Source organism: Aricia agestis, chromosome 3 (genome assembly GCF_905147365.1).
Source record: "Aricia agestis chromosome 3, ilAriAges1.1, whole genome shotgun sequence".
In the NCBI taxonomy this organism is placed as follows: Eukaryota; Metazoa; Arthropoda; class Insecta; order Lepidoptera; family Lycaenidae; genus Aricia; species Aricia agestis.
The window spans coordinates 120,034-408,391 of NC_056408.1; the positions used below are offsets into that span (position 1 = coordinate 120,034).

The 288,358-nt window shown below is 40.0% G+C and overlaps 4 protein-coding genes and 1 long non-coding RNA gene across 6 annotated transcripts; 2 read left to right on the forward strand and 3 right to left on the reverse strand.

The window, feature by feature from the left end:
• The first annotated feature begins 16,759 nt into the window (after window positions 1-16,759).
• Window positions 16,760-25,638, forward strand: LOC121725438. 2 transcript variants are annotated; one of them, XM_042112417.1, is made up of 6 exons: window positions 16,760-16,966; window positions 18,642-18,797; window positions 20,014-20,166; window positions 20,247-20,326; window positions 20,952-21,208; window positions 25,540-25,638. In XM_042112417.1, the coding sequence occupies exons 1-5, from the start codon at window positions 16,835-16,837 to the stop codon at window positions 21,187-21,189; spliced, it is 759 nt and encodes a 252-aa protein (XP_041968351.1). In that variant the 5' UTR covers window positions 16,760-16,834; the 3' UTR covers window positions 21,190-21,208; window positions 25,540-25,638. The 2 variants fall into 2 exon arrangements, with proteins under 2 accessions (XP_041968351.1, XP_041968352.1); XM_042112418.1 differs by lacking the exons at window positions 20,952-21,208; window positions 25,540-25,638 and adding an exon at window positions 20,417-20,945.
• A 16,146-nt stretch (window positions 25,639-41,784) lies between these two features.
• Window positions 41,785-222,923, reverse strand: LOC121740212 (collagen alpha chain CG42342). The gene is made up of 24 exons (XM_042132848.1): window positions 222,417-222,923; window positions 66,494-66,564; window positions 65,489-65,524; window positions 65,198-65,233; window positions 64,249-64,284; window positions 63,959-64,030; window positions 62,464-62,532; window positions 62,287-62,340; window positions 61,545-61,724; window positions 57,617-57,722; window positions 56,051-56,145; window positions 50,240-50,374; window positions 50,119-50,145; window positions 49,771-49,818; window positions 46,764-46,868; window positions 46,626-46,670; window positions 46,246-46,308; window positions 43,696-43,722; window positions 43,276-43,329; window positions 43,167-43,193; window positions 43,058-43,093; window positions 42,775-42,909; window positions 42,184-42,384; window positions 41,785-41,858 (listed from the first exon to the last, which is right to left on the reverse strand). Exons 1-23 carry the CDS (start codon window positions 222,772-222,774, stop codon window positions 42,193-42,195), a joined length of 2,007 nt encoding a protein of 668 aa, XP_041988782.1. The 5' UTR covers window positions 222,775-222,923; the 3' UTR covers window positions 41,785-41,858; window positions 42,184-42,192.
• Window positions 51,046-55,580, reverse strand: LOC121740210. The gene is made up of 2 exons (XM_042132845.1): window positions 54,794-55,580; window positions 51,046-53,948 (listed from the first exon to the last, which is right to left on the reverse strand). The coding sequence occupies exons 1-2, from the start codon at window positions 54,851-54,853 to the stop codon at window positions 51,369-51,371; spliced, it is 2,640 nt and encodes an 879-aa protein (XP_041988779.1). The 5' UTR covers window positions 54,854-55,580; the 3' UTR covers window positions 51,046-51,368.
• Window positions 58,846-66,447, forward strand: LOC121740213. Its single transcript, XR_006037613.1, has 3 exons — window positions 58,846-58,855; window positions 66,199-66,204; window positions 66,394-66,447. It is a non-coding gene; the product is annotated as an uncharacterized LOC121740213 (long non-coding RNA).
• On the reverse strand, window positions 204,608-206,803 carry LOC121740211 (putative nuclease HARBI1). Its single transcript, XM_042132846.1, has 6 exons — window positions 206,219-206,803; window positions 205,809-205,999; window positions 205,576-205,711; window positions 205,298-205,439; window positions 204,927-205,214; window positions 204,608-204,838 (listed from the first exon to the last, which is right to left on the reverse strand). Exons 1-6 carry the CDS (start codon window positions 206,462-206,464, stop codon window positions 204,726-204,728), a joined length of 1,116 nt encoding a protein of 371 aa, XP_041988780.1. The 5' UTR covers window positions 206,465-206,803; the 3' UTR covers window positions 204,608-204,725.
• Window positions 222,924-288,358: the final 65,435 nt, after the last annotated feature.

Genomic DNA, 288,358 nt, shown 5'->3' on the forward strand with positions numbered 1-288,358 from the left:
CACTAGTGAACTTTTTTCAAAGACCCTCTTAAGGCCATCTTCAGTCCTAGACCCATCGAGTGAGGGCTCATTTTAATCAGGACGAAGAGATCTACAACTTGGCCCCAACAGATTCCCGAAATTCAGCTTACGGGAAAATTTTACGAGGGAAACCCCAAATTCCAAATCGACTCCTTGCGCACCCGTTACCCCCCCGCCGAACAGAAGATGTCATCCAAATCATCATCCAAGACATTCCACTCCGCACAGTCATCGAAAGCAACAGAAGCTACTGCGAGTGGAACCACCAACACAGGAACGAGAACCACAGGGAGATCGCTAAGAGAGAAGGTCCTCTCAAAAACCTTGAGCTCCAAACCATCACCAGACGTCACCAGGAACCCCCTCCCAGAAGAACAAGGGAGTCCATCAGATGTGCCCCAAGATTCCATCGAAAGGGTAGAGAGCTGGGAGCAGGCGGAATTACCACCCCGCCCAATTGTGTCGGACGACGAAGACAACTTGTCCGAGCTCTCAGGCTCATCGGTATACTCCGAGGCCTCGAAAAGAGGAGCATCGAGGAAAAGTATACTCTTCACCTCAAATAGGGGCACAGGAATAGAAATGGACATGGCGAACAAAGCGGCAAACGGGATGCTTCAAAAAGGGAAAGAAGCACTAGAAGCAGCGGGAAATATGAAGAGGGAAAGCAAACTAACAGCCTTGGATTCCCTACAATCGCTGTACGAGACCGTCCTCTCCCTGTCCGACTCCAAGTCGAGACACAAGCTGAATCTGGAGAAGGAAAGAAGTCGTCATGCGCGGGAGCTGGTGAGCATCGAGAGAGCTCACAATAAAGAAATCTCCATTCTAACCCAGGAGATAATTCAATTAAGAGAACAGGCAGCGGCCAATCTGAAAGAAATTCAGGACGTGCGGAAATGGCTGGAGTATGAAACTCAAGAGCCGCACCGACACGTCCGGGAAACAAATAAATTGGCCCCAATCATAAATACAAACATCACAAACCTCAGCAAGACAATCTCTGCTGAGTTACTGAATAAAAGGGAGACCAGCACTTCCCAACAAGAGGACCTTAAGCCGGAAATCTCCAAATTAAAACACCAAATGGAGAACCTCCAAAAACAGCTCACGAAAATGGAGGAAACCAATACCAAGCTCCTCAAGGACTATTTGAGGGAGCTAAAAGAAATACCCAGCTTAATCAACAAACCAGCAGATAGCGAGACACCACCGAACAAAGAACTCACCAACAAGATAGTCGAGATCACAACAAAACTGGATGAGGTCAAAAGCAACCTACAACTAGCGTCAGCAGCAAACCAGACAAACGGGTCAGAGGATATTAAGACCCACCTCGAACCCATCTGTGAACGGCTCAAGATAGTGTCATCGGAGATCAAGAGCCTTCGGAGCGAGAAATCGGATGCCCCACCGCAACCAGGGCTAAGTCTAGGAACGGAGCTGGCGCTAGTCGAAATGATCAAGAAGCAGGTTATGCACCCACCAACTTACGCCGCTGCTGTCAAGAAGCCTCCACCACCACCACAGAGGAGAGAGCAGCATAGCGTCATCATCGCATCTAAAAATAAGAACGACACCTGCGACAAGACCTTATCGCTGATCCGAACAGTGCTGGACCCTAGAAAGACTGGTGCAAGGGTGGACAGCCTAAAAAAGGTAAGAAATCAAAAGATCATTCTAAGTTGCGGAAACAAACAAGATCTTGACCTCATCACAGACAGATTAAAAAATTGTGATCAACTGAAACAGGAACGAGCGCGACAAAACAACCCGCTGCTAATAATTAAGAACGTGCTGTCGTACCACACAGACGCCGAACTAATAGAGCACCTAAAGGCTCAAAACAAGCAAGTGTTCGCCGGCGCCGTAAACGAAGAAAGTACATGTAGGATTAAATATAGGAAGAGGGCCAGAAACACCCAAGAGTGCCATGTTGTCCTGGAGGTGTCGCCTATCCTTCACAAAAAGTTCCTGGAAGCGGGAAAAGTCTACATTGATCTTCAACGACGACCAGTTGAAGATCAATCTCCCCTCATCCAGTGTGCCAAATGTCTTGGTTACGGGCACACAAAGAAGGTCTGCGAGGAGGAGAAGAGCCGCTGCAGTTATTGCGGCAAAGACTCCCACGACTGGGACAACTGCGAGGACAGGAAAGCGAAAAAGCCACCCACCTGCTTCAATTGTAAAGTTGCCTCCAAACCGACATCGCCGCTCGATACCGCGCACATAGCATTCAGCAGTGAGTGCACGGAGCGAACAAATGGGACAACATAGCCAGATCAAAGATATCCTACTTGTGCTAAGGGCGACAGCACAGATAACGCGACAGAATCTCCCACGAGTTCACCGAAGCACATCAAGATAATCCAAGCGAACCTGCAGAGATCGAAAACGGCTACTCTAGAGCTGTTAAGGGTGGCCACCGAACAAAAGATCTCCATAGCCCTACTTCAAGAACCCTACGTAGGAAGTGCAGGCACCCTCAAACAACACCCAGGGACACAAGTCATACAGTGTACCCTGAACAGAGGAGGGCCCAACAAAGCCGCTGTCGTGATATTCGGCGACACCATCGAGGTGTTGCACGATCCACAACTGGTCACGGAGACCGAGGCAGCGGTAACCATCAAAGTGGCGAGCCTAGAGCTTGGATTAATATCGGTGTACTTCGAGGGAGACAAAGATATAAACAACAATATAAATAAAGTCAGGAACACCATAGGAAAACTTTCCACTCACAATGTCATAGTGGCAGGTGACGTGAACGCGTGGAGTCATTGGTGGGGAAGCGCCACAGAAGACCAAAGGGGCCAGACCTACTCCACGTTCCTCGATGAGATGAACTTCCACATCCTCAACACCGGAGACACACCCACCTTCGAAACGGAGAGAAACGGCAGGATGTACACGAGCATAGTCGACGTGACAGCGTGCAGCCTGCCGATGCTAGCGAAGGTGGAGAACTGGAGAGTTACCCGGGACGCTACAACATCAGACCACAACGCAATCACCTTCCGGATCAGGGTCGAAGGAAAACTTCAACCACTCCCGCGACCAACAACCCGGAGGTACAACACCAAAAAAGCGAAGTGGTCAGCGTTCAGGGATAAATTCAACGAGTCTCTAGTGGACACTAACTTAAGCAAGGATGCCATAAAGGAGTCGATAAAGACAACTAATGACTTGGAAGAAGCCGTAAGTACCTATATAAATAACATCCAGGTAGCATGTGAAGACACAATTCCGAAGATAGGTACTTACAAAGGCAAACCAGTGCCGCCGTGGTGGGACAAGTCCTTAGAACACCTCAAAAAGGACGTCCTGAGGAAGAAAAGACGTATAAAAAATGCGGCACCATCGAGGAAAGATCACGTCATTGAAGAATACCGAGCCACAAGACAAGAATATAGAAAGAAAATGGAGGAGGCACAAACAAACAGCTGGAAGGAGTTCTGTGCGACTCAAGAGAAAGAAAGCATGTGGGACGGGATATACAGAATCATCGGGAGAACAGCAAGAAACCAGGAGAACGTGCTACTGAGAGATACACAGGGTCAAACGCTAAGTCCGCAGAGATCCGCGGACCTCCTGGCTCAAACATTCTACCCCGATGACTCCGAAGAGACCGACTCCCAATACCACCAACAAATGAGGGGAAATTACCCGGTCGAACAACTAGTAGGGGATGACCCACCATTCACTATGGCGGAACTGGAGTCAATCCTGTCGTCGCTGAATCCAGGGAAAGCTCCAGGCCCTGACGGCCTCACATCGGACATCTGCAGCGAGGCCATCATGTGTGCTCCGGAAGTGTTCTTAGAATTGGCGAACAAATGCCTGCAATTAGGACACTTCCCAAAACAATGGAAGAAAGCACACGTGGTCATTCTCAAAAAACCGGGTAAAGAAGATTACACCCACCCCAAGTCGTACAGACCCATTGGACTACTCCCCATCCTGGGAAAGATAGTCGAGAAACTAATGATCACCAGAGTCCAATGGCACATACTCCCTTCATTAAACAAGAACCAGTATGGCTTCATCCCGCAAAGAAACACAGAGGATGCGCTATTCGGCCTAGTGGACCACATCAAGGAGGAGATACAGAACAAGAAGATCGTCCTCATAGTGTCACTCGACATAGAAGGCGCATTCGACAATGCGTGGTGGCCAGCGCTGAAGCACCAGCTGATCAGAAAAGGATGCCCCTCCAATATATACAGGATGATCTGCTCATACCTCGAAGACCGCGGCATAGAGGTTAACTACGCCGGCAAGAAGAGCGCAAAAGGGACAAACAAAGGTTGCGTCCAAGGATCAACAGGCGGACCAACCTTCTGGAACATTTTACTGAACCCGCTGCTCGACCAACTATCCAGATGCCGAGTAAACTTCAAAGCCTTTGCCGACGACATTACACTGATCTTCTCCGAAGAGACCGCTGACGCTATAGAGGAAAAAGCAAACCGCGTGCTCCGGATCGTCGAAAGGTGGGGAGCACATAACAAGTTAAGGTTTGCAGCACATAAAACCAATGCAATGCTGCTCACCCGAAAGCTTAAATTCACCGCTCCCCAAATAAAGATGTCCGGAATCAACATCAAACTCGTGGACGAAATAAAACTTCTAGGCGTCACAATCAACCGCACTCTCACCTTCACCTCGCATGTGGCGGCAGTCTGCAAGAAAGCCGCAAACATCTATAAGCAGATCGCACACTCCGCCAAGGTGACGTGGGGGTTAAATGGAGAGATAATTAGAACTATATATATATCAGTGATTGAGCCGATCATCCTGTACGCCGCGAGTGTCTGGGCCCCGGCCGCAGACCTAAATAAGACCAAGACGCTGCTTGACTCCATCCAGAGAAGCTTTGCAATCAAGATCTGTAAAGCCTATAGGACAGCCTCCTTGACATCTACACTGGCACTGGCAGGATTGCTGCCGCTGGACATAAGAATACACGAAGCGGCAGCCCTTTACAAGACAAAGAAAGGAATATCGAGCGACTACGTCCCGCCCGGGAAAACGCTGCAAAAGATCTGCGACGTGCTCACGTTACCCCACCCTTCCGACTTCACCGTTACCACCTTCGAGAAGTTGGAAGACATGGAGCCCTCGACAATAGAAAAATATAACATCCAAGGCCCTCAGATCTACACAGACGGCAGCAAGATAGAGGGCAAAACGGGGGCAGCAATATCATGGTGGGAGAACGGGCGAGAAGTAACCTACATCAGACTGACGCTCGATCAAAACTGCACAGTGTTTCAGTCAGAGATGTTCGCCCTCTACAAGGCAGTAGAGTTGGTAAAGGAAACCGAACATAAAGAAGTCAACATTCTTAGCGACTCAAGATCTTCGCTAGAGCTAATTCGGAACCCTAAGCCAAAAACTCAACTAGTGGCGGACATCAAAACAAGTATCAAGGACATCGAAGACCAAGGCAGGAAGCTAAGACTCTTCTGGCTCCGCGCACACGTAGGGACGCCAGGAAACGAAAGGGCTGACGAACTAGCAAAACAGGCAGCCCTTGATCCAAAAGAAGTCCCAGATTACGACCAGATCCCCCTGTCCTACATCAAGAGGAAAATCAGAAGAGAATCGATCCTAAGATGGCAGGACAGATACACGAATGCGGACACGGGAAACACCACCAAAAAATTCCTGCCCAACATCGAGAAGTCGTACCGCTTTATAAGAGCAACAACTCTCACACCCACTCACATCCAAGCCATGACTGGTCATGGTGCTTTCGCCAAATATCTGCACCGGTTTAAGCTAATCAACAGCCCAGGATGTGAGTGCGATCAAGAAGTAGAAGAAACGGTATGGCACATAATCTTCGATTGTCCCCGCTTCCAGCACCAGAGACACGACGTCGAACACCAACTGAACGTCAACTTAGAGGAAGCGGATTTACCCAAATACCTGGAGGACAAGCACGCCAAAGACACGTTCCTGACTTACATAGAAAGAATATTTACCATAGCAAAACAAAGATTTAAAGAACATCAAGAAGCGGACAGCGCAACAACAAATGTAGAAAGAACAGAACCAGCTTCCCTCACCGTCCCAATTCAACCAATAGCCACTCCTCCATTCAGCATACCCAGGTGGCTGAGCGGGGGAGAAAGTGGGACACCCTCCATCAGAACGAGGAAAGTGGTTCTGTTTATGAACAATAATTACGAAAGACTGGGCATCTGTTTCTGCTCCACTTTTGGAAACAAGAGTGTTGCCATCTCACCAGGGCTGGCCCTTATTCTCAAAGGAAGTACAACAAGAGCGACAATGAAAAGGAAGAAATTCGAAGAACTGGGCGAAGAGGCAATAGAAGGACAAAATTGTCGAGTAGTACGCACCAAAAACAAGACAGTGCTGCTATTCGACCAGACACCTGAAAAATCCCAATTCGCCCGGGCATGTGCGCTCTTGTTAAAAATCGCCGAATTGGATGCCACACTCATCGGACCAAGAACCATCAGCATTGACGTGATGACAGCAGACGTATTCAGGGGAGAAGTGGCGGACTACCTCGGGTGCGTTAAAGCAGCGGAAAAACACGAAATCATTGTGTACGAGGGAAGAACACAAGACCTGAGCTTCCTCGTGCCCAACAAACCACCCGAGAAAACATCCGAAATAACGACCGCACAACTAAGATACGTTAGTCCTCAGATAGAAGAGTCACACGTCACTACCTTGGCAGTGGAGCAGACCCTAAACCCTACGTCAAGATACAATGTCATCAGTAAAATAAAAAGCAAGATTGCTCAATTAACAAACTGGAGACGATCACCAACAACCGAGTCTCTGAGTCCAGAGACAAGCAAACCATCACTCCCAGGGCTATCTACTGAGACGCCGAAGTCAAGCGCGGAAGTCTGGGCTGAAAAGGAAAGAGTATTAAGGAGACAAAGGGCAGCTGAAAAACAAAAAGAGGTCGTCATTGCGGCCAAACAACAGACCTCAGCCGCCAAAGTTGACCAGCATCTCCATCGTCTGGTCAAAAAGGAGAGCCGACACTTTAGGAGAGAGCCTCAAGAAGGTCTCGAGAAACAGCTGCTCCTACGACCGGACACATTCCGAAGCCCGGACACCCAAGCAAACGCGCTCAGCAGATTCACCAACACCCCAAAACCACCGCAGAAAACACTAATAACACAACAACCAACAAAGGCACAAATAGGTCTGGTCAAGAGTCCGACCCTAAGGAAAGTGGTACGACAAGAAGATCACATGATCAACGCGTTCCTTGAATACGTAGCCGTATTAGAGGCCAATAGGATCATCAGGATCAAGGAATGCGAAGATATCATGAAGTCGTACCAAAAAGGCAAAGATGGCCTCCTACAAATCCAACTAGAGGAGGCCCATGCAACGGTCTATAATAACAACACAGCGACCGTCCTTAGGGGACAGGACATGACTACCCATATGGCGGCGTATAGCGCCACCTCAGGAATAGTCCTCCTGGACGAAGACCGGACTAAAAGAAGAGGACAACCCGTCTATAACATTCCATCTCGCGACCCCATCGTCGTTACCACCAGGGGGACAGAAATATGGCTGGAAGACAGGATCCTACAAACCTCCCAGATCCTGTCTGAGGTAGAGCCCCCCGACGAATGGACGATCCCGGCAATAACTTGGATAAACGGGGTCCCGGGTTGCGGGAAAACGACGTGGATAGTCCAAAACTTCAACGCCGAAGAGGATGTAGTTGTAACGACAACAATCGAGGCAAAAAAAGACCTCGTGGAGAAAATCCGGGAAAAGGCAGGCCATGAAGCTTCGAGGAGGGTGCGCACAATTGCATCTCTCCTAGTAAATGGACCGAAGGGACTCGAAGACCTGGAACGCAAGAGGCTGCTTGTAGACGAAGCACTTATGAGTCACTTCGGATCCATAATACTGGCGGCGCAGATAATCAAAGCCGAGAGCCTGCTATTAATAGGGGACGTAAACCAGCTCCCCTACATTGACCGGGATAATCTCTTCGAGCTGTATTACTATCGCCCGTATCACCTCGCAGATGTAGCCAAAGATCTTCTCTGTACACATAGGTGCCCGCAAGACGTCGCTATGGCGCTGAAGCAAATACACAAGGGCATCTACTCCTCAAGCAACATCATCAAGTCCCTGGCAATAACACCCATGACCGGGACGGAGATCCCTAAAACGGACACCAACACCCTGTACCTGACTTACACCCAGCTAGAAAAGTCAACTCTGAGGAAGTCAGGTTACGGAATAGGAGAGGCCTCAAAAGTACTTACAATACACGAGGCCCAGGGATTGTGTTACAAGAGAGTCTACGTCATTAAACACCAAAAGAGGAAGTTGCAGCTACACGACAGTGCTTCACACGCGGTGGTTGCCCTGACGCGTCACACGGAACATCTAGTCTACTACACCGACGACACGGATGACGCGCTGGGCAAACTCATAAAGGGAGTGTTAGAAACATCTACCCAGACCATCATGGATTACAACGCCAAGATGGCTATCAAGAACCGGGACCATCCCACCATCCAAAAACTGGTCTCGGTCAAAGCTCCAATACCGGATTGACAATCAAGAAGATGACACCAGCCACCAACAGGTGGCAAACACAAAAAACCAAACAACAAGCCTCACCCAGTGAGTGGGACCGGCATGGACCAGCACTCTTTAACACCCCAGATACTCCACCCAGCTTTGGTGACCCCCTTACACCCGAGCCAATGCCACAACATCGAAAGGCAAAGGGTGGACGCAAATCGAGAGGAACTGGAAAATGCCGGACTTACACCCTGGGCTCCAAAAAGAAGATGACATCACCCCGGAAGATCAAGACTCCGATGACATCCCAGTCAAGAAGATGACTTCCGGGAAGAAGACAGCAGCCACCAACCAGGTGGCCAACACAAAATACCCTCAACAATATCAGAGGGTACGACACTTGGAGCCCCTTCAGGGTAAATTACTGAATGTTTGACGCGTATAACGTATGTTACTTGAAAGTTACAATGAAAAGAAACTAAACAATATATATTAAACTTAACAAGGGCACGGGCCACATAGGCCTGCGGAAATGGAAAAAAAAAAAAAAAAAAAAAAAAAAAAAAAAAAAAAACCTAACCTAACCTAACCTAACCTAACCTAACCTAACCGTCGTGTTCGTGACAGCCCGGAGTTGAGGAGACGGTTCCTCACCTGTTATTCGAGTGCCCGATTTTTGCTAGCAATAGATATGATATTGAGCAGAAATTGGGCACATCGATGACGGGTGAGAGCCTGCCTTCCATCCTGGGGGGAAAAAAGAGGGAAATATTCCTATCATTTTGCAAAGAAATTGTTAAATTTGTAAATAAGAAAAACTGTGATAAACTAGTGTGATGTTAGTTGTAGGCTTTACTGTGATATTAGGGTTAGTTGAATGTTGTGCCGTAGATTTATTATTTTAGCTCTGACATTTAAATATTATGATTGAATTTTATTTTATTGCTCATTTTTACATTTTACCTGAAATTATTAAATGGAAATTACTATTTTATTGTGCTGTCTTTACTTGTAATATTAAAAAACTGTATATTATTATATAACTATTTAAATTGACACGTACCAAGAGTACTAAATGTATTGCTGACAAATTACTATTGTAATATATAAAATAATGTACATAGACATAAGCACGAGAACAAAAATAATTGTATATGAAGACAAAACCAAAAATTGTAAAAATAGTTATAAGAACATTTAAAAAAAAAAAGATTTAAAAAATCAAAAAAGCTAAAAAATCAAAAGAGCTAACAATGAGCCCTGATACAGTTAGGGGGAATCGAAAAAAAACAAAAAAAAAAAAAAACAAAAAAAAAAAAACCTAACCTAACCTAACATAATATTTTAAAAAATCCAGAAATATATCGATGGAATGAACATTTTAGTTCTAATACGATTCAGCAGATGGCGTTTTATTTTTTACTTTATTGTAACATAGAACTAATCATACTTATTAGTTAGTATGTTTTTGTTTATAGTTTCTAATACGTTAGAATATTATGTTTAATAAACTGAAGTCCACGCGGACGAAGTCGCGGGCAACAGCTAGTCCAAAATAAATTTCTAAAATCATTAGATTATATAACTAATAATAAATTCTGTGATTACAAGGCATCCCAATTGAGACATAACATGCAACCATTACAAATGGGGCGCCAATTACGTCCGTGGCGCCAATATTTAGATGCTATATTTTTATTTAAAATAATACACAATTATATTGATTCATCTTCATTATTAGAACATATTTCTTTTAAAATCCCAAACTTTTTATCAAGATCAAAGAATACATTTCATATCCCTCTCTCACGAACCAACTACTCAAAAAACTCTTTTGTTCGTCGTGTTTGTGACCACTATAACAAAAATTTGAACACTGTTGACATATTTTGCAACAACTTATTATCATATAAATCAAAAGTGCGTGATTTGATTATACAATAATTTTAGACTCATGTTAGATATAGCTGTAAACATTTATATGTACCTACAATAATATTATATTGTAAGATGATTATAATGTGTTATTATTATAATAAGGTGTTATTATAATAATAACACATTATAATAATGAACACCTCCGTGGTCTAGTGGTTAGAGCGTCGCTCTCGACTCCGGAGCTCGTGGGTTCGAATCCCGCGTTGGAAATATGTTATTTCCAAGTTTGGTTAGGACAATGCAGGCTGATCACCTGATTGTCTGACAAGTAAGATGATCCATGCGTCGGATGGGCATGTAAAAAGTCGGTCCTGCGCCTGATCTCTCGCCAGTCGTGTCGGTCTTCCGTCCCACTGGGTTATGAGAGTAAAGGAATAGAGAGTGCTCTTGTGTACTGCGCACACACTTGGGCACTATAAAATTACTCCTGCGTACCTGGTCTGGTTTCAATAAAACCGGCCACCGTCACCGAAACCGGTGTGGTGAGTATTATTATTGTAATATTACCATATATTAAGTACTTACTTTTAACTTTTGTATGTAATACACAATGTGTTCTAATGACTCAACGCTACGAATTCACCATAATATGTGTTAATTATATAAAGTACCATTACTTAATATAAAACTAAACAGTTTTATATTAAGTAATGGTACTTTAGGCTCGATTGTAAACTTATATTTAAGCATTTTTGTATAATGGCTGTTGGTTACCTAAATAAAATAAATAAAATAAACTACCTATATTTTGTAAAAAAATAAAACATTGACTTGTCTCTGGGACTCAGCTGAACTGAGACTGGCCGTGTAAGCATTGTCTAATAGTATCTAAGATTCGATTAAAAAAACTATAATTACTTACTATTATATTATAACTATAGTTCAAGTGATGAGAATCCGTAAACACAAGTAAAAAGCTATGCATTTTTTATTGCCTTACATAGCACGAATAAGGTATTAATATATAAATTATCTTTTTAGCTACCAAAAATACCGATTGCAAAGCCCAAAAAACGTTGTTCAAAACTTACGTATTTAATGTTAAATCCACGTGTTTGAGGCATTCTTTGATCATTCTTATGGTTTATTATTTAGCGGAACCACTAAACTCAACAATATCTAGCATTAAATGTTCACTAAAAACCTTTATTAACACTTTTATTACCTGAAATATGCAGACCGACTCCTTTGTTATGTCCTAGTAAGTAGGACATAACATTACACGCTTTTGACGCTTATACACCGATATAAGGCTCTCTCCAGTCTATAATAGTACCTCAATTAATTTAAAGAGTAGTAAAAACCCTTTAAAAAGACTTGGCTTAAAGGTCTCGTTACCAGGCCATTAAATCTTAAAAAAAAAAAAAAAGTAGTAGTGTTCGTTTCGTTTTTCAATGCACATTGCGCATGCGCAAAGTTAAAAATAAGTGTCAGTGTGACTGTCATGTTCTAAAATAGCATTCAATTTCTGTCAGATTTTAGAACATGACACTCACTCTGACACTGACATTTAAAAAATGAAACGAACACGACTAGTATAACCTCTAGTATGTTGAAATGACATTAGCCACTTTGCTGTGTCTGTGGTACCGGGAGCCGGTATGGTCAACAGACAGCCCTAGACTTTTACTGTTACTGGATTTTTTCCGTATCTAGTACGAATCAAGTCAATTCAAGTTATAAATCTTATTGTAAATTGAATAATCTTTATTCACTTTCAACCATTTCTATATAAATACTCAATTATAGCTAATATAGAACTTTCAACATAAAGTACTGTGATATTAGATAAGTTTCGGTTATAATTTTAATTACAACAACATTTGGAAGTAATCAATATATTTTATTTACAACTTATCACATTAGGTTTAAAATACAACTCAAAATTCAAGTGCCACCATACATATTTTTTACACAAAACATGATCATAAATCACATGATCATAAAACAAAGAACTGCCACAGCAATATGGCGCAGTTTTGAATGACTCGTGTTTAAATTTTTTTCACTAAAGCTGCGCGAGTTTTGGCGTCACTAGTCGGCCTGTTTCTTCTTTATGCATTTGTAACGTGTTAGAAAGGATAGGGTGATATACAATTTAAACAATGACGTTATTTAGAGCGCGAAAAACATAACACTGTTACCCATACCGGGTCCCGGTATGTCAACGTAACGGGCTAATATGTGTTTATACCGGGAGCCGGTATTTCAACATACTAGAGGTTATTGAGGGATTTTCCTATTTTTTTAATTTGATTGTCAAACAGTTTCTATTTTAGTAACTAGATGGCGTATGGGTAGACAACTATCGGTAATACCAGGGAATACCATCAATAATTGCTACAAAACTGGGCAAAAGAATGTAAAACTTGATACATTTCAATTTGAAAAAGAAGCAATAATATTCCAATGAATAGATAATAAAGTAATTATAACGATGTTTTAGCTAAAATTCACGGAAGAAATAATCCTATTTACCGATATTCACACCAAATGTCACAGGAATTATACATTTTGGTTTTCACAACATCTTACCTGCACTTGTGCAAGATAACGGATATTTAATGGCTAATATTTTACCAATAATGAATATCAAAAACGCAAATAACACAATTTGGGAAAAAAATAATAAAAACCACACAAACAATAAAAAGTAAAAGAAGTTTGAAAGTGACATGCCGCCCAAAACGCTTTCAGTTGTCAAGTTTCAGTTTGACAAGTTTTTATTATGTCAGCGTGTTCCTAAGCTATCACCAGTGTACTGGCCTAATCGCTTAGGCCAATGATCGCTTAGGTTTAAGATATTTTAATTTATGTCACACTTGACAGTACACTGATATTTTTTGGAAACACAACCCATATGTAGTCAGTGATGCCAACCTGCAGATAATTTCAGATCGGTGAGGAACCAATAGAAAATTTAGAAGTGTCTATCCTTACGCCATCTAGTTAAGATTGTTAAAATTAAAATTAAAAAATATAAATAAAAATCCCTCATTCGTATGTATAGGCTTGTCACTCAAAAATCTGTCATTTTTCCTTGTGTGTGTGTTGTAGGGTGTGTAATATTTTATTTGTTAAAAAATGTATGATAAAAGCATAGTTTCAAAATAATATCAGCTCGATGCACTCCTTTACCATACAAACTATAACTGTGCAAAATTTCATTCATCTATGACGAAAAATGGGGAACCATTTTTCGTCAAAAGGGATACAAAGTTTTTGGCTCACGTATAATATATAGATTTAAACTATGGCAATAATTTAAAAATTTTCATTCAAAAAATTTAAAATTTATTTGAACGGCACTACTATTATAATAATTGTATTTTACAATGGCATGAATGAATATATTTTATACTTTGGCAATAATTTGAAAATTTTCAGTTTTTGTAGTTCGCTGTAATTTTTTAGAACAGTTTTTTTTAACGGCACTACTATATTATAATAATTGTGTTTTACAATGGCATGATAAAAAAAAAGATGCTGTACAGATTCAAATCATTTTTCAGCTTTATAAGTCAATTGTACCATAAAATTAAGTTAATTATTAATATACATTCAAATGGACACTTATTTTTTGACTGCATTATTTTTTAATTATACTTTTGAGTGCTAAATAATGTTTGGAACCGAAGCCGTACTGTTTCAGATGAACCCCCGGACCCCTGAAAAACGATTTTTTTCTATTGTCGCATTATTTTTGTACGACGTTATAATAATTGATTTGAAGCTGTATCCAAACAGTATGAAACGTATGCCGTATAGAATCAAATGACCAAATTTACCATGGAAATTGGCTGAAAATAAAATAAAAATACCCACTTGTTGGCGCATCATTTTTGTACGGCACTGCGGGCTTTCTTATTATTTTTTATGTGTCTATCGATGGTAAAAATGCCGTACAGGATAATATGACCAAAATGTACTCACCCTACATGCACTTTTGAATTCTCACCAGCACTCAGTTGGACAGCTTACAAGTGACGGCATAGTGCTAAATCTTATTATTTTATGCTCTAATATCGTCCTATATACGTCCCCAGGTGGTTCATATGACCCATCCATTTACGACGTGGGCTTGTAGGATAAAGTCCTAAGCAACATAGCGGGTCGTGACCTGTGATCCTCAGAGATCGGCAAAAATATAATACCAATTAATAAAACGTAAACCTTACAACTGCACTAACTTAGTCCTAAATTAGATTGTTAAAACCCAAGTGTGGACCCCGGACTGGTCAGTGTGATCGACGGATTCTCGCCCTTTCCAAGAATTCACATATTGCAGCGTTAGGAAGGACACGGTCCTGGCGATTCCACTGGCTGGCATCTGGTAGATTCGACACAGAGCGATATCTCTTTAACACCTAAGAAACTCCACCCAGCTTGAGTGACCCCTCTCCACCAAGCCAATGTCACAACACCTAAAGGCAAAGGGTGGAGCAGCATAAAATCTAAGGAAATCGAAAAATGTCGGATCTACTGGCCGCCACACTGGGACCACACCGTTAAAAACATTAATATTATTATTATGTAATTTATAAAACAATAAATATATTATAATTATTTATTATATGTATACATATATTAAAATATATTCTATTATGTATATATATACATAACTAGCTGTTACCCGCGACTTCGTCCGCGTGGACTTCAGTTTATAGCTCGCGATGTCAACAAAATTGGTGTCAAAAGCTTTAATAAGAAACCCTGGTACCCCTTAAATCAAAACAGCTGTGCAGTGTCAGTAGGGTTGCTGAGGATTCCTCTTCCGCTTCCTCATAATGAGGAAGTTCCGCAATATTTTGGGTTCCTCAACCGTTACCGCATCCTCATAAGTAAAAAAAAAAAATCCTCTTCCGCTATCGCTTCCTCAAAATTTAAGAGGAATTTATGAGGAATTTCACTGCGCATGCGCGTCGCGTATCCATCTTTTTTGTGTGCGTGTGTTGTGTATGTTACTGAACTTCTCCTTGATTGCTGGACCGATTTTGATGATTCTTTATTGTGTGTGTTTTGAGAATGGTTTAGATTCATAGTTTGGTCCACTGGAAAATGCCCTTTTAATTATTTTTTGTGTAATGTATGTACCTAGTTATGAACAGACAGGACAAAGACTTTTGGGTTGGGTCCGCTAGTATTTATAATTTCCTATCATCCTCTTCCTCATCCGCTTCCTCTTCCGCTTCCTCATCCGCATCCTCTTCCTCAAAAATTTACGCGTGAAAATTCCTCTTCCTCATAATCACTTCCTCAACAACCCTATTAGTGTGCATATAATATTTCAATTTTTTAAATTAATCTTTATATTTTATGCCAAATTTTTAAGCTTATTTAGCCCCCCAATTACACAACTTTACCCATAAACTATTTATCATTGATAGGCTTAAGGTTACGTCACTGCATAGATAAAGTACTGATTTAATAAGTAACGTAATAAATAAATAACGTAATAAATAAATAACGTATAAAAGTAATAACAATCGAGAATAATTGACTATAAGATAATACCACCTCTTATAGAACGACTTCTGGGCAAGCGTTAGCGCGATGTAGGAGACGCACGGCGCCATCTATTTTGAATTTTTGGAACTAACTTAATTTGAACAAATTTACGCATTTTCACCCCCTTACAACGCTTTTTTCCAGTAAAAAAAGTAGCCTATGTCCTTTCTCAGGCTTTAGACTATCTGTATACAAAATTTCATTACAATCGGTTCGGTAGTTTTGGCTTGAAAGCGAGACAGACAGACAGACAGACAGAGATACTTTCGCATTTATAATATTAGTATAGAAGTATAGATATAAAATAAAAATAAAATAAAATATCTTTTTATTCAAAATGGGTATCATGATACACTTTTTGAAAGTCGAACGAAGAAACTACGTTGCCTACCACCATATAGATACTTAAAAAAAAAAAACATTGCACAAGTGTAGGAAAGTGATGCAATATCCAGAAACGAGCTATTTTGTGTTACCTCCAAAACTCCATCAAAGTTTCAGTAAAGCGTCTACTTTACTGAATCGTCAATCGACCGACTTGACTCCTTGACTGTATTGACTTTTTACTTCGACTTTGACTAGACTTTTGACCTGACGATATAAAGAAACGATGCTGAAAGTTGTATGCAACAATACTGTTTTCTCGCCATTTATAATACTTGACAGTTGACACTGGCCATGGTTTTAAAGCCGAAGTGCCATAATAAAAAAAAAGAAGAAGAAGAAGAAGAGAAACAACAATTTTATCAAATTAAAAATATAATTTGCGGCATAATTATTTAGCGTACGTATGTCTTGTAATCCGATTGTTTGAATAATGAGCAACGACCCTTACGAGGTAACAATACGTTTCGCCCGCCAAGAGGATCTGAGGCATCGTATGGAGCTTGTGCGACAGGGATTCTCTGCTCACTTTTGGGACGCATTTTGGTTTTTCCTGTTACAAGAGGTAATACTTTGTGTTCTATATTGATATATAATAATCTAGTATCTAGATCTTGTATAGATTTATATTTGAATAAATAAGTAGGTATTAATTAGGATCGAAGACTGCCTACATATTTCAAGCACAGAACAAAAAGTAGAATAATATAGTTATAACGATGCTGTGGGGCTTAGATTATCCAAACACTCAACGTTACCTTGTGGTACTATGTATTTACTAAAAATGATCTTAACCTGGCGTGAGTGAGGTATGGTATGTCATACCTGGTGGTATACTAAACACTTAATATTTCTCAACATAGCGATTCCTGGAGCTTGGTTGGCTCAGTAGCTGGAGGGAGTAGTCCAAGGACTGATTTTAAGTGACAGTAACAATAATACACACCCATGTCATACCCACCTTATAGCTGGTGTAATATTTTTTCACCTCATTCACGTCGGGTTAATAAGATCCTATTTGTGGTCTAGACTTTAGTCATATTATGTAAAACTAGATGTTCCGCGCGGCTTCGCCCGCGTAAATTAGATATTTCACAGACAAATTAGTCCACAAAAATAGCCTAATCATGGGCTAAGTAGAGCATGTGAAGGATCACCTTCATGTGGTCTACTTCTTATCTGTGCCAAATAACAGAAAAATTGCTCTAGTAGTTCGTGAGAGAGAAAAAAACGGGGGAAATTATTTGAAAGGACTTATTTCTTTCAAATAATTTCCCCCGTTTTTTCCACATTTTCCTCTATTTCTTCGCTCCAATTAGTCTTAGCGTAATAAAATATAGACTATAGCCTTTCTCGATAAATAGGCTATCTAACACTGAAAGAATTTTTCAAATCAGACCAGTAGATAATGAGATTAGCGCGTTCAAATAAGCCCTTTCAAATAATTTCCACCCATTTATTCCACATTTTCCTCTTTTTCTTCGCTCCTATTAGTCTATGCGTGATAAAATATAGCCTATTGCCTTCCTCGATAAATGGGCTATCTAACACTGAAATAATTGTTTATATTGGACCAGTAGTTCCTGAGATTAGTGCGTTTAAACAAACTCTTCTGCTTTATAATAATTATTAGTATAGATAATATCAGCTATAAATTTAAAAATACCAAGTAAGTACATTGTTGTTTTTAGCATCTTTATTTTCCTTAAATATTTTTTTCATAACACAGTACAATTAATATATAATACATTTCGATTATCCGACCAAATTGTTTTTAACATACATTTTACATTTCCCAAAATTAGTTTCGTAATAATAAATGTTCTAATGTAGATACAAGTGAAAGATGGATATTCAGTATTCCCCAAGTGCTTAGGAGTTAGGACAAGTTATTTTAAGTATCTGTACCTATAGTTACCCAAATACATAATTTTTGCAATCTCACAACACCAAATCGGGGCCAACCACATGGACCTCTGTTTTCCTTTGACTGAACTGAACAAGACTCATTTGTATCATCCACCTTAATGGGTCAAAACTTAAACCCGTCCACCTACATGAATTATTAATAGTCTAAAGAAGCATGCTCCAAAGTCTAATAGCTTCTGATTAGTTTAATTTATAATTTTAATTTATAAACAACTCCATTTTGTAGGGTTTTTCTGTTGTGTATGCCCATTGCACACTCTGCTACTAGCTGCTGTAGATATTGTGTACAATTTCCTGTATTTTGTGGACAGCTAACATTGGAGTGCTGCGTGCTGGGTGCGGCGGTGCTGTTCATATTCTGTGGAGTGTCGGCAGCGGGTTGCCTGTTGCTGTTGCCTGTAGCTGCAGCTGTGGTCTCTATGTGCATCCTCGTTGCCCATGAGGCTATGGCTCAAAAACATGCAAAGGTATCATAATAATAAATAATTAATTGTACACTTTAAAAATTTTAACAATATACAAAAAGCCTAGCTGTGGATATCCTACTAATACTATAAAAGCGAAAGTATCTCTGTCTGTCCATCTATCTGTTCACTTTCAAACCCCTGAAGCAATTTTGCTGAAAATTCGTATAACTTTTGAGTCCCGGGACACACAATACTCTTTATTCCAGAAAAATGTATGGTTTATGCGCGATAAACGAATTCATCATATAATAAGTTACATAATAATAATCAACTATCATTTTAATCAGTATTAACTAATTAAAGTTATAAACTTAAAGTTCCAGTAACATATAATGAAATTTTGTATACAGATAGTCTAAAGCCTGAGAAAGGACATAGGCTACTTTTTTACTGAAAAAATGGGTTGTAAGGGGGTGAAAATGCGTAAATTTGTTCAATTTGAACAAATTTACGCATTTTCACCCAGTTTCACGCAGTTAGTTCCAAAAATGCATAATAGATGGCGCCGTGCGTCTTCTACATCGCGCTGACGCTTGCTCAAAAGTCTTTCTATAAGAGGTGGTATCATCTTCCATCTAAGTTTCGATTTTTTTCGATTGTTGATCTATTCTACGGTAGGTATTAAATAACTCAGTACTTTATCTGTGCAGTGACGTAACCCTAAACCTATCAATGATAAATAGTTTATGGGTAAAGTTGTGTAATTGGGGGGCTAAATAAGCTTTAAAATTTGGCATTAAATATAAAGTTTAATATAAAAAAATGAAATACTTATTGTGTGCACACTGGACAGCTGTATTGATTTAAGGGGTACCAGGGTTTTTTTATAAAAGCATTTGACAATGCTAGTATAATGTTGGTGATCATTTACTAATTTTGGGCATCATTTACCTACTATTTTTGGTTTTACAATGATTTATTTGGAGTCATTTTACATAAATAGGATAGCGAAATGTTAAATCTTAGGTTATCATTTTACATTAAAATGTAGTCTGTATTTTGGTGATCGTTTACTATTTTTGTCTGTGAAATGTTAGTACTATTTCTGGTGATCAGTTAATTATAAGCCTATATTTTATACCCGTGCGAAGCCGGGGCGGGTCGCTAGTAATCTGTAAACGAGTAACGATCAGCGATCGCATATATTTTATGTTACCGCTGCGGTCAGCGGAGCTCACGAACACGAACCCTAATACTCGATGTTATTTGTTTCCAGAGTGTGAGTAATGAGTTATTTGGTGTTGTAGCGGAAGTGCGGGGCGCGCCGGTGTCGGGCCCCGACCGCCGCCGAGCGCTGCACATCCGCTCCCATCTCGCGCCCCCCGCCCCCGCCCCCCTCGCCGAGCGTGACCGCCCCGAGTACGCGCAGGTGACTGATGCAAGGCTGCCGACGATCGTTCATCGAGCGGACTCCAGATCTATCTTTAAATTATTACATCTGACTTCCAGGTGGTGGGAACCGTGAGCGTTTCGGAGTCGTGGGGTCCGCGAGAGGACGGCTGGCTCCACGCGTTCGCCGTCCATCCCGAGTGAGCGTTTATCGTTTTGCTTTTTTTTGCTACGTCAGCTACTGAAGTTAGTAGCTAACGTAGCGATTAAAAATTCTAATGTGACCACAGCGGCCGCAGTCGCCCGACCGACATTGCATCTTCCTCGGAGCTCGTACTCGTCAATTCAACGGATCGGTCCCCGTGCGAGCTGGCTCCCGGCACCGAGTGACTCCGGGCTCTCGGAGCCGGCGAGCGGCGTGGGCAGCTTGGCGGACACCAGATAATATTATGTGATGGCCTGCTGTCGAACGCCCGTCGTGTACGAGATACGTGATCATCCACAATTTCGATTTCCTTGTAAATTAACCCCCCTGTAAACCCGTGGAAATTGGAATGGCTCATGTTAATTGACAATCGAGAGGCCAGCGAGACATCCACTCCGGCTCCAGGTTCCGGCGGGCTCGGCGATCGGAACCGAGGGGGCCTCTACTCCACTATCGTACACAGACAGCTGCACCGCGCTCCTACTTAGGGTCATTTATTTTCCATTTGTTTACTCGCCCCCCGGCTAGAGCTATCGACTAGCTATCTACAATCGAACGCTGCAGGTTTAGTTTTGTCCTCCTTCTCGACGGGCGATCGAACTAGCAGTGATCGGGTGCAGGTGGCGGCGGCGCGGCGTGGGTCGCGCGCTGGCGGAGGGCGCGCGGGTGGGCGGGGCGCGGCGGCGGCTGGGCGCGCTGGGCGCAGCGTGCAGCGCGCTGCAGGGCGGGGCGCGGGGGGCGCTGCACGCGGCGGGGTGGGAGTGCGCCGCTTCCTACTGCCGCCCGCTGCTGGGCGCGGCGCTGGCGCTGCCGCTGGTGCGCTTGACGCTCCCTCTGCCACCCGCACCGCCCGTCTAGACTCCACCCGACTACCGCAGTAAGTTCCACGTTCTAATACATAAATAAATAATCACTTTCGGGATAGTCCTCGTCATGGGCGTAGCCAGGATTCTATACAGGGTGCAATTAAACCTACCTGCCAAATTTTTTTTGGGGCCTAGGTATCATTAGGTGAATCCATTAAACCAAAAACAATAGGGTGTTAATTTTTTTATAATAACATATTTTATCCCAAAAAAAATCGCTTCACATTGGTCACGTCATAAGTTAATAATAATTACGATATTGCGACCGAGCTAGTACATCGCGCCGCACAGATATACAGTCGAGACCGGTTATGCGTAGGGGTAAAGCGGGGGTGACGCGCGGGGTGGGAGGCGGGAGGCCCGCCGCCCGCCGTTCGCCGGCGACCGTTTAGTACCACGCCACGCGCGTAGTTGTATAGCTAACACGTAATTATTTTGTTTGTCACGGCCCCCCCGGCCCCCGCGCTTTAACTAGTGTCTGTTACAATGTACCCTAACCACGATCGAGTGTTGTGAAATGTGGAGGCATAGGTGGAGGTGCTACATTTTGAGTGGCGAAAGTTTACGCGGAACCCAGAGACTGTACGAGCAAGAAAGCGTTCCTCGTCTTCGTAACAGCTGATTGATGATTCTCGGATGCAGCAGCTGTACCCTGAATCTGAATCGCGAGACAATCAAAGACTCGGATTATGGACAGTTCGCACTTCGCAACACCTGCACACGCCTAGCCAGCCTCGAAGACATGCCTCTGACGAGGTTAAAAGTGAGAAAGTTTTGCTTAACAAACTTTTAAAGTCTTAAAGACAATGTGCAAAACGCGCTAGACTCTGCTTAGAGCAAAACGGATTGCAGTTTGAACTTTGAACTCGTTTGAACTATGCTAAGTGTAGACAAGATGGAAGTAAATAAGATTTAGAGGTGGGTTGTTTTGATTTTTATTTTTTAATTAGTTGTACTGTGTACATAAGTTAATTGAATTTTTTAAATACGCCTAAATGCAAAGGATGTGGTTTAGATTTATTATAAATTTCTAAAGTGTTTATTTTTCGTAATTAAAAACTTGTAATTTTCGATTCTTTTGATGTGTATCAATTAATTTTATTCTAAATATACCTGTTTACGTCCTTTACATTTGACGGTCCTAAGTTCGTCAAAGTATGAAGAGAAAAATCGCAACTTATGATAATAACAAGAATAGAGTGACGGATGAGCCCTTAATCAAATTAAGCAATTGCCTAGGGCATCACGTCTGAGGGGGCACCAGAAGAGTAAAGGTTCAAAGACCGATTCTAGTTGAGATACGGAATACGGATAGGGGGGCCCACAGGCATGGATTGCTTAGGGCATTAAGTAGTCTTAATCCGTCACTGCAAGAATGTCAATGGAAGGGCGGGGCGGGGCCGAGCCGCGCATGTGTCCATATTTTGTGGTGTTTGGTAGGATAACTTTCGGAGGATATTTCTCAAAATTTTAGTACTGAGTTATTATAAAAGAATTTCGTAGTTAGCTCATTTCGTAGTTAGCTGTTATAGTCCGTGCAATCCACGAAGACGCGCCCCACTACTCCTCCTAATCGTTTGTAGTATAATATTATGTTATTATGTGTGCAAGCTTTCGCCAATGTTTGAGTGTTATCGGTACACACTATAATTACCTATGAGTGCACACGCACACTACAATAAATATACCAATTAAGAATAATTGGCCAAGTGCGAGTCGTACTCGCGCACGAAGGGGTCCGTACCATTATAGAGGAAAAAAATGCCAAAAATTGTACAACCCCCTTAATTATTTATTTTATTTAAATTTTATTATTAAATAATTAAAATATAAATACAATCGAGTATTTTGTGAATATTTCAGGAGCCTATCTATCGTCATCATTTATATCGAGTAAAAAATGGCAAAAAAATCACGTTTGTTGTATCATGTGAACCCCCCCCCCCCCCCCTTAAATATTTAATTTATTTTGTTTAAAGCGGCAACAGATATACATAATTTGTGAAAATTTCAACTCTAGCTATTACCTTTCTTGAGTTACAGCCTGGAGACAGACAGACGGACAGACAGACATCGAAGTCTTAGGCCGGTATAAATAGTACTCAAGATGCATCTCGGTCTCAAGACAACGGTTCATGCTCTGTGATTGGTTGGCTGTCAAAATTTGGATCAATCACAGAGCCCATCCGCTTCTTAAGACCGGGTCGCATCTTAAGTACTAACTCTTTATACCGGCCATAGTAATAGAGTCCCGTTTTTACCCTTTGGGTATCTTAACCCGGGAACCCTAAAAAGCGTCACGGTCAAAGGGAAAGATGCGCATCCAAAAATTGGTGGGGCGCGTCTTCGTAATCCACGAAGATCCAATCACGCACGGACTATAAAATGTATAAAAACCCCTAAAAAGTTCTTTTTATGGTTCCGTACCCAAAGGGTGAAAACGGGACCCTACTCATGAGACTTCGATGTCTGTCTGTCTCCAGGCTGTATCTCAAGAACCGCTATAGCTAGAGTTCTGAAATTTTCACAGATTGTGTATATCTGTTGCCGCTATAACAACAAATAATGTAACCAAAATAAAATTAATATTTAAGGGGGACTGCCATACAACAAACGTGATTTTTTCGGCCTTTTTTGCTCGATATCAATAATGGCAAGAGGTAGGCACTTGATATTTTCACAAAGGCCTTAATCATAATATGTCTACTTCAATATTTAAGAATAATATTAGAATAAAATAAAAAATTAAGGTGGGCTCCCATACAAAAACACAATTTTTAGTCTATGTTTGCTCTATAACAATACGGAACCCTTCGTGCGCGAGTCCGACTCGCACTTGGCCGATTTTTATTTTATTTACCGCATCCTTTACTAAAACACAGGGTGTAACAAAACTAAGTAATAATACGCTAGGGTGTGTACGTATCTGGTACAGTTGCGGTAGGTTCTATCGTACGGCGTACCCGCAACTCGGCCTTAAGCGATGAGTGGAACACCATGGGGTTTTAGTGGGTAGCTAGCAGGCAGTGGCGAAGGGTGAATATTTTCGGAAGGGAAGCCGGAGTAAAAAATCTACTTACCAAAACGCTCAGCACTGATGTTCAACAATGTTCGAGTTTTAAGTTTGATAATGATGCCTTTGAAAAATGCCTTCTGAGTTAAGTTGTATGCGTGACGGCACATACGGTCATTCAAAACTAAGTTTGGAAAACGAAGTTTCCTTCGACAGCAAATAATCTGTCAGACAACAGTCTCAGCTGTACGAGTCACAATTAACAAATCACAATACAAATTAATTTAAATTCGCGACACTGCACTCTTCTTAACGCTAAAACAAATAACATTCGACATTTAAACACAAAACAAACATGTTGTTTATAAACACTCATCCGCCATTTGACTCATAAAAAATTTACTTCATGAAGTTCATCTTTCTCGCTCGCACTTGTGCGTTGCTAATTAACCTTTCTCCGTAATAACTCGCCGAGTATCGGCTTATTTCCGAGTATATTGGCGCGTGGTAGAACGAGACAGAACATGACGATCCAGTTCACAGGAATGAAAAGAACAGATGCTTACTATTAATTATCGTTGTATGAAGAAATAACCCGCTAATTTATCGGCTTCTATCGGAGACGGCCTGCACGTTGCATTGCCTATATAAATTTGTAGGCGATTAATTATTAATTCAAAGTACAAATCACACTATTTCAAGTGAGAGAAAAATTTGTTGCATATAAAATTTTGTAGGCGTTTAGTAAATTCAAAGTTTTTTAAGTATGTAAAATATTTATTAGATAAAAATGTATTTGGCCCATAGATTCAATTTTCCAAAACGGAAGCCGACGGGAATCGGGTTATATGGACTCTTCGCCACTGGTAGCAGGAGTCCCACATATCCCGGCCGATATCCCCAATTTGCCGGGGATGCGTAAAGCATAAGGGTGTGTACAAGTTCCTTGTAGAGAGTTCACCGTGAAACTAGCAGCGCTGAAAGACCAATTTTTTTACTTGTGAATGGGCAAGCGCCCCAACTCCCAGTGCGGTGTCACGAGTTTCCCCATACAAAAGTGAAAAAAATTTTTTGTCTTTCAGCGCTGCTACTTTCACAGTGAACTCTCTACAAGGAACACATTACCTATAAGTACACACCCTATAAGCGTATTATAACTTTTGTTATGTTTTGTTATGCTCTGTATTATACAGGTACATTTCATGTAACTCTGTTATCTGTATAATAAAATGTACGGGAATATTTTCTTTATTTTCATTTGCCGGCTACTCAGTTTCGTGGCCCACAAAGCGCGAACCAACAATTAATTAAAAATCTGTTTTTTTTCAGGTTTATATAATCCGCATTCGAGAACCGACGATAAGGCTGGTAAATGGTAATAAATCTTATATGAAGCTTTAAATTAGCAATTAAACATATATTTTTGTACGTGCCCGGTGTTTTATTGTTCAGAGTGTGATTAGAACCTGGTCTGAAGGTTACCGATGTCCTTCAGACGATCTATGATGTATTATCCTCTAATGTAGGACCATCCTCCTCCGTGTGTTGTTTTCTATGTAAAATGTAAAAACATATCGAAATCTTAAAAAAAAGATCTAGGTTAAGTTATTTAAAAGTGGTAATGTTGTCTTTCTATAGTTAAGGAGATGAACTAAGTCCACGTAGGCGGTGGACCTACCTGGTCCACACGGACAACTGTTATAACAACAATCAATGCTGCCATATATTGGATAAGTCTTTTTCGATTAGAGCTACGATGAAACTATAGTTTCATCGTAGCTCTAATCGAAAAAGACTTATCCAACGAGACATCTTATTGCCATTGCTAGATTGTTTCATAATATTATTATATTTTGCCCATTGTCATTAGGGAAATAATAAATTGAAAATTTAAGTTTCATAATGAGATCTATTTTTTATACATAAGTACTAATATATTCTACAATAAAATACAAACTCGAAACTTTAAAAAAAATACTACACCTACATAACACAGTCATCTCGTTATAAAAGTACATACTTATAAAAATCATGATCTCAAATAAATAATCACTGAGTATCTTCTTATATCAAACAGATATTGTATAATAATAATAATAATAAAAGATTTTTGTGTAAATTAATTTCAAAACTAGATTAATGGCTGGCAAATGTAAACGAGTTATTACTTATTGTCAGACATATTATTAAGTAGCGCGCGGCGCGAGACCAATCATTCATCTAAGCTATAATGTTATCTCATTACAATATGAACACTGAACAGTGTTCACTGAACACATAAATAACATACATTTTTAAATAAACGAATAAATAAATTTATATCTAAGCAATAAATATCTACAAAATAACAAAATATATAATACCTACTCGATTTACGCCTATAAGCAGAAAATACGTATCTCGAACTGCACATAGGTAATATGGTTATATTATATTTTGTAAGCATTCGGCTACTGGTGATGTTCCGAAGAACGGTGGTGAGTCGCTTCCTTTTTTCGTTCACTATCCGAGAGCGCTTAGACAGATTCGCTTTTGGCCAACGAATCTTCCACGGCAGGAGATCGTCTACGACAACAAAAGGCTCCGGAGATGTCGACGGCGAAATACTTCCCCGGGGAGGGGGAGGGAGCGGCGGAACGCGGCGCCACCGCCAGCAGCAGGCGCGGCCAGAAGCGCGGCTCCTCCCATCTCAGGTAGGTGACGGCGGCGAGGTGCGCGCGCAGCTCCGGCGCGGCGGCGGCGGCGACGGCGGGCGCGCAGCCCGGCAGCAGCACCACCACCAGCGCCTCCCGCAGCGCCGCGCACGCCCTACCCTCCCCTATTATCCTATTCCCTCGTGAAAGGCCGGCAACGCACCTGCAGCTCTTCTAATGCTGCGAGTGTCCATGGGCGACGGAAGTTGCTTTCCATCAGGTGATTCCGTTTGCTCGTTCGCCCCCATATTTCATTTAAAAAAAAATGCAGTAGGAGTTCTATAAGATAAGATAGATTGATTATTATTATACCAAGTGATAATATTATTAAACATAATATTCTAACGTATTAAAAACTATAATCAAAAACATACTAACTAATAAGTATGATTAGTTCTATGTTACAATAAAGTAAAAAATTAAACGCCATCTGTTGAATCGTATTAGAACTAAAATGTTCATTGCATCGATATATTTCTGGATTTTTTATAATATTATACATAAAATATGTTTAAGATTTTTGAAATTTTATTTTAATACACATCCAAGACCCAGGAACATTGAAAACTTTTTGTTCCGCCTGCGGGACTCGAACCTAGGACCCCCGGGATGAGCGCTGGCCACGCGCAATGCGAATTCATTTTCATCGATATTTTCATGGAAATAAGATATTTTCCCACATGAAAATGTAGCCTATGTCCTTTCTCAGACTCTAGAATAACTGTATACAAAATTTCATTGCAATCGGTTCAGTAGTTTTGGCGTGAAAGCAAGACAGACAGACAGACAGATACTTTCGCATTTATAATATTAGTATGGATTATCACACCACACTACACATTTACACACCCCTACACACCTTCACTCACATACACATACATTCTCTTGCGCACACAGCAGTGTTACCTTCTGTAACACTTATGTGTTTTGGCTTTTAACTTTTTTGGACTAAATTTCACCTTAACATACCTAACCTCTTAATTCAAAATTCTCTTTGCCTTTTTGTAGTTATTATAATATTCTGCCAATCAACTTTTAACTTTTAAAAACTTAACTTTTATTTTTATTTTGTGGCATTTAACTTTTATTTAAAAATTATATTACTTAAACAGTCAGTCAGTCAGTAACTTGTTGTGTCCTGTTCTTTTGTTCTTTTTTTTGTGTAAAGTATTAAATTATAAAATACTTTATACTTACTTTGTTTTTTTAAATTTTGTTTTACAAAGTTAGTTTGTTTTTGACATCTACAAACACAATATATCTCACTCACCATTAGGGCTTATTACTATTTAAATTTAAATTAAATTCCTTTTTGTAACTTTTGGTTAAGGAATATCCGGAGGTCAATATTATAGTCACTTGCTTAAGCCTAACTAAAACTTAAATTTTCTTTAATAGCTTAGCATAATAAGCTTGCTATCTTTAAATATGGCGCTACACATAACTTGTTTTATTTATTTACTTTTTAAAATTTAATATTTAATAGAATTTAAATTCATTTTACTCTTCTCGCCTGGAAAAATAAAAATTCTCTTTCTAAATTTTTAAACAGGGCTCTCTTAATTTATAGTCCTGTTCTGTTTTAAATGGGGCTCTCTTTTTATAGTCCTGTTCTCTTTTAAACAGGGCTCTCTTTTATAGTCCTGTTCTCTTTTGAATGGGGCTCTCTTTTATAGTCCTGTTCTCTTTTAAATGGGGCTCTGTTATAGCCCTGTTGTAATTTGGAAGGCTGGTAGTTTCCACGTTGTAGGTTTTTGCTGTACATTATTATATAATAATGATGTATAGTTTGACTTGCGTTACTGTACCTCTATTACGGACGGCAATGCTTAATTTGTGATAGGTTGGCGTCTTTGGGTCCATCTATATTGTGACCAGATGCAAAATGATACGTGGGAGAGCCATGCTTCGGCACGAATGGGCCGGCTCGACCGGAGAAATACCACGTTCTCACAGAAAACCGGCGTGAAACAGCGCTTGCGCTGTGTTTCGCCGAGTGAGTGAGTTTACCGGAGGCCCGATTCCCTTCCCTATCCTCCCCTATTCCCTTCCCTTCCAATCCCTACCCTCCCCTATTACCCTATTCCCCCTAAAAGGCCGGCAACGCAGCTGCAGCTCTACTGATGCTGCGAGTGTCCATGGGCGACGGAAGTTGCTTTCCATCAGGTGACCCGTTTGCTGGTTTGCCCCCTTATTTCATAAAAAAAAAACGTGAAGTATGTATATTATGATGATGTATGTATGTGAAGTATGGTGTGAACGGAGTATGCAAGGGTAGTCAATTTTATCTGCGGCGCGTGTTAACTTAATGCTGGCATCTGTATCTTTCAACTTTTTGGCAAATATTTAATCTTTATTTTTCCAAGGCCTAATAAATTGCTTAGATGTTCTATTAAGTAGTAAGGATTTTTCGTCTTAGTACTCAAAATCCTTAGCTAGCGAGGGGGGATATGTAGCGTAGCTACTTAAAAATTATTAATATCTCCTTCTCCATTTCCTATTTGTCAGCTGTTCTTGTAATCAAGAAGCTAAATCAATACTCTGTGCGCCATCTCTTGATATAGTGCGGAACTAAAACGGCACTTACTGTTTGTTTTGTTTACTTTTAAGTACCTTTTTTTGAAATAACTTTATTCCAATTGATTTAATTCTATTTACCTATTTAAATTTACAAAGTAGCTTTATGTAGTTTTTTTTAAATTTTATTTGAAAAGTTTTAATGAAGTACCTTTTTTTTACTTAACGAGCCCTCCGGATATATTCCTTAGCCCTGTCAACGTGACAAGAAAAAAAAAAGTCCGACGGCAGTATAAAAAGCCGCGGATTTCCTCGCTCGTCCTTTTTTTACTCCATCAAAATGTAGGAGTCTTTGACCCCCGTTATCGGGGTGCTCTGTCCCGGACGACTCTACTCTGCTCTGCTCTGTCCCGGACTACTTTGCTCTGCTCCGTCCGGACCACGTGCTCTGTCCCGGACAACTCTGCTCAGCTCTATCCCGGCTGCTACTGCTGCTCCGTCTGGACCGCTGTGCTCCGTCCGGACCACATTACTTTGCTGTGCTCCCTCTGGACCTCACTACTTTGCCGTCCCGGTTGGACGACAGCTCCGTTTGGAGAAACCACCTTGCTCCGCCTGGAGTCGACCACGTGCTGCTCATGCCGTCTGATTGACGCACCTACCACACACTGAACTAGCTGCCACTGACGGGGTCCCGAACATCTGACTATCGACACTGCGCCTGTCTCAAGGTCAACGGAGACCTGAGGAGCTGGAGTCCCGCAAGTCGCTGTCTGACCCAGATAAGTGTAGTGTCCCTACCCGTGACTTCCAAAGACTACGAAATAGACTGAGGCTAGGCTTCCTACCCGCATACCCGCTCTCCGACTGTCTAGGTTTCTCTTCTCTTTGTTTAAATAAATTTGTTAAATTGTTAAATTCTCTTTTCTTTATCTCTTCTCTTTCCTTTTTATTGTCCCTGCTCCGGACCAGGTGACAATACAAATCTTTCTAGGATTATTCTTATTATTTATGTACAAATAAACTTACATATAACGAGCGCGATAAATAAAAGATATTAAATTACGAGTCTGATGACGTCACATCCAAATCGGAAGTACCGTAAAAGCGTTTTTGTCAGTACAGATCATATTTTCATAAAATCATATTCTCAAATCGACTTTATTTATCAATCATAAGCTTTTATCTGATGATAAGGGTGAAATACGGTTTCCTAGGCCAAGTTCTACTAGAAATATGGATTTGTTCAATGAAATTAAATATAGGTCAAGTAGCCGACACACCGTGACAACAATTATATGGACTATTAACAAAAAATTAAAACCGACTTCCAAGGTAAAAACAATAATAACATCCTTATAATATGTAGAGCCGCTATAACATGTGCGACGAGAACATTTTACATTTTTTTATGTCAAATGTGTGCCTTACGAGTAAAGGTTGAAATTGTTACTTATGTTCAACTTTGTGGTACTTGAAATATGTATTTTGAAACAACATTAAGTATATATTTTTTTATTAAAATCGCTATAAAATGTACCAAATAAATAAGATATAATTGTGGTGTTGTGTGTATATTGTATCCATATACAACCATGTGAGTTGTGACATTGGTGACCCTGACATAGTAGTGATGATGATGATGAATGTAATTTGCATAGTAGCATATGCTTTCAGTTCTTAAAACAACGCCTAAGCGCCCAAACTTGTATCTATAAAGAATCCGGAGATCTCTTAGTATCTTCGGAACCATAGTATACCTTGGTGCAAAATCTTGCGTTTTGGTAGCATATGCTTGGGATGCTTCTCATAAAACCAAAATCACCATATGTTTCCATATAAATTTTAAGGAGTTCCCTCGACTACTCATGGATCCCATCATCAGATCACCACTTTTGTGAAAATGGGACTAAATTGGAGTAAAACCTAATACTTATAACAAAACAAAAAATTTGAAAATAGTTTTCGAACATACAAAAAAAATATCCACAGCCGAATATATTATAACCTCCTCGTTTTTTGGAAGTTGGTAAAAAATATAACTTTAAGGCAGTAAATATGTATTATTTTATTACTTTTAAAGTTGTTCGGCGAAGGTTTTTTTTTAATTTCTTAATGTACTTATACAGATAGGTTAATACTTAGTTAGGAATATTCTAATTTAAGAGTAACATTGTCCTACAAATAGAACAATCCATGTTTTAGGACGACTCGACTCTCAAGTGTCGTCCTCTCGTCTTCGGTATTCATTAAGGAGGAGTAGGGAGTACGGAGAAAGGGAGCAGTCGCAAAATCAACACAAAAGATACAAAATAATTAGTTTTATTGGCAATCTCGGTTTAAGAATTTTTACACCCCTAAAAGTAGGACCTACACAATAAATTACAACAACATTTACAGTCCCTAGTATTATGTACAACGTACCTAGTAGGTATTATATATTTTATGCGTTACATAATATCAATAATATTGCCTACTAGCGTTATTATTAGTTATTATAATGTAACGCATTCACAATAATTAACGTTATCGGCTCGTGGAATACCTACATAAACTGAATGGAGACAAAGACAACCTTTTGAGTTTCGTAGTAGTGTGTGATGTCGGGCCGATGTGGCTCACCGCAGGTTGGTACTCGTACTAATAATAAATATTATATATTCAATAAGACGTGCGGTGGCCGGTGGCCGGTGGCCGGTGGCCGGTGGCCGGTGTGCCTCGTCAGCCCGACATAATATTATTATACGGAATGCGCCAAAACGAATGCCATAAAGCTATAGACTATAATATAATTGGCAAAGTACAGTCACCGCTGCTAGCTGCTCATATTATGGAGATAATTATTAAGGGACACGCACAATGTACCATCGAAGAAATTGATTCATAGGCAGTTGACGGACCCACGACTTTTGGTCGAGTAAGTCGTCATCTGTCGGCTTACGGCCGTTCCCAATATTTGATCTATCTCTGGTTTTGCCCTACTAGAGATAGGAATAGCTCACATTAGACATTAGAGACATATATTTTATCTCAATTGTGAGCTATTCCTATCTCTAGTAGGGCAAAACCAGAGATAGATCAAATATTGGGAACGGCCGTTAGACTAGCACGAGTCGGCGCATGAGTACCGAAAACTATTCCACCTCAATTTTTTTGTACGATCCTCTTCAAATTGCCCTCCTGATGATATAAATGCATGTTGCCAAATGCCATGGCGCAACCCGGTGCCATATTGTTTAAACAAACATTGTTTAAACAATTGCAAGGAATTGTTATTTTTCAACCGGACATTTTTTTATATTCTTTATTGAAATACCAATAAAAAAGGTCCTATGACTTTTCACGATAAAGTTAATATTTTTAAAGATATGAATTTTTAAAGGTTTGAAAAATCTCAAATTTGGGTACTTTCGACCCAAGAAAAATATATTAAAAAAATAATAATGTCTAAGTTATATATATTTTTAAATTCTCTATACAATATTCAATAATATTATTAATAGAGATTTAAAAAATTTTCATTGCTTATATCTTTTTTTTATCTTAGCAAAAGTAGACAAAAAATTGTGTTTTTTGTATGGGAGCCCCCCTTAAACATTTACTTTATTTTAATTTTATTATTCATTAATAAAGTACAAATATAATTAAGGATTTTGTGAAAATTTCAAGTTCCTAACTGTTACTATTATTTATATATAAATTAGCTTGTTAGTAATCACAAACAATTGTTCTAGGGCTCCCGTACTATTAAGCATAATATATTTGTGGACAAAATAATTTGCAACAAATTATGATTTTTTGTAAGACGTATAGTTTCCGAGGTATCGCGAAAATAGTGTTGTCACCCCTTTTTCCAAGATGGCAGCCGGGGGACAAGAGTGGCTACCCCACACGTCTTGTCCCCCACTAACTTGGTGGCAACGCACCTGTAGCACCCCTGGTGCTGCAGACGTCGCATAGGCATTATGGTAACCATTTTACATCAGGTAGAGTGTAGACCATACTCTTGTTAGTCAGCTCAGTAATATGTATAAAAACATCATGATCATCGGAAATGAGCTGACCCCTCAAGAGTGAGGGTGGAATAAAATCGGCCAAGTGCGAGTCAGACTCGCGCACGAAGGGTTCCGTACCATTACAGACCAAATTCAGGCCAAAAATTGTGTTTTTTGTATTAAAATAAAATAAAAATTCAAATTATCCCCTTAAATTTTTATTTTATTTTAATATTATTATTAACTAGATGTCCCGCGCGGCTTCGCCCGCGTAAATTAGGAATTTTACGGAAACCGTCCATTTTCCCATAAAAAATATTTCCCTTCACGTGGTCTACTTTATATCTCTGCCAAATATTGCCATAAAAATTTCTGCAGTAGTTCGTGAGATAAACTCTTTCCTTTTTAATATTTCCCCCGTTTTTCCCACATTTTCCTGAGGTTATTCAGTCGTATTAGTCATGGCGTAAATTATCACGCTAACATAGAGATATAGCCTATAGCCTTACTTAATAAATGAGCTATCTGGCACTAAAATAAGTTTTTAAATCGGACCTGTATTTCCTGAGATTAGCGCGTTCAAGCAAACATACTCTTCAGGCTTACAATATTAAGTATAGATTTTTTTAAATTATCGCTTGACAAACTCGAGTCTCGATCTAAAAGACTATGAAAAGTACCAATAACAGGGTCACAATAGGCTCATAATCATAGGACGATGCATAGTATAATATGCTAGTGATGATGATGATGAATGTAATTTGTTTATTTATTTATTTATTCTTTATGTACAATTTTTTAAAACTAGCTTAATAAACACTATACATTAATAGAGTACATAGGTGTGCTTATCTCTAGAAGAGATCTCTGCCAGCAGACCTACAACAAGTCATTGAGAAATGTAAAGACGTTACAGATAGTACACAAGAGAATAATCAAAACTTAATAAAACTAATCGTGCACTAAAAATAAGTTACATAAAATAATTAATATAATATAGTAATTTGCATAGTAGCATATGCTTTCCGTTCTTAAAACAACGCTGAAACTCCCAAACTTGTATCTATGAAGAACCAGGAGTTCTCTCAGCACCTTCCGAACCACGCTATGTGTTATTTTGATGTATAAGCTATATTATTGTAAAGTTTCATTAAAATTCGTTCAGTAGTTTTTGCGTGAAAAAGTAACAAATATCCATACATCCAAACAAACTTTCGTCTTTATAATATTAGTAGGAAGGATAGTAGGATTATTATTAAAGTACATACTTATATAATTAAGGACTTTGTTAAAATTTCATGTCCCTACCTATTGCCATTATTGATATCGAGCAAAAACAGCCAAAAAAATCACGTTTGTTGTATGACAGCCCCCCTTAAATACATATTTTATTTTGTTTTTAGTATATTGTTGTTATAGCGGCAAATCCGTGAAAAAGCGTGATTTACACAATGTGTGAAAATTTCAGAAGTCTAGCTATAGCGGTTCTTGAGATAAAGCCTGGAGACACACAGACAGACAGACGGACAGACAGACGGACTGTACTGACGGTAATATCTTGACGCCAAGAGCAATAATTATAGACGACTTACCAGCATCTGAAGCTTTACTAAGAACAATACATATTTTGTCACTTATAATACCACAAGAGCTTCAAAATTATCTGGCATTTCCCTCAAGGTTCCCTGCAAACAAATAAAGTCGTCAAGTTTTTCAGGAAAAATCACTCGCGCTTCGCGCTCGTGATTTTTTAACCTGAAAAACTTGACTCCTTCATTTGTTTGCAACGAACCTATCGGGAAATACCCGATAATTTTGAAGCTCGTGTGGTATTCGGGGGATTATTTTTCCGTCCCAAATGTCGGCCAATAGAATTAGAATTTGTTTTTTATATATAGCAACTACCAGAGAAAATTTTCAAAAAATTATCAGTATAATACCATGTAGGTTGTACCACGTGACGTCGAATGGTGCAATTCTATTGGTCGATATTTGGGTCGGAAAAATAATCGCTGCAAACCTACATAATATTTAAAATAAAGTTTTTTTTTAATTTTTACTTTTCCTGAGCGTGTAGTTCGGAAACGGATGAGAATTTAGAAAAACTGTATACTTACATCTAATTTATAGAGAATTTAATAAGCTTTAATTTCATCATCCCCCCCCCCCCTAATATGTTTTGTCCTTAACCACCCTGAATAAGTTCCTGCAGAAATTGCTTACTAAGCAATAACATATAATATATAATGCTTAGGTCCCCGCTCACGCTTTCTGCAACTACTTGACTGTTTGTTGTTGACTGAGCTACTGACTACTGTGCGAAATTTCATGCACCTACGTTTCCGCATTTTTCGTGAAAATTGGTCCAAACTTTTTTGCTCACGAATTAAAATATATACATAATATAAAATATTATAAATCTATAGGTACATTTAAACTCTGTCCGCTGACTTTTTACAATCGATAACTAGAAATATCACTTTCCTCCTTCCCTGGATTTTTATTTATTTTTATTTTTTATTTATAATTTATTGTGCACAGGAAATATAACAATATAACAGTTTACACAGAAAGACGACACAAAGGATCTGCTTATTTCTAAAAGAAATCTCTTCCAGCAGCCCTACGGAGAGAGATAGGATTAAAACAGCAGATAGGACGTGCACGAATATGATTACATTAAATTTACAATAATAATATATGCTCGTTAAAAGTAAAACTAATACATACTATAATACTAAAACGACAAAAGATAATATATATGAAAATGACAAAACAAATAAAAAATAAATATCAATATAATACAAAATGCTATATTTATAAGATATAATAATATAACTATAATAAATAAATACTATATGTACATATAATAATGGTACTTAAATGGATAGAGATTCAAGGTAGTGCTCTTTCAATCGACGTTTAAAGACAGCAATGGTGGGACTATCACGGATGGTGTGAGGAAGCGAGTTCCACAATCTGACCGCATGAACAGTAAAGGAATAGGAGTAGAAATTGGAACGATGGGAGGGGAGGGAGAGGTTTGACCGGACGTTGGACCTGCATGGGATATCGGGAGGGCGAGAGAAGTTGAAGCGGTCAAGGAGGTATGGAGGAGAGAGAGGATTATAAAGGATGTTGTAAAGCATGGAAAGGATATGGGAGTTGCGACGGAGACGAATAGGAAGCCACTTGAGTTTGGAGCGGTAGGCCGAGATGTGATCATACTTTCTCAGACCAAATATGAAACGGATACAGAGGTTCTGTAAGCGCTCCAACCTCGTTAACTGCTCTTCAGTGACGTCTAGGTAGCAGGAATCGGCGTAGTCGAGGATGGGAAATATGAGTGCTTGGACAAGGAAAATTTTGGTCTGTATGGGTAAAAAGTTTTGGAGGCATCTCAACGTGTGCAGTGAGTAGTGCACTTTCCTGCTCACTTCAGTGACCTGATGAATCCACGATAGGTTACAGTCTAGAATTATACCTAGGTTTTTGGCCGAATCTGTGTAATTAATTACGGTACCATTGTAAATGACACTAGGCACGTTACTAAGCCGTTGTGTCATATACCTGCTGCCAATAATTATTGCTTGTGATTTGCCAGGATTGACTAACAAGCCGAATGACTTAGCCCAATCTGCTATGCGTTCGAGATCTGAGTTAATGTCGCCAACCGTAGAGTCAATATCCAGAATGTGAGAATGACGATAAATCTGCAAGTCGTCCGCGTAGAGATGGAAGTAAGATGTTATTATTAGAGTGATATTATTTATAAATATTGAAAAAAGGAGAGGAGAGAGAACGCCACCTTGAGGCACTCCTGCATCAAGATCGGACCAGTCAGAGACAGCCTCACCAAAGCGGACTCGCTGTGATCGTCCCCGGAGATATGAATCTAGCCAGTTTATCACGGAAGAGGAGAGGTTAAGGGAGCGAAGGACTGAAAGAAGGATGTCGAAGTCAACAGAATTAAACGCATTGCTAAAGTCAAGTAACACTAGTATGGAGATACATTTATTTTCTAAAGCAAGGCGTAGGTCATCAGTAACTTTAAGCAGTGCTGTCACAGTACTGTGACCAGGACGGAAGCCGGATTGGAAAGGGGAAAGCAAATGGTTGGATGATAAAAAATGGGAAAGCTGTTTATGCACAATATGTTCAAGTACTTTGGAAAGGTAAGGTAATATGGAGATGGGTCTGTAATGGGATAAGGAAGAGGGATTAGGGGTTTTGGGCAAGGGAATGACGTCGGCACGTTTCCATGCCGAAGGAAAGCAGCTCGTTGCCAGGGAGTGATTAAATATATGAGTGAGAACTGGCAAGAGTTCGGGAAGGGAAAGGGATAACATACGGGAGCTGAGATCATCATTACCTACAGCAGTAGATTTAATAGCTGCCATATGTTTAATAACATCGTCCTCAGTAACAGGTGTAAATGAGAACGCAGTGCAAGGAGGGAGAGGAGAGGAAGAGAGATGGGATACGGTGCGCTCTTTAGTAACCCGATCTATGACTACAGGAGGCCGAGAGAAGTGAGAATTAAGAGAATTTAGGTCTAAGGTGTTGTCTAAATATGATGAAGTCTTTCCTACTCCGAGTGTAGAAAGAAATTTCCAAAGTTGGGAAGGGTTGGTTTGATCTATGGATGAATGTATGTGGCGTCTTTTGGCATCTCTACACAGACGACTGCAGAGATTCCGGAGATACTTGTACTTTGCTAAGTTTTCGTCAGACGGTCGTTTTCTATAAAGATACCAAGCTCGATTACGCTTGGCCATCATAGTTCTGATATCAGACGATAGCCAAGGTGCTGGTGCGTGTTTAATTTTGACTCTCTTGAGAGGGGCATGCTTATTAAAGATGTTAGTTAAAAGTTCAGTTAGCAGCCTTACCTTAAGATCAATGTCACTGGCAGAGTAGACAGTCGACCAGTCAGTATCAATTAAATCACGTTTAAGTGCCTCCAAATCTATGTTGTTAAAACTACGCAGGAAAAGAAATGTAGGTTTTCGGCGGGGAGGTTTAATTTTAAAAGAAAGAAAAACCAAATCGTGAAAGGAAAGGTTGGAAGGAAATTGGCCGTGGGACGCAATGAGGTCAGGAGAGGAGGTTATGAGAAGATCTAAAAGGGAAGCAGTGCAATTTGGGACGTGATGGGTTGCTGCAAGCGGGAGGATGCTCAGGTTGAGGGACGACAACAAGGAACGGAGCTTAAAGGAGCGCGAGTCGGGTTTCAAGAGGCAAGTATTAAAGTCACCCGTAATCACAGTGTGTTCATAGTTTGGACAATGTGTGGCAAGCTCAGACTCAAGGATGCTAAAGTAATCTATACGTATAGAAGGGCTGTAGACCACACAAAGCAAAATAGTTTTATGATGTAGAGTGACTTCAACACAAAGGTATTCAACGGAACCGGAGTATCTACTAGGCGAAGCGGAAATAATTTTATGATCGATGTCACTGCGCAAATAAATGGCAACACCACCACCACTCTTGCCCAAGCGATCGTTTCGAATTAACTTATACCCCGGTAAAGCAAAAGCAGCAGATGAAAGAGAGGGCTTTAGCCAAGATTCTGAGATGCAAATGGCAGAGACAGGAGAATCACTAAACATTTCCAGAATATCGGCATAGTGCCGCGGTATGCTTTGAGCATTAACGTGTACAATATTGAAGTTATTAGGGAAAGAGGAAAAGGAACTTAATAACTGTTCATGAGCAGAGAATGAAGATGGTGTGCCATCACCACTGTCAAGACTAAGAAAACTGTTAGACGAAGAAGAGCATGAAAAGAAATCCTCATTTAATTCGATTGAGTCCATAAAACTACCAAAATAAAATATTATATTGTATTACTAAAATAATAATAAAATATATTAATATATTATATATAAATAGTTAATATATAATAATAATATAAAATAATAAAATATGTTTATGCTGTTTGTAATAATTATTAAACCCATCCAAGCTCGCCGCAGCGATGAAGGAAGAAAAATACACACTTAGCATAAAGTACAACGAGAGAAAAAAAAAAACGAAATTACAATATCCATAGAAACCTTTGAACAAAACAGATTAACATGAAACTTAAAAAAAAATGTATAATATTATATTATACGTCATAGGCCCCGTTATATTTTAACATTAAAAAAAAAAAATTTAAAAAAAAATAAATGAGGAATATGACATTGACAGTTGACAGCTTGTCAAATGCCATTTTTAAAGCAAAGAAATTTTCAAACTACAAGCTTAAACTAAACAGAAGCTCTACAAATATATTATACTAGTAATCTGTGACAGAAGCAATGTAGGTACTACCTCAAAGCAGTTAACTTGATTGTGATAATACAAAAGGGACAAAACACACTTAAAGAATAGCAAACAAATTTTAAAACTACAAGCATAACTACACAAAAGCAATGTACTACCTTAAAGCAGTTAACTTGATTGTGATAATACAAAAGGGGACAAAACACACTAAGAATAGCAAGGAAACGCCAAGAACCGACGCTGCGTATGCGCACTACCTTATATTTTCTTAGTACGGCGGGTTGAAGATGCAGCTCTGCTAGTTGTCTTATTTTCACTACTAGGCTTTAATACCTCACCAAGACCGCTCCTACTAGGGAGGGAAGAGGCAGCCTTAGCATCTTTATCGGCGGGAAATGCGGCCATCAGCGTTCTAAGCTCCTGCATGCATTCAATCTTCCGCCGAGATTTATCTGGCAAGGCAATTGCAATCTTTCCCTCAGCGGACCAGCAATTGCGTATTCCGAAATGCTGTCTTGCAGTCATAAAGACTTGATGCCTAGACTTGGTCAGGAATTCGGAAACAACAATGCCGCTGCTCTTGAGTGCAGTCTTGGCATCCCAGACCAAACGACGCTGCTCCAGGTCCTTAAATTTAACCAAGATAGCACGGGCTTTCCCTTTTGGTGATCCAAGGCGATGGCATGACTGAAGATCATTACTTGTAAGGTCAGTTATATCCATGTTACTGTTGATTGTATTAGTAATGACACTTAATAACTTTTCATCTTTGGTTTCAGGGATGCCGTGGAATAGAAGTATGTTCTTGCGAAAATAAGTTTCGTGTCTATCAAGACCAAGAGTGAGAAGATCCAGCTGAGTTTTTAATTTTGAGAGAGTTTGCCAAATAAAATTCTTAAAATTGAGGAACTCACTGCTCAGGTTGGAGAGATCTGGAACAGAAGGCTGGGAAGCAGTATCTTGAAGGCGCTGCTCGTATGTATCCATCCTTGACTGGAATAACTTAGCCAAATCCTCCATGTTGGCAGCGAGTTGCGATGACATATCCATTTTCTTATTGATATTGTGGAAGGTGATGTAAGTGCTTAAGTAGTGCAGTGTTAATTATGTGGCGAGCAAAAGAGGGGTTCAAAGTTTATAAAATATTAAACATAGAGTGATTTAAGAACTGTAAGTATTTTTAATTTAATATTAAAATCCCGAGTCAACTTAAGATGTTATTGCCTCGCCTACCCGCAAAAAAAAACGAAACGAACATTTCAATACTAAAATTAGCCAAATCGGTTCAGCCATTTTCGAGTTTTAGCGAGAATAACAAAATATTTATAAAAATTTATATAAATTTAGAGAGAGACGGTTAGATATATGTAATACGCCCATAGATTTATAAATAGATTTTACAAAACACTAACATTTTAGAGTGTTTTCGAACATTACAAAATAATAACGCTGGGTAGACGATTTAAGTCGAAGGGAACGAAGTCGGGCTCGAGTCGGCCCGCCGCCGCCGCCGGGGCCGCACGCGCGCGTTCTACGCTATATGTACATGCGCGCGGGCGGTCGAGTGACCGGGGCCGGGGCCGGATCTTCCGTATGGCAGCATGGGCTCGAGCCCGGGGTCCCGGGAATGCCCGGGGCCCCCGTTGAGTCGAGTCTAAGTCAAAAATAGACGACATCGCCACAGTATAGCAATATGACTTGGGGCTAATATTGCTATACTGTGACATCGCTAAGGAATCCATAATTTGTTTGTATGAAACAGATCCGCCGGTTTGCGGCCCCGCGAATCGTGCGATCGATCGAATCCGTTCAATTTATTCAGTTTAAGTCTCCGTTTAAGCGTCGTTACTTCGAACTGACAGCCAAAATGTTCTAGCCCCGAGCGGTACCGGCCGATGGTCGATGTTCCTATCGAGGCCGTAGACTACCCGGCCGGACGACATTGCCACCCGAGCTAAACTATATAATATATACAAGTACACTTCGCCGGCTCTCGACGACTGGACGTTTAGCACTGGGCACGAACGGTCTCTCGAGGCGCGTGCGGCGCGCGACGCACCCGGCGGAGCGGGCGGCAGCGCGGCGTTCATGGAGGACGGGCGTCGGGGCGCAGGTCGTTGTCGACAGCGTCCAGCTCCAGGCGGTGCCGCAGCCACGCCAGCATCGCCTCCTGCAACGCGACGCCCTGTCGGTTAAACATTAGGCCTCCTCGAATCCAGCGTTTTTTACGAGCGATCCCCTTCCGAAGCGAAACACCACCACCGAAGCGGTAAAGGGGGGGCGGAGGGTCGGGCCAAACCGGAGTTAGTCTAGTTATGTTAGGCGGTTCCGTGCTGTTAAATAGGACTCGGCGTGTACGCTATTTCCGATCGTGTCGTGGGCTAGATACTTCGTTACCTGATATCGAAATCGCTCGCGGGGTCCACGGATGCGCCTCACCGGGAAATCCCGGGCGAACGAGGGCGACTACGGCTAGGGGCGAGGGCGGGGCGTACCGGGTGCGGTCAGTCGCGCGGCGCGGGCGGGTCGCGGTGGTTGTCGCTGTAGTCGTCGTAGTCGCGCGGCGGGTCGAGGTCGTCGCGCGCGTCGTACTCGCCCTCGTCCTCGCCATCCTCCTCCTCCCCCGCGCCGCCCGCCTCGCGCTCCTCCGAGCCCGCCGGCCGCTCCTCGCGTGCCGCCTCCTGCCACACCGACATCTACTCCCCGCTACTACCGCCCCCCGCCGCCTCCCGCCGCCCGCACATGGACCGCGGGAGGACGCGGGGAGCGCGAACGACGGGCCGATCGCCGTAGGGCGTAGTGTTATTATTATAAAGCGAATATGATACATTAGTAATGGATGCAGGGACAGCGATCGTTAGCCCGAATAAAATAAAAGCTAGTGCAATACAAACTTAAATCGCAGCACAACATTTTACGGGGTTAGTCAAATTAGACGTGTTAGTCAGTGGGGCCCTCTAGCAGCGAGCGAGCGGCCGGTCGGAGTCGGGGGGGAACCCGCGTGAGGAGGCCGCCGGGCCGCTCGCCCGCCGCCACGAGGGTCGGCGAGATAGCCGAGGAGGCTGCTACGAACGGACGGTGCAAACCTTGGTGGGTCGCCAGCCGCAGCCGGGCAGAGGCAGGCCGTCAGGCCCCAGCGGGCAGGGCGCGTCGAGGCCAGGCACGCCCTGCTCGCCGCGGTCGCCCTTGTCGCCCTTGCGCCCGCGCTTGCCGCTCGGCCCCTGCGCACACCACACGGTTATCGCACCCGCCGCGCTCGCTCGATCGAGGGGAGGGGGGTGCGGGTGTGTCGGCGATGTGTCGTGTCATGCTCGGGTCGCCCCGGTGAGTCGGTTACGAGCGCATGCGGAGAAGGATGAGGTCGCTTACCGGTTCGCCCTTGTAGCCCTTGTCGCCTTTCGGTCCCTACCGAGCAAAAACTTACGTCAGTATTTAGTACGACACGAGGGGTTCAAGTCGGGAAGCCGCGATCACTGACCTCCTGTCCCGGGATCCCGTCCGTGCCCTGGAACAGAACGCGAGGGGGGTTACGGCGGGGTCGAGGGGGCGGGGGGAGTGGGGTGGAGGAGGTGGGGGAGAGTACTCACAGGCAGGCCGGGGTCCCCGCGCTCGCCCTTGCCGCCCGGCTCGCCCTGCGCGCCCTGCACACATAACGCACACGTCGTTACGGCCTCGCTCGTCGCCCCGAAAGGCGCGAGAGAGGGGTAGCAAAATAATATAGCACAAGTGTAGCGAATATAAGTATCGTATTGGACGCAACGGGAGCTTCGCTCGTAGACGTTCGTGTTTCGGAGCGTTATACCTTGGATAGAACGTGGCCACGAGCTTAGCGGGAGGCTATCGGAATGAAGGATTCCGCGAGAAATAAAATTCGATATAATAAAGGTGGAGCGGATTCCGCTATTTGAAAAAAAATAATTAAATAATATTATTGTATATTACGTACTCTGTTATTACACAGTATAATACGATTCACATAAATAATATTCGACGAAAAGGAAACTCACCTTCATGCCGTCGAGTCCGGGCGGGCCCTGCAGCAAGGGACACATATCAGATTTATCGACTGACATTCGAGCTCTCGTCGGCGGCAGAGTGAGCGGAAACAGAAAGGAGAGTGCTAACTCGCCCGGTGATGATCGTGCACGCATGCAGCGGGCCGGTGGGCCGGCGGGCTGGCAGGCCGGACGCGCATGCCGGAGGCGACCCGGCCCCGCATGCAGTAGAGCGTAGAGCTGCGACCGGGAGGGGGGAGGGAGGCGAAAGGAAAGATGAGAGTGCACGGCATGCAATAGTTTATTTTCATTTTAAAATATTTTGTGAACAACAATATCATTTTATGCTCTCGCGAGTATGGTACAAATGACAACTTTCGATTAAAAAACTAAGCCTTAAAAGTACGTAGTTAAATACACGTAGTCGAGCAGCCGGAGGCGGGGCCGTCGCGCGCCGCGAGCCGCGCTCTGCGGGCGCGCGGCGGCGGACGTCTCCGGGATTCGACCGCTTAAACTAGTGTCGATACAATTTTGTACATTCGATATTAAGAGTAGGGACCCTCGAGGATACCGTCCCGCCTGTGACTCGAGACGGTACACGTCGAGAGGGCCGAGGAGGACGCCCGGGACGACGTCGGCGGCGGCGGTGCGGACGGAGCACTCGGGACAACGACTATGTACAGTGAGCCGGGGGGAGCGTCCCGCCCCGCCCCACCTCCACCCGGGAGCGGACGAGGGGGGTGCGGGAGGGGCGGGGCCGGCTCCCGACCGAAACCTTAACCTAGAGAATAACTCTCTTAATCTAGGAACGGGGGCGACGATAGCGAACGATGCGATACGACGATTAGACGATAAGTATACAATTTTAAGTCACGAAAAGCGAAAGACTTCTACATAATATTACAGAAGAACGATGATACATATTAACATATTTTCACGAAACGTTTTTACGGAGGCCCCCCTCGTGAGGCCGGAGAAGACGACTAGATACGGCGTTACAAATTATAATAATATCGCTCTCAGTCGGCACGCCGAGCGAGGAGGCGTCACGAGGGCGGCGCTCCACACGTACAAGTATTAATATACTTTAAAAATATACACTCTGTATCGATATTAATATATTTTACACTTGTACTTATATCTAGATTTATTCACGCGCGACCCACGCCGGGGACTCGCGAGTCGCGACGAGACGCTTTTCCGAACTTCTCCGGGAAGCTCGGAAAAGCGGTCTGAGCTCCCGACAGATACAGAGGTGGCACTGCGTGTCGCGATCCCGAGTCGAGTCGGAACCGGGTACTTTGTATCGAGGGCAGGAAACTCGGCTCGGAGCCGGCGGACCGAGCCCTGTCGACCTCGCTCGACGACCTTCGCCTCTGCCGGTCGCCGACTTTGACAAAGTTCAACCGGAACGAGAATATGGACTCCCGCTCGCTCGAGACGCCGCAGTCCCGAGACAGAGTATGGCAGGACAAAACACCGGACAGGAGTGCCGCAGCTCGGGGGAGCGCGAGCCCTAACAAACTTCACGATCGTTCGGATTCGGCAGCGACGCCGCGAGAACGGTGGACGCCGCGGCTAGGGCTTCACGCGAGAGCGAGATTTTTCTCGTATCGTCTCGCTTTTACGAGACGAGAACGAGACGAGACGTTTTGGAAAATATTATCGGCAATACCGAGACCACATCAACCCGAGAGTCTCGTTTTGGGTCTCGTTAATTTTTTTATGATGTTTTTATTCGAAAAATCAGAAAACAATAATATATTTTACAAAATATAAAATCTGGTAACTATCCAAACAGCATTTTATCATATATATATATATATATATATATATATATATATATATATATATATATATATATATATATATATATATATATATATATATATATATATATATATATATATATATATATATATAAATAGCTAGTTATAAAATATTCCTTATTCTCTTTAATATATGTATTATTAAGTACTTATATAAATAAATAATTATTTACAACTAAGCGAGACAAGGCGAGACAACAGGTAACGAGACGAGACCGAGACTTGAACGAGACTCAATTTTTTGAGGATTGACGAGACCGAGACGCGATTTTTGTTACTCTCGCTTACTCTCGTCTCCTGTGAAGCCCTGGCCGCGGCCCCGGCTAAACGACGTCGGCTTCGACCGAACGAATTCAAAAATACATAATATTATTTTCTTTACACTACGAATTTGTAACACTTACGCTTAAAATTTGGTAACATCTTAAGTACTTATCGACTTAGAATATTTACATATAGATTGTACAATTTACAGAGGCGGGTCTCGCGCGGGGCGCGGGCGGCGCGGGCGGCGGGTCACGGCGCGCGGGGCGCGGGGTCACTACGTGAAGGCGAAGTCCGGCGGCCAGCGGTTCTCCTGCGCCACAACACCGGGTTAGTAGGGGGTTAGCGGCGGGCGGGCTGCGTGTTAGTGCGGCCGGGTAGCCGGCGTGTTAGTGGATTAGAGGCGGCGGGTGTGTGTCGCGTGTCGGGTGACGTGTCGGGTAACGGGTCGGGGCGGAGAGCTACTCACCCGGGGGCCGGCGTCGCCCGGGTGACCCGGCGCGCCCGTCTCGCCCGGCAGCCCCACCGGACCCTGAGAAAAATTAAATATTTTACAAATACAAAGATTTATTGACCAAACATTGTTTAACGCGATAAAGGATCCCCACACTAGGCGATGCCTGTCCTGTGGAGACGAACATCGCCTAGTATGGGGATCCTGTATCGCATTATGTTATTATGTTTGAGGTTATATTATGTGTGTTTGAGGGGGGTGAACGGCCGGCGGCCCCAGTCGGTCGTCGACGTCGCCCGGCGCGCGGCTGAGCCCGACGTCGACCCGCTGAAGTCGCGCGGCGTACTGCCGAGAGAGTCCGCGGGGGGCGGGGGAGAGGAAGGGATGGCACTCACCGGCAGTCCCATCGGCCCAGGATCGCCCTTCTCGCCGCGCTCGCCCTGAAACGGAGAAAGTTGCCGAAGTTAGAGCTGGGTCAGCTCCAGTGAACATACGAAATATAATATTGTCATTTCCGGTCGAGGTCCACGTACCGCCTTGCCCCGGGCTCCGGGGTCACCCTTGTCGCCCTTGATGCCCGGCGGCCCCGCCACGCCGGGCGCCCCGGCCGGCCCCGGCGCGCCCGGCGGCCCCATCATCTGCAACACACGGGGACTCGCGTTAGGGCCCGCACAAATGGAATTCGACATTTCAACGCCAAGAGGAGAATATGCGCATCTAAGAGGAATTTCTCCTGGCGTCTCTATCTACACGATATCTCTTTTTCCCGTTTCCCTTCCTCCGATCGACACGATCTCTACGAGGTGTCACGAAACAGAGTAATAATACTTTATTGTGTGTATGACTATCAAGTTGACTGTGAAAGTAGTAGCGCTGAAACTTTTTAAAACTTTTGTAGGGGCAAAATCATAACGCTGCGGCGCTTGTGAATTTGCCCATACAAAAAAGTCATTACAAAAAAATCTTTATTTTCATTAAAAATAGCACAGTATCGGCGTGTCCGCGATAGAATCTCATCAAAATTGTTAGGGTACTTCCTGAAGTTTTAGAAAGCTGAAATTTGGTACGTAATGATATTTTTTTTTTTTTTATTTTATTGAGAAAGCACAATACACAGTACAATCATAACAATACAAAGCTGTTGTTTACATTATTATCTAAGCTGGATTGCAACGTAATACTATGTGCATGCAACTAATCTAAATTTATTAATAGGTTAGCTCCTCTAATATAACTATAACATGATATTGTGTTGTTATATTATTATAAAATTGTTGTTACACTTCACAGTTGTTAGAAATAAACAAGTTATGGAGGATGTCTTTCAGACTTTTTGAAAATGAACTAAAGTTTTTATTAAAAATGTCCAATGATATTAGTACAGAAACAACAAAAAATGATCAAACTCAACCTAACCTATCCCATCTCCTTGATATTATAGAGGGTGGATGTTAGTATGAGATACCACTGTTTCTTTTGCTAGATACAAAATTAAAAATAGTATAAAATAATTTTTGTGAGTTGTGAAAAATAAATAATCAGCCAAGTGCGAGTCAGACTCGCGCACGAAGGGTTGCGTACCATTATAGAGCAAAATTAGGAAAAATGTTGTGTTTTTTGTATGGGAACCCTTAATTTTTAATTTTATTTTAATATTATTATAAAATATTATGATACACATATAACTAAGGACTTTGAGAAAAAGTGAAGTACCTACCTGTTGCCATTATTGATATTTTTTTATGAAATAAGGGGGCAGACGAGCAAACGAGTCACCTGATGGAAAGCAACTACCGTCGCCCATGGACACTCGCAACATCAGAAGAACTGCAAGTTCGTTGCCGGCCTTTTAAGAGGGAATACGCTCTTCTTGAATGTTTGCAGGTCGTATCGATCCGAAATACTGCTGGTGACAGTTCGTTCCAGAGTTTTACAGTGCGCGGCAGAAAGTTACGCGAGAAACGCACGGTGGAAGATCATCAAGGCGATGAGGATGGTATATTTTTCGCATGAGACGATGGCAAAAAGTTGCAGGTGGTATGATTCCTCAGAGCACTCCCCGTGATACAACCGATAGAGGATGCAGAGTGAAGCTACATCTCGGCATAATTCCAAGGGGTCCAAGCTGCCCAGAGATGAGAACAATATTCCACATGAGGCCGAACCTGCGCTTTGTAGAATAGGGATGATGACAAGGTCAAAGATTAGCGAATTTTGTTAATAAAATAAATAAATAACGGTAAAAAATAAGTGTTCCCAAAATTTCAGCTTGATAGCATTTGTATTTTTTTTGTTATGCGCCTTCAAAGTTGGATATTCAAGTCGAAATTTTTTTTCAATTAAATTTCTTAACTATTCGATAACTTATGCAATTAAAAGCAACTTTTGTTATAAAACCACTTTCATAAACGCAATATTTAATATACCTGTCGAACAAAGTTGTCTCCCGATGCGTACAAACTACGAAAGACTGACGTCATACTTTCGTAGCACTTTGTATGGAGCGTTTCGGCCAGATCTTTTTTTTTGAAGAATTGTCAGAATTGTCATATCTTGGTGAATTTTTAATCTATCAGAGTCATTCTTTCAACGATATTTCTATTTTTTAAGTGTCTTTCAATTACCGATTAGAAAAAAAAATAGTCATCATGCCTATTGTAGGCGTTGGTACGGACTGAAGTACTGTCTCGCTCTCGAACAAAACGGCCAGGCCACCGATTTTGACTAATGCGTAGAGTTTTTAGAGTCTTCTCGTGCGGCTGACGTATTATATCAAGTATTTTGCTGCGGCTTAAGTGTAAAATTACGGTTTTTAGATGTAGGGCTGAGTATGTAAGGTTAGAAACTTGGCTCTACATGAGATCTCACTACTTTTTGACACCACGAACTATATTATGTTTTATTGTCTGTAGCGGAGCGACGCGACTTGTATTGTAATTGTAAATCACACAAAATAATATTCGGCCGGGACGTGTCGCTCCATCCGTCGTAATGTAGGTAAGCACAGGGCGGCTCCACCTTTTAATTTAATTCGAGTTATGTTTCTGATCACCATTAATTGCACCGAAATTTATATAAAAACGAGCTTTTGCCGGCGGCTTCGCTCGCGTTAAGTAGTATTATTATATACAAACTTTCATCCCCTATTTGAACCCCTTGCAGGTGGAATTTATCAAAATCCTTTCTTAGCGGATGCCTACGTCATGGGGCTGAAATTTGGCATCTATCTGCATGCCAAATTTCAGCCCGATCGGTCCAGTGGTTTTGGCTGTGCGTTGATAGATCACCATGTCAGTCAGTCACCTTTGAGTTTTATATATACAGCCGTTATCGTGTTATAGCGTTACTAACATATTTGAAAATCCATCTACATAGATGGATTTTCAAATATGTTAGTAACGCTATAACACGATAACGGCTGGACTGATTTGGCTAATTTTAGTCTTAAAATGATCGTGGAAGTCCAGGGAAGGTTTATAAGTGACACGAAGTTCACCGGGACAGCTAGTAAATACTAAAAAATAAAAGATTGATACTCACAATTTCGTGTCCGTAGAGCTCGTAGCCCGTGCCGTCGCCCTGCAAGTTCAACGGGGGGCATAAAGATTAGTAGTTCGACCGAAGGTACCCGCCGCTGACGGGGTTCGCCTACTATCGCTCGCGTCGGGGTTCTCGGCCCGCGCGCCGGACCGGAGCCTGCCCCCTTATCATGTAACTAAGATGAACATGACCTCCATCGCTTACGGTCACTCGACATCACAACTTTTTAAATTGTGTTGAAACGTCAAAATTGTGACCGTAAGCGATGGAGTTTACGTTCATAGAAGTAACACGAAAACGGGCCGGGGCGCGGTCGGACGTCGCGAGGAGGTCGGAGTCGATAGTTACCTGTCGCCGCCTCAGCTTGCGGTACTTCTGCAGTCGCCACCGGGAAATATAGGAAAAACGTCGTCATTAGTCGGTGAGCCGGGCGAACGCCGTTGGATGTTAGAGCGGTTAGATCACTCACCGAGTCTCCCTTGTCACCCTTCTCGCCCTTGAGGCCGGGGTAGCCGGGCGGGCCGGGCAGGCCGGGCGCGCCCAGCATGCCGGGCGAGCCCATGTCGCCGTAGTCGCCCTTCTCACCCTTGGGCCCGATGTCGCCCTGCAATGTTCCGGCGGTTCCACGTTAGCTTCGCTTCTTGTCGTGCTCCGATAATCGCGGTTTTGATTCGTGCGAATTGCGCTAGTATATCGTCCCCGTAGAAGGAAAACTAAATAACTCCGATTTTGCAGTTTTGAGATAATCGCGATTTAGTGTTTTTTTTTCAGTTTATGCTCATTTGTTAAAAAATGCGAGACAATTTTACTGTAGATAATTTTATATTTTGTGGACCTGATTACCTCTTACATTATGCTTAAACAAAGTGGACTTTATCTATAACTATAATAAAATAAAACATATAAAATCAAGTTATTTAATTTTGCCACAACTACTATTTCTAACGTTACTGCAGTTATCTATATATTTCGGCTACTTATTTAGTTTTCCCACAACCTAGATTCATCTGGTAGAGGAAAACAAGGCGAAATAAATGTAGTTATTGAATTTATCCAACCTGAAATACGCTTAAATGTAAAAGTTGATCATTTATTTATTACTTTGTTATTGTTAAATTATTGTTACAGCTGGTGCTATATAAAATAAAATGCTGTAATTTGACATAAAATTATTTATTAAATCAATAGGTAACAAATCAAAAGAAATTATTTAGAAAATGAACTACAAATCAAAGGTAAGTATAACAATAATTATAAACTTTAAAATAACTCAAAACTTACAAATAAAAATAATTCTGAATTGGTAATTAGGTAACTGAAACACAACTAATAGACTGTGCGCTATCTGACTGATCAGTCTATGATATAAAATTAAAAAAAAACAATATGACTCAGTCATTAGTCATCAGGTACATTGAGTACAACAATCAACAAACTCGTAAAATACATTTCTTAGAATTGTTAATCTTACATATTAAAATAAAACATTTGCAACTCAAAACAATTAAAATCACGGTACTTATTAGATGCTTAAAGGTAAAGAGAGAGAAAACTTTTGTTTTAAGAGACATAATTATAAATGGTGGGCCAAAATAAGTTTAATCATCGACTTCAGATAAATCACTGCAGCAGGTTGGAGTACCCTGGCCTTCGCTTAAACATGGTAAACCTTCGTACCAGCCGTGAAGCTCTTTAGGAATGATATTTTTCTTACAAAGCTGTAAAAGGTCTTTCTTCTTTTGTTTGGTTATAGGAAGATATTGTTGATATGCCCGGGGAAGATCTTCAGCGCTTATGGTTGGCATTTCAGAGTTTTGAGTTCTTCTAGTCGATCTTCCTGGTTTACAAATAGCATTTAATAAATTATAGGGTCCATCATAATTGTATCTGTATTTAATATAACCAGGTAAATCCTTTTCAAATCTGAGACATTTAATTTTTAACCAACACACCTTCTCCCCGTTTTCCGATATAGATTTGTTTTTAATTATTTTTGAACAAAGTGATTTTACATCAATCATGTCTTGATACGACAATTCAGTTACTTTATACGGAGTCACATTTTTATTTTGTCTTTTTGATCTTGCCCGCTGCATAATTCCTTTCCAATCTGTAATAGAATAAGTGTCTGTGTACTTTTTTTCTTTTTCTATAGCGCTATGCATCGAATCTACTTCCATATAGCTGTGACCACTTTCGAGATACTTTTGTTCTAACACTTTTATTGTCTCATGCGTGTGTACTAAGTACAATAAAAATGCTGCTATGTACTGGTTCCGGTTTTGCCCCGAGCATGTGTCTGAATAAATCGTGACGTGCGTAACAGCCTCGGGTAGATTCTTAATCCATAAATAAATAGCAGATGCTATTTCCACACTGCCTCTTTTTCCGTTTATTTCTGTCCAGATCATACAGTGAGCGTCATTCTGTGGGGGCTTAAACTGATAAATAGATAAATTATATAAATTTAATTTTCTGGAATAATACATTAAACTATCTGCAGTCGATGGAATCTGCAGTAGACTTTGCAAGTCCATGGTGACACACAAATATGAACCATCTTCTTCTGACCTCTTTTTATCCAGCTCTTTAGATCTATAAGACGCCTCTTTTCGCTCTATATGCTGAGTATATTCATTAAGTATATTTGTATTAGTTTTATCTTTATTATAATTGTTACACGTGCTACATTGGTCTTTCTTGGGATGATAAAATGCTAAATTGTATTGTGTGCCAAATACTCTCTTATAAATGTTAAATTTAACAGGTGTTTTATTGTTCTTTTTCATTTTCTCCACATACAAATCATACATTTTTGATATTGACAAGGTAGGCTCTAAATATTTCTTGGCAGATTTTTTTCTACAGTAATGGGAATCCATTACAGGAAAACTTTCAATATGATTTTTTACTTCTTCTATCTGTTCTTCAGGAGTTTTGTTTATAGGTGGTTGTTTGCCACGGTTATCCATTTTTGTGAATGCACCATTATTATCCACATGTTTTACTGCAGTTTCGATAGGACCAGTAGAAATACACAGAGTAGACATAAAAAAGTTCTTACACACTCGTTCAAACACATTCTTATTTTTATAAAAACCATATTCTCTGCTGGTACTTCTTTGTTTGTCGATCGGTACAGATTTTCTAGCAGTCTGCACCGGTTTGATGTTGATGCGCCTAAGCAAAAACTCTTTTTGTAGCTTATAATCTTGTATAGACCAGTAGGATTTGCAAATTTCTTCACGCTCGTTTTGTGTAAACTTTTCTGTGCATTTTTGACGGCAATTATTACTGCATTTAGGATTTTTAGGCATTTTAGCTGCACAAAGCTTTCCAGTTTTACTCTTATATGGCAAACATTTTCGTTTCTTCTCCAACTCTTTGTTTCTTTTCCAATTTGATTGATTTTTTTTCTTCCATCTGTATATTTCTTTTTTCTTATTTTCTGTTTCTATTTCTGTATCTGTTGTTTCTGCAATTGTGACATTGATTCTTCTGTCGGGGCTAACTGGTGAGACTTGGCCTAAAGGAGTTTTAATAATAGTGCGAGTTGTAATTTTACCTCTTTCATCTTCAGAATCACTCGAGGAAATATATATACCTTCAAATCTCTTAACTCTTTTTTTCTTCTTAGCTTCTGCAATATTGATATTCATTGAAGACCTACGTTTCTTTTCTATTTTATTTTCTTCTTCTGAGTCCGGAATCCACGACGATCCAGAATCAGAAAAAAGTTCTTCATCTGTTGAAGGTGGCATGGTTTCGACACCCGAAATGGGACTTGACCCTCTGACACTTTTATAGTTGAATAATATTATGTTGTCATCTTCACTTAAATTAATTTTACTGCTACACAAAGACATGGGACTAACATTTACGGGCATAGGTGCTGATTGGGGTGGTTTAATGTTATTAGTATTATTTTCGCTAGGCATTATTGATGCTGGGGCCGATTCACATGTAATAATTTTAAATTCGTCATTTTCAGGTAGACTAAGAACACCTGGAAGGATTTTATTATGATTTTTTTCTATTGTAATATTATCAACATTGAAATTTATGTCGTTCCAAACATGATTGTTAATATCGGATGGTGATTTCTGGCATGTTATAATATTATGTTTTTCTGGGCTGACTGTACTTTGGTCTTGTTGTTTTACTGGCTTATTTTCACCCTAAAACAATAAAAAATCTGTATTATAGGTATTCAATTACGAAAAAAGAAAAACAATAATAGTGTGACAAGAGTATGCAGATTACGTAGTGATAGCATGTAAATAAAGTTTAAAACTGAAAATGCTCGCTGCCGGCCACTGCCATCCGGTGTAGCTTGGCCCTATAAAAATAATAATATCCTTGGACGTTTCACACCACGTCAGTCTGGCCCCGTACTTAGTATCCGAAGAACTTGTATCACGGGTACCAGACAACGGGAAATATATTTAATATTTGTATACTATACAATATACATAATAATATATTTAATACTATACATACATATACTACTTATACATAATAATAGATTTTTATTATATTATAAACATAATAATATTATTTAATACACATCCATGACAGGAACACAGGAAACTTTTTGTTTCATCGGCGGGATTTGAACCCGCGACTTCCGGCGTTTATCGTCGACGCGCTCCCCACTGAGCCTCAGAGGTCGTCAAATCTATGTCTACTTAGTTTGAATAAAATTGTGTGTAAAGTGGATCAAAACCGAATCGAAATAGTTCAAAATACCTAGCAAAAACAATTCATGCAACAAGTTAAAAGGCCTTAAGCCTAAAGCTTAAAGATCAAAATTCAAATAACGCCTGAAGAGTTATTTACTTCTCCCACATCTTAAAATTATTCATAATAGTATGAAAGTTCATTTAACTAATAAAGCGCGAAAAAAATAAAGTAATAATTTCGGTAATAAGATGACATAAATCAGTCTTGGTTTAATAGAAGATGCACTTAAGAGTTTTTCTACTTACTATTTTATTGGTTCTAAATTATTGTAGCTACATACCTTAGGTAAATTATCTTCCTTTCGGCACATTTTCACCATAAATCTACCCCGCGAATCCATTATAGCATAAAATCTTACTTTCACTATGGTCACTAAGTAAACGCATTAGAAGGTCACGCATTACCGTATAAAGTGCTAGTGACGCGTGCGAGCATTGCAGTCGCATGCGCTCACCCCCGCGCTTCCCCCGCGCTCTTCCTCGTTCCGATTCATTGCATAAACACTACAATATTTCGCGCCAAATTCTCTTAAAAATTTAATAACTTTTGTCACGTACATTTTATCTTTATGGCAATTATAAATAACTTAATCTATTTAATTGTATTTGCCTATCATCTCGTAATTAATAATCATCTAGTTGTGGAAGAAATAGATAACATCAAGTATTTATAAAGTAATGATTTTTTTGCCAGAATTCTGAGTAGGACAATTAAATAAATACAGTTATTTAGTTTTCCTAGAACTTTGTTAGTTTTGTGATAGATATAGCAAATTGAGGCAAAATTCAACAACTTGTTTTATTTAATTTATCGAAAATTCAACTTATCATTGACCACAGTTATTGATTTATTTAATGAGTTGTTTATTTTTCCTTCAAAAAATTAGAGTTAGTTTGAAGATGTGTATTTTTCCATCTGAACGACAAAAATAGCTATATTTTTGGAACGAAATAAGATAGGAAGACCCCTGTTAGACTCAAACATGCGTCGTGTTTTGGGTGATTTAAAAATAGGGAAAAGTGAAAATCGCCAAAAATCGAGTTATTTAGTTTTCCTTCTACGGGGACGATATGGTATCGGAGGACGACAAATAGCAGCGTACTGACTACTGAGTATCGTCGACGAGGGCGGGCGTTTCGAGTTAATTATTCGCGAAATAAAATAAAATTAAATAAATGGCAATTCGTTTTACTTTCTAGGTGCAGTCTATTTTAGAACTGCGGTCTACGAGGACAGTGGATACGCACGGACGCCCCAAAGGAAGATCTTCCGACCGAACGAGGTAGCATACCAGGCCGAAATCCAGGACAAAGATTGATATATATGAGAATAGTATTTCATCTGTCGTTTATTACCGACACACTTAGAAAACTTCGAATCAGATTTTATGGCCACACTTTTCAAATATATTAAATAAATAAAGATTATATATTTTTATTAAAGTTTATAGTTCGGGACGGACCCACCCGCATCGACGATGTTCTTGTTAAAGCATCGATCCTACTGAATAACAGGGCGTGATGTGCGGAATTCTCACCGGTTTGCCGGGCGGGCCAGGCACGCCGGCGTCGCCGGGCCGGCCGTCCGTGCCGGGCGGGCCGCGCGGGCCCGCCGCGCCCGCCGCACCCGCCGCTCCTGTAATGTCACGAGTACACTCTTTATTATATTTACTTACAAAATACATCATATAAACGTTTAGCTAGATAGCGTCGCTAGACTGAGTCTCTGCGAGACAACGGATTCGTTATTATAAGGTTCCGGTGATGCTGTCCAGGAGTGACTCGGAACAGGGGTTACTTAGTAACTATTCAGTAATCTGTGGCACATAATATACACACACACACACACATACCACAGTGATGAAAAAAATTAACTTATCGGTCTTACATCTTTCTATCGCTCATCCACTCGACAAGAATTTATAATATATCTGCGCTCCTCGAGGAGCTCAGTACTCAGTAGGTACTCGAATAAGGCGCTAGCTAAACTCTTCACAGAAAACACAACGGAAGGGTTAAAAAGCATGGAGGTACGTTACCCACGAGCGGCGTCGAGCGAGCCCCGGCGTCGCCACCGCCGTCGCCGCCGCGCCGCCGGCGCTCGGTGCTCGTCCCTCGACCACCTAGATGCGGACACGGAGCCATGCGAGAGGCGAGAGTGTGCAGCATGCGGCGTGCGATAAGATTAGGACAGGCATGCATACGCTAGAGATAGGCGAAAGAGAGAGAGAGAGAGAGCGAGAGACGGAGGCCCGGTCGGCTCGGAGGATAGATTCGGAGCGAACGTTCCGTTCGGAGCGTGCGAAGGAGATGCGATGGAGCATGATACGAAGGTGGAGTATCAGTAAGAGGCGCTCCGACACCGCGCCGCACCGCCCGCGCCGCGCGCTCCTCACTCCCCCGCCTCTCCTCGCCCCGGCGGAGAAATCTCATTCGGTATCCACCGAAACGTTTCCTACTCGATAGCCGAGTAGGAGAGATTTCGCAGCCGGGTGACACGAGAGCGGGGCGAAGCTCGAGGCCGGGGGCGGCGGCGGGCGGTGCGGACGGGGGGCGCTCGTTACCCGCTTGCCGCGTTTGCCGCGCGCGCCGCGCTCGCCGGGCGGGCCGGCCGCGCCCGCCGCGCCGCGCTCTCCCCTCGCGCCCTCCGCGCCTTCAACACACACATCCGTCTCGCTCACACCAGCGTGCGAGCCTCCGCCCGGCCCGAATATTTGCGCACCGCCTAAGGGCCGCGTGCCGGCCGAGGCCCCAGATATTTTGACCGGGTGGGGTATTTTTAATATGCAGTGCGATAAAAAAGCTGTATATTAGTTGTTCGACGTCGGTACTCCCCGGCCCGGAGGCCTCACCGCCGCCGGCCGCACCGAAGCTATTAAAATCATTAAATTAGTAGATCCATTAGCAGCTTGCCGCATCTAGCTACTGGGATGCCCGATATTAGGCGGGTTATAAAAACACAGCTACTACTACAACAGTCAACACCGATGCGGCTGTTAATAAAAAAATGTAAGCCACACTGCACCGCGCTAAGCTACAGCTGCGGCGACCGACTGTCGGTGCCGGCCGTGGCAGGGGAGCGGGGAGAGGGTGGGAGCACTCACCGGGCGGGCCGGGGGGGCCAGGGGGGCCCTCGATGATGCCGGTGGGGAACGCGTCTCCCTTCAGCGTCGTCGTGAAGCCTCGTTCGCCCTTGTCGCCCTTGTCTCCCTGAAATTTATAATTATAAATAAATAAATAAAATTTATAATTATATATTTAATATTATAGCTCATTCGACCGACGAGCGGACCTCTCCAGTTTACTAATAGTATTTCCTTAATTTACATATTTACTACGGTTATACAGTTTCAGGCTTACAACGAACCTACCGCTGGATACGTATCGGGGTGTCAAATATTGCTTTCTTTCATGTATGGTGTTAAACTTTATCGACTTAATTATTTATAGTCCATTGAAATGTTACAATTTAAGGACCGAAGATTGCAATTTGCATGTATTAGTGGACGGTGGACGCAATTTTATTTTTGAGACATGGGGTTAGGGATTGTAATCCGGCGTCATTTTGAATCCGGACCGGATTTCACCGGATTACTGTCAATCCGGCCGGATCCGACCGGATCCGGCCGGATTGATGAAATTGAACTAAAAACCGAAAATCATCCTATTTTTGCTTTCTAATTAAAAAACAAGGCATTTACATGCTTCCCTTGTAGCTGATTAATGCAATATTTTCAAAGTGAGATAACCACTCTTAAAAACTGTAGAGCATGGAATAATATTTTAAATGTCCGTATGGTTGCTCAAGCACATTACGGCATTATCGCAACATAGTCGGCCTAGCCTAGAAGAATGAGCAGGTTAATTGCACTCTCCTCATTTTTTACGATATACAATATACATCCATTTGTTGCTCATCATTTAAAAGCGCCACTTAGCAAATAACTTCTAATAGAGCTGCTGCTGTTCCGTAGTACCGCTAGTTTTTGATAATTTCTGTATAGTCAATGAATATATACATTTATGACGTATTTTATACTACTAACAACATCATCTCAGTCACGTGCAAAGGAATTTAAACGAAAAGTTGGACCTTTATACTTCGTCGAATACATTTTTTTAGTTGATCGACTATTACTCAATAACTTTGAAGTCTTTTTAGCCGTGATCACTTTCCAGCACATTTCCACCTCACGTGATTTTTTCACATTTCTAGAAGCAACCGTTTAGCTGGTAGATGGGGGGGGGGGGGGGGCGGCACTGGACTCTAACGATTTTTTCCACTTTAATCCTTCCTGGGGTAGACGCGAAAAAAAATCATCCCCGCTTCATGTGTATGGGAGGTACCATAAAAAAATTTATTTTTAAGATTTTATATACCACTAGATGTTTCGCGCGGCTTCGCCCGCGTAATTTAGGAATGTCACGAAAACCATACATTTTTCCGCAAAAAAAACCTATGTTCTTTCACGTGGTCTATTCTTCATGTGTGCCAAATAACATAAAAATTGCTCCAGTGCAACGCGCTAATCTCAGGAACTACTGGTCCGATTTGAAAAATTCTATTACTGTTGGATAGCCCATTGATCGAGGCAGGCTATGGGCTATATTTTATTACGCTAAGACTAATAGTAGCGAAGAAATAGAGGAACATGTGGAACAAACGGGGGAAATTATATGAAAGGGCTTATCTCAGGAACTACTGGTCCGATTTCAAAAATTCTTTCAGTGTTAGATAGCCCATTGATTGAGGGAGGCTATGGGCTATATTTTATTACGCTAAGACTAATAGTAGCGAATAAATTGAGGAAAATGTGGAAAAACGGGGGAAATTATATGAAAGGGCTTATTTGAACGCGCTAATCTCAGGAACTACTGGTCCGATTTGAAAAATTCTTTCAGTGTTAGATAGCCCATTTATTGAGAAAGACTATAGGCTATATTTTATCTCGCGAAGACTAATAGAAGCTAAGAAATAGAGGAAAGTGTGGAAAAAACGTGGGAAATTATATGAAAGGGCTTATTTGAACGCGCTAATCTCAGGAACTACTGGTCCGATTGAAAAATTCTTTCAGAGTTAGATAGCCCATTTATCGAGGAAGGCTATATCGAAAAAAAAAACCGGCCAAGTGCAAGTCGGACTCGCGCACCGAGGGTTCCGTACAAACCTGCAAGGTTTACAAAGTTCGTTCATTACGACAATCGAGTCATAACTATGGTATTTTTATTGCAAAATGAAATTCATAACATTACAATGGGGAAAGATGGAGGAGCATAAATTTAAGACAAAGATCTCTTTATCGTTTAAGTAATAGCTCTACGCGTTCATGAGGAAAAAAGTAATAAGTTTATATTTATTAAAAAATATATATTTTGTAATGTAACTAAAAATTTAAGGTTTTCGGAATTTTTCCTTTATGTGTGCTATAAAACGTTGCTTCATGCCAAATTTCAAGATTCTAGGTCGACTGGAAGTACCCTTTAGGTTTTGATTCCCTTGCGAGTACTTGCGAGTTTCAAAATATGCAGCTTAAATTGCTGTTTCTTTTGATTGCGTTGACATAGAAGTTTGATTTTGTTACAGCTTAAAGGTATTATAGACCTGAGTATTTGGTATGAATTTCAATTTAATACCTCTACGCGTTTATGAGGAAATGGGTAGTAAGTTTAAAATTATTAAAAAAAAATATATTATGTGATGTAACTAAAAATTTATGGTTTTCGTAATTTTTCCTTTATCTATGCTATAAGACGTTGCTTCGTACCAAATTTCAAGATTCTGAGTTCACGGGAAGCACCCTGTAGGTTTTGATTCCCTTGCAAGTGTCGAAAATTTGCGGCATAAACGGCTGTATCTTTTGATTGCGTTGGCTTAGAAGTTTGATTTTTTCACAGCTTGAAGGGACAGTAGACCTGAGTAATTGATATAAATTTCAGCTTCATACCTCCACGCGTTCCTGAGAAAAAGGGTCTTGACAGACGGACGGACGGACAGACGGACAACAAAGTGATCCTATAAGGGTTCCGTTTTTTCCTTTTGAGGTACGGAACCCTAAAAACGAAGGTAAATTATTTGAAATTGCTTATTATCTTAAGAACTACTGGAGCAATTTGTATGTTATTTGGCAAACATGAAGAATAGACCACGTGAAGGGACAAAGGCTATTTTTTGCGGAAAAATGTACGGTTGCGTGAAATTCCGACATTACGCAAGCAAAGCCGCGCGGAACATCTATATATAATAAAATCGTAGGAAAGTCAATTCTGTACATTGAATATTTTTGTACAATAAATAATACTTGGGATGTGATCTACTATGCTAACGCGGACGAAGTCGCGGGCAACAGCTAGTAGTTTATAATATGAGAAAGAACATAGTCGCAAGACAAATTTCGTATAGAAGTCATTAATCATTATTTAGTAAGCGTTAATCCAGCGATTCTCTTCGAACAGATGATAATATGATTGTCCAGTCCAACTTCCAGTCCGGGAGGACGGGAGGTTAGGCATTATTACCGGAGTCCCGCGGTCAATCCGGGAGGGTTAAGAACCCTACCTACAAATAATAATAATACTCGAGCCAAAATTACTTACAAGTATTTTATAAAAACCGAATCTATTACTTGAGAATTGAGATTAAAATAAACTGTCGAATGTTCTGTACCCGGCTTATAGTGACAGTGACATGTTTCAGCGCCTCTCGGGTTCATTCGTGCTAGCATGTGCTAGTATTTTTTATTAATTTTGCCTGATCTTCACGCGGGCATCGTATTGTAAACAATGTATCTGTAACCGATTTAGTCACACCGTACCTTGAATAAAATAATAATTATTTTTGTATTGAATTGTGACGTTTGATAAATTATTTCCATGTTTCACAATCTCTAGCAGTATTCTTAATCATACTCAGTTAATAGGTGGTTAGAACAAAAATGCGTTATAATTCGATTTGAAAATATTCCGTCGTTTATCTAGTAGACTATATTTTTGGCTCGAGTCATTAGCGGGTAGGAACTAGGAAGCTGAACTCACCCTAAGTCCGGCGGGTCCGGGCGGCCCCTGCGGCCCCACGGGTCCGGGCGGTCCCTGAGGCCCCGGCGCGCCGGCGGGCCCCGGCGCTCCGGCCGGCCCCACGCGGCCCTCGGCGCCCGCGATGCCCTCCGCACCGGTCGGCCCCGGCGGGCCGGGCGGGCCGGGTTCGCCGGGCTCGCCCTGCGCGGTCGGCGACACGTTATAATATAATATTATGCTTAAATTAGAGTTAGAGTTAGAGTTATGCAAGGGGGAGTCTATAAATTGCGTGAGAAGTTTTGACGATTTAGATAGTAAAATATCGTGAAATTCGTCTCGACTTACCCTTACCTCGATCTCACTCGATATGTAGCAAAACATTTTAAAGCATTAAAAATATTATAGGAGCTTTCACGCAATCAATGGACGCCATAGGGCCTAGGGCCTAGGAGCTCACAAACGGCAAGAAAAGACGTGCTCGTGCTGACCGCCGTCGGAAACCAACGCGCGGCGGCGCGCGGCGTCTTCATAAAGGTGCGATACATCACACACATACTCCACACTCGTGTTCCGCGCCGGGATGTGTATTCTCATTAGAAATTTTTCATTTGCGTTGCCTCTTGTCCGCGGAACACGAGTGTCGAACCGGGGTTACAAAATTGTACAATTATTATTAAGTATAATGTTTTCGTGCTATACTGAATGATAATATGGTCGGGTTCAGAAAATCATAGAAGCAAATAAAACACAACGAAGCGCTCACCTTCAGCTGAATGATGGTCTGCGCCGAGATGTTGTGGCCGGCCGCCTGCAGGCCCTACACACACACCGCGTCAGTACATGCACACAGCACACACACACCTCCGGCCTACTCTACGACAACACAACACGTAACGGCAACACAACGGTAAAGCGGCGCGAGGGGAGCGCTAAGCGGTACCTTGACGGCTATGATCTCCGCCGTTGTGTAGGGGCTCATCTTATAGCTGTCCACGGATCTTTTCACGCCCTGCAAGACCCGCTCATGTAGATCATGTACATACTTACACAGACATCTTTGAATCCCATAAAAATCCACCCCGCGCAAGGAGACTCTATTTAATTGTACGCTCCTACGTATCGGGCAGGGGCAGACCGCAGAACACACGACCTTCTGGCGCGAGGTGGGTTTTGTACGAGTCAAAAGATATACATCTCTACTAAGTATATAATTAATAATACTACTATCCACACTTCCATACTTCCATACTAATATTATAAATGCGAAAGTGTGTCTGTCTGTCCGTCTGTCTGTCTGTCTGTCTGTCTGTTACCTCTTCACGATGAAACCGCTGAACCGATTTTGCTGAAATTTGGCATGGAGATATTTTGAGTCCCGAGAAAGGACATAGGATAGTTTTTATCTCGGAAAAATGTACAGTTCCCGTGCGATAAACGAATTTTGGCGGAACGGAGTTGCGGGCGTCAACTAGTAATATTATAAATGCGAAAGTGTGTCTGTTTGTCTGTCTGTTACTTCTTCACGCCCAAACTACTTAACAGATTATGCTGAAATTTGGTATGGAGATACTTTGAGTCGTTACGTTTGGTTTTTTCGGGATAAAAATTTTGGCGCAACGGAGTTGCGGGCGTCATCGAGTCTCATATCTTATATATATAAAATTCTCGTGTCACAATGTCAGTTACCCTACTCCTCCGAAACGGCTTTACTGATTTTTACCAAATTTTATGTGCATATTCAGTAGGGCTGAGAATCGGCTACTGGCTACTTTTTATATTGATAAGTGAATTTGTTAAATAAATAAAAGTAAATTATTACAATTCGAGACTAACGGTGACCATTGTTTGTGCAACAGGATAGCGATGGACGGTCACTTCAATAAAATAATATGGGCGAAATACTTTATATATTGGCAAAACAACGTTTGCCGGGACAGCTAGTAATATATATATAATTCTCGTGTCTCAATGTCAGTTACCCTACTCCTCCGAACTCCTTACCACCGTATAGAATTATGTCAAATTACACTATGAACAATTTAAACTTCATAGATATGACGGGACGTCGTCGCGTCGTCTGTCGGGCGCGCTAGTAGTATGAAGTGTCTATAAACGGTGGGCAGGGACTGCCAGGGACAACTGAGCGCGAAAATTGTACAACATCTGCTATCAAACAGAATTTCGTGTTACATACCAAATTTTATGTTCGATATACATTATATTATACATATATTTTAGTCTAATAGTACAATTTTCGCCTGTTGCAATACTGCTTCAAAATTTGAATTTGAATTTGCTGTAAATGCCTGTAATATGCTAAATCACCCAAAAGTTGTCCCGTAATCTCGTAATGACATAAATAGGTATTATTATCTTGTAATCTAAACGTCGATAGTCGCGGTAAGCGTCAGAACCCCGAAAAGCTGCCGACTGACCTTGACGGCGGAGAAGACGTCGAAGCCGGGGCTGCCGTGCTCGCCCTTCTGCCCCTTGTCGCCGGCTCGACCCTGGAACGTGAAAGTGGCACAACTGAGTTACTGCTCGACGGCGAGGGAACACACGCGACACTCCAGGGCTCGCCCGGTCGCGAGCGCAGGGATGACGTGCGATTCGGATAGCTCTAGCGATAGCGGTCTACGACTCTAGCCCGATTGAGTCGTATCGTATTCCTCATCGATTGTCATAATTATTCGTTTATTACTTTCTGATGGGATCGCTCACTCACCGGATCTCCCTTCGGTCCGTCGAGCCCGATCGGCCCCTGAAAACGAGAAACGATCACGTGAGTACGAAGGTGGACTTCGAGCGTCGTATTGTTATGTTAAATCATAAAACGTAGCGTTAGTAGAATTCATCAGTACAGAGGAAAATACAGCACGAGAGTAGAAGGATAAATCAAGAACTGGAAGAGGAGTCGCGGGGAGCGGGCTGCAGGCGTCAGGCTGCAGGCGGAGCGGCAGAACGCTCCGGCTCGTTATCATAGGGAGATCGTGTACTGTACGTGAATTATACAGCGTGCATAAACAAATAGTGATAATACTTGAGGGTGGGTATGAGATCCTGTGTATTATATTATTTACTGTGAAATAGCGACGCTGAAAGAGTAACTTTTTTTAAACTATTGTAAGATTTCCATGACGCTAGGGCGCTTGCCCATACAATTTCAGCGCTGCTACTTTCACAGTGCACTAAATAACACACGCACATAATATACACCCTAAAGTATTGTCACCTTATTTTGTTACACCCTGGATAGCAAACAAACAAAATCTTAGTATATAAGTTCATCACAAAAACTAAATTTTAAAAATGTCCACATCCAAGTACTCAATTTTTTGTAGTCAGTAAAATCAAAACTGATGTAAGCAGTAAGCTAAAAACATTAGGCTTTTAATTTACTAAACTACTGTACGATAATTTTGCTCGAGGCTACGTTTTCGCGTTTAGCAACCGCCCGAGCTAGGGCGGATGCCGACCGTGTACCGGGGCCGGGACGACATCAACATACACACACAACAATAACTACCGACAGGTGCACACAGCAGCTTTACATAGCATCAGCGCTACATGACGTGGTTAGTGGGCAGTTGGCACTAGAGGGCACTTCGGTTTCTACGGGGTCACTACAGGGTCACTACATGGCACTAAGGTACACTACGGGGGCCGGCGCTTACCATGAAACCGCGCTCGCCCTTCTCGCCTTTGCTCCCCTGAAACGTCACACAGCTGTAGCGACGGCGCGTCAGCACACCGAAGGCCAATTTTCGACACGGCGGTCGCGGCCGATCCCCAATGTCCCGATTACGCGGGAGAGAGGGGGCGAATCTACTCAGATTGCGAATTGAATATTTTCGATCGCGAGAATCAGCCTTCGGGTCAATAGATCGATTGCAATTCGAATGTTACATAACAGAAGTAGTGAAGAAGCTAGCGGAGGAGGCGACAGTAATGTAAAGTATAAGTACCGGAAATCCATTCTTTCCAGGCGCGCCCATCGACCCCTGCGGAATAAAAAAATAATGCTAACAAAATCGTGGTAAGCTCAGCGTAAGCGGCGGGCGCTGCGTACGAAAGCATTTCTGTGTAAGCAGCGCTAATTGTATTATTATATATTGTGTTAGGGCTTGTACACAAAACTGCGATGAGACGCAATGCAAATTCGCAACGCAAAATGTTACGATATGAATTGTTGCGATGCGATTTCATGCGGCATAGCCTCTCCCTTCCACGATTAAGGTGACCATTCTTTCGTCGACCGTCAATCGCACTGGTCTACTGGACGTATTTTAAAAACTAGGTTGCGACATGGATCGGAAAGACGTGTGCACTTTTGTTAGTGCTTAGTTATAGATACAAGCAAAAGAAAAGAAGTAGATTTTGAGTTCTTCCATTTATTTTTATTATGAACGCCGAAGGAACCTTTTTTAACGAAAATGTGCTCTGTAAACTGTCAATTTTTTTATTATTATTTTAGAATGAGCATATCTTCATTCGAAGAGCTTTTTAGTTTATTGTCACCACATCTTCAGAAACTATCGTACAAGGGGAGAGTTCCTATTATGCATCTGGAAATGATTGGCCTCACTATCCGGTAGGTAAAACAATAATTCTATACATTAGTTTTTATACAGAAAATAGATTGTCTCAGAGCCGACTAAAGTGTTGAGTCAACAAGTGTGACGTAACATCGCAGGAATGCGCGATACGACTCAATTCGCAAGTTCTAGCGACGCGACGTGCGAGCTCGAAGGTTCTAGCGACGCGACGTGCGAGCTCGAAGGTTCTAGCGACGCGACGTGCGAGCTCGAAGGTTCTAGCGACGCGACGTGCGAGCTCGAAGGTTCTAGCGACGCGACGTGCGAGCTCGAAGGTTCTTGCGATGCGACGTCGCATCGCAGTTTTGTGTACAAGCCCTTAAAATATACTGTACGGAGGACGTATATTGTATTATATATCAAAGGAGTACATACCGGCGGGCCGGGCTCCCCGGAGTCGCCCTTCTTGCCCTTTTTGCCGCGCTTGCCCGGCGGGCCCGGCGGACCTGCAAATTATACAAATACTCTTTTAGTTTAGGAAACTATGCTGGAGACAATAAAACGGTTGTTTTAAATAACAATTGAAAATGGCATTTCCTTTTAAAAATCAATCGGCCGGGAGCGATCCTGCACCCCGGCCCGGCAGTCGGGAGGTAATTATCGAGTACCACTCGAGACAGCAGCTATCTGTATGTATAAGATGTATCCGATCGGCGCGCGGGGTGCGGGGTGCGGACGCTCGAGTGCGGCGGAGTGCGGTGAAGTGCTGTGATGACATTACCATTCACCAATCACCAGGTGGGGCGGAACGCGATTATATCGGAATGATTTTCTCTGTAGACTGTTTGGTGAACCTTAAACTCAAAAAACAAATAAACAAAACATGCGGGAGTTGAGCGGCTCTCCCGGGGACGTGGAGAGCGGCGAGAGCGCCCTCGGTGTCGCGGCGTCGCGTGGAGGGCGCTCTCGGCGGCCGGCGGCGTCGCACACGTGTGACACGCGAGCGTGGCCGAGTGTCCTCACGCGGGGCCGAGTGACACGTCACAGGATGAAGTGAGAGGAACGTTTTAGGGCGAAGACATCCGCCCGGGGTCTCCTAAGCTTCATTAAAGAGCACGCTGGCGACCTCCTCGGCCGTGAGCGCGGGCCCGCAGCCGCAGGTGGAGCGCCCGAGCGTCCCCCGGGCTCCCGCAGTCGAGTAGTCTCGTTAAGGTGTCTTTTGAATGAATACGTTTGCAAATCAACTTCTATTATCCCTTGAATTTTTTAAGAAAGTCCGAAATACGCAATATTATTTATGTTAAACGTCTCCAGCTCGAGAAAGCTAACGAGTTATTCTTATTTAAAATGTATGCAAATTGTTCGGCATTGAACATGTCAACTAGATCGCGTTGACGCACGATCATCACATTCCTACTCTACATAACTTAACCTACTTTAAATAATATGCTGAACAGCATATTGTGTACATAATATTATGTGTGTTGTGTTTAGAAAACTTGTACATACTCGTATTTGTGTGTGTAAAGGTGAACAAGTACATTTTGTAAGAATTGATCATAATAAATCAGATATCAACTTGTTGTTGTATCTCATTCATCTCCCATTTCCCTCCCTTAAACACTCGTCCAGGGCTACTCTCTGGAAGTGTTCCTACCGACTCCCAAATCCATACCGACAACCTCTCACTGTGGCTAAGACAGCTTTAGCCTAACCACAGTCACCTGAGCCTGGGTGACTGACAGTGAGAAAATCGTTTCCATCCTTTTATTCCCTTCAACTATCCGCCTGCTACCTTAGATCTTATGGTAGCAGGTCTCCTGGACTCATTAAATATATTTATATATTATTACAAACCTACGGTTAGGGCTAGGGCTGTAGGGCATTAGGGACTAGGACCCTAACACCTACCAAGGTGTTAGGGGTCCTAGTGCTACGGTACAGCTCTCCCCCATAATAACGTAAAACCTTATCCTGGGTTTCACACAAATAATGCTCTAAGGAAACTCGTAAGTCGTCCTCAAAATATATTTTTATAAATTGCGGTATGCGCGTGGAGGGTACAAATTATGTACGCGAATGTCTTTTAACGTTTATGAAACAGAGTTTTTTAGTAAAGAATGTAGCACACTACTTCGTGTGCTTCATCCCCATTCCTCCGGTTAGTCTCGGTGGTATGTTGTAGAGAGTGTCAGCGGCTGGCTGACGGGAGCTGCAGGAAGCTGCGGGGAGCTGTGGGGAGCTGCGGGGAGCTGCGGGGAGCTGGCGGGGGCTGCCGGGAGCTGCGGGGGGCTGCTGCAAGCGATGTCGAGCAGCGCCGCGTAATAATGCCTGATGACGTCACACGTTACCTGAAACAATACAAACACCCCGATGAGACGACTTCACAAACACACCCTTATAGTACTGTTGATTGGCAGTGTATAATTATACTAACGGTAAAAGGTAAGGAAAAATGAAACTATTTTACATGAACATAATATAAATATAATGTTATATAATAAATTTAAATGAAAGTATAATTTTCGTGCCGACCCCTGCTTGTTTATTTACACATCTAAATAATATTGAACTATAATTTAGTCCAACGGGAAGTACTAGCGTATACTATACTGGTAGGCGGTAGCGCGAGGACGGCGACACGCGGCGAGACGCGGCGTGACAACCGTCTATAAAGTGCGGGGTGACGCGGGGTGACGCGGGGTGACGCGGCGCCGATGCTATCGGCAGCTGACCGACGCGCGACGACCGTCACACGCGGGGAATACCCGAGTCCCGAATAACATTACGCAGAGGAATGTGCGCCCATTATTATTTTACTTCTGAATGAATCGCAATTTACTATTAAAATAATATGTGTTAGTAGAAGCGTAGTTTCCCCCGCGTAAAAGCAGTATATCGCGTATGTATATTGTATACGCTGTAATTATACATATTTTTCTTGCGATAAACAGTACCAAATGATCTTCGCCGTGCCGTGGTCTACTCTGTCTATGTTATTGAATTGAATAATAATAGTAATAATAATAGTTTAAAAAAAACCAAAAACAAAAAATCAAAATAATATTATTGCATTGTCATAGGCTCCCAATACGTGTGCAAAGTTTCGAATTAATTAAGAACACTGCAGATAGGTAAAAAAATATTAAATAGTCCACCGTAGACCTACGATGGACTATTTCAAATTTTTAACACGCTTTTCGTACTTAGCAGGCCGGTCGTAGCACTCGTAGCAGGCGCTTCGTAGCGCCCACGTCGTAGCACCGCTACGCCGCTACGACGGTGCTCTACGAATTTTTATTACAAAACTAGATTTGGCCAGAATCTCTGTAGCGGCCGCAACCGGAGGCTACTTTAAATATGTAGACAGATAATGATCAATTGTTAAGCGTATATTATCATGATCTTCATTATTATTTATGAAAGTTAGGCATAGGCAATCATAAAATGGCTCCGAGTGTGGCCGTCATAATATTATTAGGAAGCATTACGTATTTTTTTCATAAATGAAAGACGAAATCTGCTCCGCTTCGCATTGGGGTTCGATTTGATTCGTCAGTCGATAGTGTCCGGGCACCCCGCGCACGCCGGCCGCATACTAATGGCGGTGGTGAGTGGTGAGTGGTCACACCACATACACCGGGAGGCACGAGCGGTGCCAGTTAGAACTACAAGGGATCGCACCTCCGGCGCTATATTATGCTAAGATAATTTACTTAAAAGATGGCTCCGTGCGAGTTTCTTACGCCGGTTCTTCTCGGCGTGGTAGTTCCCGAACCGGTGGTAGGCAAGGTAGTTTCTCCGTTCTTTCTACGACTTTGAAATGAAATGAAATGAATGACGACTTTCAAAAAGTGTATCATGATACCCTTTTTGAATAAAAATATACTTTATTTTTATTTATTATTTTATGTAAAACAACTAACCAGACTCCAGTAGCGCCGATTTATAGCTACGACCCGAGAGACATACAGTCTCTGTTACAAGTTACAAACCAAACAGTCTTTGCAATTATTATGATCGCCGTTACTCACTGCGGCTTAACTTGCGACATGAGTGAGTTAGTGGCTCGCGTGCCGCTGCCCACTTAGCCACCCGGACATGTTATTTCAATGTTGACACTATTCATAGTAATGTAGAGCTTCGTCGTCCCTAGTCGCCGAGTAGTTTACTGCCTCTCTAATCCGTGACAAATCTGAGGTGTCATGGCGGTAGCAACTGCAGCGAACGCGCCGAGCATGAACAGCATAGCTAGCACAAGCACGTAGACAAACGAAAGAAACTAAATTTTGACAGTTTTACCGGAAAAACATTGGAGTAAAAGTTTCTTTCCTATCTCGATATCTTTCGCTTTTGAAAATCTATAAGTCAAGCATGACGATCCGCTTTTGACATTTAGTTTCTTGATTCTGTTTTTATTTTTATTATGGCACTTGGCTATAAAACCATGGCCAGTGTCGAGTAAATGGCGGCAAATTCAAAAAATCGATGTATAGCAACCCTGTCTATAGCCGGAATTGTAGTTTTGATCTACAAACTACGAATAATAAAGTTCCTTAGTTTTTATTATTCGTATTTCGTAGATCAAAACTATAATTCTGGCTATAGACAAGGTTGCTACACGTCGATTTTTTGAATTTGCCGCCATTTACTCGACACTGGCCATGGTTTTATAGCCGAGGTGCCATAATTAAAAAAAAGAACCAAGAAACTAAATGTCATAAAAAAAATAATTGCCGTTGCTTTAATGGTTGCTAAGGAAAGAGTTTCTTGTCTTTGTCCACTGAAACTCAAGTCGATGGGTGGTGCCATGCTCGGGAATAAGATATGTAGACATGGGAAAGAAACTGCCATTACTTTCTTCCGAAGAATCGACTGGGAAACCCCGTGCTAGCTACGCAGATTATAATAATAAATGATCGCGAACTCAAGAGCGACTAGTGAAAAGGAAATTTCAATGCGGCGAAGACTCGGGCCGCCGCAGTCGCGCCCGCGCTGGGAGTCCGCAACTTTCCGATGATTTTATTTGTCACCTCCGGGAATATCTCGAAGTTATTTTTGCATTTCGACGACAGCTAGGAAATTTCAGTGAAAGACTGCGGGCGCCGCGCGACTGTGCACCTTGTGTCCGGGGGATAGAGGCGAGGCGCGCGGTGGTCGCCGGCCGCGGGCGTTCGACTCGCGCGAGGCTCCGACTCAATTTACCGCGTTTGCTGTAAAGTTTACCGGCGCTCGGCGTTTCGCAGACGGTGGATTGCGACGGTCCCGACCGAATATTATTTGAATCACAGCGATAACTGTTCGAGACGACGGCACGCAGTTAAACAATGAATCTGCTTTATAGATGTAGAGTTCGGCTATTTTTTCAGTAAAATTCGCTCGCTCGCTTCGTAAAATGAAATCGCTTTTCTATCGCTATACGGTATATGCAAAACGAGGATTTTTGCCGTTTAAGGTGCAGGCGGAGTATTTTCGAAGCGACTGCTGCCGCAGTAAAGCGCGGTCGCCGCGGGGCGCGCGGTGGGGACGCGGGAAATGTCGGCCCCGGCGGTGCGGGGTATTACGTCCCAGCGGGGGGGAGCGGGGGGCCACGCGGGGGGTTAATGTCTCTCGCAATTTCATATCACACGCACCGATAACTACTTACGCACGCACGGGGGCCAAATCTCGACATATTGGGAGGAGATACTTCAAAACCTCGGTGCCAAAAATAAGCGGTAGATAAAATTCAACGTTGCAAATTAGGAAATCGGAAACACAGAGAATAGAGGACAACTAGTAAACGTTCGTGTAGTCAACAAGACGGTGACGACTGACAACAGCTGGGGGACGTGCCGCGTGACGGCGCGGCGTGACCCAGTACCCGCCGCGCCGGGCCGACGCCGCAGACGGCGTGGCGCCGTGCCGCCGCGCCGCCGACCGCCGCACACGTTCGGGTAATACTTTCGCAGTAATTAATGTCCTCCACTCCTCACGAAATGTTCATGTTTTCGACGATAAACTGTACAAAAAACTCTTAAGCTTTTCCATTTCATCCTGGTATTGTAACAATGAAATGGATCGAATTATTTCGAAATTCAACTAATTGACTGACATTATTCAGTATTTGGTAGAACTGTATAAAACTGTATAATTTTATACAGTTCTACTAAAAAATGTATACTTTCAGTCTTGTAATTTCCATGTTAAAAGGAAAATCGCTCTCCCTACTAAAATAGCAAATGTGAGCGAATTTACAACGAATGCCTAGGTGGAGTTCCAATGACGATCGTAATGGCTTTAAATTTTGCAGTTTGCGAGTACAAATTACCTCGGCATATTTGCAAGTAAATTGTCTGGGAGGATAAACCGGCGCGCGCGTTCGGCATACTAACTAGCCGCCGCGCTGCTGATTAACCCGCGACAACCGAGGGACCCGCGCTCCTCTCGGCCGGCACGAAGGCCCGGTCTCCCCTTAGCCCGTAGGAACGAGGCCCGGTCTCCCCTCAGCCCGCAGGAACCAGGCCCCGTCTCCCCACAGCCCGCAACAACCAGGCCCGGTTTAAGGGGAGTAACCCTCGAGAAGGCAGCCCGGTCTTCTCGCAGCCGGAATTTAAATTCCCGCTGAACATGTTCATTACTAGTCCGGAGCTGGATAGCCGGTCTAGTGCGGCGGTAACATTAGCAATCACAGAACCTGGCGGAGATGCAAACTAAATAAGTTTGGTTGTCAGCGGTTTTCAAATAAGAAACGACTAACAGGATAAGTGAGGTAAAACTGTAAAGTGGAGAATTTATTCCGCTCGGCGGAGTGCCCCGAGACTAGACCGATTCTGTTAAGTACCAGAGAGACGCGACGACACGCGGCGATCGTGATAACATTGGAGCGTCTAATATTGAAAATAATTAAAAACAGCTTAGCCGCACCGAGAGCGTGTAGTATATTATCATTATGTTGAATATTGAATGCCGGCAGCACTATTGGCGCGTCCATTTCCTCGACTGGATGTTCGCGTCGTGTGTTAATTGTCAACTGGGAAGTGCCCGATTAAGTTATTACGGAGCTCCGCCACAGATCCGGGGTGAACGAGTATCGATCCCGGATCTTTCCCAATTTGGGCGGTGGAGCCGAGACCGTCACCGCGCGATGTCGAATTAGACGCGTAAGTATAACACGACGCCGGGCTCCTCGCCCGTCAATAAACTTTTAATACATTCAGCAATCTCCGGTTTACGGCGGTCCCGATGCGAGTCGCAACGCCTCGACGTGCCGCGGGCTTCGGCGATTAGCGGGGGAGGGAGCCACCGGCTCACCTGAACGAGGAGTTTGCGGTTATTGCAGTTGTTCTTTGTGTTTAATGGCCGCCGCCGAAACCGCGGCTCGTAGAACTCGCCGTGGTTTTATTACTGAAGTACTACTGGGACGGTCGAGACTCCGCGCCAGTCGCCGGGACGAACCGAGGGCCGCGGGCCGCGGACGGTCGCAGGCGAGACGGGAGGTAGTAAAACTGCAGCTCGAGTGAAAGTAATTTCAAACGATTGTCGAAGTTTTTAAAAACACTGAACGATATAATATTTCTTAAAACGCTTCGAATATTTTACTCGCGAGTCCGCGACTCGTGAGTAAAATATTCGAAGCGTCAACTGGGTCAACCACGATGTTTACGACTATAATAATATTATGCTGTAGCATAATAACGTGCGATTTTGTGGTAGGTAGCCGAGACAACATTGCGAAATGGGCACGTTGTTGTCGTTGGCGGCAGAACAAACAGCAGCGGGCTGCAGGCAGCGAGGCGAGCGGTCTGCTGCAGGCGGCGAATGTTGTTGCGCGCCGGTGCGCTGTTTACCCGCGGTCCCCGACCTGAGTAAGCTCCTGTTATTTCATGCTAATGAGCCCTCGCCCGCGAACTTCGCCAAAACGGATTGTTTTCAGCGAAAACACCCGACGCTGTCGATTTCGGTGAAAGTCGGAGGTAACGAATATATTACGAAAATAACATTTCCAAAATAGGCCATATAATATTATGCCAAAGCTGCTGGTTCATAGGAGGTTCCTGGTATTAGGTATAGGAGCGATAGCAATTATCAAAGAGGAAAAATCATCACCACTGCGTACATTATATTTATTTTAGCATAAGAAATATTATATTCAATATAATATTCGCGCTGTTGGGCGCCGGGTGTCGGCTGTCGAGGACGTGTTTACATATTTATGAAGCCTCCACTACACACGACGAGGCGACGCGCCGCTAACGCGGAAACGTAAATATCGGCGTAATGTAAAAATGGTCCCCAACTCCCCCGTTAACGATTACATGCAATTTAGCAGGGGGGGGGGAAGGGGGTGAGATGTCATGTGTACTGCCGAGTGATGCGAGATATTGCGGCCGGCGCGGCGCTCACTCGACGACAGATGAACATTTATGATTTAATTTTTATGATGATTTGAGACTGATCTCTGTGAAAGTGTAAGCTCGACGAGTGTTATGTAACACAAGCCTCGTAACAATACTGAGGAAATTGGGTCCCGTCAATAAACTTTGAAATGGGCCCGTAATTTGTTTACTTTAGAAATTCGCTCGTTATATTTAGACGTAACCGTAACGTAAACGTTTCATAACTTAAACAAATTACCGAGTTCGGAGGTTTACCCTTCCGCGGGGCGAGGTAGGGAGGGGGGAGGGAAAGGCGCGTGCCGGTATTAGCATTCATTTGCATTTTCTTCGCAGTCGGGAACTAGGCCGCGGCGGGGGAGGAGGGGCACGCACTCACGCGCTCACACCACAGTCATGTTGTCAACTAAGTTGCTCCCTACACATAGCAGAGTTGGACCCGCAGGACAGACAGAAGAATAGAACACCATATCGTTACCTAGGTTACCGAAATGCTAATAAAATCGCTGGATTGTTAATTTTATTAAATTCATATTTTTTTATGTATGGCCCTGAAAAGTATGAATCAATTCCCATATTATCATGCTACTCGATTTCCGTGCCATGATGGTAGGAGGCAATCAGGAGCAGGTTCATGATGCAGCAGGCGGCGTTCGACGTGCCGCGATCGCCGTCATCATGTCTAGCCCGTCCAGGCCGACGCTCACGCCGCCTGATGACCATTTAATCCGACGTAACGTCCTGTCAGCGGGCAGCCTGGCACTCTCCCGCGCCCTCCCGTGCCTTCCCGCGGTGAAAAATGTTCCGAGCGAACGGAAAGAATGTCACGCTTCCAGCGATCTAACTTTAAGACCCCGATTGATCGGGAACATTCATTCTGAGAACTATTTTGCGAAAATGACTTTAAATTCAGCTCCGGAGCTTACACTTTACAGCACGACATCGGCGGCGTTTTGTGATTCTTCGTTTTTCACATACCGTCTTTATCACTACGACTTCAAAAGCAAGATTTTTCGGGAACCAAATCAGTTATAAATTATAATAAATCTTTGTTGCGTATGTGAACATTGCATACTATATTTCTGTCTCGCTACTAATTTCTATTTCGAATAGGTATTTAGTTGCCTTAGCTTTTTCTATTTCGTCCTCCTAAGAATCGTGCTTACTTAGTATGTAAACAGTCTCGAGGATGCTGGAGCACGCGAGGCGGGCGGCGGCACAAAGCGGCTCGGCACAACGGCCCCGCCCGCGCCGTCGTGTCTCTCATTACTTAGTGCTCCACTACACTACAGTCTACACTGCGCCCCGCGCACAATGAGCTCCTCAGCCGAGAATCTCGCGACACTCGTCTTAGAACGCCTCGAGAAATGCTTCGTTTAGAGGCAGGAAAAACACTTTTCGGGACGAACGTCGAGTACCCTGTTGTGTTATAAGTCGCAACACATATATTTCGTTCACGAAGGGGAGGGCGGTGGAAAGGCGGGAGTGTGCGGGACGAGGTCGCGGGCGATGAGTTCGGAGGAGTATGACAGTAAAAACGTCGGCGTTATTTACGAGCAATCCCGCGGTCGCCAATTACCGCGCGCTCCCGCCGGAGATTTACGGCGCAGACCGCCGGACGAACACTGAACAGCGAAGCACGGGCGCATCTACGTATTTAGCAGTTGGAGCCTCGGCCAGATATTCGATTAGGTATTGAAGCAAAACAGGTTTAACGAAATATGCTCGAGAGAGCGCGCTATACGATGGTCCTCGCGGTAGAGAAAATTTCGAGCACCAGGTTCACCGCACGACTGGGCTGAGATAATTACATCTTTTACAGTAACGTTTATATTAACTTGCTTCTTGTAGGTTGTTACGTACAAAATTACATGAAATTTAGCTTTAAGTACAACATAAGGGCGGAATATACGAACACAATTATTACGCGTGTGATCGCGTCCGGTATCGGACCACCTCACTCACGAGACCTAATTCGTTCGCACGGCGCTCGGAGCTAGTAATCCGAACAAAATTACAAGCGATTAAAGTTTCTTCGCGACTTTGTTCTAGGAAATACTTAGGCTAGTTTTCGGGATAAATAAAATCTTTGCATTCATGTTTTACTGTGAAAAAAATAATTTAATTTCACAAAGTACCAATCCATACTCATATTATAAATGCGAAAGTGTGTCTGCCTGTCTGTCTGTTACCTCTTCACGCCTAAACCGCTGAACCGATTTAGCTGAAATTTGGTATGTAAATACTTTGAGTCCCGGGAAAGGACATAGGATACCTTTTTCCCGGAAAAATCTACGGGCCCCGCGCGATAAACGAATTTTGACGCAACAGAGTTGCTGGCGCCATCTAGTTAGATAATAAATAAATAGTATTATGGATAAAAATTTGTAATAACAGCGGTAAGTATATTTACTAGATATTAATAGATATGTATTTTAGGAACTAGCTGCAGTTGCCCGCGACTTCGTCCGCGTTAGCATAGTAGATCACGTCCCAAGTATTATTTAGTGTACAAAAATATTCAATGTACAGAATTGACTTTCCTACGATTTTATTATATATATAGAAGTTCCACGCGGCTTCGCTTGCGTAATTTAGGAATTTCACGCGACCATACATTTTTCCGCAAAAAATAGCCTATGTCCCTTCATGTGGTCTATTCTTCATGTTTGCCAAATAACATAAAAATTGTTTCAGTAGTTCTTAAGATAATAACTTAATAAGCAATTTCATATAATTTCCCCCCGTTTTTTCCACATTTTACTCCATTTATCCGTTCTTATTAGTCTTAGCGTGATAAAATATAGCCTATAGCCTTCCTCGATAAATGGGCTATCTAACACTGAAAGAATTTTTCAAATCGGACCAGTAGTTCCTGAGATTAGCGCGTTCAAACAAACAAACAAACTAATTAACAAACTCTTCCACTTTATAATATCAGTATAGATTGAAGACGTAAGTGAATGGAGTGGATAACTAACATTTTATAACACCCACTTCATCCACTTACGTCTTCAATTACGTCTGTAGGCTAGAGCTACATACAGTAAAAGGACCGAATGACGAGCTCATTATGTCCTTTTACTGTATGTCGCTCTTATGTTGCGTTTACAGACACTACAAAGTAAGACGAGGCGAGGTCCTGAATAATGCAACAATATAAAGTTTGTCATTTATGGTAATATTTCCAAACGATCGGCATCAAAATGCAAGACAACTTAATTTTCCTTCCCCGTTCTCCGCATCAAAAATTCTCCTCAAAAGAATAAACAAGATTCGAACTCGTGATGACGATATTAATGCTTCCTCGCGCCGCTCCCGAGCGAGCGCCACCGGCCGGGGGAAACTCGCCTCTGCGTAGGGCGCAACAGGTGCGGGAGTCGCTCGCACCGCGCGGGGTATTCCCGGAGTCCCTGGCGCCGCGCCAGTCGTCTCGTAACTCACCTCCACAATTTCGTTTCACAATAATTCTTCTCCGCCGTATTCGTTACTATCGGATACTTAAACATCGGATCCGAATAAATATTCGCGATTCCCGGGGTCGGGTCGGGATTTACATACACTTTCAAAATGTTGCACTCCCCATAATATAATACGAGTGCACCTTTAATTTCCCGGACAAGTTTCAACACTGCTGAATTATAATATTATGTACAATATTATGCAAATGTCGTGCAACGCGTTCGTCGGGTCCGTTACAAACAATAGTGTGTCGGCAGTCGGCACCCGCCGTAATGAGCGCGGGGAGCATCGTGTGGGCCGCCGTAATAGACCTGCACAAACTTCAGACGTCATTTGCATAAACCTGTATAATGCGCCTCCTACGTTCATTAGGATCATCGGCATTCCGCATTAGTCGGCGAGCTAAATGCATAGAGATACGAGAGACGAAGGCCGCGACGCGCACGCCCTTACTCGAGGAGGTTCGAGGAGGTCGGGAGGTAATCATCACTTTAAAGCTCAAAGCGTCAGGAATATTTCGTTTTCATTTTTCTTCCAATTGAGTGTCTCCGGGAAAGGCGGAGGCGCGGCGCAATAATCCCGCGATATTAAACACTCCGCGGCTTTAAACACCCCCCAGTAAGCACACCTTTATGACTTTATCCCGGTCCTGTCGATATCGACCTCGGTTTGAAGTCCGCTTTGGCGGCGGATCGACGTCGAACAATATTATTAAATAGACTCGTTCTGGTCCCGGCGGGAGATCGCGTGAGCCGGAGAATGGACTCGTCCGGCAGCTGGACAGGCGGCCGCTGTATTGCTGTCGGCTGCTGCAGCACATCACCCCCCCCCGGGCACCGCTACACACGACACAGCGCCAGCAACTGACACGTGACAAGCTACTGGAGCTTGTTGTGGAATTAATCCTTTAATATTTCCTGCCGAGTGCCAATTAAAAGATCTACATAACGACCGCTTGATAAATCAAGGTAATCTGTGATCTAGTTAGGTCATGTTAATTTAATACATGCAATCGAATCCGACCAGTCCGTATTGATATCGTTCCTAGCGATAAATCCTCTCGCTCACTTAAAATAAGTGTGGAATAATCAAGTGGCGACAGTTCGGTGGCTCACCTCACTTTGTTGAACTCCGGCGCGGCTGAGCGTAGTCTCGCGGTCTCGGTGCGGCCGATATTACATTCCTAGCGAACAAACGATGTACTCATTACACGTGACGCGGGGTGGGGTGGGGTGGGGTGGGGTGTTACACGACACGATACAAAACCACAACACACCCCGATGTTAGCTCTAATCGACGCTATCTGATACGCACTCGATTCTCTCAATCACGGGAAACGGTTCAGTCGAATCACTAACACACACGATTGGATTAGACTCATGTTCCGGAGAGTTCGGCCTGTAGGCTGTAATATTACGATAAGCTTTAGTGCGTGTGCTGTTTATATATTGGGTGCTATCATTTCCAAATCGTAGCGATTGCGGTCCTATTATTATTTATCAGCGGGAAACCGATCAGGGAAAACACTCAACGTCGTTATGTCCTCGTGTGTGTGGCGATGGCGGGCGGCGGCGGTCGGCGAGCACCGCGCAGCCTGCGACACTAACTTTTTCAATTAGGTGACCGACTGGAGATCGTTCGCCGGCGGTTCTCCAAATTAAATTAGTTTCAAATTTCAATACAAACGGCGAGGAGTTATTTGCCCGATCTATTCGTTATCGCTTATGATATTATCGGTTGTTTTAGTGCAGCCGATATTGGGTGTGTCGCGAGAAATTCAATAAACGACAGTGATCGAATGTGCACAAAGCTCGTATTTATAGAGCTGCTAGAGCACAATATATTAGTCCAGTTTCGTTCGCGTGCTCTGCGGTACGACGTTATATCACGACTCACGAGTGAGGCGGTCGTAACGAACGCCAGCTCGGAACCCGAGTCAGCCTCTATAGGAGGCATCAATGGCTGAACATAAACACTGTCACCTCGAGGCCAGCTCTAGTTCCTGCTAGCTGTCAATTTGCTCAATATGGTAATATGTGCAGCCGCAATACAAATGATATATTATTATGTTAAACAGCAGCGTAAAATATGGCAGGTGCGACAGCAACTTGGTATTAGCCAGGCGACGCTGTTCTACGTGACGTATCCTTCCACGGGTTCTTTCATAGCGGAAGCCCATATATAAGCCGCGCGGCTCACTAGCGTTTTTTTTTTTCAACGTAGCAGCTTAAAGTTTCTTAAGCAGCCTAGATGTATTACACTACATTATAATTATCACCGTTTGATTGCATAACGAATAAGACATGACATAAATTTTTGAACTAGGTAAGTGATGTGTACGTTCCTGCTTATAACATCTTGTTATAAGCAGGAACGTAGACATCACTTACCTAGTTCAAAAATTATATGACCTGATATGATTTCGTAGTCCGTACCAATCATTATAACGCAGTGGCGCTGTGTAGAGCAGCACCCCTCGGGAGCTGTATGTATGTCCGAGCCGCGCGGCCCACGCTGCGCTGCGAGATTGTGATCGCGTATAATGCGTCAATTTGTATGCGCGATCGTCTTCCCTCTTAATTGATAAGCGTCATCCGCTTTGACGCCGGCCGACAGATCGGTCCGGTGTCCGGACGCCGGAAAACTCTCGTGAAAGCAATTAGCCCGGCGATTGAAACGCGCGTGATAACTCTTTATTTTGTGACGATAACGAGCGCATTGATATGCGTCCGGCTCGTGCACTAACTCTGCCGGTGTATTACACTAAGTAATGTAGTTTTTATGACACTTACGATCAGATTAAACAATTTATTTATGTAGAGTACGTCTTAATCCAGATTTTTTTTTTCCAAAAATGAATTAACAACTTGAAAGACTTTGATAGAGTAAGATTTAACAAACTAGGCTCGGCCCCGCTACAGTCTGTTAGATGTAAAAATATTATAGCACCCGACTTACCAAACCAGAACAAAGAATGTGGGAATTCTCGTCTGTTATGTCTATGGCCTTCAGAGCAGAAATCATCGGGCATCAGACAGCACGCGGCACGCCCTAATTGATAATGAACGCAATAAATCGTTAACCCAAGGCCGGAGATGGCAGCTCGATGATAGTACCGCGACCGCCGCGCCGCCGCGCCGGTGATGGAAACAATGCAGGCTGCATTGTTTCCATCAGGACTCCCAATGATTTATTTCAATCCTTTTCAAGTTTTAATGCTCCAGCACAGGTAAGATCAAACTATAAAGTCAATAATATATAGAGTATAACCTTATGAAGTTTTAACGCAACATTAAATATGATAAAAAAATTATACGTGGGAGAGCCATGCTTCGGCACGAGTGGGCCGGCTCGACTGGAGAAATACCACGTTCTCACAGAAAACCGGCGTGAAACAGCTCTTGCGCTGTGTTTCGCCGAGTGAGTGAGTTTACCGGAGGCCCAATTCCCCTACCCTATTCCCTTCCCTACCCTCCCCTATTTCCTTCCTTTCCCTACCCTCCCCTATTATCATATTCCCTTTTATAAGGTCGGCAATGCACCTGCAGCTCTTCTGATGCTGCGAGTGTCCATGGGCGATGGAAGTTGCTTTCCATCAGGTGACCCGTTTGCTCGTTTGCCCTCTTATTTCATAAAAAAAAATGATTTATCTTCTAGAATACTCGTACCATAATTGTATATTTAAATAAATAAGTTACCAGATTGAACGATCATGAAGTTTTCAACATGTTAATCGGTATCGGTTGGAGATTATCGCTACTAATATTTACAGGCCGGACGAAACAATGAACGAGTCGCGGATTTATTGGCAATAATAACCATTATTACGGGACATTAATATGTATGAGCGACGGAGTATCGCGATTCAATACGAACGTTCGTCGCGGGATTTATTGGGCTTCAATAGCGGCGGGGAGCGGAGCCCGGCGCGGGTGATGGACAGCCGACACGGCGGCCGCACGCCGGCGGCCACGCAAACGCGTCGGGACTGCGACAACAGACATTCTTCACTCGCCTTACGAGTGGCCAGGTTGGGCCGTGCTGAAGATTTATAGGGTTTTAATAGTGGGCTGCCCGTCGCGCCTGACGGACCCGACACGCCACACTCTCGCAGATCCGCGTCACTCGGGAATGCTCCGTCGGTTTCTGATCATCGACGCTAGGGTTGACACGAAAATGTTTTTGTAATTTTCTTCACTTTCTTGTGGAAAAATCTTTTATTTTTAGCGGTTACCATGTAACAGGCCAGGCTCCCCATATTTTAATAGAGTCATCAATCGCTACACGTGTACGTACCTACTCGTCCCGTGCGAAGTGCTAGTACGTGTAACGTGAGGCGTCAGCCCTGAGTCGTGGGAGCCGCCGCGGTGCTCGGCCCGCATGAGGTACTTGCCGGAGTACCTCACGTGTGGTCCCTCCCCCTCCCCCTCTCACGCACCCTCCCCCTCTCGTGAGCAAATTAAAATAAAGCGCGTGTAATTTGCCGCGAGCGCCGCTAATGGCGCGCGCGGAGGTGGTCCGCTCGCGTGAGACTCCCTGATATCATCATTTGCATCCAAATTGGTGCTTAATGGCGCGTCCAACAGTTATGTTACGTCTTCGTTTGCTCTCGAGATAAACGTCACTCAATTGTAGAGTGCAGAGATGCCATACGAACACTTTTAACTTTTAAGATATTTTTATGCGGAATACTGAAGCGACAAATGGAGTCGGGCTCGGCTATAATTGCTATCCCTGTTGAACGTTTGACAGGACAGCATTAAGACAAAGTTTTATAGTGTTTATTTAACCGATTAAATATTTTCTCTCTCCTACTAAATTAAATAACTTTTCGTTAGATTAAAATTAAAATGTTAAAAGTTATACAGGATATTGTAACAAAACAAAGTATTAATACTTTCTACTTTATACAAGTTTAGGGTGTGTAATGTGTAATAATAATATCAAATATGTATCCCTTAATATTACTACTTCGCTGTGAAAGTAGCAGTGCTGAAAGATCTATTTTGTAGTTTGTATGCCTATACTGGGGCACTTGCCTAAGTGCCCCAGCTTCCTGAGTCTCTACTCTCCTCTCTCCATACAAAATTTAAAAAATATGGTGCTGCTACTTCACAGTGAACTCTATACAGGGGACTTATGCACAGCCTAAAGAAATAACAATTATTTGTTTTTTTTCACCCTACATACCTACTTAGTCTTAATTTCAGCGAGTCGATGATGCTCATCGCCTCTTTAACTTGGAGTGTATATTGTATATTATACTGCATACCCGGGTAGAGCCGGGTGAGCCGGGTGAGCGGTTCGGCGCTGACCAAACAGCCGAGGGGTACATTAGGACGTCACCGGGCGGCGGGCAAACAATCACGTGTTTGCTCTGTCACCACTCACACCAGCCCCTGAACCGCCCCGCGCGCCCCGCCGACTGCCAGTCTCGGCGGCCATCTCAATGACGCTACGTGCACGATATTCGCAGCTCAGCTCTGTTTACACTCAAATTAATGCCCTGTGTGACATTAGTTCTCGGGAAACGTTACTACTACATAGTCTAAACACAATTAGACTGTCAGCTAAATTCTATTAGACGGTAAGAATATTGTCTTTATAAAATCTGGGGGAGGTATAATAAGTTGTCGCGCAATAATAATCTGAGCGACTACGAGCTTGAAACAATACTGTCGAGGCAATAATATTACTAAACGTCTTCAAAACAATAGTGTGAACAATAACGACGAAATATCAATAAATTAAGTTTGATCTGATAGAGGAAGCTGCCTACTCGTCGCCGCCGATAAACCACCCGGTAATGTTCTATAATAACTCCTAATAAGGTTTTTCGCATTGTCGGAGCGCCTATAAAATATAAGGAGCTTCAGCGAGCGTTGTAAATTACTACGCGAGTTGTATCGGCCGAGGACTCGACGCGACGCGACTTTACACTTTAATACTCGGGCATTGGGACCGTATTGCAGCTGGCGAGGAAATGATAGGTTTTGAGTAATAATATAATTATTAACAACAGAGCCATTTGTAGATATCCATTAGTCATTACTGAGGCGGTAAATCAGCGTCCCGGGGCGTGCTGGCCGGGCCCCGCGTGCCCCGGAGTGCCCCGCCTGGACATTATGTTGTACCGCAAAGGTCACCGCTCACCGCTGACCGCGACTTTCAATATACACTCTGTTCAGCGTTCGGATCTAATTTAATCCTAAAGGAAACAATTGTGAAACTTAATTTAATCAATTTGTCATTATACTTTTGTTGGTCTTAGCTAGGTAAAGTTAGTATAACTGTGTTTATATTAAAATTATAGTTATTCTGAACCGAACGTCGGAGAGAGTAGAGACCTATAGACCTGAGTTTCTTTAGAGATCTCTCTCATCTCACATACTGAATAAACATGACACTAGAAATAAAATATGATACTCTACAGTCTACACCCTCCACAGTAAACTTTAACCTCATATTATATTAGTATCATCAATGAAATCACCAGGTATGAGTATAAATTACCCGCGAACTCTACACCGGCACACCCGCTTTACGACCGGAGTTAATACTTTACTGCGAAACATCTTAAAAGTGTCACTCGATGTTACGGTCGATTTTATTCTACACTATAAATTTTCTACTAAACTATTTAATATAGCTCAGTTTAGCATAATGTAACGGAACTAGAAGCTTCACTGTTGTATTTTGATAAAATCGAATGACTGTAACTGGTCAAGTAAATCTTTTAAACCCCCGAAGAAAGCATCAGAAAACCCGATTCTGACAATTTCACTATACAGTTTTATTTAAAAGCTGACAAGATCGAGAGTTTCCAACTCATAACTCACCGTTTTCAGATCACTCGGTGCTTAAAAATCTCAGGGGTATTTAATTTTGTAATTTTTGCTATTGAAGCCATGTTCTAAGTAATACTAATGAAATATATAATCGTTAAATAGTTGAACGCAATAGTTAATTACATTGTCGTCTACGAATAATAAAAACATTGTCGTGTAGAGAAACGGTCGGTGCAGTCGGAGTCGGGGTCTGTCGGATCCGAGGTGTCGGGACTCGGGACTCGGGAGTTCTGCCGTCCGCGCCGCACTCCGCAGTCATCGAATATTACGAAGCTGCGATAACTTGACCACCTCTCCTACTCTCTATAGTCAATGTGGTATATATTTATATTAGACTACAGGCCCATGTCGAAAATGGATGGGTCATATGAACCACCTGGTGACCTATATATATATAATACTTATGCATGCCTAATAAAAAGTTACCGACATATTATTTGTGACAGTAACTTCTACTCAAAAATATGGCAAACTCGTACATTTAAAATGTACGAGTTTGCCCTATTTTTGAGCTAAAGTAATTAACCAGTAAATCTTTTCTCATACTAAGTAGAGCAACAAAATAAACGAATTTAGCGTTTCTGCAATCATTAAACGATGTGAATGTCTGAGCAGTAAACACTTCACAGTTTGTACTACGTCGCGTCGCGTTTATCCCACAACCGCTGAAGCTCTACCTATACTCGTCTGTATTTATGTCTGTATGTCTGTATGCAGCCTCCCCCGCGGTAATTCGGTTAACGAGACGCACTCCATACAGATCGGCGGCGCGCCGGGAGCGTCGCCCTCGCCAATTTGCACCGACTTCATTACGACGTTTACCCCCGCTATATCCTAATGCTTAAACGATCTATTCGGCTATCATTTCGTGGAAATCGCAATTATATTCGGTAGCATTTAGTGTTTTACACAGTCGGAGGATACTACTATACTGGGGAAAACAACGAGCGGTAGACATAAGTGGATGACGGCAATTTCGAGGTTTGACGCTCGCTTCGCTTAATTATGCCGTTTTAATGAATAAAGACGAGAAGTAGAAAGGGACATATGAAGTGGTGTGGAAACCGCACTAGCACTATCTTCGTGTTTCTGTGTGTTTGGCGGTAACAGGTACACCACATCTTGCTACTACTGAATACTATACTTAAATATGTATCCTTAGATTAATGATTGATCTCCGCGCGCTACGACGCGGAGATTCAATTTATGTAGATATGTATCTTATAATTATTTAAAAACTATAAGTACACTGAGTTTTTCGGCTGCATACTATCTAGAATAGAATTGAATATACTTTATTGCGTTCAAGATATTGTACAAACATATAATACATTCATCAAAGATACAAGAACGCAAAGGCGGCTTTATTGCTATTGAGCAATTTCTTCCAAGCGACCTTTGGTATCTATAGGAGTACAATAACAATTAACTTAGGGTATTCTGTGCTCTAATAAAAACTATAAGTATTGAAACTTAACAACTAACTTAAATTCTAATAATATTATATAATACATATATGCCTAATAATTACATAAACATTTACATTCTAATACACAAATAATAAGAATATTATAAACTAATAAATACTCTATATTAATCAAAATTTTAATATACTAAAAGTAATTATTGTAATCCTCTAAACATGCCTACATGTGAGTAAAAATAAAAATAAAAAGAAGGAGAAGGATAAGTAATTTGCGATGGCTGAATTACCATTACATTCAAATAACATAACTTACGGTACATATTATAATTGTTCGAAAGTGACTCTAAATAATGTTTTTTAATTAACGATTTAAAATTAGAAATGCTCTTAGCTTCCCTTATATTAGTTGGTAAAGAGTTCCATAAAAGTATCGACCTGACCGTTTACGGTCAGGTCGATACTTTTATGGAACAGTCCTTTAGGACTGTCCATAAAAATTTGTTTTGTGATTTGGGATTTCGAGAAGGAGGTTAGTCGAAGAGCGCAATTGTTTAGAATCCGATGTTCGGAAGTTAAATCGATCCTTAAGGTAAGACGGTGTCCTCGGATCGTGTAGCAAAGTGTACAAGGAGGATAGAACACGCATATTACGACGAAGACGTGTGGGCAACCAACAAAGCGAATTGCCATGTTTTGGAGACGCTCTAGCTTATTTAATTTTTCTTTAGTAAGGTCTACAAAGCATGTATCTGCGTAATCTAATACAGATAAAAATAAGGATTCGGCTAGCAAAATTTTGGTTTTAAGAGCCCATATGACCCTAACTTGACTACATACATTAACCTAGATCTCAAAATCTGTAAAGTCTAGAAAACTGATTTTTTGACACAAGTAACTTCAGTTCCTAAAGATTAAATGCTCAAGACGAAAACACGATTACTCAAAAAATGCTCGATATTTTCTTTTTTACAAAAAACCTTGTTTTAGACACATTTTTGCTTGGATCTTCGAAGTTTGCTGTCTTTTCTTTAATATTTTTTAATATCTAAAAAGGTATTGTTAAAACTTAAATTTGCTCAAAACACTTTTTCCATAATCATTATAGTTCGTCTTTTATTCAAGTAAAACTAACTCGGCGATGATTCCGCGCCGTCCTTTTTCACCTGGCATATGAAAGACGGGCGTGAGTGTGAAGAGAGAAGGACGATGTTTGATTTTTATTTTTTAGAGTCAGGTGAGCTCATAATGGGTAATACGTTCTTAATCCTTCCTAGTGAGTGCCATACTGCGAACACCTTACTACTGATCATTGAGATATTTTTTTTATTTTTTTTAAAGATATTAAGGGGGCAAACGAGCAAACGGGTCACCTGATGGAAAGCAACTTCCATCGCCCATGGACACTCGCAGCACCAGAAGAGCTGCAAGTGCGTTGCCGGCCTTTTAAAAGGGAATAGGGTAATAGGGGAGGGTAGGGGATTGGGCCTCCGGTAAACTCACTCACTCGGCGAAACACAGCGCAAGCGCTGTTTCACACCGGTTTTCTGTGAGAACGTGGTATTTCTCCGGTCGAGCCGGCCCATTCATGCCGAAGCATGACTCTCCCACGTATAAATGGTCAGATATGATCTGACCATGAAAGATGTTCATCCATGAGAACACCCAGGTTCCTTACCTTTTTACTAAAAGGAACTGGAGTACCACACACGAGCACCGGAGGGAGGTTCACCCAGTCAATCCTTGAGACTAATCCCTGGCTGCCAATGATAATGACCTGAGACTTGTTGGGATTGATAGTGAGGCCGTTACACTTACTCCACTCGCAGATTGTATTCAGGTCACTATTAGAGTCGATAACTTTACTTGGAAGATTCTCTAAGGAAGACTGAGTGTAAATCTGGAGATCATCTGCATACAAGTGAAAGAGAGAAAACTAAAGCATAACTATAATTGTGTTAATGAACAAAGCGAATAACACGCCACCCTGAGGAACACCAGCAAGGCTAGTTGACCAACAAGAGAATTTGTCATTTACTCGAACACGCTGTCGACGCCCCCCAAGGTAGCTTCGCAACCAACCGAGGACTGTAGGCGAAAAATTAAGAGCCTTAAGCCTAGCTAAAAGAATATCATGGTCAACGCAATCAAAGGCACAGCTGAAGTCTAGAAAGGCAAGTGAAGTGAGCTGTTTATTGTCCATAGCAGATCTTATATCATCTGTGACCTTGACTAGTGCAGTGGCAGTGCTATGGCCTGGTCTAAAACCGGATTGGAATATGCTAAGAAGACTGTTTTTATTTATAAAAGTCAATAGCTGCTGCTGGATTGACCTTTCCAGAACTTTTGACAAGAACGGAAGAATCGAAATCGGGCGAAAATCAGTTGGCAATACGGGTTTACTTTTTTTAGGCAAAGGAATAATTTGTGCCCTTTTCCAGATAGACCATTCTCAATGGAAAAGTTGAAAATATGCATTATCATAGGTGCGAGTTCATTTATAATTAACGTAACCATCTTTCTGCTTATGTTATTGTCACCAACTGCATTCAATGAAATAGCCATGATATTCTTTTTTATTTCTTCTACAGTAACTCGGTTGAAAAGGAAGGGAGGATAATCAGGTGTAGGCGCGGATGAGAGTAAATATATCAATTGTGATTTAGAACTAGGATCAAGAGGTGTATTGTGGGAGGTGAATTGGCTATTTAGGACATTAATATCTATGTTGTTCAGAGTTGAGGAGGAATCATTATTTCTACCAACGCCTAGGGTCTTAAGGAATTTCCAGATTTTAGCAGGGTCACTTTTGTCAAGGGAAGTGTGAATATGGCGTCTTTGTGCATCTCTAACAGTCTAGTTGCAACTATTTCTCAACCGGAAATACCTCTCACGGTGCTCGTCTGTGCCACTTTTTTTGTATTTAGATTTAGCTAAATGTTTTTGTGCTATTAATGTTTTGATTTCTTCGGTAAGCCAGGGTGCAGGAAGGTATTTTATTTTTAATGGCCTAATCGGAGCATGTTTGTCAAAAAGTTCAATAATTTTTTCATTGAAGAGCTCAACCTTTATATCAATATCATCAGTCTCGAACACATTGGACCAATAAATTTTTTGGCCATCCTCTGAAACTAAATCCTGATTCATTTTGTTAAAGTTACGCTGGAATTTAATGGTAGATGCTTAGGTGGGCGTATATTATACGACAAGTAAATAATGTCTGCTGAACATTGGCCTCCTTTGGTGACATAGTTCGGCGAAGACACCACCATTAAATCCAGCAGAGATGGCGAACAACCTGGTGCACAGTGGGTAGCTTGAAGTGGTATCATGTGTAGGTTTTGACTGTCAAGGATAACTTTAAATTTTCTGGATCTACTGTTATCCTTAATCATGCAAGTGTTGAAATCCCCCATAATTATTGTATGTAAGTAGGTTGGTGAAAGCGTTTCCAAGCTATTTTCTAAAAGCGAGAAATAGTTTATATGCAAAGAGGGACAGTAGAAGACTCCAATGGGCATTGTCCAAAAAAAAATCAAATGCACTTTTTATATTTTTTTTAGTTAAAATAGGGTATTTTAAGAATATAAATTAAATAATTTTGAAATTCATTGGCTAGTTTTTTCTCAATAAATTTTTAAAGTTTCGCTCTGACGTCATCATCGGCGGCCAATAATTGACCTCTGCAGTATGTTTTTTTCCTTTCAATCTTATTTATAATGGCTGGTTCGTCAAATGCAAGTTCTCATTATGTGAAAGCTGATACGAGAAGCTTACCAAAAGTTCGAAACGTCATGTTGGTCGAATTTATTGCTAATTTAACGCCATTGAAGGTCAAATAAAGGTTAAACATATTTGTTCAAAAATATAAGTAACTAATGGGTATTTTTTTCGTTTATATACAGAAAAATGATTACTGACCTTATTCCTCGAAATGTTTTTGTAATGAGCAAAATTAAAAAAAAATGGACAATCCCCATTAGAATCTACATACCGGGATTTGCAAAACGCGAGCTAGGTAGCGTTCAATGTGTATCAGCTGTATTACGGTCATTCAGTATTATTTTACTTTTGAATTTTTAATTTCTAGGAGAGTCAACCTTATTGCACTGAAGAAACGGCGATATCAAGGGTAAAACAACTGTAACTGGCGCGTTCAGCACACGCGATCGTACCTCTGTCACGTAGCTCGCCGCACTTCCCCGCGGATGTCGAGTATTTGAATAAACGAATTGTCTCCGAGACGAGAGCTTGTCGGCGTCAAAGGGCACACGCGTGTCACGTGACGCTGCAATTTGTCCCGCCGTCACGCCGCCCGCACACCGGCACGTCACGCTGGCCTCCTCTTCCGTATACGTTCGTTATTCCGAGTATCAACCCGAGGAGCGGTAGAAAGCGTAGAGCAGATCAAAGATAAGGAGCAACTGTCGCATTATTGATTCATGGTAAATCAAATGCAAGCAACCGGACGAAGTACTTGTAGATACCTAGTACCTATGTAAATTTTGAGTATACGTAATAGTTTAGAAGGAAGTCTCCAATCGATATCAGCTACTTAGTATTTAGCCCGGCGCGGCTGGCGCGGGTGGGTGCGGCGCGGCGCGCGGCGGTGCGTCGAGTCAAGCCGCTATATCCCGTAACCCTCTACCCGCGTGATTTAAATAATATCCTCTAATACTCCGCCAAACACTGGGGATTATAATGTAAATATATGCAAATTCTGCGGGGGCGCGGTGTCGCACGAGCTCGATACAGATTTGCCACAGTTTACGCGGCACCGAATTTTCTTAGCGCCGACTATAATTCAAAGTGAGCCCCGAGATTTGCAGGGGAGGAGAGGAAGCTCGAGATGGGATCGACTTGCGCAGCTTAATCACAAGAAAGTTACGAATATTTTACGAGATCCTGCCGACTACGTCCTCGAGTTGCGGAGGGCCCGCCGCCCGCCTCGACCTTCGTCGCGGACGAGCGTCGAGCGGCGATCGCTGATGGGTTCCACACGACCCGCGTGCAGACCGGTTACAAATTAAGATACTAAATACTTTACATACCTCTAGTCAGGACTACATCGCTTTGTCTGCGAAGCACGTAATCCCGGCTCTAGCTGGGATTACGAAAATATCAGGTTTCGCTTTCACAATAATAGCTTTATGTAGATCTAGTATGTAGTTGAATCTACAGAGAATTAATACAGAGAAATAATTTAGTTTCAAATAGAGTGATCAACTTCGAATCAGTAGCTTACCATATACCCCTTATTCTACTCGCTACTCCTCGATTGCTAATCTACAGTCTCTAAGCTGAATGTAAATGCGGAGCCCACGTCGTATCTCATGTCGTTGGATGAATATGGAACGCGCGACTTGTTCACGTCGCGTCACCGGTGCACGGGGTCGCGACTCGCGACACGCGCCCGGTGGTTTATAGCTGATCATCATCACCCCGACCCCCGGGGCCCGGGCAAATCTCTCCGATTACCATAAGCGCTACACGCAGCCCGGCTACCTGTCCCGCTGCAATATATTAGCGCTACGCCGCGAGCGTGCTAATATGTTGGATTATGTATGGATCATATTTTTTTTTTTTTAATGAAATAAGGGGGCAAACGAGCAAACGGGTCACCTGATGGAAAGCTACTTCCGTCGCCCATGGACACTCGCAGCATCAGAAGAGCTGCAAGTGCGCTGCCGGCCTTTTAAGAGGGAATAGGGTAATAGGGGAGGGTAGGGAAGGGAAGGGAAGGCAATAGTTGAGGGTAGGGGAAAAAAAGGGTTAGGGGATTGGGCCTCCGGTAAACTCACTCACTCGGCGAAACACAGCGCAAGCGCTGTTTCACGCCGGTTTTCTGTGAGAACGTGGTATTTATCCGGTCGAGCCGGCCCATTCGTGCCGAAGCATGGCTCTCCCACGTAAAATTATTATCCGCGTTTGACAGGAATCAGGATATACTTACCTAATGAAGACCTTAGCTTTGCTTATAGTACCTGAAGTGATCATATTTAATGAAATATATATAACTAGCTGTTGCCCGCGACTTCGTCCGCGTGGACTTCAGTTTATAGCGCGCGATGTCAACAAAATTGGTGTCAAAAGCTTTTATAAAAAAACCCTGGTACCCCTTAAATCAAAACAGCTGTGCAGTGTGCACATAATATTTCATTTTTTAAAATTAAACTTTATATTTTATGCCAAATTTTAAAGCTTATTTAGCCCCCCAATTACACAACTTTACCCATAAATTATTTATCATTGATAGGTTTAAGGTTACGTCACTGTATATAATATAATGACTTATTAAATAACGTAATAAAGAAATAACAATCGAAAAAAATCGGAACTCGAGTGTATAATGATACCACCTCTTATAGAAAGATGTTAGGCAAGCGTTAGCGCGATGTAAGAGACGCACGGCGCCATCTAGTATGAATTTTTGGAACTAACTTAATTTGAACAAATTTTCGTATTTTCACCCCCTTACAACCCTTTTTTCCAGTATAAAAGTAGCCTATGTCCTTTCTCAGGCTTTAGACTATCTGTATACAATATTTCATTACAATCGGTTCGGTAGTTTCGGCGTGAAAGCGAGACAGACAGACAGACAGACAGAGATACTTTCGCATTTATAATATTAGTATAGATTTTCACCCCCTTACAACCCTTTTTTCCAGTATAAAAGTAGCCTATGTCCTTTCTCAGGCTTTAGACTATCTGTATACAAAATTTCATTACAATCGGTTCGGTAGTTTCGGCGTGAAAGCGAGACAGACAGACAGACAGAGATACTTTCGCATTTATAATATTAGTATAGATTTATGACATCATTCGTCCCTCTTAACAGAAAGCGCAAAAAAGTCAAATCAGACTCGGAGCCAATAAAGTTTCGCGCCGAACGCTTTGGTTCCGGAAACTGCATGCAGAACCAAATAAAAGACTTACGTACGAGTGTCGCTCTCGCAGTGATCCCCGTACGTACCTGCAACAAAAACATCGCGTTAATGGTGTAAACAGTGGGGCCCTTCGGCGTAGACGGCGGAGTATGGTGTGCGGTGTGCGGTGTAGCCCGGGTGTAGGGTACGCAATGCAGTGTCGCAGTGCGACTGTGGGGGCCCGGAGCGCGGAGGGCCCAAAAAATTAGGAGCCGCCGCACGCAACACTCGGCGCTGGCACCGCCGCATACGGCGCACTGTCGCCTGGCAGCCGCCGGGCTCCCCGCACCGGGTGTAGCTAGCTGCTACATAAACGCTCTATTTACTTCTCGTCGCCGATAAGCACGAGACTCATCAAAATACACGATCGGTCTCTCACAGTTCGCGCAAGTATAATAAAGAAATGTAAATATAATGAAAGATAAATCGACATCGAGTCGACCAGAAAACATGACAAATATCCCGAGGGAATCGTTGTAGAAGGGTAAAGCGTTAAAGCCCGAAAACCAACCGGGAAATCCACGTGTGTAGTGTGTACGAGCTCCGCCCGCCGCAGGCCGCCCGCGTCAACTACGAGTGTTTATTTAGCGATTCTCATGAGACCCGACAGCGAGTACCTTGTCCGGTCGTTTTATAACTCCTTTGACTTTTATTTCGGATCGTCAGCAATGAAATAAGAGTTAGCAGAATGAGGCGGGTGCATGTGCATTGTGCGTGTTGGCCGAACTCCAGAACGGCCGGCGCTCTCGTACCCGACATTCCGCGTACTCAATAGCTCGTGACACGGAGGGGCTCGGTCGTCAGTCAACACGTCGGGACTGAGGCGTCATATTATTACTGACCGACAGAAATTGAAAGATGACTGCAGAACACTTCCAGAAAGAGTAAAATTTTTCATCTCGTTAAATGCAACGACGCACAGCTCTAACACAATGCCTGGTAAAGATATGACGCCGACGGCCAAACGTGAAAATAAAGGTCATAAGGACTTGGCTCAATAGCGGAAGTTTTCAACTCGTCAAGAAAAGTGTTGGAGCTGCGTCGCTGGGTCAGGTTGAAATGTTAACTTTATTGCTGGGCGTCACAAACGTTCAGAGATTGAAGTGTAAATATAATGTCGATATATTTTATTACTTTATTGTACATGTAGAAATTCAGGAGTAAGTCACTCTCCCAGTGTACAATAATTGTACATACCTGTGCTTCAACTACGGTCTACGAGTAATAGTACAGCCGACAGCGACTGGCCCGCCGCCAGCCGCCGGACAGTTTTGTTGTTTGTTTACGTCCGCTGATGTATCTCGCGCCTCGCCCTCACTCCGGCGCGCCGTCTGCCGCCGCACTGACGTTCGTGTGCCCGACGTGGTACAACACGAGTCACGATCGCATCACATACGGTCAAAGGATCAACGATGCCCGTTCAAAGGCCAATGCATGAATATTATTACACTCAAAATGAGGTAAGAGGAATGAAGTCACATAAAATTATTTAGGCTAGGTAAGGTTGTTTTTGTTCTCCATAAAATAACATCGTACTCGCATATATTTTAAAGAAATGCTCCCGCTGCATTAAAATACGGTTGACGTTATACAATAAAGTCTGTTGTCTGAGCAATAAACGTCCGGAGTAGAAAGTAATGGCACAATCCGTCTTCCTTAGCGCGGCTTATTAGCGCCGCCGCCGTGCACGCCGGTCGCCGGTCGCCGGTCGCCGGCCGTCGCACGCGGCGCGGCGTCGCGTCGTCGCTCGTTTTGTCCGCACTTCCCCGTAATCGACAATATCTATTTATTCTGGTCATCTCCAGTCACTCGCGGGCAGATTTATGTACTCCGGCGGCTGAGATATTGTGTTTTATAGCTGCTGGCGAGAAATATGTAGAGCCGAATCCACCAACCTAATACCCAAACCCAAAAGTACCGGAGTCCCAACACCAATTTTATGGACACTCGTCGTAGATATTTAATTGGATGATTCATTCAGTGTATCCATTTAGGATCTGCCGGGCGAATACACGTGGAGAATGCACCACTAGCTCGGTCACGCTTTCTCTACGGAACTCTACGGAAAGGTTGCAAATGACCTCTCAATCGATACAATAGATACCGATATCAGTAATATTAGCTTCCGTCTCGACTCCACGATATTACTAAGCGGTGTCTGTTCGCCGGAGATTTACGGCCGGGGAATATCTAATTTATGAGTTGTATGAGCGAGTATTTAGCCAACAATACTTCATATATCACATTACTGTCTCGCCGGAAAGGTCACGCTATCGAGTGGGATTTACGCCGGAGCTAATATACGATATAATGAAATATTCTGTCATAATAAACGGCGAAGGAATTTACTCTACCCAGTATTGTGACACTGATGATTTAATTAAGTTAATAATTACGTTGCAAGTACGAGCAGCAAATACTCGTATTGTAGAACATGTAAAATTAATATCTGACTCGCGGATTAATTTCAATACGTCAGGAAAGCTTTAAACGGTAAGTGCTGACAGTTAGAATAGACATAAAAGATGTCGAATCAGAGTTACGTAGATAATATGTCGCGGCTGATTGTCGGGGATCGGGAGAAGTGACGGGCGTAAATACCGCGCGCGGGTAAAGTATGCGCGACAAATGTCCATTGTCAGGACTCAGGGTCTTATCCCGCGCCCGCTGCGCCCGCGCACCCCGCGCCGGGAATAGTATTCGCGGAACGGCCGCGTCGGCCCGTCATTAATTACGGCCGTGATTTACGACGCCTCACTAAATGCTTAATTACAACTCGTCCGGAGTCTCCCGATTAAATAAATTATGGTAATATGGTCGCGTCGTGGGTGTCGCGGGGAAATCTTTATTTATGTCGCTCCCGCTGAAACTATCGCGGCACGCAACGCGAGCTGCGATATCGAGTTCGTCTTCGAGGTAGGGCCATTAGGAGCACCAGAAGTTCGGCTTCGTAAAGTATCATGCGGGTGTCGGCGCGGCGTGCGAGTTGCCGACCGCCGACCGCAGCCGTCTGCCGTGCGGCCGCGCCCGCCGCCCGCCGCCGGCTACAATCGATTGTCTACTTATTAGCACTTAGCACTAGTCATAAAATTAGCGCCTAATTGGTCCGATCATAAGCCAAATTAGCGCCTAATCGACCTTAGGGTCAATTCAGACCACAACGCGACGCGTAGATGTATTTCTAAATTTATATGGATTTAACAGATTTGCAAGACGTCTCACGCTCTCGAAATCTGTCTATGTAGAGTATGTAGTACACATTTCGAAAGGCATCTACGCGTCGCGCTGCGGTCTGAATTGACCCTTAGTTACATTTGCCGACACAGCCTTTTGCAAAAGCTCCGTATTTAAGGATACTTGCGTCCAATCCATTTACGGGTATTAGTGTTGAACAAAACTTGGTTTAATACAAACATTAATTGCCCCTCGAGTTGGCAAAGCTGCGAATGCATCGTTATTCGTTATAAGGAGGTGACAGAAACACGATTGTGACCGATTCATTCGCTGTAACGGATGGATTACATTCTTCGGAACAGACTCCCGTATGCAGGTGTACATAAGTAGTGTGGACACTCTAGTCTCCGGGACGGACATTCTATTCTCCAAGTAGCTTCACAAGTCACAGTAAACACTAAACAGCTTGGATCATAGTTAACCTAGTGTTAACTTTAACCCAGATTTGCGCAAGTGGGCCTTGGTAGAGACATAGCGGCGCAAAAGCTGAAAAATAAAGGCGATCAGCCTTACACAGTCGAGCTTGCTCCGGTCGGCGGCCGCCTGAATTCGTCACGAAAATAAAAATACATTACACAAATACCGTGCGACGAGTGGAACGAATCAATCTCGGAGATTGACGCCGCGCCGGCCAACTTACACGTATCACATTACGGCGCATCGTTTGACTTTATATCTGTCTTACGAAAAGATTAATTGAATTCATTATGAGGCGTAATAATATATTAAGACGTATCTTTTTAATTAATATTTACAGCGGAAAATCGAGACGTTATTATAATTGGTTATTTTTAAAATACCGGGAAAACATTTGCTGTTCATAATCATATTACCTAATATATATTCTGTGATATTAGAGAAACGTTTTATAATGGTTTATTTTAATAATTATTATACTCGTAGTAATCGCAAAATAAATAAGCTGTCAAATCACTGGCAAATAACAGCTTTCTGTCTATATAAATTAGAGATATATAGTTTATCCTTCATTATTATTATCCCTTTTAGATTCATGCCGCTGAGCCGACTTAATTATTTGCTTTAGACATCTTTTCCAGTCAAACGACCTAGAATAGTTTTTATAACAAAAAATCTTACAATACAATAAAATACAACATACAATATGAATAGTATGATGCACCTCGTAAAGATGTGTAATCGGATATGCATTACTGGGAGAGTCGCGGATGCGGTGTAGGTAATCGATAGCCGGTGTCCGCTAATTCCGGCGGAAAAACATTCGGAGCGGAAGCTCGCAGCGAGTCGTTAATGCTGTTGTAATGCGATTTTGAAATTTCTCCAGATGGGGATTTAATTACCGCTATTGCAGCTGATCCGTTTTTGAGACGCTCATTTGGAGGGGCCATCGTTGTTGCATTAACTGCCGTAGCCTTCTTCGCTTACATTTTCAATTTACAGTATTAACTAACTTTATACAACTCGAACAATTAACGTACTAGGCATCGATTTATTATTTACTTTAATTCCCAATAAAGTAGATGTTCGTCGGAGGGGTTCGAGCTCGAATAGTCACCTCCAAAATTCACCGCTTAATAATATCGCTGCTAGCTTTTGTATTTTAACTTTTCACGTTAAAACAAACCGGGCAAACGCATGAGTACGGACTAATTTATTAGATAAAAACTTTTATAAAATTGCACTTTTCATTGGATCCCCCGTCCACGGGGTGTTCATTTAAAACAAAACGATTTGCAAAGTGCTGCTCAGCTAAATCGCGATTGTTCCACGTGCAGTATATTTTTAACGAATGGACTGTATGAGAGGGTGTAGGGGGAGGAGAGGAGAGGGCTGGGGGGGGGGGAGAGGTTAAGTGTATGTATGTGAGCGGCAATATCTGTGATTGCGTTCGACGAGCTCATGAATTTGGAGAGCGCCGCGCCACGCCGCCTCAGCACCACTTGTACTTACGTTCCTTTACAATTTACATACATTGTGATAATAATATGTTTACCTGCAATGTAAGGAAGAATTTAGATTTTTTTTATTTTTATTTAGGTAAACGAACAGTACAAATTTACATATTATGAAATTTCTAGGAATATTACAATAGACCATTTACATGTTTTCACATTTATGATTCTAAGAAAAAATATAACTTATAGACAAATGACACAAAATAACAAACATAATAATAATTAACAAGCTGATGCTCAAAGTCTGCTGATGAAAGATGAAGACTATAACGGTAAAAAAATCGGTTTTTTGTTTTAGGTGGTTGTTTATACTGACTTCTACGAGTAATACTGACTACTGATTTTAACTTATTGTGGAAGCACTTTAATGCATGCCGTCGTCGAATACTTTATAGAGAAATACAAGAAAATACAAAAAGGCGCAACCAGGAAAATAAAAAGCTGAGGGCAAAAAAACATAATATTCGGACATAAAGTTCGGACGCAGCTGTTGTCGCCTTATGATTCGAAATAACATCGGTACTCGTGTTAGACCGGGGAGGGAATATGAACGTCCGCGACCCCGGGGGAGGACGAATATGACCGACGCGATCGGCATGCGACGAGACCCGCACACCACATATTTACACAACTCATCGATTTATGCTAATGGTAAAACGAGGACCCTCTCGAAACAGACCGGACTAAAATATAAATCAGTCGAAAACCCAGAACGTCCACAGTAAAGTCAATCGAAAAATAAATGCGATATTAATAGAAAACATCGTACACATAAATCGAATAAATATAGGAAAGTATATTTTATATTATAATAAGAAAATGTTTAAATGATGGTAAAGTTAAAAAAAATATTTTTGCTGCAGTGGCGGAGAGCACTGAGCACGTCTTCTGCGAGCAATTCCCTGGCTGGCTGCAGCCATCCGGTCGCCGGTTCGGGAAGCGCTCTCTCGTCCGGTTACACATAAAAATTCTTGGAGGTATTCGTTTTATATTCGTTCATTGGAACACAAATAACAAAAACCTTAACTATCAACTGTAACGTAACTATAGCAGAAGATACACCGACGAGACTTAAGGACCTAAACACACAGAGCAACAGAATTAAGAGGCTCAATCAGACGGGCGACCGGTCGCGGGCGCGGACGTGGGCGGAATACCGCCGCGGTGAACACCAACTATTTATCCAACTACCCTCATAAAAGAAACGTTTCTTTCGGATTGCGCCCGCCGGTGCTTGAATTTTAAATAACCGAACCGACGCCACTATTTTACTGATTTCAGGGATCCCTGGGGGCAGGGGGAGGGGCGAAAGGGGGGGGAGTAACGCGCACGTGACGTCATCAATATGCATATTGAATTGACACCCGATTACCTCGCCGCTCCCATTCGATATGGAACGGTATCAATCAACGGAAAATTTAGAAAAAGTGAGACGAAAAGTAAAGATTAATATCTAAAAAATATATTTATTCAAGATTGAAATTTCGGACGGGGTTAATTTATATTTCAATTAAGATCTTAAATTGAGGGTTCGCAAAAAATCTTAATAAAGCGTACATGAACAGATGGCAGGCGGAGGTGACCGCTGCGGTTACTGGCATTAGGTATTTTTAGGGTTCCGTACCCAAAGGGTAAAAACGGGACATTACTAAGACTTCGTTGTCTGTCCGTCTGTCTGTCTGTGTGTCGCCAGGCTGTATCTCAAGAACCGCTATAGCTAGACTTCTTAAATTTTCACAAATTGTGTATATCTGTTGCCGCTATAACAAAAAATACTAAAAACAAAATAATATTAAGGGGGGCTCCATTACAACCAACGTGATTGTTTTGGCCTTTTTTGCTCGATATCAATAATGTTAACAGGTAGGTACTTGAAATTTTCACAAAGGCCTTAAAATATAATATACATTGTGTACTATAACAATTAATAATAGTATTGAAATAAAATAAAAATTTAAGCGGGGCTCTCACACAATTTTTGGCCTATTGACTATGAAACAGCACGGAACCCTTCGTGCGTGAGTCCGACTCGCACTTGGCCGATTTTTATTGTTTTTCCACGACTCATCATTATGTCTCATTTTATTTGTGATTGCACAGTAGACGCACTCGTCTACTGTGTAAGCTACTGCTTAGGAAGCTAGCAAATTTATACGTGGGAGAGCCATGCTTCGGCACGAATGGGCCGGCTCGACCGGAGAAATACCACGTTCTCACAGAAAACCGGCGTGAAACAGCGCCTGCGCTGTGTTTCGCCGAGTAAGTGAGTTTACCGGAGGCCCAATCCCCTACCCTATTCCCTTCCCTACCCTCCCCTATTCCCTTCCCTTCCCTACTCTCCCCTATTACCCTATTCCCTCTTAAAAGGCCGGCAACGCACATGCAGCTCTTCTGATGCTGCGAGTGTCCATGGGCGACGGAAGTTGCTTTCCATCAGGTGACCCGTTTGCTCGTTTGCCCCCTTATTTCATAAAAAAAAAAATCCAAGATGTTTGACTCGTGTCGAGTACAACACTATAATGATACCGACTGTTACTTCATTGATGAATATTGTAATCTGCGAGAGACACCGGGTGATAAGACAACGGTCGATGGAGACAGTAGCCGTAACAAGGCGGTCGTGACTAACTGACGGTGTTAAGTAAATCGCTCGTTTGTTGGCGCCCAACGTGGGGCTAACGAGTTCAGGACATTGAAATGTTTACACCGACAGCTCCGGATTCACTCGGCGACTGTATTTCTGGTCAATGTTGACAGCTGCTCTATTACGCCGACTATGAACTGAGAGAAAATCCGGAAAATCAACAGCATTATTTTCCAAGCGGGTATCAAATAGTTGACATAAATAAACTTCAATAAGAAAATACGTCGCCTCGAAGAGTGGTTTAAGATTAAGCTAAACTCGGAAGTTTCGCGAGCACATTATCTCGAGTATTCCCCGGCTTCGCCAGCATAAAAGTTCGGTGAACAGCTGAAACTTCCTGACCCACATGCTCGACCTCCACGCGATGTGAAAAGAGATTGTGAAAGGCAAACACAATAAATCGTATGTAGTCGATACAATAAGCGCAGTGTGTGAACGGGTGTATCTGTGTTGGACTGGTGGCCGCACAGAGAGATACTCGCCGATAGCCTCTGACCCGTACTGTACAACCTGCGTTACATGTCTGTTGTAGGAACAGCCCCATTCACTTGTTAAAATGTCGATAAAATGTGTGCCCCAAACGAGAAGTCAAAAAAAATAGTGAAAACTGAGAGCGCTATATAAGTTTGTATGTCTTGGCTACAAATGAAATTTAATGCCTCATCTATAAATTTAGTTTCATTAGGAAAGTTTACGGCAAAGTGCTCCTACAGACTCGTCCTCGGTCTCAAAATCATTCCCGGCCGCGGCTGCACTGATATGTCGTCTCACTGCAGCTCCATTGTTTCGACACTCAATTTGTTAATGCACTCTCGGTGTCTCACAAAAGGAACTAGACGCGCCACACCAGAGAGACTAATATGAGGGGGCTCAATTTTAATCATTCTCTCAGATCAGCTGTGCACGCAAAGGCACTGTTCTCCTAGTTTGTGATAGCTCTCGAAAAGGTTCAAAGAAAAACAGTGTCGTTTTCGTGGAACATTAACATTACAGTGAGTATTAGCGGGCGCTAGCAGTTCCACAGGGGGGAACTGCTAACTAGAACTGCATTACCGGAATCAACTGAACGTTTTCGGGGAGCGGTTGCTCGGAGTCGGGATACATTTCGTATGCTCCGGAATTAACTTGTTTTTGTTGGGGCTCGCTCCTTGTCTCATTAATGTTGACCTTTCCTGACCTCATTTGGAACATCTCCAATAAAAAGTTTGTGTACGTTGTTGTCTCCACGTTTCGGCGTAATAATAAAATAAGTACGCTTTTAAGCCGTATATGGTAACTCAGTGCTTATTACTCGACTACGGCGAAGCAAAAAGGAGGGTAATTAGCACTTATGATTTATATTATAATTTTTAAAAATAATATTTATGGTAAAGGTTTGGTCACGGTTATACTATATTTGAGCGATTGAATTGCTTCGTATACTTCTTCGTACGTAATAGGGAGCTAGATCTCGGTGCTGGTGTGATACGACATACGACATACGACAGGGGTCCACATTAGTATTCGTTGCACTCCGCCGCCGCCGCGCCGCTGAGGTGACGCGGTGATGCGATTGTCTGCACTAATGCGTTTAGCACGAGCGGCGCGACGCCCGCACTAATTGACTACACCGCACTTCCCCCTCCTCCCCCTACCGTCCGCACACACCTGTGGTGACCCCCCCTCCCATCCCTCTGTGACACTGGCACGGAAGACAATGGTTTCACGTTCAATTTAACTGATCTTATCATTTTCACGAGCATTTTCATTAGTTTAACGTCGTTAACGGAGCACGCTCGCTTCATTAAATAGCGGGTGAAACGTTTTCCTAATGTACACGAGTCTTCGACATGAATCATAAAGAAAAGCTTCGCGTATTGAAAAGCAGCTGAGGTTCAAATATGGGGCGAGCTTATTATGTGGTTGGAATACCAGAAAAATTGCATGTGGTAAAAAGTTGTGCGAAACAGCCGTGTTAACTCGGCGAGTGACATTTTCGTGACTTTTTTCCGTCGCCCGGTCGCCCTACAAGTCGCGCAATTAGTCGCCACTCGCTACTTACATACTCGGCTCGTCGTTCAGATTCGCCGTATTCGGGCAGAAATTGCCGAGAATGTTAGCTGCTCTGTCGACTATCGACATCAAAATGTATCTATTTTATTTATTTATTATACATTTTAGATCTACGATTGTTTATTTTGCGTGGATGACGTTTGTAATTTATTTATCTCGAGGCAACTCAGACGTTCCAAAATAGGTATTTTTCCATGTTTAATATTGTAGTTTTTTTTTTTATATCAACTTTTCTATGCGTGTGGTCCTCGCAGGAATTCGTAATCGAGTTTCGCCTCGACCTCGAGTCTTAAAAGCTCAAAAATTACAAACGATAATTTATTACCGACGTCAGCTCGACATAAATAATGTAATTTCTGACGGAACAGAAACTTCGAACACGGTATTAAATTTAATTGTACATGTTTTATATTTATCGCCGCAAATAAACGAAGCGGAGTGAATGCGATGTTCGTGCCGTTTTAGGTGCGCGTTTAAAAAGCGATTCATTACAATTTACAACACATCAGCGGGTCTGAGGGCGCGTGGGCGGATGGACAATCGCCGCGGGGCTCCGGGCACCATCGGAGGACCTTACTGCCGAGGCAATAAGATCTAAACGTGACACACCTGGCCCGCCTGCGACCGTGCCAGGCCGGCCGGGGAGCGACGTGCACCACGGAGACGATTAAAAAGATATCGCTGACATCAAAATGTAATTGAATTTTATTGTTATTTAATAGCCACGCATTTCATACAAAAGTATCAAGATTCACATGCCTCTACATTCTACGAGTGCTTTAGTCGAGAGAGATCTCAGAATCTGTACTCTGTATTTATGTGATGTCTATGCTGGCCTTACGCTGGAGGCCCTAGGAAAATGCATCGTTAGCTTGATCAGGCGCTACAATCGGCGCCGTCAACAGGTGCGCGAGTTATGAGTGTCTCCTGTCTACTGTTTAATGTGTCCGTCGATGATATCGGCGGCGGTCGCGTGCGGTCCGCGCCCGCCGCGCCCGCCGTCGGTCGTAACTCGCCATATCGGGCGGCGGCGCGGCGGGCCGATATCGACCCGGCATCGCCCGCCGGCCGCCGGACACCGCGACAGTTATGAGGCCCGTAACTCCCGATCGCCGATACGCCGGCCGCGCGCTGACAAATAATTATATTATCGCTCCTGCCGATTTACTGTGCATATTGTACTCGGTTGTGGTCCGGTGTGCTGCCAGCGTTGACACTGTAAATACCAACCGATAAGTGTCCTATTCTATTGTACAAATCTCCGAAGTTAATTGTATAGCTTTCAATTTGGAATTAAGTGGCTGGGGTCAGAGCTCGTGGTCGACGATCGGTTTGAAAGTTTAATAGACGATTAGACGTATGGGAGGGAATTAACTATTAAGTAATTCGAAGTGAATTTTGTAATTTTGCCTCGTGGCCAACATCAAACAGTCGACAAATTAATTGGCTCGGAGACGCGACTCGCTCGTAACCGCGTTATTACAGAAAATACAATTACTGTATTACAACATTCAAAGTAATTTCCAACGAGCTCGGCACAAAGAAACGCCACGAGGCGCCGCTGAATTTCACACGACCGAGAGCGCAGTCAGATGTAATTAGGTATCAAAAGCCGGGCGGGGCTAAATAGAAAGGTGTGTTGAGTTTCGGCGGCGGCGGGCTACGTATTAGCAGGTGCATCGGGAATGGCTTCCGACGCCGAGAGAAGTGTGGAATGTGAATAGCACCAATTACGTACCGACTGCCACTCCGGCGCCGGCCCCCGACCCCCCGACCCCTGGCCCCCCGAACCACCGGCCCCCCGACCGGAGTCGACCGGGTAGGATTGTCTGATTGAGAGCTCAGACACGTGCGGAGAGTGCCAATTGATCCGCTGCGCTAAGCCTAGCGCCTAATTGCTCCACACCTACGATGAGACCACCTAACGAATGACACAGATCAAAATGATCAACGATTCTCTGTAGTATGTAACGTCTGCCGATCCTGCCCACAGACTGCTGTTTGTCTGTCTGTCCAATTGAACACAGGACGTCGTCTGTCGCAATAGCCTGCCCCCTTTCTATGTTGATAGTGTAATAGAGCGAGTGTAAGTAGCCGCGCGGACAGGAATCGCCGGCGGAAGGGAACTGGTGTGTCGCCGTAACTCCTCGTTAGGTCTCGCCGCAAACGCCACTTAACCTACATATCTCCCACGCCGTTTGCTCTACGACAGAATAACCGAATTTCTTAAATTTGAAGCTACTGGATAAGACAAGGATCCTATTGAAATTAGTATCCGGTGCTCATTATTCTGAAACGTCAAGCGACATAATGTCTACAATCCGTTTACTTTAAATTGTTATCTCAAAATTATTTTTGGGCCTGTGTGGTAGCATCTCAGTCCCCCTAGACAAGTGTCAAAACGCTAAAGCTAGCGCTAACGCTGACGCTACAAAATGTATGGATTTGACATTAGTACATATTCGCTAGCGAAGCGATGACTTATGTTATGTCAAATTACACTTGTCTAGGGGGGCAGGTAGCATATGATAACGTATTATCCTGGAATAGTTAGTCGAAGAAATAATAATATAGTCGCGGGCAATTGCAACTCGTACAAGCCGAAAAGTGGAAACCCTGGGTTTCTGTACGTAATATTTTTGTCACACATTAATGATCCTAATGTGACTACGTCGACAAAAAATTAATTATCGCAGGACCCTCGGCAGCCAACAACATTAATATAAAGTAAATAAAGGCCACAATAACACCCGCCGCCCGCCGCCCGCCGGTCGCAGCAAATGACTGTTTGCTCGCCTTAACAGAGCTCGGTCACCGGGTTTTGTGCTGACTGCGCTACAAGTTACAACAGAGGCCAAATAATATATTAAGAGGAGTAAAGGCGATGCCTTGATAATTTGGCTGTAGCGATATCGATTTTTCTCTGCAATGACTAAAGCTAAGAAATTAAAGTTCATTGTCAGTATTCATCATGACATGTCTTTGTCTTTGAATTACCTATAGAATAACACGATTGGTCAACTTTTATAACACAGAATATCAATATAAAAGACCTGTGTAAAAATGGGATTCTAATTTTGCCAACAGAGGAGAGTGATTTAAGCTTCATAAGATTGGTTCAAGCATACACTTCAATTTGCCTATAGCTTATATGAAATATATTTATGGTTTTTAAATTACGCGACAAAAACCATTTCGTAGCTTACGCCTTTTCCATTTCTTGCTGTTCCATTTCTTGTTTTCTATAAGATGCCGGGCCGGCCCCTCATAGAAACAAGCAATCTAAAACGTATCCAACACGGTTTTTTTACTTTAAGGCGGCGTCACCTTAACCGACGCTCGTGGTAGGAATAAAAACTCACTAAATATAATCTTATTATGTGCGATTTATTACAATAGGAACACTAAATAAAGATGAGTTACTTATAGAAATCCACATGATTTACAAAGATTGGTAAATACTAAAATAGCGGGGCATGCTACGAAATACTTGTAAATTGTGCAAGTTGTCATATTAGAATGCCTGTAAAAGCATTCTAATTCATTATGGTCGGAGGTGTTACTACCTCACTATTTAGCACATCTAACATAAGAGAAAATATAAATTCTAGGAACCGCATGTATGAGGGCAATTTATGTACATTTGTAAAGAAATGTCCTGTCCTTAGAACTCTAAATTGCTGCAGGTGGCAAATGACGCGATGGAGGCAAGTCGCACTTCACACGTTCACAGGCCCATACGATCACAGGCACAGTGCATAATACAGCTGTACACGTCTGCCAATATGGCGCGAATTGCCAGATCATAAAAAAGAATTGCTTTTTTGGAAACCACTCGCGTGGTCTATAAAATTGATAAGAGCAAAGAAGATGCCGTGATGAGAGAATAAATCTAAAGAACTAGCTTGTAAAATAATATGTTATCCCACCAAAAACATTTCATGAAAATGTTACGAAGACGACCACATAAGGTTTGCCCTGTGAAAAAGATATCAGATCTCATATGGAGCCAAGCTTTTGAATCTACACGGCCTAACTCTACCGACCCTAACTTCAACTAATTCTGCAGTAAATATGTATCAAAAGTGAAAATTATAAGTTTATGATTTTTTTGTTGGTTGTATACTATACTTAGATTTCATACCCAGCTTTCTAGCACTTGGGGAAGTAGCCAAACATTTTGATGATCATCAGTGTATCAGTGATTCAGTATGTCAGTGATGAAATCGATGTATTTTAGTTATCAATAATTAATAAAATCTAAAGTATCAGAGCTATTCGATTGAGACTCTGTATATTTAATCACTTTATTATCGACGGCATATTCTGAGAATACGCACTATCTGGTACATCGGAAAGCAACTCTATGAGGGTTCAAAAAACGACGAAACACTTCGACAAAAAGTACACCTAGTGCCCTTGAGTTTCGCTAAGGCCTAAGACCGTCTTGGCGGGGGCACAAGCGTGCCCCCAGATTTGTTCTCCAATGAAACTTTGCTTGCCAAACAGCCTGGCCTGCGTGTGCGGTCGGCGTTACACATTAGTAAAAAGTGTCGGACGTGAGATGAGGCTCAATTACGTGTAATCAGCGCGGCCTGTCGCCATTATGCACGCGTTACATGCGCGGGCGGACGTGTAAACACCACTTAAATCATTTGTTGGTATTTATACATGAGGTTGTTGTATGACATTCGTTAGTGCGAGTTTTTGTCGTAATGTAGCGGGAATCAGGATTATTCCACAACCTCATCCGCGTTTAATTCATTACGATTCCGAAGAGGATGTTAACAGGTGGGTAGTAATAACATGTAATTATATATTATGCACGAGCGCTTTTTTGTTTCAAGTCACCTCAGTTTAACCTTCATTTTTGCCTAAGCAACTTAATTATAATGTAATGATCTCATACGCCATCATATTATTATTAGTCAATGTATGGAATGTAGAAACTGTTTAACGTAAGTATTTTTTACGAAAAGAAATACTTAGAAGAAAATCACCGGAATACTTAAAAAATTCCCGGAGCAAAGTTTTCGATAAAGCGACCGTCCATCTCGGACAAAGGCGAACTTTCGTATAAAGGCTAATTACAATTTCAACTCGGTCCCACCCGGGGGTCAGACAAAAAATAAAAAAATTATATCGCTATAGACGCACGACGTTCCAAGAAGGCGGGGAACAAATCGTAATTAGATTGGAAACAAATTTTTGCTAAACTAAGCCAATGACCCTCCCCCTGCCCCCTGGTCCCCCCTCGCCCCGGGCGCGCGGTAATTGCTGGCTGTCGTCGCACACGCCGCGCCGCGCCGCGCCGCGCCTGACCAACACGACTCACGAGGCTCATCATTTTCACAGCAGGTTAGCTTTAATATCCTTAGTAATTTACTAACTCAGAGGAAATATTTAAAGAATATTATAATATGCTTAGGCGACAGGGATATAAATAAGCAGATTTAAAACAGTTATATTGTTGCAGCCTATTGATACAAGTTTAAAACGCGTTCCCCATCCCTAACCAACCCCATCCTCTCGCCTGACGTTAACGACGACGTGATCTGGAGAGGATAGAGTAGTAATTAATGTAACGAATGTGTAAAGTCATGCACACACGTCCAGCAATGGAGTCGCGGGTCAGCAGTTAATACGACAGTCCCGGGCGAGCCGCGGTTTTTGTCTCGGGCCCGCGGCGGCATTGTCCGCGAACAAAAACATCTTTTGCATTTCGACGTGTGTTCGGATGCGTGGGACGTTGACGAATGGTGCCCTTTTAAAAAACATTATTTATCATCTGTCACGCTCGGGATTGGAATACGTCAGTCGTTCGACTCTTTTAATTAATAACTGGGGGGCGTTTCTAATTTTTTAGAGCAAGCTGTCGCCGCTCGCCCGTCGCCGGTATCACTGGCCGTGTTCGCAGGCGTTGTTCTCGCGTCGGTACTAGTTTGTAAATTAGCGTCGACGACGAGCTGCAGCTAGTAATCTCGTTAGCGAGTTGCAAAGACAATACTAATATTATTATAATAGCCGGGAGCCGGCGGCGGTCGGCGACCCGCGCCGCACTCCGCATACGACCGACAGTTTCACTGCATATTGAACTATTTTCTAATGCTTTTGGTAGCGTAATATTATGAAAGTTTTTATAATAATCAATAATAAATAGTCTTAAAACGTGTTTAATTAAACAAAACCCTGCTATATTTTTTGCAATTCAGTTCATTAGCGTTAAAAAATACAATACACGTGCGGGACGTTTAAATGGCCTCGTTTGTTCTCTTTTTCTTGCAAAGTGCTAACAAGCTAATCTAGATCAGTGGCGTTCGGTCCCGCGATACCCGGCGGCCGGCTCGGCAGTCGGCAGCCAACAGCTTCATTACATTAGCTGCCCCCCGATGCACGATCGTCGGAAAGATCTCACGTGAAAAGATTTCATCTGTCAGTATCACAGCGATTCACAAACTTTCCGTCGCCGAAATGAATCCGAAACCAAAGAGAATAGTTTTTTTTTTGGCAATAAGTGCTACATTATATAGCCTTGGTTATTTCATCGCTGTCAGTATCAAGATCAAAGATGGGAAAATAATTATTGTCTCCAAATTTTCCTGCACCTCTTAATTTAATGAACAAAATTTTTAAGACTAAGACTAGTCTTACCATACAAAAAATATATATTTCAGCTGAGTTTTAATCAACGAATGATTTTGAGTATTTCATTGAATATTAAAAATTTGCTACTCATTAAAAAAAATACCTAATACAAAACACTATTTACTATTCAGAATGTAGCCAATACATCAAAGAACTTATCTAATGAAACATCTTTTAAATACAAAAGTACTCTGTAAGTCAGCGAAATACGTTACATATTATTATAATTCAATAAAAGAGCGCGGTAACCCGGCTGCCGCTTGGGGCTTGAGTGAATGGCGCACCGCACAGTACAAACTACAAAAGTACAAATTACAAATATAATAGCGGGGCTGCCGATGCCGGCTGCCGTTTAGGAGTTGAGTGGAATTAAAACAAAAAATATTGTCTATGTGCCGACATAGACAATCTGTCAAATCTGTAAGTTGTGACTTGTATGTTGTCAAAGATAATTATTATTATTGTCAAACTCAAGTCGAGCTACGGAAAATTACCTTTATATCTTGAGAAATTTGAGTATTTTTAGGAAATTGTTGTATTCCCGAATGTTCTAATACATACAAGAAAAATAAAGGCAAATCGAACGATGTAAAATTATACTATTTTCCTGCCAAAAATTATAAACGGAAACGAAAACTATATAATTATAAAGTGAATCACCCTACAGATCCACGATTAAGTCCCTCGCCTCGTCCGCACCTGCCCGCGCCTCGCGGCCCGCGCGTAACTGCATTACGAGTTGCACGGTGCACCACGCCACGGTCTTAACAGCTTTGTTTACCGATTCACTATTAGCTTAGCTTATGCAAGTGTTATATCAACTTTGTTGAGAGCAGTATTATACGGGCAAAGGAACTATGCCTTTATATTATTATCTAACGATAATCGATATTCGCAACTGAGAAGATCGGTATGCTCTCGTGCTTTGCTCCCGACCTTCTAAATACTCGTAGCGCTTCCCTATTGCGTGCGGATAGCGGGCGTCATATTTACTTCAATAAATTTCCTATTTGTCTCGTGGCACGTCAGGCATTTCCGCCGCGCTCATTACCGCTCTTGTCCGGGGCAGCCGGCGATTGTCGCCCGCTGCGTCGTCCGGCACAGAGCCGGTTTTAAGACGACAGAGTGCACGAGAGGCTGCAATTAGCTAGCAGAGGAATCACTGGGGATGAAGGGGGTGGAGGGTGGTACAATCAGCGCAGCAGCGATCTCTTCACAAATTGCCTGGATTTGGAGCGGCCGTAGTAGACAATTAGGAATGTGCTGATCACTAATCCTACAAACTACTGGCATTTATTACTCTGTAAGAACTAAGAACTTAGAAGTAAGTTTTAAGGAATTGAAGATTCGATTTCTAATTTTAAGAAGATAAGTCATCTTAAGAAAACCATGATCTTTTCCGGTTTTGGAGTATTATCAATGATCTAGCGACTAATCTATCGGCGTGTTGGTGCAGTAATTGGAGTAAGTGATTGTATCAGCGGCCGTCCCCGCGGCCCCGGGGCGCGTTATCGATGGCCACGGAACGAAATCGACAGGCACTCTGTCTTGTCCAGCGCTCCTACACTCCCGGAAAATTATTGTGTATCACTCGTTTACCTTACCGCTAGAGAAATAGGAACGATACATGCTACTCTGTGATCGTCCTCGACCGTACCTAAACCAACAGGAGATAAACGACATTACGACTGGACAAAACTTACCCATGGAGCAGACGGTTAATTAGTAAGCTACCGGTGGAGTCCGTATTCTCTGCAGGTTCAAAATCTCGTTTTACGCTCGAATTAGTCTCCGAATTCTCAGATACTGGACGACTAGCACGGGCTTCGTTTTGTTCGGATTGAGCGAGTTGGTGCTAGTAAGTAGTCTAAGTAGCCGGCAAACAGTCGATAAGGACGCCAGTTATTGCCGCAAACTTGTCGCTAACTTCGTTGCGACTCGCCGAGACCGACAACCGCATAAATGCCGGTGCGGTTCGTCTGGAACTTCTAAGATTCCGAGCTGTTATTTTCTTTAGTGATGGAAAAGATGAAAAGGGATTTTTGAGTGATTTCAGCTACCTCATTAGCGAGTAACTTTTTTTTCAGAATAATTTTGTAATTTAAAATCTTGTAAATAATTTATATCCCTCGTTAATGGATCCGGTAATTAACTTAAGATGAGATTATTAATTAATATTGATAAAAAATATCTTTGTGCCTCAGCTTTTTAAATTAATTTTTGTAAGTATCCGCCACCCACCGCTTTTGTATGAGGGAAATTAAATAAATTAAGTTTTCTTTACGTATTGAACTTGTTTTAAATTATATATCTATTAGGTAAGAAAAATTTGCAAAAAGTTGTTTAGAAATTACTTACCAAAATCAATTAAATTATTAATTCAAACTGAAATTAGTAATAAATACAATAAAGAAACATTGAAAAACTTACGTTTATTGAAAAACAACGTTATTCTGTTTACAAACAGATGATGATGCTAATGATTACACACCACTAAGCAATTTTTTTTATGTAAGGGACATGCTATTTTTGAAAATATTTTGTTTATAGTTATGTAGCAGACAAAATTCTAAGAAACTTTGCCATAAACACCTTTAAGATCGGACTGAATGGAAAAAAGTTACAGACGAATTTGTAAAAGAAAGTTGCTTTTTCGCTCTCCTGAAAAATCGTGTTTGTCCCTTACGTTAAGTGACTTTTACGTTAAGTGTCGATATTGTTATGTATTAATCGACCCGATTGTGTTTACATCCCCCGCAATTATTCCTACATTGTCCACCTTTAAAAGGTTTTCAGAACTTCCGTATACTTATGATCAAAATTAGCCAAATTTCAGGTTCAAAAGTTTAAATAGCGGGATTCAAATTGTAATATTTTCACGCATTTTTAAAATAAATGTAGGAGCCGTGTCACGCCTGCATCAGCGGACCTTGCAAATCTAGCTTTTCAGTTTTCCTTGAAAGTACAGAGAGCATAATTGTATCGTTATTCGTTACATAAGAGGGTCGCTTACAGGAGAATACGCTCAAAGCGAATGAAAAATAAAACATTGGAAAGCCATTACCGATATCACTCGCCGCAGTGTGGGCCACGCAACCCGCGGTACAGCGGCGCGGCGCGGGTGTGGGTGCAGCGTCACATCTCCCACCTTCTAGCTGGGCTATAGCGCAGACTCGCAACGAGCGTCCACAACGCGATGCACAATTTTATGAGGTCTACAAGCTTCGAGGTTTGATCATCAGGTCGTTACAGACGGCTAAATATGCGCATTTTCTTTTTATCACAGAAGATTGCGCTGTGAGAAATATAGTGTAATTGGTTTATAACGTTCGTGGGCTAGTATGAGCTGACCCTTACATCTCCCGCGTCCTAATTGCGCCAGTGTCCGGAGATTACACGCGCCGGACATTTTATACTTTCATTTGTTCGAATTAAAGTCCGGTCGTTCCGCCCGGGGCGATTACGGCCGGTTTAGCCGACTCGTCCCGGTTCGTCCGACTCGCCCGGGCTCCGGCCGAGTCGCCGTTAAGCGGCGCCCATATTTAATTACGCCACGTCTAAGTGCCGAGTTTTGCTCCCTTTTTGGCGCCATTGTAATAACGAAATGTGTTGCACTGCGAGCAAAACTATGCATTTACTTTTAAATGTTCGTTTTCAAAGTTTTACTTAAAACATTTATTGTTCTCTGGTTAACACAACAACATTATATAATTAGTAGGTAACTATTGCAAACTTTCCGTTCCGGAAAACATATAATTATTTAATGATGCGGACATAATATTACGGTCAGACGGGCCGTAGCGCGGCGCTACGCGGCGTAGCGCCGTGCCCGCGTAGCGCGAGACGCGGCAGCGCTCACGCTCAATAAAAGCAAATGATTTTACTGTCGGTGGCTGAAAAGTTGATGTCGTAAAATTTAACGACCACCCCCTCCCTCCCCGCCCCGCCCGGGAATTCGTAAAAACTCATCCCGGCCGTGTTTGCGCCGCCTCGTAAACTTAACGACACGCAAATATGTGACGAGGCTTTTATTAAACCATAAATTAAAATGAATCCGATTGTATTTTGAGGAGATAAAAGGGAAAAAATGTCGGAGCCCAGAGGTCGGTGGCTGACCTTGCGGAGGCGCGGTCGTCGCCCCGCGAGGTGGATAAACTTCGCGACTATTACAGCAACTGAAACTCTGTTCGGGAACTACTAACTTTGTGGGTACTCGGTACGTACCTATGTTTTTTATTTTATAAAACGGACTACTAAAGGAGCCGATGGAACGGCTGATAGTTGCCGCGTTTGTGTATTCGACCGAATTAATAATAATTTCCGTTTAACTCGAATTTGGAAATTCAAAACGCGGGAATCGGTCAACGCTCAGTCGCTCGGTAGATTTTCGAATCCGAGTCGAACGTTAATGGCGAATACCCGCACTGGTCAGTAGTCCCTGTAAGCCCGTAATCCCCTGGTAGCCTTATTCATTGGAGGAACACTACGTACGCATTACTCCAACTGTCACGCTGTTTCTCCGGGCTGCATTATCCGACCGAGCAGTCCTCAAAGCTTGGTCCCTCCATTTCTTTCATAATATTTTTCGCTTTAATGTATCCGTACACGGGAGCAAAATACACTAAACATGTAAAGCAGTGTTTCATCTCATGTAATATTCAGTCGCGGCCTGTTTTTGAGAAATCCAATTTGAGCACCGCAGCCTTCATCGCGTCGCGGATGATCGTAATATGATAAGAGATTTGCGTTTACCGCGCGGGGAAGGGGGGTGTGTGCTCCAGGGGTGTGGGGGAGGGGAGGGGAGGGGTAGTCCTCCATCAGAGAGGTTAAGTGATCGTACGTCTTCATACATTATTACCGCAAGTCAATCCCGTATTATGATAATATAACGTATATATTACAATACGAATATGTTTGAACTATATTGTAAAACGCATTTTTTTTTATCCTAGTCTAGTATTTTGAATATTATGGGCACAAATTACTAAATACATAGTAACTATGTGTATTTATAGGACTTAAAGCCTGAAACAAATGTTATAAAATTAAGTATACATAGTCTTCATTTTAAGTGCACTGTTAGTAAAACTCGTATTAAACGAGCGCGAACGGAGCTGGCGACTCGACGACTTCACACAAGCTACACACAACTTCCGCGCTACCTCTCCTCGCCCGACGAGATAAAAGATGAGCTCGGAGCGATAAAACTTTGTCAAGTTATTGTTAGCGCGGGATCAAAGGGGCATTCTACGTGAGCACTCTAAGAGTTTGCCGTGTAACTTTTATTTGTAACTATCACAAATCTTGTAAGTAACTATGTTAAAATATGACAAATAGCCATTTAATAAAAATACTCTACGCGCGTAACATGGGACATACAGCATACTATAACTTACTACACTCGAAAAATATACCCCATCCTTCTAACGCAGTCCCTACAATATAATAGAGACTTCTATTGTGAACTTTAGAAAGGGTTCATTTACAGTAACGGTTCGTTTACAATAATGTTACTACGTTATATCGTCTATATTTCGTACATTTAATAAAGCATAGCAAGACCCAAACCTAATTAAATCATTGTAGAGAATAGAGACCATTAATCACTCGTTAACTTGCCTCATAAAAAGTCAACAACACAGATGGATCTCTTTAATTGGTAGTTTCTCACGCCATTTTGACATTGTCTGTAATTTATTAACCGAACCACGTTTCTATTTGTCGGTATAAACACTGTCGGAGATTACAAATATACTAGATTTTAGTTCACTAAAAAGTAGACATAGGATGTTTAAATATTTTTTTTTGTCGAAAGTTCGAACAAACGAGCAGACGGATAGACTAATAATTCATCAAGCCCCATACGCTCACCGGTGAACGAGACACAATAGAATATCTATTGTCTCGTTTTTTCACGATCGACGGGTTAAAAAGCAGCACTGACAATCCAAATGAAAAATTGTCAACTTCAACTTTTAAATACGATTACTCTATAGTATCTAGTCAACTGACGAAATTATAACACAAAATAATGTTCAAATTTTTCTGTGAGGTACAATAATTAGTTAACACTGCGGGACTAAAAGAGACGGTTTTTTATATAGTGCGTTATCAGGCCGATTCGCCTTATACTTAAACTCTCCGCCGCTGCGGTATAGGGCTTATTGACCCAGTAAGGTATCGACCGATATAAATGACTGTAACTATGCGAAAACTTAAAAATTTGGAAATCCACTAATCAATATCGATCGTAGAAGAGTTAGTGTTCATGGTGCTGGCTTCGCCCTGGATTCCTACTATTTACTTGAGAGATACATATATATATATATATATATATATATATATATATATATATATATATATATATATATATAAGGTCTTGTAACCCGATACCGCAATTGTAGGTTTATTTAAGGGAGTTTTAGTGATGGGAAATAAGTTATCGACATATTATTTTTAATATCATTATGCCAGATAGGATTTTGCTGTGACTTTTTTTTTTAAATGAAATAAGGGGCAAACGAGCAAAAAATTTTTTGTCATCTTTCAAATAATCTATATCAGAACGTTCACTTTCACGATTTCTTCCTTGCTGAAACAATTATTCAAGCATTTTTCTACATTGTTTATTTGGCCGAGGTATTATTAATAATTTACACATGCCTTTAAATAAAGAATAAGAAAAAAATTATGATTTAAGACCAATAAAATATCTCAAAACGTAAACAAATGACTGTGTAAATGCACTACCGTACCGCTCCCGATAATTACGTCACAACACTAATATGAAGTAAACAATTCAATTACCTATACCAGTGCGGAAAGGGGTGGATCGACCCTGTGATCTATAACGGGTCTTTCGACCCGGTACCCGCAAGGAATGGAAAAAAATATCAATCAGTGCGTTATCAGGCCGAAAGACCTTAGCATGATTTTAATGCTTTATCAAGTAGCCCTTAAAGTCCTAAACTCAAACCTATACTTGTCTTCTTTTAACATACGAAAATACTCATTATACAGCCCCCGCACCAGGGGAAGTTCGCCGTTTCTCGCCTCCGCACAGAGCTCGCGTACATGCATCGGGCGTTTAAGCCTTATAACGCAGCAAATGTGTTAACCAGTCGAGCCGGCCACACTGTTCAATATCATAAAAAAAAATGTTATGGCTACGACCACCGTTTTTCCTTGAGGTAAAAACTATCTCGTCGAGCCGGCCCTCTCGTGCCGAAGTGTCTACTTAATGATCACCCCGAGAAGGTGTGACTGATGATGACCTCGTTGCAAGCGGAACAACCCCGCGGCGCGGCGCGCCGGGAGCACGGAGCGGGGATATGCGGCCGAGCAGTGAGCACCGCCAACTAAAGTGCACAAATTAATTACATTTGAATACTCTCCCGAGTACTGTTTCATTTCGCGCTCCTGTAATAATTGTGATAAAAACTTGTACAAATGTGAAACGACTCCAAGTTAAGTATGGAAAAAGACGCACACAAAAATATCGAGAAATTAGTTTAATTGAAAACTAAAACGATGCCTAGATAAGACCATTATAATAATTGTATTGTCAAATATAATACTTTAAACTCTTTAAGGAAACTCTTTATAGGTACATAGAAACTTCAGTAAAATCTGTTAAGTAGTTATTGACACTGAAGTTCGAGAGGACATAGGCACAGAACGGACAGACACGGCCGTAGAGTAGAAAATCGTAGAGTACAACTTACGAGTAGCCTATATTTTGTAAAGGTCTTTAACATCGTTCAATGGCTTAATAAATAGACAGTTTCATATTATTGAGGATTAACATTATTACTTCAAATTAATTATAAAAAATATATGAGGCGTGTAGCACGGCCGGTTTTATATCGCCATGTGTGAGGTGACAGGTCGTTAGGGAAGTATTCCTGATGTTTCCGTCGACGATATCATTTCAGTGTTAATATTTAACAAGGAATGGATGGGACGTTTAATATATGGGATTCTTGTTTGTAATTTATATTTTGTGTCCTATTTTATTTTAATTTGTAATTTATTTTCGTGAAAAATAGAAACATAAGGTTATCAATATAATATGTATACCAAAACTGCGATATGGCCATGATATAGATCATATCATGGCCATATCGCAGTTTTGGTCCTTCCATGAAATACTCCAGCTTTTCGTGAAATATCAAATAACCCAATCTACGATACGGCTACGACATATATACATCACATCTGCACGGTATCCTCACAACTCAAAATCCAATTTGCAATCACAACCTCTGTAATGAATGTCGCCAATAAAAAACTGATTTATAGTACACAGCTACAGTACAAAAAGACGTCCGTCTGTCCGTCTGTGCGTCGCGACTCGCGATGCGCGCAATAACGAGCGCGCCATAACTCACGGCAGTAACGCGCACGCGCACGCGCATGACATCTCATTAGGGAGTAAGGACTTAGGACGAGACGATGTTATTTGTGTACGAGTAGAACGTGATGATGATGATGAGGTGGGCGTAATGAGGGTCGATCGTCCGAGAGTCGAGACAGATGGTATTATAGTAACGCAATAAAAAGAATAAGAGGAGGAAAATAAGATAAATAATATAGATAGGTAACTAAATAATGAAGTATAGTTTGAGCTAATGAATTAGAAATATCGGTTATAGTATCGCTGAGTTAGATGTAACTGTCAGTGGTGTACACTGTACAGTAGTAGTGTGTAGCCATGAGTAGTGAATAGTCGCGTGGAGTAGGCGCGGGCAGTAGCGAGCAGTCGTCAGCCTGCACTTAATAGCGGAGCGCCACTCGATAGTAAGCCGACGCGACGGACAAAAGCGTCTCCACTACACATTATCTAGGGTACTGGTGATAGGATACAACGGATCTTTGTAAATTTGGTATATAAATAGGTTAAGTTTGGTAAGCTATACGATCGAGGAGAATGATCTTTTTAGGGTTCCGTACCGGAAGGGTAAAAACGGGACCCTATTACTAAGACTTCGATGTCTGTCCGTCTGTCTGTCTCCAGGCTGAAACTCAAGAACGGTAATAGCTAGAGAGTTGAAATTTTTACACATTATGTATTTCTGTTGCCGCTATAACAACAAATACTAAAACAAAATAAAATTAAAAATTTACTCTCATACAACAAACGTTTTTTTGCAATTTTTTGCGCGATATCAATGAAGGCAACAGCTAAACACCTGAAATGTTCACAAAATACTCAATTTTATTTATACTTTAAAATTAGTAATAAAATTTTAATAAAATAAATAAATAAGAGGGGCTCCCATACAAAAAACTAAATATTTGCCTATTTTTTTCTATTATGGTACGGAACCCTTCGCGCGCGAGTCCAACTCGCACTTGGCCGATTTTTTTAATTACTGAAATGAGTTCTACCGAAAGTGAGCAATCAAGTTTAAGTAATATTAACAATACCCTTCAATATCCAATAAAATTTATTCATAATGATAAGTCGAGGTTAAGAGAATTTATTAATCTAAGTCTCATTGGCAAAGATAATGAAAGATTTAAGCAGTGCAATAAAATGCCCAACCCTGCGCTGACTCACGCCGAGAGTCGCGGCGATACCGCGAGCGGCTTGCGAGAGAGGGACTTAATTATGTAATAATTGTCTGGTGCACGCGCCGCTTTATCTCGAGCCGCGACTTCGCTCGCACAAAATAAATACAGACAAGAAAACGGATATCGAAACGCCGAACAAGTAGCTCTGCTTTATCTTTCACAGCGATCCGAAAATCGCAAAATATATTGTGTGCGTCGTTCAATCGGGATGTAGCTCATCTTCTATCTTTCTGTATTCTGTGCCGCTCGTCGCCGGGAGATTGAGCGAATTAACGCGCTCGCCATTGTCTCACCGACATTCACAAAAGCGCCGGCTCTCTTGTTCTCAACTTAAGCGCAAACCCCTAAACAATGTGTTTATTGTGTAGTTCCTCCAAATTAGATTTTCGATGGGCCATTGAAAGAGACATTAGGATCCTCGCTTAAACGCGAAGAGAGAAAATTTCGTCATAATGACATTTAAGTTAAGTTATAAGTGGAGGAAGGAAGTACTTTCCTTACAATCTATATTATTGTCATGATGGAAACGAGAGAGTCGCCAGGAAGACTTTCCTCGCGCTCGTATTGTCTAGAAAGAGGTTTAATTTTAGTTCAAAAGCCTATTTATAACCAGTATGATGATCTCGATATACACGCAGGTCACGGGCAGAGACAGTTGATATTATTACTATTATTTTATTAGTTTATTTTTGCTACTTGCGTCGATACGATGTTTAAAACATCCTCATGCTCTGGATCGTACTGGTGGCGCACGTGCCCCGTCGCCCGCCGCCCGCCGCCCGCATAATACACAGCTCCTCTTACATCCCGCGTAACACGGTACGTGACGTGATACTCGCTTATGATGTTTTAATATTCCGATTTATATCATCTTATACGAATCGTGACTGTAAAACGGATCAATTTATATTTATTGCGCATCTTATGATCTATGAGATCGATACGAGGAGGGTGGAGGGGCGATCGCTTAAATTGATCCCGACACACGTCGGTACATGTAATTCATCCCCGCGGTAGTCACGTCGTTTCGAATTCAGCTTATTGAAAACGCGAAATCTCATCAATTCCCCGACTTTTATTTCGCGCTGCGCTGGCCGCTGCGCGCCAGGTAGATCGTCGCTTGCGAGCGCCGCGACATCTCACGTCGCGACTGATGCGATGCTACAGATCGGTGATACACCGCGGCCGCGACGCCCGCCGCCGATCGTTTGTCAGCCGCCGATCGTTTTTTTTTTATCTCCACGATAATATATCGGCCGCGTTATCGATGCGTCGCCGAAACCTCGCGATTTATTACTTTCATTTGCTCGCGATGAATCCGTATTTCATTTATTCGTCGATCGGGACTCTGCGGCCCCGCGTCCGGGAAAAACGATTACATTCGGTGGGCGGCCCCAAATTAAATTGTAAACGTCTCCAACTCGGCGAAGTTTGATGAATTATACTGTAAATTGGCTCGCATCTAAATAATAATATTGGCCCCTATAATCTGGGGACACGGTAGTGTCCCCGCCGAGACGAGCCAAGCGAAGCGCAAGGCGCACTACCTACCTTTTCTCGAAGTGTTTCGCTGTTTGTTTGTACCTTCATAGAATTAGTTTCCGTTGATATTTTCAGATAGTTAATATTTTCAGGATATGATGTCATTAATTGACTTATTAAACATACTAAGTCTCAATAGAATAACTCTAATACTTTAGATTTTATTGATATCTAAAATACGCCGATTTCGTCACTGAATCACTGACACACTGATGATCATCAAAATGTTTGGCTACTTCGTGAAGTGCTAGAATTATAGAAAGCTGAAATGTATGTAATAGCTAAGTTTAGTACCTATGCAACCAACAAAAATTCATAAACTTGTAATTTTCGCCCCCATCCCCTAAAATGGGGGTGGAAGTTGACCCTCATATAATTGGTTTCCGATGTACCAGATAGTTTATATTCTCAAATGTGAGACTTTCACCAATTTTATAAATCAGGACAAGACTGCTAGACCGGGAGATGGTGACACAAAATTCTTGGTCATTTGTACCAGGCTGGCGGTTCTACAGGGGTCTAACTAGGTAAAGGCAAATAGGAAAATGATGGTCATAGCGCTCGCACTGGCGGCCCAAACGCGTGGGCGTTAATCGAACGCGTCGGATAAATAACGAGTGTCGAACGTTTGTTGTAATGTTTCACAATTGGGACCTGTCGGAAAAGTATGGCAAGGTGATTTTCGTGAATGGCTACTCGACCATGATCAGCTATGCAAAATTTAGCCGGGTACAAATGGTTCCATTTTTTTATTTAAATTAATGTATTCGCGTCGGTCTGGTGGGCTGTAAGCCACACCTGAGAAGTATGGCATTACGCTACCGCCTACTTATTTTTTTTCGACTATCTGAAAATACAATCATTTTTGTGGAACAAATCGTTCGACACTCGTTGTTTATCCGACGACGCCGCCAGTGCGAGCGCTATGACCATCATTTTCCTTTTGGCCTTTACGTAATTAGACCCCTGTAGAACCGCCAACCTGGTACACCAAGAATTTTGTGTCACCTTCTCCCGGTCTATGCCTAGCAAGTAGCAACTGACAAAAAGGACTCAAATCTCTACATTAGATCTGATATCTTTTTTACAGGATGCAAACCTTTTGTGGTCGTTGAGGTAACATTTTATAAGAAATATTTTTGGTGGGATTTCGACTTTCTACAGAACTCTGTAAAAAGTCGGGACAACAACTGTTGTCCCGATTCGACGTGATGCTCGCCTAGCGTTTGTGTTCATTTCGACAGCTCAAACGTTAGCCGCCCACCTCGCGCGCTCGCGATGCAGATGCAATTATTAACCCAAATATTCCACATCACATACATAAACATAGCTGCGACGAGCCGCGTGGGCCGCCCTGCGCCCGCTTACCGGTCGCAGCTAAATCAACTTTTTTTCCATCTCCGGAATGTACACTAAAATCAGCATAAATAAAATATAAGAAGACGAAAAGCAGCAAGTAAATCACGATCGATCCCGATCGACCGATCGTATTCGGCTCGCGCGTCTCGTAAAATTAGATTTGTGTTTTCAATAAATTATGAAGCGGAGTCATCAATGGAGATAAATAAAGCGAAAGATTGCAGCGGCAATAAAGATGTTTAACTGCTGATTTGAACGATGGAACGGTACAAGTGCGGCGACGTGGCGCGGTGGTGTTCTTTCGGCAGAACCTTACACCAAAGACATAAGTATCTCGCTTATAAACTTCGGAGGTAAAATAACTGTGATCGGCGTGTAGGTATTGTGCTCGTGAACAATAGCGAGATCTCGCGGACAATGGGCGCGCCGGTGTCGCCGCATAAATCGCGATATCAGATGACCCGGACACTCCCGGACACCAGGTGGACCCGGCGACGTCTCACTCCGCCGCGCGCCGTCGCCAGCACCTGATCTCTATAAATACTGACTGCCTCGCATACATTTATTTTCAACGCTTCACATACAGCAAGTGTAGTTTTCTGAAATATTATACATTATACTTATTGTATATTTTCTTGGTCTTCTAGAGACAAGAATGGATTTCGATTTATCAGGGAACGTGATACGCCACTCGATTATACGTATTCAAACTGTATGATCAGTCGATTTCTGCTCAATGTTCGGTTGTATCAGAAGATTCAGAAGTGGTATTACGAAATTCCTAGCGCGCGGAAGGGGCTAGTGATAATCCGCCGATCGTCGGCCGGTGAAGAGCTCTCGAGATGTAGAGCGCGTGAGCAGTCGAGACTTGAGCCGACTAACACCGTGAATCGTGATTGATGTACTATACTTAATACTCATATTATTACTCTAGTATAGTAGCGTATCAAGCTTGTATATTATTTTTGGCGAACGCTCGTCGAAAATTAAATTAGCCCGAGGGGAACTAGCAGTATTACAAATTACAATATCGCCCAACGTGGAATAATAACGTATCACCTCCGAAAATTCGCGCGGTACACCGTACAAGTGCTCAATAAACACTCGAGAATTGAATAAATGTTTGAAGCGTGAAATCCCCGGCCCGGTATATAGGGCGTCGAGTGCGGCCGCGGCCGGGGGGGGCGGGGGAAGTCGCCAGAATATGAGGTACGCGGTCAATAGGTAAAGGGGCTCCTTAAGTCGGTTTGAAGTGTTTCGTGATCGGAAAACTTGTCACCACATAAACATAATCGCAATATATGTAGTCCTGAGTGTACTAAGATGTGAAAAATACATAAACGCAACGGAAATTAAGTACCGTTAAGATAAATATGATGGAAATTACGGTTAGATGGTATAATTATTATGATATTATCTGAAATAATATGATGGTTTTACAAGATTTATTATATTATGACAAAGTTCTATCATAATATTATAAGACAGAAAGCAAAGCAAATAGACAGCAGACTATTTGCTTTGTTTCCTTGTAGAATAGATTGAACTCTGTCGTAAGAAAGCAAAACAAATAGAATGCTGTATTATATACTTAATAGTTATTAACTATATAACACAGCAGACTATTTGCTAGCTAGGTAATTCTAATCCGGATTAATCGCCAACTCAATGAAATGTGGCATTACAAAGACGATTGGATTAGTATCTTATGCAGCCCGGACTACCGCGGAAGACTGAAAAGGCAGATAAAGTGACACCGGCGGCCACACCGGCGGCCGGCTGTCGGGGGGGAGGGGGGAGACGGGGCTTCATTAATCGCAGGACGTGACCCGGAGCCCGATGGGCCCCATGATCGTGAGACGCCGCGCGCCGCCGTGCAGAATTCGAATATATTTAAAAAATTTCATTACAGGCGCGATCCCTAAATTTCAATAATTAGAGGGTCCGATGATTTTAATAAATTACGGCCATCTTTTGAATTATTTAACGTCGGGTCCCGGGAGCCGTCGAGTCCCCGCTAATGCTCCGGTCATCTTTTGTTACGCGCAAATGGCATTCATTCCAGCCGATCGTTAAATTTATCTTAATTACAGATTTTACTACCTACTTTTCAGTCTTTTTAATATCCGTTAGCGTTTCTCTTTATAGATATTTAGACGAGGTAGGAAGCTTTTTGTTTTAATTTTAGGTAAGTAGCATTGAATGTTGAGACGCGTTTCTGTAAATTATATTAGGTATTATTATAATAGTCTACGAGAACGATACATCTCATTTAAACCTTCCCTACACGTCATAATATATTACTAAGAAAACAAAACAATATTAATAAAGTTAATGAATTAATTAAGATGCAGATAGAGTTTAATAACACATGACTATAATGAAGATGGAACGAATAAAAAATCAATTAAATGAAGCGCGGCGTCTCCTGCGATGATAAACGATCAATAAGTATTAGAGAGGCTCAATAGAAGCGTGGTGTTTACTGTTTACCGAGACATGAATAAGCGGCCGTGAGCAAACGCGGGCCAATAAATAATAATGACGAAACAAAAATATGAGCCGCGATGCCCCGGCCCGCGGGCTGAGAGATCTCGGCGAATGTGACAGCACTGACGATATAATTATTATCATAAATACTAATACTGTTACAGCCATTAGTTGCAACTTGCAGCCAATTTTTCCAACAAATATGGCACGAGTGACGACGTACCAGAGACACTGAGACACCGACTGTTGTTCTGGCAGCCGCGACGCCCACGCCCAGCTCGACTTATCTATCCACCTTTTGGTTATTTTGATGCGGCGATTCAGCGATAACCCGAGACTCTAAAGACTCTTTTATTGTACACGTACGACTTTTGTATCCTCCCACGCCGACAAAACTAATGCTTTTAGATTATTTATCAATTTTTTCGTTTACTACACATCACCGCTTGCATTTGCTTATCTAAAGCTATTTTCGGGTAATCTTCGTATCTTATGTAGTGATATTTCGATTCGTATTTCGGCCGGCGAGCTTTTGTAACGCAGTTCGAGTCGAAATTTGGGGAAGATTCGAGATCGTGAAATGTGGAGCTCGAACCGCAAACTCTGAGCCGGCAGTGATTGCATCTGCATCTACATCTACGTTGTGCGTAGGGGAGCGGGGAGGGGAGCGTGCATGTGCGAGGAGGATTAGTTCCGGGCGAGCGGCGTCGGGCGGCAGCGGGACCAGCTGCTATAATCCGAGGCACCGCCGCCGCAAATGCACTTTGTGGGCGCATTCCGCCGCAGCGTCTATCATATAAATATTTTAAAACTACCCGCATGACTGCCCGCGACGTACGCGAGCCTGGATTACACGGCGGAGATTAATTTAAATCTTTCATCGCACTCTACAAAAAGTGTTGCTGCACAACGGAAAACGCAAAACATTACGTGTACAAATCCGGTAAACATTGCAGGAGCGATAATGAAATCGGCGGACGTATTATACAACGGGCGTATTTACAGCGGCATTAAGAGACAAAATGCGGCGCACTCGGACATCATTAATTGCGTCACACGACATTATAACGGACGCGTCGCGGCCGCCGTAATTACTGTCGGCGACTGCGAGCCGTGATTTCTCGCGGTGCGGCGCATGCCCGCTACCTCGTGACCGCCGCGACTTATCTCGCGCCGCAAAAGGTCCGCGCGATAGCGCCCCCCAATAAATACAGATAGCGCTGATTACCGGGAGTGCTAATTTCAATTCTAAAGTTCACTGCGGCTCCGGCGCTGCCGGAAGCCGATTACGATAGAAACTCGACTGCATAATTTATGTGCTGATAAATTCGTGGAAAGGGCCTCGATCTGCACATAATGGAAGCGTTTCAGGGGTTCGGCGAGTTGGAGATACAGACGGATTGGCATTACGCGGCTCCCGGTAAGTACCGAGAAATGAAAAGCAATTTAAAATCAATGAAAAGAGCCAAACGAGACGCAAATTGAATGGACAGGCCGGTGTTATAGAGCGAGCACTCGGGGCGCAATTAAATCCCGCCACCGCTCATAGCGTAGACGATAGTGGGCGATTAGAATCTTCAGCTTTGACCTGCAGCGGGGAAGGTGCCGGGTGATGGCGAACAAAGGCTAACGGCCGGGCGAGCACTGGGAGACAGCGACCAATTACGGCGGCAGCGGCGCGCGGCGGCGCGGCGGCGGCAGAGGTGAGCGCCAATGTTGCTAATTATGCATTCTCAGCTGCGAGATCAGTTGGTGCGGTAAGCATAATAACATACAGGGTGTAACAAAAATAAGTGATACTTTAGGGTGTGTACGTGTTCCTTGTAGAGAGCTCACTGTGATAGTAGCAGCGCTGAAAGACCAAAATTTTTTTCACTTTTGTATGGGGAAACTCGTGACGCTCGGGCCCTTGCCCATACAAAAGTGAAAAAAAAAATATTTCAGAGCTGCTACTTTCACAGGGAGCTCTCCACAAGGAACACATACACACCCTAAAGTATCTATATATTAATACGTGAGCCAAAAACTTTGTATCCCTTTTGACGAAAAATGCGGAAACGTAGGTGAATGAAATTTTGCACAGTTATAGTTTATATGGTGAAGGAGTGCATCGAGCTAATATTATTTTGAAATGATGCTTTTAACACACATTTTTTTAACAAATAAAACATTACACACACTACAACACACACACAAGGAAAAATGACAGATTTTTGAGTGACAAACCTATACATACGAATTATACTCTTTTCTTTATGGTTGAAGTCTGTTGACAATAAGGTGACAAATTGAAAATGGATTATAGTTTTTTTAAATGAATCTTAGATACTATTAGACAATGCTTACACGGCCAGTCTGAGATCAGCTGAGTCCCAGTGACGAGAGTTGAAAAAAATATGATAGTCAATATTTTTTACATAATATAGGTAGCAGTCCTAATGTCGTTGAAATTAAGGTCGAATTTCGACCAGTGGGCGATCTCTTGTTATCACTTAATTTTGTTAAACACTGTAAAATAATAATATAGAGATAGATCCTGGCCTACAAAGGAAGGAATGACCACTCATCTAAATGTTTACTTTGCAGACCTACTTATAATAATTGCCAACATATCTTTATTATAAAATAAAGTCTTAATTATGTGTTTTATGTTTTCTCGAAATCTAATACACGCATATTCAACAGCACTCGTTACTGCAGGACCTTTCCACAAAGGCGTTTTCGATTAGATTTAGCTCCAACTGCGCGTATTAGAGTACCGTCATCCTGTTTTTAAAATTTAACAAAACATTTCGATTTATTTTCAATCATTAAAGAATAAATAAATATATAATATAATATATTATATTGTGGACATAAGCTGAGTTTTGTAATATATTATATTGTGGACATAAGCTGAGTTTTGTACATTATACGGTTTGATCGTTCCAGTTTTTACGAGTGAAGTTATAGTTGGTTGCACAACGAGACAGTATTACTGATATCTATAATATGTATGTCAGACCCAACTATTATTAAAGTATTTTAAGGTTTAATAGTAACAAAAGTTTTAAATGAAAGTAATCAACTCAATAAGAGGAAGTTGGACTCCATGCGAAAATTACAAAAACAATATAACTTAGTGCTTAGTAAGTAACAAAACGATTATCAGAACAAAGTGAAATCACTAATATTGTTTATTATTTTCACTTGGAGTTCAACGTCTCATGGAGTTGACGACTTTCATTTACAACTTATGGTGACAAAGCTCTACATCGTCTTAAGGAGTTCCGGTTCGTTAGCCAGATGAATGAGGAGCAGCGAGCAGAAAATGCGACGAGATGCTCACGAGTCACGAGATTCCCGACGACACCGCGGTGTGATACCGCCCGACACACATGAGCGGCTAACACATGTTTCACTTAGCATAACAACGCCCGCAATTCATTAGGAAGTAGAATAAATCAGGGAACTCATCCGACAGTTTACGAGGTTCCCGCGGGAGGGGAAAAGGGGGTAGTAATTAATGAGCCAGGGGGGACGCATGATATTCTTTGACAAATGAAGTTCGGCGAACTTACATTAGCGCTAAGTGTTTAGCGGCAGGAAATTTGATCGCAATCTCGCAGCGATGCATCGCCAACAACAATATTGTGCTTTTTTTAGCTCGTTTTGCGGTGCGCAAGGATGATTCATGGGAGCGAATATAGCGCTTATGGTCCTACTTGCTCCGGCTAGTCTGCTACGCCTAGGCGTTTCATTGTACTTTATTCAAATTTTGTTCGCGGAGTATCATCACACTGGAGTTGTACAAAGAGTGTATGTAACTGGATAGCAGCCGGCCCGAGAATGGGGTATTGTTGTGTTCATTACCGGAAACTGGATACACGGGGCCGCGCGCTCATCGCCGTAAGATGGCGCGCCATATGGCGGACAGTCGAGCGGACTGCCGGCCGCCGGCTTCTGCACGGCCTGTTCTGCCACAGAATAAACGGACAGAAGGCAAGCTTATCCACATGTACAATTAAGTTGTGACTCGTGATTATCTAAGCTTGACATAATACGACCAAATTACGTAGGTCCGCCATCTGCCTAACCTAAGCACTATTACTTCCATAATATTGTACTATACGTACTTTGCTAGTGATTTGAAGTAAAGGTCGTGATGTGAAGCGTGCGGGTCTGCGTACCCAGTACATAGTTGATAGATAGTACTATGTTGTGGACACAGATAGGTAAACAATCATGCGGAGTGGTCCTGCCGGCCGGGTCGCCTGCCGCCGCCGCGCGTGTGCGATACTAATTACATTCCTCGGTCAACACGCCGCCGAATATCTCCGGATGTACGGAGGAGGTGAAGTCAATTAACTACTAGATACTATAATATGACGTACATAATGTAACCTAATATTACGGATTCAGATTTAAATCAATTACATCACAATTCTGATGTAATTGATTTGATCACAGATACTAATATTGCACACTCGCATGTTTGAAGTAATTAACGTATGATCATCGATCAATTAATTATTATTATAACAAAATAAATTGGTTCTATGAATCTGTAGCCACATCATAGCAGCGTAGCGAAAGTGGAATAATAGCGGATAATATTAATATACAGTAACAAATATACAGTACATAATTTGACTGTCAAAAACAAGCATGTTCCCACAAACTTTTAGCTTAACTAAAACAAAACAGAACAAAATAAACGCGAATGTGTTATCTGCCGACTCAACTGTCATTATAACTCGGGGAACACGACACCTGACGCGGGATTAGCTCGCTACACGTTAAATATTAAGCCCTAGGGCTCCAGCCCCCGCTCGGCCTTTGTCGAGATGTCTTAATAGCTCCGCCTTTGAAGTTTAGCGTTTAAAGCTAATACAACTTTTTAATCTCGTAAGGGAGCTACTCATATGATCACTTTAGCAATTTCATCAAGCAAGTAGAGTCTGGTATCATAAAAAATATTTGGACCCCACTTAAAGGAACGCGTATCAGCTGTCGACATAAGTACTTTCTAGATAGTAAAAGGCTTAATACCACACGCTAGAGATAAAACCCCCAGTAAACACGTTCACACAGCGCGCGGTGCGGGCGGCGAGCTGTGAGCCGACATCGCGATACAATCCGGTGAAACAATAAAAACGCGTATAATTAAGCCGTCAGCGTAGCGGAGAGATTAAACGGCGCGGCGAGTATCACGCGGCCGGGCTCGCCGCGCCGCTGATGATTTATGTGACAACACCGAGCGCGCAGTATCTGCGAGCTGCACTTCCACAGGTAAGGCGCTAAATACACGCTGCTGTACTATCTCATTACTATGAGATATAGCTGCTGTACTATCTCATTACTATGAGATAATGAGATATAGTAGCACGCAATGATGTCAGTGTAGTGTCTAACACATCTCATCGACATCAGTAGCAGTAGTCGCACGACTGCACAAGCAGCTCGGACCCAGCAACGAATAATTCTCAGGGGCTCCCAGAAGGAACATCCCGCCACAGTCTAGGCAGTATCCTCTATAAGGTCGCAAGATTTGCCGAGTTCCCTGATTGATCTGCGTAACAGAGACTTAGGGACAAATATGATAACAATAGATAATATTATAGTCCACATATCCCAGTCTGTAAGGAGCCTAAGCGGTTAGCGCAGCCCGGCTCCTGGCACACAATGAGTCCACTCGCGAAGGAACAATTTCGCAACGTGACAGCCGACAGGCGATCAGTTTTAATATACTCGTAGCCGCACGTAGTGATTAAATTGATTAAGCAAATAAACTCGCCTCGACATAGGCCGCGGGTCACGAGCGGTAGCGATTCATGAACGTAATTAAAATTGTTTCTCCAAAATAGTTTAGATAGTAAGTCTTTTTGAATACAATCCTAAATCCTATAAATTATATGAGCTCCGCCACAAGTTCAGGAACTTAACCGAATACGAAAGAAGAAGCAAGAAGAACCGACAAAAAAAGGGTGGTTTTGTTTTCTGTATATTTATGAATAACTACTTGGCTTTTTGTTGTCCATTAGACTTTAAATCTTCTTTTAAGTTATTCTACTTTTAATCAATTTCAAATAAGACGACCCATTTATTTTTATAGCCATTTGAATTTCACGCCGCAAGTTGTAGCCTACAACTTGAGTCGTGTGTACATTGTAAGGCGGAGCAAGCGGAGGATATCTCAATATCATGAGAGCGATGGCCCGCGCCTGCCCGCCAGCAGTCGGGCCCCGCATTACCCGCCGTACTTTTAGCTCTATTTATACCGCGCAGCGTGTCATTACGCGTCCTCCTTGTTATTAGATAAACTGTAAACGCGCAGTTAGCGTTAAAAGCGGGGCGGACTGGAGTCGGAGTTAATAGTCGAGTATTAGGTCCGGGAATCAACATTTTTCAATGTTTAATCATAGCTCGTTAACTGCATATTTTATCGACTAAAAATATAGAACGTCAATAACATGTCCGTGTTTACTCAAATTACTAGTTAAATTGTTATCTAGTTCTATTTACAATGAGTTTAAATGTAGATTAAACAGAAGATAGATTAAGATTTAAGAGATTTACTAATTCCAAATAGGTTAATTCTAATTTAGAGGAGGTTAAGTTTCGTCTGTAAAGTGAAACGCCTATCGAAACTGGAAACCGTAATCTTATATTACAATCTAGGTAAGCCGCTTCTTAGAATTGGCTTTATAATAAATTCATTTAGGTGTAGTTAGCATTTGAAAGCCTGTAAGGCTGTAAGCACTCAATCCTGAGCCAATAAGACGCGGGGCAGGACGTAACAATGCGCGGCACACGAGCTACTGCGGGTGGGGTGGGGCCCTACTTCCAGCGAGTAGCGATATAATAAATATGTTTTTCATAAATTATTATTATTGGACTTATTAGAAACTTTGTGTTTATTGCAATTTCGTTATGATAAAATTCGTTTTTTTTCACGAAAATTATACATTTTCCTGGATACTATACTCAAAGGATTGACGAGGTAACACGCAGAAAGAAAAATAAGAAAATAAGCAGATATTTTATTAGGAATCATCACGGTGAGTATGATTTTACAAATAGCATTAAGTTACACAATTTCAACCACTCCAGACGAGTTTTATTTGCAAGGTGCAAATAAAAGTTCAAGTCTGGAACGAGCGCCGCTTTCACTGCGAACCTACAAAGCTAACACGTCGCGCTCGGAAAAGGCTCATATAATCCCATATGGCAGGCGGCGGTTACCACCCTGGTGTGCGTAGCCATTGTTAACTCAGCTCAACTCGCTGCAACTCGCTTTACTGTCTAGACCGGGCTGTCTAAGCCCGCTAGCCAGAGATTACTTACAGGATCTAAGTTATGCTGCTTCACGGTACCCCTCTAGCTCTACCATCCGATCTTAAACAACTTAGTAATATCTGAGATTAGCTTTGAAACGATAAATTAGCTCTTAACCTTACTATGTATTCAGTTTGATACAGTGTCTGCGCTTAATTAATAGATGGTTTCGGGATAATATGTTGTTTAAATATTATATTAAAAATACATCGAGGAAAGTTAGAATATATGATGTGAAAATATATTTTGTTTGTTAAACTACAAAATTTTACTGAATCGACTTAGAACAGTAATTACTGAACAGACGACGGGAAATGAGGTTAAATTTTATCGCAGTGGAATGTACCTACGAATTCCACAGGAATCGAGAAGAATATTTTGAATAGAGCTAGACTCTATGTTTAGTATGACACAATAACGTGACCACCTAGTGCAGTAAATATAAAAGGCCGAGTCAGACGGTATCATTGTATCGGATCTCGGAGGGTGCTCCGGAGCATTGAGCCGGGCGGTCTAAATAACACGATTACCGCCCGCCGCCCGCAGCTACTGAAATGAACACGGCCTGGACGTCACATAAGCGTCTTACAGCACTGACTACACTCTGATACCATTCCACAACCCTTTATTGTGCAATACGAGCGTTGTGATGTGGGAGTCTTATCCTGCGAACTGAAAGAATCACCTTTCCAAAGATATAACAATTTAACTAGCATTATCGTTCTTACTCCTGAAAACTCTGGGGGAGTTTGATCGTGGAATAAGCTTTTTTTAAAGGTTCGAACTAATTTATCTCACTAAATCTGTCATCGGACTAAATCGAGGCGATATCGGTTTTCATCGCCGCGTTTGACGAACTGCACTCGTAAGAAACGAGCTGTAAATCAACAGATGAACATTTCCGAGAAGTGTCGAGACGATTGAGTCGTCGTCGAGTGAAGTGTTTGACGAGTGACGGCTCGGGTGGGAAAGTCAATAGCTGGGAAAAAGCTGGAAACGGGTCAGCGAAATGTTACAGTGAGTGCACTCCATGCTGGAGACAATTGAAACGTTCTCTAAACAAACATGGACTAAGTTACGTCGAAAACGCACTACACGCACTAAATATAGGAATTCAGATACAAGACTTATATATAATATATGTGTAAAGATTCAAATGACTACATTCAATAATATTTTGTATAAATACTCATGAAAAGGTCCTCTAAAGGAAACTTGAAATGTCAAGGAGCCTCGTCCTCTCGCGAGCCCAACACAATGTCCTGACTCCTGAGTTTGTTGTGAATTATGAAATCCCTCATCTTCGGAAGGTACTCAGAGGGGCCATTAAGATCCGGTAATGAATCGCCCCTTTAATTAAACCCTTTGAATGCAGCCTTCACCGTTAATGACCTTAGAAATTAGCAAAACTTTCCATTTGAAAACTTTATTTTCACATTTTCAATGGGGTATTATACGAAAGGTAATTTAAAGTAATTGGAGGTCGTCCATGAGTGACGTCAGGTATGAAATGGAATCAACTTGTAAATTGTCCGACGTATATTGCCAGGGGGCGAGTAGTTGCTAGTTGCTACCTAAAACAACTCGGTGGTCGTAAATAGGATCTCGCGGATCAAGTAATATCATAGCCAGTTGTTTGATCGCCCGTCGTGTAATACGGTTACCGAGAAATCTGGAGATAAATACATATTGAACCTTATCTTTATCGGAATAAAGGCGAGTGGTACAGTCGCTCGTCCCGACGTATTGTGGCCATTACAAGTTTGTCGTCCACAAGTGGACGAACTAACAATATCTTCCAGCTGCTGTTATCACATAGCTAATTTTGTTTACAACATCGCGTGCTGGCGGTTTGCGCCATCTTCGAATGTTGTATTAAAACGTAATGATATTATATAAATGGGGCAAAATAAATTGGATCGTTGCCTGTTGGGCACAACACGCTTTAGAAATACCTCCCGGCCCACCGACACGAAAAGAGTAAACTACAAAGGGTGTTATTAACAAAGTTGGGCCGAACACGAAACGGGACTTGTCAATATTATGTCGGTTTCGTGAGAGCTACTTTCTAGTTGGGTTTTTGTTTAGAAGATTATGAACCAGGTTTATCTGAAATTATTGTTTAAATATTTCGAAGTCTTATGTTGCTAGTAAATAAGTAAAATCCAAAATGTTTGTTTCCTTTTAAAATATATTTCGTGTGAGCACAGTGTACTGTTTACGAACACAGCGCAGCCGACAAGACAGTACACTGTACAAGACGCGAGAGGAGAGTGGGGCGATGTTTGCCGGCCCCTAAATTGTCTCCGCCTTAATTGAATTTATAATGGGTTAGTTTGAGTATTTAGTGAAGGTAACAGTTTACACATTACTCCAGTCAAATATTTAGGAGCCCGGGACTCTGCAGTCGGCTCGGGGACTCCCGGAGCCTCCCGAATGCAATTAGGAGGGATAACGACGCACGCTGAGTACTTCGTTTAATATTGATGATATTTGTCATGTCTTCCGCGAGAAACAAAGTATATTTACATTGACGAAATGAACATCAGCTTAAGAATGGAAGTCTATAGGGGATGAAAATAAGAGAGTAACTTTAGAAAATATCTTAACTTTTACGTGATAAAAGTAACCTAATGTTATGTAGAGTTTGTATCTCTATGCTTTGAATAAAATATTTGATCGCTCTTAGGCTCCGAAGCTTCGCTTGAGTGACATCTGCCAGGTTACTTTTCAACGTCGGAAAGCCGCTGAGTTACTTTGAGCATAAGTAACCCAATGACACAGAGAGTGATCGGACACCATCGCCAACGGACTTATAACCGCTAACAATATTGACTCGCCGTCCGCCCTACGCGCCGGTTGCGGGCTTGGTACCTACTGATTTTACTTTGACCCAATGTCATGACTTATGAACGAAACATCACATAACCTTCTCCTGCTGTTTTTGTAAACATAACGCTCTTTAGTAAGTCCGGCCGTACACGGGCTGTTAACGAAACGCAACTTCGCGGGTTGCACAGTGCGCTTTCCAAATGGACGGCCCGTGTGGTCCACTTTATGCAATACTGCAACCCGAAGTGAACCGTTTTTCATGAACGTATAAATCTGCAGTAATAAAATACGGTAACGGTCGCGGTGACGAATGGTGACGGTCAGGACATTATCCAGGTGGACGCTGTCCCCCTCCCCCCTTCCCTCGCTGCCGCCCCCCGCACCCGAGCGGTCGCCCGCGTCCATTAGCGGTATTGCCGCGGGTCGCTCCACTATTGATGACTCATTTAACTTTCATTCGCCGACTGCCCCGCCCCGCCCCGAGCCCCGCCGCGGCCGGCTTTTTGTTCCGCGTTGATTTATTTGCGCGGACGGCGCTTTACGACCGACGGGAACACTGAAAAAACTATCCCCGTAATAGAATTCAGCGGAGCCGTCAGCCGAGCGCACGAGCCGGAGCTATTAAAGCTTCGAGCTGCAGCGGAGGAGCCGCAGTACACTATTCACTAGTACAGTGCAGCGCTCCTAAAATTTAATCCAGTTTGCGAGATTAATACGAGGTAAAGACGGATAAAATGACGCGGCTCCGCGCGGCCCCGGGGGAGAGCGGCTCCATAAATCCTTTGATTGAGATACTCTTAGCGGCCGTTTGGTAAGTTTTTAGTTGAATATTTGAGGGAGTCTCCCGCGGCACGTAACCGACACCGCCATCGGCTGAATAATTTATACGGCAGGGATTACGGCGGAAGGCCGGCTAGAGAGCCCGGAGGGGCTGCTCGATCTGCCTTTTAATTACCTCATCTCAAATAATTTCAAAATAGTACCTGAAACACGACAATTTACCTTTTGTAACACTATAAAGTATGAACTTATACCGTATACAAATGAAAGTTGTCAAACTAAAAGGTTGTACTCCACGTTTCGGCTTTCGAGACACGTGTTGGGGAGTATTGATTACCAATTATCTCGGGAGGCGGTTAGCATTACGAGTGCGAGGCCGAGGACTCGTCAAACTGTCCGCAGAGACCTGGCCTCCGGGGCTCCGGGGGCTCCGGGGTACATCAAAGGTGAACTTTAATTAATCAAGAGCCCTGTAAGTACAACAATTGGGCCACTTTGCTTGTTGTTCAACAACATAATGAACTATTTAAAGGGTTAACATTTTAAACTTTCGCGTTGCATTATAATTAATTTTTTTTTAATCGGGACTTAACGCGACTACTATTTAAAGGGTGCCTGGCTTCCTTCTTTTTGACAACTTTCTAACTCGTGCCTTACCATTTTATACTAATGGTACCCATTTCTATCATAACAAAGTGTGTAGATGTAACCTCTTCAGATACGAGATACTTTAGTTTCTGAGCGATGAGCATAGACGTAGGATAGTTACTGTGACGGCAACATGTACAGTTCCAACGTAATAAAGAAATGGAACCGACGGTGGCGTACCAAAAAGTGAATAAAACAACTAAAGAATATATTGTGGCGTGAGAGATGAAAGAATATTTGTTGTCGAACTAAAATACAAACTGAAACGAATTCGCGAAAGCGCAACTTTCGACGTGTCGGCGGTCGGAAGTGCCGACTTCGACACCGTTGTCCGGACTTGTCCGGCTTCCGGCCCCCTCCGGCCTGCCCCGGCCGGGGAGGGCGACGCGGACGGAAATTAAACTTTTTATAACATACAATTTTCAAATGGAAAAGGGTGAAGCTTTTCTATGTGTCGATAAACTGCAATCACAAAATATATAAGGGGTGTGAGTTGTGACAGGTAGAGTTGGGGAAATATTTTCGGTTGAACTTGATATTATTATTTACAGATTGTTCATCTTAAAACTTCCTAAAAATTATAAATTTTAGGAAGTTTTGATACCTATCCTCTCATACAAACAAAATATCTGTCTCATTGTCCTCAGAACGACGTCTCAGTTCTCACACGCCGCACGCCGCACGCTTTGTGTCCAATATCCTTTTGAGATTTAAATGAGTATCATGCGATACACAATCCAACGATAGAGAATCAAATAAATATGACCTCTCAAATTATAGGACTATCTTTTGTGTTTGGGTGTTTGGAGATCAAAATACCAAATGCCTTTGTGGCAACTAAAAAGTTTCTTTGAATAAATGAATGAATTATTAAAAAAAAAGCTATTTTAACAAATACTCTAAACATTATGATTTATGACACCAAAAAGGCTTTAATAATAATGTTTAAAAAAATATTTTTATTAAAATGCTGTTGTACATAATCGGTTCAGTAAATGATACTATACCGAACGATAGCTAGTACACGTAATTCGATTCAAAATGTCTCAGCAACATTGTTTATTACAATAAATATAGCAATAAATTCCAGTTTCCACAGCATTCGACATATTATATTGACGTCCGCCTGTCCGTCGGACGTGCGACACGTCGGAGGTGTGACGGAGTGACGAGCTCCACCTCTGTTTAGATCCTATCGGCTCGCGTCGAATCTCACACTCATAAATACCGACAGACAGGACGATTCCCACAGCATTCCAAACAATAAACTCTCAAAATAAACGCCCACGAGAGCGATAGCGGTCGTTATCGCCTGCGCCGGGCCGGAGCATCGTGGAGGAAATTATTGTTAATCGAGACGGATATATCACTTACGGCGACAGTGTAGTCAATTTGTTGCACATGATGTCTGCTCGAAATTGCAAATAGAACGTGTCGAGCGCGGCACCATAATAGCGTCGAGTGCCGACTGCCGAGTGCCGGGCGGCGACGCGGGGCGGGTCGACTCGTTAAATTTTAGGAGACGACGGAATCGGTCGACACTCGACAGTCAGCGTCTGAACTCGGACGATTCAAGAAGCGACGGGCGACATAAAACTGTCCATTAAAACTACTAACTAACCCCAACAAACTGAGGATGCCGAGCTCATAAAACGAACGTTCTCGCAATTTATACATTGTGTTTCCGAGACAAATAGACAATTCAGAAACGGCTTTCGACACCTCAATATCGCGATACTAATAAACGGCGAACGTTTAAAAACAGGAAAACGCCGCCGGCGACGGGAAGCTATTCATAACAAGAGAACGATATAAAAAACTTTGGACACATTATTTTCGCTCGCCCCAGCTAATGTCACCAGTCGAGCGATGAGGAAGTCGTAAAAAAATCAAAAGTACAATGCCAAGATGCGAAATCGTTTTATTATAATTGAGAGGCACACGCGTAACGCGACTCCCCCCTCGTCCCCCCGTCCCCGGGGAGCAGTTCCGACTGCAACAGGCGGGGGGCAGGCCGCGGACTACAAATATGACACTTGATGGACTGTTATTGTTACAGGAAATAAGAGCTCCGCTAGTTATCGGGAGCGTTATATGTGGCACTCCGGCCGTGCTACCTCGTAAATCACCGGGGGAGGCGTCCTCCGATACTTCAAATTACTTCAATAAAATACTGACAAATGGGGGAAGTCATTAATATTTTCGGCCGCAAGATTCAGAGAATGAGTGAGCCTTCTATCACTGGCGACCAGTATCAGGAACTAAGTAAAGGGTAGTAAACCTTATCTGTTGCTAAACCTAATTTAAATTAATCTTTTAAAAAGTCAAATAGGTACGTACATTCCTTCACCTTCCACATGAAATATACTATCCGATTGAAAGAAAAATGCACGGCGATATTCTATGGGATTAAATAAAATATTCCGGAAGGAGCATCACGTAATATGCAAGGAAAGCTGTCAACTAGTTGGACGTGAAATATCCGTCGACAGGAAGGTTGACATTAAAGAATTCCTTCGTGGGTGAGGGGATGAAAAATTCTACCTGATAAATTCTCACTGAGAGTTCGCGCCGCCCGCCGCCGCCCGCCGCCGCCCGCCTAGCCGACAGACCGCAACAGTTTTACAGGATTAACTTTTGTAACGCTAGTCGCTACAAATATTAAACTTTACTTACATTTGTAGTTATTTTAAGTCGACCGATGACAAAAATGAAAGAGACAGAGCAAAGAGAAAGTTAGTGAAGTGTGCGGGAGAGAAGGTAGAGACAGTAAGAAACAAGGACCCCCAGATCATACTGTACGGGGTGTTGAAGTCGAATACGGATGACGACATCTGTGACGCAATCCGTAATCAGAACAAACACCTCATACAGTACGTTCTGGACGGAGATGAGGATAGGGTACGCGTAAAATATAGAAGGAAAGGAAGAGACCCTCACACTGAGCATGTAATACTTGAGGTGTCTCCGGATATATGGCAGTGCTTCACCAAAGCAGGCCGCGCATATATAGATATGCAGAGAGTGAGAGTCGCCGACCAGTCTCCCCTAATAAAGTGCTCGCACTGTCTAGGGTATGGGCATGGAAGGCGATTCTGCACCGAAAGCGCGACCCAAGTGAAGTGCGGCCATTGTTCCGGACCACACCACAAGTCGGATTGTGAAGGGCTGAAGGCAGGTGTAAAACCCTGCTGTGTAAATTGTAAAAAGGAGGGATTGAACGCGGAACACAGTGCGTTTAGCGCGGAGTGTCCGATTCGACGTAAGTGGGAAGCCATAGCGCGAGCGGCGGTGGCATACGAACCAGAGGACGAAGAGTACGTGGAGCCCTCGTGGTTAAACAGTACTCAGAACACCTTTAACGTCACCGAATAACCGTCGCCGCTACGTAATATTGCCATAGTAATGCCATAAATATTGTTAGTATAAATGCTGGTAATTTGTAACAGCAATAACCGTTAAAGCCAAATCAACTTATAAAAAACCGGCCAAGTGCGAGTCGGACTCGCGCACCGAGGGTTCCGTACAAACCTGCAAGGTTTACAAAGTTCGTTCATTACGACAATCGAGTCATAACTATGGTATTTTTATAGAATTTTTTTTTTTCACGGGTTAAAGGCAATTAGATCTAAGTATTTGATATGAATTTCAACTTGATAGCTCTACGCGTTCATGAGGAAAAAAGTAATAAGTTTATATTTATTAAAAAATATATATTTTGTAATGTAACTAAAAATTTAAAGTTTTCGGAATTTTTCCTTTATGTGTGCTATAAAACGTTGCTTCATGCCAAATTTCAAGATTCTAGGTCGACTGGAAGTACCCTTTAGGTTTTGATTCCCTTGCGAGTACTTGCGAGTTTCAAAATATGCAGCTTAAATTGCTGTTTCTTTTGATTGCGTTGACATAGAAGTTTGATTTTGTTACAGCTTAAAGGTATTATAGACCTGAGTATTTGGTATGAATTTCAATTTAATACCTCTACGCGTTTATGAGGAAATGGGTAGTAAGTTTAAAATTATTAAAAAAAAAAAAAATTATGTGATGTAACTAAAAATTTATGGTTTTCGTAATTTTTCCTTTATCTATGCTATAAGACGTTGCTTCGTACCAAATTTCAAGATTCTGAGTTCACGGGAAGCACCCTGTAGGTTTTGATTCCCTTGCAAGTGTCGAAAATTTGCGGCATAAACGGCTGTATCTTTTGATTGCGTTGGCTTAGAAGTTTGATTTTTTCACAGCTTCAAGGGACAGTAGACCTGAGTAATTGATATAAATTTCAGCTTCATACCTCCACGCGTTCCTGAGAAAAAGGGTCTTGACAGACGGACGGACGGACAGACGGACAACAAAGTGATCCTATAAGGGTTCCGTTTTTTCCTTTTGAGGTACGGAACCCTAATTAGCTATTAATATATAAAAGTAGTGTATGTAATACATATACAGTGTGTAAAAAAAATAAGTGATAATACTTTAGGGTGTGTATGTGTTCCTTGTAGAGAGTTCACTGTGAAAGTAGCAGCTCTGAAAGACGAAATTTTTTTTTCACTTTTGTATGGGCAAGGACCCGAGCGTCACGAGTTTCCCCATACAAAAGTGAAAAAAAAATTTGGTCTTTCAGCGCTGCTACTTTCACAGTGAACTCTCTACAAGGAACACGTACACACCCTAAAGTATTATCACTTGTTTTTGTTACACCCTGTATATTAAAAAAAAAAAAAAAAAAAAAAACGCAATAAAATCTTGTATGTATTTGTACTCCAAATACAACAATTTTAACTGCAATAAATATATTAGTGTTTGTAATTGTGTTGATGTGAATTGTGTTATGTTAATCATCGTTTTAATCTGTGTTCTTTGTAATTGTTATATTATTGTATCATTGTATGTATTTCTTTCTAATGCATAAAAAACTTTGTATGTATTTGATCAGTAAATACAACAAACGTAATTGCACTAAAGAATCTTTATTTTAATTTATTGTATTGTTAGAAATGTATTGTGTCTTACATTAGAATACTCCATAAATATATTGTAATACTTGTAATTTATTTTAAACATATTTGGTGTAAATAAATATTTGTCTTATTTTAATACTATTAAAGTGAATTTAAGAAATCTGTGAAATTTTGATATTTGTGTGAAAATAAAATTAATATAGGCGAAAATACGGAAAGGCAAAATAAAACCGGCTACACGTTATAAAATGGCAACCCACTACTGTATAGTACTATAAATTTGTATAAAATTATTAAGTGCTATAAGCACACTCGAATCGGACACTCGTGCTGCTACTGTGTAGAAATAATGTAAAGTGTATTGTTTGTGAAAGGAAATGTTGAATAAAAAAATATAAGTAGGTATAAAAAAGTATAATAATTAAAATTAAAGAAAGTATAATGTACCTATATCAAGTAATGTAAGCTGAAATATGTAAAAAAAAAAAAAAACCGGCCAAGTGCGAGTCGGACTCGCGCACCGAGGGTTCCGTACAAACCTGCAAGGTTTACAAAGTTCGTTTATTACGACAATCGAGTCATAACTATGGTATTTTTATTGCAAAATGAAATTCATAACATTACAATGGGGAAAGATGGAGGAGCATAAATTTAAGACAAAGATCTCTTTATCGTTTAAGTAATCCTTTATTTTATATTAACACATATCATTTATCTATAATATAACTGAAACACTTATACTAGCCTTGCAGCAGACTATCGGCGGCGGCGGCGGTCGGTCGCGACTTGCGGTATCAATGGTTGTACTTTTGCGTTTTGCGTTTTTGCGTTGACTTAGATTTTATTTTTTTCACGGGTTAAAGGCAATTAGATCTAAGTATTTGATATGAATTTCAACTTGATAGCTCTACGCGTTCATGAGGAAAAAAGTAATAAGTTTATATTTATTAAAAAATATATATTTTGTAATGTAACTTAAAATTTAAGGTTTTCGGAATTTTTCCTTTATGTGTGCTATAAAACGTTGCTTCATGCCAAATTTCAAGATTCTAGGTCGACTGGAAGTACCCTTTAGGTTTTGATTCCCTTGCGAGTACTTGCGAGTTTCAAAATATGCAGCTTAAATTGCTGTTTCTTTTGATTGCGTTGACATAGAAGTTTGATTTTGTTACAGCTTAAAGGTATTATAGACCTGAGTATTTGGTATGAATTTCAATTTAATACCTCTACGCGTTTATGAGGAAATGGGTAGTAAGTTTAAAATTATTAAAAAAAAAAATATTATGTGATGTAACTAAAAATTTATGGTTTTCGTAATTTTTCCTTTATCTATGCTATAAGACGTTGCTTCGTACCAAATTTCAAGATTCTGAGTTCACGGGAAGCACCCTGTAGGTTTTGATTCCCTTGCAAGTGTCGAAAATTTGCGGCATAAACGGCTGTATCTTTTGATTGCGTTGGCTTAGAAGTTTGATTTTTTCACAGCTTCAAGGGACAGTAGACCTGAGTAATTGATATAAATTTCAGCTTCATACCTCCACGCGTTCCTGAGAAAAAGGGTCTTGACAGACGGACGGACGGACAGACGGACAACAAAGTGATCCTATAAGGGTTCCGTTTTTTCTTTTTGAGGTACGGAACCCTAAAAACATCATATAACTATGTAATAAGGCAAAACAATGCAGAAATTGTCCTGTATTATGTATAGGGGAAACTTTAAAAAAAAAAAAAAAAGTCGACCGATGTTTTTTGAGCTTCTAAGTTTATTTTATTTTAAAATGAAGTTATGAATATTATTAATTTATTTAATTACAGAATAAAAAATATATAAATAACAATAAAAATAAATGTAAAGCAACTTGGGACATTATAAACGATAACATTAATGACATAAAATCTAATCATGACATAAATACAATTTCTTATAATGACAAAGTTCTTACGGTTTCTAATAACATTGCCAAAGCATTTAACAAATACTATACAGAATTAACCAATAAAGAATTTAAATTCAAAATAAATGATATTGCTAAAACTTTAACTACACAAATAATAAATACAATTTTTCTTAGGCCGACCGATCAACATGAAGTACTTAAAACAATAAATAGTCTTAACAACACTAATTCAGTAGGAATTGATAACTTGAATACAAAAATTATTAAATCTTGTGCGAAACATATATGTGGTCCCTTAAGCTATATCATAAATCTATCTTTTGAAGAAGGTGAATTTCCCGAAATATTAAAAAAGTCTATAGTTAAACCCCTATTTAAAAAAGGAGATATCAATGACATAAACAATTATAGACCAGTCACCTTGATTCCAGTCATATCTAAAATATTTGAAAAAATTATGACAAAAAGGCTCTACGCATTTGTTAAGTACTACAAATAACATACTCACTCCAGAACAATTTGGTTTTCGTAAAAATAGTAATACAACTTTAGCTTGTTTTAATCTCATAAAACACATTACACAAGCGATAAATGACAAAAAATCGATAGCAGCGATATTCCTTGATATGTCAAAAGCTTCGTAGATCATAAGCTGCTACTCTATAAGCTAGAAAAATATGGAATACGTGGCAAAGCCTTGGACTGGATTAAAAGTTATCTATCGGGACGAAAGCAATGTGTACAAAACTACAAATATCGAAAATTCATAAAGGGAAAGAATCTACTTGGTAGATGTCTTATATTTTAGATTCATAAAGGGAAAGAATCTACTTGGTCAGACTTTTTACCTAATGATTTCGGAGTCCCACAAGGTAGCATACTATACTATATATTTTTAATTTACATCAACGACCTTCCTAACGTAACAGATCAAAATACAATTTTATTTGCAGACGACACTACGGCTATAATCAAATCCATAATAATATTATAAATGCGAAAGTATCTCTGTCTGTCTGTCTGTCTGTCTTGCTTTCACGCCAAAACTACTGAACCGATTGCAATGAAATTTTGTATACAGTTATTCTAGAGTCTGAGAAAGGACATAGGCTACATTTTGATGTGGGAAAATATCTTATTTCCATGAAAATTTCGATGAAAATGAATTCGCATTGCGCGTGGCCAGCGCTCATCCCGGGGGTCCTGGGTTCGAGTCCCGCAGGCGGAACAAAAAGTTTTCAATGTTCCTGGGTCTTGGATGTGTATTAAAATAAAATTTCAAAAATCTTAAACATATTTTATGTATAATATTATAAAAAATCCAGAAATATATCGATGGAATGAACATTTTAGTTCTAATACGATTCAACAGATGGCGTTTTATTTTTTACTTTATTGTAACATAGAACTAATCATACTTATTAGTTAGTATGTTTTTGTTTATAGTTTTTAATACGTTAGAATATTATGTTTAATAATATTATCACTTGGTATAATAATAATCAATCTATCTTATCTTATGTAGAACTCCTACTGCATTTCTAATCCATACTATCCATACTAATATTATAAATGCGAAAGTATCTCTGTCTGTCTGTCTGTCTTGCTTTCACGCCAAAACTACTGAACCGATTGCAATGAAATTTTGTATACAGTTATTCTAGAGTCTGAGAAAGGACTTAGGCTACATTTTGATGTGGGAAAATATCTTATTTCGATGAAAATTTCGATGAAAATGAATTCGCATTGCGCGTGGCCACGCTCATCCCGGGGGTCCTGGGTTCGAGTCCCGCAGGCGGAACAAAAAGTTTTCAATGTTCCTGGGTCTTGGATGTGTATTAAAATAAAATTTCAAAAATCTTAAACATATTTTATGTATATCCATACTAATATTATAAATGCGAAAGTATCTCTGTCTGTCTGTCTGTCTGTCTGTCTCGCTTTCACGCCAAAACTACTAAACCGATTGCAATGAAATTTTGTACACAGTTATTCTAGAGTCTGAGAAAGGAGATAGGCTACATTTTGATGTGGGAAAATATCTTATTTCCATGAAAATTTCGATGAAAATGAATTCGCATTGCGCGTGGCCAGCGCTCATCCCGGGGGTCCTGGGTTCGAGTCCCGCAGGCGGAACAAAAAGTTTTCAATGTTCCTGGGTCTTGGATGTGTATTAAAATAAAATTTCAAAAATCTGGAAAAAAGGGTTGTAAGGGGGTGAAAATGCGTAAATTTGTTCAAATTAAGTTAGTTCCAACAATTCATAATAGATGGCGCCGTGCGTCTTCTACATCGCGCTGACGCTTGCTCAAAAGTCTTCCTATAAGACGTGGTATCATCTTACATTTAAGTTTCGATTTTTTTCGATTGTTATATCTATTCTACGGTATTAAATAACTCAGTACTTTATCTGTGCAGTGACGTAACCTTAAATCTATCAATGATAAATAGTTTATGGGTAAAGTTGTGTAATTGGAGGGCTAAATAAGCTTTAAAATTTGGCATAAAATATAAAGTTTAATATAAAAAAATGAAATACTTATTGTGTGCACACTGTACAGCTCTATTGATTTAAGGGGTACCAGGGTTTTTTTATAAAAGCTTTTGACACCAATTTTGTTGACATCGCGCGCTATAAACTGAAGTCCACGCGGACGAAGTCGCGGGCAACAGCTAGTGTAAAAATATAAATTCTTTTCAAAATGACATTTATAATACAATCAAAAAAATAATGACATGGCTTAATAATAATAATTTAAAAATTAATATCAATAAAACTAAAATAATACAATTTAGAGATCATAGAACACGACCTATTGACTTGAATATTAACATTGACGGCATTGCTATAGAAGAAGTGAATTCCGCAAAATTTTTAGGAATTGTTGTAGATAGACACTGTAACTGGAAGGATCATATAAACCATGTATGCGATAAAATTGACAAGTTTATATACGCAATTAAAATATTAAGTTTAAAAGTCTCAACCGAAGCTGCACGTTGTGCATACCACGGATACGTTTCGTCTGTACTCTCATATGGGCTACTACTATGGGGAAACTCTGTTGAAATTGATAAGGCATTTAAAGTACAGAAGAAGTGTGTAAGGGCCATCTGTGGAGCTTCTCCATTAGATAGTTGCAAACCAATTTTTCAAAAATTGCAAATCCTCCCTTTGGTATGCTTGTATATAAGAGATATTTGTGTTTTTGTTAAACAACATTCGCACCACTTTCCAAATAACGCTGACGTCAATAGTAGAAGTGCTAAAGCAAGATACAAATATAAACTATACATGCCACAGTGTCACATGGATGTTTATAGGAAAATTGTGTACATTAATGCCATTAATATTTTTAATAAATTACCAGATAATTTTAAATCATTAAATGCAAGTAACTTCAAAAGACAAGTTACTCAATGGCTATTAAACATTTGTTTTTATACATTAAACGAATATATGACATTTAAAGAAAAATAATGCAATGAACATGTAATAAAATTAATTAAAATATCATATGACATTAATCAAGTAATTTAAAATTTATTTATAATTATTGTTTCATGTAGCTTAAGTACTTATATTATATTTCTTTAATTGACAAATTATATATACTTTATTTTTGTTAAGATAATGGTGTTAGTAATAATAAATAATTTTATATAAACTTAATAATAATTTAATTGCGCGCCATTGTTATGGCAGAATGTTAGAACTATAAGTATCTAGTTATTATATAAGACCTGTATATGTACAACATTCTGGCAATAAAGACATTTGATTTGATTTGATTTAATACAGTTTCTAAGAATGTCCCCCTAAAATATTGCTTTTTACTGGAATCGTTCTACGTAAGTCCCAAAGTCGAAAACTTGTGAACATTTTGATTTTATTAAACATTGTTTTGAAGCGTCAGCAGCCGTCCTCACATTTTATGTCGGAGTCGACAGCGGCGCGGAACGGCGCGCGACCATTGACACAATGACAGCCAACCGCCGACGGAATTTAAAATAAATTGGAAACGGAACGCCACTCAGCGATCCCGCCGATACCCGACATATTACGTTCCCGAAATACGCCCGCGTCGAGTCATCCACTCTCGTAAATTAGCCCGCGACGGATTGACGCGGCGACACCGCGCGACACCACGCGACATCATCCGTCGCCACTGACAGGGCTCGCTGTCATGTTTCAGATATCCGATGCAACGTGTATACGGGGAATTCGACGCTTTTTGTCGACGACGTTTTTTCAAGGAATTCATTTGTTTCTGACAGCTACAAGTGTTTGTTTCTTGTTTCGGAATTTTTATTTCAAGAATAACTTTGAATTCTATTTTCGTTATGACCAGCTGTTTATGATGCATTTACCTCAAAGACTGTTGTCGCATAGATAGTAATTAATTAAGTCATCTCGTTAATCGTTTTATTACCATTGTCTTTTTGCGAGTTAAAGTTAATTTAAAGGAAAGCTTTCACCAAAGTACAAAGTAATTCCCTTTACTCCGCGACGTTCTCTAGTCGGTTTGAGAGCATTACCTCATTTAAAAATAAGGCTAGTTTGCCGCAGCTTTTTCGTGTTTGATATCCTTAGCGCTTAATGTTTCAGCTCTGAGAGAATATTATATCAGCGTCTCGAAACTTTCCTGTATTTATTCTGGCGGGGAGCTCGGAGCCGAGCGGGGAGCGGGAAGCGGGAAGCGGGAGTGCCACAGGACAATTCACAATCCCCTGCCGATTCCACTTCAGCTTCCAACTTGTTCACTTGTTTCATCCATTTATCACCCCAACTTTAAATAAATAGAAAATTTTAATGCGTCTCAATTTCCCTTATTCTACTAGCGTTATATTAAGTACCTAGTCATTAGTAATTCATACTAAATATTATGTGACGACCATACAGGTATTAATAACAGGCCTACCCTTCGTAGTGAGCAAAAAGGGTTTATCCTCATAATATTATAAACTAACGCCTACTCAAGACACAAATCTGACAAGTGGAAAATAGACTTAGTTCAGAGACGCTACATTTTTTATTTGTACCCGACCGAACAACAATCGCTGGCACATCCGAGCTAACAGACTGTACCTAGGTCTCAATAGGAATTCCTGAGGATAATGCAGCGTATTAAATTTCATAGGACGAGCTGAGTAAGTGCTATAATTTTGTATTATGGTCATCATTTTACAACAAAAAACAGCTCTATAAGTATGGGGACGATGTCCTCAAGAAATCATGATGGGGAATCTTTTGTGCGATAGCACTGGTGACGTCAGGAGGTGTGATCACGCACGGAGCACGTGGGGTAGTTAGGGACGGATTTAATTTGAGCCTCGAATGGGGGAGGCTGAGTTATCGACGCCGGTGCTGCTGTAAGTGCTCGCCTCACACCGCCGTAGATGTTTGAATACCACGCACTTAGGGCGCCTACTCTTCTGCAATGTGTTACTTAAGTGAAGCTATTGTTGGGTTCGCGGTGTTGATTTAAGTGTCGGTCTATACAACACTGAATTAGGTTTAACATGTTAAACTTATTCGGTAGGAACGAGCACTGAAAATTACATAGAGCGGTTAAAAATGCACCGCGAGCACCTAACCCGCGCGATAAATTCAGTAGCAGCTGGCATAAATTACAATATGTTAAGCAATGCCAACGATATTAAATGAAAATTAAAACAATTACGCTGAAATATGAAAGCCCCGGCCTCGCCGCTTTGTTCGCGGACAATTCACTTGTTAATACCTCTGGTAGGACCTCTATGCCAACCACGTAGAGAGCACTCTCATACACCCAGAGGTAAAATAATTCCATGTAATGTGGCCGCCTCATTCAATGAATTAGAATTTTATTAGCTTTAAATGTTCCTGCAGAGGAAAAGGTTACTCTCGTTGGAACATTAAAGTGTGCCATTTGATACTCTATTGTTGATAAAGGGTGAAATATTTTCAAACAATAATCCTATATTATAGTAAGTTTATAGGACTCGCTATTTCTCTATCAAGCTGAAGTGTCTATCTTTTTCTGTTGTTTCAAAAGCTGTTTTCTGATATCTTGTAAACAATTTAAGGTAAGGGCATAGTAAAAGGGACAAGGGTGTCGATTCTAACGCTTGAAATATGAAATGACATTTTTAGCATCTTCGATTCGATATCGATTTAAATAGGTACTGACGGAAGTACGTAAAATATATAATGATAGACGAATAATGCAACTTTACAATAGCGATACGTATCATTTAGTTCTCCTGTAATTATATTTGGTGCCTTTTGTCGCGACCCCCGCCGGAGCCCGTTACACGCTCGAGATGATATCTAGCACGAACCCCATCACAAAAGGCTCAGCAGAGGAAGTCCCCGACAAAAGAGTATTGTGAGTCCCCACTCCCCACCAGCCCACACATGCCTGTAACGTCATATCGCACGTCATAAAATTATACGATTGATATTTGGTCCTTAAATATGTTGTTATCTTTATCTTCGTACATATTATATTAGTTCTAGCCACAGAATATATACCTATTAGTAGTATTCTAGCTCTAAAGTAAATTCATTGATTAAATTTGAATTTCAATTAATATTGTATTTCGATCAAGTGGTTGTATTTCTCGTCATACGTTTGAATGTAAATTGAGGCATGATATTGGGTAAATTACAATAATTGTCTGGTGTAAGTGTAGAAGCTACACTTGTTTCGTGACTTAGTCACGAGTATAAGAAAATAAATAACTCAGTAAGTCATGCGAAAGACATATTAGGAATACAAAAATAAATTACGCGATAATAACAAAAATGTCGAGTCCTTAAATATGTAATATCAAGATCCACAGGCCACTACTCCCAGTATTATTTTATATTTGTTATTAGAACAAAAACGACTCGGATCCCGACTCCCGCATATCGAAGTTCACGGTCCGTCTGACACGAGTAGTATGGCCACCATCGCCTCGTTACTGCGGACATTTTCCTAGGAAATGTATATAAGGAAATAAGCATCACTCACCCAATTCACTAATAATGTGGAATGAAAGAGTACGTACCTGAAAATAAGAATAACAATGGTCAGTATAATATCGATTTTGTAATTTATAGAAATAAAAAGCTAAAGTTTCGGGGCATGACTGCCAACCTTCAGTAATTGGAGAGGCACTGGAATCAATTTTCTATTAAAGTATTTAAATATATTCTTGCAATAATATAAGTGATATTTTACTTGAATTTGCCTTTAAGCGTATCAAAGACATGTAAAAAATATTTATACGACAGCAACTAGATTCTAGTTAAAGACCGTAAAAGTAAATTACCCGGACGTTTATGTTAATGGATACGTCTGCGAGATAACATCTGGACAATCAATTACGGTGGCGTTTCAGTGGCTTTTTAAAGTTATTTAAAATATTTCCGTTGACATGTTTATTATACCGTCGCGGAGATCAGCCGATAGCCGATACGGAATGGGCGGCTCACGACGCAGTTGAAATTACTATTTAGAGTCAGTTTATGAAGTTGTCCGCTAACTAGATGTTGAACGTTGACTCGATAACCGTTAAAGATCGGTTATCTACCAACCAGGCAGAATAACAATACGCAATAAAACTTAATTAGGCCTAATAAAATAAATCAAAATTATTCTAAGGCTGTGTTGCGAGGAAATGTATTTTTAAGATCCAATAGAATTGCTGCGATTTGCGAGGTCGAGACAATAAATCGGAGCTATTGTTTATTATGAAATAACGTTTGTAATGTAACACTGAGACTACATTAACAAAGATTTAAAGATCCAGCAAGTTTTGTTTAATCGTATTTTTTTTTCGGTCCCACAATTCGCCGTAATAATGGTGACCGGACGGTATGGTATCGGCGGCGGTTCCCGGGGCATGTTTTTGCCGCGCACCGGTCACCTCGGCCGAGACGACGGAATCCCGCTACCGCCCGTCAGCAGAACGGGGTTTTAATATTTATTGCGGGACCACATTGTTCGATCAATTCATATCTCCCTCGTTCGAGAAACTTTCCAGCAAGAAATGATTTTCCGCGAAACTCATCTGAGATTTAATCATACCGGAGGCGAGGTGACGCGCACGTCGACGACGTAAAATTTACATACAGAAAACAATATTAATAGTGAAAGTGAAAAGCGCGAGGCCCCGAGTCGCGTCGTGTAAAAGGAAAACAAACCGTCAGCGGCTTAAACTGAATTACAGAGGAGCTGAACCCGCCCAGCGCGGAGCGGGCCGTCGGCGGTAAGCGGCCATATTTGCACCTAGTGACTGACGTCACATCATTGTATCGACTATCGACATAATATTATAATAATATGTACACATTTTGGTCAGATGTATTCCAATCCAAACTTGCGAGATAAAGTAAAGAAACTTCACTAATAAAATATGTGTTATTTTATTTTAACGTTGATTTTAAGAATTAAATCATTCGTAACGTTAGATCGACGTGCCGGTATTAAGTAGTTAGATATTCAGAGTAATTATACAGCTGTAATATTAATAAATTAATTGGTCACTTTGATCCCTATATTTAGTTAAACACACAAAATTGGTGCACGACAAATTTAATCTAATGGGCTCCTATAATTTGGGTGACGGCTAAATGACAGGGTACGTACACGAGTCAAATGCTCGAGGGCCAGCGGCGGTTTATATTAACTTGAAATTGATTGTAGTATTTATCTAGTAAATGTATGCGGGAGATTAGAATTGATTTATAATAATACGATATGCGGCGGAACCGATACGATTACGCCGGAGTTACGACAGTCGGTATCGAATTCCAGCGAGATACACCTGTCCGGGCTGCTGCTATCGATTTCAATAAACTTTATACTGCATAAATCAAAAAAACTATCGCAACGTGTGCAGTCATCAGTATTCAAATTGTCTGCGCAATAAAACTGACAGAAAATTGTTGATTTATTCACATCGATATATTTTCAACGTTTACATCAATTATTTCTAGCTCCACAAATATTTTTGTTTCTATATTTTAATTCATATTAACTTGGACTCTTAGATGTGAGGAACACAGGTGTTTTCTCTCCGTGCGACGTGGTATGTTCTGACATCGAGTGCGCTAACATCGACATGGTGGTGTCGCAACACTAGCGGCAGTGTTTTCTTGCGCGTCTGCTGAGTGCACTCGATCATCAAGTAATTTAGGTAAGGTGCGGTAAGGTGACACAATTTACATTCCATTTAAAATACCTTTAAAGCGATTTTGTTGAGTAATTTTCTTTTTTACTTTTAATTTTCATTGCTACTATATTATGTCGTGGTTTTTCTATTTAGATTTTATTTTTTACAAGTTATAGTGTTTATCAGATAGTTGCAAAGGCTACATAATAAGCCCCGGCAGTCTCTACCCAGCACCAATAGAGTCAGTCCAGGCGGATAACGCGAGCATCGCTTTTGATTTAAACAGCGGCTTAGCCATGTTTTTTTTTATTTAAATTTAGTTTTATATACTTACAGTAAGTTCAGTTTTATTTTTGAATCTCTGGAGCGAAATAACTTCTCGTACTAGTAAAAGCTATCTTTATAAAAGACATCAAGTACTAAGTAATGAATAATGTTTCAAGATTAAAGATCTGTTGTTAGAAAACTGGTGGTAATGTCCTTTCGCGGGACTTGAATGAATGAAGCAGTGGCATGATTTTGTCTGAATTGCTTTAGCAGTAACAAACAGAAAGACAGGCATACACCCGCATTCATAATGTTAAGTATGTTGCATTCATACGAAAATTGTTTTATTTATGAGTATTAACATAAAGTTATAACTCGGCGCGACTCGCGAGGGCACAAACAGTTCCCGGGAAGACGATGTAAAATTCATCAGAGTTTAAAGTGTCGACAATATTATAGAGGTCGTCGCGCGGGTTTTTATATCGGACGTGGAGGAGGGGCGAGGGGGTCAGGGGGGACAGTCTCGCGGACGATGAATGTTACATGAGCAACGGGGGTTGACGCCGCGAGCCGCGAGCCATGACAAACTGCTTCACCGGCCACGCTGAATACATTAATTGAATTAACCGCTCGCCTCCTTCAGGTATTAATGAGATGTGGTCAAGTACTTTGTGACGCGGAAAACCACCCAATTTCTGGCTAGTAAATTTTCACGTGTGATTAAATTAGGTGACACATATAAAATATTTAAGCTCTTCTCTACGTTGGGCCCTGATGGATTATCATGATGACATAGCGAATGCTGTAGAGTGAAGACTAAGTACTCTCATGCACAATCCACGTCGATCATGGACAGCAATACTCAATACTCATAGAGGAATATGCCCCTCTATACGTTTGCAACATCATCTACAATCTACTGTATGTTCGGCCAACGTAGCGAAAGTGTATTAATTATATTATTTACATGATAGTATATTATGTTAAGTATTATCAACTTGTTAGTAATCCACGGTATAATTTAAAGCAAACGCTGACAAAGTTAGTGGAAGTTATCCTCTAGTTACAACATGTATTAGGAAATTATCCCCTCAAGCCCGACTCGACGAGTTGGCGAGTCGACGACAACTTGTTCCTCGATCACAGTTGTTGTCTGTACAATATGACTGCATCCGAACGTGGAACTCGTCCCTCGAGGGCCGGCGGGGGACGACCGGGGGGCGAGGGGGGCGGCGGGGGACGGGCCGCGCTCGAGTGTGACCGAATTCGCCGATACTTCCGAACAAAACGATACAAGTTTCACCGTTCCGACTTGCGCCAACTTCCGACAACTACGCAACTTCTGATTAGTTATGTTTATTTATTGCGCGTAATTCGGCAAATGAGCTGGCAGCCTCTCTCCGAGATTATGCGATTCAGGATTCTACTCGGTAACTATCATAAATTCTTACTTCCGTATTTTTATTTCTCGCGAGTCGGGTGTGAATGTCGAGACCAAAATGAGCACGGATTTAGTGATCGTTTTGTGCCTCGTGTCATAATTTTGGCCATAATTCTAAGATCAGATCAAATCTCAGAGATCTCACGCTGTCCTGGTTTCTATGGAATGTAGACTCCGTGACCTCCAGTGTCAAGTTCTGCCACAAACAAATATCACGGTCTCCGACATGGCAGATCAGTCGGCCGTCGATGGCGTGCGATTGTCCCGTCAGTCAATCAAACGGCGAGCGGTGGGCGTGGGCGAAGCGACACGGCCGACTCGCCGTAATGATGAAATCATCATTCACCGTTCGGGCTAAAACCAGCCAGAAGTTAAATAGGTGTAATGTATACTATATCAATATTATATTTAATATTATCTTCTATCCTTTTTCTGATAAGCCTGAGTCCGAGAACCCCCGGTACGCACGAGAGCGCCCCTCGAGACAAATAGTGGCGACCGAATAAAACGCCATACACCCGATAACAGCGCACTTTATTGGCGAAATAAAACGCTTATTAAACACGAGTCCGGCCGGCGTAAAAACTTCGTTGTTTCACCCCGGCGCGGCCTCCCAAATGGTTTTCCGATAGCACTTCATGTGTAATGGAAATCATACTCGCACTCGTACTCGCTATTCAAACGCCGCGATTCCGGGATCCCGGGGAGATGTGACGTACAGTAATGACCTACTTAACACCCCCGACACCCCCCGACACCCCCCGAGCTCCCCCGGGAATAGGTTATCGCCGATAAAAGTTTTCATAACCTGCGAAAAATTCTGTTACCCGATATAGAGTTACTTGTTTGCTAAAGGCCCACCGAACGGAAAGAACGGTATGTTTCTCCTTTGAAGTGTTTGTGTGAAAGTGAGACGGGAGTTTAAGATAAACCAACGATATATTATTTGTAAGCATTTTACCGTGTCTATGGCTTTACTATAAATACCTATTGTAAATAAGAACGGCATCGTTGTTTGCGTTGACTAGACTCCAAAATTACAAGACCAATTTTGCAGAAATTCGACGCAGATACAGAATAGACCACAACAAAGGACATCGGGTATTTTTACTGTAAAAAATGTTCAATTTACACTTAACAGAGTTTTTTCAGAACATGTAACATATTTAGCGCATTTTCCGCATCACATCAGTTATCTTCGCACAGTAAAATATGATATTCCACACCTCAGTCCCAACTCCCAGCGCAATAAGGCAGTGTATTCAGGTGAGACAGTTTACTTCACTACAATAACATTTGGTGGAACGCGGCCCGAGTACTGAAAAGTACGTACTTCGTAGTATACAGTACTATGTAGCCACTGTAGCAGTCTCCGGAGTGTAGTGGTTCACCGTTCACGTGCGGACAGGTACCGCCGTCGGCCACTTACTTTTATTGCGGACCGTATCGCTACTGCGATATTTTCCAAGAATACGCTTTGAGCTGCTATGAATATCTCACTGATTCTAGGTGCTATTGAAACCTGGGGCATAATTTTTGTACTAACCATTATTAGTTTGTCAGATTAATCCGAGAAACCTCCGCTCACTGTCGAAGTCTTACTAATCTACTTTTTAGAATTAGGCCCCAGAAAAAGTTTCAAACTTTGCAAAATACGTGTAATTAATTTGAAGATAAAATCAATTATTGGTTTATACACGTATAAATGGAATCAAATCAATAGCGAGCTGTAATGTCGACCGCGGCCCACGTCCAAACTCCAATCCCATTGAAATGTTTGATCGCAAACAATTACATTTTAGATGGCTTTACAATATGATGGTGAAACGTGACCCAGGCCACAGTTTATGTATAGCGCAGTAAATATGTTTGACATAATAATATATAAGCCATATTACATATTTGTAGAATAAAACAGGACGAATAGTAAAGCGGATTTCACGAGCTGCTGAACCTATTAAGCGGCTCGATTCCGCTGAATAACATCGTTTCGTTATGGTATCGATGATGTCTCGCTATAATAAAACAACACTCCAATAAAATGTCAAACCACCGTCAAAAGTGTCTTGATTGGACAATTCTCAAAATGTGTTTAATTGCTTTGATTCATTTCAAAGCAAAATACTCTTACCTACTAGTTAATACTCTGCTTGATTCGGACTGGAACACAGCCATAGTATTGTGTTTTTTTTTTTTTTTTAATGAGATAAGGGGGCAAACGAGCAAACGGGTCACCTGATGGAAAGCAACTTCCGTCGCCCATGGACACTCGCAGCATCAGAAGAGCTGCAAGTGCATTGCCGGCCTTTTAAGAGAGAATAGGGTAATAGGGGAGGGTAGGGAAGGGAAAGGAAAGGAATAGTTGATGGTAGGGGAGGGAATAGGGTAGGGGTTAGGGGATTGGGCCTCCGGTAAACTCACTCACTCGGCGAAACACAGTGCAAGCGCTGTTTCACGCCGGTTTTCTGTGAGAACGTGGTATTTATCCGGTTGAGCCGGCCCATTCGTACCGAAGCATGGCTCTCCCACGTATAACGTATTGTTGGATTAAAATAGCGGAATCGGGTGTTCGGAGTACAGATTGTATGTCCCGTGTCCCATTAGTCCCGCAGTTGATCTCCCGGTCCCCTCTGACCGCGTGTTTCGCGCGGACTAATTAGCACTGATTTGGCGGCGAGGGCTGCCGCTGCGAGGGTCAGACCACTCAGTACCCACGCTGTAGAGTGTAGACAGTACAACAAACGACACGCAATCACAACTACGTTTGCGTGCTGATATATAATTTTCGCATTAGCTAGGAAAATGTAAAGATACTACGAAGAAATAGAGCTCTATGGCGATCATGTCTAAAGTCTCTGGACACTGACACTTAAGACGATGCGACGCAACTAAAAAAATCAACAGAAGATAATAATTAAACGTTTTATGTAGGTATATGATCTACATTCTACAGCTTACATAAAATATTATGGAGGCGGAAAACACGCTTGTATTGATAAATCAGACTGATACAGTAAAATAAATAAAATGAGATGTAAAACCACTTTGAGAGCTTTAAGATACAATAGCGGCTTTTATTGTTCAAATAAGTATTTATAGAGCCTAGAACTAAAAGCTCAGACGGCGACTACGGCTCAAAGCAAATAGAAATTCTTGTAAAATAAATTGGTAGGTTGTCGGTAGGTAATGCGCTCAAAGCGGGCAATTAAAGTAGCTGGTATCGGATACACGATAACAAAAGTTCGATACATTGTGGCGAGTGGAGGTGGATTTTGGCCGAAGAAGATTAAACGGGAATCACAATATAACCTTCAGCCGAATTTAACAAAACCCTAATAGACTGTATAACAGAAAAACTACGTCGAGTATTTAGAATTTTGATGATATTAAGTTGATACTGCGAGGTAGAATATCAACAAAATGTTCATGTGATTGAGAGCTCTTATCTTTCAAATCGCGTTTCAATGTACGGCGTACCACAAACAATATAAACTAACTCAAAAATTCTATGTTTTATGTTTGCCAGTCTTCTCTTTTCCTCAAGTGCAAGATGCGTTTTCCAAAGAGGCGGACTCTCCTCTATCTCAGATATCGTACCAGAACCGATTGATATCTCTGACTATTTAATGAAAACATTGCGAACATAATAGTCATTAGCGGCATGAAATTACCATACAGGTGTCGATGCACGGTGATATACCGCCCAGTGCTCGGCGTCACAGCGAACGGGAACTGTACATTAGTTACGACGAGATCTAATCAGAGAACTAATCAGAAGCCGGCACCGTCACAGAGGTACAGTCGCAGCCAACTATCTGTTGACCGGCAGTTTGAGAAATACAGTTGTAGTCATATGGGTGTAATGTAATTTCATCTGATCAAAATGTTTGATCAGATGAAATTGGGCAGTAAAATATTAAGTATAGCCATATTATTACCGTCCCAGTGACTAGTTTAGTTAAAATAGAATGACTTTCGTTTACCAAGAATCGACGCCCTATAAACATGACGTATTTCGTGTTCCCTCTTCTTTAAACCACTAAGGTAATTTGGATAGGTATATGGAAATACATTACATAGTTGTATATATTATTATAACTTGTAAACTATGCTTATAATATTGGAAAAGTGCATATATAATGATATTTTTGTCAAGAAAATTAACGAATTCCCACATACACAATGTTGTGGTCAACATCTAGTAGTATAAAAAGTAACTGGCATTACAAAGAACTATGTAGACTGAAGAGCAAGTCGCACAAAAACATTTTCAGTACCCGATTTTCCGCCACACAGCAAACTTTACACCGTACTACATACTACGGTGCCTCACGAATGCTCCTCAATAAAACTTAACTGTCGATAAAAGAAATGGTCTCGCATTCCTCCATACAGCTGTATACTGTACGGTGTCCCCGGATTCGGTCGTTACGAGAACACTGTGCTGGGAGTGCTGTGACAATCGCGTCGCGAATATTAGCTCCAGAATGAATTTATTTATTTTTATAGACTCACCAACAGAATAGCATTTGTGACATTTTTTGTACATAAAATTGAAAATGCTGAGAAGAATATTATGCTAAGAATATACATGACTAGATTTGCTGCCTCTGTCTGAGTATCAAACGATGCAAACTTTATACCAACTTCCAAAAAAAGGTTCTGTGTTCGGCTGTGAATATAATTATATTGTATTATGTTTTTTTGAATTAGTTATATTATGTAATATTATAACTTGTAACTCTTGTAAGCAGTATATAGTCATCAGCCGAGTAGGTACTCTGCTTTTTTGCCTTGTAATGCAATGTGTAAGGATAACAAATATATTGTCCGTGACAGCATCAAATACACACAGATATAACTTAACCCAACAGTGTCGCACGTCTAGCTCGAGACTTTCCCATTATTTATTCATGTATCGGTCCCGCTGTTGACGGCGTCGTTAGTGTTTGTTATCTTGTCGTGTTTGTTGTTGTCGTGTTTGTTGTTTGTGTTGTGTTCGCTAATTAATTTGTTCCGTACGTGCCGCATGTCGGCTGTCGGATGTTAATAGGTAATTGAGACCAAATACCGCCTGATTGTTACACGCTGTCTTGGCGACGCTGTTTGAATCGCAATTTGAACTTGTATGAATTTTTCTGTTTGATTTTCGCATCGGGTAAATCTAATAATATTAAAGTAGCAATTCGGATGCTAAGAAGTACGGGGAACAAATCATACTAGTCATAATATATATTGTGTATTTTAAAAGTGTCGCTTTAAATATCAGAATAGCCGGCGCGTGTGAGCATATGTTATCACATAGCGTGTTTCGCTGATCAGGTAGCGTCGGGTGTCGTCGGCTCGTTGGCTCGTGATATTTGTCCTGAGCCGGAGTTAATCCTCTGGCGGGCCTCATTCGCGATTCTGATTGGCGGCCGCAGACGACGTGTCAACACGACAACACCCCACGCTACAACACGCGACAGTAACATTGCAATTAACACAACAATTGATGCAAAACAAACAATTTTCGCGATATATTTGACTAAATAAAATAAATTCCCGCGACTGACGCAAATATTGCAAATTAAACAATCGCCGATATCAGTCATGCAGGGTTAAAATATAAAATATTTGGTGGTAACTAGATCTATTTTATATTTTATCAGTTTAACGTATTTACAAGACTTTACAAACTGATTTTATTCTAATTGCTAGTATGTTTACAGTTTACATCGATACATCATACAGTGCTCTAGCCCAGTCGTACTAGCAATGTAAATCGCCCCCAATTGAATACAATCCATATAAAAGTGAAAACTATACATGTCCGAGACGTGTAGTTAGAGTCACTAGTTTGAGACATGATGAGCAGTTTTGACAGGAGGTGTATATCGGATGGGTTACGGGTGTCGCGCCCACGCCCGCGCCGCGCCGGCGGGTCACGGGGTCTCATTTGCCCGTCATTTGTGGAGGCCGGGTATTAAGAGGGCGACTAACCCCAAAAATCAAACATCGTCCTTCTCTCTTCACACTCACGCCCGTCTTTCATTTGCCAGGTGAAAAAGAACGACGCGGATTCATCGCCAAATTAGTGTTTTTCTCAATAACTCGATAAATATACAACATTTTAAAAATCCGCTAGGTCGATCTCTCAATGATAGAATTTTATACAATGTGTTAAAATATTAACTTAGTTCAATACACGGTTATGGCAATAAATGAAAAATTCGTGAAAATTAGATGCATCTTTGTGATTTTTTTCTATCGAGAAAATTTTAAGATATCGTGTTTTTGCTCAGATCGAATTCTCGGAATTATAATGTAGTATCTAATTTTAGAAAATGAAACAATTCGGGACTTATTTTCAAGTATAAAAATGAATTATAAAATCGACACTTTAGGGTTAGGTTAGGTTAGGTTAGGTTAGGTTATATTCCTAGAAGTTTTTTATATGTAATTATTGTACTGTTTGTTTTCCTAAATAAATAAAATAAAATAAAATAAATTAGTCGCCCTCTTAAGCACCGCGCACCGTAATTAAGAGGCCGCCGAGTGGGCGACTATCGGCCTGAATATCCGCTACGAAACCTCGGTAATACCTTCTGTACACAAATAGAATTTCGGTACCGAAATAGTAAATACTCGAGCCGGTATAACTTCATAACGAAACGTTACACAATAAATGTCACGTATGTTTCCAGTAATTTCGTTGGGTCGACGTGCGCCGTCAGACGTGTCGGCCGAGTGGGGCCTTCGAGCCGGGAGCCGAGAGCCGTTAGCCGGCTGACGGCTCAGGCGGAGTTACTCCGTGACGTGACGTACTGATGGAGAACGCTGCGGTTTACGGTCAATTCATACTAGCGCAGTTGAAGCAAGGCAAAGATTTTATATTATCCCTTATACCTAAATACTTAAGCTATTCCTTTTGTAATAAAAGCTAGGTTTTCGAGGTGCACACGGGCAGTTGTATTACGACCCTAAAGTGAATGTCACTCGAGCCTCGCTCTGATATGAACTGACCCTTACGGTTGGTATTCTGAGTCAGGCTTTAGTTAAGTCAAAAACAACAACATGCAAATATTTACAACGAGCTCCGCGTCGACTCTACAATCCCTAATTGTAAGGCAGTTCTATGTAAATATTGAGTATTTACAAGGGACTAGAAATGTCCCGCAAATACTTCGATAGCCAACAATATCTCCATTGTTTTCGGAAACAATCATTTCGCGATTATAATACAAAATAATATTAGACCCGCAATAGTAACATAATATTTTGAAATACGATAAGTGAAACAAAATAAAAAGAGGCCTCGATGTGTAGTTCGTCTGGGCTCAGGAATAGCTAAAATGTACAAGTGAAATAATGAAATGGAGAAACTAGGCAGTAAATAAAAAAACAAAAACAATATGACTACAGGGCATAAAAAACGACTCACGGAGTTAAATTACGTACGATACTGTAGTATATAAGAATTAATAAAGATGGCCGCTTAGGTACTTAGGTATTTGGAGTGGGAGTGGTCGCTCGACTTCGGTCTGATGATCACTTCTACACCAGCCGTCACCAGAGTACTAGTGTTCAGTTATACGTTATTTCTGTGTTTAATTCACTGGCCCAGACATTGTACATACTGTACAGATACAAAAACCCGTAACAAAAACACTATTAGAGGACATGTCTATTACCGCACGCGAGCACGGAATTGTGGACTCTCCGGCCGTTATGTACAATTTGAATTAGTCCGACTCGCCGGGGTTAAGTGTGTGGTGCAAGCATTAAACGAGGATAAAACTTTTACTACGGAACTCCACTGTACAGCGGAAAAAGGAGATTTATGGCCCCTGACCAGCGCCGGCCTCACTGGATTCGGGCCCGACGTGATCCCTTCACGCGTAAGCCCGCAGCCGGATCGCACATGACGTTCGCGACGTGCGATTTAGAACAAGCTACAGAAAATTTAACAGGGAGACTACACAAGTGGAGCACATAAAATAAATTCTTGTCGGGAATATCGTAGAATATTATACGGAATGATATTGTACAAAATAGAACAACAGCCCGCTAGCGAGATCGAAAATATTGGTTGAAGCTCCACCTGAGCCGGTGAATAATTCATGAGGAGCGATCTGAATTTGATAAAGACGCGCGTACAGACGGCGGCAAAGTTCCCAGTTACTTCTGATGTAAGCAGGTGATTCCCGAACTCGCGACGAAATACGCAGGCTTCAGAGCCTCCCTTCTGCTCCGAAACATATGACCTTGTGAAAATCAGAATCTTAGTGGCTTCAAAATAAAACAACTTTTTCGACTGTGCCTGCGGATTTCTAAAGTTTTTAGGCTGCTCCAGCTTTTAAAATAATACAGGAAACCGAAGGAAAATTGTGAAAGTGAAAATCTTTAGGTGATAGTTTTGAAAATAACGTATGTAACAGGACCCCGAAGTCGCGTCAAACTATTTATCAGCTATCCTACACCATATCCGACTAATGTCCGCTGTATTTTATCCTGATTGGACGGAATTATCATAGTTATTGCTCGTAAAAGACGCTATTACTCAAGAAAATGTAGCTTCTAGTACTGACAAATGCGCCCAGCCAGTCGAGACGGAGGACAACCTTTTAAGTCTGTATTCCCTAGATTGAGTTGACTTACTTCCAATTACTGTGATCTTTTGAATTCTCGGCGGAATAATGTGCGAGAGCGAACGCATTATCGCTATTTGTCGAGAAGCTATTAGGGCAATGGGTCGGGCCGGAGTCCCGCAGACCACTCGCTGCCAGCTCCAGCCTATTTCATTAACCTCGTTTGTCAGCCACCATTTCAATGGCGACTCGGTACGACCCGCTTCATGTTACAATGCAGATCCAGATTAAGAAAACATTCCCTAAATAGTTCACTCGATTTCAAGTAAAGCCTCGCTCAGAAAAATCTTAGCTCTACATCTCTACAAAATTAACGTACCGTGTGAGCCGAGCTTTCTTCAATTGGGATTACAATTTAGTTCATAATGCTCTTACCTGGAACAAAAGACAAAAATATTAAATAAAAAATGTAGAAAATATGATTATTGTAAACTTAATATTTTTGTATCTGTTTCGTGTTTGGAGCATCTGCGTCGTGTTCACAATCGGCGGAGCGGAGCGGGCCGTGTTTGCGGAAGCCGATGCCTGGTAGTGGGGAGGTATTAATCTTCGATTGCATAATATCGAATATTCGAGGAAACGGGGTATTAAAATTCTGGGAAGCATCGTTCAGCCGGAGGGGGGCTGCGAGGAGTACGACACGACAATATGACAATTTCATAACACTCGCGAAGCGATTGCGGAGTTCGAGATGCAATATGTGCGCCCTAACCCAGAAATCTCTTTGACACGAGCGGCGCCTTGTTCTTGGCGTTTATTGGGGCGAGCGTCAGCTTCGAATATAGGATTATCGCTCTACTCGAGACGACGGCGGGAGCGGCAATCCAATTGTAACACAAGACAGTATATCGTAGTAAAACATGGCGACGTTCGTAGCGCGTGTGAGATTGACGAGCCGCGCCGTCCTCGTGCATTATTCAGCCGACAACAGTCCCCTGTCTGCCGACACCCACCGGCACCCCGCAGCTCATGATTATCCCACACCTCCGCGAGATCATCCCTTTGATTTAGAATTACCTCGGATTACACGTTAAACCTGATACTGCCTACATGTGGAACTTAAGTCTTCAATTTACGCAATATCATATCAATCGATGAAAATGACTGACAGTAACTAGAATTACCCCGAGCCGATGTTGTCGACACTCGACACCGGCTCATCGAAACACACCGTAGCATTAGAGCCTATAATGACGGTATCATGATATCTCGTAGAAATTCATTAGCCGCAATGGTCGGTCCATTACGGCGATCGGCCGTAATACCTCACACGTCTCCGGCGCAGTTTAATTACGACGGGGCGGGCGTCTTATAAATCAATTTGAATATTAATAGGCGGGCGCTAAACGTATTATTACGACGGGCCGTGACCGATCGTAATGACGGGGCGTCGTGCCCCGACTGCGGAACCGTCAGCGCTCCACGGACCTGCGACTTCGCGTCTCGGTTATCTCCTGAACCTTCGGCGCTCTACAGATCTGTGACGTCACATCCTGGTTATTGTGACGTCACATCTCGGTTATCTCGAGTGAAATTGATCGCACACGATTTCGAGATTTCATGTAAATTTACGATTATGGTAATGTCGTGATTTGGTTACTCAAATGGAGTGAAATGCTACATTCGAATTGTAACAATCCAATTTACAAGTAAATTAGGTCGAAGGCTCGAAATGAATTTCGGCGACGTCTCTATTATCTACGGTAATGTATTTACTATTTAGCATATTGTTATTCTCTCTACTGATCCATAACGTTCACTATTGAGGGGAAGTTATAAGTTCCTAACACTCAATTTAACCATACAGGAGACTCCTTTGCACGTGTATTTTTCTCTACCACAAGCTATCAAATATATTAGATCCATTACAAAAAGCTAATGTTTATTAAAGTCGTCTCCGAGCCCACGGCCGCGGCCGAGGGTGACAGTGGTGTGGCAGTGCCGAGTGGCGGGTGTCTCGTGTCTCGCGGTGACGGCGCGAGGCGTGACGGGCGAGGCGCAAGATGGATCGCGCCGCCGAATTGTTCCGGCTATCATTCCATCATTCTTATCTATGTCTAATGACGTCGGGGTCCGTAATCTGTTAAGTCCTCCGGCACGGAGATCACAACATCAATCCGGCTTTGGGGGCCGCCCGCATGTGCTTATCCCTAAAATATTGCTTCAACGATTTAAACAAATACGGTATTAGGCGCGTTGAGCTTATCAAATGTGAGCGTCCGTCGCATTAGCGCGAGAGAAATTAACAAACATTTTTCATGTTCAATGGGTTTGTACGGGCAAATGTACTGCAATTTGGACGATATGGGGCAGAAACTTTGAGCCTTCAACCCTAATTTCTATCTTGCGCATATGAAGGTATATAATATTTACTCGATACCTGCTAATGGCGTGAAGTATCGTCAAATTTGATTTAAAATATAATTACTGCGCTCCCGAAGTGATAATGCGCATAGAAATTTTCGTAATTTTTGAGCAACGGTCGTATTTCCCGAGCGTCGGAAGACGTCGCTGCAAAGCGCTGTTTTAAACTTAACTTTAAGACACCGTTTTAAAAAACACCGCTTTGCGGCGACGTAGAGGCGCCAGACGTTGCTTGGACGTTACCATGGTAACGTCACTGGCCACGTCGCGATGGCTTCTCGGTGAGTAGCACTTATTGACGGACCGGAAAGCCAACGTATAAAATGCACTTGCATTTTATACCTTGTTCAAAGGAAATAGAAGTAAATATCATATTATAGCCGGATAATATGATACTACTTCTATTTTCTTTGAACAAGGTATAAAATGCAAGTGTATTGTTTGGGGCTCTTACGTTTCATAGATTCGGGTGTTATCGTGATTACGACCATTAGCGAAGATTTCCATGCGCCTTATTAATTTGGGAGTAGGTACTGTAGAAAGTTAGAAACGTATTTACTGTGAGTTGTGACCCCTTTTCAATGAGACTACGTATCTTTGAAAGTTGTAAGTTGCACGTGGACGCTGCGGACTGCGGTGATGTCGCTAATACCCGGCGACCACAGCTGCAACCGTCGCCGTCGCCGTCGCCGACCAATCAATATTGTCTCGTCTAATGGTAATTCGCGTTTTGCTCCGCCGAGCAAATATTTAGATCGCCCGATTATTATTCATGCCAATTAATCTGTTTTCGAAAGCCCGACAATTATTTCTGGTTACGAATTGATTCCGCGTGGGATTGTGTACTTACCGGGGAACTAGAGGGATTTACAATTTTACACCGAAATTATTTTCATTCCCTTATGTCAACGGACGGATCGGACGAAATATGACGAGGATATTGCGTCCGGGGGCGATACGTATTGGGATAAATATCGATATTATTTATACAAGGACAAATACTTGCCGGATAAAAAAACAGAAAAAGTGAGTCCAGTCCATTCCCACACAGTAATAATTGTGTTTGAGCGGCGCGATCGTATCGCGAGTCACGACGAGGCCGGCCGAAGTGTCGACTGCGAGCGACATGACTCCAGTCTCCACAGACTACAGAGTGTACCCATTAAAAATATTATACTTTATGAAGGGACAATTATTCATAATAATACAGGCGTCGTAAGTATTTGCATAGCCCTCACATGTGTCGCGACAAGAGCTGCAAGCACTGCACGCCAGCAAGTTAATAGTTCCGAGAATTTTTAGAATTTTTCGCAATTTATTATGACACTAGCTGTTGCCCGCGACTTCATCCGCGTTAACATAGTATAATAACAAAGATGGATAGTTTCCTCCTTTTTGTTTTTGTGGTTCCTTATACAAAGGGTAAAAACGGACCCTAAACAAACGTCAAACGCAAACGTCAATAAACTTTCATGTTTCTAACTCAAGAAATGACGGACTTTCATTGAAACTTTCTACCCCAATTTCACCCCCTTGGGGGTAGAATTACCAGAAACACTTAAGCACGTATCCATTCATTTTTAATCAGTAGCACAAAAATAAAGTTTCATGTTTCTAACTCAAGAAATGACGGACTTTCATTCAAACTTTCAACTCCAATTTCACCCCCTTGGGGGTAGAATTTCTAAAAACGCTTAAATACCTATCCATTCATTTTTAATCAGCAGTCCAAAAATAAACTTTCATGTTTCTAACTTAAGAAATGACGGACTTTCATTTAAACTTTCAACCCCTATTTCACCCCCTTGGGGGTAGAATTTTCAAAATTCCTTCCTTAGTGGGTGTCTACTTAATAAAACAACCCTACTCACCAAATTTCGTGGCTGTAACTTTTACAGTTTTTGCTCAGCGATGATGAATCAGTCAGTCAGTCAGGACATGTAATTTTATAAGTATAGATTATACAGTGTGTAACGAAAATAAGTGATAATACTTTAGGGTATGTACGTGTTCCAAAAAAAATTTTGGTCTTTCAGCGCTGCTACTTTCACAGTGAACTCTCTACAAGGAACACATACACACCCTAAAGTATTATCACTTATTTTTGTTACACCCGGTATATACGCAATATTAGGATTGGGCCTAATAAACAAATATTATGAGAAGTAACATCCTAAATACTAGCGGAATAGAAACAGCAAATCCGTATGTTTACTGGCGGGCTACGGGAGAAACAAGGGAGACATCAGCGCGGCCAATTAACAACGGCGTAATTGACGGCAAATAAACGTCATCGACGACGGACGGACGGACGGCGGCAAATTGAATTCCGGCCGATATCTCGATAAACACAGATACGGCTAACGAAGTGAGGACACGCGACCACCAATTAGCTAATTGTCCGAATGCCCACGTGCACCTTCAACTAATTGTTGTGATTATGTAAAGAATGGTGAAACCCGACACCCCGCTAATGGATCACCAGATTACAAGGTTTGTTTGCGTTTCGCATAGTCGAGTCGTGAATTATGAGAATTTTCTTAAATAATTGGCTTATTTTGTTATCAAAGTCATTGAAATCATATTATTTTACTCTCGAAATCATTATTAATTTGGTTATAATATGAGTACACACGTATGTTTAAAGTAGCATAAAGCGTTGTTCATCGGGACTAGGTTCTAAAGGTCACGATCTCAGTTTTCGTTGACAAATAGAAAACCACGGTACATTAAATCTTAAGTGTCGCTCCGAGTAAATAATGATTAACATTATAATGATAGACGAACATAAAACATTAGGACTCGGAACTAATGGTGAGAATCTAAACTAATGGTTTGAAATTCGAATGTCGAAAATAAATGTTAAACTACTAAAGATTAGCATAAACATGGAATTATACGATGCTCTCGAAATTATAGAAGTTAACGACGGCATTACCGATATTAACAAGTTTCGAGCGTGTTAACATCACATCACTGTTACATTAACATTAAAAGACGTAATGGCTCCATCTTATTGGTCTTGACTCTTGACACAGTGAACTATGATTTATGTGACGTACTTGCTACAGTGTAGTCCAGTAGGACCGCCCGCGTCTACACAAGCCTCCTATTTGTGTGATATCCGCAGATTGGAATTCGCTAATTGAGTCAGCTCGTAATTAAGATATAAGCAGACCTTGGCTTCAATTAGTATGCATGTATCATCTGTTTAATACCGATTGGCGATTATGTTATAACACGACACTGCTGATACTGGCTGTAGCAGTATAATTATACTATCCATTATCCACTGTCATTTTGCGAAGTCTTTATTTTGTTCTTATTCGTAGTCCGCTCGTCCTCCGGAGTCTGATTATTCAAATTGTATAAATCCTCGAATTTCTAACGAGGCGATTAGCGAAAATTTCGTGCTTCATAACAACTGGATTGCGAAAATAAGTCTCAACTTTCTGTTACGATTCTCCGCAGCTTCGTCCTTTTAGAAAGTTGTTTACTCTTTCTCCGTTATCGGGCCAGCACTCAGGACCCAGGATTCCTATGTCGATATAACAAAGAGCTCGCTACCGATTGATAGTATTTAGTGTCAGAAGCACTAAAGTATGGGGTTTATTGTGCGTGGTGGAGTCGAGGTCCGGGCGACCCCCCGCCGCCGCGGGACCACCGGCGTCGAGCGATACACGCAGAACAGCACGAACTCATACGCCACTTTTGTTCAACTATAATTATATTATGTACTCCTCTACAATGTATAACAAAAGGAAACATAAACAAGATCTGTATTAAGATTCTTTTATAAAGAGGTATTCGATTGCAGTTGGGTACAAAAGTGTAGTGGACATTCGTCGTGCACTACTAGCTAAACTCGCACCACGCCTTCTTCACCACAGTAAAATTGTTATGTAAATACTAGATTATATACCCCGTAATATAAGAGTTTTACAGTGTAGAAAATAGCTGCATAATAGATGATTAAATGCAGGAGTGAATTCATTGAAGCAGGTCGAAGCGGCCACCTGTTGACGCGGCTGTCGGTAGACTTACATCAACTTACACGGTATTTTCAACCGCGCCCGACGTGTGACACTCAAATTGGTTATTTACGGTGTGGGGTATCTACAGTACTGGTGTAATTTATTGCCCCACAACACCCACCGAATATCGCCGCTCTCCTGTAGACGTCGTCTAGATAGCGACGATCAGCTGCGCCTTATCAGTGATTTATGTAAACACTAGTCCTCCCGCCCGGCTCCGACCAGCTGATTTAGACAGATCCAGCTTCCGCATTGTATCTTAGTGATAAGATTTATTGCATCATTTACAAAAAATATAATTATACATTTACTTTGGCATTATGTTTTCTGTTCTATTGAACTAATAATTGTAAATTGTAATCTCTTAACTCTAGAATTCTGCCCCTCTCATTAGCAGAAATTGTTACTCTATTCGAAATCTTGTCTATGACGCTCTGTCTGTCAAGGAGCTATAATTCCAACGGATCAATGCAATGTAAGCTTGTAGTATAAATATTTAAATTAACAAGTAGGTACTATTGTTTGTGTACCGGTCTACTTATTTTAGTCCTGACTCCTGCCGCGACGGGGTTTATATCTCCAGTATTATTTAGTATTATTTTTTCATCCTCGCATTTACCTTCTAATGAAAAGCTAAAAATGTCGCTGCGAGTATACAAACATTATTTCTTGATCAATCAGAGATAAGCACGCATTGTTTTGGAGCTTTTGATACAATATTCAGATCGATATTGTCGATACCACAAGCATTGATTTATCGGTCCGATTCAGGAGTTGGTGCACAGGGTTCAACACCATCCATCACGCTGGTGGTAGCCGGCGGTGACGGTGCGATGGTATCGCGGACCCACGCTCAGTGTGTGCGCTACCCGCTGAGAGCTTCCTGCCTTCAGCGTTAGGTTGAAAATAGATAGGCCAATTCTTACAAAATAGCATGCCAAAATATCATTTATAAATTGCATTTGTGTGTCAGTCCACAATTATTTTTTTGTTGAATATTGAACGCAGTGTTCTGAATGACATAAAGAACATGACTGCAATCATGATTGTAGAGTATGTGTATTTTTTTGGGATGATACAAACAAAAAAAAATGCTTAATAGCGTCCCAACTCCAAATAGGCTTGGTAAGTTTTAGGGTCAATCCAGACCGTAATGCGACGCGTAGATGCATTTCTAAATTTGTATGGATTTGACAGATTTGCAAGACATCTCACGTACCTATTTAAAACCTGTCAACAATTCAGTACAAATCTAGAAATGCATGATCTACGCGTCGCGTCGCGATCAGGGGCTGTACCACGAAACCGTTTTGAGACTCAATCTAACGAGGATTGTTTGAGTCAAAACGGTTTCATAGTAGGCCTACTGCATTGACCCTTAGCCTCTACATCCAGGTAAAATCATTAAGAATTTATTTTTTATTCATTCATACTCGTAATAACCATTCAGCCGTATCGTACTAAGCATTGCAAATTAAACCAATGTAACTTAAATCCATTCAGGTAAAGAAATAGCTTTACAATTTTTCCAATATCCAACACTGTAACACAATGCTGGTATTGCACTAATGTATCGCGGACGTCCTGCCTCCGGCGCGCCGCTGCGGGCCGCCTGCGCCACGGGAGATGATTTACGTCCCCCATTGTCACACACTCTCTACTACACGGTTGAGACTTCCGGTATACATCATGTCCTTATTACTATAGCAGTAAGATTCAAAATGACACGTCGATTTGCAGGAGTACCGATAGTTTTTGTAGTATTGTGATCGTCATGGGGCATTAATACATCGATTATATTGTTGTAACACCCTATTATGACAGCTGTACGTAAATACTTTGTAAAAGTAACAAAAATACAATTTGAAAAGGTTCGATTGTAACTTGTAGCGTAAAGAATTACAGTAATAAAAGAAGTATCCCAAAAGTTTATTTAAAGTCGTCGCTGACACGTCGTCCACATAAATCTACTCCGTTTCGTCGCGGTCGGTTAGGAGCTCGACGTGAGAGGTTAGTTAAAAGTTAACTCGCGGTTCATTTGATATTATAATTAGGAGTGTATCTAATTTATTGTAATGTATGCAAACGTCTCCGCGTTTACTCCGCGCCGTATTATCTCGGAGTTTTCAACTTCATTTCATTAGTTACTCGTTGACTTTATGTTACTGTGGTAAGGACTGGCCATGCCTACATGTTGAAATGACTCGAGAATGCGCCTACTTTGGGGCCAATTCGAGTCGCCTAAACTCAAACAAACTCGAGAACGCTATCGTCAGTAACATTCTATCTGTGAATAACTATTAAACTAGTAGTAAACTACGTTGACTAGATGTGACCTTTGAACTCAAAAGGAAGAAGAAAAAAGTAACGACTGATTCTATTAACGAAGGAAGAACGTTCCAAAGGGTCAATCCTTACTTTGGAAATGATTGTTTATTTCATTAGCGGGTAGCGACGAGAGCGTTACTACTTTAACGTCCCAAACCACAGTTAAATTAATTTACGGTCGATATTTTATTACACCTAGTTAAAACATTTTTACACCGGCTTTTAGGTGGGTGATTATTTCCTCACTGACTGATGTGGGATGGCTGTAATGGTGCACATAAATCGTATAGAACATAAACGTCTCCCTTTTCTAATAAGTTACTTCGTATTTCAAAGAAATAAAAAAAAATTCGACTACAAAAAATCTATCTAACAAATGCCTTTCTCGGCAAGCAGTTGTTATGACAGGTCCGAAAATCGTTCGCGTTCAACGTTTATCTCCGCATCTAGTAGCAGCCTAGCAGCACGATAAATCACAGTCAACATATTAATACCGCGTCAACCGGTGCTCACAAATCAAAATATTCCGCCGCGCGACGCGCCGGGTCACAGATGCCGCAAAAAAGGGTCCCACAGACCCGAAAAAAGAGAAATGTAAATAAAAACAAACAAAGCTCTTCATCGGACTAACAAATCACTTTTTGTTGTCGGCGGTAGGTCGAGTATTGGACCGGGGCCGGGGATGGAATCACCATAACATATTGGTTTCGGACGTTGGATAGCTATCGTAATGACATAATCAGGGACACACTAATTTATTTGTATTAGACGTCTTTAACAAATAAACGTATGTTTGGCCAAACCACAACAACTTTATCAGCCACGGTTATTTATACGTTACACCTTGCTTTGGCCTTTATAACCTTTTTTATACAGGCATATTCTTATATTTATCAAATTATTCTTATCTCCTATTATAAATTATAAGTAGGCAGCTAATTTATATTATAAGCAAGGTTCGCTTAACTTTATGTTTGGTACGACTTATACGCACAAAAAAAGGATGATTTAAATAATTTAATTTCGTTTTCCGCTTTCTGAATAATAAAATTAATTAAATGTAATTTAATATTCCGGAATCATGTTTATGTTAAGTAATATAGTATGTAACCTTCTACGTCTAATTAATTTAACATGGAAATAAAAAAATTGGGCATAAAAAGCTTATGAAAGTCGTGCCACGTGCGTAAAAAAGAAAATTTCTAAAAAATGGAGCACGGCAGTAGGCAAGGCGGCGGTAGGCAAGGGCACTACCTACCTTTTCTAGAAGTGTTTCGTGGTTTTTTGAACCCTCATAGAGTTGGTTTTCGATGTACCATATATATTAATATTCTCAGAATATGATGTCAATAGTAAACTAATTAAACATACAAAGTCTCAAATGAATAGCTCTTATACTTTACATTTTATTGATATCTAAAATACACCGCTTTCGTCACTGACATACTCATACACTGACACACTCATGATTATCAAAATGCTTGGCTATTTCCTGAAGTGCTAGAAAGCTGAAATTTGGTAAGTAATTTAAGTTTAGTATACGACAAAAAAAATCATAAACTTATAACTTTCGCCCCCCATCCCCTAAAACAATATAATATGATATGAGACTTTTAATAATATGAGACTTTCACCAATTGTATGAATGACATAAGTGTTTATTTACACGGGACTGTAGACTTGTTGTCTCATTCCTTATTCGTTACTATTGGATTAGCTTAGGCGATAGGGTACGAGAAAAGTTTTGGTATCAAAATGATTGTAACTTGTAAGTATGGACTTTCTTTTGACTTAGCCATACTTCTATATAAGGCCAAGACTACCCAAGTCGCAAACTCTTTGAAGAAACAGTAAGTTAAAAAAAGGCCAAGGCTTCTAAATTCTCTGTCGACGCGGGGCGCAGTCTTCTCGCGCGGGCGGCCGGGTTGTGGCCGAGTTGTGGCCGGGTGGTCCCGCCGCGCCAGACGATTGGCAGATAAACCATAAATACTTAATTGATACCCCAGATTAATTGATATTGCTCCAAGATTTATACTGATACTAACACAATTGAGTAGGATGATCGGTTGATGAATTGTTAGCGTTTACTTTTGATCGCGGACCGCGGTCTGCAGATTTAAGAAACCGTAAAACATAAACAGGATGTAATAGAACAAAGTGACAATTTAGGGTACATACCCTAAATTGTACTTGTATTGTACATACATATGTGTCCCATATAATGAGTTCACTGTGAAAGAGAATTTTTTTGTGATTTGTATGGGGCAATCGCCCCAGCGTCATGAATTTGACTACAGAGTGCAATTAAACCTACCGGCCAACTTTCTTTAAGGGCATAGGTATCATAAGGAGAGTCCTGTATTTAACCAAAAAATAGGGTGTTAATTTTTTTGCAATAACGTATTTTATCCCTCATAAAATCGTTCGTGACATACGGTCACTTCGCGGTGGTGGGTAGAGCAGGGGTGACGCGGGGGGTGGCGCCAGGGAAGCGCGTGCCTCACGCGCCGGCGACGCGTAGTGTTTTTAGGGTTCCGTAGTCAACAATTAGGAACCCTTATAGTTTCGGTCTTTCCGTCCGTCTGTCTGTCTGTCCTTCTGTCTGTCCGTCTGTCTGTCCGCGGTTTTACTCAGAGACTATAGGATAGTTTTTTTTTTTAATATTACGAGTGTTCATACATCATTTTCTGACTTAGGGATCCATTTGTGAAATATGAAGTTTCAAAGCGGAAAAAATCGTTAGAGTCCAGTGTTCTTCTACCAGCAAAACGTGAAATATTTCATATTTAGTGATTACAAAAGAAAAAATACGTGTATTTTTATTTTTAACAAGGATCAATATACTTATCGAAATTTCGCCAGGTTTGATTGCACCCTGCCTAAAGTATAATATATTTATGCCATGCAATTAATGTAAACGGCTGTGTAAGAGCAGATAAATTATATATACAAACTCCGTGATAAAATCTCCCCGAATTTGAAAAATTCGCGAGTACAACTTGGACATTAATTTTCATAACGAAATAAAAAACATCTCCGGCCAAACGACTCGGCCAAAGATTTTTAAACAAACTTCAGTAAATTATGGGCGAGGGGCAAGTCGCATGAAAAATTTCATACTCGCGGGTACTTTTATCAAAAGTTTGGCGGACGTGATAGAAATTTAAAAGCCAAGTACTACCCACTCCCGCTGCTGCGGCCAACTTGACGTATCAATCGACTTTTAGCACGTCTTGATTTCTAGAGGTCACTTACATAATATCTACATCTCGTAATGTGCTCTAGAAAACGTTATTGAATTTGATGTTTGAAGATAAGCAAGATAAAAAAAAACGGCCAAGTGCGAGTTGGACTCGCCCATGAAGGGATCCGCAGCAGAAATAAGGTTTATTTTTATGAAATGCAAAGGTTTTTGATTTATTTTTATATTTCAGTTGATTTAATGAAAGTTCAATAATCAAGGTTCACCATTTATGACGTATAAAAAAACTACGGAACCCTAAAAACTAGTTGCCAGATCTCGTTCAAACCAATTTTCGTTGGTAGTTTTAATAGTAACGTACATCATATTATATTTTTTTAGACTTATTAGACTTTTAGATTGATTTTATTATACTTTAGAAGTTAGAGGGACACACACACACATTTTACCACTTTGGAAGAGTCTCTCTCGCAAACTATTCAGGTTACAAAAAAATGATAGTAGAAATTTCAATACGATTTTTGAAGACCTATCCATAGAAACCACACGTATAGGTTAGATTATTTTTTTTGTTTCAGTTATACCTATGGGGGACCCCTAAAATTTTTAATAATTTTTCCATTTTTGTATCAAAATCTTAATGCGGTTCACAGACTACATCTACTTACCAAGTTTCAATAGTATAGCTCTTAAAGTTTCGGAGAAAAGTGGTTGCGACCATGGGCGTACCGAGGGGGGGGCAGGGGGGGGGGGCAGCTGCCCCCCCTGGATTATGTTGACGTCCCTACTAAGTACATTATCTAGTACTTTCATGTATAAAAATTAAAAATAATAAAACGAATTTTTGTCATTTGTTTGCAATTCAGTATTTTTATAACTAAAAATTATTAATTTTTTATTCTTTATAAGCACCTAGCTTAAAAAATCTGATTTGCCCCCCCCTGGCACAGAATCTGCGTAATTTGCCCCCCCCCCCCCCTGGCCCAGAACCTGGGTAATTTGCCCCCCCCTGGCCCAGAACCTGGGTACGCCCATGGTTGCGACATACGGACGGACGGACAGACAGACAGACATGACGAATCTATAAAGGTTCCGTTTTATGATTTTGTCACGGCCTTACAACGTATACGGTATAACGTGTAACGTATCACAACAGTTCAGCAAAAAAACCATAATATTGTTTCACATTTTGAAAAAATCTGATAATAATTTAAACTTTTGCAACTTTTTAACTATCAGCATTAAAATATTTTTTTCCAAAGGAGAGTCGTCTGCCACTCACAAAAGTGTAGTGGGGCTTTACTAAACTTTTAATTAAGGAGTCTAAAGTAGACATAATAGAGAGCTGAAAACTGTACGCCGTACGGGCACGATTTACGTCGACGGTGGAGTTAAATATGTATGGGAATGAAAATAATATATACTTCATTATGATCCACAGTGCGATGAAAACTGTTGTTTAATTGTATTACATTCTTTGTAAATTGAGTTATTTCACATAGGAATATATTAAACTTTTTTAAGTAGGATGAGTTTTGTACAATGAAGGTAAAAAATTTCATTGCTAATGAATAATTTGTAGAGTTTTAAACAGTATAGTTTATCTTTTGGCTAGAGTTCAATCAACAACGCCGTTGAAAAAATAAACTCCTGACAAAGGCCCCCATGAACCTTTTATTTAGGTTCAACTACGTTTTAATTTCTATTGCATTCAACGTAGCCTCACTGTGTGGTAATATCGACGAAATTTTTAATTTTATGACTTCTTATCGATAGTAAGTCTGTAATTTAGTTGTATGGATGCTTTGTAGTGCAAAGTGTTCCACTACAAAGCATCCATACAACTAAATTCACGAGCGCAAATTTCGAATCGCCTATTTGTTGAAATTATACGCGACGCTCGCAATAAAAACTTTCGAAGAAAAACCGCCACTTTTCCTGGATATTACAGAACAATGTAACCGGGCGATTGTCTGCGAGCGCGGAGTGGCGCGGAGTTAACTCGCGATGATAAAACGCAGACCACCTCACTGCAGACACAAATCATATCGCCGGCTGGCTGCGGGTAATGGCGGGGAACATCAGATCTACTGTTAAAGAATGGGGATAAAATTATATAATAAAGAGCGTTAGGCGTTAGGCGTTAGGCGTAGTAGCGTTAGGTCTTTCTTTGGCATGGAAGGGTCAGTTCAACCACACATGGAATGTACGTAAAAATTATTAGATACTTCTGGACCTTCTGCTATAGGTACTGAAAAGTGCGAGTTTTTGTCACTGCAGCTTACGAGTATCGCGAAAAAGTTAACTTCAAGTTGTTTTAAAACGTCAAAGCATTGGCGGCATGAATGTTCACATTGTATTCTGTCAGCCTGTCTCCTTATTCATAAATTTAACTACCATCAGCTAAAATGGTAAATAATCCGCTGGCTCATTTCCCCGTCTCGTTGCATATAAAAACCCGGCAGATAATCCCGGGTAAGCAGTAAGCTACACCGGGATAATTAAAATGTTAATAGTTTTCAGCGCTAAGACGCTGCACTGTGCACACCTCATGAATTATTCCCCTCCCTCCCCCCACTACCACCCGCGGTAACCGTGTCGGTGTTACAAGCGGTACAGATTACAGGCGGTCATCAATCACGAGGTATTATTAGGGATAATTCGCTAAGCGATCAGCTATCAAGATGTTGTAAGTACATACATAATAAACTATGTGTTCTATGTAAGGTGTACCTATCACAATCAAGGTAGTGGTCATAATATTATGATATTATAAGCTTCTACAGTGAGCACTTTAAGCTATAATAAAGATACAAATTAAATTAATTGTATGTAAAAATGAAGCAATTGATAATTGTAGTCAAAAACGGTGGGTTCGTGCATCTGGCTCATCACGCACTGTCATGAGAAAATCAGCTATGAAGCTGACATTATGATACTCTTGCATGACGCCTGATGCCTGAACCCTGTACCTAACAGTGACCACACTTTGTCACCAACTTGGCTAAATGGCCGAGTCAAGAAATAATGACTCGGAGTTACAGCGGAGTGACTCAATAACTATTGTTTTTACGAACACTGCAAGATGATGATTTATTTACTTAAGAAAACACTCGGGAGCGATTACTGTGTAAATTGTTATGACACATACAGCGTACAATTAAACTCGAGCACATAATGTCGGAGCTCGCGATAATTACTTTGCGGAGCTGCAAGCTGCAACTTACCGACAACTTGCTCGGAGAAAAATAACACTTTACAGATTATAAAACTCGTCATAGGAGAAACTGAAACTGGAACACTCCTTCCTTCTTATTAATTTTGATACAAACTAACACAGATTTCCCTTGCCCTTCCTTATTTTCAAGGGCGCATATTATACCTCTGGTATGCCTGAGATTTTCTAAAGAAGTTTGTACTAAGTAGCACTGGTAGATCCTGGTTACAGAAATTGCAGCTTTGTGTATGCCTTAAGGTGACTAAAAGTTTCATTGTTCGTTAGATGTAGCAGACAAAAAAAATTGATACTAAAATCAAGGGTTTTAAATAATTTATGGCTTAACGACAGCAAGTTCCAAACGAACTAGTATTTAATCACAATTTTGATTGCAACAAGATTTATCACCGATAACAATTTAGTCGATAAGTGACAGCTGATAACGATAGCACGCCGACACAATCGCGCTAGCACTGCCTGTTTATTGCCGGCGGCCTAGGGCCTGGTATAAGTGGCCTTAATGTGGGTGGCCTAAGCCCGGCGCGGCCTGGCCCGGAGCCAACCGCAGCGGCCAGGCGATGACACGTCATTATGAAAATGTTTTATATGCACAGTCGCGGACACTTGCGATGTTCTACTCTTGAACCTTACTAGCTTAGATATAAGGTCGAAATGAGCTCAAGTTTACTGGGCATCAACACATATAAATGTTAAGCTCACAGTTGAATCGGAAGTGGGAACTATGCCCGCCGCCCGCCGCCCGCGATATTAATGACTTCAGGAAACCTCCCTATTAACACATTTGCATTTTTATTCATTCCTTGTTATTGTTAAATTCTTTCTTAAGAGAGTCTGTTAGAGGGGAAAAGTTATTTTAACTCGAGCACTCTCTGAGTGATGTTAAGAATAAAGGGGATTAGAAACGTTTTAGTCTGTTCGGTAAGTACTGTTTTGTAGCTAATGGTCTGTTATGGTTAGTGATCAATTTATATTAGGCGGACATTTAATTCGAGTCCATTCGAGAACACAAAACAGAGATGTTCGGAGATTAGCGGGCGTTTACAAAATTGCTTTCATTGTGAGGCGAGCGGAGTAAATGTTTGGAGTATTGCGAGGTAAATTGAGATAACAACAAAAGGGCGCATTAGGGCAGGGCTTATTCGCTAATCTAGAAGGTTCGATCGAAATTAAACGCAAACACTTTAAACAGCCCTTTCCCGGTCTCCTTCAGATGTTTCACGAGAAAATATTTGAATGGCAGAGAGCTTGTAATGGCGGAGAGGCTGAGCCGCTGACTGCCGCCAGCTCTACAGACTATAACTACAGCTGAAGTACCACGAAAACATTGAGATGATTTAATACGAGTAGCGAGTTAATCTATCAAGCCCCATACGAGCACCGGTGACCAACAATAGAATACAATAGCGTTTCCGAGAATCCCCGATCGAAGGATTAATGTCAGAAAAAAGATGTTACTGGTTTCTATTCACTTCACTTTATATAGTTGAACCACGTTGAACTCTATTTCGAATAGGGATGTATCTGTGTACTGTACGATCATAGCACTATCTCTGACAAAGAAAACAAAAATCGTTGAATATAGAACGAGAAGGTTCAGAATCGAGATAAAAAGTACATTCATTTGCATGAGACAGAATCAATTTGCAATAACGCTATTACGCTGCATCGACGGAAAGTCTTGATCCAGTATATTGAACTGAAATCGACTTCCCGGGAAAGCGGGATACAGAGCCGGGATAGAGCTCAATTAGCACCAGCGAGCCCCCGCGAGTGCCCCGGGCCCCGCGTGCCCCGACACCTCGACAAATTGGTGGGGTTGGGGGGCATTCACGTCCACAGGTACGGGTCAGTGGAAAAACTAGTCTGGCGAAATGTTTCAAAACTTGAGCGTATCGACGACGCGCGTGTTAAACATTTTAACTTAAAATGTGGAAATCAATAATTTGAATAGCAGATGGAAGTTAATATTAGCTATCGGGGTATCTTTTATATGGCTATTCAGTAAAATACTTGTAAGTAAACGAGTTGGTATGGCCGACTTAATCTTCATGATGTATGGCCTTTATAAATAAAAGAATAAAAAAAAATGTTGGTATTCCTACATTAGATGAACTTCTGCATGATACATAATATAATAATATGAATTTTAGCAAACGGCGGGTGTTTTAACAAACTTTTTTTATTTCACAACGTTTACATTGCAGAAATAGCAGCTCACAATAACAATAACAAGGCGAAGAAAAATACCGAAGAGGGTTGAACTCGTTGAAAGTAAATTATACTGAAGCAACACCACGCTGTTATACTGTAGCGAAGGGTTAAATGTACGGCGATGTACCATACACTAGACTCAGCGGCCGACGGCTCGATGCTTTGCTCCTTTCGACTCGTTTATTCCAGACGTAATGAAAATATTAAAAAGAAGAGAGCAACAAAATGTTTCTTATCTATGTAGAATCGAACCGAGTCTCGAGTTACTAGAATAGGGCCCCGACACGCTCCACTTGTCCGGCGGGAAATTCCATTATGATATTGCGGTTTTATAAATATTAGGAAAATAATGCCTTCCCTACTAATTGAAATTGTTGGCGAATGTTGATGGAGATTCTTAGCAGCGTGCATGTTGCGGAATTCATATCGTGTTTGTCTGGTATAATGAATATATTGGAGGTTCTTATTGAAACATCAGGCATTTGGTGGATTACATTAACTGCACAATGAAAATTTATTGGTTTTCTTGCATCTTGCAGCAGAAAATAAGAATTGATTACAGCTAGTATTATAATATTCTTGTTATTCCACTAGAAACGACTCTAATATTTACACATCTATAGAGTTATACAACACTAAAGAGTTGAATTTTTTAACTTAGAATATTTATTTAACTCCTAAAAAAGTTTAGAATACAATATTGATGTCGAATCTTCGAATGTAAGTTTTTTTTTACAAAACTAGCAGTCAAACGGAATTCACTGAATTGGATTATACATACATCGCGTCGTCAGCAGTTAAACGTCAATAGGAAATATAATGTTATATCGATGTTACACCGCCAACAAAGCGCAGCTGGAAAGGGTAGGAGATAAAATCGCAGAACACTGGAATTGCGCGAAATGGGAACCGGGAACCGGGACTCGCACGAGGTGGGAACCGGGAACCGCGCGAGATGGGAGCGGAAAGCGAGAACGGCGGCGAAGTGAACATCACAAGGCTTTCAAGATTATTAAAATGATATTTGTTTAATTTAGTTTAGTCAGCGGGGAGCGAAGTTCTGCATTATGGTGAGTGAGGCCTCTGTCAGCGATTCTGTGCTCGCGACTGGGCTCCCTGATTACTTCGGACAAGAAGATTAGAATATCTGCTTCCCGCAATTAAATTGGGAATATGCAATTTAAAATAAAGAGTAGGAAAATGTAAGCTGGAAATGTGTTTATATTGCGCCGCGCGCCGTATCAGCAAATGGTAAATTTGAAAATAATATAATCCAAAACATTGCTACTTAGTCTATACTTAATACTTATAATATTATAAAGCGGAAGAGTTTGTGAGTTTGTTTGTTTGTTCTCGCGCTAATCTCAGGAACTTTTTTTTATATATTGTTATTTGGCACACATGAAGATTAAACCACGTGAAAGGACATAGGTTTCTTTTTTTGCGGAAAAATGTACGGTTGTGTGACATTCCTAAATTACGCGGGCAAAGCCGCGCGGAACATCTAGTCTAAATTATAATATACTATAATTTTATTCTAAAGATATAAAAACTGAAATTTATGCGATAACGGACCCCGTTTTATTTGTATAAGAGCTTAATTTATTAAAATTAATGAAATTATTTTTGTTAATTCCATAAAATTAACACCATGCGAAAAAAATTAATTAAAACATTTTTTGGATAATAAAATCATGTTTCTTATTTTTAATTACTTATATTTAATATGTCTGTATATTACTTATTATTAAAAAAAAATTAATAAAACTGAGTAAAATTATAAAGTACATTATGTTACTGTTCAAAATATTTTAAATATGTAAGAGGTAAACTTTATTTTACTTTTGGCATCTTCTTACATATTGTGTGAGAGGATGCCAAAAGAGCAGATCATTAGACGAAAATTTGTGTAGTAACAGGTAAAGATGCTAAGTACTTCTGTTTTTACTCTATGAGTTCCTAACTCAATACCTATCTATAATATATTATCTTATCTTATATCTTTAAACGAGTAATTCTTGTATATATATATATATACACACACACACCCTAAAGTATTATCACTTATTTTTGTTACACCCTGTATATATATATACAGGGTGTAACAAAAATAAGTGATAATACTTTAGGGTGTGTACGTGTGAGAGTTCACTGTGAAAGTAGCAGCGCTGAAAGACCAAATTTTTTTTTTTTACTTTTGTATTTGGAATCTCGGAGTCGGCTCCAACGATTTTCATGAAATTTAGTATATAGGGGGTTTCGGGGGCGATAAATCGATCTAGCTAAGAATCATTTTTAGAAAATGTCATTTTTTCGTGTTTTATCGAATACCGAGCAAAGCTCGGTCAAATAGCTAGTACTATCCTGTAGCAGCTTTCAAAGATTCAAAGTTTTAAATTCTGTGAATAGAGCAGGTAGCACGCGATGAGTTCATTGCTCAGTTTAGCGAGGGAAGGTAAAGGGAACGTAAAGGCCCGTTGCGAAGCGCTGGCCGACATTTTTTCACAAAAGCCTCGAAATCGCGAGCGGGAATAATGTCGCAGGAGGAGAGTTAACTGTATCACTCACGACGATGAAGAGCAATCTCTGTGTCTGGATGATGGTTTTTTTTAATATGCTTATTAAGTCAGAAGCTTGTTCGTTCAAATGCGTCTATTTGCTTGTGTAGTAGGTAAATTTTGGACTAAATAAGTAATAGAGCCAAATAGTAGATAACAATATTATAGTAATTGTGGTTACCGATAGTCACAACTGTGTCCGATACATGATAAAGGTATTATAAATTATTTATTATTTATATTATATTGTGAACGGGTTACAACTGAAATGCAAGTAAAAGCCATCACATTAATACCGAGCAGGTACCTACTACCCGTCCAATTAAACGCAACATTTGATTCTAACAAGTGAAGTTTGATAATCAAATTGAAGGGCAGGCTTAATGACGTGAAATCAAACGTGTAATGGTACCGGGATAGTTCGGGTTCCGGGATTCCCCGGGGAGCCGGACTTGTCATAACCGCGGGGTTTAATTGTGCCCTCACTCCCGGAGTCCCGGCCCGACTGTGCGGTGGAATATTGATGTTACACACGCGATTACCTGCTAAGTGCCCACTTAATTTATTCAATATTGTATTTAGTTGGATTCTAGATTACGTTTTGTAGTTACCATTTAATTTAATAGAATTCTTCATTTGGAAAACCTCGCACATCCCTAAAACTCCACCTTTTTTGCAGTTAACTCAAATTTTAAACATAAATAAATTATAATAATCATTATATCCAAGAATGGCAAATCTGATTATCGAGATAAGAATTTTACCCTTTTTCGATATCCAATAAAACGGTGCGCCATAATTGACACCGAAATACAATAGGACTGTCACTCGGCGGCGGCGAAAAGAAAATATAATTTGGTAAAAAATATCGCTCCTCCGCCGAGGGTCTCTGATTGTCTGCCGATTGTTATTATACAGGCCTAAGCGTCGATTGTGAAGATTAGATGAGAAAGACGCACACTGAAATTTGGTGGTTAGCCAATGTCTGTATTAAGCTAAGATAGCAACAAGCCCTGACACCTGAGTTAGGGGGATGAGAAAAAAAAAATGTCTGTATACATATAACTAAAGTAAAATTTGGTACTTACGAGTTAAATCATAAATAAGTTTTGTTGAGAAATAAAACAAACTCACAATTTATATTAGTTCAATAAAATTAAAAGCATCGTGATTAGCAATCGGTGTGTAGACAAAATGATAATTTTCGAATCATAATAATTCGAGTAGGGCAACACATTGACATTTAAAAAAAGTTTCTTTTACGAATTGACTGCACAAATCAGATTATGATCGCGAGTCTAGGACAAGATGTCGACGGGCAAAAGCGACAAAAGTGAAGATGAAAGGCGTCGGTGAGCGGATATTGAGATTTCACGAGCGAACTCTCCGAGCGGGAATTCGGCAACACTTCGCCCCGATACTAACTTTAAAATGTTATTCACTTCACTAAATGTTTCAACCTTTCGGCGAGTTGTAAGGTGCTCGTTAAGCCCTTTTACCGAAACACGTCAATCTTATTCAATTAATAGCTTAATGTTTACTGCGAAGTTTCGAGTAATGTAATTGATTAGTAGATTTATATGAGTACTTACTGCTGCTAGATTGGTTTTATGTCGGAGAAAATGTTGATTTACCTGAAAATAAATAAAAGCAACTGTTAGACTTTAAAATATAATTAAGTAGATTAACAATTACGGCCGCACTTAGAGATTTAATTATTAGTTTTTTAATAATTTTAAAACTTCGGTAAATCTAATGTAGAGGTTGAGAAATGAAAATAACGATAAAGTTTGTGACAAAATCTTCGTTAAATTGAAGTCAAGTTATCATAAAATATCTCAGAAATCAGACTGCGACCGTCCTCGTCAGTGAACAGTGAACTTAAAATAGAAACTCCTCCCATAGAAATGATAAATGAATGATCACTGAAAAAATAATATGACATCGGAAGCGCTAAATCGCGAGGCGAAAGTATTTTTTGGCGATTACCGTCGAGTCTGTACTCTGTATGATTAACGACGCGTTATGATTCGAGCCGCCCGCCCCGACCTCACCCCGACCTCACCCCGAGCCCCGCAAAGCCCGAAACCGCAAACCCGCGAATGTTTGTTGATGTTCGGTGATAAATGTTCCCGCGACGGGTGATCGCTGATAGATGATCATCAAATCTCACGTCACACCACAATAGTAGCACCAGCTTACGGCTGTCACTGGGATCATTGATCAGAACATTACAGTCGTACGAATATTGAGTACTTTATTTGGATTATATTAAATGGGGTAATATTTTTCAACGTTACAAATCTCAAATTTTCTATCCTATTCTTTAAAATCGTAAGTTGGCATTGGACGCACATATTGCATGGTAAATCTAGCACAAAGTTTGGGTTGTCTATTGGGTTAGCCAAGGAATCTCGAATTTATGGGCTAAGATTTACGACGTGCAATGTTCAGAGTTGCGGTCGAGTCTCGCAAGTCGCAGCTAACAGCTGATACCGGTAAGTTCCCACTTCCCAGTAAACAGTTACACTATTGAAGAAATTGACCCGTAGGCAGATGATGAACATTCCTAATTTGGTCCGGTTATATCAAGTCCAGTTTAACCTGACAAAATAAAGGTCGTTAATCTGCCTATGAATATATTTATCTAGCCTCGTAGACCAAGAATCGAGAGATTTTTCACGGCCCTACTACTGGGAACATATTATTGTGAGTAGAACATTGAGGGTCTTTATTATTTTCAAAGCATCATCAAGATAATATTATATTTTCTGTGTACGCCCTCGAGAACATAAAAAGAATATTTATGGTAATAATGTCGTTATGGCTCTTACTCGCACGGAGAGTGTGGCACTTCCTAAATAATCTTCCTACCCACATTTTCGAAATTATGTAAAATAAAAAGCACATAACAATAAAACGTGGGAAAATGATCAAGTACATAATATATATTATAATTATATTATTATATAACATTTATCTACTTGTTTTAAATTTCGACTTTTCGCAGTGCAATACATATTATAATTTAAAAGAGCGTATTATGCACTCAATATTTAATGGAGCTGTTTCACATATTATTAACATTCTGTTTGAAATAAGTATTTTACAATTAGTTACAAAAGCATTACATTATAATTATATAAAGAGCGTTTTGTGTAGTTACAGGCGACGTTGTGTGCCACATTTCGACCTTAAGCCTATCACAATAAGGATGAAAATTGGCCCAAAAATGTAAAATATTTAGTACACATCTGTCACCGTTTGATCGCAGACTATTATTGTTACATTAGCGTGGTGTGAAGTTGTGAACACCGCGGGACATGATCAAAGCCGTGTTTACTGTACGCACGATGAAATTGTGTGTTTAACAAGCAGACATAATCTCTTCTCTCCAGTCATACTGTTAATATTTTCCCTAGTAAGACAGTATAATTTATGCCTACTGATAATATTATAAATGCGAAAGTGTGTCTGTCTGTCTGTCTGTTACCTCTTCACGCCCAAACCGCTGAACCGATTTTGCTAAAATTTGGCACGGAGGTACTTTGATTCCCGAGAAAGAACTAAGGATATATTTTATCCCAAAAAAATTATGGTTCCTGCTTGATAAACGAATTTTAGCGTAACGGGCGCCATCTATTTATGTAATACTTTACCTTGAAGATAATGGACACAGCTTAACACCTCCATCGTGGGTATCGCAGACACAAAAGATGCTTTCCCTTGGAGATAATGGACTTAAGGAGAGCTTAAAGATAATGAAGCTGCTAAACGTAATATTTCGTTAACTGTACAGTAAAAACATTCGATTCAACAAAATTTTCATTGAATTTCGTATTTTCTTAACATTATTCGCTTGTTTAAGTTCCTCTCTTGAAACTATTTGCGAGTGTTTATCCAATGAATGAATTTAAATCTCATACATTTCAGCCACGCGCCGGCGCCACGTGTACTCGGTACAGTGGAATTTAGATTAGGGTTGTTGAGGAAGTGATTATGAGGAAGAGGAGGAGGAAGAGGAATTTTCACGCGCAAATTTAGAGGATGCGGATGAGGAAGAGGATATTTTTTGAGGAAGAGGATGCGGATGAGGAAGCGGAAGAGGAAGCGGATGAGGAAGAGGATGATAGGAAATTATAAATACTAGCGGACCCAACCCAAAAGTCTTTGTCCTGTCTGTACATAACTAGGTACATAGGTACATTACACAAAAATTAATTAAAAGGGCATTTTCCAGTGGACCAAACTATGAATCTAAACCATTCTCAAAACACACAATATAAAGAATCATCAAAATCGGTCCAGCAATTAAGGAGGAGTTCAGTAACTAGTGTAAGAAAATTAGTTTCAAAATCGACGATCAGACCGAGTAATTCGTGTAGTTTTGAAAGTTGGTACAGTTGTTCCTAAAGGTGTCCAGGTGAATATATACTGAAAGTCTCCGAGGGTGGGACAAGAGCTTTAAAATATGACTTCTACATTAATTATCTACATTAAATTTACTATAGATTACGTCCAAGCATTTTTACTGTACGATCATTACTTTAGGAAATACAGAGTATACGCTCGCACTGTTTTTCCATGTTACAAACGTATTCCCCAATTTACTCCCTGGACAATGCGTTTAGACAAATGATTTTTATACAATACTATGATCTGTTAAAGCTACGTTAGATTTTTTCTAAATTTACTAAAAAATAATATGACCCTTAAAAATTGCAAAAAATGAATGCCCCGTACCCCGCCAATCGACCGACCATAAAATAAATTTGAAAGATGTTTACGATAAAATAAAAACGTAGTGGTACCCTCCTCCACCGCCGGCTCTTGTCCCACCCTCGGGGACTTTTAGTATATTCACCTGGACACCTTTAGGAACAACTGTACCAACTTTCAAAACTACACGAATTATTCGGTCAGACCGAATATTTCCTTAATTTTCCCAGGCTAAACATACACAACAACGCACACAAAAAAAAGATGAGTGAATGATACAATTATCTGGCTCTGGCGTGTGCGTTGCCATGATTGGATACGCGACGCGCATGCGCAGTGAAATTCCTCATAAATTCCTCTTAAATTTAATAGGAAGCGGTAGCGGAAGAGGATTTTTTTATTTTTATTTATGAGGATGCGGTAACGGTTGAGGAACCCAAAATATTGCGGAACTTCCTCATTATGAGGAAGCGGAAGAGGAATCCTCAGCAACCCTAATTTAGATGCAGCATAATATCATTATCTACTTGTAAATTTGTATTTCACTAGCATTTTGAAAGACTGAGATTTTGAATATTCGCCACCTTACTAATAAAAATATGTATTTGAATATTCAATTTAAGGTGACGCCGCGTTAAAGTAAAAAACCGTATTGGATATTATGTTTTAGATGAGCTTGTTTTCTATGAGAGGCCGGCCCGGCCCGGTCTCATGCACAACAAGAAATGGTAAGGGCGTAAGCAACAAAATGGTTTTTGTCGCGTAATTTAAAAACCATAAATAAGGGCAAATTAAACTGTATGCTTGAACCAATCTATGAACAAATTTTGGAAGCTTAACAAAATTAGAATTCCTTTTTTTACAAAAGTCTTTTTGATTGATTATTCTGTGTTGCTTGAAGTGACTCGTTATAATGAGGAACGGATTTACTCCTTATTGAGAGTCAACGGGTCCTCAAACAAAGTAAATCATTCTGTTTTAAGTAGTATAACTGATATATGTTCCAGCCAGAAGGCACATACTGAAAGCCCACAAATTGCTTTATTTAGTGATGAGTTAGGTAAGGATTTAGGTATTTATTTAAATAGAATGTGTATAGAACAGTCGATTTCCAATTTTTGTATGCCTGGAGCTACTTACAGAGATATTTTGAAAAGGGCTTTATCTATGAATTATTGTCCAAATACTACACTTATAATTTTAGTTGGGAGGAAAGGGAAACTAAACAAAAAACAAATGACTGAATATTTGGACAAGTTATTTAATATTGCAAATGTTATAAATATAATTTTGTTTACTTTTCCCTACATACAAATGTTGCCAAAAAGATATAATAAAGAAAACTTAACTAGATATCAGCTGAATAGCCTAATATATACAGCTGTAAATAATAATTGTATAATATTGAATGACTCATATAAGAAATGTCAGGTCATAGATATTAATAATTTAGATTTTAAGGTACATACTATGAATAGAGATAGTTACTACTTATCTAACTTTTATAAAAGACGTATAGCCAAGTTGCTATTTAACTTTTTATTTATAAAACCAGCCAAGTGTTTGGCTTTAGCGACTACTGCTTCTATTGAGCAGAATACTAGTCATAGTATGAACGAATTGGAATATGTTCCAAGTATTTATTTAAATTAGATAATAAGACAATGGAGGATGTCTCTTGCAGTAATGAATTAAGTTTAAATGTCCAAATTCCTACCAACAATTTAAAAAATCCAAAAAAATGTAATTTAATTAATCTGGTGCATCAGAATTTACAAGGTATGGTAGGTAAAGAACTTGAAATTGAGTTATTATTAAAGGAATTAAACATTGACATTATGTGTATATCAGAACATTGGTTCAGATCACACGAACTCATTTTCAATTTCAATGATCACCAGATAGCAAGTTCGTTCAGTAGAGAAAATACCATTAGAGGCGGCTCTTTAATTTTAATTAGAAACGACTTTAAATTTAAGGAACGTAAAGATATTGTGAGTCTCTCTACTGAACGAATAATAAAGGTGGCCTGCATAGAGCTGAATCATCTTATAATTGTGGGCGTATATAGGCCTCCAGGCTCCATCAGGGTTATATGATTCTTTTGAGCAAACAATGGAACAAATTTTAACAAAAATTTGTGCATCTAACAAAAAAGTTATTATATGTGGTGATTTTAACATTAATTTATTAGATTTAAACTCCACTACTGTTAGATTCACATCTTTATTCAAATCATATAACCTTTTTAGTTTGTTTCATGAACCTACAAGAGTCTGTGAGACTACTGCTACTTGTATTGACAATATATTTACAAATCTTGTTCCAGATAAAAAAGAAATAATTAATTATTTAAGTTCTGATCACTGTGGACAAATAGCTTCCTTTAATATCAAATGTGATAGTAATGCAAAGAAAAATCTTGTGTATAATCCTGTGACCACAAAACGTATTGAGCAATTTAGAAGTAAATTAAAATTAAATATTGAGTTATTGGATAGGTCACATAGCTCTGATGAAGCTTTCAATAAATTTTTTAAGGTAATAAGAACTCAATTTAATACAATATTTACTTCTAAAACAGTTAGAAACGGCATTAAAAAAAGTAAATTTATTGAATGGGCAACTAGAGGAGATAAGTAGGCAAAAATTATATGAATTGTATGATGAAAGGTCTTGCAACAGTAGTGAAGCATTTAAAGTATATGTTAAAAACTATTCTAAAACCTTCAGAAAAGTTTGTAAAGCAGCTAAGGCTCTATATATAAAAAATAAAATTAAAAATGCTAAAAATAAAATTAAAACTACATGGAAGGTTATATCTGATGAGACTGGAAACGTCACCTGTCGTGACACAGATTTTGAACTATATTTTGATAGTAAAAAGATTTCTAATAATCTAGAAGTTGCGACGGTCTTTGAAAAATTCTTTGCTGACATTCCGGTCTCAACTACCAAAAATCTAAATTCCTCACCTGCAGCTGCTGAAAAGCTACTCAGAGACAATGTAAAGGAATGTGATGTCAAATTTAAGTTTAGGGAAATTAACCCCAGAGACATTGTTGATACATTTAAATTGCTGAATGTTAAAAATACTACTGATCTCTGGGGAATGTCTACAAAAATTATTAAATCTGTAATTGACATCATAGCTCCTCATCTTGCAATGATTTTCAATGACTGCATAAAGAGTGGTGTTTTTCCTGACTTAATGAAGCACAGTAAGATTGTACCATTATTTAAAGCGGGAATTAAATCTGACCCAACAAATTATAGGCCTATATCGATTTTACCAACTCTTAGTAAAATTTTTGAAAAAATAATTTTAAAACAATTATTGGTACATTTTAATTCAAACAATTTATTACATGACAATCAATACGGATTTACTAAGGGTCGATCCACAACGGATGCCGGTATAGGTCTTCTTTGTAGTATATTTCAAGCTTGGGAGGAGTCGCAGGACGCTCTAGGTGTCTTTTGCGACCTCTCCAAAGCCTTCGATTGTGTGGATCATGCTACATTGATCAGGAAATTGCGCCACTATGGCATAAAGGACTCAGCTCTTAGCCTCTTGACTTCTTACCTTATAAACAGGACTCAAAGGGTTGAAGTAAACGGTAACAGGTCCAATGGAACCAAAATAGAATTAGGTGTCCCACAGGGATCTATTTTAGGCCCATTTCTTTTTCTCGTCTATATAAATGACTTACCTTACCTTGTTAAGGAAAATGATAATGAGATAGTACTTTTTGCTGATGACACTTCACTTATTTTTAAAGTGAAGCGACAACAGTCAAATTACGACGAGGTAAACAGTGCTCTCTCAAAAATAGTACATTGGTTTAATGCTAATAACTTACTTTTAAATTCCAGTAAAACTAAATGTGTAAAGTTCACTTTGCCCAATGTTAGGCAAGTACAAACCAATGTACTATTGAATGATGAGAAGATGAATTTGGTAGACACCACTGTATTCTTAGGTATAACACTTGATAGTAAATTACAGTGGGGTCCTCATATTGTTAATCTTGCAGGTAGGCTCAGTTCTGCGGCATATGCAGTCAGAAAAATCAGAGAAATTTCTGATGAAGACACGGCACGATTAGTATATTTTAGTTATTTTCATAGAATGGCATATGGAATCCTTTTATGGGGAAACGCTGCCGACATTAATACAATATTTGTGCTGCAGAAGCGAGCCATACGCTCTATTTATAAAATGTCTTCTTTTGAATCTCTGAGAGATAAATTTAAAGAAATTGGTATTCTAACTGTTGCTTCTCAATACATTTTGGATAATGTAATATATGTTAGAAAAAATATAAGTAAATTTAAAGCTAAAAGTGACATTCATTGTAGGAACACCAGAAATAAGCACAAGCTGGATTTGCCGATGATCAGACTTAGTAAAGTCAGTAAATCATTTAAAGGTCAATGTATACGCCTGTACAATAAAATCCCAGAAAACGTTCAAAATTTTTCGATTAATAAATTTAAAAAAGTAGTCAAAGAACGTTTGTGTGCCAAAGCCTATTACAAGGTCAATGATTTCATAAACGATGGCACATCTTGGGAGTAGGATGGCTCCTTGCAAGGCTACTTCTACATTATTATATTATGACTTACAATTATGTATGGATGTTGACATTGTATAATTTTAAGTTAGAATTGTAAATTCTATTTTAAAAAAGAATAATTTTTTTCTCACTTTTTTGGTAAAAAGTGGGACCCCGTGCGAGTTTCTTACGCCGGTTCTTCTCGCCGGGATAGTTCCCGAACCGGTGGTAGGCACCATTAGCATCAACGTTCTGAAAGTATTTGTTACAAATCTATTCGGAAATAAAACAATTTTTTTTTCTTTTTTATTTTTTTTTTATAAAAGTTATTATGGTATGCTTGTTATGGTATAGGTAATACAAAGACAAATACATTATGAATTCAAATTCAAATTTATTTATTTGCATGAATGTACATAAAGTAAATGTCTTAAAAGTAATAATATTAGCTCCATACATTCTGCCAGTAATGTGGCGTGCAAAGTAATAATATTAGCTCCATACATTCTGCCAGTAATGTGGCGTGCAAAGTAATAATATTAGCTCCATACATTCTGCCAGTAATGTGACGTGCAAAGTCATAATAATCATTATAAAGTTCAGTTCATATTAAATAAAATATAGTATATCTAGGCTATTAAATGTAATTTTTAACCAAATTTCAATTAAATAATTATGAGATTATAATATATAATAAACAATTAATAAATTTGAACTTAAACAGTATTAACATTAATATATTATTGTTCACAAAAGAGATCGTCGACACTGTAGAAGCATTTTTCTATGAGGTATTTATTCAACGCATTTTTAATTTTTTTAATGCTGTCTAATTCTTTGATAGCCCGTGGTATTTTATTGTAAATTTTCGTTGCCATTCTGAAAATATTCTTTCGAACCAGGGAAGTTTTAGATTCAACACAACATAACTTATGGTCGTATCTTTTAGTATTGAATCGCATAAATAATGCAAGGTTTGTTCTTACAAACACAGCTACTTCATAAATATAGAGACAAGGAAATGTAAGTAATTTATATTTTTTAAAATAAGGTTGGCAACTCTCTATTGTTCGTATATTTGCTATAACTCTAATACATTTCTTTTGTGATTTGAATATATCCTCACGCATTGTGGAATTACCCCAGAATATAATTCCATATCTGAGAGTAGAGACTACGAATCCATGGTACGCCGCTTGTAATGCTTTTTCATTAGCTACTTTGGAGATCGTGAATAGGGCATAAGAAAACTGATTAATTTTTTTACAAATGTGATCAGAGTGAGCTTTCCATTGAAGGTCTTTTTCTATAAATATTCCTAAAAACTTTGTGACTTCTGTATCGGTAATTTTTTCTCCATTATAATTTATGTTTAAGGAATTTATTAACAGTTTTCTTTGTTGAAATTTCATTATTTGAGTTTTGCTTAAATTTATCATTAAATTGTTTAATTTTAACCAATTGATAATATCATTTAGGCTTTTATTTATTTAATTTTTATAAATTTTAATGTCATTACAAATAAAAAATACAGTGCTGTCATCTACAAATAGTGTCATAGGGTAATTAATGCTACGTGGTAAGTCATTTATATATATCAAAAATAGGAGGGGCCCTAAAATACTACCCTGAGGTACGCCAATGCGTGTTTTTCGGGGTTTTGACATGTACCATCGTTCAGTTTTTCGTTTTTGTACATACACTAGTCAATTGGGTTACTTGGATACGATCGGTCAGAAAAGATTTTATAAGGTTTAGGACATTACCTCTAACTCCATATCTATTTAATTTTTCTAAAAGTATGTCACGTCGTACATAGTCAAAAGCTTTAGAAATATCCATGTAAAGATACCAGTTACAGCCGTAACTGGTATCTTTTTGTCAATATTTGAAACAATTGTATTTAAAAAATTATATATTGCTAAATTTATAGTCATATTTTTTCTAAAACCCTTTTGTTCTTCTGCAAATAATCTATATTTTTCGAAATATGAATATAATGCTTTGTATATTACTTTTTCTATTATTTTTGACAGAACAGATATTATGGCGATTGGACGATAACACGATAAATCTTCCCTATCACCCTTTTTAAACAGCGGCGTTATTATAGATGTTTTGAGCTCGTTCGGAAATATGCCATCTTTTACGCAGAGATTTAAAATATGGCTAAGGGGTTGAGATATTATTTCAGCCACGTACTTATATATTTTGCGTAGATATATCATATTCTATACCAACACTCTTAGTGTTTTTTAATGAATTAATTACTGTCTTAATGTTATGTGGAGAAACGTAGTTAAAGAATAAAGAGTTATGTCCATTACAGGTCAAAGTTCTATTCAAATTTAGGCTATCGTCATTATCCAGTATTCGTACTTGGTCCACAAAAAAGTCATTAAATGATTCTGCTATAACTTTGGGATGTGAAATAGTCTTATTGTCAATTTTTATTTGTCGTATTTGTTCCTTAGGCAAGTTATTTTTATATCTGTGTATAATAAATGTCCCAAGTTGCTTTTGATTTATTTTTAGCAACGCTAATATAATAGAGATTTTGAGCCCTTTGTGTTAGGTTGATAATTTTTTTCAGTTTTTTTGTATAATTTTTAAAACTAGCCTTGTTATCCGAGTTAGGGTTTTTACGGTAAGTCCACAATAATTTGCGTTTACGTTTGCAACATAATTTTGAATACTGACAATGAACTTTAATTTCTTAGCTTTAGTCATTGCTGAGAAAAATCGATATCGCTACAGCCAAATTATCAAGGCGTCGCCTTAAACTATAATTATAGTACTTATATATACATAGAGGTTTTATAGCATATTATATTGTAAAAGTTTCAATATAACAAAGACAGCGGTCCTTACAACGTTTTTATATACTGCGTAAATAATATTATCCTCATTAGAAAGATGTACAGCATTCTATACACTTCAAAATGTTAGCTGTAATATCAAAAATATCTACTACGATAAATAAAAGGGGTGCAAGAGTGAATTCGTTCGTTTCATTTGAGCGTTTAAATTTGATTTTAACACGATTACAACGGGGTGGTGTATGCTGATAGGGCCAGAGGAAACTGGATTATTGTTACCGAGCCCTTTGACATAGGGCTGAAGGCACAGAATATATATTAGTAGTACCAACTGAAGCGCAGACGAATCGTTACTTTTTGTACTTGTAAGCTTGTTATACGGACAAATTTTAAAATTTTATGGTTTCCATCAAAATACTATGACATTTTTGTATCACATACCTACTTTACCTACCTTACGTTTTAATATTGTTACAACATCAAAAAGATTATTTTTGATGTTGTAACAATATTAAAACTGAATAGTGTACAACGAAAACAGTAGTTATCGGCAAACTCTTTGTATATTAATGTTAAATTTATGATTCCGGAGGGATTGATTAAGTCCCACGAAATGCCTTATTAGGTAAAGTAAGCTTGAATATAAACTTAATGATATTATGAAGTCAGTTCGTTAACCCCCGCAGATAATTCAGCTCTACCAGAACATTTCTCAAGTCAACTTAAGTGGAAATTTTATTTAAACATTGAATTTCTAAGGTGGCGAGATTTATTTTATTATAGCTTTAACTAAAGCGCGTACAACATGACATTACTCGTATTAGTTCTAAGAGCTGGACGCATTCGATTTCCAATTCGCCTCCTTATATGGATTTCTCCTTAATATCAGTAAATGTCAAAGAGTGATTATTTCACACGCGTAGATTGCAATACCTATTTAATGTATTATAGATTATAAAAATAAATGACAAAAACCTAAAAAAAATTAAGTAGGTGTATGTGAATTAATATTATGTATTGTGTGACTCTACGCAATAAAAACAACATAAAGGCAAAGCAAATAAAAGCCATTGATATTATCTTAAGTCTAGACGCAGCGACGTTCCAAAAATATTTACCCCACTGTTTATATGAGCGTATAAAAACAGTCGCTTATCATTTATATTGGCACAATGGGCTCGTGTTGTCCGGCGTCCAGCATTGTCCGGCCGGGCGGTAAGTCGAACTTATCCGGCACTTTTTGTGCGGGCATTGTTCGCGGCTTACCGCACAATCGGAGATCAGCGAGCGACGCAACTATTTCATATTAAATGTAAATAGTAAATACGTGAGCAGATTATCATCCTTTTGTCAGAACTCCCCGAGCTATAATTTAAGCCGCTTTGCAGACGACGCGATGAGGCGGGCGGGCCGGTCAACTTTGCTGCGTACGCCCGCCGATGTTTGTGGCTGCCCGCGCCGCGTACACAAAGCACACGCCGCGCGCCGCGGCCGTCTGCGTTACTGCATGTAAACTGGTTCGTGTGATCCACGGCGGGCAGCCGCGGACGTGCCGCCAGTGCCCGCCGGGCACCAGCGGCACGGTTTTTTTGCCCGCCGTGTGCGTTGGTAATATAGGATTCACTCTGTGCTATCGTTCGCGGCGAAACTGACCGGCCCGCCCCGCAAAAGCGCCTAACTGGTCGGGAGCCTTATTCCCATGCCTCGAATGTTGTTTTTCTCGCACACTGCAGTCTCATACGAAATTCTGAGTCGGAGTATAGATTTTTTTATCTATTCTTCTTGAACCTTCCAAGATCCAGAATATAAAGCTTAAATATGTCATCGGAATAAAGTTCTGGCCGAAGTAAAATAACTCTGAGCAGTTTGTGGTTCCCGACTTATAACAGCTCCAGCAACCGCCAACCACAACAAGGGAAAGACCTGTGTTTAATGTGCGTAACAGCCAATAATAGTCTCTTTATTCTTTTTACTATACAGTACACAGGTATAACAATAAAAATATAGAGTCCCTTGTGTAATCCGTTATATTAAAGTTTGGTTATAGAGATGTGGGGTTTTTCTCAATTTATAAATATAGTTATTAAAGGATTTAAATTACTCCTACAGACCTAACTTCTAGTTAAGATATTTTAAGGGTTGATTCAGACCGCAACGCGACGCGTAGATGCATTTCTAAATTTATATGGATTTGACAGATTCGCAACACGTCTCACGCAATTGAAATCTGTCAAATCCATACAAATTTATACCGCGCCGCGCCTTGCCTCGCCTCGTCGTGTTGCGGTCTGATTTGACCCTAAGAAATAAAAAGCGCGTGTCATCACTCTGAACGCCATGTAATTCCCGTCACTCGCGAGTCGCGGGATTTGCTGAAGTTGGCGGAGATTTGGAGAAGTTGTGAACTCCGCGCCGCAAAGTTGCGCCGACTTCAACACGCAATGAATGTCAAACACTTCGGAAATATTATTACCGCAACGACCCATGCATTTTTATCGACCTCGAAAGATGGTTCTAACATCGAAGTCTCAACTAATTTACTAAAATAAATATTAGAACTCGAATATTAAGATGTACAACAATGTATTTTGTGGATTCAACAATGAACATGCTCTATTTCTGATGACTCGTTTTGTATGATCTAGAAATAGTCGAAACGATCATGAATCTGTAATATTATTCCCGGTGCGAAACACTCACAAAAGCATTCATATTTAATACCGGGGCCCGCCATATAAAAGCCCTAAAGAAAAGGTTTACTCGTACTTAAGTCGATACGTTAATTTTCGAGGCTCGTATACATTATTATTGCCGGCAATCGCGCAATTGTGCCATAATTTAATACGAGTAATTCTATCCCCCTCCATAAACGAGGACGCCCGCGTAAACACGGCCTCTTTACTAGCGGAGCGGGATCGGACGTAACCATTTTTATGGAATTCCTGCCGATAGTCGAAGCCTTTAAACTTTCATTTTTACGATCTACTACCTAGTAAAGTGCAAAAAACTCTCCTGACGCAGGAGCGTAAAACATAATATAAAACTCGGAGATTTTGTGGTCGATAACACTTTACGAGCAGTTTCTCATTAAGCCTTTTGGCAACATCCAATCTATTAAAATAATGCCACAAATGCATGTAATACGGAAATATACCTCTACAATTAAAACAAATTTGGAGAAAAGGAAGTAAAATTTTATGCATAAATGGCGTGGGTAATGCGGTGTGTGGGTCACCGGGAGCCGCCTCATTACCGGCGGGTCCGGAAGTAACGGTTGATCAGCGCAGCGTAATGGCCCCACGTTGGGCGCCAAATGAAGTCGGTGTCGCGTGCTGCCACTCGGGTGTGACTGACACGCGTTAGTGACGCTGACAATTTACAAATTTGCCCTATACTCTTATTTGTAATGGGCCGTTTACATCGGGACAATTTATTAAAAGGCAGGTCGATGTCGATCAAGCCGGGGACCGCTATAAAAATATACCGACATAAAACGTCTGAAGCGAGGTAATTTTTATTAAAATGCGTTAAAAATTACATTTTACGACGCGGCTCTGCTGGGAAAGACATTAAAGTGACTCGAAATTTAGCATAACTCATAAAAGATGTTCATTGTTATTTGATAGCTTAAGTTAATTAAGGTTCGGAACTTACTACTGTTTCTATGTCACGTCCAATTTCACTTAAAATTTTATTACGAAATCATGAGTAATTAAATACTAGACCATGTTGCGTTGAAACTAGTTTGTCACACGGGAACCGTACATATTATCGGGATTACGACTGTCTTATGTCCTTTCTAAAAATTTGAGTTATAATTGACAAAAAAATTAAAAAAAAATCGGCTTTGCGGTCTAAGCTTACAGACACATTTTCAAATATTGTATAGAAATAGTTATAAATCCCTTTTAATAACAATCGAATAATGCAAAGTATAATAAATAAAGATCACCTCAAGGCCCCGCAATAGACACTAATCTGAGCTCCGAACAGTATCGATTAGCTCTCTGAAATGTAATACGACCTAATCCGGAGCTGCAAATGATTTCATTAGGAGTACATAAAGTTTTATAATCCGGCGCTGGCGTCGCGGAGATAGCCCCCGATTACCGCCGAGTTAGTTCGGTGATACTCCGCGCCCACGCCGCAGAGTAAATAATACTCGCTGCTTATTGCTTCGTTATTATAATTAACTGCCAGTTAGCAGGTACTTTGTGCGTTGTTTTAAAACTTACTTAATATTGCATCGTTAGAATTTAGATTCGTTGGGGGAGAAAACCCCTGAGTTTGAACTCAGGGGTTTTCTCCGAACAATTATAACGTTTGAAGCTGATAATATTTAGTTTTACATAACGTAATCGTATAAATGTGTTGTATTGCATAATAAGAATACGTTTGATGCTCTCCTGCGGCAGACGCAAAACAACGAGACAGTTAAATCGCTGTAGTTTACAATCGATAGTATCCCCTCTCTATTAGAGTTTTGAATACAAATCGACTGGTTTTTATTCATTACTCCTATAAATAGACGCGAGGGGCCTTCGAAGTTCAGATCAATATGAACTGCTGTGGAAATACAATCGATAAGATATTGCCGACTGCGGAGTTGCCGACCGCGACGTAAATACGACAGCGTAATTGCAACAATAATTGAAAACGGCCTTAAGGCCCAGTAGTCCTTAAAATAAGCAGGTCGATGTCTGTCAGTACGAATATCGACGTTAAGTACATTAAAATAACATTCATATCAGCGCGCCTTGTGAAGTGGCTGTTACGCGCTCGCCGCGTGCCTTGATAATAGAAAATAGGAGTAAAAACCTTTTTTTTTAGGATCACACAAATCAAATATATCAAATCGTTTACGTTAGGTTACGACACATATACTACATTTTTTGTTTTTTTTCTAGAAAGTGTGTAATTTAGCCATAAAATGATTTAATTATGAAAAACAGCGTTATAACTGTCATCTTTGAGATTTTTTTCTATCGAGCGGAATTTTTCAAATTGTGTACTGATATACCTTTGCGTATAGGAAAATTTCTCAATTTTAAAACGGTACTTATTTTATACTTAAATAATGACATTTCCTTTACTAAAACGTGTTTAAAAAACCCATTTTACATAGTTGCAACAACCACAGCGCCTTAATATTAAATAGCAAATCATATCTATAGTTAAGCTAACCAACATCTAAGAAAAAGTCGCAGATTTTCGGAGCGAGTGAAACAATTACAAAAGACAAATTAGTGAAAATACAAACCGAGCGCGGGGAGATCCCCCGGGAAATCCCCGCTGAGATAGCAGAAATCTATTACGACGAAAAAATAAAGGAAAAGGTCGAAAACAAATTTAAAACGGACATTTAAAAAGTAATTACCTTCCCCGACATTAAAAGAGATCAGGATGTAGTGGGTTCGAAAATAATTGCAAATCAAACAACCCTTTGTGTGGGGTTGACCGCCCGCGCCCCGGACGCGGGGTCATTGTCTCCTCGCGAATGTCGCGGGGGAAATACATCACACACAAGTGACACACCTAGAACACTCCAAATTTTCCTTTGTAAGTACATATTAAAAATGTGGTAAGTTGGTTTTGCTTTTTTTATTTTCTAAGCTAAAAGGTAACAACAGCTGAGAACTTGAATAAGACACAGAAGTACTCAATAAGGATAAAATATTTACAGGGTTTGGGCAAAAACAAACAAATAATGACTTCTCACTTCTCGCAATTTGTGTGGAGTTGAGTGTTTTGATTGGCAATGCTAAATGGGAACTGGCTGTAAACATTGGTTGTTGTCGCGACGCAAAACATTGGAAACAACGAGATTGTTTTTGTAGAGAGACCATTCACGTGCATTCGCAGTTATCAGAAAGGTTGGTGTTAGAAAATATTGGATGGATATTTTCTCTACATCTACAAACCTGATTATTTAATAACATACAACAAATAACAAAATAAATAAGTAACATAGTAAGATAATAACAAATTAACTTTAATTCAAACTGATACATGTAGCTACTAATAATATGTATTCTTTGCCGATACCTAAAACTTAAGCCACTAGTGTGTAGAAGTCGTAGTTTTAGAAGCTATAACAATAAAATATCGCCCCCAATACTTAACATACTGATATATGTAGGTGAGAAGTCTAAAGCAATAAACAGCCGTCCCGCCGCAGAATGCGCCGTGCGCCGCGCGCCTGCCAGCGAGTCGTCGCGCCGAGCTCATTCCGATGACAGTTTTTATTCTTATTGCCTTTTACTGCAGTCCGCACTTTGTTTTTATGGCCCGTGACAGTCGGGAATCTTTTGCTTTATGAGAACACTTCACGGTTATAGTGAGGGGTACGTGAGACGTCGTCGAGACTCTCAGCTTGAGATAAACTGGAGAGACACAGGATTAACGCTCATCCTTAGATATCACTTTTAGAAGTTAAAAGAAAATCAACGCTATATAGGATAAGATGTATGGAGTATGGACTATCATAGAGTATCCAAATAAATCTACGATCTGGAGTAGAACACAACATTAATCGAAAATATAATAAATTGAGTACATAAAGCACTAAATTCTCTGATCTTGTGTAAAGGGGTCTAATAACAGCAGTACAATAGGAAAGTGTAGAGTGTACCTGCAGGTAATTAGCGCGGACATGATTAAGAGGATACCACAGCGGCAAGAGAAATGAAAAAAAAGTACGTGTAATATCTATAGCTGTCTCCCTTACCTCAAGCCTATACCGCAGAACGCGATAGAGACAACTGCAGAAAATCCAGAAAATCAACGATTCGTTGTCCCCTGATTCCTTCTCCAAAACTTAACCGATTTAAGTACTTTTTTCATTAAAGATTAAAAAAAGGCTTGAGCTGTGTTCCTATGTTTTGCTTTTTTTGTATAATCTATCCAAATCTGTTTTCTGGACGTTTGAACACAGTGGAAAATCTGGCCATTTTTTTGGGTTTTTGAACGTTCATATCTTATTTAATAATTAAATTATGAAAAAAAAGAAAACATAGGGACATTGTATTAGTGGCCGTAGATATTCAGGAAAAAAATTATAACTCTACTAGCATTATCCAGGGAGGAAACAGGGGACAGCGTTTGTATGGAAAAAATGGCGGTGTGGAATCCTCTTAACGCGGCCCCACGTTGGGCGCCATGTTCCCGCTCGCACTCAACAAGCTACTAAACGCCGAGTTAGCACATACACCCCGAGCTATTTAGATGCGGTAAGACCACCGGCGATACTGTGTACAGACGATTTTTGGATACCTCATTGAATGTTTGTCTATTTAAAAGGATTTAGTACCTACCTATTATAGTTTATAGCTGGATTAGCTGGTGTTACTGCATAATGAATATACATATTATAATATTTACATAGTATGTCATACTGTAAATCAGGTGCAGAACGCATTCTGTACCTGCTACGGAACTAGCGCCCTTTACAATTTCAGGTCGCACCTCGTTAATTCAACGAGTAGGTTTCGCTACAATTTACTTGTCACTGTGATGATTAATTTTATGTCGATTTTGCTAATTACGTTGAAAGGAGTTTATTACACAAAGTAACCTTTCGCGTAAACCTACACAATTTACGAAACTCTATAAACGAAAACCATCTGGTTAATACGAAAGTACACACAGTAACAATGATCCAAAGTGAGTTTGAACAAGTTTAAAGTTAGTTATCTCACCGGGCGGCGCGGCGCGGCCGAGGCGCAAATTGGTAACGCAAACAGGGCAGGAAGCTAATGACTCTATCGGGCTCGGTTACGCCTCCCCCTGCCCCCTCCTGCCTACTTCACCCCGTGCACGCCCCGCGAGATTATTTCAATACACGAACAAACATAATTGCATTCCCTTATCAGATATTGCCTATAATTATTGGCAATACGTACGCAAGCCTAAGCCGACCCGTTCGATGCCACGTTATCTCTGTAACTGTACGATACTTCGTGTCACCAGCCTGTAGCTCTACCATGAGTTGCTATCGAAAAAGTATACGATTTTACCGTACCCGATAGCGAGCAAACGTGCGTCGATATAGTTTTCAATAAAAACCGTACCATGAGTCATATAAACTCGCTAGCGACGACACGATTGTTTATGTTGTTTTCGTGTGTTTATAATAGTATAAAAATCGGAATGTAGCTAACTTCATAATTGATTTTGCTCTCTCTTTCTAGCTCGAGTAAAAGACAAAGACGGCATATGGCCTTAAAACCCTACCAATTTAAAACAGCGACTTGTTATTAGTATATGTATGAGACAAATATATTCGTAAACTTGTATGCATTATACAAGGAGAAGAAGAAGAGAGATTGCATATCGTATGTAAATAACGTTGAATGTTGACATTGTTCGATGAATTTTGGAAACAAATTTTGAACTTTTAAAGATAAGTTACAAACTTGTGAACCATAAATTATTGTATTAAGATAAAGAATTGCTATTTCTTGTAAACTATATTTTACAAATACAAGTGCCACTTGCTCAAGTGTACTCGAAAACCAAACAATCTTACCTTTTTTTGTTCTAATGGTTTTGGCAAGGGTCTATCGTCTGGTTCATATTATTTTTTGTGTGATGATAATTTTACCTACTTAAACACTTCCTTGTGAATAGCAGTTAATTTCGTAAAAGACGTGAACGAAAATACATGTATTATAAAAATGCGTACCAGTGCCACACAATTTCAATTAATGGTGGAATACATGGAAAAGTAAGTGTTATTTTCATTTAATTTTCTATAACTTTTAAATACTTAAACATATTTTTAATGATGTACCTCGTATTTTCTCTTTATACATAGTCTAATATAAAAGTTTAAAAAGGTTAATTGGACATAATATTATTATGGCTAGGCTCATTCTGTCCGGAATCATGTTTAGGTATAATTATCATTGAACTAAAAAAATATTATAATATATACACATATTCCACTATTGTTTATGACGTCTGACTTAACTTATTCACCTACAGTATAATATAAGTAATAATTGTTTTTTTTGCAGCACATGAAGATTGGAACCAACCTGGTCCTTCTACTAGACTTTCTTTACCTGCAGATAGTGCCTCGGTTTTAGAACCTTCGGTCATCGAGCATATTGTTCCCCCAGAAGATGCGCATAATGTAACCACAGGTACAATATTGGAATACTATCTATGTATAATTCTCTAAATTATTGTTATCAGTTTATCACATTCCTGTGCAGTCTCAATTTCTTATATTTAGTCTGAAAAGTTGTTTCCAATATATTTTTATTATATGTATTAACTATTGACTTAATATTATAATAATAATATTATTCTATTATTATTCTATGTAAAAATGGTATCACTTAATATTATGTAACTTTATATTTTATCTAAAATAGCATTTCAATTGTGATATTAAGACTTTTTCCTTCTAATATTATTTTTCTTTCTTATTACAGACCGACTGCAGAGGAGCGAGACAGGCCCGACAGGCATTGGCACTGCACCTCGATCAAATCGTGCATCGCAGGGCAACATACCTTTGCCCTTAACGCCTCGTGCTCGGCGCAGACGCCTTTTCCAAAACCAAAATTCGCCTGTTTTTTGTTGTATTCCAAATCCATTCTAATATTATAAATGCAAAAGTGTGTCTGTCTGTTACCTCTTCAAGCCCAAACCGCTGAACCGATTTTGCTGAAATTTGGCATGGACAAGATACTGCGAGTCCCAAAAAAGGACAGGCGGGTTTCTCATATGTGCAGCTCTTTGTGTACTACTTTAATATCGTGTATCATCAGAAACAAATTGCTGTTATTTAACTGTATAAATTGTGTGTCACATTAAATAAAGATGATTTACAAAAAAAACTTTTAATTAGCAAGTAAACCATGAAATAGAAATCATCATCATTATTTCAGGATCACATTACTCAACACTAGACACCTGCAAGTATAGCCACATTTATTATTATCTTCAAATAATGTTCTTGTCAGAGTTTGTCTCTCAAAATTTCAAAGCTACAATATTTATTTTTATAATATTTATTATTAACTATAATATTTTATAGTGTAAGAATGTTAATGTGGGTTGGTAAATAAGTAGGTAGACATATTATAACCATATTTAAGTATATTATGAGTATAAAAGCCACATTGAATTAAAATGTAACTAACAGGTGGTCAATTATTATAGGATAACATGATGAAAGAATTTTAGTCTTTTGATTTTATCGTCTTTGGGAAAGTCTTCTTGCCACTTGATCCCGTATTGTGCGCCCCCTGAGTAATACATTACTGGTTGATTCATTTACAAACACCAGCTCATCTTGTTCAAATGGTTCTGCAAGAAGTAAACACGCAATATTTTAAACATTTTTAATTAACTTTAAATACTCATCTGTATCCATAGTTTATTTTACTAAAAATACCTTGTGTTCCTACACCAATATTATCCTCAGGATCCGGAATATTGTATTTCAGTGCAATGTTGTGTAACACACAACATGCTAAAATAATTTGTGCACATTTTTCTGGTTGATAGTATAAAGTCCTATCCCTATGTAGACAGCGCCATCGGTTTTTCAAACGCCCAAAAGTATTCTCAATGACAACTCTTGTGGATATGTGAGCTACATTGTAGACTTCCTTCATCGAATTTGGAGGCGGGTCTAAATAGGGTGTCATCAACCATGGCCGTTGAGGGTAACCGGAATCGCCTGTGAAAAGGTCTTTATTAGGGTTTGTCCAAAGCTTAATTACCGTTTAATTATCAGTTTTAACAACTAAATTGATTGCTCACCAAGCAGCCACACAATCTCATTCTGCCTGTGCAATGATTGTATGTAATCATTGATATTGCTATTCTCCCATATAAATGCATCGTGTGTTGCACCTCCAAACTTTGCATTTACAGAGAGGATGTTACAATTGTGGTCACATATCTGAAAAAAATAGGTAAGTAGATTGTAATATGTGATATAAAGTTATACTACTTACATTACTTTGAATTACCACTTAAACTATAAAAATGAAATAAATTAAGTACTTATCGTTCATAGTTAAACTTAAAATACTAACCATTTGCACATTAAGAGAATGATAATGTTTCCTACAGAAATATAAGTGCTCCTCTTCTTTGTTGGGTGTAAATATTTTAAAGTGACTTCCGTCAATACACCCTATTACTCCTGGGAAGCCATATTTATTGAAGAAACTAAAAAAAAACATTAATCAGTATGATACTTAGTGTGAAAATATTAATTGAGTTTTATACAATATGTTTATGCAGTATTATATTATATTATGAGTACCTTTGTTTAATGGTATCCCTTTCTTCTCTTCTCGTTGGAAATTTTATGAATTTTTTTAAAATTATTGGATGGTTTAAAGCTTGTGTTACTTGATGAATAAAGACACTCATTGCCTCCTGGGAAAAATGATGAGCTTTGCCAGTAATTCGCTGATAGCTGCCATGTGCATAAAATAATAATGCACATAAAACCTAAAATTGTATTATTTTTATGAAGAAATATGTCTACAAAATAGGTAAGTATATTATTTATTTAATAATTTATTGTGCACAAGAAACAATGACAATATGACAGTGATAATATACACAGAAAGACGACACAAAGGATCTGCTTATTTCTAATAAGAAATCTCTTCCAGCAGCCCTACTATATAAGTTCATAAAATACAATGTACCTAAGTACTAACTTACCTTTGTGTCAAGGGATACTCTTTGTGATGATTTCAAATCTGTGTGAGCTCTTAGGAGTCCACACAAATACTCGAAAGCCTCTTTGCTTAGCCTATATTCTTTAATAAAATTATTATCACTCAAATTTTCAAGTGGATGTCCAAGACACTTTCGTACACTAGCTTGAAATCGTCCTTGTTCACGTCGTTCGTCTTCTCGTGAAGCCAAAGCTAACATATTCCACGCTAAATATGCTTTACCGGACATATTTATATAACGTATTAAGCGCAAATTACTAAATATTATTCTTTTGTATGAAACTCTTCACAACACTAAACACTTTCACCCTACAAAAGGCTAGTGAGTTATTTTACTATTGTAGTAACAGTATTTTACGATACCACCTGTCAAATTGTTTACTCATGGTACCGATTCACATGAGAAACTGCTTAAAACATTAGTCGCTAGCGAGTTTTTATTCGATACGTATTTATTGTAAACTCATGGTAGCGATTTTAGTTCCACAAGTGACCGCTAGAGGCGCTGTAAAATTTTCCATACTAAAAATTTACGTGAGACGGTATCGAGTATCGTTAAATACTATAGCTTTAAACTCATGGTAGAGCTACTGATCCACTTACCCACTCCGGAGCGGGTTTGTGTCGTGTGTCAGATGGAACTTGATACAGCAGTCGGGAGGCTATGCATTTTTATCAATTTACAAAGACAAACTTAAGCTTAACGAGTACATATAATAATTCACCTTAATTAATTAATATCAGTGAGCGAAGCTCAGATGAGATTTACTCATAGATTTCCAACAATGTTCTCGTTACATCCGATTAACGCACAGCTAAAGTATTTTAATAGCTACCAGCAGTACTCGCCGCTCCTTACTCGCAAATCTTCCTTGATAGTGTCTTCGCTAGAAATAGAGTGAGATATTTATACAGATCTAATAACAGTCCACTCAGCTGAGATCGGATCTGCCGGCGGGCGGTCGTGAGCGGAAACAGATGTTTGTATCGGTATCGGTTATCGCAGGTACTATTTAAATCGGACGGGTTAAGTATCGTACTGATACGGTCGGGATTAACTTTGTCTAATGATAGCTTCGACTTAGATCCCGATCTATTTCGATCAATAACCCGTGTTGCACGGGAGTTGGTTATTTCAAACTGAGAGGCAGTGAAAGTGTTAAGTGTTAAAGGAACCTATGTTGTGTGTGGATTAAATATCAGATATTTGAGTATCTACCAAAATCTAAACGTTGACCATTCATTATTACTAGAGATCGCCCAATGGTCGAAATTCGACCTTAGTTTCAACGACATTAGGACTACTACCTATATTTTGTAAAAAAATTATTTATTTTATCCTTTACATCTATAATCTGTGATTTTATCATATTTTTGTCAACTCTTGTCTCTGGGACTCAGCTGATCTCAGACTGGCCGGGGCCGTGTAAGCATTGTCTAATAGTATCTAAGATTCAATAAAAAAAAACTATAATCCATTTTCAATTCGTCACCTTGTTGTCAAGAACCATAAATAAAAGAGTATAATTCGTATGTATAAGCTTGTCACTCAAAAATCTGTCATTTTTCCTAGTGTGTATGTTGTAGTGTGTGTAATGTTTTTTTTGGTAAAAAAATGTATGATAAAAGCATAGTTTCAAAATAATATAAGCTCGATGCACTCCTTCACCATATAAACTATAACTGTGCAAAATTTCATTCACCTACGTTTTCCCATTTTTCGTCAAAAGGGATACAAAGTTTTTGGCTCACGTATTAATATATACAAATAAAAATATTTATTGGCCAAAAAATTTTAACATATAGATTGTCTTACTTTGATTATATTGAATGGAGTCATTAAAATAGACGTTCAATTTCAAGCACGGATAACAAATTCAGCAGCGTAGTATAAATCCCGCAATAAAGTACAATCGAGTTATTAGAATTGCGTTCCGATCGTAATTATAACAAATTGCTGACGGGGATTATTGATGATGACAGTCACATTACCATCAATCACAATTATTGTACAAGTGCTTTTAGATCTAACATTTAGTCAATAAAGGCTTAGATACAATTTATTATAACATAATATTTAGCAACCACACCCGTGCTTACATGCTTACATAATATCTAATATATAAAATTCTAGTGTCACAGTTTTCGTTGCCATACTCCTCCGAAACGGCTTGACCGATTCTCATGAAATTTTGTGAGTAGGTCTGAGAATCGGCCAACATCTATTTTTCATACCAAAAAAAATATATATGGAAAAACAACGTTTGCCGGGACAGCTAGTGTACTATAATATTTTGTAACTTTTGAAGCCTAGATTGTGAGGTGTACCTCACCAAAACGATAACTGCGCGTTATCGTTTCAGTTTCAGCTTTAGCGTAAGTCATATCGTTATTAATCGGAGCACTCAGGGGAGCTAGGTAGTCTGCTACATTTATATCCTGGGTCACGACAGCACCATAAATTTCCTGAGTCTATTTCGGTGCTTCAAATGGTATTTTATCAGCGGCGAGAGTGAGTGCGAGGTGGACGTAATGGCTCTATAATATGCCGGATGTGCGGCGTCTCTAATAGCTTCACGTTGGATTTTTATTCATGTCGGGAGCTCTCGACGCTGTCTGCGGCACGCCCCATAAATTTTTTTGGCCTCAGTTCCCCCGAATAAAATACCGCTCAACTGAGGACGTCCCATTTGGGAATCTACTTAACTAAGTGTCGAGTTATGTCTGGAATATACAATACTAACGGCGATATGGCTTACAAGTTCCTCATGACTTCTAGGAAAGGATTCTTCCTTTTAGGAAAGGATTATCCTACCTCTAATCATGCCGGCAGGGCATTCGCCCACATCAATGTTTATCAGAAATGGTCTAGACCAGTGATAAGATACTCCTCGATGATGTAGATAGACCGGTCGACGGTCGCTATCGGCTGGGGAGAAACTCATCCGGACTTTCTACATCAGGTCACGTCAGCCCATCAAGAGGGGCCGCCACCAGTCACCAGTCACTGGACCCGACAATACGTAATTGGGCCCGCCGATTCCGCCCACCGCCACTTAGTACTCGTTATTGATTTGTTTGCCCAATACCGAACAATAGTTATTTTCGTTTAGCAAACACAAACAAGTCAGAAGAAACCGGTGGGTTCATTATGAAACGTTTGATATTACACAATTTGGCAATCAGCTGTTAATTTAACAGCAACTCTACCTACGTACCAAACACAAGACACAATCCCTATAGGTTTCGTTTGGGGAATCAATCTAAAAATAAAAAGGTTTATATGTTCCGATCTAATAATTACAGCAGGAATTGCTGGAATCCCCGGCAATGAGCGGGACGGTTGGGGTGTAAAAATAAACAGTCAGTAGTCAGTACAGCGGAGCTCGTTGCAGCCCCGACGCACGACGGCTCCCCGAGGAGCTTTCGACTTCCTCTGAAATTGGACTCGCTCCTCAAATTGTTTTCTTTGTTTCATTGTTGTGTACTCGCCGTTTCGTCCGCGTTCCCGAAATAATTGTTATTGTTGGATTTTTACGTTATTGATACTATAGACTTTACGACTGTCTTGATAGAGGATCCTTGAATTTGCGTAAACTTATAATAAACTAAAAAGTCACCATGTTAATAATACTCACTAGCCACTACTCATTATCCTTTGTAATATTGTGATCGGCATTCCACATCAACCAAAAATATAATATCAGATATAATATGCCTATTAATTAAATACGATTGAAGTGCTTGTTTTATATTTAAGTACATGAGGAGGACACAAACATGGACATATAAAATTTTAATCAAGCGATTGAACAGCTCCTCGATCCAGATAAACGTCCAAATAAAGCCCTCATCCGAAATCAACTCAATTTGGCCGTCCCTAATGCCTCGTAATTAATGTCACCGAAATGACCCTTATTGTCGACGTCATAAAGCTCCACATCCCCGCCGAAAATCCGATTCACCCCGCTTTAGTTAGCATTTTTTATTCCCGCAATTATGTCCTTTATTTTCCGAGTCGCAGAGCCTATTTCGGCGGGCGACCGAAATAGGCTTCGGCTCGTAACGAAATGAGTCGCCGAGATAGTTACAAATAAATTGCTTCCAATTTCTAAATATAACTAGTTATTTAGTTAAGTGCGAGCTATTATACTCCAGTTTAAAATTAAACTTCAACAATTGTGGCAACTGGCAAGGCTGACGTGTCCAGCTAATTGTCCCATTAAATTGCGTTTTGTACGAGTGGTGTTCACATGATTACCATCAGAGTATGGTCACATCGGGTCCGGGCGGTATGGTCTCGGGCCTCACGGAGGTTCGTCACCTCCGGCTCGAGCCTCGTATGTCGCAGGACTCGCAGGGTCCGGCTGCCCTATACGGCCGCCGTAATGACCAGACCTTCATTTCAGATTACATTCCTATGTGAATACTAAATGTACTTATAATATTTTTATTCCTGCATTTAGTAAGTAATTCGATATGCGCTCAGGCAAGTTTCTATTTGACCTGACTGAATACTACGAGTATCTAGAAATTTAAGTAGCAATTTCGTTATGAAATAGTAATTCACGAAAGTCTTTAAGATTTTAGTTCGAACTTCAAAGCATTAAGCAATGTGCAGGTTATTTCAGCTTTAGGATTAATTAAAGTTTCCGCTTAAAACTTAGCCCCGGCAATCGCTTTTGTTGGCGGCCTTTTTGTCTCTAGAGCGTTTCAAGCGGAACATATTAGAATATCGTCGTGTCATTTTCTAACCTTCATCTATCTGGGGGCAATTTGGCGGGTCCGACTGAATCGACCGCCGGCGGCAGAAGTCGCGAGTCCTTAAGCCAGTTAAGCCAATTAACCAGCCGAAGGTTCAGCCGTCGATGAAGTCGACGGTCGCTCCACAATTAACTTTTAGGACACCCGCCGGCCGCCCACGGCGTCGGGTGCAAACTCGTTCACTTGGAAATTCTAAATCAAATTGACATTAAATTAGGGAAAACCTTCGTTTGAATGGCTTCTGCCCTTTGATGTCCCAATTCATACAACGCATTACGCAATATAACACCGACCGACCGCAATATATCCGCCCGCGCTACGTGGCTCATCCGAAACTCGAAAGGAGCCAGCAGATATCGGTAATAAAAGTAGTTACGAGATACTCAGGTCCGCGCGAAGTCCAAGTTATGATTAATCTTAAAATCTAGGTAATGACTAATGACGCTCGGCCCCGATGGAATTGTTCCAGGAAAGTTGTCGGGAGCCGGGACAAAAGTTGGCACGGCGAGATTATTCAATATCGACAATGAGCGGGCGGGATGTTTGAAGCTGATCATGAGCCGAACTTCGCCGGTTCGTTAGCGACTTTCCGCGGCCCGAGCGAATGACGCAGCATTTCTTAGACGCTTTTCAAATAACGCGATCGTTACGTCACTATCGTGGTAGATCTAAATGTATTGTGTAATGTGAGCATACCTACCCAGATTCCATCAAGTAAGGAGATTTATAGTATGTAGAGTTAAAATAAAATCTAATTTAGGCAGGGTACTTTTTTTTTTACTGTAACATTATTCTTGTCCTATAATTTTCACTTTATAAAATTATTTTTTATGGTCTCACTTCCTAGTTTGGACCGTACTATGTAAGTATAGACTGCGTTAATGTTAACACACGTGAACAGAACTTGTAATTGGGAAAAACTTCCAACACGACGGTTCCCGGAGCAATAACAATAAAAAGGCGGTAAAGTAACGAAGTTGGCGAATGGCGAACTCCTCCAACACGATACAGCATTAATCGCAGCGGCGCGGGCAGGTCGCGCGGACCCTTACAATTTATATTGTTTGACTAGTTTGACCCTCCGATACGAAACAACCTCCGAACGCAATTTTACTTTGTAAATACTTGTTTAGGGGTGAACAAATATTGTAATATGCCCGTAATATTTTGTGGCAATAAGTCGATATTGTTTTGCTCTACTTCCGCATTGCTGAGCAAACTTTTGCTTCGTCATTGATTGTCTACGTTTGTAATTGTTATCCAAAAATAGTTTTATTGACAAAAGGTTTTAAAGACCTATTTTAAGCAGCCTTGACTACTAATATAACAATTAATATGTTATATGTTACGTATTCCACATAATATTGTACTTAATTTATATTAAGTACATTCTACACCTGTAGATATTATTATCTACAGGTAACATAATTTAGATAATATTTTTCTACAACCTTATTTCGAATTACGCTAGCACTAGCACGGCTTTCACACAAGATCTCAATCACGCAATATAATATTCTGTATCGCTGCAATCAGACGCGATGCAAAAAGATGATTTGTTAATACAAAAAGCACATGTTTCTATGATGATAATATACAACGATACCTCAGATGCTTTCAAGTAGTTTAGGCTTAGCGGGAAGCGGGGTGCGGGGGGCGTGCGAGTGGTGACACGCGCATAAACTACCGCCGTAATTACTGGATCTAACCCCAGAACCTCCGAACTTTAAACAATGCGCCAGTTAAAAGGATTAGTTATGGGACTGTATTTGTGGCTTTACGGCGTAAACACGCGCCCGAAATGTTCATAATATCGCTGCGAACTACCTACTATGTATTAGAAATTACTGGTGACTACTATTTTTATTCGAGGTTCCCTCTATACATTTCCATCACTATAAATTATTTGGTCGACAGTAGTTTCTGCTAACCACGAAAACTCTTCGATGTGATTTCAGGGAGCCCGAGGGACAAGCTTAGACTGTCTCGGTACCCGCAACAAAATTATTCGTAATCTATACATATTATTGTAAAACAAAGTCGCTTTTTTCCCAAACAAAGTTCCCTTTAATCTTTAAAACGGATTTTGATGATTCTTTCAGTGTTAGTTAGCCCATTTATCGAGGCAGGCTATAATAGGCTATAATTTATCACGCTAAGACTAAGAGGAGCGAAGAAATAAATAAAAATGTGGAAAAAAACGGGGAAAACTAACTTAATAAATTAATTAAACTACTGGAGCAATTTTAATATTATATGGCACAGATAAGAAATAGACCACGTGAAGGATCATAGGCTATTGATTTTAATCATTTTTTCAGTGGCTATATATATTCTATAACCGTGCGACGCCGGGGCGGGTTGCTAGTTACAAGATAAAAGGAGTTGGGAGTAGTATTTGTAGTAGGGTTGCTGAGGATTCCTCTTCCGCTTCCTCATAATGAGGAAGTTCCGCAATATTTTGGGTTCCTCAACCGTTACCGCATTCCTCATAAATAAAAATAAAAATTCCTCTTCCGCTATCGCTTCCTCAAAATTTAAGAGGAATTTATGAGGAATTACACTGCGCATGCGCGTCGCGTATCCAATCACGCTCTGGCGCGGCGCCGGAGCGGTGCCGCACCGCCGCGCCGGAGCGGTGCCGCACCGCACCCGTGTGGTTTCTCCCTGAGGGCCCATAGAAGTGCAAAGATGAGTATTGCAGCGGCGCCGCTGCGGCGTGTGTCTAAACAGCCTTAGGGCCGCGACACACCAGAATGGCAGCGGCGACGCGAGCACTTTCAGTGTCATAAGATTTTAAACTTTATCTTCATTTTTGTAATACATAGTACAGCGGCCACGGGCGGCCGTAGACTTTTCAAGTGGTACCATAGACTTAATATATAGCATTATAGGTTTATGAGCGGTACTATTAATGAAGATAAAGTTTAAAATCATATATATATGACACTGAAAGCGCTCGCCTCGCCGCTGTCATTCCGATGTAGCGCGGCCCTTATTGCTAGACTGATTTTGATGATTCTTTATTGTGTGTGTTTTGAGAATGGTTTAGAATTTAGATTCATAGTTTGGTTCACTGGAAAATGCCCTTTTAATTAATTTTTGTGTAATGTATGTACCTAGTACGTTATGTACAAAGTACAGACAGGACAAAAGTTTGGGTTGGGTCCGCTAGTATTTATAATTTTCTATCTTCCTCTTCCTCATCCGCTTCCTCTTCCGCTTCCTCATCCGCATCCTCTTCCTCATAAAATATCCTCTTCCTCATCCGCATCCTCAAAATTTGCGCGTGACAATTCCTCTTCCTCCTCCTCTTCCTCATAATCACTTCCTCAACAACCCTAATTTGTAGAAGGCCAAGAGCTACTTACAAGTCACAACAGGCACTATAATAATGATTATAATTGTTTGTATAATTTTCTGCAAATCAGTAATCTTATCACAAAGTAAAGCAAAGACAAGATTTGGCTATAAGTATAAATATATCATAAACCCGTGCCTAAAACGTACACCTAGGTAGAGCGTCGTAAACGTTACAACTTACAGCCTTTGCTACTTATCACAGTTCGGCCGCAAAAAACGACGGCGAGGGATTCGCAGCGACGTTGTCTCAAGAATGTTCACGTGTGTTTCCACCTCGGCCGTAAGGAACGGCGTTAATAATTAGGAGCGCGGCGCGGCGCGGGACAGCGGCCTCTCATTATCCCGGGTCCTCGGTATATCTGTACCGCTACATACACAATTACTGGTCATTAACGAACTTCAAAGGTCCGTAATGAAGTGCTTTTGGACGACCATCAATAATTGTGGAAGAAAGGAGTCATCAAACATTGGTACATGGGCTTATGAAAGGATCGCGATTAACGCTCCTCAATTCAACAACGTCATATTATCCCGATGAAAGGAGTGATGGGTAGAGGCAGGACAAATTAAAATACTTACCCGAAATATTTAAATAACAAAACGACCGATTTCGCGATATCGGAATACATTTGCGACCCCCGAGCTAAGCCCGACTGACATCAGGTTAATAGAATTACAAACAAAGCGCCGTTCATCAGATGCGGAATAAAACAGAATCTAATTAACCCGTAATCTGCTGCCGGACAGGCTGAGGGTCTGCGGGACCGCGGCAGGGGGAGACGTGACCCTCCGTATTGAAAGCCCATACGAGGTGTCCACTCCATAGTGCGTGGTACCGATTACTGGGGGTAGGAAGACGCAGCTCTTAATGAAACGAGATTATCTACTATTAAGGGATTTATGAGGAACGGAAATAATATTAAACTAACATTTATATTTTATACAATATCGGTGTGTGTAACATACAAATAGAATTAAGAATATAATATTATAACAATATGCAATAATTGAATTACAATGTTGTACTTTGAATCTACAATTTAGCTACCGAGTTCAATTGTTAAACTACGGAACCCTAAAAATAATCGGCTAAGTGCGAGGTTATTAAAATATAATTATTATTTATTAAAGTACACATATAATTAAGACTTTTTGGAAAATTTCAAGTGCCTATCTGTTATCATCATTGATACCGAGCAAAAAATGTTTGAAATATCACGTTTGTTGTATGGAAGCTCCCCTCAAATATTTAATTTGTTTTATTTTTAGTACTTGTTAATATAGCGGCAACAGAAATACATAATCTGTGAAAATTTCAACTCTCTAGCTATCACTGTTCTTGAGTTACAGCCTGGAGACAGACGGACAGACATCGAAGTCTCAATAATAGGGTCCCGTTTTTACCCTTTGGGTACGGAACCCTAAAAACGATCTCCAACACTATATCTACCTAAATGCGCATAATATTAGGATTAAAGGGCCCCACACATTAACAGGTCGCCGACAGGCCATCGCCTGACAGTCAATGGGAAAAGACCACAGACTCACAGTTCCCCTGACGATTTTGTAGATTTTGTATCGACGGTCAGTGACAGGCAGCCTGCCGACCAGAGTCTGCAGGCGGACTGTTAATGTTTGGGACCCTTTAGGTACCGTCAGCCTTCTGTCGTCGGTAAGAAGTACGTAAGTACTTTACATTTGAAAATACCAAATAAACAAGAAATATTGAGTTTGCCGTAAGCATTTACATCAAGTAAACAACCCTAAAGTGTATGGTGCGGGTCTGCGGGGCCCGCGGGGGAGCGGGGCGGTGTCAAATGCACGCGTTATCGCCACCCTCAGGTTTTTTCTATTGATTGCACATTCACTTCCCACGATTTCACCCGAATCCCACCGACACCTCTATTTGCCATTGATCAACGCCAGATTCGTTGGGTGAACGCAATCATTTCCCCATTGTTAGCCCGCAGATTTATGTGTCGTTAGCGGTATATTAATAGCAATACCAACAAGCATAAGTATAGCATTATGTACTGTCAATTAACAAAACCAACAAACAGTTAACGTAGTGTTTTGGAAATAAGCTTGACTTCATTTCGTACAAAATACGAAATACCTAATAAATTAAAACCAGTTCAAAGGCGAAACCATCAAAAAATTTGAAATATTTATTGCGGGTGTAAATAAGGAAGCTTCCTTTTTCGTTTTTGATCTTAATTACTCAATTCTCGTAATATCGGAAGGGTTTAAATTGGGTGTAAAGGGTCTATAAAGCCGCAGTCGGCGATCATAAACACCACATTAAAATAAGCCATAAACAGAACTAGGAGCCCCGGCAGTTCCCGGCGTTTGTCCCGGGTGACAGCCGGCGCCGCGGGATCAGCTTTGTGCTGCGGACGAAAAAATTAATAACCCCCGTGAAGTGCCTTTTAGATCCACCACAGTATAAGTGGTGTTTTTGTTGCGCTCGATATTACAGGGTTACATAATATAAATGTTGTACCCTAATTTATTAGGAACCATCGTTTCGGCTTTATTATATCAATTACAATATAAGAACGTATCATGTTTAAAAGCTTTTACACTTTATTATGTTATTAAGGGAGGTTTTTAACCTTTCTTACCGCCTATGCAGCTGCTTCTTTAATCTTTTTATGTAAGTTGTTTTACTTATTTTTGAATTATTAAGCTATTAAAATATATAGGTATATTATTACAGTTGGAAGCAACGTTATATCCTTTTTCGTTTCGCTGCATAATAGCGCTATACTAGAGAGTAGAGCATAGAGCTCTACTACGTAATATCTGTGGTAATATCTCCAAAAGCTATGACATTGACAAAACCATCGCTCGTTAAAATTGAGCGCTCGGACAATCTCAGTTCTAGTGCTGAGCTCGATATAATTTATAATACTTTCGAGATAATTATTTCCCTCGACTTTCCTCGCATTCCGTCCGCTCCCAAGTCCCTCAAGGCCCTCAATCGCTCAGTATTATAAACAGTCAATAAACACCACAATATCCCATTACCGGCGCACAGGCGGCTCTACGTCGCGCGTCGCTGTATTGAATGCGTCCCATTGACGGCAATGACGCGGGTGCAGCACTGCCGCGCCGCGCCGTACATTATAATATTTACTACTGATTTATGGGTTAATACTTAATGCCTCTCGTGTTTATGGAATTATGGTAATAATGTATTTTATTCTCGCCGTTTAATATCTACGGAGTTATTGATAGGCGATTACAAAAGAGAAATCATTTTTGGTCGTTGCATTGGTGCGCATCACGCGACATAATCCGACAAATATTAAGTGTTTCTTTTTAAATTCATTCAACCAAACTGTTTTTAAATACGCTACGAATTGTAACCCTTTATGTTGTGTAATTGTGTTACATAATACATTACAATAAAAAGACGTGTTTGTTAGTTTGTCTATTGTCATCACCCCCTCACAAAACACGCTCGGCCGGGGCGCGCCTAGTTGACACGATTGTCATTCAGACGGACCAGATGTGTGCCCGCCTTTACAATTATACCTCGACAATACAACACGCATTTTGTAATCACAAACATTAAATGCGTCCGCAACAATTTGTCCCGATCACGACGACGCGCGCCGCATATCGAACGAGGGACGAGCGACCGACGCACAGGTGCACGCACGCACAGAGCACAGGGACGCACACTGCACAGAGCACAGACCCCTGTTCACTTGCACAGAGTCTACACTACACAGATATAGATGGACCAGTAAAAACGCACTGAGATAATGCGAGCGCTGTCAGAACAATAGTCGGAGTTTGATGTACGCGTATCGGAACATAAAAATCATCTGCGTATTGTGCGATACCATCAATATTTATTATTCGAGCGATCGAGATCACCGGAACGAGCTGCGAACCGCCAATCACACTCCAGTCATCACTATCAGCTAGATAATATTCGCTTTTTTAATCCACGAAAATATCTCTATATAAAATTCTTTCGAATATCGATATACTAAATCAAACCCCACCGTAATATGAATTCAATAGAAGGATGGAATGTATCGTAATTACACAGGCGAGCCCTCTATTATGCTCTTTCGAAATTTATTCGACGTGGTATTAAATCGGAACGCCTCCAGAATAATTTCTTAATTTTAGACTTTCGATGGATGTTTTGTGTTTTTGTTAAAAAGTGTATTCGTCAAATCATGCTTTTCAATACAGATTAACTCGTACAAATATAAACCGAACGGTTATTATGATAGCAAACAAACTTCAAACGATCATTATTTGTGGAGATCGTGAAGTGTGTATTTGTTTGGACAGAATATGAAAGCGCAGCAGCAAACGAGGCGAGTGGTTGTGTTTCTGCGACCGCGACAATACCTGGCCCAACACAAATATTCAGCTATCGCGGCAAACAGCGCAGCTTAACCGAAGGAAGGCAAATATTGAGTCGTCGTCTACCGGGCCTGGCGGGCCTGGTGGGACTGGCGATATCGGCGGGACTGCCGACTGGGGTCACAACAAACTCGATTGGCGAGCAAATAGTCGCCGAGTCCCGAGCCCGGCAAATATTCAAACCTATCAGCTCCATCAATATTGATGCAGCAAAAAATTTATGTCAGCTATAATTTGAGATGACATTTTAATTTTTTGCCAACAATTTTATGTCACTTTCTGATTTTCGAAAGATCTAGAATCTAGATCATTGCTAAGGCTTTTCCAAGTCTGGGTTCGGAGCTCTTTCAGATGCTTAATGCAACATCCATACTTTAAATATAAACCAAAAGTGTGTCTGTTTATTTTCTCAACCGATTTTGATAAAATTTTGTGTAGTCCGAATGCTTTAAGTCACGCCGAAGGACATTGAGTAAGGATTTAACTAACACATTTTATTAAAATATTATAAAGTTGCCGTTTCAAAATACTACTACAGTGGATTTTCATCCAGCTCTTTCAACCATTGTAATGATATCAAAAGCGAAATAAGTGCATCGGCATGTCTACCTCAAGAGCGCAATAGAATTTCCCTGCAGAACACAATTCTGGCGTTAGCAATTTCGTCGTATGATGATATAACGTTCATACCGATATTCGGTGCTTCGAGGATCGTACAATACCAAGTCTCCTTGGCCCAGTTGAGACGTGCATCTCATCCTACATTTTATACGAAACTTCCCCCGGCCCTGTTGCATCAAGCAGCGCTGAATTTTCTCGCCTTAAATCTTGACTCCACTGATAGAGATAAGTCGGTATGAGCTTTCAGACTCGAATAATTTAAAACCTTAGTTTGTTTGTTAAAGATACGTAAACATTATTTTATTTTAACAATGACTTAGAAAATGGAGTACTGTTAGAATAATTTGGGGAAAATAGGTTTTCTTTAAAGTAAATCCTTTTTATAAGGGTTCCATATCCAAAGGGTAAAAACGGGACCCTATGAATTATTTTTAAGCTTTAATCTACGTAATATTAGTTTACGCATGGTGTAATCAAATTATTTTATTATTAAATAAAAAATAAAAATATAAAATAAGGAAGTATAGCATCTATTTTATTTTTTATAGAAATCAATAGGGAAACAGATGTAAAATTGTTATTACTTACCCCCGGAAAATTAAACATTCAACCTAGGAATAATTCGCATAGAGCTGAAAATTTGTGGAGACGTTGAATACACTATTATAAATAAAACTTCAAAAGGCCCCAGCGATCCTCGTTGTGCAAAAAATTTTATTCAAGGTCAAATGTAGGAAAGTGAGATTTTTCCTGTTTATTTTTCAAACGGTACATTTTATCATAGAAATAGTTAAGACAAGAGTGTAGATCATATAATTCTCTACAAAAATATCTTTACCCTTTTTGTCGTACGACTTACCATTCGTTATAAATAGCGGGCTTATTATTAATAGTTGGAAAAATCATATCTTATATTATAAAGCTGAAGAATTTGTAGAACTACTGGTTCGAATTGAAAAATTATTCTTGTGTTAGATAATTTTATATATCGAGAAAGGCTTTAATATAACATCACCTTGCGACCAATAGGAGGGAAGAAATATATGAAGATGTTAAAAATACTGAGATAACAATAATTTGAAAGGGCTTACCTCACAAACTGCTGAAGCATTTTTTATGTTATTTGGCACAATTATAGAATAGACCACGTGGAGGGACGTAGGCTTTTTTGTTTTTGAGAAAAATGTACGGTTTTTGTGAAATTTATAATAAACGCGGGCGGTGCCACGCTTAACGTCTAGTACTACATAGGGTTGTTTGACATGTTCTCGGGCCTGACATACTTATGAGTGCCTTGCAAGCATACTGTTGCTCTTCGCTACTCGAAAAGATTAGATTTTGTAACGGTAATAAGTCACGCAGAAATATGTTTGGCTGTGAACAGCCCTCGTATGCAGTACAAGAAGCTCCGCTCCGCCCTGTTAATTATGTATTTCACAGAAACCATACATTTTCATGAAAAACAAAATAACCTATGTCCCTTCACGTGGTCTACTTAATATATGTGCCAAATAACATAAAAATGCTTCGGCAGTTTGTGAGATAAGCTCTTTAAAATAATTTTCCCCGCTTTTCCACATTTTCCTCTGTTTCTTTGCCCCTATATAGGCAACGTGAACGTAGCTCAAGTCTTCCTCGATAAATAAGACTATCCAACGCAAAACTCATTTTTCAATTCAAACCAGCAGTTCCACAATTGTTTTACCTTTATAATATAAGTATAATATATATATATTATACTTATATAATATGATTTTCCTAAACTTTCAACCTGCTATTTATGAGGAATGTTAAGTCGTATGAAAAAAGTGTCTGAATATTTTTTGTAGAGAATTCTATGAGCTATACTCTTGTCTTACTTATTTTTATGATAAAATGTACTTTGACCTTAAACAATTTTTTTTGCACAAGGAGGATCGCCGGGCACTTTTGAGGTTTTGTTTATTATGGTGTATTTAACGTCTCTACCAATTTTCAGCTCTATGCGAATTATTCCGAGGTTACGATTTTTTTGCGTCTCAATAGACCGGACTATAATATTGCGTTAGAAATTGGAGGTACTACCTATAATACCTAATTAGATTTTTGATGATAATTATAGTTTTTATTTATTTACTAGTGCGCCAAAGCGCGCCTACACGGCAAGTGCGCCATATATCAGCTCTATAGCTGCTCCATACTGCTATAATTACCTTTATAAATAAGTAACAAATAGCAACACAAAAACTTATTTAAAACAATATTAAAGTACTTCAAGTACCTATCGTCTTTAAAGTTATCAATTTCCAAAACGATTACGTGAATTAGACATACATGAAATACCACGTAAAGTTTTTGTTTTGTTACAAGTTTCATCAGAATATAATATTAATTATTAGGTATGTACAAATTGTCATTTCGAAATATATAAAAAAAATAAGTTAAAGGTGCAATAGTTGTTGCAACTACGTAAAATGGGTTTTTTTAAATAATGTTTTTTGTAAAGGAAATTTCATTATTTAAGTATAAGAAAAGTACCGTTTTAAAATTGAGAAAATTGCCTATACGCAAAGGTATAATCAGTACACAATTTGACAAATTCTGCTCGATAGAAAAAAATCTCAAAGATGACTGTTAAAACGCTGATTTTCATAATTAAATCATTTTATGGCTAAATTACATACTTTCTAGAAAAAACAAAAAATGTAGTACATTAATTGTCGATTTGATATATTTGATTTGTGTAATACTAAAAACAAAAGGTTTTTTCTCCTATTTCCTATTATCAAGGCACGCGGCGAGCGCGTAACAGCTACTGTACAAGGCGCGCTGATATTCAAATGTTATTTTAATGTCCTTTACGTTGATATTCGTATTGACAGACATCGACCTGCTAATTTAAGGGACTACTGGGCCTTAAGTAAGTACTATAAAAGTATCGTTGCAAAACTATTCCAATTGACAAACTTTTTAGCAAGTGGTAAGGAATTTGGATTGCAAAAAGACGTATTTCATTATACTCGTCTGCAGTATCTACCCACATTCTACAACACAACTCTCACCTGGTGGGCATCTGCAGTCGTAGTCCCGTATGCTGCGGCGCGGGCGGTAGAAGCTGGGCGGCCGCAGGTCCCGGCGGAGGCGCTCGACCAGCGGCTGCTGCGGCTCCAGCACCGCGCTGCGCAGCGCCAGGTGCTGTTCCTCCAGCAGCTGCAGCCGCGCCTGCAGACCCTGCTGCCGCCACACGCTGTACCCGCTCGACACCAGGCTCATGGCACACGCACACCACAACACTGCACAGTACGTCCACGGGTCCGCACATCTCTCCGAGCAGACCTCCTTCTTGCTCCTGCTCTTCTCCTCCTTTTTCTCCGGAGGACTCTTGCCCGAGGGCTTCCCTCCTCCCATCTTGAATATCATGGCGCTTTCACGTGAGCCCGCTTGTCATCGTAAATCGGTGGGCATCGGCTCGCGGTAGTTGGAAACACGGTAAGTTTTGTTGTTCACAGTTCGGGATCGTAATTTCGTCCGTGCGAGTGCGGAGACGCGCGACACACCCTCCTCGGTCGGCAGGCGGTGAGCCACTGAATGTGAAACGAACATTTCGAGAGACGCGGAACCGCTAACGAAAACTCTAGGGTATATTCACTAGTTTCAAAAAATATTCTAATAAATACTGAGTACTTACCTAATTGAGTATGAGTAATTTTTATAGTTTTAAAACATTTTGCTGTTTTTTGGTGGTTGATGGTTGTCTAGAAAAACCCGCCCGCCATTTTGCTCATTTTATAAATTTGAAATTAGAATTATAATTGTCTTGCTCTTTTGTTTTTTTTTTTCACTTAGGTACCTATATTATGTATTGGTCAGAAATGGGCATACGGCACGCAAATTAAAAAAATCGGCCAAGTGCGAGTCGGACTCGCGCACGAAGGGTTCCGTACCACTATAGAGCAAAGTTAAGCCAAAAATTAACTAAGGCCTTTGCAAAAAATTCAAGTACTTACCTGTTGCCATTATTAATATAGAGTAAACCCCCCCTTAAATATTTTTTTTAGTATTTGTTGTTATAGCGGCAACAGATAATTATAATTATACTAACAATCTGTGAAAATTTTGGAAGTCTAGCTATAGCGGTTCTTGAGTTACAGCCTGGAGACAGGCGGACAGACGGACATCGAAATCTCAGTAATAGGGTCCCGTTTTACTCTTTGGGTACGGAACCCTAAAAAGGTTTTTTGTGGAATGTGAAAGAGTGCTGCAGGGCAATCGCGTTATTTTTAAACGTTTCAATTCAGGTTCACATTTGCTTTGGTTGTGGTTCAGTTACGGTTTGGATCCGCTGCGTCTGAACAAATTTCAGTATCGTGCTAACGTTCCAACCGTAACTCAACCTTAGATGGAACTCGAACGAAGCACATCGTTTGACCTTTAGACAGACATTGCAGAGGACCAATCAGCGCCCTTCTGATTTAATTTTGATTGGCTTAAATATAAACAAATTTTTTCCGATGCGTTAATTGGTCAATTACATATGGATGAATATGACACGAGTGAAGTTGTTTAATGTTTTGGTACGTAGTAGGTAGATAAGGAATAATGAATGTTACTTGGAGTTTTTAATTTACGTAGGTGAATTCATAATTTTATTTTACTATATTTTACAAACGCCATACTTTAAGTGTTGAATAGTGACTTGTGAGTTGTGACTTGTGACAAAAGTTTTTGTGGCGCGGAAAACATTTACTTACGTATATTACGTAATTGACCGACTTGACTCCTTGACTGTTTTAACTTTTACTTATACTTTGACTAGACGATATAGTAAAACGATGATGTTTTTCATTATTTTAAAAAGATTATTACCCTTGTATTTGGCAAAGTACACTCCGGTGTAATACGGCCGTCACTTCACTAACAGATCTCGCATATTATATTGTATGCGTTGCATATGAGCATTTCTTCAGTATTTGTGATTATAATGTATCAATTTGTAATACAGTCTACATCGTTTTTCTCTGCAACCATAATAAGGCTACATTATAAACTATTTAAACACAACTTATGTATACCGATAGATAAAAAAAGGATATTTAAATGGTAACAAAGATGCTATTAGCTGTATCACAATCTAAAACAAATAAACATGAGCCTTCATCAACAATAGAACTAGGAATTTAAATGGTCATTAGTGAATATATTTTGTAAAGAAAAAAGCCTTCTTTTCTTTACAAAATAAATTCACTAGTGACCATTTAAATTCCTAGTTCTATATTATAGAACAAGTGAAATGTTTAACATCTATTAGCTCATATCTACCCTTCTATAATGCTCTTAATCAGCCAGCTGATTAATGAAGTTTTTATAGTGTATTATATTTCCAATAGTAGTTTATATGTATCACGCTTACACTTATATAAAGCCTTTAGACATGTTTAGGTGAATTTATCGCAATAATAGAACATGACATCACGGTTGATCTACAATAACACTACATTAATGCTAAAAGTACAGCCGTGAACGAAATGTGAACTCATGGAGTAAAATGCTACTTGGGCGTATTCTCATAATATTATAAGAAAAAAAATCGGCCAAGTGCGAGTCAAACCTCGCGCACGTAGGGTTCCGTACCGATACAGAGCAAAAATAGGCAAAAAATTGTGTTTTTTTGTATGGGAGCCCCCTTAAAATTTTTATTTTATTTTAATGTTATTATTAAACATTAAAGTATACGTATAACAAAAGAATGTGTGAAAAATTTAAGTCGCTACTTCGTGCCATTATTATACAAGTTACAACTAACGTGATTTTTTCGGCATTATAAAAGGCCGAAAAAATCACGTTAGTTGTAACTTGTATGGGAGCCTCGCTTAAATTTTAATTTAATTTTGTTTTCAGTATTTGTTGTTATAGTAGCATTTTATAGATATATACAATCTGTGAAAATTTTAGAAGTCTAGCTAGAGCGGTTCTTGAGACACAGCCTGGAGACAGACAGACGGACAGACAACGAAGTCTAGGACCCTTTTACCCTTTGGGTACGGAATCCAAAAAATAGGTTCAGTAGACGTTATGGACGGTAACATTTCAATTTTAGTTTTTTCCTAAAAATAGAAGATTTTAATTTAAACAGTAACATGTTTTGTGCTAGTGTTTACTGGCTCGCCGAACTTGAAGGCCGATTTAATGAAAAGTTGGGTTCGTTTGAAAGACATTCATTGATTTTGTTTTAATAAAAAGCGATGAATCATAGCGTCGTCGGAGCAAGATAAGTTTCAAAATCCAATCAGGTAAATACACCATTCAACGTACTCGGTGATGAATTGAGATAAAATCAGAGTTACTAAATTATTGTTTCAATGGTAGATACCTAATGCCTACTTTAATTATATTATTTTGTAGTAATTATTATTTATTATATAATAAACAGGTATACTTGTATTTGTTTGGCAGCCGGCAGGTGTATTTAAATACATAAAACTACGTGTATTGCGGTAACGTGTAGGTACTATCCTTCATTCATTCTCGGGACCTAAGGTGACCCTGGTCACTACACAATAATTAAATAATAGTTTTGAATTGGTCCATCATATCATTGGTAGACCTTATACAGAATGTAACAAAAATAAGTGATAATACTTTAGGGTGGGTACGTGTTCCTTAACGCTCGGGCCCTTGCCCATACAAAAGTGAAAAAAAAGAGCTCTCTACAAGGAACACGTACCCACCCTAAAGTATTATCACTTATTTTTGTTACACCCTGATTACCTACCTAATTTACGTTACGGGTCATAGTTTCCAACTTTTAAAGACGCACTTATGTAAGTAGTAATTTAAGTAGCGTTCGAATCTCTAGTAGGACAATGATTAGTCATCTGTATGACAATGATGAGTCAAGTTCGTCAACAAACAGAGGAGGAATGTCAATGTTGATGGTTAAAGCTTATGCGTTTTATTGTGACAGTAAAACCACAGTAGAAATAAAATACAGTAGATCATCTTTCTGGGCTGGGCTGGGCTGGGTTGGGCTTATAAAACTTGTTTTGTTTTGATTCATGAACTCATGAGTATAACCATAGATAGACTAAGGAAAGGTCTCTGGTATAACAGTACTACTTGTAAGGCGGCTAAGTTACTGAGCTAAGCTACTCTATGAAATTAGTACTGAAATGCATATTATCATAAATAATAAATTATAAAAAGAAGTTTATTAAAGAAATCTAATATCACGTGACACGTCTGGTATTTGTGTTCCAAAGGATTTTAAAAACTTTTTCATTTAAAAAACGCGATTGAGTTGCTCTACTGCATACATGCACTCATATTGTGGTAGCGTGAGGTTCAAATACGTTATAAACCGACTTCCGAAAGGAGGTTATTTTAATTACCGGGTCATTAACGACCGAACTTAGATCGAAATCGAACTTTCATCGTAAACCGAACTATGCTGAGTGCAGTCGTTAACTGTCACTATAGTTAGTGGGGACAGTACACACCGTGCAGAGATATTTTACCTCTACTATGACTCTTATATCAGGTGCATAAGTGTTATTCTCACAGAAACTTCAAGGCAAAATTACTGTGGACATAGTAAGTATCTTCTTGCTTAAAAGCTTATTTTAACACGTAGCTGCGTTAAAATAAGCTCTTAAGAAAATAAAACTGTTTCTATAATGACCGAGCTTATCCACTAAGCTGACACTCTGTATAAAGTGTTTTGACTAAATAGTTAATTAATTAGTATAGTATGTTACAGTGAGAGTCCGTTTATCGGTTATCGTGTCTGTCTGTCTGTTACAGATTACCTGATACATCTTCTGTCTTCACGCCCAAACCGGTGAACCGATTTTGCTGTAATTCTGTATATATAATTTTGTATATCTTTGAGTTCTTAGAACGGACACAGAATACTTTTATCCCGGAAAAATGAACGGTTTTCTCGTGATTACCGAATTTTGGCGCAGCAGTCAGTCGTCGTCATCCAGTTTTAAATTCAAGTATTTTTCTGGCTTTCAGATCATACATAACAGGCGCGCTACGATTGGAGATAAAGGGATAGCACAAGATGCAGCGTAAATAATTATTGTAAGTATAAGTAATTAATATTAGAACTGTACTTTGAAGTGTGAGACTGTTTCTGTGTTCTTTAAAGTTTTTTACCCAAATAGTAAAAACTATAAACGATTTATAAGAACCCTATGCCTATTACGCTATTACTCTGACTACTTTATCTATCGCAGTCCGTCCGTCTGCCCTCAATCCTCAAGCTGTAATTCTAGAATTGGTATATTATTTTGAGTTTTACCGGTAACTCTTAAGATTAACTATAAGCTCGGAATATTACAGTAACATACACTTCCAATCAGTGTATTAAACCCTCAAGTGTTCCCACGAGACAGTGTTTAGTGCCGTTAATAAATTAGATAAAAAACCAATTAAGTAGAAAACAAGAGTACAGGATTATCCCGAACAAATTGAGCCATCCCGCGACCGGCGACCGCCGTATCGACTATCGAGGTTCATTAAATTTGTATCGGGTTCAGTTTTTTGTATCTCTCGTATTTTTGTTGTATATTAATCTTGTTAATAGAGCCATTAGAAGTAGCAGCCGCCGGCGCCGCCACAAAAACTACCGCAGTCACGGTCACAGTGCCGACAACCGCAAGATTTTTATTAAATGATTTATCCTTTTTGTGCCCCAAAGACTAAAGAGCCATATGAACCATACCATACATAATATATCATATTATACGAAATATGTATACTATTATTTTTTTGGATTTATTCATGAAGTTTTTATCCTAGACCTAGACAAGTGTGTAAAAACTTCGCGCCTCACCTCGTCTTTATCTTCGCGAGTCGCGATTCGGCTTGCGGCGCGAATGTAGACACGACCACCGCGTTCGGCTCAAGGTTTTTTGACTGACAAAAGTAACTTAGTAACTTAGGGCAAAGAGCGTTATAGCTGTACTTATATTTCAAAAAAGTTTGTCGTATATTGTGTCTATAATAACGTAAATATAATATTATACACGACGCTTAAATGGAGTAATATTATGAAATAGGGTTGTTGAGGAAGTGGTTATGAGGAAGAGGTGGAGGAAGAGGAATTGTCACGCGCAAATTTAGAGGATGCGGATGAGGAAGAGGATATTTTTTTGAGGAAGAGGATGCGGATGAGGAAGTGGAAGAGGAAGTACGTCCATATAGTACAGCGTTTCCCAATGTGGGTGATTACGCCCCCTTGTGGGCGCTGAAGATCTAAAGGGGGGCAGTGCGGGACTCGGAAAAAAGGCGGCGTTTTGTAGAGGCTGTGGGGGCTAATATTACCGACAAATTAAGGGGCAAAAGCCCCTTAATTTAAATTAGGAAAAGAAAGTAGGTGAAACAATGGGGGCACTAAAACATATTTTGTTCTCAAAGTGGGCAGTGGACAAAAAAGTCTGGGAACCCCTGATATAGCACTACACTTCGGTATCATTTCGGTTTTCGATAGAAATCAAATTATTAGATTATTCGCACTGCGTACGTAGCTGCGTAGTGCGCACACGCGTAAACAAAACAACGCTTGCTATAATATTATGTCAATAAAATTAAAACAAACAAGCAAGGAACAGCGCGGGTGGCGAGAGAGACAAGGAACAAGGAACAGCAGCGCCCGTTCGGTTCGGCATCGCGCTCTGGCGTGTGCGTTGCCATGATTGGATACGCGACGCGTATGCGCAGTGAAATTCCTCATAAATTCCTCCTAAATTTTGAGGAAGCGATAGCGGAAGAGGATTTTTGTATTTTTATTTATGAGGATGCGGTAACGGTTGAGGAACCCAAATTATTGCGGAACTTCCTCATTATGAGGAAGAGGAAGAGGAATCCTCAGCAACCCTATTATGAAATAAGTCCGGCCATTAAAAATCTCAAAGTACAAAATAGTTGCAAACAAGACCGAAACGTAAGACAAAACTGAACTTCTTGTAACTTATAAGTCCATTTCCATTTGAAATTTTAATGATACCGAGGACGTTCTAGTATTTATGTTGTAGTAGTCGGGGGAAGTTTGGGGAAGTAACGTTAAAACACATTTAAAATACAATGAGAGCTCCGCGCTGTCCGCGGGGATCTCAAGAGCCGGTAGCGAGACTTGAGCTGCGGACACACTTGAGCTGTCGATTGTCGAATCTGAGTTGATCACTTAGCCAAATTGTATTCGATAGTTTCGACAGCGAAGTTACATTTCAAACAATTATAATAGAGAATGAATATAACGCACCACAAACAAGCGACGTGATATCACTTAACAATGCGTTATGTCAATTAGTTCCATACATTTTTGCGTCGATAATGTAGAATTGAATTTGATTGAGTACCCTGGCACACTAGCAGAATAGTAAATGGTTAGTAACCTATCATCGGTAGGATGTGATCGTGAATTTGAGCGAAGACACTGGGAACCGCTTAACACTCGCTTCCATTGGGCGACTGACAGTTAGTGTGGTGTGAACGCAGCCTCACCACAGAAACCGATGCGGTGAATTATACTCAAAATAGAAGTTCTACCACAGAATAAGGAGAGACAGAGGACACATTTTTAATTTTCTTCAATCTGTTTTCGAACGGCGAACAACAAAAAGGATACCGTGGTTCTACCGTGTTGTATTCCAATATATCGACTTTTGCCCCACCACGCCGTGCCGAGGCACCAAAAGTCAAAACGTTCTATTTTATAGTTAATTCTGCTAACATACTTGATCTTGTCTTCTGTCCCTTTTTATTTTGTGGTTTTACTCCTTTTTATTACTTCTTCAACTAAATGAAATCAGTGTTTGAGATTGTGACGTAACGGCAGCTGAATTAAATCGGAATTCCTAACTACGTCACGACTCGCGACGGAATCGTCAACTTTTGTGACGAAACTTTCCTCAAATAGAGGTAGTCTAATGATCTTTAACTTTAAAAGCTCTATTACTTCAAGGAATTCTTCGAAGGAGGAAGAAATTAAAGGAAACTTTTTACAAATGTATTCTATATTATGTATTTTTTATTTAAGTACTTATATATTTTTGTAACAATGAAAAAAATATATTATCAAATATCGTGTGAGCATTTATCTTGTTCTTCTCTTATGTAAAGTAGGCTAAGCAAGAGAAGTAATTATTCTCATCAAAGCACAAACCTTTGTTGATAGCCAATATAAATTACTTTTTATCAGCAAATTGATAGAGTTATATAAAATTGATCTGCAGGCGAAAATCATCAAACCGAATTTGATTTTTTGATAAAAATTAAATTGTTCTATGAACATCCCGGCACAAATAGTGGCAACGATTAACGATACATTCTGCTGGACCATGTTATTACTTTTTCGAATATATCGCCCTAACTTTGTGATTTTGATATTAAACTTGTATTTTGAAAGGACGGTTTTAAGTTATGTATTGAGGTATTTAGGAGTCCGTGTTTACGTTATATCTATCTACAAAGTAAGTATAATGTGCATGTTAGTTAGAAGTGAGTATGATGTACAAATGTTCGCAGCTCGAAACTTTATAATGCTCAATCCATGAATCGCTTCGAGATAACGCCTTTGCGATGAACTCGACTCGACTGAGGTTGCATGGTGCACCGTCTTGCAATTAATAGAACAGCAAGATTTGCCATCATTTATGGCACATTTTCAGCAGATTCAAATTCACCTTATTTTGCGTAGTGCTAATATTTCAGAAGTCTAGACCAGGGATCGTTCAGAAAAGTGTTCAAAACGTAGTTTAGCCGACGCACGTAGGACATTAGGCACAATCTGCGCCGGATCGGCTCGTTTGCGGCACCGAGGGGGGAGTGGAGTGGAGGGGAGCGGGGTGGTGCACGTGGTGAGTGCTGAACTCATTCCCGCGAGGGCATAAATAATCCGGCATCTGCTTAAAAACGCCAGAACAAGGGGTTGGTGCAACGCCAACTTACTTTGTGAAGATGTTGAATTTTTAAGTTATTTTTTGGAAAGCTTCTTGAAAGTTACTTCTAGCTCCTATCATCTCAGATAATAATAGATAGGCTTACGAGCAAATGTCCGCCCGACCAAAATTTCAGAGACAGTGAAAATACTAAAATTGGCTAACTCTAAATATTAGTGGGTGTAGGTACGTATGAGACGGAAAACGAACAAAAATTAACTATCCGATATCAGCTGTACAAAATATTACAAACATGAATCAAGACGTATCACATGCTTCAAAAGTCAAACCCAATGTCAATAGTATAGAACGGACAGACATGATTTTATTTCATTGGATGTAATCCGTGTTAGGCTTCGTCTGGTGCGTGCGGTGTGGCCCCTACCCCCATGTGGGGAGAGGGGGAGTGGGAGTGGGTGTAATGCAGTTACACGGTAATCCGCGGTAATAGCCTCTTAACTTGTATCACCCGGCTTTGCCCATGATGAGTCAACTTGTCATATTAACGAGTACTATTGCAGCTATTATTTCATAATAAAAATAATACATACATATTTGCATCTAGTATAAAAATGTCTTTCTCTTGAGAAAATATTGCTTCATTAATCAATAACATCGCTAAATAAAATAACCTGGCCTCGGCAAGTCGAATATCGTGGTGGTAGTGTGCATCGTTATCCTGGTGATGATGAAGAGCATCGTGCCAGAACTCGTAACATATTACATAACTCGCACATGAATGTGGAGCGCAAACAAAACGGACACATTTGGCTCATCCGAATGGAAAAATCGGCCGGTTTATAACTTTTATTTCATTGTTCGGTTCATTTTAAGCGGAACGTTTTGCTATTTTTTCAGAGAGGGAATTTGAAAAATTGAGATCCGCAAAGCTGAAACAAATGCCCTACGCATTGATTCTACTATTATATTTTTATTGTAATAGTGATGCAGCTTTGAACCTCGTTCTATTCAATTTGTGTTACCTATCAAACAGTAAAAAAAATATACATCTAACAAGCGGAATCTGGGATGGTGAGCACTCCGTTGATCATGGTCCTACAATTATAGCTAATTATCCGGTTGGCAGAATGTTTTTGCGAGAGATCCGTCGTAAGATGAAGTCGTGTGCTTAATGTTAGTTGGAAATTATTCTAGTTTGATTAGTCTTAATCGATCCATTTGACTGGAATAAGGCGAGAAGCCGCATTAATGTTGCATAAAATCGTAGAATCAAGGCGCTGGTCGCTCGCCAACTTCGAACACTCGTAAACTTTGGACTGTCCTGTTTTTATTCCCGAGTAAAAAGTGTACGGCGGTCGGCGTATAATTCAGATTGGGCCCCCTGTCGGGGACTCTACCCCAATGCACGTCTTAAAAAAATTTACGAGTAACTATTCTATAGACAAGATAGGCATTAATTACATCCCACGGACACGTACATTCAGCCTCAAAAATAGACAGTAACTCTTTAAGCTATCCGTCTATTGCTTTAAGCCTCATTGCAAAACAAACTGACAGTTGGAAACACTATTACACAATAATTATAACGTTAGCAAGAATGATTTAATAACTAGTAATTTGTCCATGTTCCTGTCTTATTTGCTTGCGTCGTAACTAAAATTAGCTTGTAAGTTGTACCCCGATATAAGTGTCAAATAAGTTCAAAACGTGAGCACACGGTCCTTTCACCGTTGTTTAGGTTTGAGGTAGTTTTAGATTGTTACCTTTGAAGCCTGCTCCTAGGTGTAGTACCGCGATTCTATAATTCTAATGCTACATTAATGCAGCTTTCCTTGTTTGATCCAGCCCGTTTTCTATGGTATTTTAAATAGTATTCTCATGACGTTTCATGAATCAGAAAGTTTTAAGTCGGTAAGACTTTCGAACAGACGTAAAACGCGTTCTGATTGGTCAAAATTAAGAAAATCTGTTGTTTTGCGTAACGAAAATGGACCAAAACGCACATGGCACAAGTTGCATTGATGATGAATAGCTTTGTCCACACTGTGCCTTTTTCTGTTCGTCAAAGGCATGCGTTATAGCGCAGTCAACAAACAACGTGCGGCATGCCCGCGACGCATGCCCTCTGACCGTATGCAAAACTTCAAAAATGACAATATTGGCGTTGCGTCCTTGACGCATTCAATTATTGAATGCGCCATTATGAAAGTTGATGACGAAAATTAAAAATGAAAGTGCACAATGTGGACATAGCTATTTAACTTTATAAAATTGGGGTACAGGTTGTGTCGGACAATATTATACTCGTAATGTGTAGTACTATCAGTAGTCTGATAGCTGTGGTTGCCGGTTACACCACCTGGCCCGGGGCGCGGCATTAAGCTGTCGGCCGCGGGTCACGTGGTTACGATCATCTAAGCTATTAGTTTGATTGATGGGTCCGCGTTATTGATTTCACCTGCGTTATGTTGATTATGTTTAATAACTTACGATCAAATTGATTGAATTTGATCATTACAATTTATTACTTCTTCTGTGCAGGTTAACTATTAAATTTATGAATTTAATGGTTATGAACAGTGTGCCTTTAAATAACGCGATAAATATTTGCAAGACATTTAAATTCGAAAGTGTATTTTCAATTTTGCCTATTAGGACCTTCCCATTATCCAAGCTTTGACTACTCAACTGACTTTGGATCTGGAGATGATAATTGAGTCGCGGATATCGCTTTTATCGCGAAAAAAAACTGTTATTCAGCGCGGACGAACTTGCGGGCAATAACTCGTTTTCAAATAAGTAAAGATCTAGGTTAGATTTAATTGACGATAATAATTCAATAAACTAATATTACCATCCGTTCCAGTAGTAGTAACTAGTTAGCGAGTTCACAGTTCAGTGGGAGCGCGACTGCAGGCTGTGGTCCAGTGAGTTATGGACTCGCTACCATTCATTGGCACCATCATACATCATCTTTATGTTACACTAAATTCAACACATTATTATTTATGGTGATAATAATATGATTCTAACATTGGTATGGGCTGAATACTAATTGAATGAATTGAATTTCTTTTCATTGGATCTAAAAGTTACCAAAATCTTTAAAATTTTATCATCTAGGTCCTAAACAGTTAAATTTTAAAGATTTTTCAGAGTTTTCAAAACCTAGACTCTAGGTTTTGAAAACTATCAAAGTAAAATACTTACAGGCTTTACTTAAATCGCAAGCTTGTAAGTTACTCGTCACCTGTAAATAAAATATTTAAGTATACTTATTCAAAGTTCAATGTTCCACGTTAATTTCGTAAAAGAAATAAGTACAATTTAAATATTTAGGTAACATTTAAAACATTTAACAGAAAAGAGCTCTCAAACAAAAAGTGAACGTCAGCATTCAAAAATCTATCTACGTTTTATGTAAAATGCAGCCATAAAAATAAACACTGCAACGACATTCTAACAAATAAACTGCTGAAAGTTGATCAAAACTGGATACAATGTTTTCAACTTTTGCAGCCGTTAGAAAAACGTGAATAGTTGGCGTGAAAGTGAAACCGCCGCGCGCCGCCGCGCGCCGCAAATACGCGACGAAATTGAGACAATTGTAGTGAGTTGGATCCATAAAGTTAATATACCTAGCGGAATAGAGAAACAAAGGCCTGAGCAAGAGAGATGTCACTATCAGTAACACTGCGTGGTAAAAAGAGACGTGTGATATATGACAGCAGCACTCTTTTTTTGACGTCTAGTCGGCACGTGCCGCACGTTGACAATTTAATCTCATAGAAATCATGTTCAATCATGCTTGTGTAAGTGTATACGTACACATATTTTTACACACAGATGAAAACCAATTTTGGTTTCGTTTGACAGCTCGAGATTGTTGCTCTATTCCGCTAGGTATACGAGTATTAACTTTATGGTTGGATCCCGGTGACGCACACCATAATAGTATATTACAGTTTCTAAGCTAAACAATGACAATCATATTCGCTTGTTTATATGCTACTAGTATTATTCATTTAGTATCAAAAAAAGTTAATTTACTGACATAAAATGGTACCGATCATATCGTTGTCCACCCACACATTCCTCAGTCCTTACTTGCGGTTTCTAGTGGTCTGCAATATTTGACAAGTTTTAGTGTTATCGTGAGTCGTGAGTCAATAAAATTACTAAACACTTTACTAGCACTTAATTTGAAATTGGCTTCTAAACCGAGCTATGTAATAAATATGGGAGCGCGGAAACCCGCGACGGACAGATAAGCCGGGCCGGCGCGGGCGCGGGCGTCACGCCGCGCGCCGCTCCACAATTTGTCTCTCCATCGCTAATAGTTTCTCTAATTGATGTCACGCTGTCACGGGATTTGCGAAACAAACGATAAGCCAATAGAGTGATCGACGTGACGGGACTCGCTAAACAATCGCGACCATTAATCGTCCACTTACAGATTACAGACAGATCGAAGCTAACTGCTGACTTAGCAAATGGAATTGTTTCAGTAAAAGATGGTAAAAGGGATGAATTGCTACGAACGGGTTTCTTTATTTAGGACCAAAAACAGATTTGCATTAATTACAACATTAGGTTTGAACATTGCAAAATACACTTGCAATAATTACAATTGGTCACAGCATGCAATTAACATTATAATTTAGTAAGGGTTAATTAAATTTATTTTTAGAGGCACATTGTTATAAGTTATAAGTAACTAATGCAATAGGAATAGTCGACTACTAACTAGGATATTACGGACAGACAAAAGGACTCTGAATTGAGAATTCTGATGCTTCGAACACATATTTAAGAGGATACACCAGGGGCGAGAGAAATTGAAAATAGGTATTTGAAAATGTATTGCTGTCTCACCAATCCCAAGTCGCCCACCGCAGAGCGCGATAGAGACAACACGACAAAAGTTCTAATAAAAAAACAGAAAATCTTCGATTCGTTGTCCGCTGATTCCTTCACCAAAACTTAACCGATGTAAGTACTTTTTTCTTTAAAAATTAAAAGAAGGCTTGAGCTGTGTTCCTATGTTTTATTTTTTTTTGTATATTTTAGACACTTTTGTTTTCTGGGTGTTTGAACACAGAAGAAAATCTGGCCATTTTTTTGGGTTTTTGGACGTTCTTATCTTTTTTAATAATAAAATTATGAAAAAAAGGAAAACATAGGGACATGCTAATAGTGGCCATAGATATTCAGGAAAAAAATCATAACTCTACCGGCATTATCCAGGGAGGAAACAGGGGACAGCGTTTGTATGGAAAAACGGCGGTGTGGAATCCTCTTAATAAACTGTGATCGAAGCTCTAATGCCATATAATGTTTTTGATGACAGATTTATAATAATTGATTGCTACGTTTTTTTAAGTAAACACTCCACAAAATAGGAAAACAAATAAGAATATTGTAGAACAAGATCGTAATAACTCTAATAACGGTTTCTGTAAATGTTTTTCCTCTCAAAACTCATATCGCGGGCTGCGGGCGTTATGTAACACCCGAACGTGCCCGGAGTGCGGGTGGGGATATTAATCGCGGGGAAATAGTTCGCCGCGACTTGTCGCCGCAAGGCGTTGTTGTGTCGCGCGATCGTCCTAAAACAACACGCGTGTTAACAACACGACTCTGAAGTTTGCGAACTACCCCCTCCCCTTCCTACCCCTCTCCACGCAGCCGGCCTGATTTATCGCTCCATTACAACTGTATTACAACAGGCTAATATTATAAATGCGAGCCAGTCAGACTTCGCGAAGTTTTGAGACTTCGGACAGGGGGAATTATTTTTACAGTTTGAAACTAGCGATAATGGAATGAAATTGAGTTCGGAGTTTGTACTTAGCTTCGTGTTTTGAAGTTGCAAATAATACACGCCATTGAGTTAGTTTTATAATGCATAACAAAGCTTCGCATATTATGATGCACCGAAAAAGTAGGTATAATACAGAAGAAGATTTCAATTATTATCGGTCCACATTTACAAAAGAATTGTCCAAAATAATCCTCATTTGGTCTCCGTTTGAACAAACCGAATTGAAAGCGATTAAAACTACGGGAATAGCTAGTTAATTGATAAAGTAATCGACCCGCACCACGCGAGGGCGAGCGGCGACAGGCGACACTCAGCGCTAGTGAGTGTGAAAATATGACAATTAGTTCCCGATAGTGGCGGGTTTAGTTTTTATTGGCGCTTCGTGAGATGGCGGGCGAGCTGAGCCGCCTTTGTTTACGGCTAATGGCTTAATTCGTACACGCCGATAAGCCGCGGAATATTGGAATCGCTCGTTGCCACGGAATTGATATTTCACCGAGTTTCCAAAGAGATCGAATCGACGAGATAATGTGGAGCTAAGGGGCGGCTCTTTCGACTGCGCATTGAGCTTTTAAAACAAGTTACAAGAATTAAAATTGAACTGTGCATATTTATACTAAAAGAGACATAACTGGAAAGCAAAGCTCGAAAGTTTTCCCGAAACCTAAGGCCAATGTAAAATATTTTTCCAGTCCACTTTATTTTCTTCAACTCTTTGAAACGAGATTTCCTGCGAAAGTATCCTACTGTAAATATTTACAAACGCAAAGCGAACTGTTGATACAAGCCGAACAAAATATTATGAGATCCTTTCATAACATTAAAAGGGGAATTTATCAAAGTATACTAATGAGAGTCGCGGCCGGCCGCCGGGATTGTCCGCGCGCACTGGCCTGTGCCGGAGATACCGCCGCGTGTGCCGACCAGATAAAAACTCATTAATCCCTCAGCCTACATTTTTACTTGCAGCTTCAGGGGCATCGGGGATGGGGGAGATCCCCTGAGGCCTAAACTACACGCCCTATTTAACGTTTGAAGCCCAATAAAAGGAAAGTCAAAATCAACAAAACAGGAGCACGTTTTAGATCTAAAGAGAAGTGCTTACTCGCTTTTCTATAATTTTGGCGTCTATTAAAATTTCAACTTCTAAGACGTAGTCTAGTAATTGAACAAATTTACATGTTCACTGGTTCCCGCCCCTGTTTACGTTGCATCTGCTATAAATTGCTTTCATTTTCTACAATATGTTCACTTTGATCTGGCGGGATCCACCTAATCGCGGATTTAAAAATTCATCGGGCCGCTAATGGGAGTGTTTGAGTTCATTCAATTCCAGTTTCAATTTCGGGGGTCCCTACTCCCTTGTTCCCGTAAAAGTATTTCGCTCGCTACTTCGTAAACATCTTTGGGTTGTTTTCGATAACTTAAAAGTTAAAATTGTCCCCGTACCCGCACGTAAGGGGAATCCTATCTCGTTACCGTCTCGTATGCTATTTTCATGATACTCCTTGCCAAACGGGAGGACAAAAGATAAAAGCAGATAAAAGAGTAGCGGACTCGACAAAATTTTGAACACCTTAAACCGAGACAATCCAGTCGGGTTAAATAAACCTGGCAGCTAAGCCGGAGCCGGGGCGCGCCGATAGAGCCGGAGATGAAATAGCAGACGTCATAGAAACGGCAGCGCGGTGAGCGATTTGGCGAGCCATTTCCCGCCCCGCGCCGCCCCGCGCCGCGCCGGCCGACATTCGGTTTGCTTTCATTTATTTCGCTCGGTTTGATCTCTGGAGGAATTTCTTTTATCGTGTTCCTTCATTCATGTGAGACTGAACGCCATTATTTAAGAAGCTCCGCAATTTATTATGAAGTTTCCAGGCGGGAGGACGATTCGACCGGCGTTATTGATGGCACCGCTCATCGGTTCCCGCCTATTCCTTTCGGAGCATTTTTATCCGCCCGCGCTGATTTATCACAATATTTTTATGACTGCAATAACGCCGCTGCTAGTTTATCTCCTTTATTCGCGAGCTCCTTCTACTCGAAACACTTTTCATTCGGAAATAAATCAATATCTGCGGGTTTACTCGACCTCCACTCTCCGACTCGATCTTATTGGACGAGCAATTTTTTGCACGGTGTTTGAACAATATTTTCATTCGCTCCTTCAGCCGTTTCCTCCTTATCTAAGGAAGGGAAATATCAGATAAGCCATGGGTCCGTCAACACATGTTGTGTAATCGTATCCGAGGCGGTGTCTGGGTATAAATCTCTCGGAGGGTCCACGTCCCTGCAGTGAATTAGCGCCATCACGTATGACAAACGGCCGGGCTAATGCACTCGCAACATCTGTTCCCGCATCAGGTGCGAAGCTAATATTAACACTCACTAGTAAGTGTGTATTTCATTCCTGAAAATCTGAAAAATAAAGGTTGACAATTGGTTCCGTTGTTTAGCTTTTCAGAATGAGTACACACTGGGATAAAATAAATGTATAAAGCAAATTTTTAATGGCAGCAATTTAAAAAAATCTTATCTTTATTCCAACAATGCTAAGCTGCTGAGGTGTATTTTGAGGAGTAGAGTTGAGGTGTATGCTGAGGGGTAGAGATTTCAGGGGTATTTTGAATGTCGTCTCTTGTTACATCTACTATTCAATCATAAACTTCGACTTTTATTTAAGCGAACATATTATTGAGTTTTATCAGAAGTAGCTGAAACGAACTCCAAATTAGTTTCAACACTTTATCAGGTAAGTTCTGTGTCACATGTTCGGAATTGTTCATTTCGTGATACGAGCTTCTGTATATTTCTATTTTGCAGATTACTGATATTATGTTTCGCATATTGCACCAGCATCTACTCGATATTTAGAATATTATTTCTCTCAATTCATGCAAACACTATAAATGCTTTTATTGCTAAAGTAAAAAGCTCGATATTTAGGTCGTAAAAGCTATAAATATAGAAGCAAATGTACGAAACTCCTGTTATTACGTCAATATAATAAGAAACATGTCGCTAAGCCATTTTATTGTTTGACGATAATAATGCAAACGTCTCTATATCGTAGGGCGCGTTGTTTGCTGAGGGCTGAGGGCTGAGGGCTGGGGGTAGCGCCGAACAAACAGGATAGCATTAGTATAATTTAATAGGGCATAAGATATTGTTGGGTAATATTTTGAATAACTTATCTCGGTTAAGACAAAACTTTGTAAGATTTTTGATGGTCAGAGTAAATCATAAATGAGCACTCTGACATTTAGGGAAATACGGAAAATTTTATTTCTGAATTACTACACTAAATAGTATTTAAACATCACTGACACGAATTACATTCATCCGCAGTCGTCGAAAGGCTCGTTAGAAGAATCAAACTGTCAAAGTAGCTTTTACTTTACTACACAAGCACTTTAATGACTGATCGGTCGAGTCGGGCCTCGATTAGCCTTTCAGAACCGGAGTTCGTAATGTAACTATAATATTTCAAACTTTTAATTATGATATATGTAGCCATCCGGTTATCTAGCCATCGTTTCCAGTTTCCGCTAATAGATTGTAAAACATCGCTTATTACTCCAGTTACCGGTTCAGCCAGCTCAATCATGAGAGTTATCGCTTCATGACATCGTGACACCTAACAAAATCCATGTTATAAATAATAACGCGTGGAATTGGCCATCCATCGCGGATAAGATCGCGCGCGCGTCGTCTCCACCCGGCCCCGGCTAATATATTCAACATGCCCTGTTACTAGCTCTAAACTGCGGATCAATCACTGTAAGACGTCCAACGTTTCCTAGAGAGAAGCAAGAATATAAGACGAATGTGATTATGTAAACCGTGTTATGAGTGGAAATGTCATTTTAATAGCTAACCGAAATAATTTTTTCTTATCTCAAGTAATACAGCACTTACAAAGTATTCCTTAATTTGAAAAGATTCAATGTCAACTATCGTGTTCACGTAAGTGGATGGTGATGACTGATGATGTATGCCCAGCTTCTGATATTTCTACTGGAGTTTATCTTTTCAACAGTGTGTAAATAGATAAACTCCTGTCAAAAACCACCAAAATTAGTCTGAAACCTTAAAGTCGTCGTTTATGGATAAAGGCGAAATTTATTTCAAGATTATCTAACTTCTATTTTCACTTAAACGCGTAAACAACGACATCATTAAGGAGGAAATAGCAATCAAAAGGCGATTCCCTCCAGATAGTGAGTAAATAGACGGCGATCCATCATAGATGGCTCGTGACGATAAGGCCCCAGTGTCCCTGCTGTCCCCTCTCGATGCGCCTATCCCACAGTATACTCTTATTATCTGCTATCGAAAATACCGTTTTCACGAGCGTAGACAGCGTGGTTATGGAAAATTAATTATTCGTGTGATGCTCCCACCAGCTTGAGATTTTATCGGACAGCCTATGCTTTATCTAATTGAATAAATTGAAAATACAAATTTCGTTGTTGTTTCCCAAACAATACAGACACGATCATAAATTCGATAAAGCGTGTAAAATGCGGGGAGACCGACACGCCTCGTACTTCTGAGAAGACTGATTTTGACTTAACACAACTTAATTCTATTGTGCTTCGCTGTTTATTCCGAGCGCGTTGTGATGACATCCAGCAATCGATAGATAACGATCGATACATCCTCATAAGCAGAACGTGCCCGACGATTTACGTGGGACGCGTACACTGCTGGTTCTGTTTGGCCGACGGTGGACCCTTGCTGCATTTCCTCCTCGATGGACGTCTCCCGGACGCCCGAGGTCGTAAATAATACGAGGCGATCAGAAGTTTGGATGCGGGCGAGCAAGTTGCCCGGCGGGGCATAAATTTATTTACAATAAGTCTATAATAGATAAGGGATCTCGTTAGCGGCCGACAATTTGTCGCATTGAGCCGCGACGCCCGTAAATTGGTTTTCTGTGTCGCCATCGAATCGATAATGCCGTTTAAATTAGAATTTGTCGCTGGCGTAATAGAGCTTCGAAATACAAGCATTAAATCAACAATTCCACACGCCGTATCCTATCCCTGTTATTACATCGGCATTAGTCTAGATCTAGCGCTCCCCGACGGACGGGATCGTGCTAATGAACGGGGATGACACTACGTCAGGGGCGAAGCCGCTCGTTGGGCGATCACGGGCACGTCGGCGTCGTAAATAAAGCCGGCGTCACGAGCGGTGGTCTCCCAGGCCGCAGCTCACCGGCTCCGTCGCTCCCGAGCGCCGCGCGTACTTTAGGGTTGATTCTCGAGACGTTTTGACTTATCGGTTGCGATATTGAAAATGCAAATTAAAATCTAGTCCACTCCGAACCTAGACGAGTATGAAAAATTTATGAGACTACTTCGAGTTCGTAAGCCGAACTCGAATTTTGCATATAATTTTGTATTATAATGCGAGCCATGAAAGGATTTCATTGAAATTCCCGGTCTAATGGAGTGAAAGGGGCGATTACATCTTTTTTAATTCCACCCGGAAGGCGCTGGCCGCGACTCTATAGGTAGGTACAGAGGATGGAGATAAAAAGCTGGCGGAAATAATTTCAGGTCTTTGTTAATAAGGCAGTGGGAAGGCATCTAATCGCCAATGCGGTCTTAAACGATAAACCATGATTAAATGACATACTCCTTAAAAGAATATTTTATTACAACTTACAAGTTACAATTCTGTTCGTGATATAAATAAAAAATCAGACATTAGACAGGGACTTCAAATGGCGAAAAACAACTGCAATAGGTACAAAAACAAACTAAACGACAATGTTTTTGGCCACGTACGTAATGTCAAACGTTTACCCTGCGGCGGAGGCGGCAGGGCCTGGCAGGCCGCACGCGGGCAGTTGGCGCACGCACCGTCGCCACGCGCCGCCGGCGCGTCACCTCGCCCCTGGCTTTGTCTTTATTTATGTAATGAACGCCGATAACCGCCCTCGGCCTGAAATACCCGGTTTTTCCCCGCACGGTTTAGCCGCAAAAACTTACGGTCAGATTGGCTTACGGCGGCCAATTTATGTTTCGTACACACGACAATAACATCAATTCCACTTACTTTGATCCCCTAATATATTTTGTATTTTTCTGATAGCGGCCCGTATCTGTGACGAGATTTTCAAAAGCATATTTCGGGAACATCTCTAATAAATACGTATCTTGAGCGTAATGTTTTGGGTCTCGCAGTATTATACGCTTTCACAAAGAACGATGTTTCTTCATTTCCTTAATGTGAAGCTTGAACCCCGGCGCCCATAGAGGATTAATTGCGGGGAAATCTCTGCGCTCGGCGGGCGCGATACAGTGCGGTATGATAATGAAGAGTATTAAGAACGTCATTTCGAACACTATCACGTGATATTGCCGGTTAAACGCGTGCTTCGGTCTCCGATGATGGCATCAATTTGTATCGCTTTCCGTCTAACCCCAAACACTTCACGCCGCGGGACTGTAGACTCTGCTCGTGAAGCATAGAGGCTAGTTTGAGGTTAGCGGGTTCGATCTGGATGTATAAAGTCACAATAAACTAGGAGATGGGGTTCGGAGGCGGCCAGAGTAAGATGACATGCGAGGTGGCTCCTCGTACCCCCGGGGGGCCCTCGTGTTCCGAGCGCGGCGAGCGGGCTGGAGGGTCAAGTCGGCGTGGTGTTTCGTAGTTAAGCTGTAATTGTGTGTAATTCGAGCGCACGAGCTGCGCCGGGAGCCGGGCGGGATCGTTCGCGGGTTGAGTCCTCCTTCGTTTGTTGAAATGAAGGAAATTCTGGAATTTACCTGCTGCGCGCTCCCGTTCCGCATTCAACTCACCTGAAACGAAAAGACACAATATTGTATCAACTTGTTAGCGACAATAGTTGGCAGTATAATATTTTTTCTCCTACATTTCTATTTAAATACGGAGAAAAGGTTTGATTGTTTTCATCGAATAGGCTATAAGCTGCTGAAGTGATCTTGATTTAATTTTGTATGCTTTATTATTAAATAGTTGATTTATTTACTGTTTTAACGGTTCCTATAACTTTAGGCATGGAGTCACAAGAAGCATCTGGTAGTAAAACATGTTTCTAAAACTTAGGTGTCGTTTGTTCTTTTAAAACAATAATTTTAATTAATCTTCTAAAAACATTAAATACGATTATCTACGATTATATTAGAGGAGACAAAGCAAGGGGAAATCCGTTCCATTCCGAGTTCCCAAACTCAATAATTATATTAATGATGAGCTCAGCCGGACAGTCCTTTGAAAAAGTTTCAAAGTTTTTGTCGTGACTTTTGCAAATTAAGCTCATTTAACTACGGCGCCCTTCCTGGGCGCCTTAGTCCGGCGGCAGGGCGGACTTCGCTAGTTAGCTCTGTCGACTATTTATCATACCATTTTACACACATTCCTCCCGTCTGTGAATATAATTCAAAGATAATGAAAGAATCCTCAGCATGCAGGCGCCGATTTATAATAATCTGCTACATTCTTTTGTGAGAAGTTTCAACGAAATATCCTTGACAAAAGGGAGTGCGAATTAAGATTTCTTTTGAGTGAATGTAAAACGTGAAGAAAATCGCGGCGAGGTGGAGCTGGGGATCAACTCTTGAACCTCGAATATCAAGTTGAATTTTAGCTAGCCGAGACTGGTGGCCGGGAATTAGGGTCTATGTAGCTGAGGCCACGTCGATCTGTATTTGCTTTGATGTGGCTTCGATCTCAGGCTCTCTGACTCGTGATTATGGTGTGCGCACGAGTCAGATAGCTTTCGAAGCGAGATTCGAAGTGTGAGAATCGGCCCCCAAGCCGTGTTGTGGTTCAAGAATGACGACAGTCGGAGTAATTCATTACGTGACCGGCGCGGTTCGCCGCTCTCCAATGGCGACGGAAATTTTTACACAAATCATTTGGGGAGGCTTTACCGAGAAAAAGATGAATTTAATATTCATTTTGTTTTGGCAAAACTTAGTCAGGGATCAACGAGCTCCCGCAGACTCGATGAGGAAAATGTGAAGTGAAAGATGGAATCAACAAAATTTATATTGGATTACTGCAATAGATTGGCAACCGTGTGGTTGAAATCACGAAGAGAGCCATGAAAAACTTTATACAAATGTTAAAATTTGTGTATTATTTTATAATTCGTCGCGTCGTGTGCACTTTAATTTATCCCTCACCAAAAAGTACAGACATAATATCATAGAGGAAAATAATACACGGGGCATAGAGAGCCCCCTCGCAGAATTTTGTCAAAACACTAATGAGTATTGATATATATATATATATATATATATATATATATATATATATATATACAGGGTGTAACAAAAATAAGTGATAATACTTTAGGGTGTGTACGTGTTCCTTGTAGAGAGTTCACTATGAAAGTAGCAGCTCTGAGAGACGAAAATTTTTTTTCACTTTTGTATGGGCAAGCGCCCGAACGTCACGAGTTTTCCCATACAAAAGTGAAAAAAAAATTGGTCTTTCAGCGCTGCTACTTTCACAGTGTACTCTCTATAAGGAACACATACACACCCTAAAGTATTATCACTTATTTTTGTTACACCTTGTATATATATATATGTATATATTATTTTGCAATATATCGGTAAGGAACCCTTTATGCGCGAATCCGACTCGCTCTTTGCCGATTGTTTATTATTATTGTTTATAAACTGAGTTACCATTCACTATGCCAAAGTTTAGTCCATGTTAAATTAGCACTTGATGATTTTTATGTGTTCTTAATTATATGAACATAACAGATTAAATTGAGTTTTATTTAGAATAAATGATGGTCCTAAAAGTAATTTAGGTGATGGTTTTCCTTTAAAAAGTTGTAGTATGTTTGTTGAACTAAGGAATTGTTAGATATACTATTTTAATAATAGTTATTCGTTCAGTAAAACAGTTTCCCAAATAACTTTAAATAGTATGCTGAATTCGCATTATTTAGGGTGCATAATTAGTGTGCAAGACAGTACTTTTGGTGAAACTTTCAAATATTTTGATCGAGAAAAGGGAATATACAGATATTGATTTAAATACATGCCTTTTTAAATTGCGCGACAAAAACCATTTTGTCGCTTACGCCCTTTCCATTTTTTTGCTGTTCCATTGCTTGTTTTCTATGAGAGGCCGGGCCGGACTCTCATAGAAAACAAGCAATCTAAAACATATGCAACAGTGTTTTTTACTTGAACGCGGCGTCACCTTAAGCACACGGGGCGATCGTGAAACACGCCTCTACTGCGCGTAACACGTGCAGATACAGCGATACAGATGCGTTGTAGTCAGTTGTGTACAATGGGTCGGTAGAGACAACACTGCTTACATTGGCTTTAATAGTACGGTACTTCTTTTAAAAAGAAAACGTAAAAAAAAGCAAATCTATTGGATATGTACCCATTTACGAGTGAAAATAGATTGAGTGGCCATTATCATACAACGTGTAAAAATTTGGTATTAGAAGATAGAAGATCGAAGAAATTTACTTGTATGCTACAAGCGCACGCATAGATTCATGCGCGCGCTTCAAGTAACATCAATGCAAACTCAACAATCAGTAATATAATGTGTAAAATATGTGGTGTAAAAAAGACATGGCTTAAAGATGGCTTAAAGGTAGCTTAAAGGTCTTGTTACTAGGCCATAAAATCTTATTAAAAAAAAAAGGATGTATAGTCTACGACAATACTAATTAATCTGTGGTCTACGATGTTACGATGCCATCTGTGATACCACAAAGCAACTAGTTGGCAACTTAATGTCGGCATAAGATTACAGATGTCGATCAAAAACCACAGATTAAACCTGAATTCACAGATTATGCTACCAAAATTTGCCATTGTATGGAAATGTCCTACCCCTGCATAATATCATACATTTGTCATAGTTACAGTATCAGGCATCAGCACAGACTACTAAGTTATATTTAGCTTGGTATTGGCTAGCAGGATGATCATGAACTTGGTATTGTAATAACATATGCAGTAGCGTTTGAATTCAAATTATTTGTCACTAGCTGTCCCGGTGAACTTCGTGTCTCTTTAGAACCTTCCCTGGACTTCTACGAATATTTTAAGACTAAAATTAGCCCAATCCGTTCAGCCGTTTTCGTGTTTTAGCGTTACTAACACAATTGAAAATCCATTTATATATATAATATAGATTACTACAATAATATTACCGTATACAAATAAGCGGCTTCACATTAAAATACCGATACGATGAATCTATAAAAAGGGATCCAATATGAAAGGAAAAAAGTTTTCACCTCAGGACGACTTAAAATATCAAAGGTCTTTGGAAGTATACTGACGCTGTTTGTACGCACAAAGGCTGTATAAATACTGTTTAAGTGTAGGTGCCATGAAACATATCAAAGCGATTATGTAATTGTTTACATACCGACGCTATGTGTTTATTTATTGGCCCACAAATAATATACAAATTTTGGGTTTTTTTTGGTTGATGATGAAAAGATTATAATTATAAATTATGATTTTCTTTTAAAAGGTTTACAATTCTACTTGCTTCTTTTAAGCTAGCATTTAATTAAGCGAGCACTAATTTTTTCAAATATTTTTCAAGATTTCGCATTATATAGAAGTTAGAAGGCAAATCAAATCAAATACTTTAAAACCATTTTATTACGATTAATTTAGTTGTTGAGAGATAATTTGCGCTGGTCAATGACATTGATTGCAATAGCAAACTGTTCGAAGAAGAAGAATAACATTAGCAAGAAAAAATAAGTTCCCACGTAAAAAATAAAACAAAATACTCTCAGAAGTGAAATTCAAGCAGCCCCTCGCTTATAAGTTAAACATTATTTTGCGATTTGCGAATTCTGTCTGTTTGTCGGTTTCCTGTGTGGTCGTAGTATCGGTAAAGGATACGTCTCGAACTTTGGCTCACTAATAAACTGCTCTAGCAACATTGGCCAAGGAATGTAATAGTTAACAAGTGGCATTCTCGATGGTTTAGGTCTCATCGGTTAACGTTTCATCTTTAATTATCATACAAATGGAAGTCCGATGTCCAGTTGTCCCCACAATAGCTCCGTTTCTTCTCATTTAATATTCTATTAATAATTTTGGTTGCACTGCTTCTGTCATATTCTATCACCATATAAATACGGTGTTAAGGTAAACCCTATTTCGGTCCAGCTTGGTTTAAATGTAACTAAATATAATATTAATATATTTATCCGATTAAAGTGCGAAAAGTAACTGCCTACACAGACAATACACAAGCAATTATTTTACTACCGGTAATTTATACCAAAGCACTTAAAGTTGTATCAATATTGTCTAAGTGACAAGAAGCGAGTAATTAAACCTGGGTAATTGCTGTCGGCGAGTGTCGGCGAGTGTCGGCCAGTGTCGGCCAGTGTCGGCGATGTCGGCCGATAATAATTAGTGATAATTAGCGGCTGCAATCGGCGAATAACCAATAAATTACCTCCTGCCGAGATTATCGTTGCTACCGGCATTATTACTGAGGCATTTCTATGGCATTTCCATAGAGAACATAGTGGCACGGAGAAATAATGTTACTAACTTACGAGGGCGTTTACGAGTAGGTCGCGCAAAACTTTAAGAGCCGATCCAAATTGAAGTGGCAATCGGTATAATTGAATAAAAGCTACTAATTACAATATGTTAATTGTTATAGAACAGGGGCGCACTCCCTTCCAGATTCACAGCTCGATCTCATAGCTTTGTGCTACACCTAATAGCAAAAACATAATAAAATTAATATTGTTGTTGAACCGTTATCGAATGCTAAAACATTATGGTATTTCAAAACAAAAACAAAATATTATGTGTTGGTGTAAAAAGCGCGCTGTTCATTTTCAGTAAATCAAACGAACCTACAAGTTATCTGTACTCTGGGCCCAAGAGACCGGCGCAGGGCTGACCGTACTCACTTTGCCCTTTATTGCTTATAACGTGTGGAAAAATGTTAAAATTTTTGTTTGCTGCGCAATTCATAATGTTATATTTAGCCATTCGCAAATACAGAAAAAGGTGTGTTGATGAAAATAACGAGTGATCAGTAACTGTGTTATTTTTTTGTACCTATTTATAAAGGTAAAATATTATGATGTACTTATATTATAGGGAAATAAAATTAATTTAAGTTTGAACTCTGTTTCCCCATTGAACATATTTTATAATATTCATTTATTAGCCAGTAAAAATGTTTATATTTAATGCAATAGGTATATTTCGAATAACATGGTAGACAGCGCATTTCAGAAGCAGCTCTACGTGCGTCGTAAATCGTGATACTGCAATCTTCTACTTTAATCAGAAAACACCCAAATGTGTCAAATCAAGCGGTTCAGTATAAAGATGATCCAATGTATATTACGATTTATAGTACCAGTGTTGTGACTTGTGAGTTGTGACAGCCCTGTCCCCGGTCCCGCGTCCCGTGATGATAAAGCCGGCCGGCGTGATTAATGCCGCACCGACTACGCCCACTACATGTTACGTTTTTTGACTATGTGCGGTTTATGTGCTCCTAATCCCGGCGTCCCCGGCGGCCCCGACGGCCCGCTCAGAACAATTGCTGAAAAGCTACTTTTGTGTTAGGGGCAATTCATACTGGTGGAGAGAATAGCAAAGCGAAGGTAAAAAGTAAAGTATAGTCTAGACGTGTTATGAAGTATGTACGAATGAGGGTCAGGTGGCAGCAGCCGCCAGCCGCTTGTGGCGTCATCACCTGACATGTGTCACTACCTGAACCTTTGCCAAATATCGCAATTCCAAATTAGAGCCTCATTTTACAGAACGTGCTTGGCTTGAAGCTTTGAGTTGTATACTATCTATTCTGAGTAATAAAATTGTGTATTTAAAGAAAGATTATAATATAATAATAATATATACCCAAAAAAGTGGATAAAAAGATCATTGCCCCAATCACGTTGTCAGTTGTTGGTCGTGGCGCCGCGCGGTCTGGCGCAATTAAGCTCTAATCACACTGTTCTGTGTGCAGCAGCGTGTATAAACAGCCAATCCCGTGACTACAAACACAGTCTGTTCATTAGGATCACTTTACTACTATGATATGGTGTTACTTGTTAGAGATTATGAAACCCATTTGAGGGCTGTAGATACCCATTTCCCTCCCTTTATATAAGAAGAGGGATATGCTCCTTTACCACCTAATTTACATTAACTCTTTTCATCACATTCCATGTTTATAATATTATAACATAATATTATCAAGCTTTAAAGCATATCGTATGAAGTTTATCACGTCTTGGCAGGAGAATAACCCCTTACCCAGACTAAAATACATAACCCGTGGGCCGTGTAAAATAGCTCCTTAAATATCCGGAGAAGTGAGCAAGATTAGCCGTCATAGGTGATGTACGCTCACATATAAATCGCCGGCCCTCGAGGGATACTCGGCCGGTAACTCCCGGCTGCCGCGCGAGATAGCCCCATAGTCCCCGCACTTACTGTGGGGGCCAAAATTACCCCACCCGGAAATTCGTTACATTCCCGCTGATGGGATGTATCAACTAGATGGCAGTATGTCCGTAATTATGTCGTGTGTCCGCATGATAAGGGCTAAGGGAGTTATTGCGAACAATGTAGCAACGTCATAATCATATTTCTTGTTACAGCCTTCATAAAACGGCCAAGAAACGGATAGGACGAAAAGCCCATAGACGACTTAGGTCTATACGTAAATAATAATTATTGTTAATGTGGCTATATTTTGTTAAGAAATTTTAATTTTTAACGTCTTCTTTATTGATCGACCATGCATTGAAAAATATTAAAATGTTTCCATAAAAAACGTATACCTAGATATAAGTAACTTAAGGCGTCTCTAACAACGCTGTGACTAACTTAAGGCGCTGTGGTTGTTGCAACTACGTAAAATGGGTTTCCTAAATAATATTTTTTGTACAGGAAATGTCATTATTTAAGTAAGTATAAAAAAGTACCGTTTTAAAATTGAGAAAATTTCATATAAGTACGCAAAGGTATAATCAGTACACAATTTGAAAAGTTCTGCTCGATAGAAAAAAATCTCAAAGATGACTGTTATAACGCTGTTTTTCATAATTAAATCATTTTATGGCTAAATTACACACTTTCTAGAAAAAACAAAAAATGTAGTACATTTGTCGTAACCTAATCTAAACGATTTCATATATTTGATTTGTGTAATACTAAAAACAAAAGGTTTTTTTTTCCTATTTCCTATTATCAAGGCACGCGGCGAGCGCGTAACCGCCACTGTACAAGGCGCGCTCATATGAATGTTATTTTAATGTCCTTTACGTCGATATCCGTACTGACAGACATCGACCTGCTAATTTTAGGGACTACTGGGCCTTAATCGACAAATTGCATATTCAGCTATAATATTCGTCGTCCCTATTTTCTTGCTTAGGTAAAAGAGTATAAAAAGCGAAATAAAGTGTGGCGTTGATATGTTTAAAGCTGTCCCGCGCAGTGCTCTTATCCGCTACTTTTCTCATTTCATTAAAGTTGGCCGGAGACCGGAGTAGATGCGATCTGTACCTCATTCGGTGTTTACTGATGCTTGAACCGCTTTCAACTTTACTTGTTGAGTTTTTCCAACTTCCAGAGGTCGGTGCAGACGGGACACATCGTCTTCAACATTTTTAGTTGCTGTAGCAAGGTTAGAGTCAACCTCTAGGCACACAGGGATATTGTCGTATGAAAAAGCGTGTAGCTAGGGTGTCGTGTTCGCTGCAACTTATGCTATCCCTATCCGTATAGGGTGTAGAGTGGAGTTTTGACGGTTTTGACGACTAAGAGCAGCGTCTTGATCCTCGTGGCGCTGCAGAATCCCACAAACTCGCGACCGGAACTCCTACGAGAAGCTTCAATGCATTTTCTTGGAGGACACAAGGCTGTCTTATCGCGGTAGCTTGTGGCCCGTCCACGCCGATAGCATCAAACCGTTAACGATTTATTGAGTCTTTAATCGAAAAGAAAACAGCGAGGGTCACGTTTTTACCGAAAGGCGGCCATTTTGAAATTTAAAAAATATCCTATCACGAGACGTTCATTAATCAAATAAAAAATACGATTTGTTCCCGCGCATTATCTCGAAATTATTTACGGTGAAATATGTTAGAACTTGTCAAGGAATATAATTAATAAAATAGGAATTTAAATAATATCGAAGTTATTAATGAGTAATTTGCAATTAATTAGTTGCAGTGAGAGTGACCGCAGCCAGTTTATTATCAAACGTAATAATATTTAAATGAGCGTGAATGCTCATTTGTGTAGAATGGTCCAGACGAGTCTAGCTCACTTTTGTGTTGAAATCTCTTAAACAAGTTTACAGTACAAAAGGACGCCGAGCAAAACGCTCTTACAACTTACAATTTACGCATTTTAAATAAAACTTCTGTAGCTTACAGATTATCCCCTCGGCGCTGGAGGTTGCAGGTTCGAATTCCGCCGAAGGAAAGCTAAGTTTTCGATGTCATATACAATATCTTTAATACGCATATCATAATTTAAAATCTAACGCATGCATAAGATAAAAGTACTTAAATCATACATGTAATGTATTTTTCTAGGACCTAGGACTACTATTCGTAACACAAGTTCTGCGGTAACAGTACAAGTCAAGTAACGGGACAAGTCTCAATACTGACATGGTATGAAGCATCTATCGATGTAAAAATTGAATATGATGAAAAGCACTCGTTGAGGAGTACCCCGTGAATTAAATTACCGGGTACGGGGTAGCGTATTCCCTAAATATTCGTTTAAGCCAAATTGCAGGGCCTACGTCACGACTCCATTTGCAAATTAGTGGAAATTCTGCTCCACTTGTTGATAGATTCCCCACCTTATGCTGCGCTAATAGGAGCTACAGCGACAGCAGAAATTCCATGGCGTGTTATTATGAATTCCATTAAGTAATTTCCCGGCGATATGCAGCCGGCTAAGGAGTACGGATGTTCGGGCGATTTTCACTTTTGCCTCAATTTGCTCGGATTCCATTAAACTTTGAGGGTGTTTGTTATACCGTTTGTTTACTGGAAGAAAAACGTACTTAGTTCATTTGATTTACAATGTAGATCTGGTACTTGGATTTACAGGATTACATAATAATAATACTAGGGGAGGGGAAGGTGCTAATTTTATAGTCACTCGAGCGTTATAGAGACCTAGTAAGTTTTGTACATTAGGTAAAACTGATAAAAAACGGGAACGCTAAACGCTAAGCATACATAGTAATCTGCCGGTTCTACTAATGACTGAGCTGATGTATAATTAAGTCCGTATAATGTAATTGGTCGGAATAATACATGCGGACGATTTAAAGGTCCGATCCCTGACCGCGCGACGCCAATCCATCAGACAGATCCCGCCAAATGCTGCATTCTAATCCACTATAACTGCCTAATGAATCTGATCTTTATCCACTAGAAGATACAGTTTCAAATCCCCTGTACGTTGGGAATGTATTTAGTTTTCACAATGAAGTGATTAATGTAGCAAATCGAGCGGTACACGAGGAAATATCGGCCGGGAACATTGATATATCGCTAGATTATGACAGCAGTCCAGATAAAAACACCACAACTGTTATAATGTAATCTACGTCATGTTTCAACCGTGTCCGAGTTGTTGAATAATTTATATACAACGCTACAGAATTGATGCAAAATGTACGTGCGTAATGGTAACAATTTTGTAACAAAATAATAAGTAGTCATAACAAACAATAATTGAAATGCATATTATTCACATTTAAGAAAAAAAGTTGGCCCATCAAAACCCACTTTAATGTAACTTAAAAATTCAGATAAAGAGATGTAAATTGCAGAATACATAAATTTCAATTTGAATAAAGCTGTCATCTTAACGCCGTTTTGTTTAAGCGGCCATATAATACACAATCTCCGTGTAATCTCAGCCAGGGCCGTAATTTGCTAATTTACTTTTAGTAAACAGACCTTTGTATCTTGCAGGGACAATTTAAATCGCCGTAGAAATAAATTTGTCAAGATTAAGAGCCTCCAGCGACGAGGGAAGCCTTCCTTATTAACTGCTTTAACTAGGATTTAAACGCGCTTTGTTGTAAGACAAGAAAGAGCCGCCCAGAATTGGAGTATAATATCTTCTCATACATAGGAGGTGTTCTGGACGAATATTCAAAACCTTCTTTGAAGGTTTTCAAGATTCGTCCCCGTTTAAAACTATGAAAGGATTTCCAAAATTGGTCGCCAGAGGGGATGAAACGTGGGTTGAGTTACCATGGATTGTAATTCACAATCAAGGCGGCGGCCTATTTTGACAATACGTTATATTATGTTACGACTTACGAAGCTCACGGACCTAGCACCTACAATCTCAATAATATATACTTCTGTATGTAAAAATTGTTAGTAACTTAGAAATATTTGGTAACTGCCAACTGGTAAGGGAATTTGGAAAAAATAACCCAAACAAGAATTTCAACGATGTAGAGTTTAGGAAGTTGTTGTAAGCTTTCTTGTAGTGCTGCTGTCTGCAATATAAAGCAGCTAAACAATACTAGCAACTTTAACAATAGAAGGGTGAAATGATAATAATGTTTGCAAACATTGAATAAAAACAAAGCAATATCCCAGACCCCAACACAATTAGAACGCCGCGCGACGAACTATTTAAGAAACGTTTGAAGACGCGGGGTCGGAAGACGCAGAATTTGCATAAATTTGCGTTAAGTAAACGGGGCCCTTTGACAAGTTTAATCTTGTCCCCGGAATTTATTGCCCTGCCAGCCCCAGGCCGGGATAAACACTTGGCTGCGGCCCAGTCGGGTTTAATATGACTCCTCATTGAGTATTCACACGTAATCTTCAGACTGATTAAACTCGAGACAACCGTCTGTCTGTGTTTAGACAAATCAGCGGAAGGCGGCTCTCATGCCACGAGCCGGGTACGGACGGTACGGTTGAATCCGTCTCCCGCGACTGTTTTTGCGCGGTTTGGCGTGCGAAGATACTAAGTTCGTTCTTGAGTCATGACTCGTGACAGATTTAAAGCAGTTTGAAGAATGAAAATGAAGAATCCGTGTAGAAAGGCTTATTTCGTTCTAGATTTTGCGTAGTTTAAAGTAATCCGTGTTAACGCGCAATAGGCGCTTTCTCAATGCGCGTTTCGCACGTAAGGAATAAAATATTATATAATTGCTGCCATTTACATTCCTATAAGGTTCATTTATAACTGATATTAGTCATTGATTGACCGGATTAACAGTTAAATGTGAGCTAGCGGGTTAACTGGTCGGTTTCCTGTAAAATGTCCGGTGCCGCCGGGCGCGCGGCGTCCCAGGTCAATCAGATGTTAAGTGGCTAACGAAATAAACTGTCACTTCCACGCCAGTGTATCCTAGAAAATAGGGCTGTCACTCGCTTATAAAATATCAATTTCAATCTATACTAATATTATAAATGCGAAAGTATCTCTGTCTGTCTGTCTGTCTCGCTTTCACGCCAAAACTACCAAACCGATTGTAATGAAATTTTGTATACAGATAGTTTAAAGCCTGAGAAAGGACATAGGCTACTTTTTTTATTGGAAAAAAGGGTTGTAAGGGGGTGAAAATACGAAAATTTGTTCAAATTAAGTTAGTTCCAAAAATTCATACTAGATGGCGCCGTGCGTCTCTTACATCGCGCTAACGCTTACCCAACATCTTTCTATAAGAGGTGGTAGCATTTTACATTGGACTTTCGATTTTTTTCGATTGTAATTTCTTATTTACGTTATTTAATAAGTCAGTACTATAATATATTATATACAGTGACGTAACCTTAAACCTATCAATGATAAATAGTTTATGGGTAAAGTTGTGTAATTGGGGGGCTAAATAAGCTTTAAAATTTGGCATAATGTATAAAGTTTAATTTAAAAAATGAAATAAGTATTATGTGCACACTGCACAGCTGTTTTGATTTAAGGGGTACCAGGGTTTTTTTTATAAAAGCTTTTGACACCAATTTTGTTGACATCGCGCGCTATAAACTGAAGTCCACGCTGACGAAGTCGCGGGCAACAGCTAGTAATGTATATTTTATTGTATAATCATTTTCTATAACTTATTTTCCTTGTAATATTCTGGAAACACAATATTTTCATAATGTTTAAGTGTTTTAAACGAAATAACTTCTCAGTTTCCCGTACTATCGTAAGCGTGAAGAAATCATAATAACTAACGACCCCGTATTGTCTCATATTTCAACCGATTCCAAAGTTTTATGTTAACTCGGTGGCAGTTATGAAACGAGATAGCATCTTATGCTCGCTCCGGTGTTCTTTTATTCAAAATTTTATTCTACACGGTACTCGAGCCGTAAGTGGAAAGTGCAGCGTAGATATGATCTGGGCCCCCCCCGGGGGCGCCGCGGACGAGGGGGGCGGGGGCGGACGAATTAATATGGCCCTAATGGCGCTTCCTTCTTCAAAAATTACTTTTATCTTAACTTTTTTAATGACCGTGCTCTCTCGAGGGGAAACAAGATACTAATGTTCATATTTGACGCGACCAATTGAGATTGTGATACGAGTAGTTCGTTTGATGTACGGCCAGTTTTGTTTCATGTTACGCTCTTAACAGATGAAAGCGGGCGGATGATACTTTAATGCCTACATATTTATTGATGTATCATAAACGAATGTTTACCCTTCTAGGTTTACCTACTCGAAAGGGTAAACGTAGGTTTTACCACAAGAAAACAAACTTGCAAACTACAACAAACAATTTGGCGCAGCCCTACTATAAAAACTTTCCTGTGTCAAAATATACGTGACATACGATTCCTGGTAGTTTTGAGCCCTATGCCTTTTGTGATAGGGGTGATAGTTGGGTGGCCACATCCCAGGTGTGACAGTAACCGCCGATTTCCGGGAAGCCCGCAGATGAAACACCGCGCCGAAGTAATGTACGGCGACAGACAAAACCGACGGAAGTAATACTTTACATCATAATATTATAGAGGTCTTTTTTATTGTCATCACTTAAATAAATCAAGAAACTGACTTTAAAATAGATGTTCAAACTTCGTTCGAGGAAATGCCTTCCTTTTCTCCCCATTCGTTGTCTTTTTTCGGGCCTCAATGGTTATAGTTTCATCAAAGTTTAATTCCGTTATATCTTAGGCACTAGGTGCCTGCTTATGGTCACGAAACTGTATTTTTATTTTAATTTAAAAACTTGAAAGTTATAAGTGATAAGTGTGTCAAAGTGGCATAATCTCACACCTTGTCCACTTTTCATGGTAGGAAAATTTACCGGCCAACAACAACTATATAATAATATTGTCAAACGTACGGTTGTTGTGTAAATGAGGTCAAAACTCATCCACGAGCTAATGCTAGCACTAAAGTGTAAGCCGGCGCTAAGTGGCCAATTTGTCTCTATGGAGTTATGATCACCGATAGTGTGATTAATAACCGGAGGCAACACCTCGTGGTGCTAATAATATGACAGGTGCCTTACTCACGAAGTTCGATTGCGATTTACATCTCGATCCGATGTCGATTTCGATTTTGATTTTCGATCGTGATGCGTAGGTACTTGTGCACGCTCGAATTAACATCGACATCACGTTAACCAAACGTCAACTTCTCGATCCTAGATACTTTTAAGTTTTAGTAATGATGCACATTTTGATGCTTAGAACTTCGAAATCAATAATATATTTAGATTTGACTGGTTGTGGCAGCGATGTCCTGTATCATTCTGTTTATGTAGGCTTTCGAACTTCAACGTCGAAATTGACTAAACGGTTGACTGGTTAGTTACAAATTGAGCCACTACACGTTGGTGCGCTAGTGGTGACGTCGATCTAAGTAGTAGACTGAAATCGATTCGATCTTACTTATAGTTTTCTACTAAGATCGAATCGATTCTATCTCGATAGTTCCTGAGTCAGAAGTGAGGGCTCAGTTTAGCTAACGGCTCACTAAGTGCGCCGTATCTTGACTTTTATGAGGGAAATTGAATGTAAATATTAATTTTGCGATTGGGTTTTGAGTGATCACGATTCATTGGTAGTTTCAGTTGCTCTCAAGAGCTTCGAATATTATTATCTGTACCAAACTATAGTACCATAGATGTGTACTGTAGTTTAGTGCACCCACATAACGAAATTATAATATTATTTTGCGTACAATGAGTTCAATAAATTGCAGTCACACCAGTAAAATTAATGTATATTTTAATGTTTCTTCAAAACAATTGAATAATTCTTATACTGTTTGACGCACTTGCGCCGACCAAAAGTTTTTTAAAGGTGCCAAAAGCTTCTGAACACCTTCTCTGGTCCTATTTACGAGGCTAAGCTTAGCCTAAACCAAAACTCTACGTTTTAACTCTTTCTCAAAAGGCGTGGCACTATAGTCGACGATGACGCTGAGGTATTTAACTATTTAATCAGCCGGCAGCCTGGAGCTCAGCGTAATCCGGGAGGATCACGCCTCGAGCTACTGCTGCCGGTTATTTTTAACTTCTACAGTTAAATCATTAGTTAAGATTAACGAGACGGATGAGACGTTCCTTGAATTTGAGTTACGCAACGTTATTTATTAGTTTATTGTGTTGTAAATCTCCAAATAAATACTTTAGATAACTCTCGTGACTTGTGAGGTAGTGCTACAATAAAAATATATACAGTAGACCGTCTTCTTACTAAAAAAATAAATCTGATGTGTACGTAAGCGTTATTTAAGTTATAATTAGAGAGCAAATTATGAAAAATAATGTAGCGAACGCGTAAAACTTATCTCTGTGTGGAGCTTGTATTCAAGGACGAGGCTAAGTTGCTCTACTGTATATATTAATACTGGGGTAGCGGGTTCGAATACGTTAAGTGTTCTCTCATTGTTAAACCGTCTGTATTGTTCATTGTTGAGTCTATCTTTATGCACGTCAAAACATTATTTACGTCGCGATGTTCACAGACAAAATAAATGAGAGAGAACTATTATTTGTGGCGATTTCGTCATCAAAGAATACGGCGCTGTTCGCGTGGCTGTTGTTATGGTATCTTATATTATGTAGACATCGGATTGTATGCACTATGACAAAATGCATGCAAATATTGACGTAAAAAGGCCCAACAAAATCGCATTTATTATTGAAAATTAGGATTTCGTTCTGAAGATATCTAATAAATGCGTCAATATTTGTAATTCTTTCAAATCCAGGGCTTTTAATTTCTTACACAAATTACAAACCAAAAAAATTGGTCTACCAACATTACTTAATTTTCTAATGTTCTAACTACAAATAAATATACTTTGTCTGAAAGTCTTTAAATAAACAAATGCATATTATCATCCGATGTTGAATAAGATTCAAGATTTAAAGTGAAACCACTTTATTACCACAACACTTTGCATTCCCACACATGCCTAAAACTAATCTTTTTCCTGCGATGTTCGTCTTTTGTCGACACAATGATGCCATATACACGTGAACACAATACTCTTCTTGCATCAAGGATTGTAAAAATAAAGGAGAAATAGAAACAAAGTAATGTGACGTCACGCGGAAGCTCATAGCTCGCGTCGGCAACTCCGCCATCAATGACCGGACGTGGGCCTCCACAGAATAAATACAGATGGAAGGAAAGCTCTCTGAGCAGTCGCCGTGATGTCGCAAGTTCATTCATCTCAGTTATCCTTATGAATGTTTTCAGCTAGTGTTACTTGGATACAAGGAAATTATAATAGCTTTGGGACTATTACGCTGGGATGCTTGGCAAGAGCTACTGAGTAGTTTAACTGATCAAAGATCTTTAAACAATCCTGCTTAAGGTTGACATAACTAAATTCAATGAATTGAAATGCATAATTTTCATAATATTTCTAGTTTTCTTACTTTTCGTTTAAAAGAGTTAAGAACAGCATGAAGTCCCCGTTGCTTCAGGTCCCCGTTGTTTCGTTTCAGGGAGGGTAATTCTTCTTCTGTCTCTACGTATTCTATTTCCCCCCCTCACCGCCAATACCACGGTCGATTGGCGGGGCCCTTCACACTTGCCCGTTGTTTATATCGCCGCGCTACATTGAATTTTCCTCCGCGATTTTCCGACCGACGTGCCCTGGTCAAGCGGACCTAATGACCTCTCTACGAGAATCGAGATACGTCCTGTTAATAATACTTTAGATATACGCTTTAAAGACCGCTTGACTGCGAAAAGTTATAACATATTGAATTATACTTTATAAGGGTATAAAATAACAGCTAGTAAGGGACAACCACTACAGCGTTCCGTTAAAGGAAAAGATAAATTGTTGGGAAGATATTTCTAATATTATATTATAAGCATTTAAGATCTTCATCACCAAAAAAAGTTATTTTTACATAACATAAATAAAGATACAGAAATTGTCTCGTTACCCTCACGAGAAAGAAGACCAGCAAAAATATGTGAGCGACAAAGAAACTAGAGAAAGAAAATGTCGCTTTGCTCCGCTGAGAAGTTGCTTCTAATTTTCTTTTTTCGTGGATCAGGAATACCGGCTTGATGTAACATTCCGCAAATGTCGAGTAGCCTTTTTTCGTCTATTATAGCACGACGTCGCCGCACGATGTAGAATGAAGTAGACCGACGTAGATCAATGTACAGCGACGTAAGAGTGCGGTGATAAAGCCAACGTAAACAGCAAATGAAAAGCTCGACATTACGGCCGCTGTTGGGACAAATTACACGGACATGTGTAATGGGCACTGGTCAGCTTCCCGCAGGGATGCGCCGACACGTCTTGTCGATAATATTACTGTCTATGAAACTGTAATTCCGGAGGGTTAACCCTGGACGAGTGACAAGCAATACCCATAGGTGTGTCTACTCTTTCTTGTCTAATCAGAAAAAAGTTGTGTATTATAACTTTTTTGCCTTATGCCTACAAATATTTATATGACTGAACTGAAACCTATATCAAATAATAATACATAAATTCATCAGATGTCGCTTAATTCAGCCTACACAAAAATAAAAAAGCTTTAAAAATATAATATCTTTAACAAAATCTTTATCCATAATTCGCGAGTTCGTCATTCATTTTCCGTGCAAAACTCGGATACGTGCATGTCTTTAAAACCTCAGTTAGAAGTTAAAACAGAGTTACATTACGTCTTCTTACATTTGGGCTGTGTTTCTAGGGTTTAATTAAGCTCATTGTAATATTAACATAGTATAATAATATTATAATTATAAATCCTTAGTAATATGAAAGTAAAGAGCGTGAAGCCCGCCGACAAACCGCTATGTGGTTTGGTGGGCTACTAGATTTAAGTTTTTTGTATAGGTACCTTCAATAAAGGATTTAATTATTATTATTCTATTAAGGCCTGCACAATATTATATAAATTGCTTTTAAATAGACATCGGTCTATTTTCTCAACCCTACGACGATAGCGGAGCTGCCCGGCGTGCAGGCCCCGGCCAGCCCCGGCTAGCGGCCGAGTATTTTTGTAATGGATACCCTCCATTAGCGATTAATTGTTTGTCGGAGAGAGATGGGCCTGACTCCAGTCACTAGTGGACTTAGTGGCACGTGAGGAATTATGAGGGTAGAGAGAAAGGCTGCTGCTCGGTAATCAAAATAAGTAACAGTGGCTTATGGAAAATGGCGTCTATTGAAAAGACTTGCTTGCGAGTTATTTGTACTCGTATATAAATGTGGTAAGCACGTAAATTGATAATATTATGCTAGTCTCTTTCGTTGGGCCTTTCTCGTCAGGCTAGTTAGCTATTTAGTAACTGACGTTAAGCATAGATAAGTTTAACATAAATCAAGCGCATTCAGTAAATTACGATGATTTTTGTTTTCACGTCATTCGGTTGACCGAATAGCAGCACATTGTATTAATTAACGAACGAGTATAATAATAGTACTACCCTCCTACCTTATACGGTATTTGTGGGAAAATGTAGTTGGAATATAACAGGGAGTAGTTTCGTGTTCGCCGCCGGGTTTCCCGACCGTCGACAGCTAGCTGAGGGGCATCAATCAATCAAACACCGCACCTGATAAAATTTGATTTTACAATATCGAATGGCGGAAAGGGCAACTGTCAATGAGGGCCCTCGTCGGCTGGGGCCCCGCGAGCAGTCCCCGGTATAATAACGGTAATGAAGGGTTATCATGTTTCACGATACAACTACACCCTTATCAGCCCTCGCGAATTTCATTAGCCCCGTGACGGCCGACTTCAAGAAATCGGACCCCCGACATAATCAATATTTAATATTTACAAACTGCAGAAGCAGTCAGAGCAAAGATAACCAACAATGTTGAAGAATTCGCAGCAGTACTGTCGCAGCCCGCAGAGTGCAAGACAAGACGAGGAAATAAAATGTTTCACTACATCGGAAATGAGTCATGTCTGTACATCCCATCACACAGATTCTGATGCTTAGAATGTAGTAAGTAGATAATATTGTAGCTAAATAGCTAAATCAAAATCACAAACAATTTATAATTATCTGCTACTATTAGTTTGTATGACAAATAACGTTTAAGACACAAACAAAAAATAAAAACATTTTTATAAAAAATAAAAATGTTTTCAATTTGTGTGTGATTTGTTCATACAATTTGTATAATAACATGAAATAAATCACCGCGCACGGCGTAGGCGCATGTGAAAGCGACTGAGTGGGTTACTCAATAGTATTAATTTCGCTACTTGTTACTAAATTAAATAATAATCCTTTTAGTAAGTAGAAACTACTACTAAGTATGAATTTTACTACTATAATACTTAGAAACTTTACTTTTACAAAGTTCGTTAAGATTTTCTTATTCAACCAAGTGAATATAGGTAAGTTCACCATTCTTATTCTAAAAGTAAGAGGACTCCAGAAAGGATTTTCACTAGTGACCAAGTATATTGAAGACGCAAAAACTTCCCAAAATGGTTAAACATAGTAAATATGTCTCTTATAAACACTTTATAATCGACCAACAAACAAAACATATTCTAAAGACTCCCTGGACATCACATTACTTTACAAAAGCACTCATGTGTGAGTTTTAGGAGATTAATTATTAGGTATTGTGTATCCCGCTGTACCGTCAAGATTATCCCTAGTCGAACTTATTCCTATAGCAGTAAGGTTTATTGTCCGCAGCCGACACGCGCCACTCGCGTGACGTGCGTCTCCCACGCCACGCCACGCGGTAATGATAGGCGGTTTTGTTTTGTCTCCTCTCACAATGTAATTTGGATATAATAGCTTAATCCATCCAAATAAAGCCTACGTTTTTATGATGGCATATTAATGGATGAAAAAATCCGCCAAGTGCGAGTCGGACTCGCGCACGAAGGTTTCCGTACCGTCATTAAACGAAAGTTGACAAAAAAATGTGTTTTGTAATGGGAATAAATATTTATTTAATTTTAATTTTGTTATTAATTATTAAAGTACTTACAGATATAATTGAGATTTTTATGAGTATTTCAAGTGCCTACCTGCTACCATTATTGTCAAGCAAAAAAGGCCAAAAAATCACGTTTGTAGTATGGGAGCCCCTATTAAATGTTTATTAAATATTTTTTTTGGTATTTGTTGTTATAGCGGCAACAGAAATACACAATCTGTAAAAATTTCAAAGTCTAGCTATAGCGGTTCTTGAATTACAGCCTGGAGACAGACAGACAGGCATCGAAGACTCAGTAATAGGGTCCCGTTTTTACCCTTTGAGTACAGAACCCTAAAAAGTAAGTGAAAATAAAGTAAGCTAAGAGACCAATATAAATTATAGAATAGCCGAATACTAGCTCGCTCAGCATGCCGTTTTTCAGTCTATTCTGCGAAGAATAGCAATTACTATTCCTTTCTAGGAAGAAAACAAGAGAATAGTTACCTACTATTTAAATTACGTATGTCGTTTCCAAAGTGATACACCAGTCACCACGCTCAACTATATAGCTATCTCTTGCTTAACTAATATAATTATATAATAGCTATCTCTACTCTACGCTCACTGTAATTATTATCATAATGTGCTACTTTCACAGTGATCAGTATGAATGCTGGTTGATATTTATGTCTGTTCCTGCTGTAATAACATTATCTCCACGAAATCTTGGCTCAAAAACTGAACCGAAAACTGTTCATACGGTATGTCGCTGCGGCTGAAGCGGTGCCAAGAAAATGGAGGATTTAAAGAAATTGCAGGACAATAGCCAAAAAGGACGAGGCAATCAGCCGATCCAAAAATTAGCAAACACCAGATGTTTGCTCGTTTTTTGGAACCACGTCTGGACGTGGAAGAGTCATTTGGCACGAATGGGTGGACTTGAAAATTACGACAAAAACCAACGTTGCCTTTCGTCGACAATGTTTGAGACCTAAGGTCCTTAGGTTTCTAATATTGTCGACGAAACCCATTGTCCCATCTGCCTATACCTTTGTATAGGCAGATGGGAATTTATATTAAGGAATTGCTCTAACTGCAGCACTTCTGGTCTTGCGGTCAGCTCAATCGCTATCAGGCCTAGCTGCTCGTTTGCTGGTGTATTTAAAAACTGTGCAAACATCTGTGCTGGTCCTCCGGAGCGCCATAAGAGCACAACGGCGGGCGCAAATTTACACTGCACTCAGCCGGCCACCGCTACAGTGACGACTACTCCACGCCACCCCGCGAGACCCACACAGACACCACAGGGGAGAAGCAGACAGACGATGAACTGGGCATCAGTCACAGTATAAATCACACATATCTTCAAAGCGTGCTGACTCTTTTTCCGTTGGAAATTGTTGTACACACGTTTTGCAATGACGTCCCAGTTTCTTAAGGAGTGAACAGATTTTGATATTTTTTGGCTCGACTTTTCTTAACTTCTATCATTTTTGTGGTTGAAGAGAGCGAAACTTTTTGTATGGCAACACCAGTCTTTTAAAAGAACCGAGAGATTTCTAAGCTTTCTACATTTTTCGGCAACATTAGTGGTAGACTGCAACCTGTTGCTCTACCATGAGCTTAAAGCTATAGTATTTTTCGATACTCGATACCGACTACCGTAAATTTTAGTATGGCAAATTTTACAGTGCCCCTAGCGGTTACTTGCGGAACTAAAATCGCTATACTAAATAATATGTATTTACGTAGTCGGTATCGAGCATCGATAAATACTATAGCTTTAAACTCATGGTAGAGCTACTTCAACCGTATCCTTTCTTAACTTAAATATTATAAGCGAAACTTGTAGTTACGGAAATTACAACTTGTACACATTTCAATGGAAAATAAATTCGGAGACATTACCAATCGAATTAACGTCCAGTGACATAGCTCGACTTCCGTCTCTCCTTATTCTATAACCACTCTCACCCGCAGTACTTCTGGCACTCCTGTAGCACGCCACACGATTATAAACTGTATGCGTTTAAAATAACTCGCAATCTGGAGCACAATCGCGTGGGCGCGGGATTTATGAGGTGCTCGTATGGAAATGCGCTGATTGTTATTTTGTATCCATTTAGCGCGCCTCGGTGTGGTGGCGATGAATAAATTGCATTCGCACCGTGTACCGAGATGAGAATGAATTAAGTCTGACTTATTCTAGATTTAGATATCTAAAATTTGTCTTATTTTAAGGCCGATTTAATTATGGTGCAATAATAACATTCGCGAGAGCACTTGTGACTTTCTTCCAGGGGGCGGAAGTGTGATATCCTAACTGAGTGGTACCATTATAAATGTCGATTGCCTAATGCCTATAGTTATCTACGGCTGTAAGCATGTAAAGTGTTTTAGTTATGGCACATATATACTTAGAGTCCACGTAATTTGTAGTTTTGATAACGACAAAGCGACAACTCCGGAAGTGTTCTTTAGAGTCCCAGTAAATAAAATAATATATTTTCATTGTTCCTTAATACCTCAGGCGTTAACACGTAGGTGACGTAGGCGTGCACTGTAAGGATTTGCCGGAATTCAATCTCCAAGGACCGCCGTTACAATCCTTTTTCGTGGCCTCTCTAAACCTTTCATCACACACAAAAGATGAAAACGTTAATATTAACTCAAATATTTGAACGTGTATTTACGACTCACGCTGAGAATGAAGGGTCTTTCGAGAGCTGTATTTGGAATAAGTACTGTGCTTCAATCATTATTTTAGAATTCTTTTAATTTTTCGAAATTTGGTTCAATCTTAAACTACTAGCAGACCGATAAGAGTATTTAAAAGCATCAGATGTTTTATTTAAAAGATGTTTGATACGATGTGCCAATTTAGATGCCAACTGTGAAATTGTTCCCATAAAGCTATAATATTATGATGGAACTACATTATTTTAGTTGGTTTATTTCAATATAACGTTAGTATTTATATGTCGATTAGGCTTGACATAGCTCGACCAAATTACGAGGGATCATCTGCGCTGATCCAGCACTGGAATCCAAAGGTGCTCTCACTACTGTATCAATCTAATCATGCTATTATTAGTAAGTTGCCACTTTGTAAGATAGTGAAACAGTCCAATGTCTAGGAATTGACACATAAATACCCAATACACATACGAGGGGTCAGGGGAGATTTTAATTCTGTAGTAATATCGCGGTAATAACATTACGGGCGAGTTAGATTTAATATGGCTGAGGGGTTCGCCCCCCCCCCCCCCCCACTCCCCCGGGACGCGGGAATGTATCGATAATAAGCAGGAAAATGTTTTATGAACAGCAAATATATCGCCCAATATAGTCCATTCTTATATATTTTTAGCTTTATCTTAATAAGTCAACTGTAGTCTGTAATATAATAGTAACTTAATTTTGATCAAAATCAATCAAAACGATTAGTAGATCAACAGCCAGTAAAGCAGCAAGTAATAATATCTTTAATGTCATCATTTTAGATCATCTTGGGCTTCTGGCTCGCATTTACACGAGGGACAAAAATCACACTCGCTTTTGGTTATCTGGCATTTCACATTACTCAGATTTCGAAACATATTGGCTCTAAATCTCATCACATCAACTTTTTATTTTTTCTTTAGTGTCTGCTGTAATCATGCCAGTTTTGTTCGTTGGCTTAGCGGGTGTAAAACGAAATACCGGGAGCCCATAACAGGTGAGGCAATATCAGCTAACGCCGCGCGCCGGTAATCCGCACAACTAATTTCTCGCCGCGATTACTTTCAATATACGGAGGTGGGATATTTTAACCGACTTTCGTTAGAAAAGAAAGTTGTATTATACAGTATATTAAACGAAAAATATAAGTAGAAAATATTAAATACAATTTGTATCTTCGACGCGTGGATTTTACGTAGTTTGATGTACACTGACATGATGATACAAATGAAATATGAATAACAAACGGGATGTAAATGACATTTAATTATTATTATTAACGATTAATGACCTTATCAATATCAACACTTGACAGTTACGGTGTAAACTGTAAACACAGTTGTATTGTTAGTGCGACAAGTCCCCGACGCGACGCCCTCGGCCCCAATCTCGAGCCCCTGACGCCCTGCGAGGGGCACGTCTTGCGGTCGAGGAGTGAAAAACCCGGTAATAACAGTCTCAACGGCTTTATGTTTCATATTGTTTGTATTGTTTAGGTCGCGACGATCAAATTGTGAGCCACTGCCCACTCTCGCGCTCGGTACAATAGCAGGTTCGTAATATTATATTAATGAGTGCTATAAAGTGTTTTTATCCATTGTCCAGTAAAAAGGGACAAAGTCTTAATTGAATTCTTTTTATTAAGTTTGGCGTTAATATTAAAAGTTACAACTCTCTTTTCTCGTCGATATTGAATTCTTTAGGGCTGATAAAAAAAATATTGCTTTGGATTTTACCAGATACTATACTATATCGATTGAACAATATTCGCATAATATCGAGCTTTACAAAACATACATAAGAAAAAAATATAGAAAAAGTAATAAGCAATTCGATGTGTATATTTAAGACTCAGATAAAAAAAAAACATCATAATATTATCATGTCCATTCCCGAGACTCAAAGTATTTATAATTTCGCATTTATAATATCATAGTATTGGACGTCTCCCACTCGATATCGTGCAAACAATCAACGTAGTAATAGTAATATGAAAACAATAGTACATCAAGCATCAGTATCGAGCGTCGGTATCCCCGCGCCCCGCGCCCCGCGCCCACGTAGTAATTACTGAACAACACACTCGATTTCCGCCACTGCAATTAATAACAACAACCGCGCGACCACCGCGGCGGGATTGTATGAGACTGCAAATCACGCACACGGCACATTACACATACATAGAAAGAGTTCATTTTTTTTTTAATGAAATAAGGGGGCAAACGAGCTAACGGGTCACCTGATGGAAAGCAACTTCCGTCGCCCATGGACACTCGCAGCATCAGAAGTGCTGCAAGTGCGTTGCCGGCCTTTTAAGAGGGAACAGGGTAATAGGGGAAGGTAAGGATGGGAAGGGAAGGGAATAGGGGAGGGTAGGGAAGGGAATAGGGTAGGGGATTGGGCCTCCGGTAAACTCACTCGCTCACTCGGCGAAACACAGCGCAAGCGCTGTTTCACGCCGGTTTTCTGTGAGAACGTGGTATTTTTCCGGTCGAGCCGGCCCATTCGTGCCGAAGCATGGCTCTCCCACGTATAAAATTATTTGTTAATTCATAATGTTCCTATGATCATAACTTGGACATTTAAGTCACAAAATGAAAAGTGACACATCGTGGCTTTAACAATAGTGTTTTTTACTAAATATAAGTAATCATAAGTGGGAGAAGGTCTTACATATAAGCTACATAAAGGTATTTTTATATAGGTAACTTTCAAGTATTTTTTAAATTGCGTTCCATATTTTTTCACGTTTTTTAAATTTAATTTCTTCATAAAATACGTAAATAAAAATTTCCACTGATAAGATGTACATATTATTATAATTAACGTTAAGGGAGCAATCACTTGCCGCGCGCAGACGTCGAAACGAAAAGATTACTGCGCCCCGCGGGACACATAGCGCTGCTGTAAATTGTACCAAGTGCCCCCCTCGTGCGCAATCTAACTAACCTAAATACGCTCCTGAAATTAATATTATATTCCCGAACCGGTGGTAGGCACCATTAGCATCAACGTTCTGAAAGTATTTGTTACAAATCTATTCGGAAATAAAACATTTTTTTTTTAATATGAAATATTATACAGCCTACAGACAAACTCAGCAAGGCAGCATGGTTAGCCAACAAATTAAAACAACAATTAAAAAAAAATTAGCTCCGAATCTGAATCATTCGTAGGATAACTAGACAGACAGGACAGTTTCTTTCCCCCTTCCAGAGTGGAAGTATCCAAAACCAAATTTCATCAAATTCAATTCAATTTTTTAAGTGTAAAAAGATAACAGACAGATATACATATACACACTTTCGTATTAATTATAATATTAGTTTAGTAGTGGGATTTTCCTGAAAGCACTAAATGGAGATGAACTTGGGCCCAATCGTTTTATACCTAAAACAGGACTTAAGGAAGACAAGTTCGACAAACAAATAATAGTTTATAGTTAACAAACAGTCGCAGTGCGGTAAGTGTATTGTGTTTTAACTGGATTGCTCCTAGCCGGCAGCCAGCTCCGCATGTTTGCTCGGGCGATAGTTTCACTATCGGAAGGAAATCGATAAGCTTACGTTAAGCAATTATTTAATTGAAAACTTGTCTTGTTCCTATATGCAGTAACGCAACTTAAACAAAGGGGGAAGTTGTCCCGATGAAATTTATATTTTGGCTATACTTTTTTAATTTGTTTTTCTGTCTTCGAGACTATTTTTGCAATTTAGCAAATACGAGTAACTTACTATATAATGACGCAGATAATACACACTAGTCGAATAATACGAAATGGTATTTTTTACCTAGACATTCCGAGATGTTTCATGTATAAATTAGGTTTAACCTTCACGCTTTAATTGACTTACTACTTCGTTTAGCTTAAACCTGTGTCAAGTGCGATTTCATAAAGATGAGATCATATCGCGTGCTGTGTAGGTGAAGCGTCGCGTAAATCATGGGCAGATAACAATGCGAGCCCATTGTGCCCTTTGTGCCCCGTGATTTGTGGCCCCGGACCCCGGCGGGGGCACCGCGTGGCCCCGACTGTCGCCGGTGACTTGCGACGTATACAGCCGGCTTAACATCTTTATAACTTCATGATTTTATCTCCGCTGTACATGCATACTTTTTTGTTACGAGATAAAAGTACTGACTCAGTGCAGAGAAGGCACTGGCTGTGTTGCTACAACAAACATAAAGTACTAGCTGCGTAGGTTTATAAAAATGTCAGCCAAGATGTTTTTTTTCGCGAATATTACAGAATTACAAGCTGTCCCGGCAACGTTTCTTTGCCATATAAAGTATTTCGCCCATATTATTTTATTGAAGTGACTAAATAAGTATGTCACCAATCACCATGGCAACGTCCATCGCTATCCCGTCGCATAAACAATTGTCGCCGTCAGTCTCGAGTCGTAATAGTTTACTATTATTTATTCAACAAATGCACTTATCAATATAATAAGTACCCAGTAGCCGATTCTCAGACCCACTGAATATGCATAATATAAAATTTGGTGAAAATCAGTAAAGCCGTTTCGGAGGAGCACGCGGCCTAACATTGTGACACGAGAATCCATACTAATATTATAAATGTGAAAGTGTGTCTGTCTGTCTGTCACCTCTTCACTCGCCAACCGCTGAGCCGATTTTGCTGAAATTTGGCATGGAGATACTTTGAGTCCCGAGAAAGGACATAGGATAGTTTTTATCTCGGAAAAATGTACGGTTCCCGCGCGATAAACGAATTCTGTTTCTGGCGCAACGGAGTTGCGGGCATCATCTAGTTTTATATATAAGATAGATCAATGCAATATTGTATTCTGATGAGTTGCGCTCACAATACTATTTCATTAGACGTTAACTGTAATGAGTTCTTCCAATAGCTTTGTTTTTGCGGTTTAATAATTCAAACTCGGGAGCTATCGAGTGAGAATTAGAGAAAGTTTTTTAATTAAGTTGAGTACATGTTTACCCTGGGGGGTGCGAGGAGGTGTCCGGGGAGTGGGGGTAGCACGTAAGTCCGAGATGAAGTTTGCGAGACGTGACCCAGTGCCGGCGGAATTTATTTCGGCAATTCCGAGGAACACCTTTTTAAATTACCAACTTTAGTGTCGCGCCTCGCGCCCGTAAAACGTGGTAGCTAATTCGTACTCGTCATCGTCGGTCCGCTGTCGCCTAAGCCCCACTTTACCCAGGTTGAAGTTCACCCTGGGTTAAATATTATAACATCTTTTTTATGATTATGAGGAACGGCATAGATGACATATTTAGCCCAAGGATATAATATTTACCTGGAGTTGCGTTAGTGGGCTTACGTCGCTTTGGGTTGATTCAGACCGCAAAGCGACGAGGCGAGGCACGGTGTCGGCGCGGCATAAATTTGTATGGATTTGACAGATTTCAATTATTACGTGAGATGTCTTGCGAATCTGTCAATTCAGTACTTTAGAAATGCATCTACGCTTAGCGTTGCGGTATGAATCAACCCTTACGTAACTTTATTTGTCGTCTCTGTCCTTCATATTCGTAAACGAAATAAAGTTTAACCCGGGGTTAACTTTAACTCAAATCCGTCCAATTTCGCCGTTCTATTTCCATAAAACAAACGGTGGCTTATAATAATAACCGTATCTCTTATGATATCAGTGTATATTTACAGAGATCTCGGAATAAGCACAATAAATCGTGCTCATTTAGCGGCGGGCAGCGACGCGTGTACTTCAAACGGACGAATCCGCTCGAGAATATTCTGCCATTTCTGCCTCGCTACTGCCGACTTTCTGCCTCAGTTATGTCGGTATTCTGCTTCGGTTCTGCCGGTACAGAATATGACTTTTTGTTCGCGGGCAAATGATGCGGAATACGCTGTATGAGTTGTGAGGCCAAGTTTAAAAATAAGTAGTTTTGAATTTGGTTATGTACGACACGGAAAATATCTTTTTGACCACAAGAAAATACAATGTTTTAAGGAAACACATTTTAAAGTTATAGAGACACGATCCAGGCAAAAGGAAGTATTTATACAAAGAAAAATATTAGGCACTTACCAGCAAAAGTAGTTATCACGTCATAATTTTGCAGACTTTGCATAACAGTGACTTACCTGCAACAAAAAAAAATATTAGGAAGGTAGAACTAAGTAAGATTCATGGCCAGCTTTTTCTGATGCTCTACAAGGAAGAAATAAGAAAGCCATCAATATCCGGTCGTGAATAACATGTGTGTGGACACTCATTGCATCGGTAAGATCTAAAATACTCTAAATATAAGTAGCTGATGATGATGAATAAACAAATCCTGCAGCAGTCAGTATAGATTTTTCAATAAACGTTTTATCTGGAGATGCAGTCGCAGTGCAGGTCAATACGGAAGACGGATGGCGGTGTCGGGTTACCGGATAGTGCGTGATCCACACCCCCGGCCTCGGACTTACGCGTGATCCACACCCCGAGCTGTGTTGCCTTCCTATAACATTCAAAGTCCGTCTTTCCCCTCCAAAAACAGTATTGCCGAAATTAACATACTATGGTATCTGAAACTGATTTTAAAACTACCCAAGTAAAAAATATATTATTATAATATTCTATTTGTATAAACAGCTTCTAATTGCTACTAAATTTGCCTAAAGTAATATATGAAGGAAAATAGGTAAGTTGAAATTAAATTTCTTTTAAAGGCTGTATTTAAATCAAAACAATTAACCGTCTAATGTCCGCTCAAAGGAGCAAAAACATTGGGAAAATTCCAAAGCTGGCAACTCTGTCTACGATTTCCTCAGGTCAGACAGTGGACGTACATTATAAACGCATCCATCACGCCCGCCGACCGCTGACCGGACAAATATTTGGTCATGCTAAAAGCCAATGAGCTAGGTTTGATGCCATCCAATACTAGAAGGAAATCAAAAGATGCCGAAGTCTATTTAAACCTACTAGAGATCGCCCAATGGTCGAAATTCGACCTCAGATAAAAAAAAATATAAGTTTCAAACAACGCTTTTCTATTGATATTCTATTGTCAAAAAATTGACTTTTTTATTTGTTAATTTTTTTTTTATGATAAGAGCATAATTTCAAAATAATATTAGCTCGATCAATGATGATGATTTTTTTGCACTCCTTCACCATAAAAACTATAACTGTGCGAAGTTTCATGCACCTACGTTTCCCCATTTTTCATAAGAAGGGTTACAAAGTTTTTCGCTCGCGTATTGATATTACGATATATTTATGTGTAATAAAAAACGTCCTATCTTTTACCAATTTGATTTTGATTTGATTGATTAATTGCAAAAAGCTTTAGAGAGTCGGCGTGATTCGCCAGTCACAACATACAACATATTAACATTGCAGCCCTAATAACTCTGTCGCCGAAAATATTTTGCTAGTATATTTTACCAAAATGTTGGTATTTTGACAAAAAAAAAATCAATAACAAATAGGGAATGATCCCGGCTGACGTAGATGAGGTCCCGATAAGTTATCCGCATTACCAGGCGAGCAGCGATGCGAGATATCGCCAAAAAATTTAATAAAAATCGCATGGAACTAACGGAGCGCGCAAATTTTCGCTGAGTCGGCTCAAGACGCGGGCGGGGGTGGGGGCGCGCGGGGGAGGGAGGGGGACATTCAATTTGGATCATTCTTCTATAGCATTATCCCGATTGAGTCCTCCGACCCCGGTGTTGCCGTGCTTTTTGTATTTTCCCAGTTTTTTTTAATAATAATAAAAATTTAATGACATTATGAAAACCATTACATATGTAACGTACATATGTAATGGTTCATGTCTGCTTTACAATTTGTAAAATTTTTGTCATTCAAGTATTACCTAAATACTTTTGCGCGAGTATTAAGTAGATGCAGACAATGAAAGGTGACTAGCTACAGAATATAAAATTATACACATTGCACTCCGAATTACACAACATGCAACACAATCACAAAACAATATCAACAGTATATTCGTAGTATTTACGAGTTAATTCTGGCAACCCCGGCCGCCGCCCCCCGGTCGGAATTGGATCGTATTTTGCATGAAATGAAAATCGAATCGAAACTAACGAAATAAACCCGTAAAAGGCCGCCGATAAACGTATTCCGTGAGGTCCGGCCACGGGGGAGGGGGGGAGGTAGAGGGGAGTATTAAAATATATAGTGCATATTGATGCGAGATGTCCTATTGTATTGCCTCCTATATCGGCTTCGGTGACGGTCGCGGGTTTCATGAATGCTTCAATGAGTGCCCAAATGTGTGCGCAGTATGCAAGAAAACTCTCTCTTTCTTTACTCTGTGAATGCTCTACAAAATTACGTTAATTAGATAATATTGTAGGTATCAAAGGAGAACGGACGGACGGGTAGAAATCAAAAAGTATCTTGTAGTTTCTACGGAACCCTGAAGATGTTGAACTTACAAAAAATCTAATTTCTGCTAATTGTGAAGTGAAAACACTGCAACGTGAATTTCGTTTTATTTTAGCGACAAAAAGTTAGCTGTAATGTCGCTAACTGTGTAATATATTTTAACTACCCGCTTTGGACTGCAGTTGTGAATTGTGTGTACATGAGTTTACATTTTTTGTATTTAACTTAGTTTTAAAACTAAATGCATTTTTATTTGCTTTGTATATTATTTCTTAAATGTCTTGTGAGATGTTGAAATTTCTGAGTTTTTTAAACAAGAAAATGTTTATTTTTAAACAAGAAAATGTTTATGCGCACAAACAACTTTATTTTATGCTAAATCCACACACCGTACTAATATTAAAAATACGCAAGAACGGCTGCCTGGCTGTATGCTATATAAACTTTTTATGTTCAAACTGCGAATGTGGCTTTTTCGAGGCTGAAAGTATGTGCAGGTAAGCCTTGGAAAGGCCATAGGGTAGAATTTTACCTGTGCAAAATGTTCTAGCGCAATAAAGTAATTTCTTTACGAGGTCGCGGACAACCTCCAGTAAGAATGGTCGGTGTTATTCTACGCGATGGCTAACATGCAGGCGATTATTGACCCCTGTCAAAAAAATTGCACATCGCTCATCAAGAGGTCAATACCCGCTCGTGCCTAGTCTCCCCATTATGGCTATATAAGCTTATTTATCTCTCGAAATTCGGATACTTTGTTAAACAAAATGTATGGGTATTTAATGTCCCGGTCGAAGTCACCAAAATCTGCGGTTATAACCTTAGGGGTTGTTTATTGAGAAAGAGTATAAAGTGTTGTGTTCAGTCGCGCGACACGACACATGGTGTAATGGCGCGTGAGAGATACAGGTCGCCTGTTGAATAAATACATACAGAAGGATGGCGCGTTGAATACATTTTGACCTCGTCGCGTGGCGTAGCGTGGTGTTATAACTTAGGTATAAGTTTGATGTAGATACTATCGAAGAAAATTCATAGACAGATGACGGACGTACGTTATTTCGTCCGGTTTTGTTTATTGAAATGTTAGTTTTGATCTGTCGGCTGGTGTGACTTAAGTTATGTCACTTATGTCACATTACCCAACCAAATTACGTAGGTCCATCTGTCTATAATTTCTGATAGTAATATGTTGGGCTGTGACATTCTTAAGAAACTGGGTTCTAAGCTTATTTCATTGGAGTTTACCTATCTATTTCGGATTTTGATTGGAATACGTCAAAATATGAACCTATTAACAATGCTGTTAAATGAACAAACTCCCTTAAGGGCCTTCCCTACGGAAATTCCGTAATTTACCGTATTTAAAGCCTTATAAACTCAGAATTCGAAAGCTACAAAGTTATAATAAAAATACAGCAACAATCTTCAGTATATCAACATTCCTTTCCCCGTTTTAAATTTTCTGATTTTGTTTATAATACTCATGATAGCAGCTTCCAAAATAAAACCAATTTATCAAAATTCTAGCATACATTCAGCATCTCCTCAGGATTTACAAATTACTTTTATTTGAAACACACGCCAATAGATCGACAATATCATAAACTACATATTCCCTGTTTTAAATTTTTTAGGACAATTTTGAACTAAGTTAAGTAAAAAAAATAGGGATTTGGTGCGACCTCGGCAACGCGGCAAATGTATGGCCAAGGTCGTTTCCTCGGGGGACGGCCTTAACACATTTTGATATAGTTCATTTTCTGTCTGAATGGTAGTGTGGTTTTCATTCAATTAACTATATTTTTATTCACCTAAATATTTTGTTTATTTTTGCATTTCTTTTGTGTCTTGTAATGTGGGCATAATAAAGAATATTTAATTCATTTATTTTTGTTGATTTTTGATATGGATTCTTTGTATGTATGGTATTTGAAGTAGGGCTTCGCAGGCGCGATGTTTGAGTCCAAGTACGTACATCGAACTTTAATGTCTAAAGTAGGCCATAAACGCAGGGCTGTACCTGACAGGTTTGCCTGTGCAGTTACGTCTGTCAGGCAAAGTAGAGGCAAAACCTGCGCAGTTCTGTAACATACACGCCTCTGTTTACCTGAACTTTTGACCTGTTCTGGTAAACCTGTCAGGTAAACTCTTGCGTGTATGGCCTGCTTAAGATGAATTCGTTGAAAAAGCGCCTAGGTCAGCTGCGGAGCTAAAATTGAAGAATCATGATTTGAATCATAATATGATTCATTTTTCTAAAATCGCAAAATGCAACTCTGCTTGCAATTCATTTCTGTATTTTTGTACTGATTTGACATTTGTCAGTTTGACAGTTTTGACAATTCATTTGCTAAATTGATTGAGAGGAATTGCTAAATGTGACCATTTTAGCACCGCTGTACTAGGTACAGAAGTTAAGCTTGTCGTTGTTTCGTTTTGTGTCAACTTATTCTGTAGTTCGGGTGTTATCGAGTGTAGTCGGGTGTTGACGGCTTTCGACACGTGTGAGTCTCATTACACCCAAGAATCAAGATTAATAAAATATTATACAATATAACCCTTTATTATACCTCCCTTAATCCTTATATTATTGTATAATCAGACGAAATACCTAGAATGTTTAATCCAAATTGCTTATACTGAAAGTGCTAAGAAAAATATGATTTAGGGATCAGTACCCAAACTACCACTATTAAGACTTACTGTCTTCTTGTCTGTCAGTATGCAGACTGCAGATTGTTTGAGATTTTTATCTCCATAGTCCACAGCTACATACTGTTTTGTTCGTTTAAATGTTTTTTTTAACATTGTGTTAAAATTTACAATCGGAAGTATTTTCTTTATTCTATCTTCTATTTACTTTTATTACCTAATACCTATGTATATTTTATAGCTTCCATATATCATAGTCTCTATCAAATAAAATGTGTAAAACAATAATATTTTTGTGTAGGTTCAGGCCATAAAAACGTTTAAATATTTACAGCAAAGTAAGCAAGTTATATTTTAATGAAAATTTATTATAGTATGAGTTGACAGGATTAAATTGTTGTTATTTATGTTATTCCATCTGCTGTTTATACTTTCTTGTTAATTTCAAAACGAAACAACGAAAAGTTCAAAGAGTATACCTCTACATACAGCTACTCCACTACTAAGTGGAGTAGCTGTATGTAGAGACTGCAGTGCTGTAGTTTAATATATATTTTATGATAACTAGCTTCCGTCTGTGGTCTTTGAGAAATCGGTATGGTGCGAGTTGGGCTCGCGCACAAAGGGCTCCGTATCATTATGGAGCTAAAATAGGAAAAATATGTGTTTTTTTGTATGGGACCCTTAATTACTTATTTATTTTATTTAAATTTTGTTATCATTTAGTAAAGTATAAAACCGCTAAATCATTTGTGAACGTCTCAGGTCCCGTTTTTACCCATTTGGTACGGAACCCTAAAAACTTTAACCAGACTACGTAAAATATAGCGCAAAAAGAAAAAAATATAGCGCGTAACGTATATCACCCGCGCGGCGCGGCGGCACCACTTATTTTGTATTTGCACCTCATTTGTCAAAAATGGATCTGTAGTTAGCGAGGCCATTTCGATTTGATATTACTAGATACAAACACATATAAACTGCCAAATCATGTCTTTACTACGTCGAAACTTTAAAAATTTCGACGTAGTCGGTTCAAAATCCAATCGAAGTAACGTAGCTAGGTCCTCTCTAGTCTAGTCTACCCTCTAGTCACTCTTTGCCGTGCTATAATCTCTGTCGCCGTACTAACGAGCCTGTTGTCGCAGACGGGGGTGGCGGCGGGGCGCGGGGGTGGGGAGGAGGAGGGCGGTAATTACAGATGTTTATATCAGGTGGCCAGGTGCTGGTAATACCCTTATACACACTTTACAATCCTTTATTTGGTGTGTGCTTTTCAATTTTGAGTATTTCTGAGAGAAAGTAAGCATAATACACTTTGTTAATCAGAAATACTATAATAAATATCTAGAAATATGAACACAATTTTGATCTCTTATAAAAAGGCAATTCGAAGTCCGCTTCTGAAACTACTAAGTATGTGGATGCTTACTGGACCGGCTTAAATAAGTATTTCATAATAATTATGAACAGACTAGAGTTAAAAGGTACAATTAAGGGAAAATCCCTTAATCCAATAAGGACTTGACAACTTTTTTTCAAAATAAAATTAAAACCAGTTGAGATATTTCAGCAATTTTAGTATCGAATTGAAGTACAATTAAAACATTTTTTAATGGAACTTGACTTCGCTCATATGGTCAGCGCAGGCCCGTTTGCAGCGATGATTCTTTGAATCCAATTTTGTATGACTTTGCCACACATTTCGGCTATTTCGCGTTTAATTTTGGATCTGAGCTCTTCCAACAGCATCGGCTTATCCAACGGATTGACGCAGCCCCTAAGAAAAAAATCTAGAGGCATTAAATCGCACAAAAGAGGCGGTTAATCGACTGGTCCATATTTTGAGCTAACACGCTGATCAAACTTGCTCTTCAATAAATCGATTGTAATTTGTGATGTGTGGCTTGTGGGCCGTGCCGTCCTATTGAAACCTCATGCTGTTCAAGTCCATATCTTCTAATTCGGGACAAAATAATCCATAATCATGGCCAACCTGTCTGTCTGCTATGGCGAGAATTACGATCGAAAATCGGAGTTAACGCTCTTAAAGTAGCGGCCACTGACTCCGAATTTCTGTAGTAAATTTTTAAGATTTGCAGACGTTGTTCGTTCGTGTACTTCACCATGATAAAAAAGTTATGTCTAATGAGTAAAATGACAGTAACAGTTCGATGTGAAGTGAAAGGGTGCGTCCACAAACTAAATTCAAAATTGTCAAGTCCCTATTGGAAAACCCTTATATCTTGAAAAAAGTGCGGTCGCACCGTAAAACTTATATTGTTTATATATGTCGAAGTAATAATGATTTTTGTCATTATAAGAATCATTGTAATAACAATGTCAACTTAAAAGTTAATGTTATAATTCCAGCTATCAGCAGTGTCGCGGGGCGGGGGCGGGGCGGTCGCGGGGCGGACGTTAATAAAGGCAATTAGTGCAGGTGCGCTAATGCCAGGTAAAGAATTGCCTGCACTGAAAAATGGCCGCGTCCAAGATGAAATTCGTGAATTGTATTTTAATAAGTTACAAAGCGAAAGCAATATTTTATTAATTTTCTAAATCCACCCTTCATATTTAAATAAATATTAATATACTTACTATCGTTATAATATTTATTTAACAAAGAAAAATAAAAGTAAATATTACATACGTAGAAACTTGTAAGAAAACGTACTTACAATGCCACGTTGGCCTGGGTGCTGTCTACGCCGGCGTAGCACCGCTACGACAAAATACAAACAATAAAATTCGTTTATCGCGCGGGAACCGTACATTTTTCCGGAATAAAAAGTATCCTATGTCCTTTCTCGGGGCTCGAAGTTACCAAATTTCAACATAATCGGTTCAGCGGTTTAGTCGTGAAGAGGTAACAGACAGACAGACACTTTCGCATTTATAATATTAGTATATGCATAAAAACGATCGCAGTCCAATCGTATCTGACGGTGTCATGGTGTAGCGTACTGCGTATTCATCAAAATAAATTTGAATATAAATAACTCGTGCATAAACTACTATACACCAATACCCATGACTCGGGCTCAGGCAAATTTTATGACAAAATGTCATAAAATTTTGGTATTTTATAATATTCTGTGGCTGGAGTTTAGCATAGTGTAATTACCATACAGTAGAGTAATTTGGCCTTTATAAGTGTTAAATTAGAGTTATTTAAGAGGGACAAGTTGCGTGCGAAGCGGCATTATACTGCAGTTTTGCTACTTTGAGTTATCTGAAATATTGCCAACGTGTGCGTGTTTTCGATTCGGGCGATCTAGTATGATATTATTGTCTACTGTATATTATAATAGTGTGTGTTAGGTATCAGCTGTGAATGTCACTGCCCACTGTACCGTGAAACCCGTGATGAGGTTTCATATAACCCAAATTTTATCATTCCAGTTTCATTTACATCACAAAATTTTTAGTAACGAAAATACAATTGAAGAAGTAAGTGGATTAAGGAGGTAATTATCATTTATTTAATGTTCATTTTTTTGCATAAAACAGATGTGTTACCCACTGCATCCAATATTAAGTCATCAATTATTGATATCCATTGTAATCAATACATCGGTCTTGTTCTTCCTATAACCAGGAAAAACTAGAAGGCTAATAATATTTTTTTACAATTTACAACAACGTAATCGTCTATTAAAGTAGCTGCAGATAAGAAACAATCAAACTTTTGCTCCTTAAAATAATAATGTAAATACGAATCTTCGAGCGATACCACAACACTTTCGCATCAAAATTTCATACAAAATCTTGCATTTAGCATACAAAAGTCATCTGCATCTCAAGCAGACTGACAAACGACCAAGTCTAGGGGAGGTGTAGAATACTTCACATGACAAATGTATGGCGTCTAGACAACACCAATACACTGCAGATATTTGATTTATATTCCACACCCAAATTGTCTTTTTATTTATTGAAAATCGCTTGGTTATATTTTGCGAAGAAAACAACGGATTGTACTTCGGGAATATTGGCAGAAGCGTAAAGGAAACAGCAGGACAGATACACGTCGATCGATTTATATGTGTCCGAGGGACAGAGCGGTTTGGCCGCTACACAGCAAGATCTTAAGTATGTTAATAGCGGCTTGACCACCACGCTAATTAAATAAATCGTTGCATACAATTGCTTGTAATGTACGTGCGGTGCGGCTAAACCACTCGTTTTAGCGATGTCACATAAATTGAGCATAAAAAGTTAAAAAAAAAAAACAAAGAAGTTTACTCCCTTTCTAAGATTAATTGTCCGTAAATAGTTACAAAGATTTTTACTATCAATTTCCTACTTGTACTTACCCCATGGCTCTAGCATCACCCCACCCTATCTCCTACCCCTATCATGGATCTGGTTCATCTGAACAGATTTATGGAGACAATATACATAATTTAATTTGGAGATAAGATACGCGCCGCGGTGACCAGAATTTAACGACACAATTTAAATGATTTGTTCACAAAATTCTAATTACAGTTATTTTAAATTTATGATTGTTTTGGTTTAAAATTTAGGCAAATATTAAAATACCTATGTACTGCGGTGGTAATTTTTGATAAGGTTTTCTCTTTCTTTAGGAATAAGAGTATTTTCCTTAACATTCGAAAATTTTTAAGACAACTTATTATGTGTATTGATAAAAATAAAAATAAAAACTAAGTACATTCTTAACTCAATAACTTTTTAAAATAGAATCATAGTAAAAACTCTTCTTAGAAAAAAACACAATTTTTTTTTAATGAGAGTCAGGGACCACAAGTTACTTAATAATGCTTAAACATTATCCTGTAAATTCAAAATGTGTGGTGAGCAGTTCGCATGTTTATTCATATCACAGCATCAGACGCGGCTCGCGGTGGAAAGCGATGTTTGCGGCTTAATTGGGGCAATTATGATCGTGATAACTTTAATTGAACTTATAGTACTTTCTAGAACAGTGTTTTGCAACCTGTGGCTCGCGAAACTTCTCTAGGTGGGTCGCGAGTGGTCGAGGAAACTATTGTAGTAAGAAAAACAATTTAACTAAAAAAAGGACGTCGATTCTAAGCAAGTAATTGCAAAACTCAACATTTTCAGAACAACACATTTAGTGTTTTTTGTTATAAGTACCGTATCTTTTCAGTGGATTATTATTCTGTCATGTTAAATACATCAAATGATGATTATTCCTGTCGTAAGTCGTAACATAAAAAAGGTTGAAAAACACTGTTCTAGAATATGCTCGACTGTAGCACATTGAAAATGTATTGGCCAATAACAGTGGATTAGGATTAGTCGGATTAGTTCATTTAATTCCTAGATACTAATATTATTATAACGAAATTGTGTGTTTATCTGTCTGTCACATTCAAGCTTAAGCTGCTCAACCGGTTTTATTGAAATCTAAAGGACATAGAATAGTGAGCTGTCGTCATCAAGATAAAGTGTACGGTTCCCGCGCTACATACGATTTCTTGCACTCGGAATGCAATTGCGGGAAACATCTAGTATTTTGATATTATATTAAATACACGGTCACTAATTAGCATATTTTAGACTTGTATTATGATAGCATAATATAGTTGGCGCGTGATTGGAGTTTATGTAAGGCTTAGTTAAACTAATTGTGTCATTTAGTTTATTATTATTAAATTACTTTCTTGCATTAGCTTCAACTAATACACTAATTATTTAAAATATTGCCTTTAATGATACAAAAAATTATATTGTGTACTCATATTAATTTGTTTTACATGCGATGAAGATTTGAAATGGCGATATAGGTATACATAAAAATCTTACGACTAATATTTAGATTTTTTACTTTTAGTTTTTTATATATTGTACTAGAATATATTTATTTTTTATGGAATTATAAGAAGGTATCTTCTAGTGTGGTCTACTTAACCCGTAATAGCTCTCTCCGGGTCCCTGAGACCCACAGAGATCACGAACGGTATCAAGATTTACCGCCCGCGCCAATACTCGCGGCTAATAACAATTTACTCTCAATCTGCAATCAATACAGACTTTATAATTCACTCGAGAGTTATTATTCATAAATCTACGGTCGGTACCAGGGTTGGCACTAGAGAGTTTAAATTAATCTTCAAAACCTTTAATAACGATAATATACTTTACAATTTTATATAATAATAATATAAAGTATTATAATTGTGTATAATTATATCGTACCAGCTGCGTTGTTGTAAACATAAAATATAAATAATATTATAGATTACATTTTCACCTAATGTAAGACAGTCTTAGCTAGGTTGGTTTAATGTGTTGGCACTTGGGAGTAGTAGATTATACAGCATAATGCTAGATTAAAAAAAAATCTAAAATCTGAAAATTGAGGTAGTGAACAAAGCGTGTAGCGTATCTTTAGTCAATGTTGATACAGAATTCCTTTAACATATTATCGTATTACAGAACACATGTATTTTTGACCGACTTCCAAAAAGGAGGAGGTAATACGTTCGGCTGTATGTATTTTTAAATTTTTTTTTTTATGTATGTTCAACGATTACTCAGCCGTTTGTGGTCCGATTTACAAAATTCTTTTTGTGTTGTATAGGGTTTGACTCAAATTTGGTACCATGTTCATAAAAGTGGTGACTTGATGATGGGATCCATGAATAATCGAGGGAACTCCTCAAAATTTATATGAAAACATATAGTGATTTTGATTTTTTCTGAAGTGTTTCAGGCATATACTATCAAAAAGTAAGATTTTGCACCAGGATGTACCCTGGTTCCGAAGGTACCCAACAGAACTTTTGAATCCTTATAGATACAAGTTCGAGGATTTTGGCTTTATTTAAACTACTCCAGGCAAAAGCCAATGTATTCTACATTATTTCTGCTGAACATAGGCTAAATTTTATTTTGGAAAAAATTGGGTTTCGTAAGATATTTGGGTTTTTCGGACGCCAGGTGTAAAATCAACCAGAAAAGTTACTTATTTTGCGTACGCGTGCGTTTTTTGCGTACGCTGCCGAAACTATAAAAGATAGAACCATAAATGTTATAAGTAATTGTAGATCTTATAAATATCTACAAAAAAGTCTGCGACATACTATACTTCTCTATGTCGAGTGAGGCACAATAACCATTTTTTTATTTAAAAATCTTGAATTTTTTTTGGACTACATTTAAACGCGTTTATTTTATTTATGCTATTAATCCTTATGAAAATAATTATTTCATCACTAAGTACAGTTTATGTAGATAACATTTGGTATTTGAATGATTAAAATTGGACGTTTAGTTTTGAAATTATGGCAAAATTTAAATATAACGACAGTGGGCGTCACCAAGCGGGGGTGCGTGTGCGGGAGGAAGACAATCTGTGCAATGTACCAGCTTACCTTAGCGTAAGTTCTATGTCAAGGATCTCAGAACTTTTCCGGGCTGGTAGCGACTTCAAAAGTATGAAGATTGAGTACAGAAATAGTTGAGGTTTAGGCGAAGTCTGAAGACGGCACTATAATAAGGAATAAGAATTATTTGATTATTTTTAGATTATGTTTAAGAATATTACGAGTACTTTTGTTTTTACCTTGGAAGTCGGTTTTAATTTTTTGTTAAAAAATAATAATATAACGTTTTACTTAGCTTATTTATTCCATTATTCTAGATATTAAATAGTGCCTATCTAACTTATCAATAATCTCTTCTTAGACAGCCCTATCACTAGAGCAGCTCCAATACTTTAGTCGGTGTGTCCATGCGTCAGGCTGACGGACGCCGCCCAGCTCGAGTATGGCGTGACGTTTGAAATAGTTAGCCATGTTTGATTTATACAGTGTGCGGTATTTAGGGGCGGTCACAGTAAATACAGGCGTCATAGACCCGGCTGCAGCGATAGGGTTAGCAATATATTAGTCTTTACTTGTCGTTATTACTTTTCACTTCTTATTTATGTTAAATTTAAACTACGAATAATATTACAATAATGTATTATTCATGGTTTCATCATAGTATAATATTGGAGGGTAAATGAGCCCACGAAATGCACATTGATGACAGTATCTGGAGCTATATTATATTTTGAGCGTTACCGTTCCATACCGTTACCGTTCTATACCTTATTATATTTCGATGAATTTAATTTAAGCGTATTTACATTTCGTTTATCCCACGAAAATATGGCGTAAAATATAATTTTAATTACACTCAATTCACGTTTCCTTCCCGTACAAATTACGAAAACGCTTATGAATAAAAATTAGACCCGGACCGCATGGGGTCATAAAGCACCCGGGCATTATCCGGGACCCGGGCACCCGGGTACATGGCGCGGAAACTGACAGATTAAAACTAAACGAACCGGCAGCGTAATGATATTAATTGGGTTTTATCAATACGTTGGGGGAGATAGGGTCACTTTCGACTTCGATAAAATGTGAATAAATGTCAACATTCCTTAAGGTGAGAAATCTCTAGCATGTTTTTATAATGCGAAAAAATAAACAACTCGCGTCAGGACATGTGACCTGATTGAAAATTCGTAAGACGGAAGGAGAGTAGAACTCACATCCTACTGGTAACATCTACAAATGCATTTTGTTCACCTAACTTTTGTATACATTATTATTTTTAACAAAAAATTAAAACCGACTTCCAGGGTAAAAACAATAATAATTTATAATGAAAAGTTACGTTACGTAAACGTACCGTTTACAGCTAAGAATTCTGAGTTCTATGACAAAATATTTTTAATATTTAAGACTGGTACCGACTTCGAAATAATGAAGATTGTGTACATAGAAATAGTTGAGGTTTAGGAGAGTTATGCATAAGGCACATTTAAGAGTAAGAATTATTTAAAACTTTTTTGTTCATTATAAATTATTATTGTTTTTACCCTGGAAGTCGGTTTTAATTTTTTGTTAAAAATAATAGTTTCACTCTTTTTAGTCATAATATTTAATAAACTGGTTTTTTGTACAGATTAATGTGTTATGCTTAGTGACTTTGGATCCGACAGCTCGCTCTTAATCAAGCAATGATAAAATTAATATTCATACGCCTGTCTTTAAAGGCTCTAAAGTACTGTTCAGTGAATTTATTTCTATCCTATCATTACACTCATGGAAACTCATCAGCAGCTCAACATAATATAATATTATGCTAAAATATAACTATAATCATCTTTATAAATTTTAAGTACCTTATAGATCTTATTATCAAATTGCTAACTTGATAACCTAAACACCAATATCGAATCATTTACATTGAAATAGCATTATAATTCTGTAAATCGTTCGACAAATTAGGGTTTCGTTCTTAAAGACGATTAAAAGTACCACTAATAAGGGTTATAATTAGATATTTGATGGTGTGGTGACTGGTGGTAGTGATAATGATGATGATGAATGTAACTTGCATAGTAGCATATGCTTTCAGTTCTTAAACCAACTCCGAAACCCCCAAACTTGTATTTATAAGAAATCCGAAGTTCTCTTAGCACCTTCGGAACCATCGGTATATCTTATTGCAAAATCTTGCTTTTTGGTAGCATATGCTTAGGATACTTCTTATAAAATTTAAATCACTATATGTTTCCATATAAATTTTGAGGAGTTCCCTCGATTACTCATGGATGTATGGTGGAATGGTGGTGATGATGATGATTAATGAAATTTGCATAGTAGTATATGCTTTCAGTTCTTAAGACAACGCCGAAACCCCCAAATCTATAAGGAGTAAGGAGTTCTGTTCTCCACCTTCGAACCATGGTATATCCTGGTGCAAAATCTTACTTTTTAGTAACGTATGACTAGAATACTTCATATGAAACCAAAAAAATAATGTTTCAATTTGAATTTTGAGGAGTTCCCTCGATTACTCATGGATCCCATCATCAGGTCACCACCTTTCTGAACATGGTACCAAATTGGAGTAATACCCTATACAACAAAATAAAAATTTTGAAAATCGGTTCACAGACGGCGGAGTAATCGTAGAACATACATAAAAAAAAACATATCCACAGCCGAACGTATAACCTCCTCGTTTTTGGAAGTCGGTTAAAAATATCAAAATATGTTTTGCGAAGACGACCGAACTAATATAGCAATCGGCCCCTGGGACGGCATTATCTGCCGGCTCGGAACGGGACAGAGATACAAACAGGTATAGAAAGGCACAAAGAGGTACAAAAGATCCTTTGTATCCTCCAGGTAAATGAGAAGTTATCAGCAGGAAGAAGATATCGGACTATCTGGAGGTGTTTAAGAAAAACTTCGCTGGAAAATCGTCAGATCAAGTTGCATTGTGCTGAGGAAAGTTTCAGCACAATAGCCACGTGAAAATAACTTGAAGCGTTTAGGAGTCTTTTAATAGAATAAACAATAAATAGTCCCATTGAAAAATAAAGAAACTTAATATCTAAGATAATTCTTATTATACATTGGGTTCATTTGTAATGTATTGTTAAACGTTTAAAGACCAAATTGTTGAACGGTAGTAAAGTTAGTTTGAATTAGTAGCATTATTGCCATTCATACTGAGCTTTCTTTACATTGATCAAAATGATTTGAAATTAAGTTACTATAATTTATATTTCAAAATCTAGTCTGTATAGTCAATTTAAACTAGAATTTCCGAACACAAAACTGCAAAAGAATAAAATACTGGACAGTGCATGGATACGGACATTTTTGCGGGCTTTGTCCGGAATATTCGTCAATTCCCGGGTAAACTGCGGTCGTTCTGTATCGGTGCGGGAGACCAGTGGCTAGCAGGCTAGCTTTGTCAGCTGCGTGTTTGTAACGGGCTCCCCACCTCAGGCAGTAAACATACATTATTTTGTCTATGTTTCTTAAGTATCGGCGTGCATTGTATAAACTTGCTGAAGACATTTCTAAGGGATTTAAGTGTATACGGTCTGACTACTCGTAACGCTGCCAGAACTGACAGGTGTTGTGCACTCACAATGAATACATTGTGGGAATATTATGCGTGGAGGCCGCAAAGGAAGGCACCATAGGCACCAGTGTAGTCCCGACGTTCAGAGAATATTTGGAAAAAAAATCTGAATAAAAAAAATCGAGTTTGAGTTTGATCTTCGGACTGAGTGAGGTGCTATGCTCGGTCAGGCCGAAGCCCACGTGATTGATTCCAGCTGTTGTATATAGGTATATACCGACGCACTTAGAA

Coding starts and splice junctions, on each gene's coding strand:
- LOC121740211 (XM_042132846.1), bottom strand. CDS start 206,464: ATGTCCGGTAAAGCATATTTAGCGTGGAATATGTTAGCTTTGGCTTCA. Junction 206,000..206,218: donor GAGTATCCCTTGACACAAAG/GTAAGTTAGTAC, acceptor ATACAATTTTAG/GTTTTATGTGCATTATTATT. Junction 205,440..205,575: donor ATTCTCTTAATGTGCAAATG/GTTAGTATTTTA, acceptor TATTTTTTTCAG/ATATGTGACCACAATTGTAA.
- LOC121725438 (XM_042112417.1), top strand. CDS start 16,835: ATGAGCAACGACCCTTACGAGGTAACAATACGTTTCGCCCGCCAAGAG. Junction 16,967..18,641: donor GGTTTTTCCTGTTACAAGAG/GTAATACTTTGT, acceptor TTTTGTGGACAG/CTAACATTGGAGTGCTGCGT. Junction 20,167..20,246: donor ACCGCCCCGAGTACGCGCAG/GTGACTGATGCA, acceptor TCTGACTTCCAG/GTGGTGGGAACCGTGAGCGT.
- LOC121740212 (XM_042132848.1), bottom strand. CDS start 222,774: ATGATATTCAAGATGGGAGGAGGGAAGCCCTCGGGCAAGAGTCCTCCG. Junction 57,723..61,544: donor CCGGACCCGCCGGACTTAGG/GTGAGTTCAGCT, acceptor TATAAATTTCAG/GGAGACAAGGGCGACAAGGG. Junction 46,869..49,770: donor AGCTCTACGGACACGAAATT/GTGAGTATCAAT, acceptor CGTGTGTTGCAG/ATGATGGGGCCGCCGGGCGC.
- LOC121740210 (XM_042132845.1), bottom strand. CDS start 54,853: ATGGATTCGCGGGGTAGATTTATGGTGAAAATGTGCCGAAAGGAAGAT. Junction 53,949..54,793: donor AGGAAGATAATTTACCTAAG/GTATGTAGCTAC, acceptor TTATTGTTTTAG/GGTGAAAATAAGCCAGTAAA.